Source organism: Dinoponera quadriceps, unplaced genomic scaffold (assembly GCF_001313825.1).
Source record: "Dinoponera quadriceps isolate SergipeBrazil2010 unplaced genomic scaffold, ASM131382v1 scaffold2167, whole genome shotgun sequence".
NCBI classification, from domain to species: domain Eukaryota; kingdom Metazoa; phylum Arthropoda; class Insecta; order Hymenoptera; family Formicidae; genus Dinoponera; species Dinoponera quadriceps.
The window spans coordinates 1,452,185-1,682,865 of NW_014556702.1; the positions used below are offsets into that span (position 1 = coordinate 1,452,185).

Below are 230,681 nucleotides of genomic sequence, written 5' to 3' on the forward strand. Positions count from 1 at the left end.
GGAAAATTTGATTGTTTAACCAGAAAGGGAACAATCAAATGCGTTTTGGTTGAAGAAAACAAAATTTCTGGTTCTTATGACTCAAATGTGGTTCTTATAATTAGAAATTCTGTTTCATTCAACCAAAATGTTTCTGGTTGTTCTCTTTCTGATTAATACAACCAGACTATTTTCTGTGTACTTATACGAAGAAAATATATTGTATCATAGTCAATTATACTTCTATTTTTTGTAAAAATTTGTCAAGAAATATTTGAGTAACCATTTTACTTGAATCAAGTAAATATTACTTGAACGGTAGCACTTTTTTCAGTGTGAGGAAGAGTTTCAGAAAGTGACGTACATATTCGCGCGCGGAAAATCACCGCCAGATATATTTCCACGATGAAATCGCATTTGGGACGATTTAACATCGCGAGCATGAAATATAACTAATCGTTGGACACTCGTTACGAATACACCGTGAACATTTCGACATTTATATTTTCCGAGAAATTTACCGTGCGAGCTTTTCGAGGAACTTTTCGGAAGGAATATTTAGCGGGAGTTATATGTACTTTGTGAAAATTAATATACTCGCTTTGGTATCACGTGTGTTAGCTGTCCCAAAGCGAAAATAGTGATGTTGACTTTTGCCAAAATTCAACGGAAAGCTAAATCCGTTCAAACGCAATCGTAACGTTTTTACCGTCGTTCACAGAAGCCTTTTGGAAAATAGGATTTCGTCTCGCTTGGCATCATTTTATGCAAAAGCTGCCGCGCGAATGGATAGATCATAGAACGCTGCACCAGCGTATGTTAATTGCCTTATTGATCGTTTATGCTTTCCGCAGGATTGTTTAAGGGTTACGGTCAGGAGAGCGGTCCTCCTCCCCATCCCTGCTACTGGACAACCTCCATGGATTACGGCTGGTATGCACCGACAATTCATACAGTGCCCGCGACTTTTTATCCGCGAAGCACTTCTTTCAGTAACGAGTACGGTCGCGTGGGGATGCCTAGAAATTGTTCCCTCAACACGGAACTCAACAAGACGTTGTTCTAATTTCTACGTCACTTTATAACCATGCTTCGTGCTTCAGAATGACGATAAGAACGATAAGAACGTAACGCGCGATCGATGCCATCGTATCGATCGATGCATTCTCGTCGTCGTTAAGCGTCGTACGCTGCTTCTTGATCTTCGTAGAAATTTTATCAGTTTGTATCTATGTAACGTGCAGTCTCTCGGAGACAGATCGCTCCGAATAAAAATGAAAGATGTCGATTGTGATCGCTTCTTATCTTTTCGCGATAAACCAAACGCCCGAATTGCCCGAACTATTTCATACAAATGTTGCAGAGAGCGGAAGGATGCTGGTCACTTTGGGAGGCAGGATATAGGCGGAAACAATGACGAACATATGATTTTATGCTTATACGTTTGTTTTTATTATTGCAGTTCAGCTTACGTATCGCATTAAACATAATAATGTATTATTATGTATTTTAATAACAGATTCTACGTCGGGGCGCCCTCGAAGTACACGACGCCTCCTATCTAATGTTCAACGCCATCGCATCGAAATTACCATTGCTGTTGCAATGGTATTATTATTATTATTATTATTATTATTGACGGTTAATATCGTTTTTGTATCTTTTTCTTATTTTTCCTCTACCGGTGCGACTCGCACATATTACACGTGTCGCGGTCGCCTAATCGTTAACTTAATTTGAAAAAACGAACCATTGCGCGTACACAGTGTCGTGACGATTACACATTGATATTGAGTCGCAGATAAAACACCTCGGCATTTGCGTTAATTACTTATATTTCACATTAATGTAGTAATACAGTCGTAATGGTAACTCCAATATGGCAACGAAACGTATATTATATATAATATATATTTATATGTGTATACATAAACACAATGGACATTTATAGTCGCGATCTATTGTTTTAACACATTTATGTGTAGGATTTATCGTAACAACCATAATGACTAGGAAACATTGGAAATGTTTTATAATCTATTATGGCAACAGTAATGAGGGGTGAGAAATGGTTGATACATTTGTTTTTGTCTTTTCCTTCTTTCTCCTTTTCGCACTCGATAATTATAGTGGCCTCGTGCGACGCGCGCGTCCGAGTTGAATACCGCTCTATTGTTTTATTGATATTTTTCGTTCCGATCAGATTACCAGAACCATGCCCGAATGTAATGTTAATCCAACTAAGCGTTAATCAAGCAATTCAGAGAAACGTCACCGTATCGATTGGCCATAATTGGTAAAAATATAGAAGATACGAAAAAGCAAAATAAATCCCGACGATCTTCATGCTCTCACTTACATCGTTAAATCGTTGTTTTCGAAAAGACGTTACGCACACAAATGGAGAATTAAGAAAACTTGCCGCGGTGGATCGCCGTTTCACGGTGCCCGTCCGCGACACGCAATCGAGTAGTATTTTAATCGCTATTTTCTTTCGACAACACCGATCTCGAATTTCTCGTTAATAATCGCGATCGATTAGCCCGGTACAAAATTCTCGCAAAAGGCGCAGACACAGCGAGTACAAAGCGCCGTAAAGCAACATCGCAAATCCAATGCCCCACAATTCGAAAGCAAAGTTTCGCAATCTCATACGATTGCTCCACTAGCGATTCGTTTTCCATCGGATGCCTCGAACGTAGTTCATACGCGCGGTTTGTGCACGCTTAACACGCATCAGGTAGAAAACAACATGCTTCGACCTTATTATCTCGCCCCATAAGTGTCTTACTATCGATTTCTACGTCTCTTGCAGTCGGCTACTGCGGAAAAGATTTTCTTGACGACCAATGAACGTCCGTCACGATGCTCGCTGCCGATCGCACTTCTCGTTATTCTGTTCGCCGAGGCGGAAGCGATTCTTAATATCGATCGTATTTTCATCGGGAGGACGCGACGAAGCTCGCGAAAACTACATACCCGTTACTGTTCCTCCGAGCTATCGAATCTCCGAGATGTTTAGAAGCGAAACTTCCTAGGCCGTCGTCTGTTCTTCGACTCGGCTTGATCGCAACGAACATCCCGACGTGCATTTTAATAATTAACGTTGCATATGATAGGAGTACTTATATATTTGCGTATTTTCGTCTATATATATAATTTTTTCTTTATATATTTTTTATATATATTTATATATATATATATATATATTATTTATCTCTTTTCATATATATTTATACACGGTTCTCGTTAATATTGTACTACACTTCCTCGCGTAACTCGCTAAAGGCTATGAATTTATAGTCTTACATTATATAACCGACACTTGTGTAATTGATACATATAATCGGTACATATAATCAATACTTATATATCCGATACTTATATAGCCGATATAGCGACACTTGTTATAGTCGATACATATATAACCAATATTTATATATTCTCGATACACAAGTAACCAATGCATCTCCTCTCCAAACTCTGATAGTCCTTAGTAATTAACGATGACAGATAGAACTCGCATTTTATGTGTGTGACTTAATCCGCCCCTTACTCGCACTTTTACTCCACCCTACGCTTGTACAAATTCGAAGAACAATAAATAATGTCTATGCGCACGCAACGCACTACTCGGACGTTCGTTTTATATAGTCGTCCTTTATTTCCTTCCTTTCATTTGTTCGCTCCTCACCGCTTGTCAGGACTCGTTCTGTTGATTCGTTGTCCTTTCAATGACCACTATGAGTACGCTTATGACCTTAAGTACCGCTCAGAGTTTATCGTTAAAAAAAAAACGCGCGGAGGCGGGCGTCGTCGTGCAGTTCTCACGTGTTCTTCGACGGCGCTCATTATCGATTCGCGTTCCGGCGATCTCGCTCTCGAAGAGGATCGATCGCTTAGTCATCGGCAAAATCTCTTTTATTTTTCGCGCCATATCTCATAGATATAATACCCATCGATCTTATGATTTTTTTCTCACACCCAAAAACCTCCCATGATCGATCTCGACTTTGGTAATACTGTGTAAAGATGTTCATTTCTTATTTCAACCTAACTACGCGATCGATCCTCGCTGCTACCACATCTAATTCGCGACGATGTCGTGGTGAAAAGTATGCAAGACGTAACGAAGCGCGTGATGATGAAACAAATTATCGAGTGCATCCCGAAAGATTCATCGATGCGCTCTCTTCACCGATGCGATCGTGTCGAGTTTTCGTAATCGGAATAGATTTCGGAGAGACCGTCACTTATATCCGGATCATCTCCGAACTTTGTAACCCACCTTGCAATTCTTTTCATTCCCCTTCCCACCACGTACCGGAACCATAACGAATTATCTCCCGGTGTCGTCATCGTCCATTACAATTCTACCTGTAATTCTTTTTTCCCCTTCTTTTTTTCTTTTTCTTCTTTTGCGACGGTTGAATCGCACGCAATCTCGACACACGGTGTATTGTCAGGAGTCATCAGCGCTGGTATTCAACCTCAATACGAGGCTCGCCGAAACGTCGGCCGTCGCGTGAATGTCAGCCGAGCCGAGAGTCGCGGTGGTTTCCGAGCACGTCGGCGGCCGACGAGTCGATCGCGGGACCTCGATTCAACCCTTTCTCCCGCGTGGGTGGTCCGCTTGTGGGCATCAAAGCGTCGCGTCTCGATTTTCTCTTTCTCTCTACATCTCTCCTTCTCTTTCTCTCTCTCTCTCTCTCTCTCTTTTCCTCTTTCCATGAGAACACGATCAACGAACGCGCTCGCGTTCGGTAAGAGATGGATCATCCCGCTCGAGGAAACGGCGACGATTACAACTGCCCACCCGCCGGCGCTCATCCTCTAATTTACTAATCCGTTCCAGTTACATACATATTGTATATAGCCGATATTTTTATATACAGGGTGTCCCAGATATTCCGGGACGGCTGAATATCTTGGAAAATATACATTTTTGAGAAAAATGTTTCAGGCAAAGTTGCAGGATATAAAGTGATATATTTAGAAAGTTAGCAGTTTGATCTTGGGTTACGTCACAAAAGTCAGGTCAAAGTCACATCGACTTTTTTAATGGGAAACTATTTTTGAACACTTCTTTTGATACCTCTCTGCTGACACACACACACACACACACACACACACACACACACACACACACACGTATGAGCGCTGGTATTCAACAAAAGAGATATAAATCTGACCGGGCAACTTCCATGTGGTACACCTTGGGTAATGTTAATGCCGGTGGTACTCGAACATTTCAATTCTCATAACTCGAAAAGTACTCAATGAAAAATAATTTTGTTATAGTATATTGAAAAGCTCTTGACATCAGCTATTAGATTCTGGAATCAAAAATAGGTTATCTCGTTTAAAAAAATTGATATGACTTTGAACCTGGCTTTTGTGACGCAACCCAAGGTTAAACTGCTAACATTACTAAATACATCACTTTATACCCTGCAACTTTCGCCTCAAACATTTTTTTCCAAAATGTATACTTTCTAAGATATTCAGCCGTCCCGAAACATCTGCGATATCCTGTATAATCTCGTATATAACCGATACATATAACCACTTCTTCTATATCCGATATTTATATAACCGATATTTATATGTAATCGATAGTTGTGTGTGTGTGTAATCAATTTTTATATATCCGATACTTGTATATAATCAATACATGTAACCGATATTTTTATATATATATCCAATACTTATATAAAAGATACTTATATAGCCGATTATACGGTCGAGTTACATGCGTAATTCTCTCCGCTTTACGTTAGCTCTTAGGATCCCTAACGAATCTACGCGAATGATTTAGACCTGTGTCCTCTTGAAATCTTAACGCGCTAATTATCCTCGGAATTGTACGTTATAATAGAGTATTCTCCCTTGTCTCGGCACCATAGGCTGACATTAGTGATAACGGACTAAATAACATCGACACCATATACCGTACATACAGTAATATTACTTATTTAACGTTATGATACGATTTGATCGTTTATGTGCACGTATAATGCTTGTATAACGCGTGTATTTGTCGGTGTGTGCTTGTATGTGCGCGTGTGTGTCGTATGATGCGTTCGTGTATGTGAGTGGGGTATCATGGTGTATCATGGGATCATATATGTGGCTAGCACGCATTGAAATCAAGGAGGTAACGCACGGTACCGAGTCGCGACATATAATACTCGTCGCGCCCACACGCTTACTGCTATTATCATTATTTTTTCATCGAATTACCGTTCGAGTTTTAACATTAAGTTGAATCGCTGGGGTACATACGAAGTATTATCGAAAGGCGAGCCGTCGTGTAATCGGGGATTAATCGATGATGCGTACTTTATTTTATTGTTGATTGGCCACAGCTCATGCGAATGCGAAACTAAAGCGAACCGCCGGAAACGCGCTCGTCTCTTCTCGCGCATTCGTTGTGTAAATCACACTTATAGAGTTAAAGAGGTGTTTGGTGTTTTACCTGACCGACAATCGCAATTAGCGATTTGACCGAGCGCGTTCGTGAAAGAAAAAAAAAATAGCTTCGAACAGAATGCAAAACTGCAACGCGACCGAAATTGTTCTTATCTCGGGTACGTCGAGACTTCCGCGTTTTCAGAATATCGAAACAATCCGATCCGTTTATCATTAACTCCACAGCAGCGGCGTGGAGATTCATGCAAACGTCATTAGCGAACTGTTCTCAGGAGCGTTGGTTAAACGATTTCCTGGATAATTCACTGCGATTGACTTTAATTAATATCAGATCGGAGACGAATCTGTCTCTAATCCGTGTCTACTACAATACGCGGGGATAATCTTGCATGTTAATCTTAAGACTGTATCTTAATCTTAATCTTAAGACACTGTGTATGTCGCAATCTACAATGACATGTATAGATTTATCTACATATATATATTTATCTATCTTATATATTTATACTCGATGGAAGGAAGAAAGGAGGCGGAGGAATATTAGAGGATCCTCTGAACACTCCGTTACGCCGCTGCTGCGGATCAAAGCAAACAGGAAAAAAGGAAAAGAGGCACGGTAGCTCAGCGGTCATACCGCCAAAATGATATGTACGTAAAGGCCGTTCTACAAAAGCGTAAACGCAGTTATAAGTAATTGTAATGTCACAAGCCACAGTTGTAAACTACTGCTACTACCGGTTGTAAAGTGTGTTGCGAAAGATGGTTGAATTTCATCTTTCACGGCTACGACAGCGTAGACTGTAAGAGCCAACCAATCAGGGTGCTATTATGAAAATGAGCGTGATGATAACTGCATTCCGATTGGTTGTCGCATCTTTACTCCGATGTAGATTATTCTGTTGTACAACATTCACTACTATTTCTACTCTCATAAACCTACGTCTACATTTGCGCTATCGTAGAACGGCCTTAAGAGATTTCACCTCGATATACAATGACGAATGCTCAAAAAGCACAGTGAAGGGCATATATATGTATATATATATATATGTATACTTTGTATATATAGGTGTATGCGTATATATATATAAGAGCGTTATGTAATCTAGAGGCGTGAAACACGCGCGAATCATAACTTATTGCACGATCCTCTCGTGATAATTGAAGGACCGTCGAGATCGCGGAGAGACTTATGGTTTGTCGGTAAACTCGCGTTCCCTCGCGTCGGCGTTACGTCGGGAGGAAACGCGGACTCAACGCTGCCAGTCGTTCGCAAACTGCATCTCGGTACATGCGCTACGATCGATATCATGGAGATCATTAATTTACAACTAGGAATTGCGCATCGATAAGTCTTCGGAACTGTCAAAGAACGTCGTCTCAATCAGAATTCCCCGTAAGTTCGTTCCTCTCTTTCTCCCTCTTTTGTTTTTTTTTTTACCAATCTGGCGAGTCGAGCGAAGAAGAACTTCCTCGTTTCATCTAAGAGTTTGCGATACGACGGTGATGCTTTCGAGATTCCCGCGTATCTCCGCGACGACGACGCGAACGGGGAACGTCACCGTGGCCGAGGTGGATCGTTAAAACTGAAATTACGGTGGATTCTTATTAAGTCGACGTTAAGTGGGGTATGTTTGTCGTGTAGATGCACGCATATTACATGTTATGCGAAATCGCTGAGATTTCTACTTTGCTTGTGCGGCAAGGGGAAATGATATTGCATTGCCCATTGGGTCTGCAGTCATGTATACACAGCAACACGAAGTATCCTAGGAAATTGAAGACGCAATATGGTTACCGTGCTAATCTACGGATATTGCTGGTGCATTATTACTCAAGCTATGGTGCAAATCGGTGCCTCCGAAACGAAATGAAAACAATACCGGTTCCTGCTCACGACATCACACGGCCACCGTAACTAAACGTGTCACTGGATAACGCTTCGATAAGTTATGATCCAAGCAACGAAATGCCCGACGCTGTTTCTGTTGAGTCAACGTACACGCGCAATCGCTTTACGACAGTCGCGAATCAAACCTGACGGCTTTGTCTTGCGACTTTAAGGCAAAATATTGAATGATATCTTCAAGTTATACGTTGCGCAGAAAAATTATCGCCGATTGAAAAACAAAGATCGAGTTGTCTTCCCCAAGACTCGAGACTCGATAATAATTAATTTTTAATTGATCCAATAGAACCGATTAGCAAGTCGTAGAAGATTATTTTTAAATATTCACAATGTATCGAAGGTATTTCACGGAACCGAAAATAAAGTAACGAAATATTAGAAAACGATTGGGAGGAAAAGATCAAATTGGTTGATTGTATGCGTAAAAATTGAATCGTGGAAACGCTCGATCGAACGAACGCGCGCGTACGCAACATTCGCTCTCCTACGGATAACTCCGAGGATCACAATCACAAGGACCTTCTCGAGCAAGCGAATCCTAACTCTATCCGTTCTACCGACCGAAGTCGACGTCGATGAGTTGACTAGGCTGCGACGCGTCGCCCAAACAGTCGCTTCTAGTTTTCTATTTTTATCTAGTGCTTTAGACTCGCACCCCTGAGATATTCTTCATCTGTAACCGCGTCTACGCATCTATCGCTGATCGACTGACCTCCGCGCAGTGACGTGATTATGTTTGTTTGATTGCTCTCCCCTGTGCCGTGGCGTCAGCTCTGAAAACGGAATCGGAGATCTGCGTTAACCGTCGAACCACTCGCGCGGTATTCGCGCCCGTGTCTCAATCCGTAATCACCGTGAAACACTCACGTCGCGAACTCAAGATAATTTCCCCCCGGGGTAACGAGAAAAACACACGGCGCGAGAAAAGGACCTCTCACCCGGTTAACAAGAGCTACAGCTTGGACGTTCTCGGGAGTGCAATTACGCTCACGGAAATATAATTACGTTCAACTGTTCGCGAAAGATCGCGTTAATAACGCGAAAGATCGCGTTAATACGCGCAGGGGGCTAAAGACGTTCACTCACGCGAATGCTGCCGTCGGAAGTATCTTCCGTTCGCAACGTATGGAAGACAATCTACCGTCACATGTTGCAAAAATCGAAAATCTCCTCCGCACAGTAAAAAACATTTTGTACTAGTGTTAAAATCGGTCCTTGTTAAAATTTTTGTGTTAAACTCTTAATATAAAACGCGTCGTTTGTTAATTTAACGTATATATATATATATATATATAAACGTATTATGTTCATGTTACTTCAACATTTTGTGCTGTGTAGATATTCAACGTGTGTAAGTGTCAAAATAACATATTTTATACTTTAGTGTCGATTAACGTATTAATTTCGTGCCAATTTCTGACATAATATCTGTGTTACTCTTCAACGTATTCGCCTCGTATCAAATTAACACAAAAATTTGAGCGTTCAGGACATGTGAAATGTGTTGAATTTAACAGAAAATTTTTTACTGCGCGGGATCGCGGAAATTATGATGTGTGTACATATATACATACATGTATATATACAAGCGCTTATTCGCGTAACGTATTCTCCGGTCGCGAAGGTGCGTGGATGTTATAATAACGGATGTAAGTTTTGGACGGTGCGCACGTTTCTCCGCGCCGCGGTGGAGAGATGCGAATGAAGAAACAATGTGTCTCGGCGCGAATATACAGATGTGATGGGAGATCGAGGTTTATAAAAAAGTACAAATAATAGACCGCACACGCGGCAAAGTGCGTGGACGCGACGTCTGGCCCGATGTGGGCGCACGTACGCGCGTCCACCTCGTCCCATTCGTCGCGGAGATTGATCGGCGTCGTCGTAAAATCGTGCACTTCGCGAAAAATCATTTTCTCTTTGATTCGCTGCGCCTCCCCCCTCCCCCTCCCCCGACCTCGTCTCGTGACATCGCGATCAACGTGAATATACGAAGGACACTTCAGCGTCAAGGCACATGAAAATCAAACCGTCAATTACTTATTTACTTATGCAGTTAGAAAAACCGCGAAAGAGAGAGACGAAACCGCAAACATGTAAAACTGTCATTACACCGAGAGAGAATACTAAACAAGAGATTATACTTTCAAACGAATTTGCACGTTCGTTCTCCTCGTCAGTCGCTTGTAGGTTCAAATCCGTCGCTTCGATACTTCCACGAACCGATGTGTGACGTATTAATTGATATTTCTGGAAATGTTAAACCTCTCTTTATCACATTGAGCGATGATCGCTCGCGTCAGCGGAGTATCTGCGTGGATTTTGTTCGTGAAGTTCAAATGAGACTTATCGACGCGTTGCCACGTCGCAACTCTTTTCGCCGCACCTTCCTCCTTTCAGAGCTGAGACCACGGTCGACGATATCCTGACGCGTCTCCTCGCGCGCTTTACTCCTATTTATTAAATGAAATCCAAATCGTTCTGCGAGAATCGCCTGCCTCCGTGCTGCGCGCTTCGCGTGGCCGTTCGTTGAGTTCAACTGGTGGTACGTTCCGCCAGTAATACATTCAATCAGTTCGCACATATGCGTATATGTATATATTTGCAGATTTATGTGTCGGGATCATATCTGTTGCACGTTCGCATGCCGGAGTATCGACGCGCGCGTTCACGTTCGAATTGTCCTCGATCGATCGATTCTCCCTCCGTTTCTCGTGCCAAGATCCGCTTCGCCAGCGCGAATTCGCGCGACTCCTCCTTAACCCTACGAAAATACGGACTCTCGCCGAATTTCCCACCGACTCACGCGGGATGCGCGACGTATTTTCCATCGATACGCGAAAATCCGTGCGCGAGACGTCCTCGTGAGAGAGAGAGAGAGAGAGAGAAATGGATGGAGACTTCTCTCAGCGTATCACACCGCGAATCAATCGGTTCGGATCGACTAATCTCACTATAACCCCTTCACCGATAACGGAGACGCCGAGAACTCGCGGACGCGGATGTCCTCATCGCGACGGCAAGAGACATCGCCCATCCCCCGGTGATTACCTTAAGTACTACTTGTGCGCTTAAAAGTAGAGACAACTACACACTCGTACTTCCGACCTGTAGTCCTCGATGAAAACCAAACGACCGTTTGCAGTGTCGGTTAGCCAAATGTTCAAGAATAATGCCCGAATCTCCTCTTTTTTTCGTCGTCTTCGATCAATTCGAATGACGTAGGCGTATGAGTATTTTTACAATACATTGCGAGATCGCCAAAAGACGCCCATTTGCCTGCCTTAATTTCCATCTCGCAATGCCTTTTCCCTTAAATGACGATATGACACACGACGATCCAAAACGTTAAGCCTAAAAGTGGGTGCTCGAAGTAAAACCGGTTGAGGAGATGCCAGGGGCCTACGGATGCGACTGTTGCACACGTTCGTAACGGCGAAGGTGCGCGCGCTGACGGTATTTCACGTACAAGTAATTCAATGGACATCGCGTCTCTCTCGCGATTTGTTGTGAACGGACATCAAGCTGATATTAAATAAGTTCGCCACTTCCGACTGAGCCTGCCTAGCAATTGTTGTTTTATTCGCCAATACACACGGATTACATAGAACCTACCTTACTCTCCACTGTATACACACACTCCACTCGCACACACACATACCAGCAGGATTCTCTCAATATACAGAAACCTACCCTCGCTCTACCTCGCTACAGCGCGTCAGCTCATTAAACCGTTGAACGCGAGATTCTTCGCCTTTGAGTTTCTCCCTGCGAGACGTTTCCTACTCTTGGCTCGATCAAGGTCGAATATCGAATCGACGAGTCGGCGAACGGGGAGCTCTCTGGTTTACGGACAATCCACGAGTCTCGATCGAATTCAATGGGTTAATTGGACTTCGCGCGGCGCGCGGTTTCTCGCGAGTTTTTCTTATATGACAATCTGCAAATATATAGATATCTACATGCTCCGCGTCAACCTACCTACGCGCGTTCGGCGCATCGAGTGAGAGTGATTTCAAGCTTTTTCAGTCGTGGAACATGCTCAGGGATCTTCGAAGAATGTCGTGAGGTCGTGTCATTTTTGCCGACTTGCTTTCGTTAGACACTTCGCTGCGAGAGCGCCCGCCGGATCCGCTCTCGCCCAGTCGGCCCTATGCCGAGGCCTACATGTCGCCAAAGATACCGGCGAAGGTCTTTCGCAGGTTCTTCATCGTGTCCTCGGAGTCCTCGCCCTGGGCCTGTGATTGACTGCCTTGCCGGTGGAATGGCACCCTGGGCGTCGGCGGTTCCTCAGGGCGCCGACCGACGGAAGGCGCGCTCACAGAGCTCACCGTGCTCGATTGTGATGCTGTGGGAATTCGAGAGGCACCGTAAGCTCGAAGGGAATCTTTTTCCAGACGCACAGAGCGTCAGTTGACAAGGAATAAGCAGATTCGAAGAGTACAGAAACGAATGTGCTAAACTTTCTGTTTTGGAGGAAGTGCGGATGATATGGAATAGCACGATTTCTAGCGTGTTAAGTGTCACAATATAACTGGTGGCAGTGGAATTATCAGCCATCACTGGATTCTTAATTTAACCTCTATTTAAGCAATAAAGAGGCAGCCTATAGGACGAAATCGTATGCAGCGTGTACGTCTAATTTTAGAGTTTCTACGTTTCATCAAGTAAGTTTTTAAACTTTTATTTAACATTCAATCTATTTCATAGACTCTTAATCGTTTTTCATTAAATGTAAAACTAATATACAGCTTTAGTGTAATTTATTTCGTTTTAACCGACCTATTCATTTATATATATAACATATATATATTATTACATATATATATTACATATATATATATATATTTCAAATCTACTTTTCAAAAGAATTGATATAAACATTAAACTTATTATAAATAAGCGAGATCCGTTAGGAACGCGTTATAAAAAGTACTTGACGTTACAACTCCGTGAAAACTAATTTCAGTTATCCTCAATAGTTTTCGATTTATTAAAAAAAAAACTTTATGTTATTCCACAATACCCACACTTCCTCTATATCTTGGTTAAAAACTTACGGAAGGGTTAATTAATTTTGTTACGTCGGACTCAATCTCGAGGGGATCTCGTGCGCGCATTTGAAATTATAATCAAATTCCGAAGTAGAACCGTCATGTTTCAAATTATACAAAATTTCGGTCGTGAACATTCTAATTGAAATTACACAGTCAACCCCATCGACTGACAAAATTTGCGTCAGTTATTCGTTGTTGCGCCACCAACCGTCAATTGCACGTTACCTACGGGGAGTTATTAATCGCGCGAGCGAGGAAGTACGAACCTTGGGAGTCACGTCGCTGCAACTGATGATGACTGTCCGAGGTGGTGACGTCTCCCGGGATCGCGGCGACGGTGGCGGCGGAGCCCATGGAACCCAAGCTCCCATGGCTCCCTATGCTCGTCATGGAGCCGATACTTCCGTGCGATCCCAGGGGTACCGGAGGCGGAGGAGCAGCTCGATCTTCCACCGGACTGGTCACCTGGCTGGAGCCCGACATCGAGCCCCGCGAGGCGGTCTTCGTCAGCACGCTCGGAGGTCGGCAGTAAGCCTGGGGATCGTAAATTATCATTCACGCGTAATGAGGCGATCGATCATGATTGCGAGAGCGCGATCGCGCGACGAACCTGCATCTTCGCGGTGACCAGGTCCGCGATGTGACGTCGATCCTCTTCCTGCGAGTCTCCCATCAAGGAGAGCGCGCTGTCGTTGACCTCGATTATGTACTCCCGGCCATCCTTGCCCACCAGCAATTCGATCGCACAGATATCTAGCCCTCCGAATAATTGCGCCACGTGGTCCACCCATGTGCGATGTCTCTCGCTCACGGAAAGCTGTTCCAGCATGGCCGAGCCGGTGTTCGATTTCCAGTTACCGCTTATGCTTTTTCGCCTGCGGGCAAACGCCACGGCGAGCGTTGCTACAATTTCAGCTTGTCTATTATGCAAAGCAACGTATCTAAGCCGCGGGTGGTAATGCTGCGTGAATTATGAACGCCGGAACGACGTAGAATCCGGTGTATCGGATTCTCTTTAACGAATATTTCATCCAAGATCGTTGTCCCCGGTGAATTAGCAATTCGAAAGAGCGCGGGACTCGCTAATCTATTTACACTCTTGGAAGTTAAACTTTCCCCGTGACAAATGTTTCATTCAGCTCCCTCGAAAGTTTAGCGTCTCGGAAAAGTCCGGCTTTCCCTTGAGATCTCATAAATATTAACTTGCGGACCATGCGATTTGACCTTGACTTCTCGAGGCCCCCTGAATGCTCAACTTTCATTGTGCGAAGAAAAGCTGCCGATTATTGTCCACGCTCTTTCGACCGCGATCGGTACCGCGGATTCCGGCGACTCACATGAAAGCCTTGTAGTTGTTGCCGATCTTCTGCACGTGCACGTCGTACTTGGTGTCGACGTAAGGTTCCGCCGTGCAATAAGAGTTAGCCATAGCAGCCAGCGAGGCGAGATCTAGAAATTCTTGATTTGTTTCCGCACGGGCCTTGCCGGTACCGCCGTGGGCGTGGCCCAGTTTCACCACGACGGGATATCGAGATGCGCTTACCTGCAATCGCAATTGACTATTGATGAATGAGTCGTCAGGCGATAATTAGCACACAGACGTGTCGTCGATGAGTGCCTCCTTTCGCATGATGTCACGTTTGGATTAGCGATAAAATCTGCGATCGCGCAACGCGCGCTCATACGCGCCTAATTAAAGATGCGGGGCGTCGCCGTTACGTTTTACGATATCGTCGGACATAAATTCGATGTAATTCCACTCGAAGGAGAGATTTGTACCGCGCGCGGGTCGATCGGGATTGTTTATTATAACATACCGTCAACGAACTCTTCACCTCGCGTCACGTTAATCAGATTAGTAAAGGGGAGAACAGACGGTGTGTATAGGAGGTAAATGCTTCTCAGGTTATTCCGTTAGCGTAGATAACCGTGGAATTCCTCGGCGATAAAAGGGCGGTATAAACGCAAGAGCTTAAGTGCATCGCTCCGTTGGATCGGATTTATATGATATTTATTAGTTCCTCGTTTGTCTCCGTGCTCCTCTTATCGACCTACTCGATATTTTCCATTACCCTCCATATGCCTAATTAATTACTATCTCCCATTACTCTTTGAGATACTGTTTCACGTAAAGTAGTGTCAGGTATAAAGATAACTGCATTTTTATAATGCTATGTTCAACGTGTGGTAATAGAAACGTAAAATACTCGAATATCGCTGATTAAAATATGAATTCCACTTTTCGACCTCCTTCGGAATGAAAAATTACTTTCTAAATTTTTCGGAGTGAAATCTCCACACGAAAAACGAAGTGACAGATAAGTAATTCGAATTGGAGCGACTTTTCACTTTTACGGAGCGAATTCTTCCACCTTGTGGCGTGGAGTGAATACTTTTCATTCTCTGTCGTGAGATTCCATTTGGAAAATGGAGTGACTATCAAATCATTCGAGTTGGGACTGACTTTTCACTCTTATGGAGTAAATTTTTTCACCTCGTATTACGGAATAAATATTTTTATTCAATCCATAATACTAATCTAAACTAACAGCGCGTGTTATAAGCAACGAGATGATCGAGCCTTACTGTAATCATCCTGTGGTTGTGTCCTTCCTTTCGATTCACGATTTCAGTTCACTATTTATTACGCTACTTAAGAACAACGCGGTAAAAAAAGGATACGTATACGTGCCAAAGAATGTAAATTAGAAAAATTCGTTCTTTTTGGAATAAAACATTTATTCCAATCAAATTAAACACTCATTCCAAACGCACGAAACATTCACTCCACGGTTGGAGTAGGACATTCACTCTTGTGAAAAGTGAAATTTCACTTCATTCTCACTCGTTTCGAGTGAGATTTCACTCTAAGAACTAGCGAATAATTTAGAAAAGAACTCAGAATGATAATTGCGCAATGTTGACACGGCTAAGATTATCACGTGTAAGCCAAGTTACATCGCGACTTAAATCGCCAGCGTGATCCGGCGCTCGCGCGATGACTCAGTTTGGCCCATCTCGCGAGATTATTCGGCACTGTCGCGCGAAGCAATCACTTCTTTTTTAACCGCTGCGGAAATGGAATCACTGTTAAAACGGAGCCCGCCTCGCCGTTAACGATCTGTTTACAAACGGTGCGGACGTAAAAGAGGAAGTGGCTGCTTAGTTATCTTGCCCCCCTTGGCCGCTGAACGGCCGTATCCGGACCCAATCTCCGGCGATGTACGCGATATTATGTGCGGCGTGATACAAGAGTGTTCAATCCGCCCGTGCGAACGTGTCCGTGTGTTCGTACCGGCACGTGGGTGTCGGAGAAGTGCTCCTCGGAGCACCGCTGCGAGCGCGTGTCGGTGCTCAAGTCGGAGGAGGAACGACAGGCGTGCGAGCTGGAAATGCGATCGTGGATAGAGAGAGGGATTTATTATGATAAAAATGCCGAATTAAAAAGAATTCGAATATTCATCCTGTTATTTATGTGGGCATCGTTATCTCCGAACGATACGGCCGAAATGAACTGTCGGAAAATATCAATATTCGAACAAATTGAATCCCGTTTGGCGATGTTCGATATCGATAAGGAAATATTAGACGACGAGGTACGTGAATATTATCTTGAGACGATCAAAGATGAAGAGAGAGAGAGAGAGAGAGAGCAAGGGGGAAGGCGAACGGAATGACGGCGAGGCAAAGTGGGAAAGCGTCTGATCGAAGGTGGCGACTGTTGTGGCGCGAGGAGGAGACGGCGAAGAGATCTCGAAGCCGACAGACGTGACTTCAGGCAACGGATGTGGAGTGCGGTAGGTAAAGCTCTCACCGGAGGCGGAGAGAGATAGATAGATAGCTAGATAGACGGGGAGAGACGGAGCAATAGACGCCGAGAGCACGGGTGATATATTCATAGTCGGGACTCAGAGCGAGCTTAGGCGTGGTGGGATTTCGAGGTAGCCTTTAAGGTATCACCTGGAATCGTTCTTTGAGCCCTTCTCCGAAATAGGCGGGCGTGTTTGCTCTCATAATGTGGTGTTTCGAGCATAGCTTATGAGCGGGCGAAACAGCTTGAACGTCGAAAGCTCGATCGAGCGAGTATTCGTTCGGAGCTATGAAGTTGGGAATGATTTAAGACCGACTTCGAAAGTTAAAGTGGCCTTCATGAATCATACGGTCGAGCTCTGGCAGAAGTCTGCACCGAGAGTAAACGTATGTCGGTGGGTGCAAAGCTGCGAGGAAAAGAAAGATTGCTGATTTAACGATCGATTTCGCGAAACTTCAAGCTCACGTTAGCCAATTTTCTGATCTACTTTTGAAAGTAGGATTGGAAACGTAGGTCACGTAGAAAGATGAAGTGTAGTTGAAATAAATCGACCTGATTTTTCGAAACTGAACATAGTAAATGTATATTGATATAGCCGTAATAATTAGCGGAAGAGGTGATATTTCAAAGCAAGAGAAGAACAACGTAAATTGAGGAGGTTTACTGAGAAAATCGTATGAAGGAGTTCAGTTCCTCGAGTGAACCTCTTTCAATTTTCGTTCCTTAAACGAAATTCAATGTATTTCCGTTTTAATTAAACGAGGGAGAGAGAGAGAGAGAGAGAGAGAGCACAGAGGTATGGAAATATTATTCGATCTAACAAGCCAATCTCCCAAGAAGAGACCGCATATCGCCGTAAATACCTTTTCCGCTGACCGCTTCAATTATAGAAGATGGATTTTGACGGATTAAATTAAACTGGAGCAATCGGAGCAGCATCGATCGGCAAGCAAGGACGAGTCGGAAGCAACGGGGAACATTTCTGAAAGACAGAGCAGGAAGGTCGGAGGATTTGTGACCGAGAGAGATGAAAGAGGAGGAGGAGGAGGAGGAGGTGGAGGAGACGAATGCAAAGGGGGAGGGGGAGGTCGGATAACATCGGAGGAAGATGGTTGTACCTCGTCCACGGAGTAAAAGAGACGGAAGAGAGCGAGGAAGACGGGGGCATACCGGCACCAGAGATCGGGAGAGAGAAACGTTGAAAAAGAGAACGAACGACGGCGAACGCGTGTATACCCAGTGGAGAGGGAAAGAGCGAAAGAGAGACCACGAGGTAGACGGACAGGGAAAGCCTCGAGAAGAGTGGGACAGGCAGAGAGCACGAGCCAGGAACGACGACGTGTGCGAGTAAGAACGTAGGAAGGAACGAGAGCCCGGCGTGTCGCTCGCGCTTGCATTGCTTTTCGAAGCTCGCGCGCGATCGGTCGCTCGCGACGTGCACGCGTACCTGTGCGTGGGTGCAGCTCGCGAAACGACACACGTGAGAGACAGATAGATAGATAGAGAGGGAGAGAGGAAGAGGAGGAGAGAAAATCCCCCGGTTCCTTATCGGTGATCTCGTGATCGATGTTATCTCGCGACGGGGAGATCCTTCTTCGTGCGCGCGAGAAAGTGACCGGCTTCCCCAGATCGATTCTCCGTGGAAAAGCGGGAGTGCAGTTTTCGCGTGTCGATCGAGCCCATGACTCGGATCGGGTATTATTATGCTCGTTGAGCTGTGAGATCTCGAACGGTGAAGAGACAGCAGGGAAAGGCGGAAGAGGCTACGCGGAAAGTCCAACAGCGGAAGGATCAAGAAAGGGTCACGGGAGAAAGGTAAAGAGTCCGTACATCGTATTGTTGGTCCGTGACCACGAATACTTATATTTTGTGATTCTTTCACGTCTTATGCGGTTTCCAGGCGAATTCATCGTGAATAATAGAGGAACGAAGAGCTTGAGAAGCTGTTTCAGTCGAATCGAAGTTTAATTCGAATGATCAAACGAGACGAAATTCGCAATTTGGCAGAATTCGAAATTCGTGTCTTCCTCTAAATGGATTTTTGCGGAAATTCAAATATCCGATACACGATAAATGTAAAATAAATATCGAGAAATTATATATTATTTTTGTGTTGTGCATAGTGAAGTATTTTTTACGGCCGAATAAAATTTTATGTAAACATCTCTGAAATTGAAATAGCGTGTATGTTAATTTTGAGTAAAATAGGTCATCTGCATAAAACGTATGAATCAAAAGATTGGCAGAAATTCACCGTGGTATCCAACCAGATTGAATAAATAGAAGGCCGTGTGTGGCCGTACGGCTCGAACTTATGAATGTCAATCCATAAAGGGTTGAACCGCTACTCCTGTACGATAAATAGTACCCCGTAGAGAACTCATATAATCCACACAAAGGATTACGATGCAAATGTCGCGGTAATTTATCGATGTATGATATGTACAAATATTTATAATATATATATTTCAGTAGAAAAATAATAACAAAAAAGAAATTAATTGTTAACATCGGTAAAAATATAATGCTGCTTACAATACTTTTATTTTTTTTATATAATTTCAAAAATTTTAGGCGCGAATATCTAATTTCAATGCGTGTAGTATGTATAATTTCAGAAAATGAAACATGCGTAAATGGATACGGCAATAAGCAGACAGAAAAAATACCCTTAAATTAATGAGAAATATTCTCATATATAAGCAAGAATATTATAATATTCTTAGAAGATTTTTAATCTTGAATTGAGTGCAAGTAATATTTATATCAATACAAATTCAAACAAATCCAGACTAAAAATCTTCCAAGAAGATTATAATATTCTTGCTTATATGTGAGAATGTCCATTCTTGATTTAAGTATAATTTTTTTGTGCAAAGAAGACATCTCACTCGATGGTGCAAGACGATGTTCTTCCAAAATAAAAAGCTCGTCGTACGATTTAAAATTAGCTCCGAGATCCGCCGGGTACCACCGAGAGAAGTCTGTAAATAATGACGTCATCCGCAATTACAATTTGCGACGACACGTCGTCATGCCGAGCCGCGATTAAATACGACGTTTTAGACGAACGCGCGCTTATGATTCGTCCACCCACTGTGAATCATTTTCCGGCAATTGATCACTGGAAAACGATTAAGTGTCCGTTGCTGCGTACAAAATGACAGAAAAACATCGCGAGCGCGAAGCGTCATTATACATTGTTTTTTTTCTTTTCTCGCGGGGAATAACAACACCCGAGATCCACCGCTGAATCCGATCATCGATGACCATCGCGCGTATCACGGACATTAGATCGTCTCTCCGCTCTCTCCCTGCGTTAAAATTATCGTTCGCGCGTGCAATAATCGAACGGGCGCCCGCGCGTTTCGGAGCGCTCTTTTGCGGAAATTGCGGTGTCTACCGGCGTCGTCGGCGATTGCAGTTTGCGATAAATTGAAATTGAATTGTGCTGTTCATGATGACGCTGTCGATTTGTCCCTAACTTTAGCCCGCTTCTGGGAAAGCAATCTCAATAAACGGGACGTAGGAAAATATGCGAGCGCGCGCTGCCTCACGGCTGTCTCGACGTAGTTAGTCCTACCTAAGTACATATGTACCTCTGCGCTCACAACGAGTTAACGATCGATTCTCCCACGTGAGTCGTAGGTGACTATTTTCCTGGCAACGGTTCCGGCCGGCACGGCATCCGAAATAACGTGTCGCCGGCGGCGCACTTCGTGTCGCGCAATAAAAGGAAACTGTTTAGCCGCCGAGGGACAAAAAGCGCATAAAGAGCGCGAATGTGTTTTCACCTAAGGCGTCGCCGGGGACAAATCTACTCTCGAAGGCGTGTCACTTCTTGTAATTACGAAAGCTCGCGAAAAACATACAGAGTGAGGTATCTAACTCGACCACCTTCAATTACTCATAAACTATTTGTTGTGCGAGAAAAACGTTTCAAACAAAAGTCATATGACATCAAGAGGGACGTACAGTATAATTACTGATTTTTGAACCCATTATATCTCAATAGTTTTCCACTCGTCGTTCGATACTCCTTCGAATTACAGGGTCAAATGCAGGGTAAGATTCAAGATCACCTTCGTATCTCGGTAAAAAGGCGAGATAACGAAAAACCAATTATTATACTGTACGTCCCGCTTAATACCGCGCGACTTTTGTTTGAAGCATTTTTTCACATAACAAACAGTTTACGAGTAATTGAAGACGGTCGAGCCAGATGTCTCACCCTGTGTACACGCTCCGATTATTTCTTACAATTAAATCGTGTCTTCGAGTTTGTTACTTTCTTACACGGCGACGAGTAGGCTTGAATGATCTCAGAGGCTCGATGCGCGCACGCACCGGCCTCCACCGTATTTCGTGCAACGAGGCAATAAATGCAGCGCGCGTTAATACCGCCGGAGGTAGCTCGCAGATCGCAGAAGCGGCCGATCCGAGAGATGCGGGCTGAATAATTGCCGTTTCCATTCCGCCGGCGATCGCGTCTCGCCGGCTCTCGTTGATTTCGCGGCGACCGGCTCATTGTGCGATCACACGAGAGGAGGATATAATTCATCGTTGTATCGAGCGAGCGAGCGAGCGTCGCGGGCGTAATGCGCGCGCCGTATCGTCGTGTATAATATCGCGTTTATTACGCGTTCGCTTCGATATACATCGGCCGGTGTGGCGCCAACCAGCCGGCCACTCTGCGCACCATTCGGCGTCGGTGCACCTTCGCCCTACGCGTTTTATTCCCTTTCAAGGGATACACAGGCGGATGTGCGGCTGGTATCTTACTCTCGGCCTTTTTCGCTCTCGCTCTTTCTCTCTCTCTCTCTCTCTCGTGATACACCCAGATTAGAAGCACGAATCGCGAGTATTTATAGCCGCGATAGCTCACGATTGCGCGGATACGAACGCGCGAGGAATGCAGTTCGGGAATCGCCCCGAGATCGGTGATTGTCGATCGCGAATGCCGATGGAACGTCCTGAGACGAGGCTGCCTAGCTTCGCCTTCTTTCTCTCTCTCTCTCTCTCTCTCCCTCTCCGTACGGTATAAATTATGTCGGTCTTTTTACCGACTCGATTATCGATGTCCAGTAGCTGCCGATATTATTTATTCACCTTCCCCGAGAATTCTTCTCTAATTTGCTTTCTTACCGCGTGTCTCACTCCGCGATTTGTACTCCAGTACTGGTCTATTCGCGTCACAGACCCGCGGCGCCGCACCGATCATTAAGCATTTCGTATCGTCTGCGTGCTACCTTCGCTCGTTGAATTGGTCGTGCAAATGACGCAAAGTGCCTCCGCCACAATACAGCTCTTCCGTCCGCGCAAAGTGCAAACGATCGCGCGCGAGTAGCAGTCTGACAAATCACACTCGTCGGAAATTGGCGCAGATCCAATACCTCCGGCGATTGGTCCGGCTTAAAATTGAGACGCCGTGTTTGCTCGAAATGCAATCCAGCGACCTTTCGTTCGGCGTACAACGTCGGGGCCGACGTTTGGTTTATCGGCGACGATCAATCCGCACAATTTCTCTCTCTCTCTCTCGCTCGCTCGCTCGTTCGTTCTCTGGGTCACGATCGCACGAGCGACATTGTATACAAACGGCGCTCAAACTCACCGTTTAGATCTAAAGTCGCGGCGAAGCAATTCCGACCCGGCCATTCGGCAGTCGCAGTCACGGAGGGACTGTCGAGCGATATCCTACGCGAGATAAACGCGCGATCATTTGCCGGAGATACCGATCGCATGGAGGAAACGATCCCACGCCGCGCCGTAAAACGACGACCACGATCGCCCGCGGCTGTGATGTTCAGCCGACGCGCCGCGGCATACAGGGATTAATATCTCCTTCGGTAACGAAGCGCGAATGAATGGTGTCGCGTGAAACTGCACAACCATCGGCCGCCACCCGGAAACACCGCCGAGCACCGGTGGTTCCCACAACAATTAGCCCGCGGTTCAAGAACCGCGCCGCATGATGCACGCCCGCGCTAATGAGCAGAAAGAAAGCTTGGTAACAGAAAGGGAGAGACAGAAAGGGGGAGAAAGAGAGAGAGAGAGAGAGAAGGTCATCGGAATCGAAGGCCGCCTTGTTGAACATTTCCAGGCGAATTCCCGAGTGGAAGATTTAAATTCCACCTTCAGTCTTCATGGAGAAGAAAACTGAAAGATATTTCGACTCGGGAATCCACACAGGATATTAGAAATTCATATAGGAATCCACACGGTGTGTGAAAGTCCATGTGAGAATCCACATAGTTCAGGAAAATTCATATTGGAATCAACATGGGATTATTATCTAGAATCTGGGTTTTCGGCGCAAATCCCAGGAGCAACCGTGGGATTTTATACGGATTACCACCTGATTTTTTCAACCCGCACGAGATGCGGGAGATCGTCGACGTCGAAAAAAAAATCGATCACTTCTCGTTCGGCTGTTGCAGAATCAGCCAACGCTCTGACATTTCGTTCGTTTATTAATATTCAATAATGGACAGGCAATGTAACAACACGAGAGGGAAGACAGATATGAAATAATAAATATGGATTGATGGCGGTAACGTCGAAGTTAATCGAGCTGCGTGAATGTTGCGATATAATATTATTCGTATATTATAATGTTGAATTTTAATATTATTGTAATACTATTCCTGGCGCAATAACAACCGGTTTATACAGTACGCGGCACATTGGTCGACGCGGCGGTAGCGGAAGTTTCATGCTCTCGCACAGCGAGACGAACAGCTCGTCGCCAATTAATGCAGAAGTGGAGCAGATTTTTTTCACTGACTCCACCGGGATCTTTCCACGGCAAAGGTCGTTTCCTGGCAAGTTTCGACGGAAAAATTCCAGGGAACACTTAGTGTAATAACGTGTCATGATCCGTGGTCCACACGACAATTAGTCCATCTGAGTCATGTCGGGCCGACTAAGCGAGTTTTTGTCCGCGGTATCGGAAGCTATCACCGACTTCCTATTGAGACACACACCAGCCGTTCAGGTACAGGTGTGAAGTAATAGAAAAAGCGAATTCCTCCGAACGCCCATTGCGAGACGATAAAATATACCGGGGTCGCGTGTGGTTCTCGTAAACGCTAAGTGGCCGTGTGTGTCGTAACACGGGGAAATTGTAAAAGTGTTTATATTAGGTGTTTATATTAGGTGTTAAGTGGCTGTTAACATGGACATCATAAAACGCCGAGATCGCGTCGAATTAAGCATGGCACGAGCACCGTTCATTAAATCCCAAAGCGGACACATAGAAGTGTGTCGCCGTTAAATGTATTAAACGCACGCGGTTTTCGCGCGCGAACGAACAATTCGGCGATAAAATCACGCAAGCGCCTCGCGAATTCCCGCCGCGACCCGGATGCGCGGCGCGTGATGATCGCGCGTGATTCTTTTACAACCGTGTAAGTTATGATGCCGCATTGCCTGTGTGCCTGCCTTACAGTACCGTTAATATTCCCCCGGAGGTGCGAACAGTTTCCGTGCGCGCGTAAGATGAATCTCCGCCGATCCGCGCTCGCGCGTACGGCCATGCAAAAAGTTAATAAATATCCAGCGGGCGCAATCGAAGGCCGACTATGGGATTAATGGGAATATGCTTCCTCTGTAACCGGGTTCGTCGTTAAACAAGTAACGGAACGTTGTTCCACACGCGACTGTGGCCCCGACGAATCTCCGTGTAAGTTAACGCCACAATCTCGTTACAACTCTCGCATAACTCCAAAGTGAGTTTGTGCGATTCTGTTACAATGAATCGTCGCGGTCGTCGTTCTGAAATTGACTTCATCCTCGTGAAATTTCGACGACAATATGCCTCAGAGAGAGAGAGAGAGAGAGACGATATAGCGGTCCGTTAGGAGACTACAACGCTTCCTGTGTACTTTCCGAGTATACGGTTGTCGGATTGCGTCGACGTGAAAACCAAATCCGGAATGTTGCGATCCCGAGCTGAAATTTTAATCCTACTTCCGACATGAAAATTCCATTACGCTTACTTTGATACTTTGAAGCTTGTATGAACGTCGTTTGATTCTATTTAACCTCTCGAGTCGGAATTTTGGCTCTACGTTAAGTTTCAAGTGGAGAAAATAAAAATAATTTTCCACTTGTAGCATCAAAGGATCACTATTAGTAGAAAGAGAATTTAGATCCTCCGGAGGGAACTTTTAAATTGTTATATTCACAATTAAATCTCCAAATGGAGAAGGCGGAAATAACTTCTCATGTTTAGCACCAAAGAAGCATAGGAGACCTTCGAAGATTTAATATAGAATTAAATATGATTAATTAAAATATAAGAACTAAATATAAAAACTACTTCTTTGAGTAACCAATAATAAATATATTAACTTAATAAGATTAAAGAGCAACGAGTTAAGTTCAGAAAGGACTCGGAAGGTTTCTCGAGGCTTTGCTGAGATTCTCTTTAGAACTTACAAATGACGTTTTGTTCTTTTTCTGCCTTATAGAAGCGCGCGCTAAGTAGAACTAAAGTTCCCATACAATTTAAACTTACATTGACCCTTCAGAACCTACGGATGTTACAAAATTCGCGAAGTAAGTCTAAAACTTCTATTCGGGATGTGCTTTTAAATTCAGTTTATAATTTACAATATAATTTATATGCCATCTTGAAAATCCGGAGGGCCGAATTAAAAATTTATGAAATGTCCGTACCGATTCCCAGTCACAGCGTGAGATTCACATTCGACGATCTTCTCTATTTATTTTTCAAGCGGAGATGATAAGGTTTATCTCGAGAGAGAGAGAGAGAGAGAGAGAAAGAGAGGGTTGGATTTTATCGAGGCGACATTTTCCGTCCAATGTGTTTCGCCGAGATATTTCCAGCGTAATGCCGTAATATGTATTTCATGTATACCGCAGCGCGCGTTGCGTGCGATATGCCGCGAAAATTCGAGCGCGTGCAATACGCGCACAGAGAGCGCCGTTTTGTGATCCGTTTCGCGGCGGCCTTGCCTAAAAGTCGCCGGCTTACGAAACACCACGTGGCTCCGCAGCATCGCCGGGGTGTGGTCCTCCCGGTTTCTCTCGTTACATCACCGCGTACAGCCGAGCGAGTCCGGGAGTACACACTAGTCCCGGCACTTTTCGCTGTAGTCGGCATTCCTACTTCGCCTCTTTCCCGGCGTTTTCTCAGCACATCTCTCGGCGGTTCCGCCCTTACGCGGGGGAATCATCTTTTCGTGAATTACGCGGAGCGTGTTATCGCTCGGCGGAATTTAATTGGCATTCTCGCTTATTGCACGGCAGATTCGCCGGAAGCGATTGCATTACGTGGCGCCGATGTCTCTCGAACGGTCATCCGCGCTCACTCGCAGCATCGTTCCTATTTATCGACGTCGTCGCGTACACGTATAACATCGTACGTGCATCGCACGGCAATTTATCGTTCATCGGATCGCCTTAGGCGAATTGATGATGACTAAGGAGACGATCGCATAGAAATCGAGAGAACGATTGAGCGCGGACCGGCAAAAACGACACTCGCGTTTTCCGACTGCGGTTGCGATGTGTAATTCGCATTTGCAGTGTGACGTCAGAGGTCGTCTCGTGCCCCGCGGTAGAAAATGCCGTCGAAAGTTCCTTTTCACGGCGTACATCTGCATTTCCCGCACGTAGGGCCCGCCGTTGATAAGTTACATGTTTCGCTTTTGTAATCAGACGTGTTCAAGGCCCGATATTGGGCGCAGCGTCGAGGCTAATAGCGAGCAACACGGACAGTGAGGCGCGACGTGCGATTACGCAGCAATCCATCAAGCGATGTGTGTTATGTAAGGCAAATAATTACCCACATTATCGCATTAAAGTCCATATCTTTTATTAACCGTGACATTCTCGGAACATATATACCGAGCGAAGAGAAGGTATGAATTGCGTAATTCGACCACATTATTCCCGATGTGGAAGACGCGCGTTTAAATCTGTTCGTATTACAGCTTGTGAGAGCAGTGCGTTCGTGTTTTTAATTAAAACAAAAGAACGCAAATCCCACATTTGCATTTTTAATGTAAAATATATAATGATAATAATTAATTTAACATTTCATGTTTTATATAAATTTTTCTTGCAGTATTTTTTTTACATAACAGAAGTTTGTTTTGTTTTGTTTCGTACAACAGAAATTTTGCATTCACATGTCGCGAGCGCCCTTTCGCGAATTCGTAATTAAGATAAGCGGAATTATTCGACGGCATGAATAATAACTTCGCGGGGAAAAAATGATTCTCCGGATTCGCAATTCGCACACACTCGCGGCTTTGAGCGCACTCTCGACCGCGTTATGCACGACGAGCACCGTTCCGTATGATAATTTTGAATACGCGGAAGACCTTCGAGCGCTTCTCGCAACTTTAGGGTCTCTTTTTGCGACGCGTGTCAAGTGATACCGCGTCGGCGGTTCTTCAGAGCCGACGGCGACGAAGAAGAAGACGACGACGACGACGTCTGCCGCGTTCTTTCATGACCTAACTAATGCGTGGCTCTACTACGCATGACTCAGCGGCCAACAATCTCATTCACCGAAGAACGAGAATCGCGATAAGGCCCCGCATAAGCGCTTTCGCAACGTCGCTTCGGGGAAGAGGAAAATTTCTAGGGTGGGAAAGCGTGTTTCGCTAATTGGAGCCATTCGCTAATCGCGAGATATCTCTCGGCTTTTCCCTCCCCTCGCCGGTAGCCATGAAGACTTTTATTGTGTGCGTGTAATAGGAAGCACGTGATACGACCGACGGTGCCCACTCGAGTGCTGAATCTCGAGAATCGAGGGTCGAGCACGGAGAGAGTTGACAACCGGACGGTTTAGAAGGTTTCGGCAGCGTGAAAATTCAACGGATGCGAGCCGGGAATTGCAGGTAGACGTGAACGCTTCGAGCGTCGAGGATCGAAAGCTGAAAATTGATAGGCGTTAACAAGGGGAATAGAGAGTGGAGGATCGTCGAGTGGAGAAAACCGGACGTTGCGTGGGCCCCGCCGGCTGGGAGTCGGGGAATTTACAGACGAGTTCGCGTACGATATTGTTGTATTTTGATTTCCTCGGTGAAATCAGTCACGCAAATAGTACGGCGTGCGTCAATGGTGTTTCGGGTTGCTCGCCGCGCGCCCACGTAGAGAGCTACGTAGGAAACGGTCGCAAAGCGACGTAGAATGCACGGCGCAGCGCGAGAGAGAGAATGATTTCATCCGCTATTTTCACGATTCATGGATACTCTCGGTGGGTGGTTGAGAGCCTTGTTTGGGAAACGCCCGTCGCTGGAACTTATCTCGATATCCCGATATCCTCGATATCAATTATACGCAACGCTCCGTCATCGCTCATTGAATACCGTCGCACGCCTCGTTGTCAGTCAAATGCGACTTCCAGGAAGCGAGGCTGTAAAATTATATTAGAAGTGATGCATGATGCTGATTCGCACGATTTATGGATTGCCAGTGGGTGGGATCTAAAACGTCCGTTTTAGACGCGGCCGTTGATCAAGCCGCGACGGCGTCGTGATTTATGCTCCGTCACGACTTTAGCACCATTCGACCAAAGAAGAAGAAGAAGAAGCCATCTGGGAGTTCCCTCGCCATGGATGTACTTCGCGCTGCAAATCGCTCTCGTCGACCCCGACGCGTGTGCTAAAAACGAATGTCCACTCCGCGTCGGACTCGAGATTTTCACGGATCTTAATGACCGATCGCGTACGATTGCGACCTCGCGTGATTTTTTTTTAGACACCAGGGGCCGCATTCTGAACACATAGCGAACGCTAAATGTGTCTTTTTAATTTTGAAATTAAAACGAGGATGTCGTTTCCCTCAGATAAAAATGTAGTAACATAGATGACAAAATTGTACGAAATTCGTACAATTAGAATGAATACATGTAGAATTAATACATATAGTGTAATAAACTATTTTACAGTTATTGGAACTAAACACTAATAATTTAAGCGAGACTGCTTACTTGGTTCAATCTAAGGAAGAATTTAAAAGCCACGAGAGAAGCCAAAGCACACGGATATATCTTATATATATCGATATTCAACATGTGTAAATGTTAAGATAACACCTGTGAACGTTAAAATAACATCTGTAAGTGTTAAAATACACACATTTTATACTTTAGTGTCGATTAATGTATGAATGTTAATTTTTATGTTACTTCTCAATATATTCACATTGTGTTAAATTAACAGAAAAATTTGCGTGGACTGTCTGGAACGCATGAAATCTGTTAAATTTAATAGAAAATTCTACCGTGTAGTCGCCACGGCTATACTTCTCGGAACATACGAGGATATCATATGTGACACTCACACATTGAAAGTTAAACTTAGAATTAAAACGGCGTATACATTCGCTTCGGGTCCAGAATAAGGCCTCAGTTGTCTCTATATGTCGTTGGAAACGCGAGAACGCAGTCTCGGCGCGATTGCGCGATCGGGTAAACCGGTAAAGACTGCTGACTCGGTTTCGCTTAATCCACCGAGTCCTCAAGATACGGGACACGGCCCGATTGTCGGACATCCGCTGTTACGTTCTATGAAAGACACCAATAGGACAGACGGCCGCTCTATTTTGCCCTCTTCGCCGATATAAATAGACACCTCGCTGCTTCGTGACTCGGGACTTGGCTGTTGTTTCGAGGAGCTTTTTATTTTTACTTTTCCCGATGCCGGCGAAAATATCTGGCCGTCTATTCCGGTGCCGTCAACCGCTCTATATTTTCCCGCGTGTATTACACACTATCCAAACATCGGTGAGAGCATCTCGCGTGTCAACGTGCGTATCGAGCACGTGCTGTGTTTGTCCGCTGCCAGGATTTACGTCACACTTTTATCACCGACCGCTCGCTGTGTGTACTCACGGTGATACATTTCGCATGGCGTCGAGATCGGTATCGAAACGAATAATTGGCGGTTCAATCAAGATCACCGACGAGGAAATCGGGGACACGTGCCAGTGAAGTCTTTGTTTTGCTCAGAAATTCTTTTTATCCAGTCGTGCCTATAATTATTCGGTTCGATCGTATCTTTCATCTTTTAATAGTCTTATTTTTCTCGTGTACTTCTCTATCTTATCTACTGAGATTTAAGATATCATTTTAATTAAAGATCTCAATCATCTTTTTCCGCGCAATCGTTCCGAAGGCGAAGTTATGCAAAGCTCTGAGGAAACGGAATGTTGATAGTTTCGTAGTACGATTAGCGTCTGTTAACGCACCACGTTACGGCTACACATTGTCTAATCAAATCACGACACGCTCCAGATTCACTTCGCAAGAATGCCGGCTTTCTCAGAACGAGCGAGGATGGCGGATTCTTCCGAACGCTCGGTGTAGTCGCAGCGGTTAACTCCTTGGTGCGCGGCTGACCGCAATTTAAATACGAGAAAGAATACGTCGACACATACGCACACACAGGCACACATACACACGCGGTTGCGGTCGCGTGCAACCTCGCGCGGTGCGAAAATTACAATTTCAGAGTTTCACGTAATTCACGGAGGTGCGCGCGCGACCTTAATTGCTCCTCTGTTAACGAATGCGCATAAATGCAAGGGGAGTTGATTAGCGCCCCGGAACCGATGTGCATTGCACTGTATTGTCGCCGGATGTAACGTGGATTAATTGAAAAGTATTCAAATGGCGTCCGGCTAGCAATTAGGATAGGCACTAACGTGCTGCTGCTTACGACCACAATCGTAATCCGATTAGTCTCTTGTTTCTCCGTCGGGGAATCTACAGGATGATTCACAAAGGGTGAAGTAATCGGGGACGCGATTTGTATGAATTCAACGTTTCGCAATATACGACCTGAATGTCCCTGAGAAGTCACGCTGCTGTCGGTTATCTCCTCCCATTGAAACGTTATAATGCGCCAAGTAACGAACTTTCGAGAGACAGAGGCACGAATTGTATACCTCCGAAGATAAGGACTATGTATTTTGAATGTGCAAATACAATGTGTAAATCAGCCACGTGAAAATAATGCTTCTACGCCGTACGTTAATAAATTCCGGAGGCATCGCGGGTTTAACTCCGTATGAATCAGCCTGTACAACTGAACTTTCATGCTTTCAGTCTCTCAGCTTCTTATCCGCGTGTCAAGATTAACGACGAACACATCAACGGCGCGTTGAGAAAATTAGTTACGGTAATAACATATCAAGACGTCAAGGATTTGAATTTTTTTTCTACTTATCGCTGAATACCACGCGCGACTTCCTTCGTAAATACTCGATAATTCAAAACGAGACGATTTCCGCGAACACAACCGATAGCCGGATCTTAGATACCCGTCACAATCAGCAAGAACGATATGGAGTCGCCGATAAAAATAAGTTTTGTTGACATCAAGCGTAAATCGGCGGACGAAACGATGCGGCCGCCCACGTCTGACATAGTTCGTCCGCAACTACTGCCTTAACTCGCTGCAGCGAAATATTGAACGTACGCGCGAGCGGGTAAAAGGAATTAAATTTACACATTAATATATTCTCAAAACAGTCAAATAATTCGTAACGAATAGAACTGGTTGAACCGTTAACTTTAAGATAAGGAAGCTTAGAATTGCGTTGTATGAAGTGAGATCTAAGAAAATTGTAAAATACATAATTCTCATGCCACTGAAAATGAAAGATTGTCTTTATTTTTTGAACAAATTTTGTGAAATATATTCCGTAGAAAGCGAAAGATAATTCTGATAATAAACGGGGAAGAATGTACGTAAATATAATCTATGGATCTATGAAAAAATTTAGAAATACTTTAAATTAATGAGCAGAAAATGTGTGTGACGCGAATCTAGACAGTGAGAGAAGCGATGACACGTATCATAGGGTGCACTGCCAAGTTTATGATTAAAGGACCGTGAATTTCTGCATTATGTGTGTTAAGTTCATGCTTGCGTTGCGCTTTCTCTGCGACCGAATATTAAATATAGAATGAAGATTGACACATTATTACGGTATCAAGTATAAACGCACGAGAACATTTGATAAACCGCAAACCACCGTCGCGATTTGCATCGCGTTTATCATTATTTGCATAACTATATGCTGATTCAGTCCGTAGCGCAAATATTATTTTCGCCGATAAGCAGACCAGCTGCGCTGGGCTTAATTTGGTTTTATCAGTTTCCTTATTACATTCTCGGTATGCGTTCTACCTATTCCTCTCTCTCTCTCTCTCTCTCTCTCGTTCTCGCTCGCTCTGAGTAAGTATTTCAACACGAATTTCAATTGAATATCTGTTCAACTGCGTATGAGTAACATCGAACGCAATAAATTCTGCGATATCATCTGCGATAAAATCTGCGACTCATTTCGTGGAATTTTTTGTAGCGCATTAATACAGTGTTATAGATATAGGTGTAGATATAAATATATATAAATATATTAATATATTAATTACGCATCATGTTTCATCCACTAACGAGAATCGAGGCTTCATTTCATATGTCGTGTCGCATACCGTTCCTGAGTTAAAAAAAAACCGTCTCGCTAACTACGTTCTTTTTTTAACCAAGGCTTCGAACATTCCATTGCGACACATGCAAATGCTATTAGCGATGGTGTCATTCTTCGTTGGTCTTCTCTCTCGCATGACGATTTGGTCTCAAAGCGTGCAACGTAACCGCGGGTTTATCTGATGCGCTTCCGAGCATGACGATGAGTCGCATGACGCAACGTCCAAATTTATGATTAATCGAGCCTGGTGGCGCATGTAGAGCGCATCTGCATTTGCATTTCGTTTTTCGCGGAGCCAATTGCGCGGAGGAAAAAAGGGAGGTTATCATCGTGGAAGCGAAAGCAGCACTGCGTTATCAAATTAATTGATCCATTCGTTGGTAGATAACTTAATATTCTATTAATTCAATTGTATATATTTACAATTTACAATTTTTGGTAAGACGAATTACTGAACATCCTTTGGCTATCACATGATTTGCCACAGCTTTATGATTCTCCTCTGCGAGGAAAAAAGTATTATTATTAAAGTATTATTAAAGAGAGTTTAGAGATTCATATTCTTAAATATAATTTACCTGCACAGAAAAAATAGTCTCAAATCAATAATGGATCTTCTCGTATATAAGCGAGAATATTATAATATTTTTAGGAGAATTTTAATCTTGAATTGAGTGCAAATAATACTTGTATCAATGTAAATTCAATCAAATCAAGACTAAAAGTGTTCAAAGAAAATTATAATATTCTTGCTTATATGTAAGAATATCTATCATTGATTTAAGACTAATATTTTCCGTGTTATTAACCAAACAACGAGACTTTGCAACACATCTACGTGCTTATGAATACATAACACGCGATTGAGCAAGAATACGGTAGTTTCTAGGTCATCGGATAGCGTTATCTTATTTATTTCTACTTTCGTCCCAAGAACGTATTCGGAATAACCCCAGTAAACGTGACAGGAAGTTGAAGTTAGGTCATAGAAGCAATTGTCCGACTCGCTCTTGAAACTTATTTATCTCTTTCTATCTTCTTTTTACCAGGTTTTCCCAATGTACCGAAGTTTTCTCGTATTTTCGCGATAAACATTTTTACACTTCCACCTTGCTGATGCGCATACGCAAGCACACGCACACAGACACGGAACACGCGCATCCACAGCCGCGCTTCTGCGTCTTTTCGAAAGCGCGCTCTGTTGACTGATCGTCCGAGCGTTAACTGACCTGTTTCGACCCGTGAAATGCGAAGTAATCGTCTGCTTATCTGCATGATGCATTTCAGCACATCGCACGATATTTTACGCGACAACCGAATTGATCGGGCGTCTCGGGCGATCGTCGGTCCCGTTACGTCCGTTCGCCGCAATTTTCGCCGATTTACACGAGTACACGTCGGACGCGACTGCATTAACTTATTAATTACCAGCGAGTGAACATCGTACTTTATCGCGCATCGATTATCGCGGCATTAATAAATCGCGCCTGATATCTCACAATAATTACAGGCACCATCGATCCTCTCCTCGTCAAAATACGAGGACGCGATCGATTATTTAAGCCTCGGTAATAATCGCGTATCCGTCATTCATTCGGCTCGATCTCTTTGCGGAAAGGAGAAGGGAAAGAAAAGGAGGACCGAGCGCGGTCGTCGTTCCTTCGATTGATTTTCGAGCGCAACGACGGGATACATGACGCAACGTCCGAAATTCGATGATTAATCGAGGACCGATGCGCGTCTTACGTCTGCGATCCGCTCCGGCCTTCCTGTTCCTTTTTCGGAGCACGCGCGTCGTGCCGGGAATCGCGAATGCGGCGCATGCATCGCGCCGCCCGCAAATGGCATATGAGCTCAGCGGTTCTGATCACGCGTGCACGCATGTATAGATGCTGGCCTACCCGCGGAATATAATAGCGGTAATGCGATGGAACTGGGGCAGTCTTGCTTTGACGCGCGTCTTAGGAGCTTCCACCTGCTAGTGGCCTGCGCGAAAAACAACCGAGCGGGAGCGCGTCGCAACGTGCGAGTTTATATCGGTGACGTAATCCGTTCCCGGCCATTCACGAGGTTAGTGTCTCGCTTCGTGACGAAACCAAGGTACCCGTATATAGTTCATTATTGCCGCGTAAGTAGGCATCGCCGGAGGGTTTCCGAGTCGCCTGTGCCCGAAGCGTTATCGAGGAGTGTTCCGTTAGCGTTCATTTCCGAACGGTGTTTCGCGGACGGTTCTCGACGGTTATTCGGTGTAACTTCCAGTGAACATTGGGATCTTTTTCATAATCATGATTGTGTTAATGGAAAATCTTTACCACGTTCTTAAACCAATGGATAACCAACGTCGACACACCGCACACGCTCGTTCAATTCGAAACGCGCGTCTATTAATCTAGATGTTACACACGTGAATAATTATTCACGAATATTTCACACCTCTCGAATTAATTACGCTCTTGGCGGCGTTAATGAAAGATAGCCGTCTCGCCGGCCGTAATTACCCCGATAAATTGATCGAATAATTTCGAATACCGTCGCTCGCGTGCCACTGCCTAGCGCGTTATCCGCTCCGAAACATAAGAGAATGAGTAATCACACTCACGTGGCGACGTTCGTTTTCATTTCGGATTGCCGATCGTTATCGGCAGGATGTTAATCTATGCAAGAGTGATTCTAATTAGCGCCGTCGCGTTCCCGTCCTAATGGATTAATTCCCAGCAGTAATGGACTGTAAACTCTGTGTAGCGACTGTATATCGAGTTGCACTGCGACTCGCGTGACATTACTCCGATGAGCCGGATTCGCGGCGAGCCATTAAGAAGTAAAATACACTCTTTTCCGCCAACTCGCGCACGTCGTCCGTTTCCGTCGTCACGTCCGAGACGGAGCAGACAGCGCGTACTTTCTAAAAATTGATCTAGAGTCGCTGCCTCCCCGCTAGAAATTTCACGCATTTTTGAACGATTATTGGCAGGTTTACTAAACTCTAGCCTAGTAACTGAGAAGCAAAACTTGCGATGTAATACTTTTCCTGGAGTTACTGCGTACAAAAGATGCGCAAAATCTGAACCCATTTACCGAATCGAAATGGAATAATAAATGGACAAAAAACTAATCACTTGATTAATAAGTAAGCCCGTTGCTCATAAAATAGACAGTTTTGTCCTAGAAATACATCTGAATTAAACTTTATTAAGTTCATTTTATAAGCAATATTGTTACAACTAGTGCGAATGCACTGATACTAGACAGTAACCGAATGGATGTTTAGGAAAATTGCACACAAAAAAAAATTAATCTTAAATCAAAGTAGATGTTCTCATATATAAGCAAGAATATTATAATATTCTTAGAAGATTTTCAGTCTTTTGAATTGAGTTCAAGTAATATTTGCATGAATACAATTTCAATCAAATCAAGATCAAAAATCTTCTAAGAATATTCTTGCTTATGTATGAGAATATCTGTTCTTGATTTAAATGTAATTTTTTTCTGTAGATACATTTCTACCAGAGCTATATTTCGTGAATTAATTATAATATCAGTTTCCCGAGCATCTTTATATATTTCGCAGGGGTCTTCTCACGTAAAAATCATACACGAGACAAATGTGTGTGCTTCGGCGCAGTCTAAATTTATATTTCAGACACGTACGCATTTTTCGCACCACCATCTGCCCGGGGAAAAGCGGATGTGTACGTGTGTTCTCGTTTTGCGCGCGGTATATTTTAGTACTCTAATTAATTTTCTGAGGATAACTAACCATCACTTATAGTGTCGTTGCGCGCCGATGGTACGGATACTCGATGCACCTGATTGATCGAACGTATAATTAATGCGCGTCTGCGTGTTACATAGGCGTCGGTACCTCTTTGCGTTCGTGTGCGAGACAGACGATCCTCTCACGCTCGAGAATCTCTGTGTAAATAAAAGAGAAGAAGATTTACGGCGAAAATCTCAGACCTGTGTTAACATGCACAGGCATTATAAAAATTCTCCGTATTTTTAAATTTATTTTTATTTTGTAAAAGCTGATTGCTTCGACTTTGCAATATACTAACATCGTTTCTGAAACTTTTAAATGGTTAGTAATTTTGTTTCTGACAAATTTGACATATTGACAATGCAAACCGTGGCTGTATTGTTGGGTATAAAGCATTCGGAGAAAATCGATTATATCTGTTGTGAGTGCATTCGCGTCGCTTATAAAATATTTGAAACGATTGTTCGAGGGAACAATCGTTTCAAATATTTTATAAGCGAACAATAGAGCTTTAAAGGCCGATATTCTGGCTCCCTCGTGACCACGTTCGATGTGTATTTCCGTTACGTAACAACACGACACTCGCACTTCGTGGACCTGCACGTCTTATCGTCTGATGTCATAGTCACAATTTCACAATGACCGCGCCATGTCCGAGCGTGGCTTTTGCGGTGCCATTCACGAAACGTGATATCACTGATACCGATATAAAATGTCTCATATTAATTTATTTGTTTCACCGAATGATCTCGCCTCTTCTCGTGCTTTACGTGATTCTCTCACACTGAGATTTACCTATCTATCGCAGTATATTGATTCTTTCGCATAGCAGTTTTTTTACTCTTCCCTCTAACATTATAGAAAAACATATTATGGATATGTTAATTTTGTGTTAATTTTTTACATAATATTTATGTTACAATTCACCTCGTGTTAAATTAACACAGAAACTTGTGTGGGTCGTTTGGGGCATGTGAAATATGCTAAATTTGACAGAGAATTTTTTACTATGTATTCACGTATCGATTGTCAACCCGACGTCGCAATATTAATTCACGTGAGATCGTTTGAATCGCAAATTTAACGGTCGGATTGAGATGTCAAGGAAGAAGGTTCTCACATGTCACCCACGCTCCTGCTTCGGGCGTAAAAATGCTGAAACATTTGACGTCTCTATTTCAAATTCTTCTTTGTAATTTTTACATACATTATCATTATCACTATGTTTATAGACACGTCTGCAGGAACTATTCGGACCATACAGTATTTGCGCTTCGATTTGTTATAAAGCGATTGCTCACACGAGTTTCGCTATAGCGTCCAGCGACGTGGACGAAGATTGCACTTGAGAGCCTCTGCCCGGTATTTAGTCTGCGGGATGATAATTACCGACAGCGTAATTGCCGCGACTCACGTGCTCTCGTTAGGTGCACGATGGAATTACTATGCTTCATGAATCTCTGCCCGGGCGGCCAGCAGACGTTGCGACGCTACCAGCTTTCTTCGGCGCTAATCTCATATATGAATAATTCCACCGCGATCGAGTGCCAATCTAACGTACAATATTGCGATAGAACCGCGGTTAGCATCCCGATTTTTCTCCCCTACCATTCATCTCCGTTATGTATTATTAGATACTGATAGTGGCGGCGGAAAAATCTCGTATCATCGTATTCATTGTATCCCGACAGTTCCCGTTATTACCACTGTAGCTATTATTACTACCGTTGTAACCATTCTACGATTATTACCGAGTAAACACTTCCTTTCATATTAGCCTCACGTTATTTAATCTTATCTCGACACGCAGGCACTTAGGGCCTTCGCAGGCGACTCGTCTCATATTTGTGAAACGTCCCTCGACCTCGCCACTTTTTTCTTCTTCGATCGTAACCTTGAGATAACACGTGTTTCTTCGATCGGGCCGAGTCGATTCAATATCGGACACGGCTATCAAAACGCTATTACACACCTCATCTATAATCCATTTCACACGTTCGATACGAAATATACGCCCGTATCGTTCGAACGACCGCTTCGCGCCGGCCGAATCCCGAGAGCGGCCGCGAGCTCGGCGATACGCCGCTGAAAATTCGAAAGTTGGTCGGCTCGATTTCCATGCATATAAATAAATACGGTCCGGCCGATAATCAAGCCGGGGCGACGATGCGCCGAAAGCGAATAATCGATGTCGGGCCGATTGACGCGGCCCGAGCCGCTAATTCATTGAGAAAGATTTAACCGCGGCGCGTATATAGGAGGCACGTTAATGCGATACAAGAGCGCGGGAATTAATGAGTATGTAAATGCGCCCGGGACGAAAAAGGCTCGTCGAATAAAGTATATAGCGGCGGTGCGGTCGTGATCGCCATCGCAGAGCAGTACCGAGCATAACGTGTGACCGTTCGAAACGCACGCTCGCTAAAGCGCACCGGCATTTTCCTCGGAAAGCGTTAAATATTTATGTTTTCCTCCTCGCGTCCCCATTTTTCATCGACTCCGCGCACATCGGTTTTGCATATCGGGACCGCGACCCGACTGTTAATTCAATTGCGCACGCAAAAATAATGGTGAATTGGAGCGCGGCCTCTGACATCTATTCATTAGGGTGTACACGTACCGAAATCAATTTCCGAGAGAGCGACGAAAAGCTGCGTTCGAATCCATTTCCAGGCAAACGCCGAGGTCGTTTTACTCACGTTGCTCGTGTTCCAATAACTCGCCGGTTTTCTTCAAGCTTTCGCAAATTGCAAGCCATTGATGTTTTGGCACTCGAGTTACAAGGAAAGACCGAACGGTGTCCGATTCGAGTGGAAGTCAGCCGGAAATTTTCGCTACGCGCGAACAATTCAGAAGAGCTCGCGTGTAATTGAATTAAGAATTCGTATATACGACGCGCGAATTATAGTCATCTCGTTCGTGAGTGCAGCAAGAGAGAGAGAGTTATCTCGTACCTTGCAATTACGATAACCACAATCCCGGGCGTTTATCGCGTTGGAGAGTCGGGCTCCCTTCTGAATTGAAAAAAGAAAATCCCCCTCGACGCGAGGTACACCCATGTAAATGCAAAGCACGTCGGCATGCGCGACGTTCGGCCGATGCGGTAATTTAGGTTTACAGAGCGAGCGAATTTAATCGGGGGCCCGCCCACGCGTCGACAATGAGGCTCGTAACTTTCGGAGCGGTGAAGGGCGCCGTTCTTTCCGTTTTGACAGGATTACCGGTCGACAGGGCCGAGGGAGAAAAAAAAAGAGTCCGTTCCACGACGACGCGTCACAATAGCGGTGTCGTGGCCGTGAATGGCGCGGAGAAACGCGATGGACAGGATCAGAAGGGACGATTATTGTTCGCGCACGATCCGACTGGGACTCGCACGGGGTTCGCTACCGCGGCGGGAGGAAGGAAAAAACGAGGGATTACTCCCTCGCATATCCGTATGCTTAATTCCGCAAACGTGCCCTGCTGAATTCCCCGGGCGATCCATTGAGCGATGGAATACCAGGCGGGTTCAAGATTGTCCATAAATCTCGGCGAAACGCGCGGGGGAATTTGCACGCGCGAGCGACGCACAGTGGGTCCAAATCGATTTTAGCCGGCCAATAACGAAAAGAATCAAATTTAAAATGTTCATCAAACATGTGTTTCTCTTGTTTCCTAAGCACGCGAAAATGAAAGTTTTAATGAAATATGCCACTGCTCGGGAGCAATATTCACGATCCAACTCGGTATTCAAAATGATTGTTGAAGTGGATCGATGAAATATTTTTTTTTACATGATCTACCAACTAATGGGCCTCCGAAAAACTGTTCGTGTTATTATTAAATCAATCCAGATTATTCAGTTTTGGAGATTCTGCAGCCACCGGAGAAAAATCAAAGCGGATCGCATATGTTGTAGGGAAAAACTTTCATCGACTTCCACGATGGGGCTTCTCCTACAAACGTAAACACATAAGAACTGATATACAAAAGAAGAACAAGCGATTCCCAGCGATTCTCACTATACAGCGGAAGACGGTAAAACAATAAACCGACAAAAAATGCAGCTACATTTCTTTCAGCGTCCTCGTCATTAGTTCTAGATAATGCTAATGGGAAGAAAAATGATCGCAAATAACGTTATATTTGTTTCTTATTCATGTTATATGCTTTAGATATTTTATTATAAACTATTAAACAATGAGAAGTGGAACCGGACTCCCGAAGATATGATTATAATATTCTTATCGTAAATTTGATTATAACGTATAAATATTTTGGGAAGCCGGCGAAAATCGACTTGGACCCAACATGCGATGCCGTACGGCGCTCGAGAGATCACGTGTCCATGTATTCACCACTACTTCATGCGCGCGCGGATGCACGGTTTTTCCCACGAGACGAGGGCGGGCGATAAAAATCGCGCGCGTGCGAACACTAAGGTCGTCCGTGATTTCTTAATAACGAAATCGCCTGAAAGACGCCGATGATCGCTATCGGACTATCGTAAACGCCTTCGGTATTAATGCCGCGTCATCGTTATTCGCGCGTTTACGATTCTCGCCAAAACACGCGTAAATCACTTCGGTCGCGTCGTTCGGACGCGGCCGAAGGTTGTAATTTTATTTTAATAACTGGCCGCCCATAATTATGTTTACGCACGCAGGGTCACGCGAGAGGATACGCCACGACGGGATACATACATTGTTGCCGGCGAGAGGAGTGACGAATGTGTCTTACTTAATCACGAGTTTAGCGAGTATAATTTTCGAATCGCGCGACAATAAATAACGCCGTGGCCCGCGCTTACGACGGGAACACGATTTAACCTGTCATCGTGTGTCTTTGCCACGTTTTTTAGGGAAGAAAATGTTAATCGAACGGGTTTATCTCGCTGTAACCGCACGCTCCTATAGACACGGCGTTCGGGTAAACGTATCTCTGATATAATCAGCGGTTTCGCCGCTGTTCGGTGCGGAAACTCGTATGCGGTATTTCTTCGAATTTTCCACAGCGATCGCGATACAGTCAATGAGCGCTAATTGTCGTGTAAACGGTGTCTCGTAAACTTGCGCGTTTCTGAGGTCTTCCTTAGAATCTACCGGTCATCTCATTTTATGCGTTTTCCGTCATTTAGAGATGCTAAATAGGACTAAAACTTTCGTTATCACTTATAAATTAAACCTACATTGATTCTCTAGAATCTTCAGTTAAAAGATTCGGGTCGTAAGTAGATCTGAAATTTCGACCAGGGTAACGTCTCGGAATCCCTCACCCGAATCGAAATTTTAATCCTAGTTTAAATCTAATTTAATTCTACATTAAGTGTTCAAAAGTCTTTTATCGTTCCTTCGATGCTACAAGTGAGAACTTATTTCTGTTCTCTCCACTCGAAGACTTAACGTCTGGAATTTAAAATTTCGACTCGGGTATCGGCGATCGAACGACGCGTTCACGTTGATGCGACGCGAGGAATGACGAAGGGGAAACGAGTCGTGGAACAATTCGCAATTTTTGCGAAATACTTACGACCCGGCTGATTTCGCAGTCCGCGGATATCGCTTACGGCGGATGTGCGCGTCGCGTTACAAGTTTCCGTTGGGAAAAAATGTCCAAGGTGCAGTGCTTTTTTCCCACCGCGAAGCGCTGACTCCGGGCATACCTGCGTACACTCGACACGATGATATGACGTGGATCGCGGTCCAACTTGAATTCGAGGCTCGACGTGGAAGGCGCATTCCACTTTCTACGAGTAAGCCGATACCCGAGCTTATCATAAAAGATCGGAAGAATGCGCGTCAATAAGGTGGTCTCGATTCTGCCCTACAACAGCTAAAACCGAATTGGCTGCCGGGGAATTGGTTCTCTGATTTATTTCTCCATTTTTTTCGCACGGCTGCTTCGCACGGGAGAAAATCCTATTAAACGTGATAGTATCTTTTTACCAACCGGCGGTTCGGCCGTGCAACAAAACGAAGAGAGCAGATCGTGGTCGCGCCGCGGTCGTAAATTACGTTCACCTATCGGAAAGTGTTTTTGCTTAATCCTAGGACTCCGAGGTACTAAAAGTTCACGCCGACTTGTAAGTCGTCGCGCGCGCGTGTCTACACTTTAGATTATCATAAATATGAGGTGTGTAACGGCGCGTACACACACACGCACACACACACACGGATACTCTGCTCGTTTACGTTTAACGATCCACCACTATAATCTCATTCGGAGTTTAAGGTTAATTGGCGCGGCTCGCTCACTTATTTACAATCCGAAGATTACAAATCCTCGGCGGCGGCCGGGAATTATGGATCGTAAATAACGTTGTACAATCCACCGGCGAGTCGCGGTATTATACACTGTATAACCCGGCACTGTATAATTCGTGAAGTAATAATTATCGCCCTCTCGTACGTGTATATTCGCGTGAATTTGATACGCGCGAGCCGGCCGATCGCGAGAAGGCTGACTTAATCGATCGCGCGAGAGGAATATCGAGGAGGCGAGATCACTTTCGATCGCGTCGTTATCAATTCAACGCGAGCGCTGCTTGAGAATCTCGCCGAGAGCGGCCGTCATTCGATCGTTTTTAATCGAACGCGCCTAATCCCGTCGTTTCTCCATTTCAAGCCCCGGCTTTCCGAATGAGATCGCGCTCGGCAGAGCCACCGGAGAAGTTAATAACACGAGCTCCCTGAAATCCCCCTCCCCCTTCGATTTATATGTTAACATCCAATTCCCCTCCGCAAGCGTGAAGAAGCAGCATCTTATTCGCTGGTGTCGCGCTTTAACGCGCATTCGCCACGCGATTTCGCTCGCGTAACGCACATGCGAATTACGGGCGATGCTCAAACGCGTATAATTATGCGTACGATTACGATGTTCGCCGGCAGCACCATCCTCGTCGACATCGTCGTCGGAAGGCCGCGACTCGAAGAGATCGAAGCGAGGCGCGTGACGAACCGGCACCGTGTCATCGTCGAGTCGCGATGCGTCACGAGGCGTGGAACACCGGCAGACGTGCGCTCTCGCCCCGTCGTATTTTATTGTTCGCAAACGGAAACAAAAGTAATGCGAGTAAAGCGCTTCGCGTCGCCGTCGTGAGCTCCTCAATCAATCCGTTTTGCATGATGATGCATGAAGCGCATTCGGCGAACGCCGCGAGGACACTCATCTGGGTGTGGACGCGCGCGCCGCCGCCGAACGCTGTCCTTTCGTCAGCACCGTAGAATCTCGATTGTCCGTACGGCCCGTAACGGTACGTTCGATTATCGTTCGCTCGGATAAACGTTTGATTCTCCGAATGGTATATCTCCGTGTCTCGCGGAGAATAGACGTCGCGTGTACGTGTTCGAGGAGGAGATAATTGCTCGGCCCGCTTTCTCTTTAAGCTCCTTCGCTTTATCTCTAGTTAATGGAATATTGCGCAATTTATTGAAACGTGATTGTTCGTTCATCCGAAGAAGGTTGATTATCCGCGAACGTCACGTCTTCTCGATTAGTTCGGACGATGACGGTGTGAGATAGTAGTAGATTTCACATTATCGCTCCTCTATTTGCTCGGGCTGGAAGTTATGTCTGAAGCTTCGGAGCTTCAAATTTCTGAATCTTCGGCATATTATGTTCGAATGGTAAAATGTTGAAGTGTGAAGTATTCGGAAGTTCAAATATTTGGATATTCGAAACTGTAAGAACATGGAAAGTACATGCGTTCGTTTTGTAGGCATAGTAAATAGTATTTACTGTCTTGAAGAATGTGATTTGTTTTATATTGCGTCATATTATTACATATCACGGCAAAATTTGTATTTATTTTAAAATAAAGTTGACGAGATTTGTTTTTTGTTATTTGGATTTTCCTCGTTTACTTGGATTCTCTTCGTTTATTTTGTTTTAAACTAGACAAATACAAATCTCAGAATGGAACTGAAGATATTTAATCAAACTGATATTCTCCAATTGCACAGCATTTTCTGTGTGTTGCATCCTTCAAAATTAGTTCCATTAACAGCTTTGATATTTCAAATAGAGTTCGAAGCTTCGAATAATTCGGCTTCGAATCGCGAGTCTTCGGAACTTTGTCCTTCAAATGTCGAATTATACCGAAGTTTCGAATATGTCGAATAACATACGCAGAGAATTTTTCTCGGAGACATAAATATTCATGAACCGAAAGCATCATAGTAGCTTACCCGGCTGGGATATACAGATAACGTCGAAACAATTTCAAAGCAATACGAGAAATTTTGGAAAGCTACGCGAACGATTACAACTGCATACCGCTGTACGCATACCATGGTTTATATCACAAACATAATGAATATCCCGTCTTTCATTTGTTCATCAGAAACACACATACACAGTAATACTATACGTTACGCAATATTTACTACCCGAAATAAAATTTTTTCGCACTGATATTGGAAATAACGCGCAGTCCAAGCTGCAGCGTCAAAAATATGTGTATCGATATAAGATATGTTTTACTTTTCTGATATTTCCTTGTGCGTACGATAAATTTATATAACATCAGATGAAAAATATAGTTGATCAAACTATTCATTTATTGCTGTGGTACATAAATTTTGACTTCAATTCATATTCATGATATACAGATATACTCGCGTATGTCCCAGTCGCGCGATACAAATCTGGTAAACTATGCTATTAGTACGCCACATTATTCAACAATAATTTTCTGCGTGTACTACTGTTTATACTTCCGTTTCATTCTCAAGCGGCGAGAGAGCGCGTACTCCGAACGAGATCGGGAGCTAAACCGCAATCGATTTATAACGAGGCTATCGATGATCCTATGCAAATGTTGCGACGCGAAGGTCGCGTTTTATTTTCCCGCCTGCGACCAGTTTGTTCGCAGCCGGATGTAGCGCGGCCGGATGATGTATACGAATATTAACGGTCGGATTTTGATCGCTTAATTGAAATGGCGCTATTCATTAATCTAGGATTAAATCAATTTGGCGACACAATAACGATAAAGGGACAGAGATTCCTGTTTTTATCCTCATTTTACATTTGTGTTCTTTTTCCCTCCGCGGAGATTGTGATTTAAATCGCGACCGATGAGGCGCGCAGCCCCGCCATTTAATCGCGATCGATAAATTTTCCTGCGGGCAAACCACTTTGGTATCTCACTGGTAGTAATGGAGCGCGAGTCGAGAAAATAAATTCGCGTAAAAGCACGTCAAATGATGATTACCGGCTGTCGCGAGTCGTTCGGGAATCACGTGTACTAAATGTGTAAAGTATCAATAGTCATTTTTTTTCTCGATTACGGATTTACGATTACAGAGCTCGAACGATATAACGAGCAAGACAGATGTCGCGTTGCCACGCTGCCGATTTCCTATTGATCACTTATTTCATATTAACGAGCAATTGTTATTTTTTCGTATCCACGCGCAAGCAATCGTCTCAAGTTCCATAGATCAATCCACATTTTTTACGTCAGTTTATGCGACTCCTGCGGTCGATTATGTCTGCATTACGGGGCCGACGAAGCAGCGAGGGCGGCACTGGGGGATTTCAACGATGATATATCGTTATGGCCGCGGGAATACCGGTATCCCTATGCGTCTCGGTCGCGCAATCGTCTACCGTAACAATAACTACGTCCTTGTCTCTTTACGATACATCGCGCGGCAGACCCCGCGGAGATTCGCTCGTGGAAAGGCGATCGACAAGGGCACAAAGGTTCCATGCAAATCAGGTCGTCGCGAGAGAAAAAAAGCAACCGGGACACCGTGAGCGTAACTCGAACGGGAAAGAGAGAGGAAAGAGAGGCTCTCGCGGGCTCGCATAACATGTCGGTGATAAAGCGGCGTATCCGAGCGATCCCCGCGTCTCGATGTTTACGGCGCGGATGCGTGTCGGAATATTGTCGCGTCTACCGAAAGTACGACCACTGTTTTGCATCCCGCGTACACAACCTCTCGGTTGAGTGTTTCGGGGCTCACGTTGTGGACGGATCGACATTTTTCACTCCGCCGCAATACGTTATTCCCGCAGGAAATTCCCCTCCTCGCGAAGCGAATCTCTCGACAATGGATCGGAAGCCGGGCAAGACGCACGTCCGTATTTTTATACCGTTGACTCGCATCTGTTACGTTATATCGGAAAATATGTATTTTATTGTGTATGCACAGAGGAAAAAAAAGTTTCTTCGGGTATACGTGTTTCTTTTAGTACACGCGTTGGTCTGACTCGAGTCTGTTTCATACAAACAACGTGATGTAAAAACGTAAAGTATTATCATTTTGTTCGAATGAAAATGTTATTGTTTTATTCAAGTAAGCGAAATGTTGTTTGGTTAGATGAAACAATATTATTTAGAGGATGTAACATTCCGTATTTTCAATCAAACAAATTTAATTTATTAAATATTGTTCTATCGAAATAAGAAAAACAAAAACATTCTTTAATATTCTTCTAACATAGCATTATTTCTTTCAAATAATTTATTGTTTGTAACAACCATCGTAACGTTTGGATGAAAATATAGAAGAAACACGTATATTATTTGACGGTGAAAGATATTTATCGTTCGAAAAACCAAAGAATCCTGTTTGTTGAATCAAACATTTATTTGATTTTCCCATTCCGAAACACAAATTTATTTCAATCAAAGAAATTTTATTAAATCCAGAGAAATCTCTTTCTCTACGTGGAATATTGAAAAATGTTGAGTTTCCAATAGCGCAACGATTCGCCGATTTACGAAAACAAAGAGAGACAAGTGCGGCTAAATTTAATTAACATCACAGACTGTACGACATTAACGAACATAATTCGAATGTTTTAAATATCACTGTATCCGATTAGCCGGCACGATCATTTATAGCTGAAATCGTCGACTATACACATTTATACGGGCATTACAACGCTAGTTAACGCGTCAATGAGACATTTTTGACCGCACAAAGTGTTTCTAGATCGCGCTCGACTTTGCTTACCGTTTTGACGCTATGTTTAGATCAGCGTTCAGCTGGCGACGATAAACTAGGTCGGATTAGCTCACTTCCTTAGTGAGTTTTTTATCCTTCGCCGAAGGAGCCTCTGTGTTATTTTACGCATGTATGCTGTATAAATATCGAAGAATATCGGATTCTGAGCGAACGTCAAGCGCGCGATGTAACATCGTGGTGACATTCGATATCTCGCTGAAATTTTCCTCTTTTCTCTCCCGTCACTTTTTACACTTTTTGCGCTTTTAATGCTGGTTGGGAGCATTAGATTACGTTGAAGAGATGATACGTAAATATCGCGAGATGTGTCCGAAACAATATGCTGCTGCACGTTGAGATACATACGTTTGTTCGTGCGACGACAAACATTGCAACTAAATATCACGTCCGATAGTAACAGAAAATATCATGTCCAATTAGTTACGTATTTGTATTTTGTGTTTACCCGTGATATTTATTAAAGCGTCAAATGGAAAATTGCGCACCGCTGTGGGTGGTAATTAATTTTCATACGGAACTACGCAATTTACACAGAAATATAATGCAACAATTATTAATCGATTAATTACCAAATTCCGCGCGATTGACGTCGAGCCGTGCCGATTCGATGAATGTAAAAACCGTCTTTCAATCACCGTCCTAACTAACGTCAACTTATGCTCAATACGCAATACGAATAAATAATTGACATGTTTACTGCTGCAAGATGCCCTGTTTGCCGAGAAAAGCAAACTCGAAGGCGAATATTTTTATCGTTATTATAAACATTATTAGTTGCGGACGGTATCGATAAATATGCCCGCTTCGCGGTAAAGTGGCTATTTGAATGTTTTACCAACTGCTTATTTACTCGGAATTACCTCAAATTAGGCTCTTCAGAACCCGACTTTGAATTTTTTTGCGCCAAACATCGACCAAGGATTGCTCGCCGCGTATACGTTACAAGTAGGAATACGAGTCTTATTAAACAACTTCACCCGTAACCGGATTTCGCGGATAAACAGATTTTCCGCGTGCGCGGCAGTTTGTTGCGTTGCGTTACACCTTTTATCTCACGGCGATTAAATTTCTCCGCCTTGATACCGATTTTATGCGCGTTGGAATGCAATCTGAAAATTGCGCGCGATAAAACGAGCCGATGATGAAAACACGGCTATCCCAACCGCCACGGCAAACATGCTATTTGCAATGAACGATGCATTTTCAAGTTTTCTTTTTCCTCAGATGAGGCGGTTACTTCTATGGACGCATTTCCTGCTGCTAACCGTGCTGTTAGCACCAGTGCAGAGGGTCGCAGCGTGCAGCTGCGCACCGGCCCATCCTCAGACCAAGTTCTGTGATTCAGATTTCGGTAAGAAGACAGATTGCAATTTTACCATTTTATTCTTTCGCCGTCTGTTATCCAATTAAACTGGAAATTGCACTGAGAGAAAAATATTTGGTTTTTGTAATTATAATCATCACAATAAAATGATAGTCATATATATATATATATATATATATATATATACACACACACACACACACATAGTTCATTTATGCATATAATGTCATAATAACCTTACATGAATATTCCTACTAGTATTTTTGTAGTTAAAACCATAAGAAAGGATATAATATCGATGCCGAAAATTTCTCTCAGTGCGCAATCTCGAATCTCGCTTTACTCGACGTAACAATATTTCGACGAAGAGACCCCGAGCTTATCGAAGCGATGCCCGTAAACTCTCGCGATGGAGAGATTTCGCACATCAGTAACTATAATACGGTATAGTTCCTTCGGTAAAATATGCGCGATTGTAATGCGTGAGGTAACGGCGAGATTCACTTTCCGTCTTTCGTAAAAGTCAGCGACGGCCACGGTTAACGACGTTCTTCTGTCGCAGTTGCCGTGGTGAGGGTGAAGAAGGTTCTCACCATGAGCGAGTATGAGATCGCTTACAAGGTCAAGATAAACAGGGTCTTCAAGGTGTGTATTGTGCGTCGTGAGGCGCGCGCGGGCGCGATGAGGCGTCTGTCGCGAAATGTAATCTAGGTTTAACCACACGCCTTTTTTCTCCCACAGTCGAACCCAAAGGCCGACACGGCTCTGATGCAGAACCTTTTATGGACTCCGTCCGAGGACTCGATGTGCGGCGTAATACTGAAAGTCGGCGAGACTTATGTCCTCAACGGGAGGATCGTCAACGGGAGAGCGCTCATCTCGTTCTGCGGATTAACGATAAGGTGGGCCGACACGACCAGTAGGCAACGCAAAGGACTGAGACAACTTTATCAGCAGGGTTGTGTGTGCGATGTAAGTGTTCATTTGGGAAAAAAAGATCCCAATTCGAAAGACGAAACATTGCGAAACATTTTCGCGAAACACGGGTGGAAAGCATTTCGTACTTGTATTAAAATCGGTTCTTGATAAAATGTTCGTGTTAAATTTTTAACAGACCCCGTGTGTTAATTTAACATATTATGAATATGTAATTGAGTATTAATTTATGACATAATATTTGTTACTTTTCAACGTATCCACATCGTGTTAAATTAACACCAAAATTTATACGGGTTCATTTATGCATATATTTATGCATAACTTATTAACGTCGTTCGGGACACGTGAAGTGTGTTAAAATTAACGCGAAATTTTTAACTGTGCAGCGACAAGAAGAAGTCGCGATCGATGGTTTCGACAGGTAAATCCGGTGGAATCGTTTGTATAAATCAGACGCGCGTCATGCAAAATTAAATATTTCCCCGACCGACCGTGAGCTAATGCAGACTCGATGTGCGAAGGGTGAGGTCGAAGCGATAAATCAGCCGCGCTGTAAATCCGGCCACTTTTATATCGGGTGAGAGTGCTTCCAAAAAGTGTCCTAAAAATATACGCGCGCGAGATCTCCCGCGAGATCGCGGGCGAACAGAAGGAAAGAGTTGCGCGTTCGATCAATCACGGGGAGATTTTCGCGAGACGCGAGAGTTTACGCGACTGAGGAAGCCGGGGGAGGATCGGGCGAGGGATAGGGAGACAGAGACAGAACGTGGAACGTGAGAAAAATGGCCTGGTTTTTGTATCGCAGATTCTGTATACACACTGGAGACGCAAGGGCGCCGTGCTGGAGTCCAGCGGTGGCAAGCGTTGCCTCTGGGAGAGCACACCAGGCCCGCAGGATTGCCAAGAAAAATACGGCGTGTGCATGGTGGCGCCGAGCGGTTGTTCCTGGGTTCCCTCGGTCCCGTACAAAAATTGTATCAAGGAGCACCAGCGTTTGCGCGAGCAGCAGAGAGCGCGGGAACCTTAACTCCGCTGACATTTTCGTGTCGGACTCGGTGTTCTTCGGCGGTGAGAGAGGGAAAGGGAGAAACGACCGGCTCCGCCGGTCGCAAAACGACGCGCGGCCTGCCTGTCAATCGGCCTGATCGAGCGCGTCGGCGATAATTGAGTCACTGAGGGGCGGAGTGGTGTACGGTGACAGTTTAATGGAACGAACTATTCGCAGAGCCGAAAACGACGGAGTTCTGAGCTCTCCGCTTTCATCGCGAACAGCACAATAGCTTGTTAATAGGTCATCGCGCGCACGTATAAGGCGACGTGATTCTTCGTTTCTTTTTTATGCGTTTCTGAAAAGTAACATTCATCGTCGGGATTATAAAAATATTTCACCGATTGGTAAATCACCTTCGTGTTGCTCGCAACAGCGCCCTTTCGAGTGACACGACATTTATCTTCGAGCGGAAATGTTGGGTTTCTGGATCTTCGAAACCGGCGAACTCTGACCCGATAATAGTGACACTTCGTGACACTCCCATTCTGAGGGACGCGATTATGTACGTCGATCGATGACGTCAGGGTATCAACCTTCGTGCTAATTTGTACGTAGACCTCGAGAAGCGAGCAGAAAGGATGCTCGCCTCGAGGAATCGGTGTAGTATTGTAATTGTTAAGGTATGGAATCATCTATCACGTGTTAAATTATTCGTAGCTCGAGTTCGGTGGCGACAACGTCGGCTAATTTTTACTCCCGCATTTTCATCGACCGACGCTGGAAAAAGGATTCGGTAGTAAGTATTAAAATTTGCTGGATATTTGCCGAATCAGTACTTGATTACCGCAACCGAATAATTTAGTTTCGCATACTAAATATAAAATGTACGAAACTGCAATACTGTGTACACATAACTAAATTATTTGATTGCAATAATCAAATAATTAGTCGGCGAATATTGGTCAAATTTTCATATTTATTACCAAATCTTTCTTTCAGTGTAGCGACCGGCTATTACGTAGGTTCTATGATGTATAAAGAAAGATGACTTAGTTAATTACGATTAAGCTCTAACCGACGTTGTTGAAACCGATCCTTAACCATACAATTATTATTAATGAGGAGTAAGTTTGTAGCGCCAAGCATTTCGAAACGCGCCGAGATACCCGATACGCCTTTCATCGCTGAAACGTATACGGGCGTCCTATTTTCTCACGGCTATTCTCTCGATGAGTTGTATATATTATATATTATACTATATATTATATTGTCAGTGTAAATTGTGCATCCTTAAATTATTCCAACTGTCGTTTCGTTGTACGTAGCCTTAGACGTCGTTGAGACGTACTTTATACTCCGTAAAGTTTTATGTGCGTTCTTAGGTGTAAATTAGATTGTACCTCTTTACGCATGCTCGTTAATTACGCAAATTATTGTTCGCAATCCGTGCATCCCGTCTAACTAAACGAGAAGCCTCACGCAATTCGGGCTCGCGATTCTACAAACGAAGCGGCGGTTTCCTCTACGAGATTTCGATGCCGCGCGATAAAGTGCATCGTTCGACCGCGCTTTGATCATTATTGCGTCCGTTAACGGTTTCTCGTGGAACCAGCGATGTCTAAGTGAATCGGAATTCAGTGGAAGATACGAAAATTGTTACCGTAACGGGAGATTTGTTTGCATTTCCGATCGGGAGAGGAGGAATTTTGTACCTATGCGTTAGTTTAGTTCTTTACACGCGGTAATTTCGTAAAACGTTACGCACACACGATATGTAGAACAGAAATAAACGAAAATGGCGGTCTTCTCGTATGCACACGGACGATACTCTCTTTCCCGGTGTTCCGCCGGTTTTATCGGAAAAATTCCGAGGAGATGATAGCATTAAGTAAATATTTGTCGATCGATTTCACTCACCATTTCGCGATGATTGGGGTAATAACTCTGCTCGATGAGGGGGAAGTTGTCTTTACCCAAACGACGTTGCAGCCCCAGCAGGTGCGCAAATACCCAAGGTTTGTCCTATAATTTCGTAAAGCACATAGAAATTATTGGAGGATTCCAATCGTGCTGTGTACGATGGGCACAGATATAATAAAATCGATGGGAGTTATCACGTACGAGAATTGGGCATGGAATGTGTAATTAAATTTCTCGATCGACCGATCATATTCTGTTCAAATAATAATTTTCGCACCTCAAATATAGATTAAATAACTCGTAAACTCTTTTTACGTAACCGGAGATAAAACGAACCGCGCGGCATTGTATTCATTCAATCATTTTAATCAATTCGATTTTCCGCGTTGGCGGGGGTTACGTTTTTGGCGAGAATGATTGATGATAGATTTGTTAGAAACGGAGGCTTGTCGATTCGTTACCTGGAAGTTGTAAATCGCAGTAAGATTGTTAACGCTGGGCACACCGCCGTACATCAGCCCGAGAAGAAGATTCTTGTAATCTTCTCCGGCATCCCGCAGGTTTTGACGTATTAATACGAAATCAGGCTTGAAGGATCTGACAACAAACAGTGGGCGTTGCATATTTGACATTTCGAATAAAATTTTCATCGCGAGCTTGTCATTTTATTTGAATATCGATATCAATTTCATGAATTTTCAAGAAGCGAGTGAACTTTTATTTCTCCGATATTTAGAAATATTCAGATGTAGGATAAATGTGAAAAAAATAGTAAATTCAACGTGACTGCAATTTTGTTTGAGATATTGGAAAGTATTGATATTCGAATATGCAAGCGCATGCTCTCGTTTCCGTCTATGATTGACACCCAGCAAGTTCTCACCGGATGACTTTGGTCCCGTTACGATAGACTGCCATGGACACAACGGTGCCCGCCTCGCTCGCTGTCAGGGACAATTCTCGAAATTCCGCCTGCTCGACGCGGATCTCATAATCGCTGTGCAGTCTACGTCCCCGGAAGTATTTGCTCCAGTCGGTGTTCTGGTCGTCGATCACCAGCAGAGTGAAGCATCGGTCTTTGCTGTATGACGGGCCTCTGGTCGCGCCAGACACCGCCGCTCCCAGAATAGAAGCACCCTATAGGTCATTTTAATTGTCAGACTTCTGCGACGCTCTCTCGCTCTTTGTACGATATAGTAACCGAATAAACATGGAAGGCGTATCGATCGCAATTAAGCAGTTCACTCTGACAAGAACGGGTGACGTTGCGTATCGAGAGAGACGGACTTAACGAATGGAACTTGTTCAAATTAGAAAGAAGAGAAGACCATTCAGCTGCAAGAGAGAGACGTTGCGATTCTGACAAACGCGTAATTAGAGTCCCTCGGTATGATGTCGCGATATTGATTAAAAATTAATAGATTTACAGTGAAATTGGTGCCATTATAAATACATCAACGTGTTGGGTAACCTTATATATTACTGAAGTCGATGAAGATAATTAAATGAACATTAATCAAATATCCAGACGTTTCGGTTCATATTAAGGTTTGAATATGTGCACAATGTCCTCGACTTCTCTTGTTATTCGACGATTGACTGATTGTTATTGACTGAAGCCTTTTATATTTATCGACTTCTCCTACATATCTTCGATATATTTCTCTCCTCACTTCGGTTATGCCTGTACGCTTACTTTAGTATAAAAGGATTTTTTGTTTTACCCACAGACTTAATTCCATTTTAATTTAAAAGACTTATTTGTCCTATCGAAAAATGAGTAATCTTTCTCTTTGTTTATCGGAAGATTTCTAAAGAAGAACGAAAGCCATAAAATACCAATCCTCACAAATAACTAGAACCGCCGAGAGAAGAAACCTAACTAAAATTGGAATCAACGACCCCAGGCGCGAAGGCAAGCCGAATTAATAATTCAACTCTGCGTTTACAGTTACATCGACGGTGCGGAACAATCGCTCCCCTCGTCCTCGATTAGAGTGACAGAGCTAATTTCCGTGTGACTGCGAGTGGCGTACATCAGCGTGGATGCAAAGGGCGTGGACGAACTTGCCTGGTCACGGGCGGCGCCGGTCAAGCTCTGCACTCGCTGGAGCAAACTCTCCCGGGTCTTCGCCGGCGAGGACGGCGCGCTGGTGGTTCTCGAGCCGGGCCTCAGGTTAAGGCTGAGGTCGCCGCCGATCGGTTGCGGCGGTCCGGAAGGTGGCGCACCTGGGATCGGCGGCTGGGACGGCGGTGGAATCGGGCCCGGTTGGGACTGCAGAGGCCGGTCCGGCACCGTTTGATACGGCTGGGACGAGTCCTGCCGGCCCACGGTGGCCAGCCCAGGATCCGCGTTGGGCTCATCGTCGAGCTCCGAGCTCAGGTCCCCTGATGAGAACCTGGAAGACAAGCTATGGTGGTGGTCGTGACAGTGGCAATTTGGCCGGCAGCTCCGCGCACTGACGCCGTCGTGTTTCCGACTGCTTGTAATGCACATCGATCACAGCCAGTGGTGACGCTGATGGAATGAGGCGTGGAGATGACGTCGGACGATGAGACTGGTGGTCGCTAACATGCGAACGGCGAGCGTCGGCCTGGCTATTTCCGTTCCGCGCGGAATAGACCAGCGACGGACGCCCGGAAGCTCCGGCTTCCCGACGGTAACGTATTCGTGCGCGCATGTTTCTTTTCTCTCTCGCTTTCTGCGGTTACTGTTCCATCGCGCTTCATTCTTTATTTCCCGCCGTTTCACCTCCTTAAGCCTGGAAATCCTTTACGCGCGAGCGAATTGTCTCCCCCGCGTTGAGCATGAAACGCGCGCCGAGGCGCGAACAGTGCGAGGTATCCACACGAAATCGCGTCGTTGCGCATTTACGTCATCGACTCTCTCGCGCGCATACACAGACGCATCAACGCGCGTCCGTGTGGTTACTCGTCGAAAGTAAAAGCGGCAGATGAAAGACGCGATATCGCTAAAGCGAGAGCGGGGGGAGAGGCGGCGGGAGTGGCGACGTTATGTTGACGATGCCATGTGTAAAGCAACATTAGCGCGATGGCTTGATATCGCGCGTCGAGATTGCATTCGGGGCAATGCTGGAAGCGGTATTTTTAACGAGCCGCATGCACACATCCAGATCTTTGCCGAACACGAAAGGCTTGGAATTATTAATAACAACATCAAGATACCTGCGTGCCTCACAGATTCGCCGTTAATATTTTAGCGCGGTATACTTTCGAGCTTATCCAACACCTCGAGTCATCTTCCTCCTCCCCCTCCCCCCCCCCCCCCCCNCTTCACCTCCGCGCGATCGATTAACGGTATTTTCAAAGATAACAGACTGCCCAGGGCTATATACCGTCGTCCTTTACATGTTTCCATCGATCGTCTTTCATCAGCTTATCGGCGTAGGCTTTTATTCTTAATTACACTTAGAGGAGAAGGTGATCCCCCTTATACGATCCCCCTTTACATGTTGTCTAATAATTTTGCTAATAATCAATATTTTTAATTGAAGACTTAACGATTACGTTTGTCAAAGTGTCGTTCAATCGACACTGGGCTTAAATTTATGAAATATTTAATATCTAAAACGTTATTTATAAAAATGTGACGGCATTGCAAAATGGGTCGAAGAGAAATGGGATGGTAATGTGACCTCCGCTAGAATAGATTTAAAAAAGTGTAAAAATACATTTTTTAAATTTAATTTGAATTATTGACTTATCGAATAATTACTTCGACATAATAAGCTCGAAAGTTGGAGAGTAGAAATACATTATAACAAATGTCGGCTATTATATATTGGTCAAGACTGGGGAAGATACTTTTGAAAAAATCGTTATTCAAGAAATAGCGAATCCTTACAATTTCTGTTATTTTTTCACTAAATTTGTCTAATAACGAAGATATTAGCCATAATACCAACAAAAGCCATAATACCATCCTTCCCTCTAATATCTTGATAATTGTCCTCATTCGTTTTTAATTAGTGATTGAAATAAAGCCAATTCTGACGGGTTCGATTTATGATCTATAAATATAAAAAAAATACAGTAACGGAGTTTTCTTTACTGAAAATTCTCTATTGTACTGTACTGTTTTCTTCATCTCAGTTCCCGCACCTCGCACTGTCATGATTTTGTCACATTCTGGAAACCCTTGTGAACTCCCGTCGAGTTTCAGTGACTGTCCCAATTTCTAACACCGTAACTTTGACACGTTGTTTACGGAACGGCGGTTGCTTAACGAGCAACTCAGGTAGGACGCGCGTGTCCGGCTAATTGGACAGAGGAATCTATTTTCCTTTCACGGACGCATCGTGAGAGCGGACAAGAGCTCGTGGAGTATCGAGATACTGAGCGCGCGTGTGTTCAACGTTTTAACGGCCGATCGTCATTATATGCACGCTCGTGTGCGTAAATTTACTCGATATGAGAGCCACTCATGAAAGGATTCAGCCTGCCTGTGATGATGCGATACACGTACTTTCATCAGCTGTGCCTTTCAACAACGTATTCACTCACGTGTGAGATAGCGCGGGTGTTTCGATCGGAACGTTTACATGCTCGATTTTAATTACACGGATTAGTGGATCCCCGTCCGATTCCGATAACGGTATGCGAATGTGTTATTGGCAATCACGCTGAAAAGCCGTTTAAAGGTACGGCTAATATAATTGGGATTTCAAGCGATGCTCGCAATTGTAAGTGGTTTCTTATATCGGCGGATATAACGCCGGTGAGAAACGACGAAGAAACAAAACTACATTGCGTAAATTATGTACTAGGTCACGGTAAAAAAGTTCAGTTCGATTTTCGATAGATAACTTCACGTGCGTGTAATGCAGGCAACGATACTGATAATATCCTGTCGCTAGACCGTCGGCGAAGGACTGCAGCCAACGATGGTGATTACCACGTTGATAACTTGTTTCCATTGAAATTGGAGCGAAATTTTTTATAGTTTTAAGGCCTCGAAAAATCCCGTTTCTCCCCTCGTTTTTCCGCGGATTTCTTCGGTTTTTCTCACAAGAGCACAGAAATTCGTTTAGAAAAATTCACGCTTGTTCGATTAATATCATATTTACTTTTTCTCGCAAAGAAGATAAAAAACCAAAAGGATGCACGGAAAAATTGATAAACAAAAAAAAAACGGGGGTTTTCAGAACTGTAAAACTATAGAAATTTCAGTTCTGCGTTAAGTCTACTTAGTTCTATAGTTCTATATGAGGTCTTCAAATATCTTCTATTGCCTTTTATCGCTTTTTGATGCTACAAATGGGAAGTTATTTCCATATTCCTCGCTTGAAGACTTAATATAGAACTAAATCAACTCAAGGCAGGGCTAAAATTCGACTCGGATTGTCTCAAACATCGAACTGAACTTTTCGACCGATCCGATACTCAGCCCGCCTACTTTCTTGCAGAACCGGCTAACATCACAAAACTCTTATCGGTCGTTTGCAATTGAGAAGTCTTCTACAAATCAGCAAGAAGCTTACGCCGTACGGTCGCATTTTGCATGCAGATTTCGGATTCGGGCTGGCATTAGCGGGCTGATCGACGGTAGCGAAGTACCGGCCAATTAAGTATCTCGATAATTTGGTATTCCCGAGGAGTCGCGCACACGCCGGCGCAATTACGGGACACGCGCCGAATGGTCTCGGCTAGTTGCGGAAGGTACGCGCGGCCGTGAATTACAAACTCGCGGGATGAATGGAGATATTAAATGCCAGCCCCGGAATCCGGAGCGCGGACGCGATGGCAGCGGCGACGATGACTCACCTCCGTTTCAGGTAGTTGACATTGGAGGTGAAGGACTGACGGAAACTGGAGAATGAAATGTTGCCGGGTGATGGAGCTGTACCACAGTACTTGGCGCAACCGCCGCGGCCGGTAATCTTGATGGTTACACTGGTCTTGCAGTCGCGATGAAATGGCGCGCGGTTTCGTCGCTCAGGCCGTTAGCGCGATCTGCAGGACAATTCGCTCTGGTTCCTTGCAGCGCTTGCTGATGGTACAGTGTCGTGGAAGGGACGCGCGAGCGGGTCGTTGCAGGTCGATAGATTGGCTCGATGGATTCCCGTGTCCGATGGGCGGACTCTCTCTTTCTCTCTCTCTCTCTCTCTCTTTCTGCTCGATGCGTCGTGGGATAAACTTCAACGTAAGGTAACCCGAAAGGAAAGGATGAAATAAGAGGAGGTGAGGAAGGAGAAAATAAACAATCCAAGTTGAAATCTGCAACAGGTAAAGGGCAGAAGGCGATTGGCAAGCGAGACTCGTACGCGCGAATGTACCGCAGTACGTGCAATTTGTATCGCTTCAAAATGGAACTGCGAATATTCGTGTAATTCTGTTAAATAGGTGTAACATATGAGAGATAATAATTGAGTCAGAATAGTATTAGCAAGGCTCGGTTTCTGCCGTGATACACACGGCCGGATTAATTCGCTATCCTTTTCACCTGCATTCAAGCCCGTTCTCGATTCACCGGAATACTCGAGTTCCACGTTTGAATATTCGAGCGACGCCCCCGGAGATCCCTCCGCCCCTCGGGGGGAGGGGGCATTTGTACACTTTACAGACCTAATTCAAAGAGCTTTCCCTTCCATTTCGTGCGGCTTAAATGAAACGATCGCGGAACGGCACACTTTTATTGTCGGACATCTCCTCGTAATTGGGTTCTCCACCGTATCGGAAACAGCGAGGTAAGGCCGTAAAACTGGCTCTGTGTTCTTGTGACCTTCTTCATGCCTCGTGCACAGGTCTGCGCGACATTACTACGCTAATAAAAGCAACGTCAAAAACTCGATAAGATTTAACCTTTCGACGTGTAATACGGAACCCGCGGTGTGCACGCAGGGATATTTAATTATATTAAAAAGAGCAAGGGGCTTGAAATAGTCGCGCCGACATACCGACGGGAGAAACGATGCGGAAGAAGGAACAGAAGCCCGGGGGCGGTGGGGGGGGCGAATGAGCTTTTTAAATTCCCGAAAGAGTTCCCCGACGGATAAAAAATTTCAATCTCAGATACGTACGTAAATCGACAATGCGAAGAGAGCGCTCCGGGGGCAGTCACGTATCGTACCATCGGGGGATAAAAATTACCGGACGTAACCGGTGCGGCCCGACGACTCGTTCTGCATAACGCTCGCGAAAATCGATACTCGGGCCGCGATTTCGCTTGGAATTTCTGAAATGCTTCGCGGCATCGCGCGCGCCGGCATTTACGTGTTCCCGGAACATACGCGCGGCATGAAAACGTTACTTCTACGGCTCTCGTCCGTCCCGATCCTATCGGGCGGAGCGTACCTTCCTTGAGGAGGGCTCGCTCGGGGTAATTCTATGCTCACGCGGCGGGAGAAGAAGAAGCGTCGAGGAAGCAATGATACGTTCGAGAAGCGCTCATATTTGTTTCTTGCAGCGTTCTCCGATAATAGCGACGCCCATGGTTCGCGGAACCGGCGAACTTCGCGTGTAGCAATCTCCGACACCTAACTTCCTCGGTACGAGCGAGGGGAAGTTTGCGGCTCAATTGGCGACTGGAACGACGGCGTGAGTTACGGCCTGTTCGCCGCCACGCGATGGACACCGGGTGTCAAACTGAGAGAAAGCGACGTTCCCTCTCTCTCTCTCTCTCCGAAGAAGAATTCCTTACGAGTGAGTAAGTACTTCGAATGCGCAAAACGGCGTGCAATTAAAATTAATCTCGCCGTTTGATCTCGGTTGCGAGAGCGGGCGTTGCATATGCTGCATGACCATGCGATGCTCCAATTTGCGTAATTGCAGAGATTAAGAGTCTTCCAGAGGATCGCCGCGTCCCACGTCCTGCTTTAATCCCTGCATCCAACTGGCTTGAGAATCCTGGTATTAAGTGTAATGAAATTCTCGCGTGGTATCTCCCGATCTTCCGCTCCCGGTCATCTGTCAGATATCCCGCTCGGATTGGAATTCGCGACCGGCGGGGGCACGCCGGTTACAAGAAGTTGCGTAATGCAGGGAAGAAACATGTTTGCCCCGGACTCGAAATGTCTCGGAAATCAAAGATATCGCAGCGACCGAGCGCGCGATACGGAGGAGGATGACCGACACGGTTGTTCCGCGAGGGGTTTTTCATCGCGAAGATAAATTTAGGTGCGCGGGGGCGAGAACTTCCCCTCCTCCGGCCGTGAAAAGAAAATGCATTAAGCGCGCGAAAGAAACGGCACGAAAGAATCGCTCGGGACGCGCGTTTACGCTGATCGTTAAGATCCATCTCTCTCGGCGGCCATGACTGCAACCTCGCGAGGAAAAAGCGGCTTTCATTAACGTCACACGACGGAACGAAAGGACGGGGAGACGTTTGTCACGGCTCTCGCGAGCGGGTGTGAAGTGAAATTCGCTGAAAGGAAAAAAGGAGCAAAAATCAATAGAGACGCGGCTTCACGAAACGCGCCCCTTCGCCCCTTCCACGCTCTCCCTCCCCCGGAATTCCGGCCTGTCGCGGATGTCGGCCCGACATCGGCGGCTTAAATTGTCCCCCTGACTATACCCCGACTATTTATGACTGAACATTGATTGCGCTCCGGCCACCCAAGACACCGGGATCTTGCGCAATGGACGTAAATCCCGAAAAGCCAGCCGCGCTCTCGCCTGCCCACCGAAACCCTCGTTCTCTCAGTTCTCCGGGAAGTAACGATCCCGCTTATCAACGGCCGTCCGCTCGCACGGCCCGACCTCGGCCATCGTTTCAGCGCGAGCGGCCAGCAGTATCTTACCTCGAGGATCTCGCCCGCGAAGACGGTTACCTCCTTCGCCTCCTTCGCCTCCGATAAGCAGTCGCGAGCCCCGCTCGATCGCGAGCCGATTCGATCGTTACGCCCGCGTTTACGACTCGTCGTTCCGCCAGGCTCTCTCACAGACAATACGAGAGGCGAGAGCGACCGTCCGGAGCGTACCGAGCGAAACTACCCGGAGAGAGAGAGGCGCCGGAACTACCCCGCTCGCGGCGAAGACGAGCGTCACGTGAAAGGTGGTGCTGGCGCGCCACCAGTCTGTCAGTCGGCGTACTCCGCGGGGTCGAACTGGCCGACGGACTGATTTTCGCGAGCGGACCACTCTTTCGTCGCGGACCTTCGCGGAATCGCCGGCCCTGCACCGCGCGACGTCGCGCGAGATCGATGTTCTCGCCTAACTGAATACCCGGTCCCGGTTAGCCTCGCCAGTGCAGGCTGAGCACTTACCTGTGTCGCGTGCGTGTACTACCCACTAGTTTGCCGATGAAGCAGTGAGGCTCGGCGGAGAATCGCGAGGGTGTCGCCCGGAGGGCTGCTCCGGTCGATACGCCGACGCCTGCGCAACCCCTTATCTCTCGCCGCTGCTCCCCCGGCGTCTCCCCCCCTCTAATAGTAACGCTCTCGGGGACACCGCGCACTCTCCACCCCGGGGCACGACGGCCTGGAAAAAAAACAAGCCACCCTCGCGACGGTTGCCCGTTGGTATTCGCGCGGGATTGTTCGGTGCGTGTCAAACACGGTCCGCTTACTTGCCGACTGGTGATGAAGCACGTTTCTTGCGCCACCCTTCCGACGACCCCGCGGCTTCCGCGAGGAGGCCGTCGTCGCCTCGTGGAAGCCGAGCCGGCGATTTCGGGGGTGAGGCTGATTTCTTTCGGGAGCGCGCCAAGCCGGCAAATCAATGACGAGGGGTCGAACGCAAGTCCGGGAGCGTTTATTATTAAGGACGCGAGCTTCGACGTCTGTAAGATTCCGCTGCGGCGGGGTGTTGTACGTTCTTGTTGAAAAGTTTCCCCTTTGAGAGATGGCCGCGCGAGGGGACGCTGCTGAAATTGCGCCATTCAGAGACATCCTCTCGGAAGAACGCGAGTTCGGCACGATTGCGAGGAACGTCTCGCGGATATTCCCCCCGTTTTTTGTCCTGTGCAACGTGTCACCTAACGCGTTCGCGGATGTAGACCAGCGGACGTCGCGTCGGTCAGACGAGATATTCGCCGGCAACTGATATCACATCGCACCGGATTCGCGGATAACGCTATATCTGGTGATAAGGTGCGAGTGTCAAGGCGAGGTCGTCGAGAATGTGAGATTTTCATAAATGTTTGATGAGCTCCCTTCGCGGCCGGATGAGAAGATCCGCATATAGCGCGTATGCTTTGCATTCAAAGAAGCACAGCCGGGGCATACCCGCGCGCGTTTGAAGGAAACTTCAATCGATACTCGCGACGAACTTCCCTCTCGAATGCCTCTCGACGAGTTCGCCGCTTGCAGACCGAAGAGCAGCAAGAAGGCGGTGTCAGGCTCTTCTCATCTGGCTGCGGATAATGCGCTCGCGATAAGAAGCGTCGCGGATATAAAGTAAAGATCGCGATAAACCCGCCGCCCGACGGACAACGAAAAAGCGGAACGGAAAGGTTGTGGCAGAGGAGTGGCCGGGATCGCAACGATTGTTAGAAATTCGCACATGTATGTGTCCAAAACGATTAGGACCAACTACTGGAAGTATTTCCGTTCCGTTTTCACGAAAATTCTACAAAACAAATGAAAACAACGATATCACGGGTAAGTTATTTTATCGCAATATCATCGCATAATCGTACGATCATAGTCACATCCGTTCGTTTCTCCGCTACCTCCTTTCCGTCTCGCTTTTTCGTTGTCCCCGGAATGGCGCCCTTAACGCGGACACCGGCACGTTCTCCGTTACCGAGCGACAGTTCTCGCTTCTTGCCAATTGGCGAAGTTACTCGCGCGCGATACGAGCGACCGATGTCACGGTCGGCGCCTCCACGACGAATATCTCGCATTGTTCTCCCCGTTCTTTCTCAGCCCGGGGGAGAAAAACGTCGTCTATTTCTTCCATCTCGAGAGAGAAGGAGAGCTCTTGATGCGTCCGAATATATGATCGATCGCCCTTGCGAGCCTCCGGTCTCTTCAAGAATTACAACTCGGCCAACATCCGTCTTTTGTCGCCGATGCGTGCGTTACATGCGAATGATTACACGTCGCTGCCTTCGTCGCACGGTCTTTGTCCGCCTTTGTGATGTCTTAAGTAGCATCTTGAACAATGCCCCGTCGAAGATGATATATACGAGACCGCGAACAGCAGCGGACAAATCGCTTGTCCCAGAATGGGCTCGGTAAGGGCAACGCCGAGCCACCCTCGAAACCAATAGGCGCGCTTCTCAAAGATTCGCGCCGGCTGGCTTTAATCGCGATAGGTCGGACCAGTCTAGCTCGGGCCCGGCGCGCGGGCCGTTTGTTACGATTTTTCCGCCACCAACCGGTTTCAGTACGTGCCGGTTGTTGTCGTGCGTCTCATTTTTTTTTTTTTCATTCTTCCCGCGTACGTTTGAAGGATGGGCATCCGGGTTCCATTATTTCCGATTTATATGATCTAAATTTAGCGCATGCAGATAAATCGCATATGTATTACGTATTCGAGCGGCGAAGACTGGAAGGATAACAAAGCGATGGAGGTTTATCTTACCTCGCGGCTAGTTAAATAAACGTTCTTATTTTCGTAAGGTCTAAAAGGACGGAACGCGATGCTCGACATAGTTAATGATTACTACGCGCTGTAATGTACCGGTTCTTCAGTTCTGTCTGATGATTGAAGTCAAGTGGCATTACGGTATTAAATCTAGACTGGCTTAGACTTTTAAACAAGGGGAGACTTAGACTTTTAAGCAATATATCACGCTCGCACATCTTATTTTCTTTAATAACAATTGCAATTTCGACTACCAAACGTTCATGACGGGCAGTCTAACGTGGAAAAGCGACTATCAAGCGAATGATAATAGTCAAAACACAGTGAGATGCCGCGAAAAGAAATTTCTTGTCGGAAGGATCAACTTCACACCTACATATCTCCTATTTTTCTAAACAACAACTACAATTTCGTCTGCTAAATATCCACGATGAACTACTAGCTGTTGTTAAAATGTTCATCAGAAAAATAGTAAGATTCAAAATCAAGTAGCGTGAAAGAGTACTAGCACGGGGCTAACTTCACACACCGTATATCCTGTTTCTCTTAATAACTACAATTTCTTAATAACTACCACACGCCCACCTTAGACTACCAGACAAAGGGTAACAGCTAAAATTAAGTAGGATGCAGCAGTATATCCCCTGTGTTGTTGCCAACACAACCTTGAAGAGAAGCAACCTGCCTACCAACCTAGCTAGCTTCACGTTCACTACCTCGTTGATACACCAGAGACCTCAGTTACCAGCCAGTCGCTCGGTTCGTACCGTCCTCTCGTGACGGTACGGCCAAGCAAGCAGCGGTTCGACCGAAACCGGAGACATGAATGCCCGCATCGCGTAGCACAGCGCGTTGGACGAAGAGGGAATGGCCACTGCGACCACGTCCATCCCCACCAGAAAGCCGAACACCTGAGCGTCCCTGGCAGCAGCAGCTCGACCGGGCGCAGTCATTATTGCGCCAGTCTAACACCCGCCAGCGATCTTCCTCGTCGCGGTCGTACCGTGTCGACTTTTCCAGACGATTTCCGAGAGATCTCCTGACGCGGTTAAGCGCGCGCGATACCCGACGCGCTTGGCAAGGGCGTGCGTGCGTTAGTTGGTGCGTTCCGCGAGAGACAGAGAGACAGAGAAAGAGAGAGAGAGAGAGAGAGGAGAACGGCCTCGTGGCACGCCTCGTGGTCGCCTCGTCTCGCGAGCGAGCGCGTTGACTATCGTCACGGTACCCCGGCGGATACGATGAGACTCTTCTCCGGGAACGAGGAAAATGTGACGTGAGACTCTGGCCTTCGGCGGGTCCTTCGGCGAGAGTGCGACACGCTCTGCGACGCGACGCAGTCAGTACGCGGGTCATCCTGCAAAATGACCGCCGCTCCGGTGAGGAGGCTTCCGTCGACGGCGGCGGTGTGCTGCTGGCTCCTGGTGGCGCTCGGTGTCAGCCAGGTGAGTATACCCGCGCGAAACTGCGCGAGCACGCCGCGGAATTCCGACGCGAGACGTTTCAAACACGCCAGCGAGCGCGCCGGAAGTATGCGGATGCGTCGTAGTACTCCGGCGAACTGTTCCGCGGGAAAGCGAGCAGCATCGCGGGGCCTGGGATTAGAAATGGGACCTGTCGTGCGCATCTCGGGGGTCAGGCGGGACTCGTGTCGTTTCGGCGTTTGGAGAGGAAACCTTTTGCCACTCGCGTGGGAGAATTGTTTCAAGATCGCGTAACGTCCGAGAAAATAATCGATGAGGTCACCCCGGCCTGGTGACTCCCGCTTGTGTTACCTAACGTGTGATAGCTTGTCGTCTAATCTTGTTCTTGTCTCGGTCTTTCGGTTACTGTCATGAATAATTAAATGAAAACCAGTACTCGACATTCAACGATCGTGGAAAGTAAAAGGAAATACATTTTACAATCCACGAGTAAGAGGAAACGCGGTAAAACTGGAATAACCCGTGTGTGTAATCGAACTTGAGAAACATTCGTGGTAATTTCTTATCTCATTTTCTCTCCAGCTATTTTGATTTTATTATTTATTTGAAGCTTATTTCATCCGTAGGTATGTTTCGTGATACCATATCGTATCCTTTATCTCGCAGTAGCGCTAAGAACATTTTCCGAAATAAAATCAAAGCGGGACTGAGAAAGAGCGACGATCAATAAATACCCCATCGACAAATGACACATGTAAAATGCGAGCCCAATAAATCAAGAGAGGGCAAGATACGGTAATCGCTTTGGTACATACGCATTAATTAATTCAACCAAGATAAAGACGTTCGATCGCAATAAATAAACGACGTCGCTACCGTGGACGCGTAAACTAATTAAATGTCAAAAGCGAAACTTAGGAGAATGATTCGATGAGAGAGATTTGATAAGCGCGCACCGCGCACTTGTTATTCATCTTCTCCGGCTGGCCCTTTTATTTGTTCATTTTGTTAATGCACATAATGCCCGACGCTACGGTAGAACGCGGGAGAAAATCATAAATGCATAAATCATCAAACAAGAAACGACACTCCGCAGCGTTATGCCGTGCTGACTCAAATTACATGCAACCGCGACTTCTCAGCGATGAATATGCAAAATCAATTTATATTTTTAACGGCGTATGCATATATTATTCATAAACCTTGAAGACACACTGCTGCAAAGGGGCAAAACTTATATTAGCATACGCGCGGCAAACAATATTCAGACGCTTTCTTTCTTTTCGAGTTGTATTCCTTTCGGAGCTCGCGTTGCTTTCGTTGCTCCTCGCATCCACCGTAAACAGCTGGCGAACCGATCGCGAAGAATCGGCATGACCACCCGAACGGACGATACTTGAGAATATCTTGTCATTTCACGTCCTCATAGCGTTTGTGCTTAGCCGCGGCAGAGGGAAGGAATAAGAATCGAACAGCCGTAAGCACACACAGATGTCACGTTCTTTCGCCGATTTCCATCGTGCGCGATTATATCGCAGGCGAGTCGCGGTGCTTAATGTGTATATTTACGGCCGCGCTATTCCTAACTTATTACGTACGGCATTAGCGGTAGACTACTAATTGCTTCCCGCAATCTTTGCGCGAATGTTATGTGACTCGACCGTTGCGGAATTAACCGAATAATACATATTATACGCCACAGTTATTCGTTTCAGTTAACGTTCATCCGTTTTCCCCATTACCTGCGTTATCTCTTTCCTATTTCCTGCCACTCATCTTGACGTAGACATTCCCCGCATTTTCCACCGAACGTTTCACTCGCTCGGGATCACGAGCGAAAGGTATAGATTGGCATCGAAATACACGCGAATTCGTCCTATTCCTTTTCTCGGAGAATACAGTTACGCGTTTTCTTTGCGGACGGCTGAACAAGTCGCGGTAAAGCATGCAAACTAATTTCTCGGTTTCATCGTCCCGCAATAAAAATAACCACGGCGAGAAATGTCGCGATAACGTGAAAGTACTACAGCTCGAAAGCGACGCGGAACGGTATTTATCCGGCGTGAGCAAATCAACCCTCAAAAGAGCGCGTTTTTGCGTCAGAACAGCCGTATTATCCTCCCGGTTTTTCTCGTTTCCCCGGCCGAATTGTAGAGACAATTAAAAACCAAATCTGAGATCTCAAAAGAGAGACGATGTTGAGAGCTTGAGAATATAGCAATTTACTCGTTGTACGCGAGTTATGATGACTTCTCTTTCCATATTTCTTTACAGTTGCATAATTTTACGACCTCTTCCTCATTTTTGCTAAGCTCCAAGCGAGCCGCCCCATCGGCGATCGGCAACACGACGCATTAAAGGGTTAACGCTCTACACGCGCGCGCTGCAACTCTTTCGTTCGGTCCGAAATGTATCGTGGGACGAAAAGTTCCGAGCCTCGGGGTCCGGCTATTACGAGGTGGAATGCACTGGATCCTCGAGCACACGTGTGTGCGTGTGCACAGGCGTGTGCAACACGTGCGCGAGCACGTCTCTGCTTCGGCCGCGGCGCACACCGAGTCCCAGCTTTATACAGTTAATCAAAAAATCGAATTAACGAGAAGCAGCTCCCGGCTTCATGGGCGGTATGCCGCATTGTTTATCGCGCATCCCCACTGATTATCATTTGTTATCACTAACGTCGCGACCTTTAGTACCTTAACCCTCGTTCCAGGACGACTGGCGCGCTCGCTCGCTCGCTCGCGCGAGCCATACCCGCGAGATTCCATCTCGCTCAAACGGAAACGAAGCAAGTGTCGTGCGTTTTAATGCCGCGCGTTTACTTCCCTTGCGCAATAATCCCGGCGTATTTTGAGCGAAGCAACGAATTTAACGTTTCGCCGAGCTACCTGCAAATTAGGCTAACAAGCTGAAGTCGTGTCTTCGCCGGGGCGAACGATGCTGCAAACAGATCGGAGACTGCTAATTGGTTGACTTCACTTCGGCGAGTGTACGTTTATGTTTCTCTCGGACGCGGTCAGCCAATACTAATTATATCTCGCTCTTTCCTTTTATTGATGTATTAATGTCAAATTTTCAGATATTCCCTTTAATGAGACGCGCAAACGTATTTCTTCGGCTGAGCATTTCGAATGACTATGTAGTCGTACAAGTACTAACGACATTATCTCCAGTATCCACGTTTTCCCCGTTCACACAATATTTCACCGTCTAATTAGACATTTCACGTCGACGATTCGCATAATAGAATAATACGATCAACCCCGTCTCCCTCCCTTTGCGCAATATCCATTAGTTTGAGTATTGACGAATGGAGAGTGGTCACGCGCAAACACGGCGAGAATTTTAATAGCAAACGAGCGCGTCTCGAGAAACGCGAATTAATTGGAAATACGTGTATGCGGGTTGTTGCGCGAATTTTCCCTTTCCGACGGTCGCGGCAACAGCTGGAAACGTTATATCGCGAGGCCCCGATAGTAGGCGGCCTTACTGAGCGCGCGGCCTTACTACGCACGGCTCTACTTATGCTACTGTATTAATATTTATGAGGTCCTCGCGAACGCAACACGCGAACGGTCGATATTATAAAGCGCGATAGCGCGTCCTATATAAAGCGACGCGAGAAAGTGATAAATTCGGATCGTTACGTAACTGGCCACACGCACACTTTTGTAAGCCGACTTATGTAAGTCGCGCGTCGGAGAAAACGAAAGAAATATTCCTCGCCGGCGAGCGGTCGTTCAATGACGCATTATGCTAACTCATTATCCGCGCGGCCAACGCTGTCGTGCCGGGTCTCAGGCTGTGGGTAGGAAGAATTCGTGACAATCGTCTATACGGTGCATCTTAATTGCATGCAACTAATGGACGGATGATAGTCCACGTTAGAAAACAAAGGAGCTGTCCTATAAATATATGCGCACGATGTCCCAAGTCCGTCGGACTTCATTTGCGCGCATCCTCGAACCGGTTTGCAGCAGATTCGAAGTAAACAGATTCGAAGTGTGCTTTGAGAAGCGAAGGAGCATCGTGATATTGTCTGTACGTATGTGTATATACCAAGGCTGAAAATTGCATTCGAAGCTCCGGCTCTTCGAAGCTTCGAATATCTGAACCCTTCGACACACTATATTGAAACGATGAAATGTTGAAATGTGTGAAAAGTATCGTCCAAAATCCAATATCTTTACGTTATACATCTTAATGTTATCCGGGTTAAACTGACACTCGCTAATTGCACAGCATTTTGTCGCACCCTCCGAAATCGATTCCGCCAACAGCTTCGGTATTTCGAACCCTCGAATAATTCGACTTCGAATCCCCGAACTTCGTCATGAAATGTCGCATTATATCGAAGTTCCGACGCTTGGAACGTATCGAACGGCACTACTAATGTACACACATTGTGTATACACGTATGCTTCATACGCGGACGTCGGAACGCTTTTATTTATCGCGCGTGCAATCGAGAGGTCCCGTCGCAGAGGAACATTAGCGGTGACAGACGACGGTATTTGCATCCGCGTGGCCGTCGTTAAGTTCCGCGCGCCGGCACCGGAGCATCTGATCTTTGACATTGTAGAATCGCCGTATTGCGACAGCGATCTCGGCCGCTTCTCTACCTCACGTGCGGCGCGCGAGGGGGGCCGAGTTACCTTGCGTGCGTGTGAGCAACATCGGATGAGCAGCTCGTGAACGCAGCGCGCGCACCACCTCAATGACGACGTATCAGATCGCGCGAGGTAAAATCAACCTAGATTATTTAATTCATGCTCGGCCTGCGGTCCTCGCGTCCCCGATCGCGCCGATCGCCCGTGGAAAATCCTCCGCCGGCGTCTCCTTACATCGCACGCGAACTCCGCGAGAGAGAGAGAGAGAGAGAGAAAGAGAGACTGTGCGCGCGTACATCCGTCTTTAATATTTTACGAGATGATACTAAATCATCGGATGAAATCGCGATTATCCCGAGACACATCCTCCCTTGCTCGTCGCTTATTCGTAAATTACTCTTACTCCGGTAGCCGATAAATCACGGCTGTATAAATAGCGAGGCGTTTGTTAGCGGCCTCTCTCTTTCTCTATCTGTCTCATCTCGCGAATCAGCGAGAGAGGAAACGCGCTTCTCTCTGTACGCGCTGATTTTTCAACGCGCGAGTGTTTCTCGCGCGTATGAGCGAGCCGATAATTTTCCAGCGGCGTCCACCACCGTCGGCGAGAGCGCGAGCGCGGTGAGAGAAAAGAAAAAGAGCGCGATAGCGGCGGGATTAATGCAGTGTCCTCTCGGCGCACGCATTAACGGCGTCGCGATGTAGCACTCCGGGCGATCGCCGGATGTTGTTTTGTTGCAAATGCCGATTGACATGTTCGTGGCGCGCGGCACTAAAACCGCGTTTAGCCAACATTAACGTATCTCGCGCCGGTTTATTTTATCGCGTCCCGCGGAATTTACTGTCGGTAGTCCACTCATTAAATCCGCCACGGCGATGTGTAAATATGTCCGCCGATGGGAAAGGCAGCCCTTAAGTTACAATCTATTCAACATGGAACATAATGTCGTAAATCGGCGCGGGGCCGCGCCGACTGCAAAACGTAAAGTAGAGTGTCTTTATCACAACTGGCCCCGCGTGCGCCCCGGCTAAACGTATGGTAAAATACCGCAAAGCGGCGATCACAAATAGCGGCTTTCCGTACCGCTGAATACTCTCGTTTCCATTCGTGTCGAATCGTTTCGCGTAGATTACCACGGGGGCCGCGCAGTTAGCCCTCGCGTTTGCTTAATGGAAATCTTTACAGCGGCACCGAACGCATTTCTCCGCCGCGCCGAGTATTAACGAGAGAGGGTATCCGCGCTGGGAATTATTCTCATCTCGGCCCGCGCGACCGGCGTAAATTGTTAATCCGTTTATACGCTGTATATACGCGAATATATATTTCCTCAGGCGCGTAAAAATAATTAAAAGTATCACTACCTCCGGCTTTTCCGCGCGGAATATGCCCCGTAGATGACGGAGAGGCGATAAAGAATCCCACCCTTCATTGCCTGCTGCACGAACCTGATATCAACCGCGAGAAAAACGTTAATTAACGCTGTGTCTCGGATAAAAAAATCGAGAAGATTATTCGCTCGACGTTAAGGATATATTGCCCATTAGCGTCGTATTTTCAATAGAGCATCAAGGAGGCCCGCTCGTAAATTTTGTATTTATCAAGCAAAATTACCGTTCCTATACATTTGTTCGCTGCCTAAAAAGTAAATATTAATTTGAAACGAAGTTCAGGCAGGCATGTATATACAATGATATTATAAATATTATTTTTATATTTTTCTTATTAACGCTATTTTTATGCATCGGTTGATCTAACAGAGATACACAGATAATAGAAACAGGTATATTAAGGTTTAAATATATGTATGTGTATTTCGTGTGTTATTATAAGTTATGAACTTTGTACTGTTGTACTTTCGAAATAAAATGGTCAATAATTCTGATTTTTGTGTATAATGTCCGCATATTATAATCTTTAACTTATAAGTGAACGCGTGGGAATCAGTTGCCCCACAGACGCATGAACAAACGAGTGTTTCTCTGTTTCGTTTCTGTCTACGACATTGGGATTTTCAATAACTTGTCTCCGCATATTCTTAGATTTAGCGAAGTAACATCAATAACATTCAAGAATCCCAGCTGTAAAGAGCAGATGTTTTGTTCCTACAAAAAAAATCATGCGCCCACTTATGGGTTAATACCATAGTAGTTTTTCATTAAAATCTTAATTTTAGTTTAGAAAATATTCAGAAGTTAAAAATAGCACGCTAATCTCAAAGAGCACGTGTAAAAATTGTCAATTTCAGTTACAAATATCCAAGCTCTCTAGTGAATCTTCTTCCAATTGCACGATGAGTTAGATAATATTTCAACGGAGTGCAAGTTTTTCATCAAACTCTTATAAAATTCATTTCACTTCACAACCTTCTTTAAAGTGCAACAACTTTTGATTCAGGCTCTAAATTGCCGTGAAACTTCTGGTGTCACTTTTAAACGCGGTGCAGATCAATTTCTAATTATCTCATTATTTTCTCATCATTTCGACTTATGGGCGATACATCTTTAAAATCAACAGTGAAATAATTATTTCGGGCAACGCGACTGTCGCTCAATAAAGGGCTCGAGAGCCGCGTGATAGCTGCGTGATATCGGAAATCACCCACGCGCACGGAATTGTATTCGGCCGAGAGCACGGCATGCCGCGTTTCGCCAACTTGATCAGAAACACTAAGGCGCGTCTCACCTCACCGATCGCCGTCGTGTCCATTTTCGGAGAACGACCACGGACCAGATAGTTCTGCCTACGCCGCGCGGTCGCGGCCTACGTTCGGCCACGATAATAAGTCTTTTCTTTAAGGTTGCGAAAGTGCGAGAGGCTATGCCGCACGGCAATGTAATATCCCGGCGATCGGCCGTCACGGACACGCTCGGCGCGTCACCCGTGGCGCGTCCCCGGCATATCGGGAATCGATAGCGAGACCGGCGCGCGTCGCGCGTAAAATATCGTCTCGTCTTGATTTTAGTTCCACCTTACCTTCCCCCGGTGCTGCGAGAGAAGTAAACCCCGCGGTTTATTCCTGTAAACACGGCGACCCGGGCAATCGGGGAGCCGCGCTCGTATCAGCGGCGCGCGAAGCCCGCGAGTTTAATAATTGAGAAAGCCGGTGGAGAGACGCGACGGAGAGAGGCGAAAGCCCGCGAGACCTCCGAGAAAATTGCAGCGTCTACTTTGTATCCGAGGATATTGAATTATCCTCAGACCGGAAATATCAAGAGCGCTTTTAGCGAATTAAGAACGACCGTTTCTCATCCCGTCTCGGGGAACTCGTATAATCTGACGCGCGCGAGGCGGAAAAAGTATTTCACAAGACGCAAAAGTCCTGGTGACTCCGGAATCGGGGATCTCGCGCGTAGGAAGTCGCAGTTTTGATATGTTATTTGCAATTCAGCGATCCGAAAGTTTTGAGGGAAACGCGCACGTGGTCGAGACGACGCCGAGAACGCGTGTTCGCGAGAGACCAAACGATGCATGAGGCAAAAATTACGGGATCAGGAAATGGCTGTCTATTCCTGCGGCTCATCAAGCATCGCGTTACGTGATTTATGTGCGTAGCCATCCAGCAGTGACGCGAGTCTACCTGGAACCGTGGATTGTCTCAGCGTCAGACCTTACTCTCGCGGTTGTAGAAATCGATTGCAACCTGCTGACTAATCGTTTAATTATATACAGAGCGCGGATCGCGATACCCGCACAAATTCCAAGCATGACAGTCATCTTGATTTCGCTACCTCGACGTGATCTGCTTACGGTGAAATCAGGATACGCGCGATACTATTTCTAATGCCGTGAAACTCCGTGAAAATGGAAATTTTCATTATTTCATACATCAATTCGTCATTTAAATTTCATTAATTAAAGCAATATGAAAATGTAATTTCTATTGATATAATAATAAAAGCACAATATTTTTTTAAGCATGTATGGTTATAGAAGAAAGTTCCAAATTTTATATATATATATATATATATATTCTTTCAAGCGGAATTCATAATGGAATTATGTATACTAGAGCTAGAAATTATATTCGAAGCTTCGAATTTCTGAATCTTCGACACATTATATTCGAATGATGAAATTTTGAAGTGTGAAAATTCGAGCAATACTAATATATCGAATAATACTAATTGAAATTGTACACCTAATGTACACCTGAGGAAACAGACGCCGAGTAAAAATCGGGACGCTCAGTTCCGGAGCAGAAACTCGGCTCTTCCAGAGCAGAAACACGTTCAAAATATCTTTTTATGCGCGCGTACATTTAACAAGAGCACAATTTGTCGGAAGGACGTTAAAAAGATGAAAGGTGCGAGCGCATCGGCTGCAGGGGGAGGTAAAAGCGATGATATTCCACGAGAGGTGAATCGATCCGACCGTTCCTCACGGGATTTCTTCTCTTTGCGAGATCACAGAATCAACGAGGCGAGAGAGGATTCCGGCGAGGGCAGAGGAAAGAGAGAGAGAGAGAGATAGTGAGGGAGAGAGAGGGAGGGAGGAACGCGGCCGTAAAAATGTCGGTCTCGCTCGTCGAACGTGGCGTTACGCGATTTGCGTCGGAAAAATCCGGAGTGCTGCTGGGGAATTACGCATGGCTTCAGCGTTACGAGTTCTGATGTATCGGAGCAAACGGAAACGGCGCTAATGATGACGCCGCGGTGCGTACTACGCATAGTGCGCGCTCATAGCTCGGCCGGCACAATGCGTCGCGATTTCACCGCGCGCGCTTTCATTACTTTTTCACTTATTATCAAGATGTTACTAAACGCGACAACGAAAGCGAGAACACGCGCGCATCGGTGATACACAACACGGCGAAACGCAGACAGGCGACCCGCATGCGTGAATTAAGAGAGAGAGAGAGAGAGAGAGAGAAAAGAAATGAGTCCGAAGAACGCGCCTTTCTTCTCTCTCGCTCGCTCGCACGAGTATGTAGAGCGTGATAAACGTTTGCCGGTGTGCGCGACCGAACCATGCGTGCAATAAATAACGACGTTATCGGTGCGCTCTCACATGCGCTCGTGGAAACAAGAGTGATCCGGCTAAGATAGAAAAGGCGACGCGAAAACCCGCGAGGCGCCCGCCGGCGCTGACTGGCGCCGAGTTGCAGGTCGAATTAATTCGGTCGGATGAAAATTCCCGATCGATCCTCGTAGAATCTTACCGGGCAATCTGGCTTGTGCAATTCTAGCTTGGCGATTGATTATCCTTTCTCGTGTTATATAACCGCAGTGTACAGATGTAGCCACGTTGTATATCGGAGAACGAAAGACGGATTCGCGAAAGACTGAGTCTCGTATTTACTCTTATTATAGGGGAAAAAAATGGTATTATGGTCACTCTTATTTACTTTTACAGTGCAAATGTTCAAAAGACATCCCAGAGACATTCTAGAATGTTGGAATATCCCTGGGACGTCTTTAGGATGTCTCTTGAACATTTATGCTGTAGGGGTATTAGGTGATACATTCTAGCGTTTGCTTATGGAGACATTTGTTCAGCAGCCCACCGTTATGCAGTGACGCTAATATCCCGATACGCAATGGTTTGCATTTATTTTATTATATAATGCATTTTTACCTTTGGATATTTTGAAATATTTTCAAGGTACACTTTAGCATTTAATTATACATACTTCCTCGCTCTTCTTAAGCCGTATTATCATACTATAAATACATATATACTTTTATTCCATTAACATTTTATTCCATTGTATCCTAAGTAACAAATAATTCATAACTTTGAGTCTAGAATCGATTGCACTACACTTGGGACGAATGTAATCGTTAAGTTTCCAATTTAAAATATTGATTATTAACTAAGCTGTTATATAAAATGTAAATGGGGGAGAGGGGGGGGGGGCATAATACCACCTTCTCCCCTATTATTTATCCGATGGTCATCAATTTAGATGTTCGGGATTTAGCTACGTATAAGTTTATTACAGGGGTCTATCGCTATTTAAGCGCCTACGGCGCGATTATCGTCAATAACTCTCGCGACTTTGAATCAATAAAGTTACGGGGGTTGCATTTTGCGGAGCGATATTCGCGTGGGCGAGCGGGATCGCGGCGTGAAAAATCACGAATAAAAGATCAATCGCGCTTAACTCTCTCACAGGGGAAGTGTGTAATTTCGAGAAGAATGGCTCTGAATACTGTGATTACGAATGCATGTAGGGCGCGTGAGGTCCATCACACGTGCCGCGCAATTTACGCATTTACGCATGACGGTATCGTCCGGGCAAAAATGGTTCTATCACCGCGCGAACACACGCACCGCTGTAGTGTGCAGCGCGCATCATGTAACTCCCCTCCATTCCGCCGCGCGGGGCCAAAAGAACCGTTTAGAAAAAAGGGTACGCACAAATCGACGCGATCGTATATGTGCTCGTACGAGATAATGATAGTGCGCATCGCTCCTTTTTATTTTTCTCTTGGCACGCTTGCTTGATTCCTTCGGCAACGAGCCTCTCCGGAAACCTTCAACTTCAACGAATTATCTGGAACGTTAACGTCAACGAATAAAACAATCGAAAGAACTGGTCTCCTTGAATCTTCTTTTTCCAAAAGTCAGCCGGTATTTTATGAGAACTAAAACAGCACAGGTGCGTGCGCCATTTAGCTAATTATAACTTGTTACAAGGAAAAAAAATCAATCTATTTAATTAAATAGATATCAGATTGAAATTCATTGGCAAGAAAATGACATCTCTGTCACTAACAGCCGCGAGTTGAAGTAAGCAGTGATCCGTGTCGAGACTGAGATTTCGAAATAGCTAATTAGCATCACGGAAAAAAGGCTTCAGTAACTTCGTTACATTCGAGATATCTGATAACACGCACGTTTTCAGAAAGCATTGATAGAAAATCATAATTAGTTCCGGCACGCAACATACCTTTTAACAAAAATAATCAGGAGAAATATTTTTCTATTAAATATTATAGTGTCGATGAAATTAACCTTACACGCATGTTGTTACTGCAATGAAATATGTTTAGCGCTGAAACTAACCGTAATTTTCAATTACTGAGGGATTCCTTCGGCAACGAGCCTCTCGATAAATCTGATCTTCAACGAATTATTTACACATTATAATTGCTGGGAAACACCAGAGAAGTTTTTATACAATTTCCCAACAGGTGGAGTTCTTCTTATAACCCGGATTTGCCAGCAAGTGTGGTTCCTTTTTTTTTTATCTGGAATACTATCTATAACGAATAAAACAATCGGAGGAACCGGTTTTTCTGTATTCTCCTTTCAAAAGTCATTTTATGAGAATCCGGTTCAGAGGTTCCTTCATAGCTGCGACACAGGATCACCATTTTAGGTCGCATCGGACGTTTCGTTCGTAGGACTTTGTCGCAACAACGCCGACAGCTCGGCCGTCTGATATTCTACTTTGCGAAGTGACATTAAGCGGACACTCTCGTAACGTATGATTGACACGACGATAGTAAAACACCGGCGATAGTGAGCGAAGCATGGGATTAGCGGCCGGTCCGGCCGAAGATGCTCCACGTCCTTGGTCCGCTGACAATTCATGGCTCGCTACGGGAGGGTTAAACACTTGACGTCGCATGATCTATACAGAGCTTATACCCGGTATATATGCCTATGGCAGTCGGCAAATCAGGTATGTCAGTGGAGATCGTGATTTATGTCCGCGGTTCGGCCGCGGGCGAGATGTCGGGACGAAATCGTCGAAGCGTTATTCACGCTCCGCGCGCTCGCGAACCCGCTCGCCGCGCGCGTTGCGTTGCGATGCGCTGCGATGCGCCGCAGCGCGCTAGAAGAGATAGCGTCGTCGTAAACGCGCGAGCGTGCGCGAAAGTTAAGGCCGTGGCGAGACCGCAAAAGGAGAGCGTCAACCCTTAACGGCGCAACGTCTGACTCTTTAATGGCAAGAAAAATGTCCCGCAGACAAATGCCGGCGTGATGCATCGCGCGCTCGCTCTTCCATCGCGCTACGCCAATAGCATTGTCAAGTCGAGGGGTGGAAGGCAAACATCACGCTAAATGCGAAAGTTCTTTGTTGTTTCAAGTTCTTGTTGCACATTGAAGTGGGGAACCCGAAATATACAGAGTGTATCTAAACTCCGTCGACGAATTCACGGGATAGATTTTATCAAAAAAAAAAGAAAAAGTAAAAAAATATTGGTAAATATATATCGTCAAACGCTTAGTTTCTAGATATTTCTAGATATGGCTGCCGCGATTTCAGTTTCAAAAAGATATATTTTAGTCATTAAATCGTATTTTACAGATAAGTAACTCAACACATGTTATTATAAAAATTGTTAAAAATATCTGTCTCCCTTATCAATGCGCAACTGACATTTGTAGAGTAAAGGCGCACATACGTTCGAATATCGCCTGACAAACGGTGATAATATACCAACATCACAATGAATGATTCTTCGCTTAATATTCAGAAATATCAAAATTGATATTATCTTCAGAAACAGGTAAGAAAAAGTGTCGTTAGCATCTTTAACCCGTTTATCGCTTATTACATTTTCTTTCAACGTTGTCATATATCTCGAGCCCAGTTTTGGCGGATACATATTTCCTAAGGCGTTTTTACTTATTTTTCTACATAGAATCTGTTCTGTGAGTTTGTCGGTAGAATTCGGACACATTCTGTGCAAAAATTGAAGTAGAAATAAGCAACTTGCGAGAACCCGGTGAATTTTACAAACAAAAATATTAGTTACTTCCATCAACTTTTGGTTTTTAATATTTTTTTTATAGCATGTACCTTAGCAATCAATATTATTATTATATTTGTCGGCTAATAAATAAATATGATATTTTATTCGAACGCTGGCGAACCTCAGTTCAAATACAGCCGGAAATTCCGACTCACTGCTTTAGAAAAGCTCTTGTCATTCCTGCACGCTGCGATAGCCGCAATGGATATCGTCTGGCGTCTCGCGACAACATTGCACGCGTTCACGTATCCTCATAGCACAAGCTCACGTGTAGCTTCACAGTGACGCGGCGAGGCGAAATTATTGAAACGTTCTTCACGCACTCCATACGTGCGGTTGAGCACACACACTCACACACAGACGCGCGCGCGCGCAACGTACACGTGGATGCACGACGTGCATTACGCGCACGCACGAAATGGCATTGTCGTAAAATCGCGGGCGTGTATGAATCCTATCTGGAAGCCGGGGAGTTGTAGCGAGACTACAAAGGAAGAGAGAGCCTCGCGCTTCAGGAGGACTAGACGGGTTAGAGGCCTACCTGGAAGAGCCATTGTCGCTCCTGGATTCGCGTGGAGTAAGAGCTGCTCCTCCAACGACGAAGGAGCTGACCTTCCTTCGCGATTTATGGCGCTAATATTCATTGACACCCTAGAAAAATTATGGACTTCGCGTCTGCTTAAAGAGGATTATTCTTGTTGCCTTTCGGTGTTGCGTTGCGATCCTAGCTGTCTGTAAAAATACCCGTACAAAGACGGGGCTCTGATAGGCGCACGGATGTGCACATATCCCAGATTTTTCTCATTTTACCAAGACTCATCGCCTCGAATAATTATTATTACGCCGTGAATCCGAGAGGAAAAACGGTAAATCTCTGTTAAAATCTCCGCTCGGTTTTTTTTCGCGCGAACGACCGGATGAGCATACACGGCACGGTAAAATCATCCCGATGAGATTGTCGGCTTCTCCCGTTTTTTCTTTTAACATCGTACTTTCACTTTTCTCCGTGAGCTCCACGCAGCTGCGGCCGCAACGCGCCATGAATGGAAAGGCTCGCATGCTTACACTCCGTCTTTTTCAACGCGCAAGAACGTCCCGTTAAAGAAACGATTGCACAAGAGCGAAATTCCAGGGTTACCCCTTATTTGAACGTGGCAATTTGCGTCTCGTTGACGGCGCCGCGCGATTACGGTGGTAAGATAGCTCCCGTTTTGGGAAGATCCTTGCCAGATATTCTGAAATCCTATGTCGAGACTCGTAGATGAAAATTTCGCGGCTTCGTACGACAATAATGAACTCGCTCTCTCCTAAGAAGAACAGAGGTCTCAGAGAGATTGAAGAAAATTCAAATCATTTTGAATGCAAATTATTCTTTGCCTGTTTGAAAATTAATTTCAAAAATTTCTTATTTCTTAACTACCGTATTTACAAATAAAATGTAATTGTTTCACAATAGGAAGGAATAACTAAGAAAGAAGATTTTGGAGCCAAATTGCGGATACCAAATGCACGTATTTACATAGAATTGTGTACATAAAAACTTTGTATTTTTAGTAATTGACTCATCAATTATATTAATGCTCCGATCGAGATTGTACATTAGACAGTAAATTAGTTATAGTTTTGTTGCCGCGCGAAATCGATTTCGGTTACCAAACGAAGTGTAAAATAAGACCCATAGAAAATTGATCGGGCGATAAGAGAGATTTGCGTAGGAATAACTGTAAAGTGGCGTCTACTTTTGCGCCATTATGCAAACGCATTGCCACCGGAGCAATGCGCTCTTTGCCATTCCTTACGGGACTGTAAAATCGGCCCGAGTGGGAAACGATTTGTTCTCTCTCTTAAATTATGTTGTTCCCAGAAGTACACGCGATCCCCAGTGTGCCGGCTATTCGAGCGTATCTGAATCCATCAGCGGGTCTCCGGTGTACGGGCCGGCTCGTTTCGATGCTGTTACAATGAAAATTCCAGTCGCGGGAATAATAAATACTCTAAGTAGATAAGTATACCGGGCGAGAGCGCGGCACGGAGAGAGAGAGAGAGAGAAAGAGAAAGAGAGAACGCTCGCTCTATCTTGTTCGCTATCACTCGCTCGCGCGCGCGCCCGCAGGACCGTAATATCCACCTGCTCGAACGCCGGGCATTATTCTATCCTCCTATCGATTTCGACGCAGGTGGTGAAGGTAATAAGTATCGCCATCCTTGCTCCGTGTAATCGCAATAATTTAATGCGATTCACTTTCGCCGTTCAATGACACACGTGTGCGCGTGCATACGTGCGACGTCCCCGCGATACGTACGTGCACGTCGCGCTGTTCACTCTCGAACTGTCAATCTATTTTCGTCACACGCAAATGGAAAATGGATTTGATAAGTGCACAAATTTTGGTGAATATTTGCCGACGAAATATTTGATCACTGTCCGAAATTGAAATTTTAGTTCTACATTAAATCTTCAAAGGTCTTCTATTGTGCTCTTTTGACGCTACAAATGGGAAGTTATTTCCGTTTACTCCACTTGAAAACTTAACGTAGAATCAAGTAGACTTTATGTAGAAATCAAAATTTCAACTCGAGTGCAACCAAGTAATTTACTTCCGCATATTAAATATATAATATACGGAACTAAATTACTATTGGTTGCAGTAATCAAATGTCTGAACGGCTAATTATATTTTAATATTCGTAAAATTCTGGTACTTATTACTAAATACTTTCTTCAGTCCAGAGGCCGATTGCCACCCGCCAAGGTGAACTACCCTCGAATCACTTCAGGCGTCACGTTCACACGGAGCACCCAGCGCTTCTCATTTCTTTCTCTATTTAAATAAAATTTCAGCACAAAGCCCGCAATAATAAACAGTATAATTACACATGGTCATTGTTTCCCTTCTGCGTTGATATTCTTATTCTCATGTCGCGTCATTGTGCGTATTGTCCCCTTAAAATGCGTTTTGCGTGTACGTGCGAGAGCGACTGTGCCGACGTATAATTTACGTCACATTCGAAGACCAAATATCGCGTGGAAGAGTGAGATTTATGCGCGCCTACGAAATCGCAGTGCGCTCGCGCGCGCGCGCGCAGGCTGAGAAATTATTTTCTTCCTCGGTCGTTACGTTTCGGTTAATACGTTCCCTCTTAGATTATCAAGTCGGGCAAATATACGGTCGTAAATGACGCGCGCCGGGAATGCGAGGACAAAGGAGCCGAGGCGGCATCGGCCAAGTAGGATTTCCTGCTCCTCCGGATGCGCGCGCGCGCGCGCGTTCGGTACCGCGTATTCTTCGTGCACACGAGAGAGAGAGAGAGAGAGAGAGACAGAGAGATCGTCGATAAGTGAAGATAACGCGCAAAACGATATCGTTCGGCCATCCGGCTTTTCAAACCGCGATAAATTCGTGGTGGTTTAATCTCCCTCTCTCCCGGCCCCTTCTCCCTTGAGCCGGTTATTAATTGGACGGCTTTTATATAAAAGGGTCCAGACGCCCCTATGTCATAACTGAGAAACAGGCTTCTAAAGTTCTCCCTGGAGAGAAAGAATGTTGCGGCATTCTACGCCGTAAAGATGACTTAGGCCGCACTAATGTGAGGATTAATCCACTTAAGCGCGAGCACATTTAAGGATTAACACTTTAATGTGATATAATATAAATTTCTCGTATGAAAAACAGATACGTGTATCGCGAATTTATTAAAGTTTAGTAAAATCGTGTAATTTATACGGCCGTGTATAATCTTTTCTTCTTAAGGTAGTTGTATCGCGAAGTGCCGTATTTTCAGTGGCGATATCAAGGGGCCCCAGCATAAGTTTATTATTTACCGGTACTTTCCTGTAACTTTATTTAATTATCTAAATAATAAATGTTAATTTTGAACGAAATTAAGAGAAATATAGACTCAGTATTATAATCACAGAGGTATTACTTATTTTTTTACTTTTCTTTATTCATACTTTATTTATACGTTAATTAATAGAGGTGCGCACATAATAAAAAGTAATATTTAAACATGTGTGTATACATATATCGCGGATATTACTACACGGAGAAAATATTGCGGTAAAAATTACCGCAAAATGTTATGTTACAACTACCTTTATGCGCGCAGATACGCCACGGAGGTCGCGGTTCGCGAAGATTCGCGCGTTGTTACCTTCACCGGGGAAAATTCCTCGTCGCGAAATTTTCCGATTAAAATGTAACGCGGTAAGAATAGAGAGCTGTGTCTTCGAGTGATCCCGATTCGCGAGAAACTCCCGAAATTGAAACTGAAACTCGGACCAGTTTGGAATGTATACCTTCGTAGGAGAGCCGTCCGTTTCTCTCGGACGAGTCCCCCGTGACGCACCGTAGCTATCACCTCGTGACGTAAACTGGAAAATTATTTTCTCCACGGCGAGCGCGCCGGGAGCTTTTCAGTGCTCCCTTTCGCCCGCTTTTTCTCCGCCGGACGAATTTCAAGATGAATTTAATGCGATCTGCTGAATAACCCGCTTTCACTTGCACGCTTTCGGTTTTCGAGAGAATGGCCCCTCGCCAGAAGTGGGAGGAGATGAAGCACGAGCCCATCAGATACCGCAGGAATTATTAATTAATTACGCACCTCGCAAGCTGATCTGATAATGCGGCATCGGCTTATTAATTACCCCCCCCCCTCCCCCCGGCTCGGACCATACTTCGTGTGATTAATCTCTAATGCTGTGTATATCAAGCTTCATAATTAGACTTCTTCTAATTGCCGCTCGAAAGCGTAATGCTGCCACGTACGTATTAATTTAGCGCGCTCGGACGTTTCGAAGGGGACCGTGGCGGCGCAAAATAACGATGTATATACCTAGAGCAATTAACAATGAATAATTCTTAATAATTTATATCACGAATCGTGTATCCACGTCGCGTGCATCGTTCACAATATAGACGACGGAAGACGCGGCTCGCGTGCAAATTTAGCCGAGAAATCGTGCGCGCATTTTTAAAAACGCGAAAAACCCATCAACTCACAGCGCGACGTGAGAGAGAAAAAAACCGAACGACGATCTCCGGGCCGAGCATCGCTGGTTTCGCTGTTCTCGCAGCCGAGAGAGAAAGCCGGACGACTGCCGAGACATCCCGTATATTCGGCCGCGCGGACGTAACGAAACGTAATTATCTCATTATTGCGTAAACAGGTATTTTTCGAAGGACGCGGCGAACCGTAAAACTCAGAACGCGAGACCGGCCGATGCGATGCGATACGACGCGTTGCGATGCGATGCGATGGCGACGGCGATGGCGATGGTCGTAAATTGCATACACTGTGAACGATGCACTTCTGGCAAAAATGCCGCAGGGTTCGGTTACAGCGGCCGTGCGCTCGCGCTCGCGCTCGCTAAAAAAGGACGAGACGAGCGGTTAGACGAAGGAACCCGAACGAGCCAGGGTCAATAACATACGTTTTGACTTCGGCTTCCTTTTTCTTCGCGAGATAATTCGAGGGCGGGCACGCAGCCTCCGGGCGAAGAATGCTCTTTCGTGCCGGCGCGACGCGGTTGCATATATCGTGCCTCTCGCGCGTCCGACGAGATACAATGACATTCAACTGCGTACCGTGACACGAGTAATTGCCCTCTCAATTATTGGCGGAACGTACCTGTGTGTACGTGCGCGCAAAATGAATAACACGATCGTTACTATATCGCAATTATTTACGATCGGGCTGCGAGGAGAGTCGCGGCGAAAAGATATGAATGACATTAAAGTACTATATACCTACCGAGGCGGACAAATCGTCGTGTTTTATCTCGTATACTCGCGGCGGTCGCTTGAAATAATGACCCGTGCAGCTTTCCGCAAATCACGAAACAGATATTTATGGGCTTCGGTATAGATCTGTCGCGCGGTGTTTTCACGGATGTGAAACTGTGCGAGGGAATGCCGCGCATTTTGCAACAAACACATGCCGTTGAAAAACGGGTGAAATTTTCGTGATTCTTCTCCTGGAATAATTTGAGAATATTCATGCGCGTTTAAATATCAAATATCCACTTGCTTTCATTAATACGCCCACGTACATTCGCCTTCAATGTTTTCTATCGTTTCCCCGTCGCAGAACAATCAAGTACTGTGCTGCTTTTCCATACTGCGCGGTTAAATATTACAATTCTCTAACTTGAGATCCGGTTCTTTCAATGATTTGCGTGCTACTGCATTAAGGCATATTTATAACTAACGGTTTTAGACTCCGGAGGACTAAATTCTCTCTGTAGCATTAAAGGAGTGCTTATTGTGCTTTTTTGATGTTACAAATGGGAGTTTACTTCCGTTCTCTCCATTTAAAGATTTAGTGTGGAATTTAAAATTTCAACTCAAGTTAGGCCACTTTGAACAAAAAAAGGTCCTTTATTATTTTGCAGATAATAGAAATTTTATGAGTTACTGTTTGAAGAAGCCTCTATAAATTTTCCAGAATTAATAACGCGAATTTTCGTTTGCAAAATGGCAGAGGTCTTTTCTGCTCAGTTTAGCCCGTTTTACCTGCACACAAGCGGTGTGCCATGAATTATCGAACATTCCGTATAAGTCCTTGTTTTGCTGCTTCATATATTTACTCATGCATACTTAGGTTAGGCAGTAAAATCAGTTGTATAGCTGTTGCTCCAACTTTGGTAGCTCGCTACACGGCGTTAATACTCTTTGATTTTGTAATTTTCTGCGTCCAATAAAGAAATATAATTATTATTATCATTAATATTCAGTTTTGCTACGAATACTCATATCGTCGTCGCAACTTGACGCTTCTTGTACATTATCCCTTACATCCTTTTCTTTCTCTTGCTTGGTCTTCTCTTATCTTCTGAAATCTTTTCTCAGGTATATGAGGGGAATTCCCGTAGGCCGCCGCGATGCTCATAAGCGTCGGAGACATTGTTGCCTGTGTGGTGCTTAATTAATAGACAGAACGACCGCCGAGATCGCAATTGCACCTTGTTGCTCGTCCTCTAACGAAAATGAGTATCGAGTGTCTTTCAACATTCGGTCGTGGACGTACGAGTCACGTAAACAATTACTAAGAGCCGTTGCAGGAATCTCGCTGAGTCAAGGAAGACAATTGTAACGTCGATATCCATAGTATTTCTCGCGTTTTGCGAGAATGACGCGGCTGCATTGTTCTTCGAGGACGTGACTTCCTCGTGCCTTTGTAACTTCGCCACAACCACATCATCACACGTGCTACGCCTCTCACACGCGATACCATACCTCGACGCCGCTTTCATTCGCGATTCTCGTTACGTACCGGCGAAACGCAAAGAATCGCACGCGTAGGCGTGCGATAAACTCAATCGCGTCGATGCTGAACGTGACAGTGATAACTATCGGCATTTTCATTATCTCACCCTGTATCTTGCCATCTTTGTTTCTCGTTCAATTAGTCGCGGGACAGATCCTTGAATCCATTATACGGATTGTTTCAGTCTGGATCCCGTACTCGGTAAATGATAGGCATCTTTTGAAACTCGTATTATGACATAATTTACATTTAACAAGGAATTGCGCGAGAAATATTGGTAATTAGTCATAGTTATGCAAGAAAAATCCAACCTACATGGAGCACGTTACGAGAAAAATGAAGATGAAAATTTGATATGTGATTTAAAAAATATAAATAGCACTGAAATTCTTCACAAAGAAGTCAAGTATGGTTTATTTTCTTCTTTTTAAAAGTATTTGTCGACAAATTTAACCCTTAAAAAATGAATTAAAAAAACAATAAATAAAAAATGGCATATCCAGAAAATAAAAACTGTTTTTTTTTTAATTATTTTAGGCATCCATAAGACTCGAATCTTTTTTATTTTATATGGAAATACGTACAGACTATTCCCATTGATAACAAATCTTAAAAATCATAATTTTGTGAACTGGATCTTTCCAACATAACTATGGCCAATTTTGAAAGTAACGAGTTTCCACGGTGATAATTAGTGAAAGATTAAGAAACTACGAATCCGCCGATCGAACATTAATAAGTCGATCTTCAAAAGTATAAAAAGCATCGCGGCGTAATTTATCGAATTCGATTATCTATCGTTTCTAATGGTAATTAACCGCGTTCATTAAGAGATAACGTACTTTATTGGAGTATCTTTATGAGCAGCGATACTCATCGCGAGTTATACCGGGGAATGCGAGAAAAATGTACAAACGAGCATCTGCGAAGGGTCATACTGTTCGTACGTATGCGTGTGTGTACGTGTACGCTCATTATCGTGATACACGACATTAAGAATACGGAACTTGTATCATTCTTATTGCAAAATTAAGATATCGGGACATTGTATACATTTGTACGGCGCTTTATGATATATATTGCGTTTTGTAATTTATTGCAAACCGACCACGCATTATCGGAATGACCCTCTATGCCCTCCGATATACAGCATTCATTCGTTTTATCCTCTGCACCTGTTTTCTGGATGGTTGCTTCTTGTAGTTATCATCTTATTGTTGTTACTGCTAATAGGGTCAAGTGAGATAATTGAGACCCCGGGGGTTAATGGAATAACAAAATTGTTTCTCGACGATAAGATCAGTAGCTTTCCTTTTTACTACTCTCGATTATTACATTATTATTATTATTATTTTCTTAGACTTTATTAGACTAGATTAGATTACGGTTTCCCTTCCAATGAAAAGTGAAGTATACATCCGCGCGATTATTTCCTGAGAATGTCAAAATCTTTCAAACGTGACAGAGGCTTCGATATTTTTACCGAAAATCAGTGCATTCTTCCTACGAAACACCGGCTGATCGGGTGCTCACGACGTTCTTTATATCTTATTCTTTGCCCCTCGTATCCCACGGCAGCTTGGTCCTTATTTATCGAAAGACACGTCGCCGACAGCCGAAAGTCCCCGATCGACAATCCGACAGAAAGAGAAAGAGAGTAAGAGAGAGAGAGAGAGAGAAGGAGAGAGAGAGAGAAAGAAAGAGAGGAGAGGGGAGAAAGAGAAAGAGCAACGATCCTGCTGTTCCTGTTTCTGCGGTTCGCGCACCCGGGACTGGGTGTGTGCGCTCGGAATGCGTTGAAACATTGCGGCCACGAGAGCGGCGGGATTAAATCTTGATGCATTGCCGTTATCCACGCGTGAATTTTTGCGCTCGTGCATTAAAGCCACGACGAAAAAGTTATCAATTTATTGCGCGCGCCGCGTCGATACGCGATAGCGCTCGCTCGCGCGCGTGCGCGCGCGCGCGCGTTCGACCCTCCCGGCGAATTATTAATTGCCGGCCCGATCGCAATTGTTGTTCCAAACGAGTTCCCGCGTCCTCGGAGTTGTTCGCGTTGTATAACCACACTTATCGCGATCGGGGCCGTCGTTGATGTCGTTCGGCGCATTTTAAAAGCGTTATTACGTTCCGGACACTCGCGGAATACAATAACGCGGCGAGCAAAACGCGCAGTTTTACGTCGCAGCGTTTAACTCGGGACATTCTTGATTTTCGCGATGAAGAAACAGATGGGGCCGTTGATGCGAAGATGGAGATGAATTCGTGGGTTTAATAGAAAGAAATATAATCTGGTTTAAAATATAATTTTCAAGATGTGTCGTACCTATTAAGGCCGTATTTTCAGTGGCGTATTCAAGTGCCGTGTTCTTCTATTGTGCTCCTTTAATGCTGCAAATGAGAAGTTATTTCCGTTTTCTTCATTTGCAGACTGAATGTAGAACTAAATAAGCTTAAAACGTCGACTCTATATATGTATTTCGAGTATTATTATAAATTATGAATTTTACACCGTAATATTTTCGAAACAAAATAGTCATTAATTCTGAAATTTCTATGTAATGTCTATATATTAGTCCTTAATATTAAAGTAAATTTTTCATTAAAATCCTAAATGCGATTTAGAGAAAATTGAAAATAGAAGTTAAAAATAAGATATTAATTAAAAAAGGAAATTAATTAATTAATTAATTTTAATAAGATATTAATTTTAAAAAATAGGATATTAACACGTTCATTGCCAATCACGCGATATCACGTGATGCGAGTTCTCACCAAACGGCCGATCACGCGTTATCGCGTAATAGATATTTAGAGTACATAAATCCTATGTACATAATAATAAAAGCATATAAATAATATATTAACTTATTTTGAGCACAATAAAAACTAAATAAAAAAATTAAAAAAATACGAAATTCCAATTTTCAGCTTGGCAATGAACGTGTTAAGGAATACGTACAAAATATATTCTCTTTACCCTTTGAGAATATCTCAGCTTCCGGATATACTACTTATTTTTAATTGCGTCAATAATTAAGTCGTATTCAAACCTATATATGGTGCAAGTTTCAACGAATTAAAAAAAAAATTCATTTTATGCTACTATTACCTTAAAATGCAAGAAACGACGCACTAATTTGCACGAAAAATTCCCGAATTAAAATCCTCCCGTGTAGAGCGTAATTTTTGTTGTTCCTGAAACATATCCAAAAGCGATTGTAAATTTACACGGGAATTCGGGAGCCGGCGACATTTGCATTCTTCGCGGCGTTTCGACGTCCCCGGCCGGTTTTTATCCGGACTAGTTTCCCGCGGGTTCGGCGCGCGTGCATTTATCGGCCGGGCTCGCCAGCAGCGCGAGCAACTAATATATCTCCCTATTGTGTTTGCGTTGCGATTACGTGATGTCACCGTGCGCGTTATTTTCAGCTTATCCATTCACGCTCAGCATGTGAGCGGTTTTATGAAAGACCGCGGCGCGAGGACGATGTCAAATGACGCGAAGGTTACTCCGCATGTTTCCCCGGAGTTGACGAAGGTGCCCGTTTGATCATTGAACGGATAATACCGTGCAACCTAGCGCGGCACATGACATTTGTAATGGAATCCTTCGTACGGGGCAGGATAAGGGCTTAATGAGCGGAACTGATGCTTCCGCGCCGAACGCGGCGGCGTGCTATCGCGCTGCGGCGCGACTCCAATTTTACACAAGCGCGCATAATGCACATTACTGCGCCAAATTATTTATTCGCTATTGAGCGAGTGTTTATCGCGCATGATATGGATACTGCAGGAAGTTCCAACGTGCATTCATACGCGCGTTTTACCAATCGGGTGTCACGCGATAGCAAGCCGCGAGAGCCCTACGTGCGTGTCGCGCGTTTCGATCGTACAGCGAGCTATTGTTGCTCTCGCGTTAGCTTATTAATATCAATGTGAATATCGGAGTCAGGCTTTGTTTGGAACACCATATTGCATCCTCTACGACTGTCTTCCTGGTTTAAACGACGACATGAGTCAAATCTGATGATTCGACATTTTCGAATCAATAACCGCGATATTCTTTTCCTTTTATTTCGGGCTAAATTAGCGATGGATATTTATAAATAAAGCGCGCCGCGTAATCGGCAGAGAAATTCTTCGCACGATAATCCTACGTAACGACAAGTCACGCCCGGTCACGTTCGATATACGGTCGTACCAGTCTTCCACATTCGCTCGTACGAGAGCCGTACATGATCTCAGTCGAATCGAAAAATCCCTTCGCCACGGAAACGCTACGCGCTTCGAGACACCGCCTAACAGTCGTAGGAATTTCCTTCGGATGAACGAGCGCCGTTCGAGAGCAACAACGAGCGCTATTAAATTATACGCGCATAATGTCATACGTCGCGCGGACCGCCGGATGCGGCTCCTCGCGCAAGGCCTTGCCCAACGGCGACCACGATTCTCCTTGTCCGCTATCGTATACCTGTCATCGCACACGTAGACAAAGCGTCCGCCACTAATCGAGGACCGCTAAGCTGCCTTTCTGCGGCTCGGGCGCAGTTCGCCCCGCGTACGAAAGACTAACGACTGCCGCGCGATCCTCTGTTCCTCGAATAACGTCGGAGCATTTAGGACTCGTGTCCTTGCCGAACGCCTACGTGCGAACCTTTGTCTGGCATGGGCTCTGGACCCTGTCGCCAGAGATACCGAATGCTAATTGGTATCGGTTTTGGCAGATTACCAACGTGGGATTTACACCGACGTTGGAGCAAATTTAAAATGTTTGTTAAACGAAAGATCATCGCTGATACGTAAATTAAGAAAAACCGCTCTCAAGTTATTACTTATTATAAGTTCAGTGTTTGAATATTAAAAATATTAAATTAAAGCAAACCCTTTTTTGTCTGGTCGTTCAAGTTAACTGAATTTAACTTTTCCTCGGTAAAGTTAACAATATTCTTGAATGGAGAATAAATTCTTCTTTTGAATCACGCGCGTGGCAACGAGCTTCTCTAAAATTGTGATGAATATATTTTAAAACTATTATCAAGAAAAAAAATATATACTTTGCTGAAGATCAATTTAGCATTTCAATCAAGAATATCAAATTAAAACAAACTTCATTTTACTTATTCAAATTAATCGAATTTAACTTTTCGATAAAGCTTCTTGAAATGCCAATAAATTCTTCTTTTGAGATGATAACGAACTTTCCTAAAATTGTCCTAAATTGAATAATCGCCTTTCTCAGCAGTAAAATAATTCTTTCCTCTATGTGGATTTTAAATCGTCCACATATCAAGCAATTTCTTAAATTTTTAACTTGGAAGTCTTCATGCGAGCTAAAATTAATTTTCATGTTTAATTTCCAATATTCAATATCGAATACCCGTAACCATCGATGCATATTTTTCCGTTCGTCGATATCGGCGATTAAACGGCCGCTCGGCAATTCCGAGATACATGCGACGCGTAGTCGACGCCGCTTTAACGTAAAAATAAATCCCGATGATACCGATATAGCGCTTTGATTGCATTATCGGGACAATCGTATCTACATCCACCGAGCGATGCGCATCAGTTCGAGATTAATATCGGGACCGTGTCATGGGTAAGCGTCGCATCGCGCGTTCTTGACAGCACAAATGCGCGTTATCTACGTTACGGAGCGGTCCCGGCCGCATGAAATTGAAAGTTAGCGTGGGCCGATAGCTACCGCCCAGACCGGTCCAAGTTTACTCGTACATTAAGTCGGTGATCCGGCTCGAGGAAATATCATTGGCCTGCGTTCGTCGAGTAGCTCCTTAGCGGGATACTGACGGGGGTGGAGATCGCTCCGAGTCGCGCAGACCGATATCACGCGAAATAGCGTATACCCGCTGGCGTTACAAAGAATACAGACACTCGCCTCGTTTCGCGCTCCGGTATATAGCGTCTCGCGCGGTAAGCCGGGGGAATTTCGCGTATTTTTGCGATTTCCGCAAAAAAGACGAGAGTTCGCGTAGTTTAAGGGGGGGTTGGCCGGAGTGTCTCGACTTGGAATTTTCTCGACGGTAAAAATGACGCAGGCAAATACCGCGACGGGTTCCAGCTCCGTAACTGGAAGCGTGCAGCGGCCGGCCGAGGTTCGTCGGTGTGCAATAAATTTTTACGCGCGGGTTGACACATTAAGACCCTAGTTAGTTCCCCGGACCCGGGAGAAAGAAAGAGAGAGAGAGAGAGAGAGAGAGACCGTCTTTCCCAATCGGCATTATAGTTACGGCCGCGATCCGGAATGGGACGGGCAATCGCCGGCCGGAGTTAGTTAACCGGCGCTGTTGGCGCAACACTGACCCTGATTTAAATATTTACGAAGGCGCGCGTCTCTCGAATCGCCGCTCGCCGAATCGTCAACGCCCGGACGCGGGAACGCGTAGCACCGCGCCGAGGAAATTCCACTCGGCCGTGTCGAAGAGCGCATTTCGCTCTAGAATGCGATAATTGGTCGCGTCGTTCGCGCTCCGTGAGCCCCCTGATGACAGGCCCGTTTTCCAATTGCAGGTCGCCGGACAATTATTAGACACGGAGTTCCAGCCGACGGTGACGGCGACGTGCAAAGGCGGCCACATGACGATCCGCGTCAACCTCAACCAGAGTTTCGTGGGCGCGGTCCACGCCCGGGACCATCGGACCCCGCAATGCATGGTCTCCGGCAATGGCTCCACGCACGCCACCTTGGGCATCAACCTATTCGCGGCCAACGACAGTCCCGAGTACTGCGGAGTTCTCGTGAACAACGTGAGTCCGTGATTATGGAAATCTGCGCGATACGCCGAGGGCGACGGAATCGCGCGCGCGTGCGAGAGAGAGAGAGAGAGTTGCCGTCGGCTACGGGGACTGAAACATTGTATCGGGAGCACTCCTTGCGAATTTCGCAAGGACATGACTGTCGCGGGAATTCGAATAATTATATTAATTGAGACCCCGATGAGGTTATCTGTATGGATTATTTTCCGAAAATATCAAAGTCTTTCGGGCACAACAGACGTTTCGATAGTTTCATTTAAAATCAGCGTATTCTTCTTATGAAATATCGGCTGACAGTCGTGAAGTTTTTTTGTATCTTATTCTTTGCTCCTTGTATTCCACGGCGGCTTGGCTCTTATTTCTCGAAAGACGTGTCGAAATTTTATTTAATTATGAAACTATAATTATCGTACTGTATTCTTTATGAACCTACCTTGAGGATTAGAGTAAATCGAAAGGGGGGTAGGGAGCGACCGATTGGGACTAATTGCATCCTCGCGCGAAAATTATAACAAAAATTCGCGGAGAGAAATTTTGCAATTATCCGCGCCTACCTTAAGGCGCGTTTGCGCTTCATACGCTTCGACGGTGACGTAATAGAATTACTATCCGCGTCTGTTTACGGGCAAAGGTTCAGACAATTAATTGTTTTGAGATTGTTGAGTATGCTAATTCACAGCGTAGCCGGCAACCACGCCACCGTCCCTCGCGAGGATAACGTGGGAATCCATCATACACGCGGAAATTACGATTTGCATTTGAATACTTCTCTTTCCGCGGGGATATTTGTTCCGCGAGTATAACGCGCGCACGGCGCGGAGAGAGACCCGGAGAGCTCTCCCGGAGAAAATCTCCATTGAGCTGGAATCCGCGAAAAATTCCCGCAAACTTCGCCGTGGCTTCTTTCGCTACACTCGCGCGAGTCGAGATTTATTTCAGACGGAAACGAACGAAATCATTCAGACGCAGCGAGCGGCTCGGCGAATATATCCGTGCGTGACGTTTTATCGTTCTCCGTATGTAAGCGTGGTGACTTTACAGCACACGGAAGAACGCTCCATTCCCATCGCTGTTAGGATACACAAGACCCTGGAATTGGCGGACGACAAGTTCTACGTCATCACGTGCGGCAAGGCGGGCTTCAAGAATGCCAAGTGAGTTACACGGGGAATAATTAGCAATAAAAAATCATCTGGTTTTGCGGTAGGGTCATAAAGAGGTCGCAACACTTTTTTGTCAAGGGGATGCTATACTTGAAAACTTTGCCGGTGGAATACTGATTTTTTCTGCAGACGTTTACGTTTTATTGCACAAAATTGCAAAAATGATTTTACATAGTTTCACATAGCGAAAGTACGCGCGAAAATGAATTGGAGCATTGTCCAGTATGTGAAAGCGATTAAAAATTTCAAGACTGAAATCTCAACCCGTCGAATAGAATATACATTTACTTAAGACAAAAGTTGTACACCTTGTATCGAGTATGTTTGCTCCGGTGAGAAAAATTTCGAAGATCGTTTCTGTACTTTTCTTGGCAATCGGACATAAAAGCCTAAAAAAATGTGAAAACTTTGCAGACAAATTTTTTTATATCTTGATTACAGATTCTTCGTTAGATATCATTAGATGAAATAAGCGCACTTTCATTTTATTCATATTTACCGCACTAACATTTATGTAAGACCTTTACATATATAAGAAATATAAAAAGAGTAGCGTGATCGTGTCGGTGTTTATGTAACATAACATTTTGTGAACAGTCTCTGTTATCGACTTCGGCATCCCCTTAACTTTCAGAACGTGATCACGTGTCGAAATTGGTTTTTTTAATAATTCTCAGGAGATATGTTTTCCTATCGGATACGATATGCGTATGCGAAACTCGGTAAAAAAAAAACAATGTTGCCTTTTTATGACTAAACGTACTCTGTTGAAGGCCTTGGAGCAATGAAATTGGCGATTCGTGATAAATGATCTACTTTCTTCCTCGAATGTTCGCACTTGTTCGCCGACTCGTCAGATACCGGGTGGGTGAGATTTTCATCAACACGGCGGTCGTCGAGTAGCGTGACGAACTGCGCCGCAGCACTCAGTCCTCTCGCCTTATTTATGGACTCTCCGCGGTGGTATCGTGAATAATCGCCACGCGGTAGATTCTGCCAAACGTGCGGGAGATACAAGTGACTCGCGGCAGCGGTTTGACACGCGCGAACAGCATTATCTAAACGGGAAATACCACTGGCGTGGCTTTTAATCGGTCATTAGCGGCTGCGCGTTTTCTAATCGGTCGTTGATGTATTTGCCGTTCGATACCTACTCAGCCCGTAGATTTCCGCTCGCGCACGGAGATACCTCGGCTTATTATTTAGCCGATACGCTCGCACGAAGGATACCGAATACCGTGCATCGAGATACAATTGGATACTTTCGCGAGAGGCGCCGATATTACGGCGATGTCTTAATGCCGCCGTTGATAAATGAGGATGCTTGAACACGGCGCGATATTTAAGCGCGCAATCAAGCTAATACCGCGAGACGTTTCCTCGATTCAAAGTGCCAGATGCGACTGACAGTTTACTAATTGTCAAGCGTCCTCCACGGCGTTCCGACCGGTTAAAAATCGCGAGTAACTTTAGACGCGTCAAGATCTATGCCCCGACATCGCGTTTTACTCATATTTCAGCAAAACGCTTTCCAGAAGACGACCGATCGCGCGCGATGGACGATAAAATTTCATTCGGACGTCCGAGAATTAGACAAATGGAGCGGCAAATCGATAATTAACATGCCCGCGACGCCGCGGTTTACCGCAAGTCATCTTCTTATTCCGCGGCGCAAAATGCGGCCAACAATTAGTATGCGACTGTCGTCGGGCGAGAGGCCCGGCAAATAATAATTACCTTCGGGGTCGCGGTACCTTTTGAATATATCTTGTCTTGTTTTTTCGAAGTCGAAGAAGCGGTTTGAAAGTCAGCACATGACTCTGTGTGGTTCGCGTAATTTTCTCGTCACACGCGCGACGTCATACATATCGACTCGTTGACATTTTTTTCCTCCACTGTGCGCTTAATCATTCGATCGCAACAACTGCTCCGATCGATCGATCGACCGATCGAGCAGGCGGACGAGCGGGCGAGCGAACTTGCGTCACGGCCGATAATAACAAAATGTACTACGGGACGCGCGAAGAAGTGCATGCTCACGAGACATCGGTTTTTGCATAGAAATGAAACTTCGCTGGTTTCCCTGCGCCTCTTGGACGGAGGCGTCCGAGTGCAAGAAGCTGTATACGGTCACAACTATACGATGCGTGCCGAGATTTCACGCCCAGACGGTTCGTATTTTATACCCCATTCCATCGTCCGCGTTTACGTTCAGTCGATATGGACTAGTCCGTTAGCCGTTCCTCCGTGAGATCCTTCCGTTCGAGAGGAACTGTTGCGTTGAACATTCAATTTGCAGGAATGTACGGGATCCGAGTGAAAAATTGCGTCGCGTTCAACAAGCTCAACTCCAGCGTGCCGCTTATAGATGATAAAGGGTAAGCCGAGCAATAATCTCTTCATATATTACGTAGTAATACAGATTAAGATTGCTTGTTAAGTAATTCAATACTTTCGCTGATCCTATAAATATTTTATCGCTCTGCTAATGAGCCTCAACACATCCTTCTAAAGGTTTTCAGATCACTAACCGTAGAAAGTTTAACTAGTCAAAAGTATCTTTATAAGATTATCATATAGATGATGATCGTAAGTATAAGAGCCTTAAAAGTAATTTGCAAAACAAACACTTCTCTGATTTTTATATCTCCTTTAATTTTAATTTGATTTTAAGGTTTTCTTCAAGTTTCGATATCAAAATTTTTGTTTTGATACTGCTATCACTAATGATATCAATACTTTTGATTAAATATCCGTTTCAAGATTAGCACCGATATTTTCATGGTATCGTAACTTCTCTATTGTGTGTGATATAATGGATAGATGTTGAAGCGAACAATCTTTTCTTCGCAACAATAAGGTGGATTGGTTGAAAAGCCCAGATCGAGCAGAGCGAGCAGTATTTTCATTAAAACTTCAGTTACTGCCAAGTTCTTTATTGCGCGAAACGAGAACTCAGGCTTCTCCGTTTACTCTTTATAAGTTTCCTCTTCTGTCAAAGCGGCTTTAGAACTCCGCAGATGGCACGTGCGGAGAAGTTTAAATTAATTTTAATTCTATTATTATTACCAAGATGTACGGAAACAACGCGTATTATTAATATTATCGCAAAGCCAAGAATAATCTGCTCTAATTGTGACTTTTTTTTTTTTATCGCAAAGCTGTCCTGTGAAGGCACGAGTGATGACGAAATTCATATACGATCGGAGCACCGGCATGGCGGATGCCACATTGTTCTCAATGTTCCGGTTTTCCGACAGTTCAGAGGTGCATTTCCAATGCGACATCGCCGTATGCAGAGGTAAACTGATCCGGTGAATGATTTCCCATTAGCATCCCGTTACAAAGTAGGTTATAAAATGCCATTCAACTTTTGCGGTTCGTCGTTACGCGTTGTCGCCGCGGTACGTAACTGTTCTCGTCCGAGCGACATTTTTTCACGTGAAAAAAGAAGAGAAAACGAAACAATCCTACCAGGATAGAAATATTCCTCATCAACGTGATAATAAATAAAAAAATTATCCATAGGTTGCTAGAGAACATTTTACCAACGTTACCTTTCTTCTCTCTCTAATTCGATTTCTACTTTTTTTATTTTCTCGCAAATTGTGTCAACCACCTTTCTCGCGGAACGGCGCGAAAATTGATGCGACTACGACTCAGGCGGGGTAGCGTGAAGAAATTCGATCGTAACTTTTCTCGTCTGCGGTATAACAAAGTGCAAATTTTTATACTCAGGAAGCTGTGGCACTCCCATTTGCGAAGGAGACAAAGAGGAGCTGATAAAGGGTGGCTCCTCCACTAACGGACAGAGTGTTAGTGGCGAAGAGGGAGTGCTGCTCGCTGGGACGAGCGTTTTTGTTCTCAAGCCGGGCGAACAACGAGGTACGTATGTATCGCGCTCTACCTAATTAATTGTTACCGTTAAGCATACATCATCATCGTTACCAACACCACACTGAGTACTTTCCATTTAACGACTCACAGTCGATACAAGCATCATCCTATCTTTGCTACTCATTGAATATAGAACAAAGACAAAATGATGCTTGCGTTGCATTGAATCATAGGCGACGGAGAATTTTTATCTGAACTATTTGTCTAATTTAGCGGGAAAGCCTCTCTGTAAAACATATCCAGATTAAGGCCGGTCGCACTTTTGAAAAATTAGTGACGAGATCTAAATTTTCCTATACACATTGCTAGAATGCTGCTGCTGTAAATTATACCACAGACAATTTTCTAGAACACAGTGGTAGAAAACAGCGATACATTTTACCCAGTGACATTTAGAATTCTAGCTGGGCCAGCAAAACAATTCCCTGAGTGTATTTCACCAAACCACTTGGTAACTCAGGCTTGGTAGGTATTACCTACCGAATCTTTTTTTCCGTGTGTCGACTTGTGTCATTAAATGGAAAGCCGCCGTTACTAATCTTGACCGAGTCCCGAGTCGTCGAATAAAAATCGTCGGTCTTTCTCTCCGTTCTACTCGCAGGAGCCTGTTTAATGAACGTAAGCGAGGATCGTGGCTCGATAAAGAGATCAATGAGAGCGATCGGATTGGATGTTACGACGGAAGAAGCTCGTGGCGATACGCTATAGTTTTGACATGCTGTCGTGACACGAAAAGTATAGAGCCACGTCGAGAATGCGTGCGAGCTTCTTCGATCCCCTTGTTGCTTCTGTTCTGCGTATCCCATTTACGTCTTCTTCTCCCGCGCGTCGCAACATGGTTGCCTCGTCGTCCCACTTCGTCATCCTGACCTGCATTTGGATGTCGCTTCGACACGCAAGCTATCCGCGGGGCTGTCGTCAAATTATAATGTGTACTCTGGCTGACATAAGTGATCTTACTCCGCTTATCGCGCTTCGTGCTGCGACTTTTCCCTAGTCGAGCCGCTGCGCGACGTGCACGCTATAATTTTCAATACCCCGACCTTCGGCGACGTCTTCGGGGACTCGCACACGCGGCCGAATTAATTATATTAAGTCTCCGCGCACGCGAAACCGCAACACTTTCTTCACGTCGTTAGACGCGCCGTTAAATTAAATCACGCGCCGCCGTCAAATGAGAAACGACGGTGGCGATTTCACGGCGATGAAATTAATGAATCCTCGCGAATCCGTCGGTATTGTCCGAGCGAAGCGTTTATCGCCGGCGGGAGAACCAGCGCGTATTCCGTCCGGAGTCCCCGATCCGGCCTCGTTGAATCCTCCGCTTGCGCGAAACGTTTCTCCTTCGATCGCACGACGCGCCGCGAAGAGAAATCGAAGCTCCGCATGCCGCAATTGAATCTCGTAATTGACGGTATTTCCGTTTTCGCGGTACGCCGCGTATGTAAATGCGCGGGTACACGCGCAATTACCGTAAATGCGAGAGTTACACAGAGAGTTTCTGCATTCGCAGTTGTACAAACACTGCACGATGACGGCAGCGTGCACCCGCTGTGGCTCCTGTGGCTCGCGGTGGCGCTCGGCATATTATTCCTCATCATGCTCATTATCAACATATTCCTGTGTTCGGCGATGACCTGCAGTTGCACCCGGACCGACATTATCGAGAAGGAGCCGTCGATCATCGAGGATTACGATCCGTACCGCAGCTGGCACGGTTCTCAATACGGGTCGAGGTTTGACTTAATTACCTCTCTAACAGCGAATCTCGCGTGACTCGCCGACAAAGTATCTCTATTAATTGCGTCAGCAATATGTGATTACGCGTGTAGCATAACCGTGCGCGATCCAACCAGCGATTTAATACTCGCCTGAGTGCTGCGAATCGATTATTGATAAGACGCGACGGCGTATCCGCCGCGTCAGATTGAGCGCGACGCTTAAATCGCCCCGGCACTTTTCGTGCCGTTTTTTACGCGCCGCGCGGGACCGTGTAATTGGAGAGAGAAAGAGAGAGAGAGAGAGAGGGGGGGGGGGGGGGGATCTTCCGTTCGCTTCTCGGGGGCGATGCGCGTTTCGCGGGTATCGATCGTGAAATTTTCTCAAGTCTCTTGCTTAAACGCAACGCGGTCACAAAGACGGCAATTAATGTGCCCGGGGATCGCCCGTGCGCGATGCATGCGATGGCGTGCTTGAACGGAACTTTTCTTCTGCCCAGGTATTCGTTAAACGGAAAGCAGGGATACGCCTCCGGGGGATCCACCATGAACTCCACGAGGTCGATATCGACCAACAGCGATCACTACGCGATAGTGCACTCCCGACCGGGCAGCCGATACTCCGGCCCCGGCCAGAAGCACCATCATCATCACAGAGGACCGCCGTCCAACATCGGCTCGCACTACTCCGGGAAGTGATGCCTGTTTTAACGTTTGTCGAAAAAAAAAAAAACAACCTAGAACTCTGCGTTATCTCCATTAACGTTACTTTAATTAAACACGAATCCTTACGCGCCGTTACGGCCCATATACGATCGCACGAATGGCAGGCGGTTTCGGTTCGAGCGTGAAATCACCGACGCAACCCGAGGAGACGTTATCACGCCGTCGAGACGATGTTTTGAACGACGTATCGACGCTTTCTTGATCGCGTGCTATTCGACGAATGAATTTACCGGGCATTTCTCTCGTAGCCGGAAACAGGCGCCTACCGCAATTACGTACACTTATATTTGAATAATCTATCTCGTCGCTTTAGTATTCAAATATATCAAATTAATGACAGACGGCATGTGGAAACCAGATTGCACTCGTAATTGATGGACTGGAAATATTGGTCAATGCATAATGGGGTGTCTGTGATGGACGGTATGTGTATTGTATGCAACGTGTGCCGCGAAAATACGTAAACGATCAAGAAAATGTCAGTATGTGAAATTCGATACCTCAATTACGGACCTGCGATTTATACTTCGCGACAATCGCGAAGTTCACGCCTCGAAAGGATACAATTACACAACACCGCCGCGTTTATCGTATCATTCGTTGTAATTTTCCGCGGGAAAATTTACCCGATAATCTCGCATCTTGTTTAACGATATCGACGACAATAAGCAATGTGATTAATTCGAGAAACGCGGACCAAGTATATTAACGAGATAAAACTTTCTATACGTAAGCACGATTATTATATAAAAACACTGCATGCATTCTATACGTCGGAACTTTTATACCTAGCCTTATCATTCGTGAGACGCGATTCTCGTGCTAGACTGCGTATGTATCATAATATAATAGTCATAAGCTATAGGCACACTAGCATCTACGAAACTGCGGAACATTTTGATCTTAATTAAGGTATGACTAGTTAAATGCTTTTTGTACATAAATCCATTAATCGAAAAACAAGGTGTGCGCCTTTTATTTCTGCCGTTTTCGAACACTCTCTGCGGTTTAGACGGCGCGAGACGTATCGCATTGTCGTCCTTCGAATATGATCTTCGCAACGAGAGGTAACGCGCCGCTCACGTTCTCATTATTCACGTCGGAGAAGACGCAGCGTTACGTTTCGTAATTTCTTTTTCTTTTTTCTAGAACATCGTTGCCACCTTTCGCTTTCTCGATAATAATAATCTAATTATGGATCTCGCGGCGCGGCGTTTGCGCTCGCGTCTTCGTAATGTCGGCCCGACTGCGATTTTATTTTACGAAATAGTTCACGCCTCATTAATGATCAGTCGTCTGTAATTTCGAATTGCACGGTTAACTAATTTGCTAATTGTTTATGTGATTATATATATGTGTATATATGCGTATGTGTTTCCCCCCTCCCCTTTTTTTTAGAAGATAGTCTGCGACGAAACGATAATGCTCACCTTCGCGTAACGTCATAATTTCTTGCGGTGACACGACAAGAATAATGTTGTCCCATCCGCATTTGCCGAGTGAAAGTACCGCCGTTTGACCACCATCAACGCTAATCACAATAATTCCCATTACGGACTGCATCTTGTTTTCGTTTTCATTTTTCCAGCGGCTTTTTCTCGTTACTTTCGTAACCAACTACCTTCGTGACCTTCCGACTTCTTATTCTGAGCGCGCGCGCGCGCGGACTACGACATGTCGGAATAATTATATCCTCTTTGTAAAACACGCTTATTACGGCCCGCTTTACGAAGTACAAATTGGCCGGTTTTTATAGCGAAGGAGAATTCTACGCTCGTTTACGTGAGAATCGTGCGAGTAGATTTCTCCAAAAGCTTTCTCCAGAAGGAGCAATGACGCGGCGACGATGGTCCGTGATATGGGAACGCATCAGATGCGGGATCGGTATTTTTAAAAACGATTTATTATTAAAAATACATTTTTAGAATAAAATACGAACGAGTGACTCGCGGTAGCAGGCTCGCATGTGCGTACGCCTGCTCGAGTGTGTAACTCTCGTTTAAACATTCTATGTAAAACACGAAAACTCATTCGCTTATGAATGGTAACTGCCAATATGTATACGGGTTTAGTCACGCAAAGTAATTATGCAGGGAGGGAGAAGGAGAACTGATATTACTAGCTACAGGAATACTGGAGAATTTTCAGTATTACAATATTTACAACAACGATTGATGGTACCTGCCGGAGAAGTCAATCGGAGTGACGACAGTTGCGACATTACGCTCATTATATGCGTCACCGCCGGGTTTTCGAACAGTATAATCGATCGCATCATCGTGATTTCATCATATCCATTAAATAACAAATTACATTATCATTCTCACGATTTTATAATAATTACATCGGGTTAATCATCGAAAGCGTGCTAATTAATCTGATTATCTTCAATGCGCGCAACAATACGATAGTATCATGATTTATCTCAGAACCGAGAATTAACTAGCTCGGTTTAAATATCCTTTACTGCTCTGCACTGTGAACACTCTGCGAGTGCTTTGAAATCGTGATTGATCGTCGACGACGGAATCACTATATTTCCGATTCGCTCGTGAGAAAACGCAGAACTGACGCGCTCGCTCGTTACAATCAATTAAACGGCAGGTATGTCTTCCCCTAGCTTGCAAACTATTCTTACTAAGAGTAAAAAAAATGAGAGTATTAAAACAGCGTATAATTGCTATCCCACAAAACCATTATCCGTATCAGATTGAGTAGACCGAAGTGTACCGTCGCAGTCTGCGAAGCCGACCGTCGACGATCGCTTCGATCGAGGAAACGTATGCTTGACGGGGTTTGCTGCAAAATCGCAAAATTGCTTCCTTCCGTTCGCGTCATATTTAAAACCTTGATCCTGGGAACGTTCTCCTCGTCGAAGCGCCAAAGCGAGCGGCCAACTCGAGAAAGTGACAATTAACAACTGACGCTTTGCGTCTTTCGCGCGTAATTCGGCGGCTTAGCACAAAAAGGTGTCGTAGGAAAGACTAATATCATCTAGTATTTTTTTTAAATCGCGATTATGAGTGAGAGAAAAATGCATTTCATTGTATCTTGACAAGTATATAATTTGTATAACTAGGTTTTAAATAATATTTTCATGTTACGATTTATTCTAGCAATAAAACTTTAATAACGACGGGTATGACAAAAAGTCCCGACCTTAATGAAAGTTCCTTTCGTTGATGATGCCAAATGAGAAAGCTAATATTTCGCGCGTCTCTTTTGCACTGAGCCATCGAATCGCGCTCGTTAGCGGATTGGACGATTATGCTACTGAGTGTTTCGTGTTTCGGTGATTCCGACGAACATATTTCGAGAAATGAATCGGGATTTTATCTACAGTTATAAGGCACGACACACACACACACACGTGTGCGATCATCTCGTGTATCTATGTGTAATATATATATATATATATATATTACACACACACAACACACAAACACACAGGCACACACAACACACACACACGCACACACACATATATATATGGACTTGTGTATGTTAGTTGTGTGTATATGCGTGGATATGATCAAATGAATTAAGCGTTAATTGTGAGTTGCATATAAACGTAGAGTATTTTCCATAGAAAATGGAGGCACCATGAATAAACATACAGCTATTGTCGCGCCGAGAATGGCGCGTTGTATTAATCGCGTTGCGTTAACGATAACGTGTCAGCCTACCTACGATTGAATCGCCACGGAACTTTAAATTAAAGGGGGAGGGCCAGATTCGAGAGGCGATTTAAATTAGAAATCCAAAATAAGCGTGTTAACGTATGAATCCATGCAGATTTGTGTCGGTAATTGTCTCGAAATTGTCTCGATATCCCTTTGGATCGTCTCGTGGAACTTCGATAATCGAGAGGCACACAATTTTACCCTGATACTTCCATTTAATGTAGTAAGTTTTAACGTAAGTCTTAATGTAATGTAAAATTTATTGCAACTTTAGGCTGTCGAAACAAGAGCCAAAGTGCGTGGAGCTCGCGCTGTTTCGCGACACAAGCGCGAATTTACTCTCTAACTAAAAAGTTGTTTCAGTAGCCTGGATCTGCCGAGGGAAATCCACTGCCACCTGCAATCAACATTGCTGACATATTTTAGCGTAGCAAAAATACTTGCATATATTACATTTTTTACTATTTATTTTTACTGTTTTTTTTTTACTACTTATTTTTACCGCTACAACGCGAAAAGTTATTGCATCTCTTCCGGCCACAGAACAACGAACGAACGAACGAACGAAAATGAAGCGTTTGACGAAGAAATGGCGAAGATGACTGAAACGATTGATATATCGGAGGAAGCGAAATGAAGCCATCTATGATAAATGGGGAGCCGGGAATGATAATGATTTAAATAAATATTACTTCTCTATGCTCATGCGAAAGATCGTGTTTAAGATCTTTTTTCTTTGTAGATGTTGATTCGTATCGCCTGATATAACGAGATAGTCCTTGAATAATTTCGAAAATTGTGGATTCCACGTTCGCGCAGATCCAGCCTCCTCTCGAAGAACGTTACTCTGATAATGATAATCCATCGATCGGACCGCCGGTCACGATGAAAATCTCTCGGACGGTCATGGATCTCTTCCTCTCTTACGCTACCTACCTAGCTACCTATCCCATTACTCCCACATTAATATCTCGTTAACTGTAGTGACTATTTCTACATTATTTACAGCATTGCAAACGTTAATCAGAAACGTTCGTACGTTTCCAGCTGAGATGCTTCACTCGTCACAAGAGGGTTCGCGGTCGCCATCCGTGCTTCCCGTACAGCGTAAATATCCGCCGAAATCTCTTCGAATCATCCTCTCGCAGCCGTCTAAGCGACGGTACGTTCGCGGTACGCTCTCGATGGGAGGACGAACGCTGCACCTGAATATATCCGCGCTCTACGGGACTCGCAGCGGGCAGTCGGCTGCTTTCGGAATAACAAAAGGGGTAAAACACGCAACGTGAGTGTCACACAACGGCGGGTGAAGCATCTGGAACACAATAAATTATCGACTGTCGCCAACGTGAAGTCATCATCGCCTCTGTGAATGTTCGTCGTTTCGCGACGTCCAGCGGGACGTCGACCGCCTCCTGTTGATCCGTCGCCTCGCGAGAATCTCTCCCCAAAGTCATTCGATTCCTTCTGCACCTTGTCCTCTCGCGAGGCAACGGGTCAACATCCCTCGGACTCCTCGCCCCGATCGATCGCCGAGCGCGCTTTCGAGGACGACCGATCAGGTCGAGGAGCTGAGAAGAGCGATGAAGGGAAACGTTACAAGCTCGCGCGTTACTTTACAGAAATATGCTACAAGTATCGTATGAACTTTGGAGCGTCTTCTCGGTCTCTCCGAGCTGGTCGCTCGCGTTCGCGCATCAGTGATACGCGGTGGTGCCCAGCGACAGCGGCGGCGTGATGGGTGGCAAGTGGTCGCCGCAGGTCGGGAAGTTGGGCGGTATCGGCGGCAGGTCCCCGTGTGTCCCCACGTGCAGGATCAGATTCATACCGATTAGTATGTGGAACAAGAAGTGGCAGTGGAACAGCCAGTATCCTGCAAAGGAGGTTTGAAGTCACGTTCGCGAAGTCAAAATCGCAGACCTTACTGCATTCTCGTTAAAGCGAAGGAAATGCTAATAGCTCGTCACGTTTAACAAGATGTTTACTCAAGAGAAGTATCAAGTTCGCCGAGAAATCTGCGGTCGACAGGAAGTGTCCATTAGTTGTGACATTTTACACACGGTGTAGTGAAATAATCGGCGTATGCAGATGCGCCGCGCAAACTTTCGCTATTACGCGAGCAGCTGCGAGCGGAGGCAGTTTGCATCTCATCGGACTACCGCGCGCGCGAAAAGTTCTCGCAATTGTCGTTGTTAACTTACCCGGATTATCCGCGCGGAACCGGAAGATGACGTAGCCGTTGTTGGGAACGGCAATAGTGTCCTTAGCAGGGGGCAAGTCGAACTGTCTGTGCAAGAGGCCGCGTTTGTCGAGGTCCAGGGCGTGTTTCAGGTTGATCTTCTTCACGTTTTTGTCGGGAGAACGGCCGATACCGACCACGTTGAACGCGTATCCGTGCAAGTGGAACGGATGCGACAAGTTTGGTTGTTGTACTGTAATCGCAGGCGAAGGGTTCGATGATGTTTAATTTCATCAGACCGACGTGGTCAATGTGAGATCAAACGTTTGAATAATCATTAAAAAAGAATATATTGCGTTTAAGTCAGCGAGCGTAAAAATCTGTTTTCAGAGACCTTGCTTCCTAACTTGAGTTTCCTCGGAACATATTTTTTAATTCAATTCGGTCCTGAAAATCTCACACAAAAAGAGCGTGGGGTACCATCAATTGTCACCGGTGATAATAGTCGTTCTGGCGACGATACGCGCGCGACACATACCTTCATCAACGAGAACCACCTCGACGACCGCGTTATGCGGAATGTCGACCTGGTGCGTACACATGCAGTTGGCACCGCAGTCGGCCGGTCTGTTATCACCGTTGCAGAATTGTTCAGGTGGAATGTCATCGATTTGCGAGAGCGGAGGCGCCGGAGGGAACGTGAACGAGATCTCGTCAACGAGAGAAATTACATGGTCGCCGGTCGGCGCAACTGCGAACACACACCGAAGTAGCACACTGAGTCTCTCTTGCTATGTATCTTTGAGCGGGCTCCAAGATTGCGGTGTATTTCGTAGACAAATTGCGCGGTCGATTTATCTCGATACGGAAATACGGCTTCGAATTAACGAACGAAGATGCAAGATACGGGCGATATCGTTTCGAAACATCCTCCATCTAAGTTTCGATGCCACACACGAGCCGGCCCCCGCGTTTTCCATACTCTATCGAAGCTAATTGTCTTGAGGAATAAACAGTACCATTTACAACGGACATACTTCGCGATGTACCTCACGTAATTCCTAGTGCTTCGAGCATTGCCGGACGATGTAGCATGCAACACGCGCGATCGTATCCCTTTCCGCGCATACCTCTCTAAGCGTACCCAAGGGACGTCAGACGAAAATCAAACGCAATCATCGCGTGGCGCGTTTGCCTTTTCTCTGCGGGTTAAACCAGCTATTACGCTCATTAGCGCGTCCTTACCGAGGAAGCGATTGTAGGTCTGCGGTTGGAAGACCTCCTCCGGTCTATAGAATAGGAAACGGAACGGCAGGAAGATTTTCACGTCAGGGCGTTGCTGAAGGATACCCTGATCAATGTGGCGGGCGTTTTTCAATTGGCTCACGCAAATCGCATCCTGGCGCGGCCGGTTGCAAATGGCGTCCAGCGGATTCAGAACCTGAGGAGGAGACGCTCGAAAATTTGCTCCTTGCGGCGCGCTTAATGTAAGCAACGTCATTCACCATTTTCAAAAACAGTTTGCAATTTATCAGCGTGAAATATCTGTCATATTTGCGATCCTGTATTGTAATTGTGACAATATATTCGCATTTATTTCACTTTGTAACGCGACTCGGTACTCTTCATAAAAATCTTTCTTCGAATTAATATTATTTCGAAATGTCGTTTCAAGATTACACTGAGAAAAAAGTGAAAAAAAAAAAAAATTAAACCTTATCTATGTGAAATATAAATTTTATATCATACAAAAAAATTGTTAAATACTTTTTCCTCAGTGCATTTATTTATGACAGTTAATATCACCTTCCGAATATTTCTTATTTTTTCCAGCAAAGAAATATTTCCAGCCATCAGAAAGAGTTATTATCGTAATATAAAAGAAGTTCTTTGTGTAAACGTGATGTTTCCAAATGCCAAACTCGTCTTTCCTTCCATAGCTGACAAGGATTAAGAGAATCTCTATCTTACCGATTGAAAATAACATTCCAACTCTATCTTGCCATTACATTTTATGATTCGTGCCGAGTCACGCTGGGGAATAAACATCTCTTACGTATTGAAGAATGTACGTATTTAACTTAACCAAGTTAGATTATAGTTCACTTTCACAGTTTCTTCTGTTTGCAGTACCCGAACAGATGGCAGCGCATGCTGCGATGAGACTTAATGAGACTCTATACCGGGATACTCGTTAACAGACTTCGTGCGGATGGTTCGACCGCATCTTCAAGTTCCATCGCAAGCAGATAACTCTAACGTAGAAAACAGATATATGCTTACGACGCCTTGTGGGAGACCGAAGTCATACGTAGGTGGCGCGGTAGAAGGTTGATAAGGACCGCGAGCGTATCGCAGGATAGCTAGCTGTTGAGCTCGAGGAATTCCACATTCTCCGAGCGATCGAAGTTGGATCCAGTAAGCGCCGACTGGCTGGTCGGCATTTATGACGAAATCGTAACGTTCACCTAACGAGGGAATGTAAAACTGTAAATGATGTATTTGACGTGAGAGCGATAAAATCAAAAATTTTCATCGGCCTCGCGAGGGACTCGCTATTTAGACTAGTAAAAATTTCTTTTGCAAAAGCGCGCGTCTTCGAGTAATCTTCCTTAACAGAATTTGTCAGATCTATTATGTCGAATAATTGACTTTCTTAATTATCATCTAATTATCTGTTTGGCACACATGAATGAAAAGAATTTGCAAAACGGACACTTTACCCGAGAAAGAGATTATAGTGTTAACTTGTACTGGATGCACTGCTTCACCGTCAGTAGCGATAACGGTGAGCGTGTGACCCTCGATAGTAATTTGAGCGGGACATACTGATCCGTATGAATTGATCAATCGGAACCGGTAACGACGGCCCGGAGTTATCGTGAACACTTCGAGGGGCGTGTTGGTCATGAAACCGGTGTTAGGGTCCTGCAATGAAAGGTATGAGATATGCTGATAAATGAGAAATACCAATCGATAAAACTGTACAGGAATTAATCGACGAATCATTCAACGAAACATAGCGAATTTATCTTCTAAAAAGATAAAATCTCGCTGGATTTTTTGAAAATTCTATTATCATTACTATAATTGATAAAACAGGTTCTTTGAATATTCCCAATTCTCTACCACAAATCATAAATTCCAGCGTGGTTATACTTGTTTGATGTAACGATCTATTAAATAATGTCGTTTTCCTTGTTCAAAATCGATCAACATTCTAATCGACGTACCCTAAATTGACCTTTCCCGTTGATCAACACGCTCTCAGGCGCTTGACCAGTGTTGACCGCGAGTCGACCAGGATAACGCTCGATAGCGCTCTCGTGGAACCAATCACTGATGAGCACCACATGCGTAGTTAAATCGTAATCGTATAGATTGCTGTTAGGATCCTTGCTCGGCGGCTGTCGAATCACTATGCTTCCGTAAAGACCGTCGATCTTTTGCATGCCGGTGTGAGCATGCCAGAAATGCGTACCTTCGTTGCCCGCCGTCCACTGATATCTTTATACATCATACACAACCATTTCACTTTATAAATTATGAAACGTCGTCATGCGTGTGTTAGTTTGCCGCACATAAAATGCCGCATCAAATGGAAAGTCCGAATTTTCAAATGCCTCTGAGCAAACGTATTCCAGTAATCTCTGTTATTAGACGTCACGTCAAAATGACGGTAAATGATCTAAATTATTTTTTTCGAAATTATATCTCATTTTTATGTTTCAGTTATTTTAAGTTTCACCGTGAATTCTTTCCCGACGAAATATCCTTGAATGGAAAAGCGTGTGCTAGAGATTTATGCATTGGCGTGAAATAAACGATTACGGCGTGTATGGGGATGAGAATGAATTTGATCCTTTTAATTCGGAAAGTAAGATCTCTCCTATCTGTACCTGAACGTGTTACCCTCCTGAATGGGGCACTGCGTCACGTAAGGCACACCATCGTAATACTGAGACCCCCGTTGCCAGACACCGTGCCAGTGAAGAGTGACTTCCATTCCCTCCATGTGATTTTCCACGTCGACTACGACTTTGTCACCCTGGCACACCTGGATGCTCGGTCCGGGGATCATTCTGTTCGCGGTCAGGATACCACGCTCCACGCCGTCCGCCAGGACGCATTGACAGTCGCTCCATATCGAGTTGGTTGCGTTCGGTGTGCATACCTGACACGCTCTGAAAATTAGCGGCAAGTTTGCACCGACACTAACCAGGGAAGTTGGGCAAACAACTTTTCACGCGTACATGGTAGCTTATAAGCCATCGACCGCTTTCTGTTGCTAAGAATGAGTGTTGTTCGTTGAAGAAACATCTACTTTGTAACTCGAAAAAGTATTCCTCCAAAAACTACTTTGTATTATTTTTCAGACCGCGTAAACGCACGATGTAATTTCCAATCGACGAAAATTCCATACGACACAATTGTAATGTATACGGGATGGTCCCGAAATTAGACCGACGGACTTCGCAGCGGGAAGAATCGTTTCGCAACATCGATCGTCCCGAGTCGTTTCGCAGTGATGCACTTACGCGCCGAGCACGGTGTAATACTCGAGCGTGAAGTGGTAGTAGCATATCCTGGGAGGCTCATTCTCGCGGCAGGCGCGAGCGCACTCGTCCGGCGACGAGAGCGACGGGTTCCGGCGTAATTCGGCGGTCGCCCGCTCGTTGTAATCGAGAGGTCGCGTCCTCGGCGGCCTCATCGTCACCCCTCGACTACCGAGGTTGTCGATACCGCCGAATCCGCTGCGGAACACGCCAGCGCTGTTGGCCGGATGAGTCTGCACGAGGCCGTGGGCCGTAGGGAAAAAGGTCGCGCTGTTGTCCTGCTGCGGGAAGATGTCCTCGCTTTTGAGAGTGGGGGACCAGAAAGAGGAGGAAGATGATTGGTCCGCCGCCGTCGATTGATCTACAGTGAATAAACGACATTCAGGTGAAAACGATCACTCGCGAGAATCGGTTAGGACACTTTTTGTTTTTTTTTTAAGCGGAGGTAGTGCGAGCGGTCGGAAGATGCGGCGAGCAAAATGCAAGAAGCAGCATAGCCTATTAATTGGTGACCTATATCTTAAATATAACGTTAGCTCTCAAATACGGCAGGAAGTAATTTGTAGTAATAGTTTTGGGATTTCATTATAAAAGGATTATGTGTGAGACTCGTGTTCAGACATTTATACTTATAATTATGACATGGCGAATTTCTAACCTTGCGAAATGACTAATAAGTTCCTTGTTATTCGTGGATTTCGTACGATTGGCGTGCGATTATCATTATTCTGTCGTGTCATTATTTCGTCGGTCAGCTATGAGCGCGTAGTGTCGTAACAAGATTATTACGAACATTCGTTTTGCTTTTGCTTAGCGGCGTCGATCAGTCGCGTAGACATACGACGTAGCAGAAGCGGGACGTTTCAGCTCGTTACGTGTCTAACAATCACGTGCAACGTTAACCCAATTTTTATCGATACATGGAATGCCACACACATAACGAAATCGAATGGTTTCAAGACACGAATATATGCGGGACCTAACGACGGTCTTCTTAGCCTTGCAAATGCGACTCATAACAGCGCGATACTCGATCGGTCGCAGTTTTCAAAAGCACTCTGCAACATTAACGTGCGCGGTGCGGAAATGATTTTCGAATGAAGTAGAAAGCCGAATTAGGCTGATTGTTAGCGATGATCGGGCCTAACAAGTGCATGCGAAATAAAACGTGAAAGTACGATAACTCGGCGTGTGTAAAATTTATGTGCGTGGCGGATGAAATTGATCGATAGACCTTAACGAACGGTACCGTTGGAATAAAAGCGATCAGTAGAACGTCGGTAAGCGTGAAAGATGAAAAGGTCGATCCAATCAAGAAAATCGAAAACCGTTTACGTAACTTTCTTATGTAACTTTTTAGTTCAGATCATCTGCTAAAAATATACAAAGTTGCAATATTCAATTTGCGGGGACAAAAATAAACAGGGTTGCCATAGAAAATTAATTTTGAAATTCCCTGACTTTTTCATGTTTTCCACATGACAATGGAGAATTGTCTATAATCAATAAATAATCTTAAATTTGTATGTTTAGAAACAGGGATCGCAGAAAATGTGGCTTATATTATTAGAAGATATTTAAAAAATTATAAGTATTCTTTAAAATAAGAGTATTTATATATAAAGGAATTGTGAGAGAAAAGTTCAAAATTCCAAGGTTCCTTTATATCTTTCTCTAACTATTCCAAGTTTTCTCTTTGTAGCAACCCCGAATAAGGCTCTTAGCTGTAGACTCGAGTTTCCAGACTTTATGCGTCAAAATAACGAGGCTTTCTCTCATAGAAACAACGATATCACGTAAGAAAAATGATGGTTTAAATTAGCTTACGCATTTTCCGCCGTCAATCGGTAACGATCTGCCATTGCGTAATGAAAGGATCGACTCCTTCAACACGCAATTCCTCGATCCATATCGGAGGAAAAAACAGAGAAAACCGCTTGCGCATTGTAGTCACGTTTGAAGTCAGCAACGGTATGCCGCGGTAGAATGCGCTATTAGTAAAGATCAGCCACGGCCGGCTGAGATTTATCTCAGGGGATTTTTCAAATATGTGTAACGTAATATTTCATGCTTTATACCGGTTGATCGCGAGGCTCGTTCGGATAAGTCCACGATGAAGAACGACGCGATAACGTTCTGCCTAATATCACATGCGGAAGATTTAGGAGAGCTATGGGCTTTCTGGTATTGCGTTAGTTCTGTAGTTAAACAATGTTCCGAAAGAGTGAGTTTGCAATTACCTCTGACATTATATGTTACGTCTTCTGTGTTTCTTCCGAAATGTAAATTACACGTGGCAAATTACATCGCACGTGGTAAATTACATCGTATATCTAATTTCTCCATCGAACGCGCGCGATATTTCGAATGCACGGCGCCTTATGCTGCATTTCACGACTTATGCGAAAAATCTCTGAATCGAAATTTGAAATTCTATATTAAATCTTCAAGTGGAAAAAAACGGAAATAAGTTCGCACGATAAGTGCTCTTTTAGTGTTACCAAAGGAATCTAGTCCTCTAGAGTCTAAATTTTAGTTCTATCTTAAATTTTCAAATGAAAACGACTCCATAATAACTTCCCCATTTATAACAAAGGAACATAATAAAAGAGCTTTGAACACTTAATGTAGACTAAATTAGACTTAAAGTAGGACTAAAATTTCGATTCTAGTCGCGAATACGCGGGTTGATAGTAAATTTATGACCTTCTTCGCAATAAAGGGAACCGTAATTTCCCATAATTACGACAGGAGCTCGACGCGATTATTACCGGAACGCAACATTGTGCCGCTCTTCTGCGCGCTGCGGTGGCACCGACATCTCCTGTCTTTGCATTCAGGCGAAACTATTCCGCTAAACTTTTTTGTATGCCGCTTTCTTTCGTCGTAACGATTTCGCGGATTGTCTCCTCGAGACAGTCGATGAAGCAATCGCGTGAGATTCTCGCGATACTGGCAACTTGGAATATGTATCATGCGAATACTTTATGAAGTACAAACGAAGACGCGCACAGGAAGAAAATATTGTAAATTATTAAAAATCAAAAATTACTACAAAGGTTTGTAACACATACATCACTAAAGATTACAACACACATCATAATTTCAATCATAGTAATTCCGATATGGTCGAACATTATAAAATTTTGTGATAATTTTTACTGCAATATTTTTTTCTCCGTGTACGTTAATTCATTTCCTGATAGAAATTTTATGCATTTCTCGAGCAGTTATTGAACAGTTTATTAACTTTTGTCCTTATAACTGAAGAATAAAACTGTTTGAATCCCAATTAAAGTGTAACACTTATCCTGCAATTATTGTGCAAAAAAATGCGCAAGATCTGAATCCATTTACTGAACAAAAAAGAATAATAAATAATATAATAATAAATAGACAAAAAACTAGTCAACTGATTAATAAGCAAGCTTGCTGCTCATGAAATAGACAGTTTTATTTTAGAAGTGTTCCTGAATAAAACTCTATCAAATTCTTATTCCTCCATTTCCTACGCAATATTATAACTAATGAGAATGTTATTAATTAATTTTATATTAGACATTTATATTAGATAGTAACTGTTAATATTAGACAGTAACTGGGTGAATGTTTAAGAAAACTATATACATTTCTACCAAGGTTTATACAATGCGGTGAAATTTCGTAATTGTAAGGTTATACATTGCAGCGTAATTTCGAAGATAATCTTTCTATTGACAAAGTTAAACCTCAAACCTGTAAATCAAGCGTTCGGCAAAACATCTTTCCCAAGAATAAAAAAGTTATATAAATTATTTTTCCATTGGTCTGCGGCTCTCATGTTTCTCGTGATAGCGAGTTTCTTTCCGACGACGTAAAGGAGTTAAGTCACTCTAAGTCGTTTCACCCCGTGATTTATTCTATGACCACCTGGATGACTTAACGCATTCTGCTCCGCAATCGCTCGCATTTCGAGTCCCACGCAATTGCATCGCGGTACAGCGCACGGAGCGCTCGTTAATCTTCTTTTTTTTTGGCTTTTTCTATTCCATTGGCATCGTTATACGGAGCCGGGTTGACGTAACGGGCACGTTGGACTACGAATTCCCGGCTCCGTCCGAGTTGGGTAGTGTCGATCTCGGTGGATATCGTCGAAGCCAGTACGGGCGTTTTCCGGCCCGGTTAACCGTATCGCCGATAATGCACCACGAGAAATACCGTTCCGACTGCCGAATGATTTATACCCCGATGAAAGTCGCGGCGCGCACCACCGCACCGCGTTTCGCCACTACGGGCGCGCGTAATACCGATTCCGCGAAAATTTTCAGCTCGCCGACGAAATAGCGACTTATTACAGTTCGACCGCCTAAGTCATGTCGTTTCGTTCGGTTGGCACGAATAAAAATTCTCCGGCGGACAGGTTGTCGGTCGGTCGGACGAGCCAACCGACGACTCATCGTATGTACAATCTTTTCCATAAGGAAATATACGGCAGCGTGTTGAGAATATATAAATTAGAAAAAGATGACTGTACGTGAAAATAAACTAAAAGAAATATTGCACGATTACTTAGTAACGGATCCACTCATTTCCAATGTTTATTCTAACGTTCATACCCTTCCCACGAAACTGATCCCGAACGTAGCGCAATGTTAAGATAAGGTTTCGTTCAAACGGACGAATGATTAACGGGTTAAACCTCTTTCGGGCAGGTTGTCAACATTCCCTACTTCCTTGTACCGCTCCACCAACTTCTGAACGAATGACTGACTTCCTAAACCATTTTGAAGCCTGAGCATTAATTTGGCATTAATTTCAATTCTTTTGCGTGCAAAACTTAAAACACTACCTCGAAGCTTCATATACTTCGCACTCATTATGAGAATATCGACTTTAACAAGAGGTACAGTCTTGGAGCGTCTTGGAATTAAGGCTGTACGCTTTCTTGTGGAAAAGATTATACGAATGGGACACGTTATTCATCGCTTTGGCGCGTGGCGTCGGGGCTTGCCGGAAAGTATCCAAAGAGGATCTAAATGTCGAAAACATCCAAGAGAGTCTACTTGCGTGGCCGACAGGAACTGTCGTCACGAGGATGCCTGCAACGTGAGGATGACAATGAGGCGATGAGGCAATGTCGTGCTAGCTCGGTCGTGTCATTTAGAGCGGGCGTATAACACGACTGTGTAACGACGCCCTCGCGGACACGGGCGCATTCATTATGCCGGGCGGGATGGGTGACGGACCAGAGACTGTCGTAAGACGACGAAGTGCGAAGTCGCGCGGTTGTGCAAGGGAAGAAAAAAAAAACAATGAATTAAGTAAGACAAAATCGCGCTTTCACGGTGTTGGCCCGACCGCTCCTTTCGCGCGGCAATTAATCCGTCACACCTCCATTTTTACGCCTGCCACGATTGTGCGACCGGTTCCCCGAGTAATTGTGCATCCCGCGACTGATGCTTTCGCGGCTGTCCTTAATCGTCGCTGACGAGACGACTTTTCTCCGAGCGCAAGACGGTTACGTTTTTCGATTTCACACAAACGCCAAAAGAGAAGCCTAGGGCTCGATCTCTTATTTGAGAATACAACCGCGGAGTCGAGGGTTCTTCAAGCTTCGATAAGTACTCTTTAAACTTCTATACGTTCGTGTTCAACATCACGAAGTCGGAAACGTCGATCATAAATGGGGATATCGTGGCAAGGACGCCGGCGCGTCGCGGATCGGTGAAGTATTTTCTTCGCGAAGCAACGCGGACGTCGATGTCTCCGCCGAAAGGTTGAACGAGCCTCGGCGTAAATTACTCACTTTCAACGAGATAATTATGCCGACTCCATTATAATGCCAGTTCCCGTAAGAACACTCGTTACTCAGCGCTACGTAGCTCGCGTGTAATTGTACAAAACGAATGCACGATATTGCATCGCGAGGCGCACGCGTGCTAAAACCACACCATAACGTGCAATTTACATAATTTTCTTTTCCGCGTGTTTCGATTTGTATTCCGGCTCGATTATTCCTATCCCGTCTCTAGCGTTCTCTTGTTATATTCACCGCGAAAGAGGAGGTGGCAAAAACAATCGCGGAATGTGGTGGCAATCGGTGAAAGCACTCGGAGAAAATCCATTGAATTCGAGATAATTGAAAGATAAAATACCGCTTCTTCTTCCAATATTGTCTATCGTTCCGGTTCTCGTAGCCGCATTCCGCCAGAAATACTGAAGAATCTTTCTCCGTTTGAATCCGTTCCACAATATCAAGAAAAGATTATTTTGATTCTATTTTGAAAGCCGACTGAAAGATTCAGGAGGAATCGGATTGCTTCTTTCTTTAATAGTTGAAAGTAGCTGAATACATTACACTCAGTATAGGGAAATTGGAACTCCCAGGAAGTGTGGTGTTCTAGGATTGATAAGGGAAAATCTGGGCACTCGATGATACAACTATCTTAAATTTCGAAATTGTTCTCAATTTTGTAACAACAAGACATGTTTACATTTCTATTCGTCAGCTTTTATAATCATTGATATATTTTAGGCGCTCAACTCCCGAGAGGGAAAGAATTCGTTAACAGGCTTAAAGAATTAAACGCCCTTTCGGTATTGGTGCGGAAGCCGCGAGTCATTTTCGATTGCTTGATTCGCATGCAATCGCGCGTGACCAGTCAGCCACGCTTTCTTCCATCACTTCGCGATTCCGTACCTTTCTTTCATGCATCTCGACACGCTGCATAATAATGCGCATTCTGATAGCAGGCGTGTGTGATTAAGTGAGTCGCGCCTGCAGCTGCATCATTCGGAGACGTCGGTTGGCTCGCTCCCGTTAATTATCTTGACGTTTTACTTGACTGAACGGAAACGCCTTTCGGACAACTTAATTTAATGCACTTTTCGCGGATCCGGGACAGTCCCGGTTTCTTTCGTTTTCCCTTTTTCTTCCTTTTGTTCGCACTTTTGAGCCGCTTCTCACAACTGCACAAAAGCCGGTCCCCGACTTTCCCGCATCGGAGAAACATTTCAGGCGACGGTACGCACGTTCGACACATTTAAGCGTGAATGACGTTTGCGGGAGGAGTTGCAGTACAACGTAAAGGGAGGAGATATGCGGAGACTCGCAATCGTCAGTGATGGTATTCTGATCGGTTGCTTGGTATTTTCGCTCGCAGTGATAGAACTTTATCGATTGCAAGCGCGGGAGCATCATCGTTCGCCACGAAATCAAGAACAACGGTCGAAGCGAGCATAACTAACTGTCGGTAGTTAATATAACTAAATGTCAAGCCAGACACGTGGGATACGCGATATCGGCGAGTGGATGCGCGCATATCGGGTGTTCGCATAAGAAGATGCGGTTTCTAATGAAGCAAGTGTACACTTCGTGACCGGCGTTAGACGAAAAAAAACGAGACGCTGAATGAAACAAAGGACGACGTTGAAGACGAGGCCGCGCGGATCTTTGCGTCTCGACATTGTTCGCGTGACTTTTAAGCGAGTCGTCAATTTCGACGGTTACTTCTCGAAGGTGGCCTAAAGGCCGAAGTTGAAGAAACGCGAAACGGCGTTTTACGAGCTAACAATGAAGCACGCGAGGAAGTGAGAGCGGAATCCGAGAAGTTATGCGAGAAAAATGTACTTTCGTTTCGAGCGGTTAAATGCTCGCGTGCCGAATCGTTAGAGACAAGGATCTTGCGCGGGCTTCTGTCTCATAAATACGGAAATATTGATTCGGCGCATTAGCGGGTACGAAAGTGTGAAACAATCAACGGCTGGACGCGCGCGGGAAGAGATGCACCGCTCGCGCTTCCGACGATTGCGCTTACAAATCGCAAAACGCGAGTGAGAAAAATCTCAGTATTATCCGCCTCTCGGAAGGATCGCGCGTTTTCTTCTCACCACGTATGTGCGTCGTTATTGATATTTACCGTGGGAGTCGCTAGGCCGAGATTGCGCTGCGACTCGTCTTGTGAAAGTTCAAATAAAAGGCCAGCAGGCGGCTCATGATGCGACGGTATCGACGCCGGCTGTGTTTAATGTCGCATCTCGGTCACAACTCTTCGTCCCGATTTCATCATCATCAAGAATGTCAAACGGGATTTCGGAGAAAACATGTCAGTAATTATGTAATCGGTTTTGTTTTAAATTGAGAGATATTCATCCACCAGAGTGTCTCTTGACCAACCTACATATGCGCTGCCAGTTGCTTGATGAAAATGTTCCGCTTTGTAGAAAATTTCATAACGCGCTTGTAACGCGAGAAAATGCGGTGCGATTCTTAAAATATATCTCTCTCGAATGCTCCGACATCGTTGGATACAAAATATACTTCTCGAAAGGAAAGAAAAATTTATATAGTTTTCAACTCACACGGAGAAAAACAATTTGCTGGCGGAGCAAATTTTATGCTGTCGCTGCAAAGTCTGTCAGTTTACTACGCAGACAACAGAACTATTTGCAAAGAATACTAATTGCCATTCGCCGAATCATTTTGCTGAACCAATTACTTCGCGGGAAAACAATATTTGGTTCTAACAGCAAATTAACGTGTCCAAAAGGACGAATTCATTCGGCAGAATATTTTCTATCCTGGCAACAAAACTGTTTCTGCTTTAATTACGAGCGACTCGCTAATTCGCGTTATGCGAACTAAATTTTATCGTCGTATCAACGATGGTTTCGTTACAGTAGCAAAAGTATGTCTTCTTTTTTCCTTCTCGTATTCCCACGCATATAGAAATTTTAACATAAACGCAATTATCTTAAAAGAATTACTCGCCGCGCGATCCGATAGTGTACGTTCCGGGGAAACGTATTTCGAAACGCAGGAAATGAGAAATTAATTTACGTCGGCGCGTTTCCTATACGCGAATCCATCTGCGGTCGGCTGTCGAGGTTGAGCCGAGAAGCGCACAGGCCGCAGGGAGCGCAGATGGAAAGTGCGATGATCCGCTGGCAAACTTGGCCTTGTCCTTGCCCTCGTCTCATCTTACGGAACGGCTCGAAGCCGTTGCTCTCCCGTACGGTATTGTGCAAACGGCGGAGAACAGGAAAAAGAGAATACGCCGGCGTCTCCAGGGGGCGCGGCCGCGTCAAGATTGGCGCGTAATGACGGCACGTAAACGCCGCTTCGATTGCACTAATGGGCGTAATAACGACGGTTTACTCCGCAAATCGAGGGTGGGTCTTCTCGGTACCGTGAGCGCGAGTTACGCTTGAAATTGCAAGCGGCGGACGCACGAAAGTCAGCCACAGCCACGTGTGCACGTCGAGAGAGGAGAAATTACTTCGACGGGTGTATTCGTCATTAGCATATGCCAATTTGGAGTTCAATTGGCGCGTTGTTGAAAGTACACGCAGGAAATGAATGTGTTTCTCTCATTAAGGCGAACGCGGGTGTGACCGGAGAAACGCATCTCACCGTGAACGTGACTATCACCGGCGCGACGCAAAATGAGCGAGATCCGCTCTGGTGCGAAAAGCGAAAATGTTTTTGCTGCATCGAGTAAGTTGCCGAAAAGACGATGATTCCTTTCAATCAGATGGAAGAAACGCGAATAATACGGAATGCCGCGATCTCTAACCGGTTAAGTGTAGCGACATAACGGATAGCAGTGGAATTGTTAACTTCTCATCTAATCTACAAAGGTGACAGCCTAGTACGAGATCGTGTGCAGCGTCTAATTTTTAATTTTTTTTTGTATCTTGCTACTTTCATGAGGCAAGTTTTTACTTTTATTTAACAGTCAATCTGGCTCACAAATACTTAATCGCCTTTCGTTACGTATACAACTAAAATACATGTTTTAATGTAGCCGATTCTACAAGTATCATAAGTGTAACATAATGCACATTTCCATTGTGTGCGACAAAAAAGTAAAAATGATGATGTCGCCATTATGTATATCATACATCATTTACTGTCACGGAATGGTCTATATTACTAGCCATTTTTTATAAGTATTACATATTATTATAAATATCCGATCATTAATATACATATATATTCGTCGAAATATGAAAAAAAAAATTATTTTTTACAACATATAAGTGAGGTATTCTGTTTCACCCAAAATATTCCTTATTACTCTTCCAAAATCTATGTTTAAAAAAATTGATATAACATTAAACTTATTATAGATAAACGAAATCCATTAGGGAGGAATGTGTTATGAATATTATAAAAAAAACACTACAATTCAGTGAAAAGTAATTTGTTATTTTTAAAAGTTCTCGATTAATCTGAAAAAAAAAATGTTAAAATATTTCATAATACTCGCACTTTTTCTATACGCGTGCGGTGACTGATCTCACATGTCGATTTGGGGCCTCGAAAGTTTTAAAACGCTAGACAACCTGTTGAACGCGTTCGAAAGGGATCTCTCCTCGCCTATTTTTTTCATCTACCAGTTTATCCGCTCACCGAGTGAAAAAAAACAAAGAGCCGAAAACAACAAAAAGCTGAAAAAGAGTACAAAAAAAAAAAAACGCCTCGTAGTACTTTTGCTCTCGCGTCCGCTCATCAATCTTCAAGGGTCGACGTTTTGATTCCACGCGATTTATCTTACACGCGAGAATAAAGTTGTTACGGCTTACACACGGCGTACAGCAAAACTGAGCGATCTCCGGAAGACTAATCTCGAGATAGCGCGGTTGCGCGGGCAATTAACCGATAATTAATACCGAACATCGGGGTCGACTTTTCTCGCTCGATCCTCGTCGTCGTTCGTAAAGATCCTACCCGCGATTGCGCTACCCGCGGGCGAGCACCTGCTTTCTTAGCGCCTCCGTAGCGCAAATAAGACGATAGCGAGCCACTTAAATAAATGATTCGCCTGAACGATCGTTACAAGAGAAAGGCTTATCTTCCTCCTCCGCCGCTTCTGATGCTGCTGGAGCCGCCGCCGCCGGAAGTGTTAGCAAGAATAAATTTCACGGCCGCAGCAATATCGTCCAGGATCGTCCTGTTAATTTCCAGTTTAAATACCGCCAAAGAGTTCTCTCCGGTTCTCTCCCACGCGGCTTACGCCCGTACGAACGGCTAGCCAAGAAGCCACTTTCGTTTGGCGATCGTGGCATGAAATTGCGACTCCACCCACCCTCCGAATCGACCGACATATCGCAGTGCGAAGGAGGAATAGACAAGTTTTTTTGCGCCGATCAACCAACCGGCAGACCGACCGGTCGGCTGGCCGTCCCGGACGGTAGTTCACGCATTGTAATTTTCGCGGTACTGTAATTATCGGTACCGCTTGCCTGGCGATATATAGATTGCGATCGTAAAATATTCCCCCGCGACTTTCCCTTCTGTCGACGAACAGCAGCGCTGTTTCTAATAATGTTCGCCGTTATCGCGGCCGATCAACTGGCGGCATTTCTGCGTCGTCTTCTTCCGCCGCTTTTTGAATGAACGAGCGCGAGGGGTCCGATAATTATCGTGAATTGTATAATTACGGTAATAATTGCGATTAAGCAGCTTTTCTCATTTTGGCGGCTGCGGCGGAAGATAACGAAGAGTCGAGTGCCGTGCGATCGAGAGATAAGTGTGAGCTTTAGGCGCGCATTCAGATACGTGGCGATAATGTCATGCAACATAGGAAGAAAACTAGACGCGTTGCAGTCCAGAAATAGTTTAGTCTCTTATTGAAACGGTTGCTGCCTCGCACTTTATCAGACAGAACAACTTCGGAATTTAACGCGGTGCGCTGAAATATTAACTCCTTCGTGCGTATAGAAGATTTAAAAAGAAATCATACTTTGTCTCATTGACTTTGTCAAAACAGATAATTAGAGGAAACAATAGAAATAATACTATTTGGTGTATTCGAAACTTCGAAACTTTGATTTAATTTAACATTTGATGATGAATTTCGAAGATTCGAAATATCGAAGCTGTTAATAGAATTAATTTTAGATGGTACATCAAAATGCTGTGCAATTAGTATCATTTTAAGAATTTTTAGGTCAATTCTGAAACTTATATTTGTCTAGTTTAAAACAAGGTGAATAAAGAAAACACATGTAATAAACATCCGAATATTTGAATATTCGAATATTTTTAAATATTTGAATATTCGAATTTTCACAGTTCAAAATTTTATTCGAATATAATGTGTCGAAAGTTTAGAAATTCGAAACTTCGAAGCTTCGAAGAGGCAAAAATTCGAATATAATTTCCAGCCCTAGAAAACAATCTTAAGGACCGGACGATAAATTGTATTTTCACCGAAGTAATTTGAAATAACGTAACTCGCAAAATAACGTAACTTGAAATAATGAGATGCACGGAAATCAACATCGTCAGCAATTCCTCAATGTACGTCTAGCCTTAATCTTGAGTTTGATCGAGGCCGACCTTCGCTTTTGCATGCTCGGTTGCAATATAGAAAAAGCGCGGTGTATACTAGTAGTCGGAGTTTCGGTCAGTCATGGACGTGAAATTTGCCCAACGATCTTAATGCAATCGTACCGACGGCGTGTGAAATGTAATAGCGAAATAATTTGATCGCAATAAGGATAAGCCGCGAATCATCACGTTAAGGTCTCTCGGTATTAGGATCATCGGGGAAAGTGAGATTTTAGTCGTTATAATAATGCGTACATAGCACACGGCGAATTACAGCGAGCAAGCGCGATTAATCAGGATACATCGTTATCGTCCTGTTTTTCAAGTCTCATTTATCTTTATTAATTGCCCAACAATACAGCCGAGTTCGGGACGCGAGCTCGGCTTTCTAACAGCACCAGTTCTAATCTGTCCAGTATTAAATATTCGTTTAAATGTTTTTATCCGCTCACGTGAACGTGTTCTGCTATACCCTCGACTTAAAAGAAAAAAGCGTTTCACGAATCTCCGCGACCCCGGGGTATACCTGAACGTAAAACATCGCGGAATGGCGTTCTACGCGGAGATCAGTAATCGTCGATTCATATAATCAATCAAACGGATTCCACTCGGTCGCGTTGCACGAAAGCAATCGAATATTTCGCAACATCCGACGCGGTGCATAGTAATTATACGATTTCACCGGAGTTCGAGGGTGTTCGATGTTCTCACAATGCCACGATCTTGATATTGGCAACACGAGCATAGGTTACGGAGGGGATGTATCTCTATTTGCCGATCGACACGCGGCGAGTACTTTGAGTAACCCGGCTTGTGCCGTAACTTTCTTACGCGGCCCGTAGAGAGACGCCGCGGTAATTGCCACGTAGGATCACGTCACGCTCGCAGACTTGACGAGCACCTTCTACCAGTCTCGCGAAGGTCTTGGTCCGCGGATACCGTTGTATCGCGGATGGCTAAGTGCACGCGTCGCGCGTTGCACCGCGCTGATGTATCCTCTTCTCTCGTCGGTCGGTTCGACGCGTCTTCATTGCAGACGCATCAGTGGAACTGGTCAATTAGTGTCAGCCGTATAAGAGCGTTACGAAAGCTGAACTTAATGGACCGTTACGCCAAGTATTTTTTTGCGGAATTGGGATACGTTGCTTATCTCTTCCTCTGTTCCGCTTGTCGCAGAAAATATTAGGGGCTTACGAAAGTTCGTCGGATTTATGGCCACCTTTCTTTTGTTAGTAATGATGAAACAATACATTCCATGTTTATTCAAAGTATCTGACATCGTTATCCACCGCTTTTTGCCGTCTTTTAGGTAACGGTCTGATCTTGCGCCTGCGAAATAACTTATATTTCGAGCTAACAAAATCATCGACGATCCGACAGTTAAAAAATAAGAGAAACGTAAAATCCGAGAAATTATTCTAATATTTGAAATGTAAAAGGGGCGTAAGGATCGCGCTCGAATTTACATTTTATTCAACGAATCCCCAGACGAAGTCCTCGATATCGCGTAATAAGTATATTAAAGTACTTTTAATATTTATTCTTTACTTCGTATCGAGTTTACCAAATAATTTCACATCCGATGCTCATACACGGCACGGTCAGCAGGCATTTCGCTCGCTTCCAGGAAACGCCAGGAAGAACCGTGATTAGGTGCTTGTTTGCTTACTGTGTTAAGCGATAGGCAGGCATATAAGAGCGTTTCTTTCTCGCGTTAACGTTGGTACCTTTTGTAAATGAATAATGAGCTACGTGAAAAGTAATTATAAAGAAGCAACCGCTACTTTCAGATTAACGAATAGGAATGCACTCGTGCGTCATAATTACCTTGGCCAATGCTGCACCAAACGGTTTCTACTCGTAAAGTAGAAGACGCAAAATATTTGCAAGAATTCTCTCTCAAGATTCAACAAACCCCGTGTATGATTTATGAAATTTTATTTTCATATTTATTCGCATTGCTTTCAATCGATGATATTCAAATATTCGGAATATGGATTGACATAAAAATTTTAATGGCGTTCGTTTGAATCACGATTGGTATTTGACAACTCTGCAATAAAATATAAAACGTGATTTTTCTATTAATATTAAAATTAAATTTTTTATTAACATTAAAAGTGAGCAGATCAATAAGATATAAATTTATTTTCACGATTGTGAGAATTATACGAGTACTCGTGTAAAACGTGCGGGAGTATCTAGGACAAATTATTATCGCTATATTATTGCTGTTAACCGTCATTAAATTTGCACCTTGTCCCAAGTCGCGAGTGTGAACGTTATCAGTTACCATGACGAGAAAGTATCGATTACGATCCTGTAGAACTATAATCTAGCGCTAATACTACTCATTATCGACATTTTGCTTTTCCCGTGCACGCCATATTTCTCCTTGGCCTACATCACAAAATTTCGTTTCACGAAGATTTCGATTAATTATCCTTGCCCCTCATTCAACTCATTTAACTCTAATATTTATATACACTTCAACGGAAGTTTCGGCGAAGACTTACGCGTTAAGAAATATAACGTTGCAAGTTGACAATTCTGTCAATTATTAGCCGTCTTCGGTAAAAAAAAGTTCATTTACTTCTGTCCTTTGTAAATATGATTATCCTTATTCGTAATAACAAATAGATTGCTAAATAATATGTGGACTAATAACATATATAATTAATTAATTACACATAATCAATCAATTATATATTTTTATCTAGTCGTTTTTTACAATTGAGTGTTAAATTATTTTAGAAAAACAAAATCAACAATATATTAATTATTGTGAATCGTCTCGAAATAAGCCGCTAAGATGTCTTGATCTTTGTATCCTTCAGAACGTACTTCACTGAAAGGCATTCGGATTATGTGCTCTTATCGACTATAAGATCTCCGGGCGATGTCTGGATTATATATCCCGTAATGGCATAGTTACGATGCGTCTGGGTCATTGCCACTTGTCGGGAAAGAGAGCTCGCTCCTTTCTCCTCTTAATATTTTTCCCATTTTCGTCCGTACGCGCGCCGGCGAAACGAGCAATCATTTGCGGTTTGTTTCCGCGAGATTATCTACCCTGCGCCTCGACTGACAGCGAGTAGGCACGATAAAGCTCCCCACGGTTATTATAGGAAATTATTACGTATGTAGCCTTGTATTTCGCCGCGTCATTTGCCAGTCTGGAGCAGTTTCCTGAAGCATCGTAGCACCATAACGTTATTCAACGCGACGCTGGCCGAGTTATGCAAAGGTAAACGGGGGGAAGTTCGTAATCTCATAACGACTGTTACATTGTCTTGGTAAGACGTTACGCAATCGGAACTGCGCGGCGAGCGAGAAATTGCGCGGAGTCGGCTAACACGATTATTGGCGCCGGCGGAATTCTTTCTAGACGAACGCGTGATCGGAGGCAACTTTTTGCGCGCGACCGAAACGTCTGTTTAATTACATATCGGGCAAACACGCGACTGACATCGATCGGTCAATCGTCCGGCTATTAAGAGATGTGTACGTCATTCCGAAAATTTTAATTGAGAACGCCCGGCTCGAATCCCCCTCTACTTCGCCGAAAACCGGTAAAATGCTCCCACCTGTTACGACCTTGTTTTACAGCGAACGCCATAAATGAAGTCTCAGCATTCGAGCTGTCTGGATGTATCAGCGCTTTCGGAACCGCCGTTTTTTGCCGGCGAGTGGAAGAAAGTAAGAACGAAAGCGATCTTCCCGGAATTGCGGGCAGACCCGGCGTCATCGATTTTGGGTCATGCGAAATTTCGAGATGCAGGCGGCGCGATGCCTGGCGGTTAATTTTCACCGCGTCATTCAGCCGCGACACCGCGTTTGTACGAGTTTGTTTTATATGCCCGACTGTAATCTCTGACACGACGGCTTTATGCAAATATCACGCCGGAGCGACATGCGCACGTCTTGTAGCGGGCAGCGCACAGATTAAAAAGAAAGTTTCGATCGTGTTCTTACGATATGGAAATACATCGTATGCAAATCGAATTAGCGCAAGAAAGTTTATCGCCCTTCCTATCCGTGAGACGAGTTCCGCGATGCTGCACAACGCCGAGCGCATCTTACCTTATCTTTCGATTAACTGAAGATTAACTGGAATTAAGCGCCAGCTTATTAATCCCAGTTTTTCGCACGGAACATCGCGTGTCGTTTTTCGGCGAGTTATCAAAATATTATGATGTACACGTTGAAGCCGCGAGGCAAGTGGAAAGGGCACAACGGCGACGTGCGTAACGCACTAGTAATTGTTCGACGCTTCCAAGTACCGGGTCATATTTTTTAATCGGAACATTAATTAAGCGAACATGGGAATACACTTTGCAAACGAGGCTGCCCTTTCGCGGCCGATAGACCGCGTCACGTGAATCATTTATCATCGGACACCGCAACGTATATACGTAATACACACGCGAAGAATCATTACCACGGTAGCAAGCTGATGGCTTACGTGGACCTGCTTAGCATACGAGAAGGCATGATCTCTCTCTCTCTCTCTTCTTCTCGCTCTCGTTACGATCAAGTTGCATTCGATAAGCCGCCCACGCGACGTCTTTGAACCTTGACAGGCACACGATAATCCATAACCATATTTTTCCGCCTACTCCAAATATGGTGAGATTCGCGAGTCAACTGCGAAAGATCGTTTCAGATCACGTCCGTCGTGATCTGGGTGACGATCGATCGAGCCGGCCGCATAAAATCGATTTCGTCCCGTTGGATTTGATCGAACGCCTACGTGGTCGACGAAGTGATGCAGAAAGCGTGACACAGTTTTCGACGGCTGACGCCGGAGACAGCTGCTTCGGAAATAGAGAGTGGTCGGTTTTGTTCCGCGCGCGGAGATCCAGATAGACGTCCTCTCCCCGCATCCGCAATGTTTTCACCGGCGAAATTACCTTTCGCCTTCGCCTCCGCTGGATATCGGGGTGCACGTACCGCTGCGGTCTTTCGGTAATCAGCCTGTAATGAGACTCGCATCGAATTCTTTTCGCGAAACCGCTAACGCATTCGCGATCGTGCGTTTCTGTTCGCACAGTTCAAGAGACGTGTGCGATTTGGAGTCGTTGCGCAATTACGGGATAATTAGAGACACGAATGCAAGAAAAGAACGTCCTGTGTTTTCCCCTTGAAGAGTTTACCCTCCCGAGAAATAATTCGGAAGGATCGTGCGGCGATTTGTCACGCGGAAGAAGAAAAGAATTAGCTCCCGCAGCCCAAAACTAGCACTCACAAATAAAAAAGAAAATAGCTGTCCATATGATACAATTGAAATTTAGTTAACTTAGCTAATTTTTGTCCTCCTGCAGCTAAACTCCTACAGCTAAAAACTAGGTCTGATAATTCAATTTCAGCTGTATTATATGAACAGCCAATTCCCTTTCTCCCTGCATTTGACAATTCAATTTTTTAGAAATACTTTATATGCGTAATATTCAAATGCCAATTTCAACCTCTTTCTAATATCGTGTTAAAATGCTCAAAACTGGAAATATTCTGAATTTTTTATCACAGTAATCTCAGCCAGTATTAATTATGCCAAAATGGGGCATTTTAACGGTACCCACGTTACATCGTCTTATTTATGCAAACGCGCCGCGAAATTATTATTATAAGCGGAACAATTTAATTCACGGGCGTTTCTTCGATCGGTGTGGCCGTGACGGGACCCGGTAAAAAAATCGCCGCTCGACCTTGCCGAACGGTACCAGCACTGTTCGGCCGATAAAAGATGGTATTTAAGCAGTCAACGACCGACAGGAAAGCTGCCGGACTAGTTTCGTGAGGCCGCACATTGGACCTGCCGCCGGTCTCACCAATGTCAAGTGCACGCGCTCAAGGAACCTCGAAAGCCGGCTCCATTTCGCTTAACATCGACTTAATGAGCTCACCCGGAGTGCGCGCGATCGTTACGTAAAGAAGACCCGACAGGGTCGTTTAACTCTAAATCCGACGAACGAGAAAAGATAAATTTAAACATATTTTTAATGATATTACGAAAGAGAAAAGTGCATGCATGCGAGCACAATTTATTAACGCGCTAAAGGGAATTTAAGAAGAGGACTTTTACTTCCTTCGATGTAATTTTTCAACACATAGAAAAATACTTCTTATACAGTGAAAAAAAAAGCACTCAGTTAATTTTTCTTCTTTTAAATTATTATTACTTAAATAAAATAATCATATTACTTAAAAGAAAAAAAGAATGAATTGAGTATTTGCTTTTCTTCTTGGTATAAATAATATTTTTCTGTGTGAAGGCATAATGCGCGTTTAAAATAAATACAAAGCAATTATAATCGTAAATCGAGGAGCAACCTTCAAACGCGCTAATACTTCGTCGGCGTTATGCTCTTCAGTATCGATGTCAATGGTACGCTAACAGCGGTAGGCGTTGCGGAAGGAAAACATTCACATCTCGATAATATCGATAGTAATATAGATTGTCGACCGTGTTACCCGTCTGACGGGCAAACATGCGTGGGCGACGGGATGCTCTTTTTATGGAGACGCGCAGGAGAATGTGAATGGTTCTTGCCGCGTGGCAATCAAGTTAATTAACGGACTCGCTACAGCTAATAGTCTCCGCGCCACGGCCTACTAATTAAATATCTGCGTCCGCTACAGAACGAATCGATCTGTGGATTACCGTGGATCACCGATCACCGGAGGATGCTTCGCGCTCGTTTTGCAAGTATGATTGATAGTTGCGCATTCAAGGGTTGTTAATTATCGACTTCGAGTATTTCGTGTCTGGCGTTGTACGGAAGTCGAGTGACGGAATCAAAATCGTACATATAGGTGTGACAAATATCGTGCACACATCGTAAATAAATAAAAGTTATTCAACAATTCTTTGCATTTGTTATCAAATTTAAAAGACAAAATTTATCTTTACCATCGGAGAATATCGATGTAAAATCCTATCTTTAGAAATTTTCAGGACTAACTTTTATATTAATTGAAATGACCGATGAATATAAAAATCTTCCAGTTTATATACCATAAATTACAAATTTACTAATTTAGAGTATTAGAGATATTAACCCTTATCGGACGCTAGCTTTTTATGCGTGATTCTCACTAGGTTATAGCTGGTTTCGGTAAATATGCGAACTTGTTACCTCCTACGTGACGTACGACCGCAGCGATGAAGTATTGTTGTCACGTGAGAGGTAACTTACGACCGATAAGGGTTAATAGACATAGTAAGCGATATATACACCTGTATTTGCGAAGTAAGATGCTCTTTAGTTCACTGTGTTATATGGTCATGTTTTTTTCCTGTTGCTACAACTTGTTTCTGATCGTCGTATCCTTAACGGTTCACGATGAGTCGAGATATGGCTTGTCACGATGTGATAATCGTGATTGAAAAAGTATCGACTTGTAAGAGCTGTGAATACCGAGGGAGTTTCGCAAAAACGCTATTCGAATTCTCCACGTGATTCTTCATAAACTACTTTTAAGGATATACAGGCGTCACACTGCAGCTTTCCCTCAACGAACAACGACGTTTATTGCTTTAGTCGAATCTAGGTGTAGTCGAAGAAGTAATATTTGACATTACAACATATGTTTTATGTAATGTTTCTTACGTAATGTTTTACATATTCTATATATAATCAAATTCAGAATTTTAGTATCTATGTTAAATAATATCTTGAAATCGCCTCACAAATCCAGAATCAAAGAAACGAAAGAGTATTTCAGAAAAGAAAGTTATATTCGCGGCGCTTAATTGGTTAATGCACACAAGTTCACTTCGTCATTCGACACTGTTTTTACGGCGCAATCAGGTCGCAACCGGAAACGAAAAGAAATCCCCGCAAGAGGAAAGCCATAACAATCATTATTTCGCGCACCGTAAATCTGGTCACGATCCAGACCGAGATAATTGGATTTAATTAATGGTTCAATTCAATCGCTACTTTAACGATTTCTTCTTTTCATTTGTAGTACAGTAATAAAAGGACGCAAGAGAAATTTGTGTAATAGCCACAATTTGCACAAATCGAATCACTTATCGACAAAACGTAGGAAGCATGCACACAAAACGCTTATAAAACATACGAGTTTTATAAGCGTCTTAATCGACGCGTAACAGCGCTGTGAAAATCACGGCTGTATCGTTAATAAATACACACGTCTAAACTTTCCTGCAAAATGGGCAAATAGACTCTGTTCTTTTGCTGCGTTTTAGAAACTTCGGGATAAAATGCTCGACCTATATAAAGCATAATTTGTCACTGTCGAAAAGAGTAGCCATGTTACAGGGTACTGTCATTTATCATAAAACTTTTTTAGTTGTTTTGAAAGTTTCAGTAGCGCTTGCGATAAAGTTGTTAATAGAAGCTGCTTTTTATCTTAACGATCATTTTATGCAAATAGAATAATAGACGTCCGGCGTGACCAACAGGTTTCCGTTTGTACCTCATATTTTATGAACGCGCTGATTTATCTTTATTGCTGGAGACTTCATTAAACTGACGCGTCGTGTCATGGCAGAATCCGATGGCTAATTCGCGATTAATCCAGTATAGCCGGTGTTCCTCGAGAGCTTCACGCGCTCGTAGATTTTCGTTCGCTCATTTACGATTACCGCAGTATCGTGACGTGAGTATTGTGATGTAATATCCGTACTCGCTTCTGTAAACTTCGACGCATCCTGCGTCGAGGATCCAGTGAGCATGATTTTCGGACGAGATACGGAAGATCGAGGCCACGCGGTAGATACGTACGTGCGCGTGCAGACAAAAGCTTGCCGCGGTTCTTTCGGTCTCGCATGCACGTGCGAGCCGTGATCTTTCTGTCCCAATTATGGCGGGCCCTCTCGTCTTCCACCGCGTGACCTTTAACGTGCACCGCTTGCACTTGCTTGGTTAGCTGCGGAGTAACCTTAAGACGATTGCAAACAGATTGACATAACAACGAAATAAAATTACTAATAATACGTTGCAAATTGTGCAGAGAAAATTTTGTCAATTTCAAGCATTAATGAAATAAAAATAAAATAATACAAAAACAATTTTTTAACAGTTATATATTAAGGATGTTTTTACAAAATTGTTTTTAAACTAAAGACATGAATTTAAAAAATTGGCAAGTTGAAAGACGATCGTGGAGATTTAGACGATGATTATTTCCCTCAGTCGAAGATCGTGAAAATGTGCACGTCACGTATATGCTGTAATGACGAACACGTGCCACCATCGACCAAAATTTCTATCAACCATTCGCGACGTGTATCCGCCATTCGTTTCTCAAGACGCATACTAATCCCCGATTCAATCTCTTTCGCAGATCAATTCAGTAAAATTTGCAGGTTTTAAACTGCGTGTTCCGTACATAGTAAAAAACATATTGTACTTTTGTTGAAATCGGTTTTACCGTGTTTAAAGTTTTGTGTTGAATTCTCAACATGGCCGTGTGTCAATTTAACATATCGTGATTGTGTTATTTGAAGATGTGCAGAATTGAATTCAATATTCTTTTATATTGAAATAACACATAAGTACGTAAGTTTAACACGCGCAGGAGTGCACGCCTTACCCCGCGGAAAGACAATGCGGCGACTTTGACGACGAATATCATTAATCGAAGACCACTAGATTTAAAAGAACTCGGCGACGTGTATCGGTTTGGTTCAAAGCTACGCGAGCCGACTGCATGAATAGCGGCGACTCGCGTTTGGTCGTTGGCTCGCCGCCTGGCACTCCATGATCATTTTAAAATAATTTTTCCTCAATAACAGTTACCATCTGTTAATTTTTGATATATGGCTTGTGTTACTTCAATTCACTATTTAAAATATTCGCTTTATGTTAAATTAACGTAAAAATTCGAGTGGACCGTTTTGAATATGTGAAAAGTGTCAAATTTAATATCAAATTTCTTACTGTGTAAATAGTAATTATCTATCTTTCTGAATTTACATTTGATTAATTACATTAATTTATTTCATTACATAAATAAATCTTTTCCCAAATAATTATCACAAACAATATGAATTATATGAATATTCCACTACTATTAATATTTACACAAATATCAATATCTATGATATTGACGCATGATGATTTAACACATTCGATACGTTAATACGAAGTGAATCATTTTGAAAGTGTAAAATGATATCGATATCGAATCAATATATATCTATAATACCTGCAATTTCGTTAATTGAAGACTCGATTAAATAGGCTGAATACTAATCTATCTTTATCGCCGAGCGTCGCGTGACTTCGCAAAATCGACGACTACGCTCGTGCGATAGCCGCGAAGAAATCGCAGGAACGGCGCGCGTAATAGCGCGGGTAGCTCGAGCGAAACGCAGCGGTAAAGTGACGCATATTAAAATTCGCCGGAGCGGACTATCCTACGAATCGAAATCGCATGCCTGCCGGACGAATAGAAAGCGCGGAAAAGAAACTCCGTGCGAAATTGGACGAAAAATATTTTTAGACGTATTCACGAGAAAAAGGCGCGCCAACGAAGTAACTTTTAACTATAAGAGACAACCACGCCTTTATTTATGGCATGAATAATTTGTGAAACAAGTCCAGTTGGCGATCTAATTCGTTCAATCAAGAAGATAATTATAGTTAATTAAGCTCGGCTCAGAGATAAGTCGTCGGACTTAACTTTTACTGACGTAAAAGCATATTAAATTGAGATCAAGAAGTATAAATTATACACCACGGTTTCTTCTCGCATCAAAATCGCGCGTTTCACGCCGCACGTTTTGCCACTTTACTCTCTCGCAAGGTTCATTATCGACAGCTCGTTAGATAATCAAGGGGCAAGTTCTTATCTGGTAGTCTTAGCAACCGTGCTACATTGATTTCTTATTGATTCACCACTTTCTCGGGGAGACAGAGCGATTAGCTCCGCCGGCGTCGCCTGTGTTCGAGTATCGCGCACCACCTCCGTCACCATCACAATCGCGAGGCATCGACACGCTAAGTACCCGGCAACATTGCGCACCGATTAGCGCGTAAGCGTGGGGCTGGGATAAAACCTGGGAAAAGTGGACTTTTGCCATTCTCAGCTAATTTCTATTCATTAAGACGCAACTGGCTCATTGAGTGGCATGAATCACTAGCGAATGCAATGCTACTGGTCGCAAAAACGGCACTGGTCGCCGCCGTACGGTATTTACTCGCGCGTGAAACAGATAATCGTGCGACAGGTGATGGTGGATTTTACACGAAAGGATACACATCGTCACATATGATTGCGGTTTCCATAAGCGTTCATTTTTCATAATGTTTAATTCACTTTCACGTCCGACCGTGTGCGCGTGTACGACGTGTAATTAGTCGCAGATTGTAATTAGCTTTAATCGATAAATGCTATTTCATGCTTCTGTAACGGGAGATATAAAGGCTCGTAGGAGCGGCATAAATTCAACGCTCGAAAGCACCCGACATACGCGATACAGATTATTCATTAGTCTTCTATTTTTACGTCTTCGAGATTAGACATTAGTCTTTCATTTTTACGTTTTCGAGATTACCATATCACATCAGATTTGCATTAAAATCAAATTAGAAAATGGGCAGAAAGTGTCGGGGCCGAATTTTAAACCTCTATAATGTATCCGCTGTAATTAATAATTTCGAAAAATTACTCGGAGTGTCGGCGACCGAGTCGACATTTCACGTGCGCAGACCTAACATTACTATCGCTGTCTGAAAGAAATTACGTTCGCTGTGAGAAATAGAGGGAAACACGTCCGCGCGTCTATCGGTTTCTCTTTCCCTCAAAGAGATAATCCCATTTCGCCGTTGTGTCGTAAATCAGCGAAACGCGCCTGCCGAGTGAAAACCTAGACGGGAGCACGCGTCACTAAAGCCGGCGCGCGTTCTCCCTCCGGTGTTTTCCTCGGTGAAAAATGGGATAATTACAGCAATTACATATATATATAATTAACGACACGCGCGTACATACGACTGCCCTGTGTGTCTGTTCACGGTCAAAAAAGGCGAGGCGCTCGAAGCCAATCGTAAATCGGCTCTTATCGACTCGGGAAGCTTGAAGCATGCTATATTATTTGCCGCGTGGCACTGTTACGGATTTCGCGAATACCGTAAATTATCGGTGAGCGCCGCTCGCGCGGCGATCCGCAAGAAACGACGTGGCCGATAGTAACGTGGAAAGAAAGGAGTTGGACCGCGCGACCGGCAAGAATGTCGTAAACGCTATCGCTATTCTCGTAAACTCACGGAATAATTAAACTTTCCTCGTTTCTCCGAAGAAGGAGAAGGTGTTTTCCCGGCGTGCATACCCCTCCCTCCCTGCTAAATATTAATAACGATAGATGTCCATTTGTAATCATCACCGGCGCGTAAGAAACAAATGCATCATCTGAGGAAAATATCTAAGGAAAAAGAGCCCGGAAATGTTTGCGATGAATACATCAACCTACGATAATTTCCGCACACATGTCCTGTATATCACCTCGTGGTAGCAAGCCAAGCAGCAGTTCCGTCTGCGTCACTATCGCGCAATTCGCGAGGGAAGGAAATGCAACATCCTCATCCGCGATCCTCGCGAGCCAAAGGAAGAAAGCTGATGCGCCGGTAATGGATTACACGAGCAATAAAAGTCGCGCGCTCGCGCGCGCTGTCAAACGCACGCGTGGTCGCGTGCGATAAGAGAGATTTCTCTCGACGTCCTATGTCCGGTGAGCATCGCTGAAGAAGCATAATCACCTCCGGTGAGATGCAATCCTCTCTATGTGCGTCATCTGCGACACGTGTTCGCTGATACGAAATGAACAATGTTATATTAACGAATAATGCCAGATAAGCCGGTCAACGACGTCCCCTTCGACGATCTAATCCTTCCGGGGATCTAATTTTTTACGCACTTACCGGAGTAATGCGTAATCGCAGAAATGTCTCTAAAGTATTCGCGCCATTTATAAACTGTCTTCTCCAAACGAAAATTTTGTTAACGTAATCGAATGAAACGTTATCTACACACGGGGAAACAATTCGACTCCTGCAACTGAATAGGGACCCGATGAAAACTCGACGACAGGAAATGAAAACTTGGTGGCAAGAAATGATATTACTGGAACTGTGAACATTCGGCTGAACGAGAAGCTGTATTAAAACTCGGTCGAGACAATTGAAACAAATTAACCGAGTAGAAACCTCCTACATGAATCTTTCTATTTCTTATACTATTAACCGTGTATCGCCATAATTGGAGGTACACATTGAAATAAAAACTCGACGTAATGACGAAGGACATTTCGCGATATTTCACGATGATACCTCCAAATTCGAGGTACGTACCTCGAAATGTCCTTCGTAATTACGTAGGGTTTTTATTTCAATGTGTACTTCCAACTTTAACGGTATACACGATTAATACTGTACAATCAAGTTTCTCGTCTGTGATGTCCAGCAAACGGAAAATTCAGTTACACCAATAAAATTCTTTTCTCCAAGCAGAACATATTTTGGATTAAACTGACACATCTTTCCTCTCGTTAAAATTTGAAGTTAGAAACGTAGTTATTTTCGAGATGACGGATACACGGAGCCTTATCGCGCGTTTTCTTCCATGTTCGCAGTGCAAAGAAATCAGGAAGTTGCAAAAATTATATGCGACCACTTATGAAATATTCATTGAGACAGGCTCGATTTCGAATGTACCATGAAATTGTGACTAGAATCCGTAATAATCTCTCGGACCTAGTACGATGTATCTCGGCAATCTTGTTTTGTCAGCGGAACGAGTACACCGAATTCCGGTCGGAACGGTCAAGTTTGAATTTATTTCCGACAAGAGAGCCCGGTGTCTGTCGCTTTCCTACACGATCTTCGGGCGGATGTGCGGCAGTTCCACGCGAGAAAGCCCCCTAAGTCGCTTATGCCACTTGAAGTATTGTGCCGAGGCTCGGCGCCGCAAGCCACGTCACGTTCCGTCGTGTCACGGTGTGTCAGTGCCGGGGCGACGTAGACGTAATAATCAGCATTATCTAGATCGAGTCCAGCCGAATCCTGGAGCACGAGCGCGAGGTGACGCAAAAATTCGCGACGAGACGCGACGAAATTGCACCTGAGCACGAGTCGGAACTAACAACGCGACGTATCTACGGTAGAGAGACACGTGTGTATATTTAAATGTGTGTGTATATATATATATATATATATGTGTAGTAATTAAATAAACGTATCTTTTTCGGCATGATGTTTACGCAAGAATGCGAACGCGGCGATGAGTAATCTGATAATGTTGCAAATATAGCTAAATTCCGGGTAAAAACTGGACTAACGACGTTTTAACTCGTTTCCGCAACGTTGGTTAAAAACTATATAAACAGGCGATAATGTCTCTCTTCCGTCGCTTTATACGCTAACCGTGTAATTTCGTTTTCTTGAAGAGAAAGGTTATTAATCGCTTCTTCTTTTTCAGAAAAAATTTCAATTAAAACTTATCTGATAATAGATGATCTACAGATAATACAGATAATACATTTATCTTGTGGATCATTTCGCAATGGTGTTATGAAATTCAGTCGTGGGTGTTGTCTGCGCAGTCAAAATAACAAACACGCGACGAGCTCGATAAGATGGCAGATTTATAAAGCGTAATTAGCCTGTGCAAAATTTCTCACAGAACGACACGCTCTTATAAAGGTTTCTCGTCTAAGTATACTAGCAGCCACAACGGGACTGTGTCTGCGACGTTACGTGTGCCCGATTCATAACGCCATTCTCAAAGCAGAATGAAGCAAACAACCGCGAATTGCGTGGCGTGTGACGCGTATGTTTTCCCTCGCGGCCCATTCTTTTATTTATCCCATTCTATCGCTGATACTTTTGAAATCCGAGTCGGCATTTTGACCTTAGATTAAATCTTTGATATTCTAAAACACAGTGGGAGCTAATAGCAGAGTAGGTTCAATTTCAATTCTAACAATATATTTTACTCCTACTTTCATCTTAATGATGTCTTAGATTTCCGTTTGCACCGTTTTAGTAAAAATAAGTTGTTCAAGATTAAAATTCAATCTTTAGAATTAAAGGTTCAAGAGAGATGTTAGAATGTGTCAGTGTTGTCAAAGTAGGATTTTAGTTCTTAGTCAATAGGTCATCCAAGCAAGACCAAACTATCCCCGAGAACGTCAGAGTAGCATCAAAATTTCGATTGAGGAAACTGAATTCACTAATTCGCTGCATTTGCCGTACGATTGAAGTCCGCGCAAGGCAAGTAAACGTAAAATCGATCTCTCGAGATCTGAAGAGGACTCGAGCACGAGAGAGCGAACACACGAGAACTTTGACGTGCTCGCACGACGATTTGGGCGACATGTACTTTCAACGCTGTTCGGTGAAAGACTTGACCGTCCAATACGTTTACGTTGGTTTACGACCGTTAAAAAGGAAATTCCATCGTTAAGAAACGCAATAAACTCCGCCGAGCGTACGACGTTTTCAATCTTTATCGAGTTTAATGACTTTATTCGACGATCGTCCACAATTCGACGGTGATAGTTTCTAAAATTTACATACGCGAGGAGGGAACTCGGCGGGACCAGAAATGCAGTAAGGTTCGCCGATATATACATATTTAGGAGAAGTCGGGCTACTCGTGATATATTAATTGAATTACCAAGCGAACCGGAATGAGAGCTCGCGCTTCGGCACATACTGCGAGCGGAGATCGAAAGTGGTCCAGTCAGGTTGTAATGCCATCGAATCATACTCATTTATCTTTCCACAAGAACAGTTACATGGCCATGGCTCGGACACAGAAATAGTGTCATATTGCGAAGCGTGTTTGTGCAATGAACAATTACCCAGACGTTTTAACATGCCATTAAGTCAATCTTGATAAATACGGACGCACGCGTATCTTGACTCTTCGATATTGATTTATCTTGTTTCGTTTTAACAAGGCAAAGTGGCACGTTAATACGATGCATTGCGATGAATAACATTCCGTTAATTAAAAACTCGGGCACGGAATCCGGGATGCATGCCCGAGTCGAAATTTGGACGCTACTCTGACTTCTTAAGGATAGTCTGCGCCTACTTAGACGGCCTATAAACTAATAAAAATCTATCTTAATACGTTGTAGACAAATTCAAGGTTTAACAAAGGGCCAAAATTTCAACTTGCGATCGGGAAATGATCACTCGTTATTTCCCTGGCAGAAATTTTCTGGACGGACAATTCGGCAAGACATTGCGGGGCGATTATCCGTCGGACGTGCGTGAAGAATCGCCGATTGCGTCGATCGGGCCGACGGGCAATTAGGGAACTTGATTGCACTTTGACATATCAGAGCGAGTCGTGGAAGCCGCGAGGGAGTGCAAGGAGCAGGGTGTGGTGAAGCTCACGGATAGGTTAGGGTATGGTAAGGATCGAGGACGGTGGGTCGGCACTTTCCCGACCTCGTCACGCCGTCGCCATGCTTTACACACTCCTCTGTTCCTGTGGATGCCAGCCGGCAAAGAAGCGGCTTCCCGCTCCCAGACGGTGTTGGTGCTGCCGCAGACAATAAACTTCGCCGAGATAAGCGGTTTTCGCTTTCCGCCCCGTCACGACTGATCGCTATATCGCAGACTGAATTTCACCGTCGTCCGCCTCGTGCTCGTATTCCACGACCGATTTGTATGTCGATTTCATCGCGCGAAGATACGTGAACTTTCAACGAAGCTTTATTGTTACATACCGTTACAACGGACTCTCTACTCTCGATGAATGGCTTGCCGCGCCTTCGATAATTAGTCGATTGTTATACAGTTAATTCAGTTTTTCGCGGTTTCAAGTTTGCGTGGTAATGCTGTATCAGAGAAGTTTCATCGCGTGTACATATATTTCCTTTTTAACTTTTTAAACTTTTAAAAATGATCGATCGATTGTGTATGTGTGGAATCATACGTTATTTTCATAATTATTAATTTTGTGGGTTTTAAGTGCGATAACGATTATATTTAAATCGCATTTAGTAAAAATTATCGGAAATCATAAAGATAATCAACGATCGTCGTATCTCTGGCAATAAATCTCTGACATTTGATTATTTATGTATTGATACTTTAGTCTTGGTCTGGGCATATATTAATCCTCTCGGCGTATTTCTATCGTTAAAATGAATGAATTTTACATATGAATGATAAATAAAATCAGATCACTACGTGCGATAAATCGTTATCGTACCGTGTATCTGTGCGCTTTAAGCGCGCTCTTTGACGGAATGGGTAACATGAATAACACGAATAATGCGTGGGCAGCGATACATACATTGTTCTGATGCAGCGATATGTACGAGGCGAGCGTACGGGAGAGCACGATTGGCGATTAACTTGGGAAGTTCCCGGATTTGCATCTGCAAGTAATGCGGTCGCGCCAAATCCGGGACTGGAAAATTGCGTCTTTTTACATAAAGTAAACCAACCACCTTGTGTACGTGTGTCGCAACCGAGAATAAGAATTTCTAAACTTTTCCCCGGAGAAACATTTTCTTTACAGAAACACGGCATACCGTACAACGTGCTAAAGTAAACTTGAATATAATTAAGAAACTCATTACCACGCGGAAAATTGTATTACTTATTATTCATCGTTAGTAGATTTTAATCACGTCAACCTAGAAATAATTTCTCGTCTCTTTACCGCGGACACGGTGGTGAGAGTTAATTCACCGCTTCGCGCACGGTCACTCGTCCGAGAAGCGCTCGTAAAACTGCACGACAGTTATCTCTCGGTGTTGCATCGTGAATGGAAAATGCGACGGGAAGTATCCCACGTGGCAGGGAGATGTACAGGAATTGCAGTCGCGTCGTCGTGGGCGTTATTTTCTGAAAGCGCTCGTCTCACGTAACGATACACGCCTATTGTCGTACATGGCGCTGGCAAAGGGTAATGTAAAAAAATAGCGAGAGACGAAATGTTTTCTCTCACTCTCTTTTCTTCCCTTTCCGATGTGACGCGACGAGCTTCCTGTTCTGGGAAATGCATGCACGCACGGAGGCTTTATCAGATTTTTTTCTTCCTGACGACAATTGTAATTAAGCGAACAATTACTCGCGAACGCCACCGCTAACAACTTCGGTATAATCGATGATATAACACCGAAATTACAATGACGTAATGTCGTGGAAAAGCAAACTAGTGATAACGAGGCCACGAGATTGGGACACGGAATCAACGGGACTTGGAAACAATGATATAACGTACGGGAAAATAATCGTGAAGCACGTGGATCGTCGAGATTCGTCTCGATCCTGTTCGTTGCTCTCACCGGTGAGAGCGGTCGAGTCGGAAAATCGCGATTTGTTAAACAGGCTCGCGAGTCGCTAGTAAAAATGCTTCTTCTTCTGGAACTTCCTTACGCAAAAGGCGAAAGAGAGCAGTTCCGCGTTCGTTCATCTGCCGCGGGTTGGGTAATCATCGGCGAGAGCGGCACCGGCTAAACGTAACAACGAGCTCACTGTCAGAGAGACATTGGCCAATGTCCATGTAAAAAGAAATGTGAAAAAAATTGACCCAGTTTTGCAAGTCCAGCGGAAGATCGCGTGAATCGCGTAGGGGACGACGGGACGAAAGAACGAACGAATGAACGAACGAAATGTCATAGAAACGTGCGAGCCGTTGCACCGAAGCCCGGACGTGAGCATACACGTCAAGGATTGCACGGTAATATTATATCACGGCGCGGCGGCTTATGGTGCAACTTACGACCGGTATCCTATTAAGTGCAGGAAGTGAAGCAAGTGCCGAGAGCTCACGGCAGATCGTAGAATTTTCAGCATCACCGGCCGGGTTCGGTTGACTGTTAATTAACAAACGGACGAAATGCCGACGCTCCTTTTCGAGGTCTCGCGGACGGATAGGTGACGAAGATGACACAACACGGACGGCTTAATTGGCTCGGGGATTCCAGGCGGGTCCTTCATTCTTCGGATTATGCAAGACGTTTTGAGAAAGGCGAAAAATCGCGTTGCCGGGTGTGAATTCTTTAACGCGGTCGACGGTGCCGTTTTAAAAGAGGTTTCCCATGTTGCGTGTAAAAGAAGACAGGGAAAAAGATGAGGATGTGTGAGATATTTATTCATTATTTAGTTGTGAAGTTAAACGGTTTAACTTTGCTCGCGTAATGCTCGTTGATTGTATGTTTCGCATTTTTTTGTGACACCACTACATTTTAGATTTTTATGTTACTCTCTGGAAAAAATTCAAATCGTACGTTTTAAATTTGTGTGCTATTTTTATGCGCCCGTGCAGTTACAATGCGTGCAATGCGTGAGTGAACTTTCATATTACGTCGTTAAAGGAAACATGCTACGAAACGGCAAAGAATAAGTGTAATGGAGCTAGCTGTCTCGTAAAAGAGGCGATTTCGCAATACATGCGACGATAATAGCATCATTGCCGGCTTCTTAGCGATTTAAATGCCATGTACCGGCGTATTATTACCGGTACTCAAGATGTTAATAAATTTACAGTCGACTTATGCCGAAGAGAAATACGACCGACATCGTGTAACAGAGTAATCTAATCTTGGAAATGAATTGTCTCGTAAAGTACAATTTTCGAAGCGTCAAATTTCACTTGTTAAATCTTTCGAAAAAGACAGTAAGTGGAGTAAAAAAATAATATAATGATAAGACGTTACAGAAGATATTCCTGAAGTTCCCGATAATTTGACTAAACGTTAGTATAAAGTTGATTTTTTTACTATTAATAATCCTTCCTAATAATAATAATATTAATTAGTTAATATTTTAATTCATTTTCTCCGGCAAAATAATGTTCGAAACGTTTACGTGTTATTCAGCTCGATAGTTCAAGTAAAGTATCATATTGTTCCTGTAACCAGCGGTAGACGTTCCAGCTGAGCGAGCTGGGCAAAAGACTCTCATGCCAGAATCAAGGCAAGTCTCGTAGTAACTTGGCGACACTCTAAGGACAGCGCCGCAGCCGCCGCGGATCCTCGTGGCCATTGTTCGAGCACTGCCACCTGTTCTCACGGTGAAGTTAATGGCATTGCCCGCTTTGTCAGTTTATGCCATACAAACTCGCCGGCATTTGTTTTTATCGCGGGTCGAACGGTGCATGGCGCAGAGCGCCTTTCGCTTTTACCCCGAGCTAAGTTAGAGGCTCAAGGTGATCTTTCTTTCCGTGGTGGTCTACGCCGCTACACTTTGATTAGGTATAGGTATCATGCAGATGGACGCGCCGATAAACGTTCAGATACATTATCACCAATGATAAATGGCCCCACATTCGTTACGGAAAAAAAATGACTGAATGAAAGTGAAATGCAAGACTATGAAATTAAATTCCGCCATTACGGTCGTAAAATGCCAAGTCGATTTTCAAATTCCGGAATACGATAATCGTCTTTGGCGGAGTATCGGTGTTGCTCCATTGCAAAAATCAGTGACCGTGCAATGATAAATTTTATTCATAACAACTATCACTTGTCACGAACGGCACCCTGCAATTAAGACGTCGCGCTTGAACGAACCGGAAAAAAATGTCGCACGGCACAAGAAGGCCGATCAAGGCTTTGAGTGGCGGCTGCGGACTAAACTGTAGCGTGTCCGAGAGACCTTTCGTTTAGACCTCATAGATCATTGCTAGGTGCACGTAATCACGTTTCGTACTGTCCCTCTCGCTTTGGACCACGTTCCGTTCAACTTCGACGCCTTCAACTTCGAGGTTCCGTCCGAGACACGCCTTTCGCGCTCGTGCGGCTCGTGGTGAACGAATGCGCTCCTTTTAGCATTCCTCAAGACGGATATATCGGTCATCAGCGGGCACACACGCGTTATGTCCTTTTGTACGCGCGTTATTATATCTAATTGTAATCTAACGATTCCCGGGACTTTTATATCCGCAGTGAAACGGCGCAATTATCCTGGCACACGACTGCACACGGCTCTTTTATTAACGATCATTCATCATCCTGACATATGCAAATTAAGTTGATTGAGAACAATTCAATGAACAATTGCCTCGTTGAACATAGTGTCCGTAGGAGGCACGATTAACCGTACGAACAATACCGATCAAGAATAATTATCGTCCTCGACCTGCGATAAATTAATCTTTTCATTCTCGACTATTTCGCCATTCAACAGATTTCGATATAAATCAGTTTTCCAAATATAACTTGGCTAATTTGCCGAATGGTTAATCATTTCTCATTAATCTTACACCTGATTAAACCTATTCTTTTTCTAAAAAAAATTACTCTCGATGAGTTGTAACTTGGATAACGGTTCCCGGTTAATTTTGCGCTCAATCAAGATAGCGATGATCATTATGAAACTAGATGCGCTAATTACACTGCCGTTTATGAGATTATGAGACGTTAAAAGCATAGAAAGAATATTTACCGACGCGATTACACGCGAGGGGAGTATAAAGCGGAGATTACAAAATGTGTACGCTGACATAACCGAAGATATGTAAACAACATTAAAAACACACGAGAACCGTGTGCTATTAACACATAATGCGACCGGAAGTAAAAGTAGATGGAAGATATCCCGCGGAACGCCTTCAATCGCGGCGTTCCAGTTTGATCACGTAAGCGATCACGGCACGTCTATGTCGTGCAGCGACAAAACACTTATCAGGCCGGACGCACAGACATACAGAATCGCGTATATGGTCCCGACAGGAAGTACTTTTTGCCGCTCGCCTATGCAACTACTTGTACGGAATCCTTACCGACTTCTTCGACACCGGACAAGTCACACGATGCTTGACGAATGGTCGCGCATAAGACGTGCACAGACGCATACGTAAAGTGAGAATTAGTAAAATTTCACGAGATCTTATGTCGCTCCCTTTAATCGATCTTTCACTGGATATTTCACGAAAGAGAAACGGTTCTGGTTTTCTCTTAGTCTAATAGAATAAAAGAAGAGATATGATTTTTCTCTAATAACAGAGCAATGCGAGTTTGATGTTTAAGCAACGTCATATAATTACCTAACGTTTCTTGCTACATTTCGCACGTTCGCTTGCCGGACATCGCGCTTTCAGATTCAATTGCCTCACGTGCAAGGTGGGACGCGCATTCCGACGAGGTGATATCCCGCGATGGGGAAAAAATCAAGGAACAGGATGCAGAAACGTGGCGCCGGTGTTTTTACCGGTGACGTGGTTGCACACGCAACGGAAGCGCCTTTTAGCGCACGAATTCGCACGCAGAATTGTGTGGCAACCGCCTTTCCGCGGGATTTCCTCGAAAGTATCGGACACGCGTTTAACGACTCTACCGATGAGGAAAAGGAAAGCGAAAAGATAAAGCGTTAGATACTCTCGATTCTTTCACGTGTCCATGTCGACGACGGGACAAAGACCGACTCACAAAGCGTGGGGGTTAGGCGAGATCGCGGGGATTTCTCCGGTTTCTACGGGCAACAAATTACGCACTGCTAACTTTTACGCACTGCTAATCCCGTGATATGTGCCGACACAGCACGACTGTCAAACGGTTAAACGTCAAACGTAATTTTTGCACTGACACCTTGAATGTAAAATATCGTTTAGCTTGGCGTTGTATTTATTAAACTATGTTAATTATATATTCTTTCCGGAAATTATATTATAATTATATATTCTTTTCCGGAATAATTACGTTAACTATTATTAACTTCATTAACTTTAATTAACTAATTAACTATTATTAACTTTAATTAAGTTGACGTTACAACAACAACACACAATTTAGGGTTAAAATGCAACATTATATTTTTAATTCTTTGTTTCAAAGGAATAATGTAATATATATTAATAAGTACCTAATGATTTTACAACTGCTAATTTTAGCATTAAAAAGCTATGAAGAACACTCAACGTCTTAAATACACGAGAAATTAGGAAGGTAAGCGTGCGTGTTTCGAGACGATAATTCGTCACGCTTTGCCACAACTGGATTTCCTAAAAAGTGCGGATACGCGTGAAAAAATTGCAAGGCATAGAAATCCGCGAGTGGGGTGAAATCAGCCACCGGTGCGGAACTGGAATCACGTGCGCGGTGCCCGAGATCGGACAAGACGTTAACTTCCCGATACAACGGGACTTTCTCCGAAAAACCGTTACTTATTTCTCGTCAGAATTTTGTCGACAAGAAAGAAGAGTCCCTTTTCGCACTGCTTAACCGGTTGTCCATATATAAAATAGCTTGAGATTCGAGAATAAATTATAACTTAAGTGTTAACGAAGGTGCGGAGAAATCTTGTGTACAAATTAGAGACATTAGAACAAATCAGTTTACTAGTAGAAATAAAGCTTGGTTAATTATGTTGCCAAAAAAATATTGATCTTCGAATTATCTCTGAATTATAAAATAACGAGCAAAATTCTAAATGTAATTTATAAATGTTAAATGTGATTTAATAGACCGAGCGTTTGTTTTGGAAAGCAACGATCCATCATAGTTTGATTTACTCGTCAATCTTGTGAACATGCACAGTTCATATCTGAACTTTCTTTTTGGACTTGATCTTTTCCAGCATGCTGGAGTCTGGTGGTTGTAATTATACCCGCCTAGACCCATAAATAAACAAGTACATTTTTTCTCATGTTGAGTAGATATCGTGCAAATTATCCTGATCGCTCATGTTCGTCGATACACCTATACAGCTATTACTTAAAAGTAGGTATTGAAAGCTGGTTAAATATATGATTGTGTCGACGAAGACGATATGAAGGAACGCAGACTGCGTTCCTTGCACAGCGACTCGGCAATAAAATTCGCAGCCGCCATAACATCGTAAAATCAAGCAATTGGAAAATAACGGTTTCTCATATGGCCGTGTTCGCGATATAATTTCTTTTTTTTTTTTGCGGCTTTCTAACAGGAACATAAAACGCGTGCATCATTAAGATATCGGCAACAGGTTCGAGATAATGCTTCTCCATTAACATAGAAGAAAATTTATCTCTTAGAAAAAATCAGGGCCTCTGATTAATTCGTTATTTAAAAGAATTCTAAACGCTAACATTGCCAATTATTTAAACGTAGTAAGAAATGGTTGGTAAATTATCATTTTTTAATTATAATTCCATAATGATAATTAACATATTCGATATTATTCATAGTGAAGCAAAGATCTGTAATAATTACCTTCACGATAATTTTGCAAAGCTTTACATAGCATAATAAGAAAAAAAGATTACGTTACAGTATAGAAGTAAATAAAAGTAGCAACTTAATTCGATTCGCTGCAAACCGCAATCAGTCGATCACTTCGAAAGATAACGAAGCTCTCTCACAAGCACGTCATAAATTTCGGACTTCAAGCTCGGGTGAAAAAAAATCGTGTTGAAATGGTTAACCCGGGAACACGCCAGCCGTCGAAATTGATCGCTGCTGCTTCGAAATCTGCCACTTAATGAGACCTCCGTGCACCCCGTTTACAGATCGGACAGATCGGCCGGCTGCCTGCTGGCGAGTCGGCTCGTTGCAACAAAGTACCGCTTCTACAAAGTCAATTGACCTGATCGATGAGGGTAAATCGATCGATCGGCCGGCTGCGCCAGGATCGATCGCCGCGACTCAACGTCCATCAGCATCGATTATCCGATCGTTATGTTCCGTGGAATCCGTGGATACTGATTATGACCGCGTGCTGAGTTCGTGTCTCAGCGTTAGCAATTTCGAAAACGGATATCATTAAAGTCAACTACGCGTGTACCACAGAGCGCGTTTCTTTGTCTCAGACGGCAAAACGTAGAATTTTCTCCCCGTTCGCGTACACATTGATTACTTTATCGTCGTCTCGTTCGCATCTCTTATTCGATCGCGTAATCTTCCCGTGTCTTCCCGGGTAAAAATTAAAAACGGCCGCTAGAAAGACTGTAATTTTTCCCCACCTCTACCTAGTCTCTACACAGAAATGTAACGCTCGTACAATTCAGGGTCAATTTTGTAAATTTATCTAATTCTGAATGGACCCTATGAGCCATAGACCTTATTAGGAACATCCAAGTCAGTGCACTGATGAACCCATTCAATTGACTCAAACTAAATTCCCGCTTGGATGCGGACAAGCAAATGTCTCGGTCACAAGAACCAAGATCCGGTTCTCTGAACCAAAAATTTAGCTCCCTGAAACGAAAATGAAAAAAATTTGATCCAGAGAATCAAACCCCCGATTCAAAGAACCAAATCTTGATTGTTACAACCAAAACATCCGCCTGCCCATAACTAAACAAGAATTTAAGTCAACTGAATAAGTTTCTCAGTGTGCCTATTCAAATATGGTCACGATATTTCAATCAGAATTTGCCTTTTTAAGCCATATTTAGCCCTAACGAAGGTAGGCTTATTTTGGAATATGCCCCGATTAATTTCTACCTGGAATATTTTCGCGAAACAATGAAAAGACTCGCGATCGTCTTGCAGCTTCTCTGGGAAACCCGAGGTATGCCCGGTATGTCGCAAAACTTTCTGACGTACCGATCTCCGAATTAATAGCGTCCTACGAGCGATCGTCCCTGGTTGTAACTGTGTCGTTAACATTCGCGAGCATCAATTAAAGGCGGAACGTGATTGCCGGCAGTTCGAAATAAGGTTACTCTCGGTTACTCTCGGCCGACAAAGGGAACGTTCCTTAAGAGGAGTCGCGGCGGCTCGCGCGGGACTATAAACGATCGATCGTTTACGCCGATTCTAAATCCGTCCTGGGTGATTTTCCCGGAGTCGCACGGTTCCGTATAGGAACTACACACACAGAAGTGTCATAAACATCGCGCTCGACATGTCTACGAGATCGTATCTTTCTATCGCGAATCGCATAAATCTCACCGGCTAATTCAACCTCGTTTAAACAGCAAATTAAATCACACGTGCGAGTTACTTCGACAGATAAGTTGTGCTTTTAATTGCCGATATAGTCGCATTTATTAGCCGGTTATTAACCGTCATTCGACCGTTAAGAACGGCGAACGAAAGCTACGGCGGCTGTGAGTCGAAGCCGGCGCCGGTTCGCTGGACTTTACTCACAACGAGTTATCGATATGCGTTGTATGGAATCGCTGCAATTTTCCAGCTGTTAGAGACAATTTTCTTCATTCATCGGGCAATGTATTCATGGCACGGCACACATACCAGAATGACCGGCTAGATTCGACCGGATGTTTATTGCTACTCTGCCGGTCAATTATTTCCCGCTATTTTCCAATTATCCACATTGCTACTCGCCCTTGGTTGTTCAGGGCGGATAAATCACCACGAGATCCGTTGCACGTCGAAGTTGATGAATCAAGTCGATGAAAACAAACGGTCATTGCCATTGCCATGCAAGAGAACTTCCTCTAACTCGTTTTTAAAGAGTTTAAATCCACCCGAGAACTCGATTTTAAGACTTCCGTATGTAAATATAAGAGAATACGCGTACATTTGAAGAATTTAGAAACGCGTGTTAATTTTGAATAAAAAAAAAAGAACAAGTGAATAAGAAAAGTACAAACTGTAGCAATAAAAATACTGACGAAAAGAAATATAGATTAAAGCATCGAATGAAATTTGTCATCTGTCCTTTCGACGATGATCTTTTTTACCGCAACGACCAGTCGATACACCATTCATTGCCACGTTCGGCGAACGCGCAATCGCGGTACTAAATGATCCAGGAACGCTCGTGATGAGACGTCACTTTCCACTCGGAGAGCTCTGTCCGCTCCTATCTTGTAGAATCAATCGGTCCTCTCGATCGACGATCGGATCCCCGCGTCGACTTAGCGGGAGGATACGGAGGAGGACGGCCGCAATTTGAAATCCATTAGAATCGATTTTCCCGCACGGAGGCCGTACTCGGGCACGAGATACGCGTGACGTACCCGCGGCGTTCGCTCTTGTTGGTTTCACCGTGATTGCGATCCACCGTCGGCGAACGACCAGGCGAGCACGCCAGAACGAAGAGGAGGAGGAGGAAGACCGTATGCTCGAGCTCGGTCGGGATCTCGAGACCTCGAATCACGATACGCGAGAACGCGAGGTTTAACCCAGATCCCGGTCTGCGAACGTACAGATCGCGCAGGAAGTGACGATCTCGACGACGACGACGAACGAGGTGGAGGATGTCATGGCGAAAATCGGTCGTTCGACTCTAGCCGCGATTTCTAACGTGTACCGACTCCGCGTGTCCATCCGGCTATTATCCTCGTCTGCCTGTAACGATACTACCTGTCCGGTATGTGACGGTAGACGAAGAGAAAGAGAGGAAAAAAGAACCAGTCCCCAAGTTCATTGACGTGCGTATTTCGCGAGGCTCGTCTGTCCGTGAAAAGGAGCATGCGCTCGTCGTCGACGGTGGCGGCGTCGAGGATCCCGGGATAAAATACTGGTTTTTAACTCCGCTCGAATCGTCGTCGTTTCACGGCTCGTTTCCCCGTTCGAGCTACGAGCGACGAGCCCGCGAGCGACTGGTATTAAGTATCACCGCTGGGTTTCGTGTTTAAGACTGTTTTACTTCTGCGCTAATAAGACAACCGGAACTCGAAATTGATTTCACTGTTTCACAGGTGGCAAATGAGGAAAAGCGTGGTCATGAAACACGCGCAACATGGAGTCTCTAAGCTTTTTTAATTCCTTTTGTCGCGTCATTTTACCGCTACTTTTATAAAAAAGAATAAACAGAAGAAAAAACCATCACGTTTTCCGATTATCCAAATATGCTATGCGTTGTTTCATACATGGATTTATTCTTATTTGACGTTGGTGAATGTTGATGACTGATGTACGTCAAGTGATCTTGAGTTAAAATTTCAGTTCTACATTAAATCTATTTAATTCTATATTAAGTTTTCAAAAGTCTTATATTGTGCTATTGTACTATTGAGTAGATTCTACTTAATTCTATGTTAAGTCTTTAAATGGGAAGAATAAAAATAACTTCTCATTCGTAGCATTAAACGGTAGTATTAAAAATGTATGTAATGTAGAATTTTAGTTCAAGTAATATAGCGGCCAAAATTTCGACTTGGAATATTATGAAATATCATTTTATCGATCGTTATTTCTTCGCCGAAATTCTCGCGGGGTGATTCACGATGGAACGATAGAACTTTGGAATTCGTGCCCCGAAGTCGCAGTAAATAATCAAGTTCACGTGAACACGGATCCGATCCCGGATAATTCGGATCTTACGTAATCTTCATAGTTTCTTGGAAACGCACCGCTTCGGTACGGTAAGTGAAATGCACCACGGCCTGCCTTCTGTGAACTAATTCTGAATAATAAAAGTTGTATCGTAATACTACGTGAGTTTTTAGTCATCGAGGTGTTCGCCGCGTTCGGCTTGCATGCGCATTGCATAATTGAAATACAAAGTTTTCAACAAGTTTCTATCCGATTAGAGGTGGCTATTTATTAATTAAAGCGGTCAGCTCCAAAATAAATTGATTCCTTTTAGCGTCGGAGAATTACTTTGTTAGCCGACCAATTACTTACGGCTACGGCTATTGGTTACGTACGATACCGGCAGCAATAAACAAGCTTTGGAGGATAGTTTCTAATAGGTGGCCTAACCGGGAACACGTAGAAAACTAGTTGTAATACTCTTGAGGAAGCCACTTCAGCTCGAACACACCATGGTCTGATAAGTCAACATCGCTTGTCACCGTTGAAACGGGTTTGAGTTGTTTTTATAGTGAAACCGAAAAGTCAGTTACGTAAATTGATCAAAAAAGATAATTGATTGAGAATATATGTAAAAAAATCTATTGGATCGGTCACAAAGTTTGATTCGAATTTTCCATTAATTATGTAAGTGATAAATGATTTATTTCCATTGAATGCAAAGACAAATTTGATTCAAAATTGACCCAAACTTTTTGATTGACTTAACATATCCTGCACAAATCTCTCTCTCTCTCTCTCTCTCAAGAGTAGTTTCATACAATCCAAAATTTGCTTTTCTTTCTTTATGGTTTGACCACTGGTTCAGCAGTCATCTAGAAAAAAATTTGGTTACTTTGATATGTCTTCCTGTCGAATATTAAAGCCGATCTTGACACGCAATTGCACTTGCGCCTCTCGCAGCTCCTAATATAAATTCGGAGACTTACATGACGGGAAGAAGGAAATTCGTTTAATTTGAAGTCGTCGGTATTTCAAGTTACGTGTTTCAAATTACACTCATATATCTGGCGCGCAATTGTCCGCGTTCCGCTTTTTGTCACGATTGGACACAAATCCAAAATAAGATACACTTACTTCACACGTGCGTAAAGTGACTTTCAGTCACGTAAAGTGGATTTCATACTGGAATTGTGCCAAATCTTAAGATACTTGCACTTAAATCATCGATTTCTGTGTGGTCAGGCGATCTGATTTAAAGACAGTGACCGACTTCGCGTACGTGCTATACCAGCCGGCAATCATTCGGCGATAACGAACGCGGCGCGCGGAAGGATCTCGCGGCGTGTGAGCGGCTGCTGCATGTAGGTGAACAAGTTGCTTAGCCAGTCCGCGGTGAACTGTTATATGCACTGGCATGCTGCCCGTCGCTCGTTGAAAAGCCATTTCTGGTGGCAATGCCAACGACGAAGGCGCTTACGCTAGAAAACACTCGCGATTCCCCCGCGTCGGACCCGTTCTTATAGCGATGGAACGCGTTCGAAGGTTCACGGTGCGATACACGTTTCCAAGTCTGGGAAGTAATAGTTGAAGTGACGAAAATGCGAACTGAGCCGATTTTCGATCGAATTTAGAGCAATATTGCTAAAACTTGCATTTGATCTATTCATATCATTTTATATATATATATATGTGCGTGTGTGTGTGTATGTGTGTGCATATACAAGGAGAAAAATTGTTTGGCTGTTGTAACCAACCATCGTTGTTATTGAATATTCGTTAAGAGAGAGAGAGAGAGAAAGAGAGAGAGATAGCAATAAAATTTAAAAATAATTGGATCACAAATTAGCAAGTTATTCATAATCAGAGCAGAAACATTTTTGTTGTCAAGATATAAAATATTTTGCTGAATGTAATTGTCCTTAAGACACGTTAATTGAGAGATTTTGTAGCGACAATATAAAATTTGCTGTGCCAGCAAATTATTTTTCTCGTGTATTGTTAAAATATTAAAATATTTTTCAAATGATAGATCTTTAAATCAAGCTATGTAACTTAATCGATTTGTATTACCGATGCTTCAACTGCCTTTAATTTAACGTTAATTTAGTAAATGAAGAAAGAGATAAGAGTAAAGTGGAATTTACATTAAATAAGATCATGTATTGTTAATATAGTTAATATACATTAATATCGTTAATAATATAAATATCAAAACACAAGCCCTCGCAATTTTTAGGACCACGAATTCAATTAAAAAAAGCTCAGGAAATCAAAGATTCCACAAGTTTGCGTCAGTGAAGTTCTAGGTCGCGTTTCAAAATTTAAGTTTAGCTATTAATGAACGCCAGGTAAATCGCCGATTTGCAGGTAAAAGTTTCTCATAGTCACGACATAATTGAGAAATTCCGATACTGTAGGCGAGAGTGTTTCGCGGAACGGAAACGCGTCCGGATTCCCACATTGGGAACGATCGCTGGTCGATCGTCGTCGTTTACGTTCCGCGGTAATCGAGACCGGCCAATTTAGAATATATGGATCGCCGATTAATCCGCGCCGCTCTACTTAGCCAAATGTGTTAGATGTACTGCGCTTAATTGCGGAAAGGAACGGATCGGTCATCGGATCGATGTAACGAAGTAACGAAATACGAACGGCAGGTCGATGAAGAAAACGACGTGTTTCAATCACGATTTTATTCCCGGCTAAACTCTCTCGTACAACTCTCGAATACATTTTCACGATCGGACTCCGCTATATGTCGAAGGTTCGCGAGATTTTACGTCGTTGGGCTCGGCTGAGCCTAAAGGACTGTGTTCTGAAACTTTCCCCGATATTTCGTTGAATCTCCGACATACCGGAGGGTTAAATCGTTGAAGAAATTGAAGTTTCTCGTAATTTTCGTTCACGTCCAGATATCCAATTTATATATCTGTCGTTTAAGATGTTTTCCTGGAATTCGGAGGGTGAAACGAAGATAAAAAATTTAGCCATTCATTTTCAATAATTTCGAATATTGTACATCCCTGTTAGTGATATATTATTACAATAATATCACATAAAAACTCTAATGCGAGACTCTTACTGGCGTGTATGTTCCACATAATTATTTCTTCAGGATCGAGCGAGCAAATTGTAGACTGCTTGTCTACAATTTGCGGTAGTATTTAAGCGATTATCGCTAATTTTCAACGATATCGTGACCTTCTATGCAAAAATATCCGAACTATTTATTTCGCAAATTTTCCACGCGGTATCCTTTCTCGTCAAGACTAGTTCCTTTAATGTGACTAATGAATCCAGCCACTTTCCTTCGTAGAGCGCATCACTAAATGAATGTTAAGATTACACCTGTTTATTTTCGCAGGGATTTAATTATACACAAAACACCTTGCGGGTGTTGTTATCACGATGCTCGATCTTTGCCATTTCACCCTACATTAAACGCGTTCGAATTCGCGTCTTACTAAAGACGCGCGCAAAAGGATCACTACTTTCTCTCTACCGTTCTCTATCATCACCAATCTCTATCGTTTAATTGTAATTGGCACGCGAAGTAATATCGTCGATATCCGACGACTTTATATTCGTAAAAATAGGACGTGTCGAATTCTCGAGTTATTTTACGATCGACAGCGTTAGAAATCGAAAGCAAAACTTTGATATCCGGCGCGTACCGGGCAGAAAGAGAGGATGAGGAAGACACAGCGCGAGAATCAATTCGAGTTAAAACACGAAGACTCTTAGAGAGATGGCCGTAGATTAGAAAAATAATTACCACGCGTAGAGCGATTAGACACGCTTGCCGTAATAATTATAGCAATTATTTTCATAGGCAGCGATCAGGCGTCTGTTACGTTTTACGGTTACAATTTGAGTTAAGTTGGCCTTTTACCAAGGATTAAGGCATTGTTTGAGAACCGGTCACCGACCCAAATCCACGCGGAAGCGCCATTTTCAACGAATTTATGTCAATGGAAATCAAGCAATAAATTCTCGGCTTGAGTCGTCAAGGAGTAGCGGCTTGATTAAACTGGTGGACGTAACGGTGCATTTTGCCGCTTCAGCAGATTCGCTAATGTGTTTATTCTGATATATGAGAAATAAATAAAGACGAGATGTCGAAGAGACACCCAATCATTTCTCCCCACATATGGCAAATCGTGTTAACTCCTGCGAGCCAATCAGCAAACGAACGGATTAACAAGGTTAATATTTTCATGGTGAATCCATTTAACCGACCATATCGATAAGATTCGCGCGAACATATTTTGTCGAAGAATTTCACTATAAATGATCTCGCAAATGTGGGAGGGAGGTGAAAATTTTGAAAATAACTCGTATGACAATCGCAACACGTACGATGTACGACTTTTATTTTTGGTCATTTTTACCCCACGATTTTTATTTTCAGATCTTCGAAACGAGATATCGCGAAGTAGAAATTGTCCTAGATTTTATACAGCTTCGTCGTTTTTTTTCAAGAAACATGAGCTGTTACATAGATATGCGACCGTGTTCCACGTCCGTGTTTTTTTTAGGCGGTTATAAAAGTAGGCCGACGATGTATCGAAAGCCGAAGATGCGTTAAACTCTGGATATGCGATTTTATTTTTCGTGCAACATGATGCAGCAAACCACATGCGCGTTGCAACACGTCGAACAGCCGTCATTACATTCCGTTTCGGCGCGTTTAACTCATCACCTGGGTCGCGTCAGAGTTCGATGGACACAACACCGTGAATTCACTTGCGTATTCCTCGTCATCGTAGCACGCATTTAACACAACCCAACACTTCACTTGATTTGCCGGTATTCACGTCCCAAGCGGAGGAAGCTAACGAGGGAGATACGTGGGAAGAAGAAGCGAAAGAGAGAGTAACAAGAAAGGTAAATGAGGAAAGGAGGCCGAAGGATATCTCTCGACTACATCTGCTCGAAGACGAGAAAAAGGGGGCGGGAGGCGAGATGCACGAGGAAGTGGCAGAAGCAAGACGAGAAGCATTAAAAAGGAGTATATAAGAAGCTTCTCGTGAAAAATGAAATGAGAGGAGGTGTGGAGGGAAATGTGGAGCAAGCTGAGCGAGTAAAGCGTATCCCTGTAACATCCTTTCGCAAAGAAAAGAAAAGAAAACTATACGAAGAGAGAAGAGGGAAAGGGCAAGGATAAAACAGACGACGTGCGTGGCATCGGATATCCCGCAAGAGAAACGAGAATATAAGTAAGGCGGTGGAAGATGAACTGGCGATAGCCTCGACAGCGTGTTGCCGTTCGCAAAGAAGAAGACGAAGAAGGAGGAAGCAGGTGGCAGGACGAAGGAGGCGCAGCAAGCGGCGTGGAAGGGGTCGTTCGCGGCGGAAGATGAGAAGTAGCGGACAAGTAGCGAAAGCGGAAGAAGACAGAATGGCAAGGCGAGGCGAGACGAGAGAAGCAGAGCAAAGAAGATGACTCACCGTTCCTCCTGCTGGCGCTGCCTGCGACGCGTACCGCGAGCGTGCCGCGCATGTGGGCGAGCACCGTCGCGAGCACGACGAGTGCCCGGTAGCTGTCGTGGGACCTCATGGCCGGCCTTTACCGAGGGGACAGAATAGAAAATAGAGAAACGGTGGCGATCCGGAGGCGACTCTCTCAGGACTCTCTACCGCCTCGAGCGGACTTGCTGAGGCACTGGCTCAGCGTCGACTGAGACGTACTTTGTGCTCGCCGCTCTATCAGCAGGACCGTCACTCCTCTCGGTACGTTTCACACCGCGGCCGTGTGTATCCCCCGGGTAGGAACTACCACCACAACTGCGGGACGGGACGGACTACTGGGCGGACGATTACGGGCAGGTTGTTACTACCCGTCGGCAAGGGGGTCCCCACACTTTTATCCCGAATTTAATACTAGCGGTGGCCGCCGCGGTATCGGTCACCACCGGCTTTGCTCTCGTATCCACGCACTGGCCCTGCACACCTATTTAAAACCTATCGCTCCACCTCGCGCTCCTTACCATTGGCTCCTGCCCCAATTCCTTGCCCAATGGTACACTCTCGCGCGCGTTCACCTCCTTTTCAGATCGCGGAGCAACGGAGGTGGCGGTGCCGGCGACGGTGGCGCGCCGGCGGTACGGGTTATTCAGGTGGAGAGAGGAAGAGAGTCGGCGGACAGGGCTCGGGTGGTGAAGTAGGTGGTGAGGTCCTCCGGTCCCACCGAGGCGGTAAATACCATCGTCCGACACGTCCGGCGGGCCCCTCGCGAACCAAACGGTGACGTCGAAATTTTCCCCCCTTTCGCGCGCGCGCGCCGGTCGCGGCCGATGAAGGTGAAGGGGGTTTTTAGGTGGGGTTCGCGTGCGAGCGAGCCAAGATCGCGACTCCGCTCGGTTCTCTTTCCGCGCCTCTGTGTACGGCGCGCGGCTCTCGGCTGCTCTACGAACTGGATAGTGTGTGGACCGTTTGTCCGCGTTTCATTTACGACCCGTGCGAAGGTAAGGATTCTTACAAAGGCACGACGAGGAAACGCTACTTCCGCCGTCGGGTCTGGCAAGGACGGGAAAATCGATGGGGCATTCCGCCGTGTGGACAAGGTCGAGGCGATGATGAAAATTGGCGAACACTGCGTAATCCTTTACCGCCGGTGGTGCACCGTTCTACACGGTAGGCACGCGGACAGCAACGGAAAGTACGAAGACTGGAGAATATTAGCTCTAAGAATGATATTGTAATGTTTTTACCATTCGAAACAGACGTGGAAGGAAGATGAAAAATCATTTGTCTCTGGCAATGTGTATGTTTTATACCTCACCCTCCCTAGAACGGTAATTTTCGGCAACGACTGCTCTTGCTAAACCGTCCATCGGCTTCTGTTTGGTAACGTTTCCTCTCGTTATGATCGAAGCGGAATTCTAATTTTGAAAGTAAACGTCGTCTAGTGTCGTTCATTAACATAATTCCTACTTTTTAAAAAGTAGGGTAATAATCTGATACGTTTGGAATGATTTCAAATACTTTTATACTTTCTCTTTCTCTTTCCGCTATTAAGTCACTCCCAGTGAGCAAACAGTACACAAGAGCACTAGGAGTTCGACGATTTCGCGAAGAGGCGCAACGACGTTACAAATCAACAACTAAAAAGACACGAAGTGAGACGTTTCAGAATAGTCACGTCGGCGGACGTCACGGCTGAGTCCACTCGAAGCCCGTCCATGCTTGTAACCATACGGTACGTTCGGCGAACGCGTGTGTGCGAGCGACGTGCGGCACACGCCGGGCATCGGCACATGCTCCGCAATACGTCGCTGTTCCGCGAGCTCACTTTCTTAGCCGAGCCTTTCGATTTCGCCCGCGCTGAGACCATTTCGCTAATAATCGTCCCGACACACCCAGGCCTCGGGTACCTTGACGTACCTTGGCAATGAGCAACGATTCACTGGCTCTCGGATCGACTTACCTTGGCACTTCCCTTTCTATAGCGCGCCGCGGTGTTTCGCGCTTGCGAAAACCGCGGCCGACTTTCGAACGGCATTGTCGGTGGACACAGCCGCCCAATCTCACGGTAGCGTCCCGCGGCTGGACGCGTGATAAAGAAGTCGCCGACTCGATCAACCTCGACGTCACGATAAAGCCACCCCCTACGATCCTGGATCGATTTCTGTCGCATCACTCGAAATTTCAGTCTTACGTTAAGTCGTCGAGCGGAAGAAACGGAAATAGCTTCCCATTTGTGACATCGAAAAGGAGCACGACGGAAGACTTTTCATTGAACTTAATGCAGAACTGAAACTTCGACTCGGGTGGTCGCGTCGCGTCGACACTGCTGCGACAATAATCGTACGGGTGACAATAGTTATCGCATCGTGTGCGCGTGTGCACTGCTCGACGAACAGGCATCCCATTAAATATCTCGCGAAACTGTTGCTTAATTTCACGCGACACACATACGCGTGGCCGATGAAATCCCGTTTTTCCTCGATCACGAAGACACGATTGATCGATTGGAATTTTGTAACAAAGTATTGAGAAGGACAAGTTTCTAACGAATGATCGTTGACACTCATGCAACCGGGATTTAATAGACACTGCAAAGAACAGATTTCCAAATCGATACGTTGTCGAACAAAGCCTGTCTCATTTATACTCAATCACTCATACTGAGAAATCCATTTAATTGAATCAACAAAATTCTCGTTTGCTCATATCCAAACAAGAATTTTGCTGATTCAATTAAATGGGGTTTTCAATGAGGAATTTCAGAAGGAGAAAAAAGGACTTAAGAATTTATTTGTGAGATGTAAGGTTTATTTTACAGAAATAAACCTTATATTTCCCACAAATAAATTTTTTAATACTTTGTTCTCAGCACACACGTCCCCCGCTCCAATGAAATTTAATTCATCTCACAACCATAACATATAAAACGAGTATTAATACTGACAGATATGGCAGATATCATATAATCGATTGGCGCAATTACGGCAGCAGTCGGTACAATTACGCGGGATTATGAAAATCACATCCGCTGGTGCGAGTCTAATTAATTAGTGTAACACGCGGCGCGACGATCGTCACGCGTGGCGCATTCCTTCGGCTGACATTTTCAGTCGGCTGGTCGCACTGCTCGCCGGCCTAAGTAACGCCAATATCAACTTCGGTAGCGCTCTTAATTGTTCGCCGTCCTTCGGGCTCTCATTAAAAATCGACAACAAGTTAGTGGCGCGACGCGGAAGCTCGCCACGCTCGTCCGTGGGCTCGAACGTGTCGAAAGGATTCGTCACGGCAGGACAGGTGTGACGGTGTTGTGTATTCATTGGCGCGATCCGGAGTGGCTAACCGTCACACCGGGACACTTTCCCCCCCAACAGCCCGTCTACCGTGACGTCGTCAACGAGAAAAAGGGAAAGAAACACGGGCGTGCGACCGCGCGAGAAAGTCGGCGGATTCGGTCAGAGATCCGCGACTGATAACGGCCCGATCGTGGCGATTACTCAATACAAGTCGGAATAGAGTTTCACACCCTGTATTTAGTATGTTGTCCGGTACGCGTCGAAAAATAGAGCTGTCCGACGCCGACGTGGTCGCGGTGGAAAAAGCGGAACTCGCGGAAAATGAAATCGCGCGCGCGTGTTTCCTCGATAATGTAACGTTGGTCGCGTTGAAGAAACGGAAGTGGACGAGGCTTTATCTCAACAATAATCTCAATAGTGCGTGCATCGTTGCTTATTTGGGAGTCTAATTAATTAAAGCGCGTGACGAAACTTCGCCGTTAACTGAGACAGTGTTACCGCTATGGACGTTATAAATCATTTCGCGAGTTATGATTCAATTCTATCTCGTCGGAAGAATTCGCTCTCCTTTCGAGCTATACGATGACAGACGATAAATTGTAGCGAGTACGGGCTGAAAAATAGAAATAACGGGAAAAGTAAACCGTCTGGTGACAGGCCTGTCACCTTACGCCGAGACGAAAGCGATAGATTCGCGCGCGAGCGCATCTATTTCTCGCCAGGCGTTGCAGTGAAATGCAGGCACGCGACGCATTCTAATGACCCACGCGCGATCTCTCTTTCTCTCTTTCTCCGAGAAGATTCTCGGGAGATTGTCCGGTTTCTATTTTTTTCCCTTACCGCCGCGGCGTTGCGTCCTTGTATCATCGCGTCCTCGCACGGTATCGGCGATTCTCGGTGGAAATTGAAAGGGAATCCATTAACGCACCGAGCGGAACCGATACAAATTGCTCCGTCGGGCCTGTATTCCGCCGCGGTTGCACTTTTCAGCCGGTCGTTCGGCCGGTCTGAAAAGCCGGGTTTCGTTGGACGGCAGCACGAGCCGAAGGTGTCGCGTGAACTGGTGAACGGAATCGAGCGGCGCCGTTCGATAAGCTTCGATTGCTTTCCCGATTTTTCTCACGCAAATCTTGCCGCGGCAAGGACGTCGTCCAGAGCAGCGCTTCTCAAAGCGGTGCTTGGTAAGCCGGCATCGGTCGCTGACCCTCTAGCGAATCGCTAGAAAAGGAAGCGGCATTCGTAACCATATGGACTGAGTTGTAATCTTCGAGCATTGGACGACTCAAAAATGACTCAATGTGGTCGCTAAAAATTGGAAACATCTTTTAAAAATTCAACGATATTCTACAGGTGTCGCACAGACTAAATATTGTAGTAAAAATTATTACAAAACTTTGCAATGTTGGATTATACCGGAATTATTATCGACATTATTATGTGTGTTGTAATTTTTGGTGATATATATAAGATACATCATCAAAGTTTATAAAACACATCATAATTCCGGTACGGTCTAGTATTATAAAATTGTGTGGTAATTTTCATTACAATATTTTCTCCGTAGAAAACTGAGAAGATAGGTGAGAAGATACAAATGTGAGAATGTTTCAAAAGTGAAAATGTTTGGCATCCAATTATAGATTTAGACTTTTGCTTGAAATATATTGGAAAATTTCTTGTATAACATATACGAACCGGAGATCATAAATATAATAGTAATTGATGGCATATTTTTGTTATATTAGTTTGAGAAGCACTGCCTCGACGTTGGATTTGTTCATCGGAAACCTGCATTAGTTTAGAATTTGAACGCGAATTTATCCATGCGTCGCGAGCAAGTTATCCTTTATGCGCACGCAGAATATTTATGGATTTATAAATAAATCAGTTGAAAGGAACGGCACTTTGATTCTTTGTGCAGAAATAATGCCGTTTGTCGAATAAATAGCCGCATCATTTTACACCGATAAACGCGTGAGTTAAGATTTATGTTCAGGCACTCTATAAATTTTTAAATCGAAGTAACATGTTACATTTATAAAAATGAGTTTATGTTCTGAATCCGAAATAATATACCATTTTGAAACGGATAAGTTGCCTATGGAAATATATTTTTAGTATTATAAAAGATATCGAAGTTACCTCGAAAATAATTCATAAATAGAATTATATATATTAACATTACATTGTATTCATACGATACCTTCAATACATACATAGATGTAGATATCGCAATCACGGCTAATTAAGTTTCTGACACCTACAATAAATATCGATTCTAATTCTCCTTCGCAGTTTATAAATCCTTTAATTTTATATTTCCGCGGTTAACTCCGGTAATGGTACGAATAATGGTACGTTATAAGCGTAAATTTGTAAATTTGATTGAACTATCGCACGTAACATGCGCGTTGATTTATGTAATATGCGAGTTTACAATTGTGCGTAATCGCTTTATATGACCTTTCAATTGAAATAACCGTTATACTAATATCAAAGAATTTATTCAACTCACACATGTAGAGATATTTTTAGGAGATGAACATACACACATAAAAATAAAAAGGTATAAAAACGGAACAATTTCAACGGTAATTACATTAACTGTGATATTACTAATAAACAGGACTGTAACATGTTTCCGAAGCAAAAATATCACTGTGTTATTTATTCGCAAAACAAGCAAATACACAGTAGTGTATAGTAAAAATAAAGAAATCGATAAGTGGATAAGGAAATTGAATGAAATTGTATTTTCAATCGTGGGGTAGATTGCATTTCCCGGAATAATATCGCGAGAATATTGAAGCGACTGGCTAAGTCGAATCAAATATATACGCAGATACGTAGCAGCGCTAAGAATCAATTAGCACTTTCACTGATCCGAATTTCGTGAAAAAGTGTTTCGCCGCCTCGCCTCGCTTTATAGGCACGCCAAGTTTTTGTTCGTGTGAAAGTTTAGTTTGCAACGAAGCAACTGTCTTTTTTCTTATCAAAGCGCGCTTAATTGTTCGTTTCGGCGTGGCACTCGCGTTGGTAGTCAGGAGAAATGTTTCACCCGGAAGGAAGACGTGAGATATTTGCATAAAGTTTGCAAGACCAGATCACTGGACAAGAGTTTTTTTCCATAAACGGACAAGTAAAGCAATTAAAACAGCGAGAGTCCGGCGAGTGCTGGATTAAAAATGGATGGATTAAAAATACAACTGCAATCTGTTTTTTGTGCATGCAAAAACTTATCTCTTTAATATCAGTATTATTCTTCGGATTATTTATATAATCAAGTGTCCGAACGTTCTCTTTGAGCGACTCGGGGAAGTGATAGTCTACAACAAGGTACTGAGTGAATATCCATGTGTGCCTGTACGCGCGCTTTTCGTTTTAATTAAGAAAGTTAATTAGTTTACTGAAGTACATCTGTCTCAGGCTCCCGACACTCCTGCGGATTCTTCGGCGAGTCCGCGATTGATCTCTCTTTAACCGCAGACGAAAGAAAGTGCGGTAAATGTGGGAAATCCGGTACGCGTAATTTCTTTTTACACTAATTAGAGTCTTAATTAACGTACGGCTGTAGACTATCAGCGTTATAACTAATGCGATTCATATCCGACCGAGAAGAGAGAGAGAGATGATTATTGACCATGACTGTTATAATCGTCAGAACCATACGGAGTGTAATACAGCGAGTGGTGTACAATACGGACTATGGACTTTGCAGCGTCGTTACGTAGGACTACTCGATTGAATGATGTCGCGAAGAAAGTTATCGAACTGCCATGAGGGATGAGTGCATGGACGAGTCTTCGTAATGTCTAAGATACCGGCGAATGTCATTAGGATAATTAACATCCTCGTTTGTAAGCGTACTCTATTCGACGTGAGATAAAAAAAAGGAAAAGCTCCGCTTTGTTTAAAGGACAATGGAGATCTGCTGAATAACATATCCGGCGTTTAACGAAGCATCAACAATTAATCACAGTTATTGTTCGAGCGCTCTGATATGAAGCTATTTTTAAAACCGACGGTCTCAAATTATATGCGGCCGGAACTTGGCGGAACACCGATTTTCGAGGATCGACACGATATTCATAATACCGTTAAGGAATTCTGCAGTATACGTCCAGTTTTGCATGAATGGCAAGTGGTCGTCCAATTTTTGCGTCACTTATCAATTCCGTGTCGAATTCTATCCCGAATATCTATGCATAATATAATCATCTGTCTCCAAAAACCTATTAAATCTCACATTAGGAATATAAATTTCTGAAAATCTTGAGAATATATATACACACAAAACTGATAAATGTATGATAAATTGCTAGCGTATAAAAATATATGTAAAGAAGTTATTTCGATAAGAATTTTGAGATATTAGGAAGCGCCTCACGGATTTCGTAATGTAAACTGTCCTGAAGCTGAGCGCTGTGGCTGTTAGTTACGTAGTCCGCAGGACGAGCTGGAGCGACAAGGGGAAATAAGGAGGCGTAGCCGCCCTTAAATCACCTCGTTTATACAAGTAATTTCACACTTTAGCATAAGCAATAAGATATATAGGATGTCCGATAAATTGTGACAGAATGGCCGTGTGCAGATAAAACATGTTAAACTGAACAGAAAAGTCCTTTAACATTTTGCAAACAACCAAGCAAAATTTCGAGTTATTAATGATTGAAATTGCCATGTATAGAGGCTTCTTTAATTACTATCTTAAAAATTTGCGCGTTATTTGCAAAATCTTTTTTATTCAGAATGACCTAATCTACAAGTATGACAGCTGATGTACCTAGCGACAGACATCTAGTATATTGAACCTTGAACCTGTCGCTAGGTACAACTGTATATACTTGTAGATTAGGCCACTCTGAATAAAAACATTCCTTTAACATTTTGCAAATAACACGCAAATTTTTTATTTATTAATTAAAGAAACCTCTACACATCGCCACTTTAAATCATTAATAATTCGAAATTTTATGTGGTTGTTTGCAAAATGGTAGGGGACTTTGAGAAGTTTTCTTAAAAAAGTCCTGAAAGTTTGACCCGTTTTACCTGCACACGGTCGCTCTGTCAAAACTTTCCGGACACCCTATATAGGCATGTTTTTTTTTTATTTTTACTTTTATTACTTTTTTTATTTTTACGATAAGCGCAGAATATTGCTTGTCGTTCGTATAATCAAGTTAGTTATATTACTACTCTCACATTATACTAACAGATTTATTGTACAGATTTCTTTAAATTATTTGAAATATGCTGCTTATCGCATTAATAAGTGGAACAAGCTAATAGTGTAATAACTTCATTTCTTATAATAAAGTCTCCAAAGCGTGCAAGAAACGCGTATTGATAATTTCACTATGCCACGACCTTCATCTTACGCAGAGAAATATCTTTCGCGTGAGAATATATGTGTTCTCGTTTACGTGATAAAATTTCTATCTGCCTTCCGGTGACGTTTCTTGCGTAGTGAAACGACAAACCGTGCTAAATCGATCTCTGTTCAAGCGTACAGATTGAAGTAAGAACAAAACACGGAGGCACGAATGTCGCAATCCTGGTTAATTGTGCGACCGACAGGTATAACAAACATGGAATTTACTTTTTTTACGAACCGGATAGATCTTTCACCTTTGTTTTTCTGCGATTAACATAGAATAAAGGCGCGTTATAATTGTGCTCGCAGGCTAATTTGCATGTTACATTACGTAACGCGCGAATTACATGAGAGAAGCTGCGATCCCAGTGAATTCGAGAACACAATGATGAGACAATTGATTTGTCCGAATAATAGTAGGTTTAACGCGAAGAAAGGGCGTTCTTTTGTGCATATAGCCGTATTTATTACACATTGTATCGTACGATACTTCTCGAAGAAAGAATCCCATCGATATCGCGCGGTGCAGATCTTCGCGACGCAGATCGACGAGCGTATCGCTGAAATCCCTCGTTATCCTTGAAAAAGATAAACGATGAAGATGTAAATCAAGAATAAATGTCTTCGGGAGAACTCACCGCTCACTTAAATGACAACTAAATGAGAACGCGGGAGATACTTCGAGAATGCAACAATAACTGCCCCTCACCCGACGTCGCGGGATAAAATGCAGCGCGGCGTCACAATGCGCGGCTGCCGGAGAGAACCACCTACCGCTTTTACCGTTCCAGCCGCGGTTCGCACGATTCTTTTCACGCATGATCGCTAACATATGCGAGAGCAGATACGCATTTCGTTTGTGTCGTTATCCATTCGACGTTCCGCTTCTTGATTCCGATGTAAAACCGTTCGAAGCGCGCGTGCCGTTCGGTTCCCGGGTATCCTTGTGAATGTAAATCGTGACTATTCGGTCGGTCGTTCGATTGAACGACCGACCGATCAGTCCTACGATCGTGCCGGGATACGAGGTGCACGGATCGATGACGTAACGTATAAGTGATTGTGCGAAACAACGGAACCGGGTACCCGATCGGATGTGGAGCACCCGGATCGGACGGCCTGTGATATAAACGCGAATTTGAACGATTTACTTTCTTCGACGATCGTCGGTGAATGAAATAATTTGAGAATATACATCGAATAAACGAACTGCTGTTCAAAATAAGGACGCTTAGTTTTCTTTGTACAAAGTAATTCGAAACTTAAGTATGGTTTTAAACTGAAATTATTATTGCTTTTTAACTCTGTTTTACAGGTCAAACAGATCCGACGAGTTGTGTTTGAAGTGTTATAGCGAAAACAAGCATAATCTATGAACTCCCCACTCCCGAAAAGTCATTAGAGAGTAGCTCTATCCGTTAGACGTAGTACGGAATCTGATAAGTCGATTAATGCGTATTTGAGAGCCTTTTGAATTTGACGTAGAGTCGATTAGATAGTGTGCGGCCGGTGTATAATTTGACGCCACAAGTGAAGTGATTCTTTTTTGATAAAAATTTGTGTGTGAACATAAGTAAGCATTGTGATTACGTGTATATTTTTTAAATAATAAATAGTAGTGTTATATTAAGTTTATATAGAGTCAAATGGCGTGTAACCTACGCGAACGCGTCCTGCAAAGCGTGATCTTAGATAATTATTTTTTTTAACAATGTGTGTTATCATTTTGCAAGTTAAAAAATAAAATATTTTTGATACAATACAAATATTTTTTCCCATAAAAACACCTATTTTTGACACTTGGAAATACTCTCTTTTCAGTAGTTCAAAAGAAATATATTCTTCGAACGTTCACTAAAATCATATTTTTTTTCTCTTAAAACTATCTCTCAATTTCATCACTCTACTGTTGCAGATTAAAATAATAAAAAAAACATAGAAATTACGAATTTTTTAAGTAAAACTACCATTGGCGAGACCACTGTCCAAATTCGAATTTTTTTCGGTAACTTAAAATTTGTTTTTCTATGAATGCATGGTCAAATATTAAAGTAGAAGAGTTGCACTTTATTCTAGAATTGTTCCAACCTCTTTCCTTTCACAGTTTTTCAGATATGAAATTTAGAAAATCGCATAGGTTCAATATGACCCTGTTTGCGGTGAGAGCGACTTTTCAGAAGTGTGCGGCCGAAAGGTTAAGGACAAACTAATTTCCATTCTACTTTCTGTGACTTCAAGTCCTCTCCCTTTCCCCTTCCGGCTGGTAGGAATAAATATCAAAAGACTAAGCGCTTGTGACTATGACGAAAGCGAAACGGGAAGTTTTTATCGGCCAGGCGCGTTACTTGTCGACATTTAGCGAGTAGGTTTTACGCATTGAAACTTTGTAGACATGCAGTAGACACGCCTCGCGTGAAGGAAAAAATTTTCATTCGTCATGAACCATGACGCTTGGTAAGGAAACAAAGGGTGAATCGCTATCGAAAGGCCGTCCGACATGGACATGCATTGCAGTGCGATATGATGAAAGCGACGTGTAACGCGTTTCTCCGATTGGCACATTAATTGCTACGATTTTTACCTTACGGCTTTATGCGTTCGAGATGATTGATACGTTCCTTCGTGCTTCTTTCACGCGTCGCGCGTGTCGAGAAGCGCTTACTATGGATATTACTTTTTTATATATTAATCGGAGGATGATTACACGACGACGTCGTCGGGATATCCGCGCAAACACGGAAAGTAAGCCTGATTGGCAGCACGGTGGCCAATAGTGCGAAGCAACGCGCGGCGCGATCACGGGCCTGTCTCAAAGAGGTTAATTAACACTTCAGCTTCTTCGATTATTTAAGTGAGTCAGACCACGTTTATGTAAATGGGCGGAAGGTGAGGAGCCAGTTCTCGATAGCGGTCGGTGTCGAGCACGAGCGCTTCCGGCAGTGCGCGGATAATCCCGCGAACATTCAGAACGCGCGCCGATTGCGCAACGGTTACCGCTGCCAAGCTAATGACACCAATTACGCGCGACTGAATGCTATCGCCCGGGCAAATCGTGCCCCGGCTCGGCTAAAAACAAATCCGCAGAAAAACGTCTCGGGCCGTATTAACGACAGCCGTGTGTCCGCCGTTTGTTCATTTGATCGGCCCATTGCTCCGGATTTCACATCTCGCGCGTATGTAAACCGCAGAAACGGACTCCCGGGGAAACCACGTGCGTGCGCGCACGTACGTGCGCGCGCGTCCGTAAGTGCGCGCGAATGGCCTGTGTGGAAAATACTTTCTTCTCGCGCGGAAAACCGTGTTAGCGCGCGGTTTCTCTCTCCGGCGGACGAACACGTAGCGCCCGTAAAATTTGCGCGGCCCAAGTCGATAATTAAGGGCGAAGCGGTCTATCTACCGCTCGCGAACTTATTTCCCAACGCTTCATTAGCGCGCCGTATATCGAGTAGTCATAATTTTGTAATTAGCGATCAGATTTAGATTTATGAGGAGCACCTTTCCGCTCCTTGCGACGAGAGTTTTCAGTTTTCTCTGTCTTAGTAATTAGACATATTTTTGTACTTCTAATTATACACTTACATAAATATGCCTTCCGTGCAATCTTTGTTGAGAAAGTTAAAATAGAGCAAAGTATATTTGCACTCTGGAATAAAATTCCTTGAATTTAAATGGTATAAAAACAATAACATAGCTCTTGCCAATATTTTAATCTCTCTAAAATAGGAAAGAAAGAAAAATAAAATAGCATTTTTTGCGGTAAGCTTACACAGACAAAAAATCTGGTTGCATTAACCAGAAAGAAAACAACCAAATTCTAAGTCTTACTCTTAATTCAATCAAATTTTACAGTCGATTCAAATTTCTATCCCAAATGACTCACGAATCACACGAAGGATCAAGCACTTAACTTACGACGGTGAGAGAATAGAAAATTTATTGAGCGCGTCTGTTTCATGCAACTCGTGGGAAATGCTTTGCTTCTGAGCAGATAACCATATCAAGATTTCCCCGTAATCTCTGAAAACGTGCACGCAAACGATTAAACTTTACAAAGTGACGCGCAATGTCATGTTCGCGGCGGCCTAAATCGATTCAGTTACGTCGGTAGATTCGCATTTACACTCGCGCCTCTCTGCGATGTATATGCGGCTTGGACGCATCTATAATGGTTAAACACTTTTCCGAGAAAATCGCAAGGAACATTTCTTCTTTAGGAAACTCGTGTCGCTCCGTGGAATCCTTCGTACCCACGATATATGTGGGTCAATGCATAAAAAATGCGGGACGCTCCATGGTATATGGCGCTTCTTCTGACTGCCCGCGCAAACCAGATAAATATCCGCGGGCCGACCGCGACGCGCGACGTGATCGGAAAAATAAAAAAAAGGAAAAAGATAGATACTAAACAGAGGAATTCGCGATGAATTTGAACGAAAGCAAGAACAATTCGAATGCTCGAGGCGCGAAGAAGAAGGCAAAAGAGGCAAGCGCCGACACATCGGTTTGACCTTTCCCTTTTTGCGGACGGCGAGAGTGCTCTCACTCAAGCGTATTATCGCGCGAGTGTGCATAAGGGACGGCACTTCTCCGGCGAGATACAAAGGAGCGCATTTCACTTATTCACCGTGCGCTGCTTCCTTAGCACTTTCATACAGTACACGGTCGACGACTGCCGGCGTGTTGCGTAGAAAGAGAGGGCCGAGGGAGACATTGCTGTCGTTTCTCTCTACTTCGCACACGCTTCAAAGATCGACAATGCTGAGGCGGGCTCATGCGTCGTGTCTATCATCGTATCGCATCTGCGGCATTAGTAAAAATCCCGATGAAAGCGATAACGTTTTCACGCCCCGAGAACGGAACAACCATCGGGGCTTCTACGAGTGTTTCTCGCCGGACATCATGCATCGTACACACCTTTCTCGCGACACCGATATTAATATCCTGCTGCGAAAATAACGTTAACGTTCGCGTTTATCGCGAGATAAAGCAAGCTACCACGGCCGTAACGAAGCGAGGCCGGCAGGCGAATTTTCTCGGATAACTCGAGACACAAAGTCTTCGATTCCTCGATTCTGAATTCACGCGCGGAATTCTACCGCGTGGAGAAATGCGGTATAAATCGGCGCGTGACGGAGAAATGCGGAATCCACCGCAAAATCCGCTTTGATCTATGCAGGCGTCTGAGTTCTGTACTCTCGTGCACGAAGCGTTGCTCAGCGCCGAGAGAGCGTGCTCTCTTTTTACTCTCTCGACACTTTCGACAGGCGTCGTGTATAATGATTAAGCGGACGAAAAAAAAGAAACAGAAAAAAAACAGCACCGTGATATTTTTTGGGCAGGTGACGCACTGATGCGTGACTACCGCTCGATTGTAGATTAATCACGAGGGGAGATCGCAAAAGGCGATTTTTTTTCCGCACGACGATTAGCCGGTAAAACCTTGGTGAGGACGCAAAAACTCGACCTAAATCTACTTCGGCTGATATTTTGGTTGATATTTCGAAGAAGGATATTAGTTAGATAGGAATTTTAATAGGCCGTCGAAAGCGTAGTTGCTTATATTATTATCGCGGGTCTACTAAACGCGGATGGTGCTAACGGGATTTTTGCGCTGCGATCAGCAACGAGCGAAATAAGGCTAAATTCAAACGAGAAAATGACGCACGTCGGAAGCATCGTGGAACGAAGAAGAAACCTTAACGCGAAGACAAAATAATGTCAGAATTAAACAAATCGTTAAGAAAACTAAAAAAACAGACCAGATTAATTATCTGATGATAAAGTTGGGATCAGATCCGATCCCATGCTTTGATTTGTTCATTTTTCATCTAATTAATATATAAAGTGGGTAAAAGAAGTAAATAATAACAAATTTCTTTTTCTATATATTAATAGATGAAAAAAAAAATACGATCAAATTTACTAACCGATTTTAAATAACTGCAGTAAAATACTTTGAAAAACGTTTTGACGTTTTGAAAATCTACCTCGCCATTAGAAGATTAATAAGAACGAACTTCGTTAAAATATTTTTGTACATTTCATCTCTCCACAATCTGTCGATTTTATCATAACCGATTCGCTCTTAACCGCTCGCGTGGAATACGAATCGCTTCGGGATGTTTATAAGAGCGAACGTGTGCAGAGCTCAACGGCGATAAGTTGTATTATTAAGTGCTTCGTGAAATGAAGGTTCGCATAAGCACACCGATATCTTTCCAGGAAATCACACGGCCGAAATGTGCGAGATATTTGTTCCTATTTATACGCTCGCCACTGTACACGAGGATGAAAGTCGAGAAATGAGCGTACGCGTCCGCGTTGTCTCAGACGCTCGCACGTCTGATCGGCGGCGGCCCGTTGAAATATATAGAGTGTGCTTACGTAAATGAGCTTTACCGACAGCACGAGCGGCATAATTAACGAGAACAAAATCCAAGATGCTTATGACCATATCGATATGTCGCATCATTAAGATCGACATTAGTCGTACGTGACTTCCGTATCGCGAGATAGCTGATTACGCGACCGACAGTCTTTAGGAATTAATTGGGAATCGGTTGACGTATCCCGACTCTGTTAATTACAATGTAGCATATTCCCGTAGACTGACGTTTTTTTAGTATTTTTTAAGGGCCCGCTTAATGACGCAAATTGTGCGAGGATAAAGCAATCGATTATATCCCGAGAGGTGAATGATTTAGGTGCGCCGAGCGCACATCAGACGCATAAATAGACGATTGCATGTGCGTAATTACGAGTCATCTTTCATGACATATTCAATTATAGTAATTATGTTTATGAGCAAATCGTGACTGAAACGATTATGTTATAGCGCAGGATCCTAACTAGATTATTCTACAAGCGCGCACGCTGTTAATCGTGCGTTGTTAATTCCTGAGGCCTTTTCGCGTAACTTCGAACTGTCGGAGTACAGAAACTCTGACTGACTGATGACATTTTTTACTAGGAAATCAATGCGATTTTTGCATGCACTACATTATGAGACGGCTTTGTGAGCCTTCAATTTGAACATTCACCATTTCGCGATGATATACTGCGACATCCAGTGGTCCAGGTCCTCGGATTACCGGATCTTGATTATGTCGCTCTGTATCCGTCCAGTACTCAGCCCAGTATCGAAGTGCTTTGTCGTCCCACGTCGATCATTCTTCACTCATTATTCTACACTGTACTCGCGATTGCGAATAATTATAACGTAAAACGACTGTGTATGTTTAACGATTTAACGGGAAGTACGCGATAAGTTTTAATGCTTTGAAAGTATGCTTGCAAGTCGCGAATCGTATGATAAATTCGCGATTACGAATTTTAATGATAATAATCGATACGATTAACGACATGGAAAGAAAGTATAAATATTAAAGTATTAATCTGTAACCGTCGTAACTTAACTATTTTCACTCAACCATGCCCAAGTCTTTGGTCGCAAAGAGTTGAAAAGTTGTAAGAATACATAAACTCAGCATATTTACCTTCGAGCCGATCCTACTAGGCCCGAACCGGATCCTCCGGTACGATAATTGTATTCATCGAAACTATACCAAGGAACCGCATCTATCATGACTGCTAGTTCTAATAAATCTGAAACAAAAATTAAATTTTCTAATGAGTTGCACACATTAATAAGATTGCATATCGAAGAATATAAAGAATCGAAATCATATATATATTGCTCTTTTAACTTAATAAAAATGAAAAGCAGCAATCACCCTTAAGACTTCAGAACGTTGCCTATACTCAAGATGATACTCAAGATGATACTATCACAATAACCATGCATGTGAAGTAATGCAATCTCACGCATGTTCAGATTTAGAAAAATCGGGAATCACGCGCGATGTCTCCTGAAGTATTTACTCTCGCGTCGAGAACTATTATGACCGCTCATCCGAGTACCTGTATATGTTATTATTCTCAAAGTCACGTGACTTTCAGCAGGCAAAACGTGCTTAAAGGCACCGTTACATTATATATTTATTTATTTAATGTTTTCTGTGTCATTTTATTAACATTATACATGACAATAATAATAGTTTTGTATCACTTGACATTTTAACTATCAAAATGCAAATGCCAAATTATCGATATAAACTAGTTCTCTTTATATATAAAACGATTTTCCTCCGAATTTAATCTTCACATATTTCCGAATTTTCAACTAACTTTTTTATAGAACATCAAATCGAAGATCTACGTTTGTTATTTTGTCATCATATAAATTATACGAATGTAGCTGAACGATATTTTGTAAACTTCAAATTGTGAGACATTGTATTATCACATAACTAATTAACCATCGGTGTGTTGCACGGGCAGTGAATGAAAGTTACCTGTAACTTAAAGAATAAAATACGAGCGTTAATTCTGACATACGAGTCAGGAAAGACTTTCCCTCGGTGTACGGATGAAAGTGATGCGCACGAAAATGTTAACTGCATTTTCGCTGAAATGTCGAGTCGTTTAACTTTCGATAATGTTACAAATAATTAGTACGCTTGACCGATCGCTAATATTCAGGAGATTCATTGCCGTTAATGATAGTTGTAAGCATTAATTACGGTAAAACTCTTTGAAGTTACATGCCGTTACGCCGTTTAATGTTGCACTAGTGCGTGTTGAACATTGACGATATTACAAAATTTTGTTGAAATTACTAACGGCATAAAAAATACACTTAATTAATATATTTTTTCTAACAAATTAAATAATATTCAATAATTGTTTCAACCAATTGCTCTTTCATCTTTTATCTTTTTTCGAAAATAGTAATATGTAAGGCGCGAAGAATTACGAAGTAAATCAATTATTTTAATTACTTTTCTTTTTGTTCTAGTCACACTGCGATACCCGACGCCTGCGTATTCTGACAATTTTAATTGCGCGTTTTAAACGACTTAATGTGGAGAATGAGACACACTCGGTGTTTCGCATGACAGGTTTTGTTTCTCCTGGCCCGGTTTCTGCGAGTTGCGAACCTTTTCTTTTTCGGTGAATTGAATGCTCATGGGAAATTAAAGAGACCATCGCGTTCGACAAACTCGATACTGAAGTTGACGAGATTCGTCAGTTCATTAATTCTCCGCATGTTCGCGAGAAAAGAACGAGGGGTTTGTGCACGAACCTTTTCGTGGATAATGAAGCGATACATACGAACTACGGCGAACGATAAATTTCCCGGTGTATCGCAAAGTTATTTGTTAACTCGCGATCGTTTGCGTCACACGACATGTGATGTCTTAAATTGAAATAAATACAAGGTACTGAACTGAAATTTATGGCTTAACATTTTTATCGAGTCCGAAACTGATGTAGTCGCCAATTGAGATTTCATTAGAGATTATTATTTATTACGAATTTGTACAGACGGATGTCTATACGTGGACGGGTGGATGACATAGGTAGATGTCATAAATGAATGTCCCTTGATATTTTCGAAAAAGACAAAGTCACATTACGGCCAATCGCTTGTCAACTAATGATGAAAAAATTCGATGGCCGAGAAATCACGTCCATTAAGCGGATGTTAGAGCAGACAGCCGAATTTCGACGGAAAAAAGTTCTCATCTAATCGGAACTAAAAATGTCGATAAATTCTTGACGCGCGTTACGACTTTTCTCACGATTAATGGTGACTAAAGTAACATAAGACAATTGCATTTTTATATTCTCCTGTTGTGCTCCAGCCTGTGTAAATCCTAACTTTATTATATATGAATGAGGGAGAGAGAGAGAGAGAGAGAGAGTATGTGTGTGTTAACGTAGAATCAAAATTTCGACTCGAAAAGTTAAATATAAACGCGCGAACTATCGATTGCGTCTAAATATATACACGTTATGTATACATTCATGGAGTTACATAAATATATCGGCAAGTATAGAGGATATTAGTATTCTAACATACTATTAACGGTACCTCGAGTACGAGAGAAGAAAGGGCAGAATTGCTTGCAGCTCGTTAATGAACTTAACGAGCGGCTTACGTTCCGCCTTTTACGATAATAATCGCGACTCATTGAGGGCGTAATCCGACGATTCGCTTTCGGCAAATTTAATCGCGTTCTCTGAAATAAAATGGACATTAATTACTTCAAAATCTTCGGCTCGTTTCTACGTTTATCAACGACAATTCTAGATAATTAAAGATCCGCAAGACCAACTTTCTTTCAAAGATACTATCGGGTAATTATGTATAAGAGAAAGTATTTTGAAAAAAATTCAATGTATGTGTGGTATGTGAATAAGATAATTTTGATCATTAAAATTAACGTATTGAAAAAAAGTCCGTTTGCCATGTGTTCTTTAATTATAAAAATTTGTTCTATTTTTTTTTCTCTTCTAGTTTTTATTATAAATAATAAAAATTTTCGTTACAGAAAATTAACTCTGCTGAATGCCAGATGAGATTCACTGAGACTATAGAAATGTTTCGAGTTAACCAATCATACATAGAAAAAGAATTAGCTCTCACAGCTAAAAACTAATTCTCACAGTTAAAAACTAGATCTGGTAACTAAATTTCAGTTGTATTATATAGACAGCTAATTTCCCCGTGCACGATTATCAACTAATTGACATCATGGAAAAGTACAATGTACACCATGTTTTCTTTTTTTAATTGACATCGCCTAGTTTCCGTCTATGTAAATATAATTAATCGTCAATGTCACATAATGGACGCTATTGTTACGATCGTGGAATAATTCGCGGATTACGAAAACCACAAGGGATCACTGTCAAGTGGGTGTGGGGAGCATTTTCGAAGGAGCGATTAAGTGATTGCCCGGCGTGGAGAACCGTCAATCAGCGATTGTACGCGCTCCCACGTGTTCGAGAATAATTAATTACGATTTTCACCCGTTGCGTCCGTATATAGTAGCCTCAGTTCCGTACGTCATCTACAGCGTTTGCGTGGTATGCTTTGCCGATGCATGTTGGCAATGCATTCTCAGGACCGTTCTGACAGCCTTTACAAAAGAATCCTTCGCAATCGTGAAACAACCATTAAATATTATTAAATAATTGCTTCGATACACATATACAAACATTTATTTAAAAGCTTGTAATGGTGTTATATTTTCATTTGCTCTCGAGAAAAAGAGTAATATTAATTTATAGAAATATTAACAAAATAGGAATAATTTTTTAATAGACACTGTGAGTGGCACAGCTAACAATAATACATTTTACACAACTGTACGCGACATTGCACCTTTGAAATATAAAATGTCTACGTTCGAGGAAGGTTTCGAAATGCCCTGGGCGTATTCCGGTCGCTGCAAAATCCCTGAAGGGAGGCTTACTTGTGCCTCTGTATCGGTATGCAAACGCGGCTGATCGCCGTATAATTGGCGTTCGGATCTTTATGGTGAGCGCGAGCGACACAATATCGGGCTCCCGACGGAGACGTACGAGTCAGCAGATAAAATCTCGAACACGTACATAAGGGTCTGCCATCGGGAACGCGGCCCATGTCCTCGTCGTCGTCTTCGACGTCGTCTCGCCTGCATTCCGCGAGGCGCTGCGGCGTAATGCACCGCGAAAGCCGCGTCACCCTATATCACACGCCGCACACATTCACCGGTCCTCCGCGTTCTCGCTCGGCGTTATCGTGGGAAGGTCAAGCTTCCTTCCACGTGGAATTCTAACGTACAGAAATAACGGCGCGAAATTATTTCGTGTGAGAAAGATAATGCAGGCGAGACCGAGAGAGATGAAAACTGTTTCGTCGAAATGCCTTCAGCAGCTGCTCGTCGTGAAGTGATATATCGCAAAATTATGGTATTAAACATTCAATTAGGAAATTGGATAAAATTATACCATGTACACACGGTAGAAATGTATGCAGTTTTCCTAAACTCCCATGTAGTTATTATCTAGTATCAATGCATTCACATTAGTTGTAACAATATTGCGTAGGAAATAGACAAGAACTTGATAGTGTTTTATTTAGGATTACTTCTAGGGCAAAACTGTCCATTTTATGAACAGCGTGTTCGAATTCGCGAACGGAGGGGTCGCGATTTGCTCTTCGAACTGCAGGATTACGTATTATTTACCCGTCTATTTTTATAACCTTTATATATAACGTGTAAAGTTACGTCTTCCGTGCTATTAAGCGTGCGCGTGTCGATGCGTAGCCAAGCGGAGTTAAGCTCGCGGCAAACAGAGAGCGGGGACAGCACGTGTTCGCGGCGCAAACGACCCGCATATATATAGCGAATAAGCGCAGCATCTCTTCGTTTTCTCCGCTTGCCTGCCACCGTGATGTAAGCGCGTACACGCGGCAATACCTCCGCGCGTAACACGCAAGTCCTTACAAGGTAGCGTGCATTCCGCGATGGTAGACACCGGCGGTAACAAAGTGCCGCGTCGTGATTCGAAATCGTTTCCCTCCTCGAGGAGGTTTTAGTTACAATAAAAAAAAGGAAAAAAAAAAGGAAAGAGGAAAGAATGAGAAGGGAGAGAACGAATGGGTCAGATCACGACAGGGAATGCAACGAAGGTAACGTCGAGGGAACGAGGTTGTAAAGGTGTAAAGTATGGGAAGAAAGATATATGACTTCATTCGAGCCTCGGATATGCAACGGTTAAAAAACAAAGGGTTAAAGAGCGGAGAAAAATCATGTGATTTATTTCTCTCGCTGGGACGTTAGTTAGGTAACGCATTTTATGATACATATTATCTCGTTACGTCAGTCACATGTCACTATTTCGGACGGCTCTCAATTAAATCGCCACGACTCGTCTGATTCTCCAATTACGACTTCCTCCAGCGACTGCTTTATTAGTTGCAAAGATATTCGCGATTATACCTACGATGTTCCAGGGCACCTTCTAGGAAGGCGCGGATGAGCTGCCGTAATGCAACGGCGTGAATAATAGCACGATAGGAAGGCAGAGAGTATATGCAGGCAGAGATCGTTGTATATGCGTGTTATTCGTAAAAGCGCAAGGAGCAGATAACAATTACACGCACATCGCGCGTTTATTAGCGCTCGTTGCGAGTTATACCTCTATAACGGCAGTCGCCTCGAGAAAGTGTATACATTTCCAGACGATGAAGATAGCGCACAGTTTAATGACTTCTTCATCACCTGAAATGTTCGGAATTGTCACGCCTTGCCCTTCCCATATACGCGGATAAATCGCTCTATAATTATTCTCTATGGATTCTCCGCAGAAAATACATTTTTTAAATTCTTCGTTAATTTCGTTTTTGCGTCAATAACGAGTTGTATGTATCTCGAGATGGTCATTAATATGTTCACATGAATATTGTAACAGAACTTTTCAGACGCGCGTACCTCGAAAGTTTCGGACGCACGGCATTCCGCGGCGCGTGTTCACGCGAATAACACTTGGAAAGTGGATAGAGACAGTGCCATAAAACGTTACGGCTTCCTTCTATACGTTCTCACGCTAGCATCGAACATTTGAATATGGATCAGATCGCGAGGTTTGTGGTTTCACGGCGTGACGTGCAATTCGCTGATCAGATCGCGTTACTTCCGGCGAAAACTGCTTACTTTTTTCCTCTTATTTTCGTTATTCTCTATTCTATCACGCGGACACGCGCGTACGCGACTTTCCATCTTTCGCGAAAATTGTTCGTTGGCATACATGACATTTGGCGCGAGTTATCCCGCGGGTTTCGCGACGGGCGTATTTGCCATTCATTATGCGATGTGACCTTTCGCAAGTCGGACTTTCGTCAACCGTATAAGCTCGCCTCCGCTTACCACCGTCCGCGTACCATACCGAATGAAATTAAATTCGTTATGCCCGCATAACTTGTGGCCAGCGGTTGCGGTCAGTTCAGTTGACATTTCAATTTTTGCGCGGACTCCCACGTCAGCTGATATCTTATCGCGATTCGCATCGCGAGCTCTAATGAGACACGACGACGGTGTTTCGCCATTGCCGATTAAAGGCATAAAGCAGCCGCAGCACGAATACTGCGGTCCGAATAGCGGCTAAAGTCGACCGATATCGGAGCTTCGATCTCAAAGAAAACCGGTGCTCCGTATCGGCCGAATTTAAAAAAGGTAATTTTTTCGTCACATAAAATCAGCGTAAACATCGGCGTAAAATCTTTTCGACACTAATTCGAAAATTCGGAACTTTGTTTTCCAAAAATACGCAATTTCGTGACAAATCTCACCGTGTATATCTAATCGCACTGCGACCATTTACGAAAGCCACAGTATTTGAATACTAAAGATCGTTCCGTAAGAAACCGGAAAGTTATCAACTTGATATCTTGCCAATTTCCACCGACTTTAGCCGATCGACGGTACGTTACGTACATACGCGACGAATAATTACAAATTACTGCGGAAATCGTAAATACATTGACGAAGTTATTATATATTCGCAGAAAGTTACCATGTTTCTAATGCTCATCGAACGTCGATATGAACTGCGTCTGTTTTTTCTTTCCGGATTAATCTATATATTAGATATTTTATATATCTTTATGTAAGGTGTGTCCTTACGAGACTTTCTATCGTCTACATGAGTCTTCCACCAATTCATTTTTATCAGTTCTATGACGTAAAATATTTCTATAATTGAAGCTGAAATTAGATGAGAAATCATATGATGCCGTAAATTTTGTTCTTGACAATTAATTTGTGTGAAAGTTGTTTTCATTTTTAAAATATTCAATAAAGGATTATCAATGCTTTTGCATCTATATACTAGGAAAAAAGTCCACAAATGAGAAGGAATCTACACTAAGAAAAATGTCCGATCAATCTGATTGGATAATCCAATTAAAAAATAACAAACGGATATATCCGATCAAATGCAATGTCTGGTCATTTCGTCATTTCATCCAATCAAGTCATGTCTCTTTATTCGGTGAAAATTACAACGGATGTACAAAGAGCGACTAATTTTCCGATTAGGTTTCATTGGTAACTGCATCGGTAGCTTCATCGGATACTTTATCGGATAAAAGTATCCATCACATAATCAAACAAAAAAATAACAATCGGATATATCATTTAATCGGTTTATCTGATGGAAATTTTTCTCAGTGTATAGCTGTGAGAAAAATGTAACGGCACTGTATAATCTTTTGTAAACAATCTTACATAATCGTGTAAATTACCTTGCGTTACGATTATTAAAGGAAAAAAAGGATAATTTCTTCAAACACGTTGCGTCACATCCTTTAGATTATTGTAACTTCTGATTTCTTTAGCTAACTTATCCTATAAATGCATTACTCCACTTAACGCTGAGCGATAACAGAGATTACTATCTCAGATTACTTTTTTGGTCGACTAACTCGATTTGTCAATCATTAAATTTATAATTACAATTATAATTATATCTCTGCTTCCTTCCCCTTTCCGTTCTCACTTTTCCATTTATTTTACTAAATCCGCGGTGGTTCCGCTCTATATGCACGCAGGTGCACTTATGCTCGCGCATACCTGTACAATTAAAAATCATGCGCGATTGCGTTCTTACAGTTGTTTTCATCGTGGCAGACCCACGGGAAAAGATCAATCTCGCAGACGCAAGCTATTCGGCGATTCTTTCGCGTATATCTTATATCGCGCGAGACATTATACAATTCACACATGTCGACTATCAGTTCTATACTAAATGTAAAACATTATGCATTTATATCGCCGGGCTTAATAAGTTTAATATAGGCGTGTGTAATACTCTGCGAACTTATTAAATCGGTTTCTACTTTTGTACGTAATCGAGCGAAGCGCTGTGAGAAACTGTGCGACAAATAATGGCAAAACGAGAACACATTACAGAATGTTTCGCCATCGCATCGCCTCCTTCGTAATTTATTCCTGATAAACGACCCGCAGCGGTTCTTTCTTTCCACTCTCGAATCCAGTTTCCACGAAATTGAATGTTAAGATTGGCTTCGCATTTTTGTTCGTCGCTACGTTTAGGCTGACTTTGTCAAAAGGCAGTTGACAGGTGGGTCGGCAAATCAAAGCAACGTGCGAACGCATAATCTACTTGTATCTGCGGATAACAAATAGTGCCCCAAGAAATGAAAGAGCCGATACGATAAGAACGGTTTATTATATACGACCGTACACACGTATCGGATAACCGGTACGTTCTCCGAAACGGCCGAGCCGTTGCAATTCGTCTCGCACGAGCGGCCGCGCGATTTTCGAATCATTCGAGTGGTGCGCGCCGGCTGGACACGTCGTCGTGTTTCTTTTTTCCACGGCAACGTACTCGAGACTTAGGATATTAAATAATGCCTGGGTCGGTCACCACTTTCACTCACCGTATACGACAACGTCGCTTTGCAACCCGCACGGCGATCCACGCGGGCGCGGGCGCGCGCCTTCGAAACGGATATCGCGATACGCAGATCGCGAACGTTTGTCATCGCACGCGAGATGTAAAAGTAGATCGATTTGGCCGGCTGACAATTTAATTCATCACTGCGCCAACTTTGATACGCGTTATCTTATCCACGCCTTCGAATGAGGGAAGGAAGGAACGAACGAACTCGACGGTTCGAACTCTGAGGTCGACGAGCTCTCTCGAAAAGCCGGAAATGCAACTTTCGTTCCTTTCGCGCGATCCGATCTTCTGGCGGAGTCGTGTGCCGTTTTCCCATCAAGCTCGCATTCGGCCGAGGCACCTTCGAGGCAGGCAGGTATTAATGCACTGATCGGTATATCGGTGTATCGTGAGGAGCCGCGTTTACTCATTGCCAACGCGCAGTTATCACGATTTCAATCGTTAATAGCCCGGCCATGGCAATTTCGGCTGCATTTCCTTGGGCGATTCGACTCGCGCGCGAGTGAGCGCGAGCTCGCACCGCGCGCGATTCGTGAGATCTCCCGGGGAGAAAGTCCCGGGCGAAAACAATGCGTGGGTCTTTTTCTCCTTTTTTCTCTCCGTCCGATTTAATGCGTGTAACGCGGGGCCAATAATTAAGGGGCTCGCCGCGAAAATGCGACGGGCGAACCGCAGGAAAGACCCGGCGGTCGCGCTCGGTGGATGTTCGTCTCTCGAGCGTAAAGGTGAATCCACGCAGTTCGTTTTCGATGAACGTCGTAACGGAGTCGTTTATCGTTGCAAATGCAACTCACCGTATTCGCTTTGTACATCAAATTAGTTTATATATCGCGTAAATATAATCTCTACATTTACATGCAAACCAAAATGACCTCACTGAAGACATGATTTTAGACAGTTATTTGAGACAGTTGTCGTTAGTTTTTGTTTCAAATGAATTCGGGGAGAGCGCGCGGAAGTAACTGGCACAATAAAACAGCGTGTTTGAAGCAAAAAATTAACAACTGTCTCAAAATATATATCGATCCGATTCGTCTCGGTCTACCTTAGGACATTCTTTTTTCTACCTTGATGTATATTATTTCTGATTAAATAATAAAATCACGGCTAATTTACTGTCAACGCCAATCTAATATAAATTCACATTTTCCGAAAAAACCATTTGCAAGATATGTATGCTTTCCTCGTCCCGCTCGGTCTGCTTGGTATGCAAAAACAAACTGTGCGAATTCAGTTTAAGTTCGACCTTTCCACAGTAAAGCAGCCCACGCGCCGCGACTCGTCCTTCTTTGTTCCGATCTTTAATTTATCTCCCGCGGCTCTCTCGTAATAACCACTGTGTAGCATGTCCTTGTCGGGGAGGGAACGATTTATTGCACACCTTGCACATTAACTGTGACGAAATGCTACCTGGTAAGCTTGCGTGAGTTTCCTCACTGTACATGCATGCGCGGCTCCTACATGAGCTTCTAAGCATCTCATTGCGCCGTCGTTATCTGGTAAATCGATATCTCGTACGATTATGCAATTAACTCGCACTCTTATGCTGTCATCGAGGTTGCTCTCGTCGTATGTCATGTATGTATGCTGTCATCGGGGTCGAAGAATTTTTTAAATAACTAGTCGGTCGTCCTTCTATGAAATATATGAAGGGAAATCTGAAAATATGTTAGTGCAACCGTCTCATTTGCTATTAGTTTTAAAAGTAAAATAGAAACGATGAACTTATATCTGCGAAAACGACAGGAACATGGAAAGAGATACTTAACGTGGAACAAATTTAATTTAGATTTTTACCTTTTAATTTGTGGATTCTTTAGATTTTCGTGGTTAAGACAAACTGATATATCAGGTGTAAATTACGACTCCCGCTGCGCCAAAAGCCATAAGGAATTTATAATGATCATATACCTTACATATAAAATTATGGGTGCACTCGTGTGTTGGATGTGAATCAAATGATTTTAATTGAAAACGTATGGCCGTTTCACTTATTGGCTTTCACAAATTATACTTAACGCATTTTACAACATGCGCGCCTTGCTAAATGATACGTTTATATCATAAAAGAACAAGACTTTATGATTGTACGAATGCATTCATCGTGAGATATATGACTGAGATAAAGAGGCAACGAAGAACGTACGTTTCTCATGAAAGCACAAACGGAAAGTGGCAAGTCCGGAACAGATATAGTCTGAATTAACGTGGCGAAAATACCGTGTTCATATCTCCGTATCGTAATGCTAAACACGTTCCTGCACACGTCACGATGCCTGATTATGTAGAATTATCATTTAATATAGCTATATTTATATAATGATCTTTCGATAACCTAAGCATCGGCTAATATCTAAAAATCATATTATCCCGTCGAACATACTGAGACGTTTAAACGTTTTAGAAAAGAATTTAGTGATGCAATTACACCAAGTTAATATACTAATACGAACAGTCAACCGAAAAATAAATAATTTTAATTATATTTTTATACATAGAGGCGCGGGCGATAGAGACGTACGGGCTATTCGAATTCGAATCGAATCTCATCTAATTCGACTCAAATCTAAATAATTTGAAAATTTCTAATCAAGAAGATTATATGAATCTTATTAAATATACATATATATCTATGATACGCAGTATATTATATATTTTTAAGAAATTGTATTTCTAAAATCATTCAGTTTTTCTATTGATTGTAAACAGCCGATAATATCAACGCTCTTTAAAATACTTTAATAATTGATTTATGATCTTTTATCTGACCGTTTTAATTACTGCTAAGTAAAATATATTTCATTAAAATCAATTTTATTGTAAATATTTAAATATACATATCTTATTTTAAAATGAATTGATATCACATGATGTTATCCTTCTCATGCCAAAGTTTCCCCTCACTATCTTCATATTGAATTCAATAATTATGTTGTTAACGAAAAGTTATATTTCCACGATTCGATTTGATTTCATTCAATTCGGATGAAATTTCGTTGATTCGATTCAATATAAAAAATCCTTGATTTGCACATTTCTAAGAGACAGTTGAGAATTTTAATCTGAATTCTTAATCTGAATTGTCGAGTTTTGGACGTTATTAAAATGCAAGAAACGTGCACGCGCGTTTTAAACTTCCTAATGTCTAGTCCGCGACGTGTCCGTTGCGGTCAAACAATACAACGGCATAATTTGAGAAAAAAATGAAAGGCAAACGCGAAATGTCCCCGTACATCCGTCTGACAATCTAGCGAAGTAGACCGCGTGATATTTCATTTCGTATACTTTCACCGAAAAATCTCACTCTTGTGCCTGACACCGATTTTTCGCCGCGGTAAACTGTCGTTTAATTAACGACCGCGTATGTCACATTTTAGTAGCTCCATCCATTTTTGTTTAAGGACCGTTGCATCAAGACCATTTTAAGATATTTGTAGACTCTGAATTTCTGCTCTCGAACATTACTGCTTCGTTTTTAGTAATCGCGATATTAAGAAATATCACATTAGCGATTTTTATCACATTCGTTCGTCTATTAATTCTTATAATTTCTATATTGAGTTACAATCATTCCTAAAAGGAATTCCCATTTGATAGAAAAATACGGTTTGCACTCGAAGGAGAACTTCCGTGTAGTTATTACGCAACGACATTAATCTTTTATGTAAAACGTTGCCACAATGTTTGCAACAGCGTCGATCCTCGGGCGAGTTTACGCGTTTCGACTAAGATAGATTGCTCAGATTAAATCAATACATACGGCTCAGGTTACATTAGACGCATCACTATGAATTAACGTTAGATTAATGATCCGGATCACGTTGGTCGATCCGTATAAGGAGTAAGTTCGTCGATCAACGGGTTTCTTCTTGTACCTCCAACACATCTAGGCGTAATTGGTAACAATTACGCTGCTTATATGTAAAATCTCTAGTTATACGTACAATGTTGAGTTTTCTTGCGACGCTCGCGACGTTAGCTACAAAGCATTAAATAGAAATGATGGATCACCGGTTAAACAGGCGTTTATTAATATAATCCCAATTTGCCATCTCGGAGATTAATTTCCGCTATTTATCTCCTTTGCTCTTTCTCTTTTTATTTACTTTCTGATATACTTGTTTTCGCAAAAGAAAGAGATATTACGGATTAAAGAGAACGTTCTTTTTTTATTTTAAAATTCATAGAAATTATGTTATGTAATATGACCTCATAATAGAGGAGCGACTTGTTCTCATATTAACCACGTTTCTCTCGATATAATATTGAAATAATGGAAAGGTAAAGCATTGTTATAATTCCATCAATTCAAAAACGCTTTTTCTAACTCGTTATACAGTATGACTGATAGAGATGGAAAATTATTACTTCACGAATCTATGATATGGATTGAACAGATATTAAATTACAATTAAATAAAACCCTTATTGCGACCCTGTTACATTCAAATTATAATTATGTCCAGCAGTAACTAAAGGAATGCTTTTCCACGGTGTCCCATATACGGTTAACCATACCGCAGTGAAAATACACACGTTCGTCTCCGCTGGTCCGTTGCATTCGTAATATCATTTCTCTTCGCTCTTATTACCGTTGGTATACTCTCGGCCTCGGTAAGGTCGAAAAATTCTCTCAATCCACTGCGCTCGTAACGAGAAGATTGTGGCGTTCGGTGAAAGGCGCTTCCTGGAAAATGTACGAAGGGAAAGGGATGGTATACCCACGAAATTGCCAAACGACTGTCCCCGATGCTGAGTCTGCATACGCTCGAAAAGAAAGGCTCTTGACGTAATGAATGCCGCGGCAAGAAATATAAGATGACCGGGATAAAATGCAGCCTGATATTTGCAGAATTTTTATGAAATGTGCGGAAAAAAGTACACAAGGATAATGAATTATTATGTTGTGCAAAGAGTTGTATCAAAACTTTTTCTTTCGCTTTCGCAAAGATGTCTGACAGTCTCTCGGAACGTCTTTCGAAAGATCTGATTAACTAACTCCGATTTTAGTAAAATTTCGCATTTCATATTTGAAACGCAATGTCACATTCATAAAGACAATATTTCCCGGTGAAAATTTTGCATCTCAATTTTCTTGCACGTTCGCAAGAATAAGAAAGTCGTTATTACGTGAATGTCGAAATAGACCACGGGCAGTTAAATTTATGCAGCATGCAGAACAATGTATGCAAAATTTCGATACTCTTCGCGTGCGTCGGCTTTTCTGCACGAAGAGGCAATTTCCTTCTCACGAATCATTTTAATCTTGCAACAACAATAACAGTAATCACGAACCGTAACGAGTACACGCCTGCCGATTCGAGTGCCAGCTGCAACTGTGCTAGGAGAAATGTTGCCGGAGCACAATACTTGTTAAACATTGCTATGACGTCAATGACATTTTCATATAAAGAGAGAACGGTAACGCTTCCGCCGAGTATAAGCAGAGTAGTACTGTAATAAATCAAACAATCTCTAATTCAATCCCTTTCTAAATTTATCGTGTTCTCAGAAAGCCTATTCTTAATATCTTATAATTATTTCCAATTACAAGCTCATTCAAAAAACAGGAACAGGAAACAGGAAAAAAAGAAATTTCCCGTATTTGCATAAATACCAAAAAATTACTGTATCATGTTCTGAGAAAAAACAAGTTGAAATTTCCGTCAAATCCGCTGACATGATTGCGTGCGACACGGAAAATTAGTTTTTAGGCTGTTCAAAATGTCCCATATTACCGATAATTACTCGTCGGATAATTTCATATTACGTTCGCGAAATGCAGCTAGCTTGCTTAACCCACGCAATATCACAACGGTTCGAGGCGAGTAAGTCCTTTGAACGAAAGGACTGCCCTTTTACTCGCGTTTACGTAATATCGTTCAAAGACGATAATTATTATTAACAGCCTACTATTAAATACGAAAGACGTCCGATTTTTATAATTTCACATTCCGCATCCGTTTTCCATCCACACGCGACGATATCGATCGTTGAGCGTGCAATAGGACGCAGTGTAGGATTTACGTCGGAATCGCGAGTCGCGTTAATACAGGGTGCAGCATTTACCTGTCTCGGCCGACACGTTTAGCGGTTTCGATTCTCGTCGGAAAGGGAAAAACGGAATATACCTGGCGGATAAAGGTGAACACGAGATGAAACAGATATCGAATACATATTGAACGGGTTTAAGATGATAATAATCCCGTCGGTGTCGGCCTTGCGAACGTTAACGCCGAAACATATGAATTACGCTGGAATCGCACGCTAATGACACGCACTAAACACGCGATATTATATCGTATGTATATAACATAACTCCGTTACTATATACATGTCGCGCAACTATTACCGAATTACAGCGCGTAATTATTATGCTTTACACGCGGAACGTCATTGCAAGTTCGCGCTGGCGCGGATTCTGACGTAAGAACTTTTACTTTTTTCGACTATTTCGAGCGGGTCATTCGTTCTTTTTAGCTACGGCCTCTTGTAACTCTTGCGCAAGATCGAGTACCGGAGCCATGCGCGCGCGAACTAAAATGCCTTGAGAAAACACATACTTCTTGGTTATTAACGTAAGATTTTTTGGTGGTGAGCGGTAGTAGCGAACGACGCCTTTTCCTCGGTTAAAAATAACGATGATAACGATAATTACGGCCCGAAAATTGACCGAGCAACACTCAGGTGTGTCGCTTCTAGTCGAGCGACGGAAATTTTAATGCGATACTGTAAATATTGAGGGTAAATATGAAATTACAATTTTATGTAACGCGCGCACGCCGAAGCGATATAAGTCGCGGGCGAAATAATGTGGCATTGCATTATAATAAGCCAACACCCCTCCCGCAATATTTTATCTGTAACATACTCGAGTTAATAATGCGATATTTTTACGTTTACCTTTATATAATGGGCAATTATACGAGCGGCAAAAGCGACCAATTAATGACCAGGTCCGCTGCCGATTACGTCACACGTATGCAGATTCAAACCGGAACGCATTCTCGAGTGAGACTTTTGTTTCTTGTTACAACGCAAACTCCTTCCTTCGTCTTACCCACGAGACCGCGGACGTTACAGCAACCTCGCGACCGCCCCGTTGTTAGCAAGCGCATTAAACACGTAGCCGTGACGAACGATATATTATTTAGCCACTTCAACTTCCGCTATAATACAGCAACCAAACGAGGGACATTTCGCGTTCCGGAACGATGTAATTCTGCCTTTCTCGTTATTTCAACTGTCTCAAATAAAATCGCGTGTCGCAATCGAACAGCGATTAATAATTGCTAATACGCGTGACTGAACGAAGCCGAAAACGCGTAAGAAACGGCCAAAATCGAAAGGCAGTTAAGCAATCCGGAATGATTAGAATGATCAGTACTGTGCAATACTTGTGGCACAATTGCATAATATTTTATCATGTATTACAACATCAATATAACAACGTGCACTACGAGAAACGAGTTTTTCCGTTCGAAAAACACGTTTCGTTGCGGGGTGCTTGGTCGAGAAGACTTTTCCGCGTGGATATGCGGTAACATTGATCATTTTACTTCTAAATTGATTTGCAATTCGAACTGATTCGACTTGACATAAAAAGCGACTGAAGTTTCTGGTCGACAAACTCCTTATCACATTAAGCGCTTACTTAATCTGATAAAGAGGCTCGGAGAAAAATTCTAGTCGCTAACGTAATTTCGTCATCTATTTAATTTATTATATGTGTATTATATGTGTAAATTATGTAAATTATGTTGATTATTTTACCAATTATTTCGTAAATACGTCATTGTGTACGACCATAATATTCAGTATTAAACGGTTATTTAGTTCGTGAAAACTAATAGAAAATTATAGTTAGTTTCAGCGCCAAACAAATTTTTATATTTATGATTAAAAGATATGTTTAGTGTCGAAATTAACTATAATTTTCTATCAGTAAAAGTGCGACTTCATGTGTTCAGCAATTTCATCTCTTATCGTTAACGTCGACTGCGCGCATTCAAATACGCAGCGCAAGAATGTGTTCCGAAGTAGCATAGCGTTTATAATTACAGGATTTTAATCAATTATTAGAAGAAAGTGACGTTAACGAGACGAAGGAATACAAAGCGATTGCAAATGAGAAAGAAAGCTGCGTACTGTTTTATTTTAATGGGAAGTTCAACCGTGTCTGAAGTTTTGCAAATCAAAAGAATCTTTCTTTCTTCCTGCGCGTGAACTGACGTTGCTTTTAGTGCATGGAAGTTCGTTAAACGTGGGACTTTCATTAAAAGTTAATGGCCCCTCCCCGACAACGAAGAATAAAAGTACAGCCGATTTGCACATTTCTGACAGATCGCCATTATCCATCGAATATTCTAAATGATTGATGATTGATGATTAGAAAACCGGACGCATGCCATAATTTCGTAAAGTAAGCGGCGATATAAACGATTTATTTATTTATCGCAGACATACCGATAGTTTCGACATGCATTTTCACACTCGATTTACCGACGAGAAATTCGCTCGTTATCGAAAAGTGTTACTTATACTCCCGTAGTTGCCTCTTATTCGAGAAGTCGTTCCTGACGCAAAAGGTCGCTTAAATTGCGCAATGCAGCGGAAAAGACTTCGATCTCCTTCCGCTGAAATTCGATCTGGAATTATTTATCATTATCGTTCGACGCATATAGAGCAAATTTCACGCGACTTCTCTATTTGTAATATGTTCTAATATGTTCTAATACTCTTTGTTACACACATATTTAGATCATCGTAAATTGTATCAATACACAAATATATATTTGTAGATCATGGCAACACTTCCGCATCTATGGACATTAAGTTTAGATTAGAACATTCATCCACAGTAAGAAACTTACATGAAGGAAGCGATTTTCCCGACGTTGATCGTTCATATTACACACCAACTGTCGTAAAATTCTACTTTACTTTCATATTCTTCGTTTAAGTATCTCTCCGAGCAATTAAATTCAAAACGCCGACCACGCCTTGAGGTAGAGGAAAATGTTATTGATGGCTCATTTGTCGGCACGTTTAACGATCAGATTGTTCAACGAAAGTTTGCCTATTCTGACAGTTAAACAGTAATAACGATTCAATGTTTCGTATGCATAGAGATATCTCTTTTGTGGCTTCGTATATTAATATAATTATGCTAAATTTTTTTTGGGTTCATTTGCTTTGAACGTAAGTTTTCATACAGCGAAATTTTGTTCAAATTATTAAATATAAAAGTTAATAAAGACCACCGGCTTATACGAAATCCTCTATAGAAACTAGCATTATATGAAACGCGGTTGCGAGAAAATTGTTATTGAAGAGAAAAAATGTGGTTTAATTTACTTGTCCATTATCGCAATTAACATCGCCGTCGTTTCTCGAGATTCAATATTAGCGAAATTAGCGATGTTAACCTCATAAATTGAATATAGAAATACAATATTTCTTACGACGCACGTGAGAATGATTGCATTTCCTTTAACAGTAACATGCAATCACGCGAAAGTGTTTTCCCGCTGAAAGAATATACGACGAAGCACTATAATCTGAGAAAACTTTTGATCACGTACTTTCGTTTTTCGCGGATTGATTACTGTGTGATTTGCGATGCGCGTGTGCGATGAATGTGCGTGTGTAAAGTAGAATGTCACGTGGAAGTATGTAAGTGAAATGCATATATATCTATAGCGACAAATAATTATTTTAAATATTCCGCTTTACGTAGGTGGAATACATTACCCGTCGTTACTCAACTTGATAATTTTCTATCTTGAACGATGGATCTTTCCAGCATTTATTAACATTTAAGATTTATCACCGTTTATTTCGTACACATGGTGCTCGAGATTTATGGATTCTGTTGTAACTACGAATTTTCTTTGGATGTCAATTTAAAATCGATTTCCCGTTATTGCACTTCTTTAATTAGGCGCCGTCTTTCTTCACGTACAATTTATTAATTCTTGAAACATTATATAACTTGAAATAATTATGAGGTGAGCTCGAAAATTAAATTTTACTAAAATAAAATTCGCCTTTTCAATTCAATTCAATCATAAATAACATATTGTTAGTCAATAATTCATTTCATAAATCGTTAATTTGTAATCTTAGCATGTCAAAGTATTCGCAATGGAAAGTAATTCTTTGAAAATACGGTCTTTACGAATCTCTTTTTGCGTTAAATATATAGACGGTTAACTTTTATTTCGCGAGAAAATGAAGGAAGATGAGATCACACCGAGAAGCGAAGACAGATGACGTTTTGAAGGTCTATTATCAGACCTAACCAATATTAACATATGAAAGTCGTCGTCTCGCACTGTCAGTGGCCAGGTACGCTGTTTTCATGCACGGTGGAGCACGGAGTGCGCGACGTGGAATACCGCAATAACGATGAACAGACACTTGGGCATTCTATGCAGACGAGTCTGAATGGTTGTGACCACGACTCGGTATGTACTGCAACTCAACCTTTACCTTTACAAGCACATACATTGCGTATCGAATCGTACATAGAGCGATATGTAGCGATGAAAACGTCCACGAAATTTATAATAAGAAAATACGATGATAGACGCGATAAAAATGCAAACTGTAGTTATAGTACATGCAATCATCTAATTTAACTTGTAATCATCTAATTTAATTTATACATAAATTTACACATGTAAGTATAATTTAGTATTATTTAATATATAATAAAATATATACTCTAAAGCTTCTCTTGATGACAATAAACAAAGTATAATATATCTTTCTCGCGTTCGACTGATTATTTTCGCAGTCAACTTCATTGTTCACGAAGTTCAAGTGTTACGTCATTAAAAAGAAACTCTCCTGCAACGCGTAGGTGGTAGACATTTTTTGAAAGATCGAGAAGTAGAGAAACCTCGGTTCGGATCAGACAATGGCGTGGTTTCGTTCACGGAAATATCACGATTAATGCGCGTTACGTGTCTGATGTATAACGTTACATGTCAAATGACAAGTGTGATTCATCAGAAGCGGAAGAGAGCGACAATAGCGCGCCAAAACAAACAGATCGCACGTTATTACGGTAAGAGAAATAATAACATCCGCGTACAAGGTTCGCACAGTTTCAAATAATAACTCGAGTCCCAGTTGATACGAATTCACGTATATACGGATTGTATGTATTTATACGGAAAATATGTGAGACGGATTAATTCGCTAAATTTACTATGTCATACCGAGCTGAATCATTGGATCGTAGATTCTCTAATTGCAGCTGTGCCATGAAAATTGACGGTATAGTAATGGTTATTGTGCAAGTTCCAGATAATAAATCTGCACTTAAGTGCAACGGATAATCTTCTAGCGATCGTATATTATATCGGTCGAACGTTTACGTTCTCGCTACGGTCTAAGCATTGCGCACCGTGTATTCTGCCCGTGATTTATGTTCCGAGGGGAAATCTTTCGTCCACTGTGCTGCGTCGTCTGCGGTCTGGCATACATACTGAAAAGCGTAAACGGAGTTTCCCTGCACTTGGGAATAACTTCTACAGAGACAGAGAGAGAGAGAGAGGGAGAGAGAGAGAGAGAGGAGGAGGAGGGGAAGGAGAGAGAACGTAAAAGCGCATTGTCTCTCGTGCGGTGCAGCTTACGTCCATAGACGCTGTGTGCTTAAACAGAATCATTTAGTGAAAGGTAAATCGTGGTCAAGCAACGTTCATGCGACCCGCAGATTCATAGATTTACATGCGATATTAGAGAGACGAAACTGAGTAATCGGTAAACGGTTAACGTAATTACCAATGAAATGTTAAAAAACGTAACTTTGAGCAAGCTGCGAATTTATTAACTAGTATTATTTAGCTGGTATATACACGTTTATACTCCAGTTGTGGACATTTCGTATTTCGGCTGGAGTTAATTGGACACTGTGTTGAAATTTCGAGCGTGGCTTCTTTTCTTTCATCGTAGTAAAAGTAGACATTCAAGATAGCAGATAAAAACAAAATCGGAAAGTCTTCTGTGCAACAATAAGTTGTAACATTCGAATTTGGAAAATGCTACGATTTTTCTTATCGATAAAAGTACACGCAGCGCTATTAAAGGGCGCCGTCATAGTTTTAATTATTCGAATAATAACGCTCCTATATAATCTCTGGTGGTAAAGCGATGTGTTAGGTTGACTTTCCTGTTATACCGGCATTTCCTGTGCAACTGCACGAACTGGAATTATCGCATGTGACATTTAGAAACTGGTCGGACCACAGCCGTAGTTTATAAAATAATAACGCAAGAGCTATTAATTATATAGTCTTTACGGTCTTTGAGTAGAATAATCCGCGATAAGTGCCGATTGTCGCGCGTCGGTAAGAAAATCGCGTTCGCGTACACGACATCGGTATAACACCATTGTCGCCCGTCTACGTCCCGTTTCTGAAAGAGTAATTCGTGTAAGCGTGTGTCACGTGATATATTTCGCGCGTGTCACGCGATATATTTCGTACGATTTGCGAAAGAGTGAAATTCTTACAAAACGTTACTACGCATTAAATCCATCGGACGTGTAAGAGACACGTTATATTTGCAATGCTCGCTTTATGTAACGCATCGCCCCGCGCGCGTATACAGAAGAATTTCCCTCCTTAAATTAAAAGTAAACTTTCGTTAACGCCTATAAGGCTACATATTTAATGTATGTGCTTCTCATTCCACAACGATCGTTTTTTCATATAACGGACACTTTACGTATCACTCGCCGTCCCGCTTGCAAATCGGCCGACGATTTACGACGATCGTTCGCGTTCAGTCGTTAACGCGATCTTAGAAATGCCATTCGCGGAATGAATGGTATATAGAAAAATAAATTGTCGGGATAAAACATATTTCTCGTCTCATTAAATCGCCTAAATGAAAATATCCTCGGGTTTTTACAGCTTCGGGAGAGCGTTAGGTTGGGAAATCTTTCGCGGTTCTTTTTCTTCGACGACAAAAATGTTCGTTCCTTTGTAATTTTGCCGCAACAGATACGTCCATTAACGTATCTCTCCTGTCGGATTCCTCGTGAATAATCGCATTAGCGCGGCTTGTTTATCCGTTACATAATATAGCACGGTCTTGTTGCGCGCTCGAACCGATGATATGTAAATAGATCGGCATACTTTTTGTTCCATTCGACGGGACTTTCACCGATATTCATTCCCAGACTGTGGAGCACGTTACCGAGGACCAACGGCGAGTCTACGATACTAAATCGCTTTTCCTATCCCGTTCGAAAGCGATTCCGCTTTCTTTTTATATTGGCGAGCGCGCGCGTGTGTACGTGTCGATCTCGCAGTACGCTTCGCCGCGTGACGGTGCCGAATAATCGCAATAATTGAATCGCGAGTCACTCTAAAAACAACACGAGCCTACAATTTTCGAAAGCAAAACACCGCACCAAACTTATTATAAAAACATAAACCTGTTAATATGTGTCAAGTAGAATGTGACATTTACAAAATTTCCAATCAGTGTGTCACGTATATTCTTTTAGGCATGTACGTGAAACTTCTATCATAGATTTCACAATGTAATTATTACGATAAAATCAAATTTTGATTAATCAACAACGTTGATAAAACAAAAAGATATTTCAACATGATAAAAAAATTAACTTTACTGCAATTTTTAATCAAATTATCAACCGATTAAATCGCTTGTTCTTTTGAAAACAATATAAAAATCCAGAGGTAAAAATTAGCGGGATTATAATTTTTTTACCTTTTTTCAAATTTTACTCCAGTTTTTTTACAAATCTTACAAATCTCTATTTTTATTGATCTTCAGCTTATTTTTTTATTATCTTGATTATAAGTGATTCATTTAGTAGCTGTACGGAGAAGACGAATAGAGTGAAGTGACCCACCAGGAAAACCACGCAATTATTCTTGATCGTGTGTACGATAAATTATTCCCTCGTCTCACAGCAATCATGCTCGTGATACTTTTGGTCCGCAACGGTCCGTAGAGTTCGAACCCTAATGAAAACGTTTAATCGGAAACCGATGTACAATTAAACTTGATTTATGACGGATCGTGGGATACGGTCCTAATGAACCGGATAGAACTCAGCACGATGATGTAATTCGGTAATAGTGATATTTAAACGTGGACGCATTCCACGCATAACGAGTGCGCACTAGTTGCCACACACGAATCGCACCGACGGAAGCAGAATCGTTTCTTTGTACTTCGGGGTGGAAAGTGGAAGACTTAAAGTGAGCCTCTAATTAAAAATTTCGACGATTAAAAGTGCATTATACTATTAAAAATGGAGACCAGGCGAAAAAATGACAGACATCCGGGAATGAGGATGTAATTTAATAACAAAGATATCGCGATACTCTAAGACTGAAGCCGAGCCTAAAGAGAACAGCTGTTTAACTACTCAGGGTGTCTAATTAGTTCTAATTAGATTTCTTTCAGGGCGAACAATTACATTCGCACGGTCTCTCTCCGAAGGCCACGATCTCCGCTTCAGCTGCGCTAACCCCAGCACTTTCAAACAATCCGTTTTTGCGCGCGTGTCAAACATTCTCGGTTTTATCGCTGGATACTTGGTACTCGTACATCTCCTCGCTCGGAACGTTTACGTCGTGGGATATACAAGACTGCACCTTGCTCGCAATTCCTGCGAGGTTAAAACTCATCCATTACGATCATGTACGTCGTTCGGCTACGCGATACGCATCACTTTAACGATCGATTTTCAATCAACACCACTGAAGGTCCTCGTGATTGTGGAGCGAGGTCGTAAAAGAGAAATGAATTCCCGAATAAGCGTATTTTACGCCACTACATTTCGAGATTCAGGTTTGTAATAAATCATTTCGTTTAGCGGCGAAAAAGGGCCGTTTTTCTCGCTAGACGTTATAAAATAAAAAGCTCTTTGGCACTCTCGGAATAAGCAATTACCGGATTTAAAACACGCAAAAATATTGCATACCGCAATACAAATTTGTATAAATATCTGGCTTTTATAATAATTTCTAAATATCTGGCATTTTATAATAATTTCACCACAAATTTGAAAGAGTTCTAAATTGTTTACAATATTTTTATATATTTAAAAAAGTCCACAAAGTTTGATGTTACATCAAATGGTGCTCTGAAAGCAAGAACGTTAGAAGCTTCACCACGGAAGTCATGACACTCCCGGACTGGAATCAATTGCAACCCTATCGATCGCATTTAAAAGACGCGATTACATCTGACAGCGTATCATATCAAGTCAGAACAATGGATAAGTCGTGCGTACACGCGCCGATCGAATAATGTAACGATCGATCAATTTGAAACGACAACACCCAATTAACATTTACGATGTATTATGACGTTCCACGAGCTCACCTGAGACGCATGGCAAATCGTATCTGACACGTTTGCAACGTGATGTGACAGAAAGAATTTCGCGTTCATGATCGGCGTTCCGACGCGCGGCCGCTCCCACATCCAAAACGGAAAGGAAAGCGCATCGCTTAAATTAGAACGTATCGCTGATTTTGGAAGCTGAGCGGACGAATTAATCTGACATGGTATCGGAACATCAAACGTTATCTGACGTGGCATCGGAACACCGTGAGCGAATAGACGTCGTACACATCTAAAGTGACCGACTGATCCAATTTTTGCGGGACATTCCGATTCTCGCTCTTATTACCTTTTAGAGGTGTCCCGGATCCTAAGTAGGATACCATTTGTCCCGATTTTTTACTTAACAAAAAATAAGTGTTACAAAATATAATAATAAATTGTACTAAAACTCATTAACCCTTTTAAATTGCGAGCGCCGCCAATAGGCGTCAGATGAAAGGTCCGATTTTTTAAAGTCGATATCTTATATTTGGTCGATTCAAAGTTGGCCATCCTAGATATATCAACCCTCGTTACGATAGCGATGTGAGAAGATTCGATTCGGATTGCAAAATACTTCAAAACAGGTTCCCATGGTGTCCAGCTTTTCCACGATATATAAAACGAACATTGTCTGCGACAGTTAAAGAAATCGGCGCCTTAAGGAGGCAACGTAGAGAGTCGCCTTGCAACTTGTTTCTGCCTCGAGTCACATTCTCTTTAATTAATATAGATAAGAGTGCAACAGATAAAAAAAATATTAATTACGTTAAGCATTTTTATTCCTTTTCCCACGATACAGTTTCCTGTTCAAAGACGACTTATTTTTTACGCCTGAAAAAATAAAAGACAGAAAAAGCAACTTCAATTGCGTAGAGCACCCCTCTATAAATTGTTCGACACGTTTGTATCGTCCCGTGGCGCAGCCACTTTATCTTCGGAATCTCGCGGGCAGGCGAGCGATGTCTCGATCGAGCCGCGAGAAAAAGTACGGAGATTTATACGTAAGTAAATCCCGATCAGACGGAATCGATGCTCATAAATAAGCGTGCGAAGGAGAAGGTGGACCGGACGCGCGTTTACTTTCCTTTCTAGAGCAGAGCGTGCGAAGGCGTGCAAAGACCGCTTCGGCTGCACGATCCCTCTCGTCTCGGCGGCGAGCGGCCGCTGTAGGAAACGGTACCCGCTTTATAGCCCACCTTCCTCTCGTCGGTCGGTTCCTCGAAATTCACAACCGTTACTTTCCCTCGCGAGACAGGAACGATCGGTTACAGTTAATTGACGACGACTCCAGGCTACGAAAGCCGCCCGAGTCCCGAGGGAGGAAATGAGAAGAGAAAGGTGCAAAGTTAATCGCCAATTGCGGAGGAAGGGAGTCAAGGTTGCGTCTAAACTAGACAAATGTTCGCTCAAATTTCGTATATAATACCTAAAAAATATTACTAAATAACATAAAACGATAATCGCATATGATCGAAGAACAACTTCGCACTATAACAACCCAAATAGCACACAATATCCCATGGACGTTCTATAGACGTCCTTAGGACATCGAGACGTCCTCAGGACATCCTCAGGATGTCCCAAGATCTGTACGGTCTGAAAAGTACACGGAGAAATACGGATTTTGCTGGCACAGCTAATCATAATTCAGTTGAAAATGTTCTGCTACTGTGACTAAAACTTTACTGTTACTAGAGTATATCTATAGCTGCCATATCTAACATATGTTCACTGTAGCTGAACTTGTTGGTGTCCATGGTTGCTTTCCAGCATGAGACACAAATTCGTTGATTCCTAATACATGTTTAGTAATTGTAAAGCAGAAGGTATGCTGAGATTAATGGACAACTTGTCCTTAGGCAGTAAATCTGCAGTAAGCTAAAGGTACGAAACAGTCATAAATCCAACACGAGATGTCCAATTAGAAGGTCGAATCACCGACAGCTGTCTTCGTGAAAAAGAGAAGAAACGCCGATATCATGGTGGTCGTCGACACGTTCTTCAACGTGGTTATACGATCCGTGCGCGGTCGCGCAACCTGTAATCGTTAATCGAACACTAACTTGCTAGTTTCATTATCCTCACGACTCTCCTCACGAAGCGCAAAAGGGCGATATACAAGACGATAGAACAATAGGAGAGATGGAAAGCCGGAATTGTAAGACAATATCTCGCTGTTATATATCAAGACCTACGGATGACAAAACGTGTTTTTTCAAGCTTCCTCATACGCCTAATGCATGCTCGTACAGTCGTAGACAGAAATGTTGTCCTATTCCCTAGGCATGATGATATCGGAAATTTCGAATTTTGAATATTATTTCTGAATATTCGTGCAACATGACTACTGATTATTCTGTGAATCGGCAAGGATGTTCCAAAGCAAAAGTCATGGTGTGCAAATGTTCAAAAAAGATGAGCCTAATTCGAAATTTCCGATATCATTATACCTAAGGAATGGGACAATCTTTCTGTCCACGATTGTACATATTCGGCGACACTCGCGTGCATTCGCGTTACGTGGGCCTATATAATTACATATAGTACATACGGTAGCCTACGCGTATTTAATCTGTAGACATGCCTACATAAGGCAATACGCACATAATTTATTTCCAGTTGCTCGTATAATAGTCTAGGATTCCATATAAGGTAAAATCAACTTTGTTGCGCTCTTAGTGGATTTTTCCAAATTAATTTCAAGTTGCAGATATCCGATGTGAATGCATGTGTAATCGATGATGAGAAGAAGATTGCAAGGCTTTCCAATTCAAGTTAATGAAAACAGATGAAAATCGTATGCATAATTATACTAAGTTTGTGTTTTCTATTCCTGGGTACCTATTATGGAAATTCTCGGAAATGTTTCCAATCGGAATCGCTCAGTTATTCCTTAGATTTCCAATGTGTTTTCTAGAGAATAACTGAACGATTCCGATCGGAAACCTTTCTAAACAGTTCCATAATAGGTGCTCTTAGGTTTATTCTGTAATTTCATAATGACAATGTCACTAGCCTAGGGTATTGTGGCGCAGCTTTTTTGCCATATGTTATATCTGCGTAACGACATAACGAAACTATCGTTAAGAGTTACAGAATAGGGATGCTGGACATGTATTACGGACTTGTACGGAATCGCTTCCAATCAGAAATCAATCTTTTGGTTATTCCCTCGATTTTCTCTTATATTTTATAAGGAATAATTGAGCGATTCCGATCGGAATTAATTCCGAACGAGTCCATGATATATGCCCTGTAACTCTATCCTGTAATTTCTTAACGATAATGTCAATAGCCTAAGTTGTCGTTGAGCAACTTTTCCATATATTATACAACGATGATGTAACGATAACGAAACTGTCGTGATAAAATAGGCCTACTGAACTGGCTGCATTAGTTCAAGAAGACTGCGTTCCGGTACTCAGTACTAAAAATCTATAGTTCATATTATCTATACTACAGATTTTCAGTACTGGCAGCGAATATTGGAACGGAGCCTTCTCGAATTAGTGCAAGCAGTTCAGGAATAAAAAGAAACAAACCTATTATTTCCTTTTATTATAATTTTTATAAGAAAATATTATTTGAAGTTATTTAGTACGCGACGCAAATCAACAAGTTTTTCATTAAAAAATCTAAAGAAGAAAATCAGTAATTTTAGAAATTAATTCCCTCTTTTCTATTAGTAATATCTCGGCAGAAAACTTAGCTCTCAGTTTTTGGCATTGCCGAGGTTAATAAGAGATGTGTGCAACTCGTAGCCAAATTTCAGGGAAAAAACGACGAAAGAGAGAAAGATGTGAGAGCGGCTCGAGAACAAGGTCGTCCACATATCGATCGTGAAATCGAGGGGTTCAGTTGGTTTGTAATTTCAAAAGCCGAAGCTACATAACGGAAGCGTGTATTCTTACCGCGAGGAAAGGAAAAGCGAGGCGCGAGAGAAGAATAAAATGATATGAAGTATGCGAATATAATATCGTCCCGATACATTCTAACACAAACATTATACGCACCGCGAGAAAAGTCGCAAAAGTGTAGTGAAACCTCATTAGCGACTCAATAATGTCAGGCTCGGAGTCGTGCTGGTAATCAAATTAACTCTGAATCAGAGATCCTTTGTTTTTTCCGTAACGAGTTTCTCCCGTAATAAAAGAAAGGAATTGCAAATCGTAAGAATAGCGTAACAAGCAACAGCATTACTCGTGTAACACGACGCGTATCGAGCATACCATGGAGTAATCTACATATAGCAGCTGCCAGTTTCCGTTCTGGCAAGTCAAGTCGAATTCGCGTAACGTCGAGGAGCTCGCCAATTTGCGGAGAGAACACAGACGGCTCGCGCGAGAAATCAAGAGCCGGCGAAAAAAGGTGTTCTCGTGGGGGTATCGGTGCGTTCGATTGCATCCGCCGGAAATGCATTAAAACGGGGCCACGGACCGACACGTACCGCACTACCGGTTTATGATTCGACGTTACGTTCAGACATAAAAAGATTTCGAGACGACTGCTGGCTCTCTGTCGGCCGCTCCTTGATTTTTTATCCTCGCCCGGATAAATGACGATGGACAGCCCGTGCCGTTCTCTCCGCGCGAAACGACCGAGAAGAAACGACAGTAAACGAAATACAGATGATGAGAAGGATAGTAGTTTCGTTCTTTGGTGACCTGAAAAATTTTAGACACGTCGAGCGCGTGTCGGTCTGAAATTAAGTGGTTACGAGATCGCCCGCGATTTATCGACTAATAATCTCGTCCGTAGTCACGTGTCCTATTTACGGGACGAGAAATTTTTGCGACCACCTGAATTAAGGCCCCGTCTCGAGACGCGCGCCGGCTATTAATCATTCGGCATGTGGGAGTTTTGTTTCGCGATTGGACAATCGGCTTGCGAAATTACTCCGATTTGCCTGTTCAACCGAAGAGAGACACGTCGCGCGTAGCTTTCTGATACTTTTTAACGATGCTCGTCGACGGCGGTGCTCAAGTTTTACGGTTTACCCGGATATGAAATGGTGAGCAACCTTGCCCTCGGTCGAAAGTGATCACGTAATCCAATTTCCAATCGAAACATGTTTTACGACAGTAATTGGATCTACGATTCCGCCGTATTTCATAAGCTTCTCGTCGGCTCCGAGTGATGTAAATTAGCGAGAGTTCAGCGAGAAATTCCCGGGAGTGAAAATATTTTCAGCGGTAACACAGTTGTTCCCGTGCAGAGAAAGAAAAGAGATTTGTCGAGACTGGTAAAGTGCAATACTCGATATTCTCTCTTCCGGTTTGTCAATTAACAACTGCCGATATTAACCTCTAGGAGATCCGTATCAATGTTGCGCGGTTTGATGTATCTTAATAAGCAAGAAACTTCGTGCCTGAGCGTGGAACTCTGCGATGAATTAAGTTTTCGATCATAGAAAGTGAAAAACGTCGATAGAAACGACACGAAGTATAATTCATACAACGTCGGCTTAATCTATTAGCTCGGAAAGATTATCGATATGAAACGATTTAGTCGTAATATCAGGCTCACGTCGACAAGGGATTATTATGCGCGCGAGGAAAATCGATACGGCCGCTCGTATTAAACGGAAAAATACTAGTCGAGCGTATCATTTAGTACGACTCCGCACGCAACGGAGGCCTGTAAATCCTCGCGCCGCCTTCACCGCTGTTTTCGCGGGTCTCGCGCTAAACGCGATCTACATGTTTTCACGCTTCGCGATAATTATTTTGCAGCATGTCTGAACAATTCCCCCGCGCCATCCATTTCGCTGTGTTTAGGTGTCTCTTTCGTGGTGATACTAATGGTTACGGATAATTGCGTACGTGCTGCTGGCCAGTGACCCGTTTAACAGACGGGGCGATAGAACAATTCGTGAGAGACTACGCGTGAGACTCGACCGCTTCTGCTATACGTGGACTTGCCATTAACACGCCTCTCGACGCTCGAAAATAATGATACGTATTCTCGGCGCGCCTTTAGCTCTGCATGCGTCTGCGTCTGCACTGAGACAAATTTCCATCGAATGAACCGATTAAATAATGTCTCCGATTGTTATTTTTATTGTCCGATCAAGTGATGGATACCTTTCCGATGAAGTAACCGACGAAGTTACCGATATAGTTGCCGATGGAAACCCAGTTGGAAAATTAGTCGCCCTTTGTGTATCCGTTGTAATTTTCATCGGATAAAGGCACGACTTGATCGGATGAAATGACGAAATGATCGGACATTGCGCTTGATCGGATATATCCGTTCGTTATTTTTAATTGGATTATCCGATCAGATATGATCAAATATTCCAGTTTCTCAGTGTAATTTCCGCCTCGCGATAGACATCGTGATCCACGTATCAGGCCTAGTTTTTCATTTTCTGGTCAACTTGTGATTTAAACTTAAATTGATGATGTAAAAATTGTGTTCTTCTATTCATAATTAATCATTAAACTGATGATTTTGTAGTGATAACTTAAAAAATTTAGTTATTAACTTTTCTTCTGAGTCCTATTGTTTCTTTGCAAAAGCGTGATGACCTCTCTCATTAACCTTAAATAAAAAGACATCATTTTTGCGTTATCATATATATACATGCTTAAACCATAAGTTAACTAGAAAATGAAAAGCCGGGCCATAAACGGGTAAAACTTGGGAATCGAAGCGACATTAATTGCGATGCGAAGATTCAAAGAACTATGATATTTCGATATCAACGCGTTACGAAAGATTTATCTCGAAAAGGTCAACTTCGTCGCAGCTGTCGCAAGATTCTCTCACGTTGTTGCATCGACACAGCAAATTTTCATTCATTATTAATCCATACGACGGCCACTCATTGTGCTTGAATCGAAAAGTAATGATAATCATCTCTCTCACCCGAAGCGTGAGCGATAACACCGATAACGAAATGTTAAGCTTGCAAAATCAAGATAGCTGATCTCGCGTAGTTTGTTATCGTTCTTTCTTTTTACGATTATTGATTACTTTAGAAATCTAGATCGAAATTTACGAGCATTTACGGGCATGATATATTGTACTATATATAACGCGTTCTCCGGTTTCATAGAGTTTACTCACAATGTGTAAGCGGTTATTAATTATAGCACGATTTTGTTATGACTACCAGTAATTACGAAACATACATTGTAGCGCACTTGATAAACTACAAAAATTCCGTTAAGCGTTGATAAATGTTGATAAATGTTAGGAAAGTCTAACACGAAAGTCTGTCTATTTCATTAACTGGTTATGCCTGTCACTTTTGTATAGTTTACGTCGAAGTGCAGTTGTAAGGATTTAATCATAAGTGAAACTATACTCAAATATAATGTAGGAAAATATTGCATTTCTTCCGTGCTAAAAATATCAATTATTTCGAAAGATTTAAAATTTATTTAATTTTTATTAAGACGCCAACTTATCGTGCAATATTTTAACACATTGCGTACGGCACTCTACTCGCTCAACACGACAATTATATACACATTTATTCGCTAACCATTTGTTTTGTTTCGAGAATGCGCGAGACTTCGTTACCCTGGTAACGTAACAAGAAAATCTATTTTTAATTCCTTAAGTCATCGATTAAGTCGAAGAAACCTGAAAACGAGATATCTCGTCGCCCGGCCACAATGTTCGGCTTACTAAAAACGAGATTTCTCGTCACCCGTACGCAATGTGTTAAGACAGCTCGAGAGACCTGTTTGAGTTATATATGTACAATAATAGTAATAACGTTATTATCGCTTTTCCTCTCATTGAGATAAAACCACATGCGCCAAGACCTTGTCACGCCCAGTTCGATGTCGTTTCGTGAAGTAGAAATCATACAATACTTTCACTTTCTCTCTATGTGCATTATATACTGAGTATATAATCAATGAGTCATCTGCACTCGCAATTCAAGGGCAGCTCAAAGAGAAATTCCAGGAATCAAGAATACTTGTAAATAAATATTGCAACACGTCGGCGTGTACATGCAAGATCGAACCAAATAATTTACGCTACACAATAGCTTTTTCTTGCCGAGTGAATCATGGGAGAACTAATTATTAAGAGACGACTATATGAATAGACAACTAATTATTACAGAACAGTAATTATTCGGATTATTAGAGTACTAATCGTTAGATGATTAATTATCAGGTGATTTTATTGTTACGGAGATTACCATATAATAGACCATCAAACGATTAATTTATGTGCGATCTATTTAGTTATAGAAGTAGCTACCGGAGAATAAGTTATAATATTAATTATAAAAACTCTGACTAGCCTCGGTTTAATTACCACAGAATATTATCGGGGGAGTAACGAGAGAACTGATCTTCACGCTTGATAGACGAGAGTATCGGGAAATTATTTGGTCCTCATTTCGATGCGAGTCGCTCATTGCGAATCCGTGCAACCTTCATACTATCGCACAGCAATCGGCAGGAATGCGCTCGGGCTATTGCGTCAATTTGAATTGAAACTAGGTCGCACTGCGACGTTAGAATGGAGTCAGCGAACTTAAAATCTCTCCTCGATCATTTGCCGTCGTTATCGTATTTATCGTGATCCATGATTCGCATCCTTGAATGGTCCAGGCGCGTTCCCGTATTACGCAACTAATTGCGAACGCAAAATCGGTTAATTGTTTATCGTGCGCCACAAGTTCAATTAGCCAAAAAAATCCGAATTTTCAACATTCGTCTACCGGCGCGTGGAGACCTCAGCCGGTGATTTTGAAATTGAAATTGCTATCTTTATAACACGCGAAATAATTTATATCACGCCGGGGTTAGTTACAGCGAATCACGCACATGACGCATGCAACGAGTAATTGACGTAATTGGTTGCGCTATGCTCCCAGCTGCAATATGTAAATATGTAAACGTCTACCAACAAATTCTTCAATAATAATTAATGAATTACATTTAACTTTTCGCTTTCGGCGATTCCCGATTGCGCTTTTCATCTGCGATATACAAATTATCAAGCTCTTTTAATTTTATTAGTGTCATTAATAAATATATATGGATGTGACTTGTTATTACCAATAAATTATACTTCAAAATTGATCTGTTCAAAAATTCTCCGAAAATTCATATAGTTTCAGTAACTATATTAAAATAACGATTGAAAAAATAAGATCTTTTTTATGAGTAAATAAAAATATCATTCATAGAAAGGATATATATGCAGCGAGTGCATGCATAGAATACTAATGCAACCCGCGTGCGTGGAGTTCTTTTCTCGTGTTGTAAAATGTTGCATATATTAAGAAAGATTTACAACCCTGTTATGGTTATAAACGACACGCATCATAAATAAACAAGTAATTTGCACGTGACTTTTTCAAAAATGCGATAAAATGCGTTTAACGCACGTAAAGGTGTACATATGTATCTGAAGCAACGTATCCATTAATGAGTTCGTTGTTATGAGAACATAATAATAACGTAACATAGATGTTTATCATTTTTGAATATTGATCGTTCTGGCGTATTTCGTAACTTAATCATATTTTATGCGATATTTTCTTGAATAACGGATATCTATTACAGCAGATTGCGAGGAGAGAAGCCCGATCAAACTGCACGGCTATTACAAGGATTAACGAGTATCACGAGTGCCCCTAGGTTCTGCATCGAAACTATCTAACAAATGCAACATACACGATATCTCTCACGCCAGTTGTCAGCTATATTTTTTTCATATCATGAGAATATCTATATGTGTGTACGACAGTATATAAAAAAATGGTTAATGATTTAAATATATATCAAAAGTTCTAAATAAGTTTTAACATAAACACATATGAAATATATCTAATTATATACACAATGCTCAATAAAAATATGTAAAACGATTAACATATATTTTTTCCTAATAATCGTGATATATTCACGACAGAAAAACACGATTTTAAATAAATTAAAGTATCCATAATTTAATCAAGTCCGATACTTCGATAAGCATTGTATCTTTTATTATTAAAATATCGCGAAATCATTACGTAGATGCAATAACTTATTTAGTAACATTTCCTTATCTCTCTGTAACGTTATTCTATTCCATCGAAACTATGTGAACGCTCGAGTTAGAATCTTCGTAACTTTCTCGACAAATTCTCACGATCTTCACCCTCTTCACCGTTACGACAAACCTCTCGTCATTCAGCCAACGTAATCACGCGTGTCACAGAGAATTTCTCGTTTCAACGTTTCCGACATACCGTCTTTATTAAGTGAAAATCGTGATTCTGAACTAGGTAGTCAATTATTTTTATAGGAGGCGCACATGCAACAGCAAACGAGAAGATAATTAAAAAATAGTGCCAGGTAATTACAAAATTTGCCGTTTGCATACCGCGGATGAACAAAGGATTACTAATCACAACGAGTGCTTGGGAACTAGAAAGGGCGTGTCATGGAAAGACTTATTACGACATATTTATCACGGGCGATGAAAGAAACCGGGAAAAGCACACGGGTGTTAATTAAAAAGATTTATGAGAGTCGAGAGCATTAATAAAGTTATAATTGAACTGTATCTGACGCTAATACGCTAATACGCGCTATTTAAAGAATCACGGTGCTATCGTGATGCATGTGATGTGTCTCACGTAGTTACGTAACCTATCGCCGCCGTGTGAGATGTGAGAGAATCCACGATAGTCTCCTATTTCTCGGTTCGATCGTCCGCTAGCTCGCTGCGAAAGCTCAGCGTTCGCTTATCGAACTTTCACGATCGATCCGCATCCGTTTAGTCAAATTGCACGTTTTGCATTTCTAGACGATATATATATATATATATATGTATATAGTAAAGTCATGCAATACATAAGTGGTGAGCCTAGGCGAGGAAGCGAGGACCAATTTCCCGAGTTCAGATTTCTTTATTCGCCGCGTAATTGGCGTTATTGTTCTGCTCTCCAGATTCTTATCGGATACCCTCTTAATGGCTGTCATGCTGTATTATCAATTATGGTATTGCATTCTTATAAACGCGGCGCGATATTAATTTATCGGATCGTTGAATTTACAAGGTACACGCTACCGGTGGGATCAGGATCGATTAAAACCGATGCAATATCAAGAGGCGATATTACGATATATATATATATATATATATATATATATATATATATATATGCAATGGAATTTCAATAAATATGCAGATTATATTGCAACCGAAATCGGGAAAATGCAATAACGTAACTGCGTTAACTTAAAATAGTTTTCCCTAAAATATTCCAAAGTTTTGTATTCCTGTGCGATTGCAAAATCCTCAAAAATATTGGAAATAGCCTCGACTATATTTTTTTTATTTGGAGTAATTGGAAATGTGAGAAAGAGTCAATGAAATATTTAGCATAAAATGGAATAAACCGTAACACGTATATATTCCAATACCATCTTGTGTTCCTTCGTTATTTCCTCTATGAACTACCGCGTAATTATTCTATGGATGAATGAACAGCGTACACATTTTATGCGTTCGTGCTATCCGTCAGATTTAATCAATCAATTTCTAGCAGCGAACCTAACTAATCGCTTGTCATACCTGTGTTTCGCGGATAAAGAAGTTTTCCAAACGGAGCATTCGCGCGGCAAACCGCACAAGAAATAGTATACTGTAACAATGAGAATGTGCGCTTCGTGGCTCCGAGCGGAATGCTTTCCCAGTCGATAAAGTCTATTCTTTTTGCAGTTTTGTTGCATTCTCGAGATTAATGCGCGTGTGCAGTATCGACAGGTGCTTTACGTTTACGTCGCGATGTAATGTAGCGTTAAGATACAACAGACATACCGCTTTGTATCAAGATTCGACGTCGATCTACTGAATACTTCGATATAATATATAACTACAGTCAATGCGCTTCGCATTTAATCACGTGGCCACGCCCTTGTGCACGTTATCTTTGGCTAACTCACTGAGAAAAATTCCTTAATTACCAAAATAAAAGTTCTTTTGTTATTTGAAGATCTGTTAGAAAAACTGCGTTTGTTATTTGAAGATCTGTTAGAAAAACAGCGCGTAAAAAATAAAAATAAAATTAGAAAAACAGATCGAAAAATTACTGTTGCTAATCATTTATAATTATTTATTATTTTAACAAACCATTATCAAGCCAATACAGAAAAGTTTATTAGATCAGTAAATTAAATTTATAAATTATTTATCCCCACTGTGGGGTCGTTGCTCCATATCTATAAATCATTTGTTACAGGTACTGGTAACTTTTGTTAAATTAACAAAAGTTTTTCTCTCTGCAGAAGTAACGAAAAACGTATGATAAAATTATATACGGTAATCAGTAAAAAACTTACACCTATATTAATAGTAATATAAATTGAAAAATTCAGATCTAACTTTAAACTTAAATCCGAGTGTCTCACATGAGGCAAGCTTCAAGAAAAGACTATTAAGAAGGACTATAATGATTCAATGGTACAATCAACATCATTTTAACTTCACATGCATCGCCGTGTTATCGCACTTCCTTCATGAATCTGACGCTTTCATCGCAGTTTTACTTACAAATAGTCGACGAACTCTTTAGTTAGCTCCGCGTTTGTTACGAAGGTTTCTCCCACGTAAATCGACGCGAAACGCGATGTAGTACGCGATATCTGAACAAACCGGCAATGAAAGCGCACGTGTTGCCAAACCGTGCGCGCCGCTATTTCGGGCGATTAAAGAAATATGTTGAGAAGTAGTAATGGCAGAATCACGCGTTAATTAAGAAGATTAACGAGCGCCACGAGCACATATCGGTAAGTCCGCGTTGTAGCCGAGCACGATCTAATATAAGCGGTTAACGGAGAATGCGGGAGTATCGTTGCGAAAAAAACTACTTTTACAGAGCATTATCTTCCCAGCTTCAGCTTATAGCGAGCATAATTTTTCACGCACAGTAACATATGCGTGTAAAATAGCTTCATGAAAAAATATTTAGGTTATAAAACATTTCTTTACGTATATTCAGAATAACTTTCAAAAATTCCATAATTTAATCTGCAGAACTAATTAGAAAATTTAACGCGGAATCAGCTGCACGATAGTGAATAGATTGAACGTGATATTTGGAATTTTAATAATTAGATTTTTGGATTTTAATATTGCATGTGCGTACACACGCGAATTGTGGAAGAATATGTGTCGAAAATTGCGTAAATTTAAAAGAATAGCTTATCGTCAATTACCGAAAGTGGCACGAACATTACGCATATACATGCTTGTTAATTGTGGCGCGAAAGAGCATGATATATTTTTAAATAAAATAAGAAAATTGCGAAATAAAAATATTACATCTTAATTTCTACCACAAACATATGCCACTGAAGTGAATGTATACAGGTATAGGTCAACTGCTTTACGTGATTGCATATACCAGCCAGCGAAGTGGAATAAGTGTCGCGTGATAATTAGTTCTCCAGATAAGACGTTGCAAAGCGTAAGAATTTACAAATTAATATAATCTTACGTAAATGGAAAGATTATGAAACTGATTCATTAAAAAGAAACAAAAAAATTTCAAATATCAGATCTGCATAAAAACGAACGCAGTGACTTTTTGCTTCTACAAGAAAATGAAGTCGGAGAAGTAACGAGACTGAAATGTAAACGAAGATTTTTGCTCACGTCAATCCGGTTGTTTCTTTACCTTTTGATCGTTCTACGTAGATATATAATGCGAACATCAACAGCGAGTATTCATCCATCTCGCAAAAACGGAAAGCCGACACATTGGTTTTCATTTCATTCCGTTATCTTTTGCGTGATTCAACACTTAATATCGAAGCGTCTGGAATTATTTACACTTTGTCCAGTCATATCACGATCGGAATAAAGCAACATTCAATGTGCCAGACAGGTATAACCGATAATTCCATTAATCTCGAAGCGTTCGCGCGACGTTTGATAGACTCGTGTTCCTTTTGTCTTCGCTCTTGCTTTGTTAATAAAATGTAAACACATGTATCGTATTTTCTTACAACTAATAACTTTGTGAACGCAATTACACCGAGTATTCAAGGGGTTGTGTTGATCGATACATGATCACTCACAGAATCAAGATCCAAGTCGTGACGGCTAGAAAGCGTCACGCGAGCACTCGTGTGACCTCTAATGCTTAAAGATTAATAGATGATATTGATAACTAATATACATCGTGCGGTACAACGTTGCTCGAGAGTTGCGGTTAGATCGAACCGCGAAACGGAACCACTTTTACGCCACATTCTTGGCATTGAAGTGTACCTCGTACCGCGCCTGAGCCAGAGTGGGTGTGGTACCCGTGACGTATTTTATGAACCATTAGCTCGTTACAATATATTCTTATGCGCGCACGGCAAACCGTACATATCATATAAGTTGGCGAGCGAAAATGCGCCGCTTTCGTCACGATCCGTCGCGGAAAAGTCAGTTTTCTAACGAGTTGCTTCTAGCATATGATTTCCAGGCAATATTGTATTTAAGATTTCAGCGAGCGTAGCAAATTGATCGCGGCTGGATCGTCAGGTATGATTTTCCCGAAATCATACGTTAGACTTTTATGCGCGCGTTAAGTTTCCTGCTTCTTAATAGCGCGTCTACTTTCAATTCTGCGTAGCGCCCGTCGTGAACTGGAGAAAGGGGAGAATGATTTACGCGAAGGAAAGACCTGCGTGTGTGATGCGAAAACGTGTCGCAATAATGAACTATATTTAAGTGCCTGTCTTTTTTTGTATATAATTATCCGTTTATATCACAATTGCGATCATTAGCGTGCACGGACATTTCGCGTTACGTTTCGTTCTAACGTGTAGCAAATCGATTATTCGAGCTCTCGCGACACCTGCGGAAAATAGGCTCTCGACTGCTTCAATTACTGTCATATTCATATCCACTTATGCTTCTTGAAAAGCGCATCTCAAATGTGACTTTTTAATATTCAGCGTGATAAATAGACACTGAAAAACTCTATTTAATTGACTTCAACAAAATGCTTGTTTGGATAAACAAATATTTTGGTCGTGAGAGCCAAAATTTAGTTCTCTGAAACAAAAATGAAAATGGTTTGATTCAGAAAATCGAAACTTTGGATCGGAGAAATAAATTTTGTTTTCAATCAAAATATTTTTTTGTCCATATCCAAACAAGAATTTTGTTTGAGTGTACGAATATACGAACAGAAAACATAATGTCAATGAAAAGATTCTTTCTAAATACTTTTTTCCGTAGAGATGAGATCGATATTTATGTCCGATTAAAAATATTACGTAGAATTTTAAAATGTAAACGGAGAAAAATCATTTTTCTGTTGAAATCATCGTTGCTATGCCTTGCGACAGCAATAAAATTTAGATGGCATAACCAAATTAGCGAATTAGTCGTAATTAGAGCAGAAACAGTTTTGTTGCCAGGATAAAAAAATATTTTGTTGAGTGAATTTATTCTTAGGACATGTTAATTTGCTGTTAGACCAAAATAGTGTTTCCACACATTTACTAATTTGTTCTTACAACAAAATAATTTGTAGATTCAGCAAAATAATCCAGCGAATGGCATTTAGTATTCTTAACAAATTATTTTGCTGTCCATGTAATAACTGACAGATTTTGTTACGACATCATAAAACTTGCTGTGCCAATAAATTATTTCTCTCCGTGAGGAACGCAGATTGCTTTCCCGTTCAAGATCTCGTTGGCTTTCTCTAAATACTCATCAATCAACGGTACGGTATACAAAAACTTTATTACTGCGCGCTGCGTCTTCACCCGAAATCATTATCCCGATCAGCGATCGTTCGGAATGCAACCTCGGGGCGGACTGCCGACAACGACCAGCTGGTTGAATCCTTGTAAGGACGACGTCAATTAAACCACATTGCACGCGTGACGTGACCGGGCATCGCGCGCGATCCGAGAACATAGAAGATTCCCTTGAGCCTCAAGTTCAGGGCGCGCGTCTCCGGCGTTATGGCCTAGGTGAAGACTTGCATCATCGAGTCCTCACCACGAAGGCGAAGGAGTTACGGACGGCTACGGGCAGGTCGGTTACATCACTGAAGATCGTTGCACTTCGCAAGCCGTCCTCGGATCGAGCAAGATCACGGATCGTCCTCGAGACACGAGCGCAACCTCCTCCTCGGCTCTTCCGCGCTTCATTCAACGTTTTCTCTGAGTCATTCGCGGATCGTGATTCCACGTGCTTGCGCGGAGCACGGAGTGAATACTCGCTGTTGTAACTTCGCGTGTAATGCGGCGGGTCAGAGATGGGAATATTCTTACTTATGAAACCGACGTTAGATTCTAATCTCCTACGGATATAATCTATATACAAGACTGGGGGAAGATCGCGAACTACGTGAACATCGCAAAGCTAAAACTTCTATTTAAGTTTTCTGTTTTAACATTAAAGAAATGTGGCGACGCTTCATTCTTTGGGAAACTTGATCCCTAACTATTATTTCGACAATGAAGAGATTTAATTTTTTTTTCATGTTGGCAGCAGTGTTCATTCTTAATTGTAGGAAACATTAAATATCATTTTGATAATTGAGTGCTGATAACAGAGGTTTGACTGTCTGACTGGCTTTATATTGGCAACATTCGTTTAATGTACCCCTAATGAATTATATTAATTCTAGAGGCAATATTATATCCCCCCCCCCTCCGCCGCCCTTCCCTTACTTAATTATTCTATAATAATTTTAACTGATTGGTGTACCAAAACAAATATAACTATTGCACTATTAAAGTATCTATGATATAACATAAGAACATTTCGATTTTTCTTTCATTTTTTTAGATATTCAACAAAATCAAAAGGGGGAATCAGGGTGTCCCCAGATTCCCCTACTGTTAAAAACTGAGCGATAAAGATTGAACTATATGAGATTCAAGCTTAATAACATCGGGCCTGATACCATATTATTACTACAAAAAAATTAATCTGATAAATATACTGCTTTTCGCCTAGAACCTTTATTAACCCAAACTCGAGACATTTTACGACAATACCCGCCTCGCGATTTTATTGATTCCCTTCATATACAGGATATTAAACACAAGACGTCAATTTCGCGAGAGGCCTAACGACACGCTAGTATGAAATTTACACGCGATCGGCGTCTAATTACGCTCATTAAAAGTATTATAACCTCGACTTCATTACGCGCTAGATCATAATCCTTCGGGGCGGATTATTATCCGTATAAAATGAAAATCGGCGGCAGACGATCAATTAAAACGCGTTGCTAGTTAATACGTGTCACCTGTCCGCGATTAACGACTACGAAGTGTCAACATTTCGCAAGGTGCCCCATGAAGGCACGGCTCGCTCGCTCGCTCGGCCGCCCGCTCGCGCGTGTTCGCCTCGCGCCGTTTCGAGTTAATGGTTACCTGCGCGTCGGCGCGATATAAACCAGGCCGCTGGCATTGATCGCTAGAGATTTCATAATCGGTCTACGAGAGACTCAACAGCGGGCCTGTTATTTTCCTCCTCTCGTTGTAATTAGATTCCGCGGCCGCAAGCCCTCGGTCCCGGGCTCATTCGTTCCGGCAGGGTGACGATCGGCCGAAAGACTCGAATGCCGAACTGTCGATAAGTACCTGTTCGTTTTTCGTACCTGTTTCCCTCCGCTATCCGTCGCACGTATTTCTCTCTTTTATTTTACCTTCTCCTCTTTTTTCGACGGCCGTTTTGAAAGTTAAAGAGTGTGCACGCATAATCGCGAACAATGTCAAGAATGTACACGCCGGCGTTGAACGTAATCGCGATAAAACGCGAGAACGGCAGGTGAGCCGTGCGCGCGGAAAATAAAGACGTCCTGTTAGACACGCTAAGCTTAATTGAGTACGGTAATCTTCGGAAATATGCAACTTTGAAGGCGAAAAATATACGCAGATCTCAGCTCGAAGGATAAACTTCTACCGATAGACATCGATAAACGCTGGTTACATTCATACTTAAGAGCTAACGAAGACATAAAGGAAAGAGCGCATTGCGTCGGAATCTCAGTCGCGTCGTTTCGCGAAACTAAAAATATCGTTGATACAGTCGTGTGGTAATTAAAATCCCGCACAATCAACGGGGGGCCGCTATTCTCTCCCAAACGATTGCCATCGAAATCGTCTCTCGTACAATGCACAATGAACGAGATATGTGCTGGATATGCGCGGATAGACTGTCGAGACAGAGGCGCGTCTCCGATAGCGGGGTCGATTTTTCGCAACTTCAGGGATTGCGCGATTAAATTAATTCGTTTCCAATTAGATGCTTCTCTTCCCCTCAGCCCCGGTCCATGCGAAGCTAGGAAAACGCGGATCCCGCCGCGCGATGGCGTATTAATTATGCGCCGATGCGTGGGACGAATAGTGCGTGACGCAACGGAGAAACTACGCGATAAAAGCTGCCGCGATTTTCCAGGTCGAACACAAGCCGCCACCGTCGCCACTGCCTTTATGCGTTGCACGAGAGAGCGCGCCGTTGATTAATACGGGATTGAGGCACGTATTCGCGCCATGCGATCAATCCGCTGCTCGCGATGATAATAAAAGCGAGATATGCTGCGTTATCTTTTTACTAATCGACCTGATGCAACGGGATCGACGCGCCGCTCCTAATTGCGACCAAGACGGCAATAAGTTTTATTAGCTTCCGGTTGAACCACGAAAGTCGCTCTTGCGACACACGCTCGTTACACAATAGAATATATTACTGTGTTTCAGCCGATAAGAATTATTTGTGCACGTTGCGATATATAATACGAGGTAGACACGAGTAACAAAGTAGCTCTCGTTACTCGAATTCGCCGGGACTAAATGTGCGATAAGCTTTAATAAAGCATACATCGCGCTATCAAGGTTTTACCGGGGTTAAAGGTGCGCGCGTGTGCTCGGTGATATGCTATTAGAACGATTACGTAGCCGAGGCAGCATCGCGTGCGAGTGGCGTTTCATGAAACTTCCATTAACCATCGAGCAAGCACCTAATAAACAATTCGAGGAGGCGAGTCTTCGCGTTCCTACGCGTCTTTTCATCCGCATTACCGACTACGAAAGAGATAGCTGTAGAAAACCCCGATAATTTTGCAGTTTTTTCTTTAGATGTTTTTCACACAACGCCATATTGCAATTTTTATCTGGAACCAGCTGTAAGTGAGAGATACGAATGGTAAGATGTTATTTCGGCTAACACGAATTATGAAGCTAATTATTGTTGCACACGGACGGAATGCGGCTTGTAAGAGCGGTATAGTGTCGGTTTATGATCGCATTAACCCCTTGGCCGTTACTCGCCGGCAAGGATTAATTAGCGTAGCGTGGCTAATTAGTTCCTCTTGAAAACATTTTTGGCGCAAGGAGCTTTTCGGCGGTAAAACGGAGCTTAATATCCATGCCGAAAATTACACGTTGTAATAAAAGGGGCCTGCACGAAGCGCCGCCTTCTTAATTGGACTTTAAGATACTTGGCAGGAGAAATTCGTTAATTATATACAGGATAATATTTTCACACAAAAGTTAATCGACTTATGGGCCAAAAATCTTCTGAGATGTGACTTCTTATTTTACAACAAAAAATATGAAAAAAATTTTCTTCAAAAATATATTCAACTTTTGTTAAAACTATATTTACATTTTTTATACGTAGATAGTAAAACATTTTGTGTTAAATTTAACACATTTCGCATGTCCCGAACGGTCCACATAAATTTTTGTATTAATTTAACACAAGGTAAATATGTTGAAAAATAACACAAATATGATGTCAAAAACTAACACAAAATTAATACGTTAATTGATACTGAAATATGTTATTTTAACACTTACACATGTTGATTACGACACAACATAAAATGTTGAGATGTCATAAACACAATATGTTAAATTAACACACGGATGTGTTAAAAATTTAACACAAAAATTTTAATGAGAACCGGTTTTAACACAAGGAAAAATGTTTTTTACTATAGTTAAAGTTTTACCTATAATAATTATAATTATTTATACATTATTCTTTCTTCGAAAACAAAATATACTTAAAAAATTATTATAAAAATAAAAATTTTTCATTTGTCACTTCATTTGTCTTCAAACTATTCATTTATTATGTAGCCCCGAATTCGATTTCTTTTCTCAACTTGAAATTACGAAACAATCCATTGTCGATTTTTCAAAGTTCAGCGAACACGGGACACCCTGTACTGTGCTGCAAACTATCTTCACATAACATAGCGCGTGAACGACGATACAGATGTGCGTCGATTCTCGCTGATACTCGTTGATAGAACGGCACACGCAGATATCCGCGCTCTTAGAACGTGCGTGTAATCGCGGAGAAAGTTCGACGTGTGGCTGCCGAAGCGTATTGCAATCGACGTTAATGCGCACTAAAAATGGATAGTGTTTATTAACGTTGCCTTTTGCGATACGTCGTAGGTCGTACGCGGCTACACTTGTTACGGACCATGTTACGCCGAGCGGATGCGTCGGAAACCAGAAGAATTAGTGTGCACGGATAAACGCGGCCGAGTGATCAAACACCAACAGGAAATAACACCCTGACATTATCAGCGCGATAATGCGAATTTGCCGGAAACAAGTAATGATTTTATCTCTAATCGATGTGGTCGGACCGGCCGAATAAGCCTTCGAGATTCTTCCGCTCGGCGAACGACCGATGAAATAGTTAAGCAGCGAGAGAACAGGAAATTAAAGTGCCATTTATTATTCCGCTATTCGTCCGTTTGAAAGTGCACGCCTGCTTTTCGTTAGCGACTACTTTGAAAGTCACTGGTGTTCATTTGCAACAACGAGGGAGAAAGTTGAAAAACGATAAAAAATAATATATAAACATTACATCAGACGTGAATCCCCATCGACAAAATTAGTGACGCATGGATGAGCCTGTTGTATTGATAACCGGTCTATCTGTTTTGCATCATTTTTAGTTGCACTTGCTTCTACTGCGATATATAATATTGGAACGCGGCAGAAGCGCTTTCGCGGAAATTAATTAACCAACTAACGTATATATGTATATATGTTGCAACAGAGCTATCCTCGCGAGAGCAATTAAAGCTGCACGAATATCGCTCTTTTTCTAGCTTCGGACTATACACATAACCAACGTAACGTGACGCGAAAGGAAAATTGCGCGTGGGCTTACACACTGATCCTCATTGCACTTGTTTACATATACATAATAATTCTGAAAAATTTTCCTTGATATTACTAACTTTTTAATGGACTCGCACGAAACATAACGTATATTTTAAATTATGTTCTTGTGTATTAGATATTTGATGATCGATTTAAGAAAAGAAGGGAAGTCATTTTTAAAAAAGTGGAGTCGAATATCATATAATTTATACAGAATGTTTTAAACTTTTCAGAAAATGGTACAATGGTTTTCTGCTCAGTTTAACCTTCTCATGAGCGATTGGCCGAAAAGTTTCAGACACCTTGTATATACAAATCTCTTCGATATAATATATACAAATATTTTTTATATATAATATATATAAATATTTTTCTTTGCTTAACCACACGAGTTTTCCCAGTACGTCGAGCGAATCGACTGATATTTTTGTTCAAAGTAATTCTCTGACTCTTAACGTCGTGCCGGTGAAACTGAATCGTTATAAACTTTCGTGACTTTAATTGCTCAAATGCACTTAAGCATACGTGCTCATGCCGTTTTTCTCTTCCTCTTTCTTCCTGATAATTAAAATAGAATTCGATACAAGAATTCATATACGAGCGGTACGTTCAAGAAAACGACATTCGCCTCGCAAAAAGACAAAAAGGACTGCCGATGCGCTTCTTTTTTAAAATAGTAATTTTTACACGACAGCGACCACGTTCGATGATTTTATACGCAACTATGCACAATATATCTAACGGACATCGAGACATTTTATAGCTTGAAATCATCCAACAGCTGGCGTACAAGATCCATTAATCTTGCTAAATGATCTACCTGATTTCAAGCGATCAGTAACGTTGATGTAACTTTAAAACGTTTATAAGCTTGCCGGAAGACGACGAATTTTGATAATTTATCACCACACAATAGATCTGCATATTACAATCTCATGTTCATTTATAAAATTCTTCGAGGAGAGTTACATTGCAATTATAAAAATATAAACATAAAAATATTTAGTTTCTTTAATTTGAGAATAATAGGTATTGTTTACTATTCAAAATTCTGTCCGCACGTTTGGCTATTTTTTCAAGACAAGCAGTAATGATATCTTACTGAACGTGCATTATCCTTCGGAATAATTTCACATGCGCATCCCTCATGTACTAACCGATTAAATCCTCCGAGGAGAAAATCTCGGTAAATAAACTCACACAAAAATATGTTTTTGTGGATTATTCGCGTTATAATATGATCAATCGTGTAAGTTTAGATAGCACTTCTTGATCGCGAAACTTATTGATTTGCATAATAAAGGTTCCGTTCTTAATTAGTTTCTTAATTATCGATCATTACTTTGCTTTAATTTTAACGACTTTCATATTGCTACATTACGCGAGAACAATCTTAGCGGAAATCGTTTTCGAACGAATTAGAAAGGACAACGTGAAATCGCACGCATACTAATTAATTGCAATAAACTAACTACAATCGACAGAAACTCACATAAGAAAGGGCGCGCAAAAATCCGCGTTCCATGTTAATTCGTGCGTGTCTACTTAGTACTTGAATGTTAATAAATATCAGTAGCGATCTATGCAAAATAGCAAGAAATATAACAGCTGTAGCATGTTGTACAGCTCTTAATAACGTGTGTGGGCGTGGCTTATTTGCACAAGTTATATATCTGCATTTCGAATTGAATAATCCTAGTATAACTAATGTACAACATGCTTTTATAAAAAATTAGATATTTCATTTAGACATTTTAATAAATGAGACACATTACTAATATTATTGCTAAAGTATGTAACATATACTCAGAAACTTTTAACAATTCCATGGTAAAACCTATATTATATTTTCTTGCGTATTTTCTCATATTTTATATATATATTTTACATAAGATACGCCTTTTAAAACACGTGTCTCCCTTATTAGACAACGCTATTTACATACATGAATATTCATTTCAACAGATAAGATTCCATCTCTTCCAAACAAAATTATGACCATCGTTCATTAAATCATGATTATTCGACATTAATTAATCCCCTAATAACGAATCAAGCGGCTTCGGATTTCCATATCGTTAAATCCTTATTTATGTCTTCGTTCGCGACATAATTAATATTATAGCACGCGCATAATACACAGGCATGTGGCCAGCGCGTACTCGTAAACAGGTCTTAGCGACGCGCAGCGTACGGTCACGATCGCGTGAAGGTTATAAAAAAACACGATTTATATATATAAATAAAGAAAAAGAAAATTGTTCACACATAGCATTTCTCCGTAGCATGCTGAGACGCGCGAAGAGCTAACAACGTCCACGTGAAAATGGCTCGTTAGATTCGCGCGATAATTAACACGGCTGGATGAACACGGGGAGCCGGATCGGGATCCCCGGTGTAACTTCAGGATAGGGCGCCGCGAAGTGAAAGTGTCCGCAATTTCTTTCGCAATTGGGTGTCCGACCACGTCGAAGGTGGAAAAGAGGGGGAGGGCACGCTCCACGTGCAAAAATCGTACGGCGGAGTCGCGATCATACGAATACCTTTTAACCGCGCTAAATCGATTGTCCGCGATTATCCGGGCACCATATAACCAAGCGTTTAATTGCCCGAACAGTGCCGTGAATTTCTCATGTACGCAATATCATGGGATAAAGTTCCCGGCAAGGACGCGATTATATTCGCGGCTAGTATGGAGAATATAATTCGTGCAAGGCGAATATAATCGATAAATATTCACTCACTAATCGTTGCAATGCTTCACCATTGTATTCTTGTTGCACAGCTTGGCCGTTGTACTCTTGTTGCACTGTTTCCCCGTTATATTCTCGTTACGTCACCGATGTATTGTTGCCACATTGTCTAAACACGCATTAAGATGTTAGTTTATAAACACATGAAATTGATTAAACACGTGCGATATGACACACATGAAATAATCATGAAATATCCTTTCTATTAGTTGGGAAAGGCTAACGTGAATATACATATAATTGTACTGAATAAAATACATATATAAACCAACACACACCCATAGCAACAGACAGTACATATATACATATATCACATACACAAACATAACCTCATAAAGAGAGAGGCTACGTTAGTAAAAATATTACACACATCCAATTTATGCTCATATGTGGTAAATTAGCGAAGTTGGTTATTTAATTAAATTATATATGGAAATAGCCCAACTAACCTGTCTAGCCATGTAACAGAAGACGTAATATGTTCTCTCGCAGCTATGCCGTTATTCGGTTCTTGACTGGGCATCCGTCCCTTCGGAGACAGCGGACACTAACCTCTTTTTCTGCTGTATTGCTGATAACGTTTCCAAAACAATGGAATTTGAGGCTGACACTAACGCATTCTCTCTCCCCGCTGTCTACTAGGCATTGCCCGATCGTTTCCGTACGAAGGACAAGTGACTCGGCCATATTTGTACATTACCTACAAACACTCGTATCGAAAAAATATTCACGGGCGATTCGCGGGTGGACGTATTGACGCGTAGGCGTACATCGCGAGCGTTTCCTTACCATTAGATAAATATCTCGCGTGCTCTGCTTTCGTGTCATTCGTCGAACGTGGCCTTGCAGTGTCAACTCATACGGAACCGTTCAAATAGCGAGCATCATCGTCCAAGCGAGATTTCGAAAATGAACGTTTGACTACGTCATACATATATCTACTTCACGGTTAACGCTAATTGGAGGAGGCAGAATTGCTCCTATCTGCTGCATTTTTGTGACACTGTTTGCACTTAAAGTGACCTACGTACATATTCGGAATATCGAAAAAGGGAGAGAGGAAAGAGAGAAATTATAAGAAAAGGAATGCGTCTGAAAAGAAATAATGTATTATTTTCGTAACTAGTCGTTATGGGTTGACGTACGAGGCCTGAAATGAAATTCATTAGAAACCGGACCACACACGCTCTCGCGTCGAAGCGGATATATGTGGGAACTTGGGAAGAGTTATGTTTTCGAACAGACGTTGAAAGCCAACTTCAGCTCATTTCTAAAATGCGACGTAATCGTCCATTTCGATCGGCGGCGTCACCGAGCACACGTACATTTTTACGAGTGCGTAATCTTCGGGTGAAATTCAAATAAATTCGTCAATCAAACGAGGAAATGGGGAGATGACAGTGACCGCAACGGCTAGTGGGTAAATTCATTAATATACTTGCGTGATTTACCATATACTTGCGTGATTAATGGTGCATTTATTCGCGTTGATTCCGCATTTATACGTGCCTGTAACGAACATCTTGTTATTTTCACTGTACTTTTACGATTTGATAAATGAATGTTAGATATAAAATTTATCTTTTATTGCGATTGCACTTAAAATAATACACATAGAGTAACAAACATATAATAACTCCATTCGCTTTAGACGCTTTCGCGCTGAAATCATTATTCTATTTTTCTTCTGTATGTAATGAGCAATGAAGATAAAATGGCGATATCAGTACAAAAATATCGGAAGTGAACACAGTTAATATACAGGACATCCTGGTTCTCGCGATTTGAATTTTACCGAGAGATTCCCTGAATAATTTAGAGTTATTTTTTTTAGCCAAATAAATAAATAAAAAGGAAGTTATTATTTATGACAATTTTCCAATCTTTAACATGTTTTTTTAGCCAAGTCTTAAATTAAAATTTGGTTAAGGTCCATTTGAAATAAATCGGAGAAAATAATTTTGTTGTTCATTTGATTGCTCGAATCTTAATTGGCCAGAAACTTCACTATTTTAATCGCTTGTATCTCGGAAATTATTGATGTCTTGACATTTCTGTTGAGGAAACTTGAAATTGAGCTCAGAGAACCTTTAAAATTAAAGTCGTGTAAACTAGGACGCTCTGTATGAATAAACGTGTCTATTTTCTAAGTTCAAGTGTACAAATATAATATATTGAGATTAACTCGTTTAAGTAAAATATAACTAGAATTAGCCCAACTACCATGATATTCTAGTGATCTTAGAAACCTAAACAGATCTTAGAAATATATGAGATTTAATATATATTTCAAAGTTTGTCCGAATTATTTAATACCAAACCGCTTCATCGAATAAAATATGCAAATACAAATCAATTGTGTTCTTAAATTATAACTTGCAAATAAATTTTTTAATAACTATTGAAACTGCTACACTTAGTTGGAGCCAAGGGATATTCTAATTAATGTCGTATCTTTTTAAATTGTTTAATTAATAAAGTTACATAGACATAACTCATTTCACATTTTGCAATTGATGTAACGCTTTTGTGACTTTGATGTAGTAATAACTGCCTTTTATAACCCAATGTCCCAATGATTCGATTGAGCGAACTTGGAAGAGAGAAACAATCGACGATCAATTAACTCATTCGACGATTTCTAAAAATAGGAAAATCGACATAAGGTTGACAAGAAAAATACTTTTGGGAATGTTGCATGAGGAGAACGGCAAATCGACCATAAATACGCGTAATATAAATTATCTGCCGTTTTCACATGAGAGCCACTTCATCATCCGAGTCATAATTGCAAACAACAATTTAGACTGGCGCGAAATCGCAAAACGGATCAATTTTATCGCGTCAATCTCGAATCTACCGAAGCGTAAATGTACGTAGCCTCGCTTCTCCAGCTGTTCATATAATTTCTCGCGGATTGTATCGCGATTTTGTTGCATTGTGCGAATATCGCAATGTATCGTGCAACTATATCAATGTGTAGAAAGTTATGCCATCATGTACTCGAAGCTATGCCAATGTAAAATCCTTACGCACTTTTAAAGATTCTTTGACGAGATAATTATTTAAATATTGTTCACATATTATTATCTTAATTATATTTTGTAAAATATAATTATATTGTGTAACACAAAAGTACTTATCTTAATTTATACTAAAATTCTTAATTACATTGTTAATACTTAAGTAAATATTTAATTAAATTAACATTTAATTCATATTGATTTCAGTATTGAATTTTCGGTTTCTTATGCATTTTAATGAAAGTCGCTATTTTATTATATTTAACGATAAGTTGGTTTTCACAACAATTTCTTTAGAAAGCAACTTCCGTTTTAAAAATTATTTTGACACGTTGAAAGCGAAAAGGCAGAATTCGTGCGTTGGATTTAATTGAGAATTAAAATACAGGAACTGCATGTGGGTAACGTCGTTAAATTCCGACGCAACGAGTTAAGTTTAACGTGCGAAACGAATGACGACGACGCGCCGGTTTGAAGAGCAGATACACGTAAGAAACGACGTCCTTTCTGGAAAATAATCCTTTCTCTCGCTCAACCTTTTTAATTTCGCGTCGAATTCCGGATGAGCCTAAAATAAACCGATTATTTTGACCTGCCTGCGAGTGTCTCGTCACGTCATCGTTAACTTATTCTTTCATCTACCTAAATTTTTTTTCTTTTTTTTTTACCAGAATGTCGTTTTGCGAAAGTGACCAAAACATGACGAAGCAAAGTGACTTTTTCTTTTAATAATAACTACAGCTTTCAAGATCTATAATACATGTAATATATTTGAATCTTAATCACCAGCACCAAACTTTGAGCTGAAGTAGAAAGTTATTTACATTTTGTGTATTATATGCAATGCGATATATTAATATTCTTTATGTCAAATAAATATTTTTTTAAAAGGTAGAAATATATTATTTTATATGAAATTATATTTTACATATAGTATATATAATATCAAAGCAAAATACGTGATTTTTAAGCTTGTGTGAAAATAACGAAATAATGCATGTTACGAAATAATGCATGAGATTCATTGGAATTGGCATTTCGTTATAGAGCATAATATCTTTTCTTTGCAACGTCAAAATCACATGTTCCATCTTAATTAAACGTATGTAATCAGTATTATTTGATTCATCCGGATAATGTTAGAAATATCCGCTACAACCGTGGCTCTTGTTCGTCAGTGAATCTGATTTCAAGCGGCGAGCGGGACCGTCGATCGGGTTTAGCTGTGAATCACATTTGAGAGTGGTCATTCGACCGGTTAGACACAACGATCCGTCTGTAGCATGCTCCGTTGGTCCGGTGGCATGGTGAAAGGAGTTTGCGCGGCTTTTAACGCCCGCGCGTTCCAATGAATTTGCCCGCGAACTACTATACGGCTCATAGGTATTCGATAACTACGTTGCAGGGCTGTGTTCTCGTGCATGGCGACTCAAAGTGCGCGTCCTAAGCACCTGAAATGCGTCATTAAGCTTTTAATTATCTCTTTTAATTAAGATGCATTGAGCGTCACGACGTTTTAAGAGGTTAAAGCGACAAATACTGTCACATCTGGCAGCTCAACGTGACATTGCGAACGTTAATATTAAATAACTGGGTGGAAATGTTTTATTTTTATTATTATGAATTGTAATTCTCCGCGGAAGTTCGACGTATATTATGATAGTGATTAATTATACTACATAAAGACGTTAGCATGAAATGAATTATACATTTATTAATCCGTAAATGAACGTTATTGACGATAGCGAATTGTTTTTAACCGCGTATTTCATCCTTCGTTAAAATATCGCATAACATAAATGGGATTTCATAATATTCTACGGCCCTACATAACACCTTATATCGGTTACCATCAGTAAATGCCATTTTCGAAGGACATTCAGTTATAGCCAGTGCCTTATGGACGCTATTACGTACGGGACTGGATATCCGTTACCGCGACGTAAACGTCACATCGGCCAAGTCATCGGCTGGAAAGCGCCCGGGGTACAGATCACCGTAGTGATTCCCCAATAGGCTCGTGCGAAACCGGGCTCTGGACTTTCACGGATACTGATCAGTGCACGTGCTGGGCGCATATAGTTTTCCTTTCTAATACCTCGATTAACATTAGAGTTTACGATCCCGGAATTCGGTTTCTCCTACAGGACTCTGGTTGATTGCATCCTAGGAGGCAAATCATTTTATATCTTCCTTCTCTTTTTTCTTTCCGAAAATGTAAGATTTATCTTACACAGAGAAAATATTTTGCTGGCATAACAAATTGTTAGTTATTATAGGGATAGCAAAAAATTTTTTTCGACAGCAGAAAAATTTGTTTAAACAACGAAAAGATTTGTTAAGAATATTAATCGCTATTTGTTGGATATATGGACAGAAAAATAATTTGGTTATACCAATTAAATTTTATCACAGTCACAGTGACGTTTTGATGCAGCAACATTTTTTCCGTATATCAAATCTTTTTGCTGTTACCATAGTAATTGACAATTTTCTGTGCCAACAAAGTATTTTTCTCTGTGTAATAAACGTATCGTTAGGAAAACGTTAAATTAATTAATCGTAGATAAGTTTTTAGCAATTACTATGAGAACAATGTTCCATACTAAATAAGTGAGAAAAAAGTTGATTTAATTACTGCCAATAACAGTTACACTTGACGGGAATTACTCGTTTATAAAACATTTATATATTCAAAGAAAGTGATTAAAACCAGATTCAAACGACAGATAATGACGGTACTAATAAACAAAGAATGAGATACTGGCCTACTTTCGTCACAGAGCTAGAAGAAATTATGTTACGGGAAGTTATTAGACCTAAGAAATGTTGGATCACATGGAAGTCAATTTACTTAACATCGTTTGCCATAACGTTTCATAATATGATAAATACTTGGGAAAACAATCCCCGGAAGTTCTCACATCCATTGAATATTACACATGCTCAGAGCATGCATGTCGGATACATTATCGTCTCGGCATTACGTAAATGTTATCTATTATTTACTTATATTCACATTATCTTCATTATATTAAATGAATTCTTCCCATATAAAATTAGTATTATACAGTATAGATAGCTCTTTGTTTCCTAAGTGAATAAAATAAAGATACTTATATATATTACATGCATAGAAGATTCTCTGCAAAATTATAGAATATAATATAATATCGTATAATGAGCAAAAATTGAAAAATATACATAAAAAACGCGTACGCGTAAAATATAAATAAAAAATCGTAGGTAAAACTTTTCGCTCAGAGATTTGCAATAAATAATGGTTTTCGGCACCTAACTTTCCGTAATATCCGTACATTTGTATGGTTTATCGATCTAAAGTAGCGAGCGCGGACGGTTCCGTAATGTTGCAGATCGATTAAATGCAACTCCCCAGAATTATTTATGGTTCACTTATTTATGTAGGATACGATTGTACCAGCTGATAACTTTTACTTTCGTGAACGTGGAGAACGCTGTCGCTGTATGCTAATTCGCGCAACGGTGAACTCGCGAAATGTGTGTAGTTTTATATCATTTAGACATTATCACATGTGATATATAGGAATGAAGAAAAATAATCTATACGTGTGTGTCAAGAAAAAATAATATTTCCTGTACCAAATGCACGCATAAACGAAATGTTTATGCGATTTATGTCTCATATTTTAACGTTTTGTCAAATAATTATTACCGACCGCCTTTTAATCGTCGTGCCTTCATGATTTTTTACTATAAATTCAATGTATATTTGAGACTTTTAACTTTGCGGGTTTTTTAACTCTCCATGTTTTTGTCGTAAGGTACAGATATCAGGAAGAAAGAGGTCTTGTTAATTAATAAGACTCTTACATTTCGTGATGAACCTACGTGAGTGATTTTATTCTTCGGTGTAAAATGAAAGGCCGCAGCGAGATAATTACTCAACGAAAAGGAACGATAAAATATACTGTATAAACCATATAACTACTTCGTTTACACGCGCATTTTGCACAAGAGAAACCATCTGCCTTTCGATAAAATTTAATTTGGTATAAAAATTCAATTTTTGTATTTCAATATTGTTAAACTTTACCCCAATATACTAAATGTTTTCTCTTTACAACTCGAAATCACACACTAACATGGAATATAGAATATAGCGCTTATATTCTCCAAGTAGAATTTCTTTCGGTACCTGTGGCTACATTACATCGTAAAAGCCATGTAGAGCACGATCATTTTTCGTACCTGTCGAACAGCGATAATGTCAGGCTTCAAGGCGGTACTCAAACGCGACGACAGTCTCGTGTAGTATGCGAAATACAGTTGCCTTGGTTTCTCGCAATAACGCCTTACGAACGGCCGTGGTTGAATATCAATCAATCGACGGGCATTTTCCTTTCTAAGAGATCTAGCCAGCGTCTGGCATTACATCGTTACCGTGCGGGTGTTGGCCGTGCCTCGTCGATGAACGACTTCACGGCCTGACGATTCTCGAAAGCATTAGCGCATTGTTGGTCGCCGCGAGCTATTCACATTCCGCTCGTTGTTACATCACATTGTTAGAATATGCAAAAAACAAAATTTTTTTGTGGCGGCTTATATCTCAGTTATCATGCAAGAAGCTCGTTAACGCCTGTCGTTTCCTGCGCTCTCGCAGCGCTCTTTAATATTTTATCGATTAAACAAGATGGACAATATCGTGCCAAAAATTATTTTCCTTTGATCTTGATAAAATTTTAATTTTATTAAATAAAAACAAAAAACGAATAAGAGCTAAATATCAGCACGAAAATACAATTTCTTATTGCAATAAAATTGAATATTACATTATTCGTTCATCAATCGACACAAATTCAAATATACAAGTTAATAACGTTTCAGTCCTATAAATTCGGACTTTCCTTTAATTTTATTCTTCGCACGGCTTTTGATATCACGTGCTATATTTTCTTGTATTATCTGCGATATTCGGCATTACAACCGTTACTTAGAAATAATAATCTCTTGCGTTAAAAGCATGTTTGACTAGTTTTCCAACCGCACTTGTACCTTTTTCCATATACCTTTCATTAATGATAGCTGTGTTTTCTAGCATTTTACAAAGACTCGCCGCGCTACAAAAAGTTAGGTGTCTCAGTGTTACCTGGCGATTCCCCTGGCGGTCATGAGCTCAGTCGTAACAAGACGTTCCCTATCCATTCCGAGCTCGGAAACCACGCCATAAAACATTTATGGGAACGTGATCGGCGTAACTTCGATCGGGCGTATGATCTTGTAATTTGTCCCATAAGAGGTGCGCAGACGTAGTTTCTTAGAAAGCGCCTAGAGAGATTTCGATCACTGCGCCAATTAACCACGCGAATTTGTATTATCCATCGAATCGAGACACGCATTCGCGCGACTGTAATTGCACGGACCGTAACTCGTTTTTTGGCGACAGCCAAATGAAAGCATAATCGAGAACGACTCGCACGGCATCGCGATCGATTTTTAATACATGAGGAATTCCAGTTGCTCTGTTCAGTTGAATGTTTGCGTCTAGACGTAACAAAACGAACGCGCGAGTGTCTTAAGCGTAAGATGAAGTAAGCGATTGTATCTTGTGTTTCGCGTAATGGCTATCGGAATCAATTGAGTGACTTCCATATCACGATTCTGAAATTACCGGCTCGGCGATCTCGATAAATGCCGCGGTCGCGATTGCTGACGATTTGCATTACGATAAATCATCGCGCCGATTCGCTACCGTTTGCATTAGACGCGCACTCGCGCCTCAACTATATATAATAATAATGCTCAATAATTTAGAATATCTAGTTTCGATATATCAGATATCGGTGCAAACTGCCCGATTAAGTTGAAATACTGGCGCGATAGTGAAAGAGCACGAGAAGGAGGATAGATAAAACTTCATTAATCTATCTCTGTAGTGAATCTAATTTATTCGTTCGATGCGATAATCAAGCCGCGAACGATTCCGCGAGCAAATTTCAGTTTACAAAGAAATGCGGGCAAGGCCGTATCATTAATGGAATGCAGCCAAGTTTATAGCAGATACACCTATTAGCGATATTGCATAATATACTCTAACCACCACCGGTACTGCGACTACAAGTAATTTCGAGAAACTATGCATACTCGAGTTTAATCTATGCGTCGCGTTTTATCACAAAACAGAATGTTAATTAGACACTTTCCTTCGCAAAGTTAACTCTTAACTACGTTAAACAAGACCGATCTCTCTCTTGCTTAAACAGAATAACGGCTGATTATTCTATATAATAATATAGTAATATATATATATATATATATATATATATATATATCCTATAATTATACAGGATATATATAATTGGACCAAAAGACAAACACGAAATAAATTAATAATTTTATTATTACGTTTGTTGCTACTGATACTATTTCATACACGATATTATCATTTTTTATACACATTATTATATTTTAATTTATTAAAGTAGAAAATATTTTAAATTATTTTGCAAACAATACAATATATTCGCAGACTTTTTGGCTTATAAAATAAACCGCTGCACACATATGGATTCCAAATTTTTATATTTTTCTGTAAAAAGGAAATCAAGACTAATCAGTACTTTTGAATTTTTATATTATTTCATATTCTTGTCTTTTCTCGTCCGATAATTACAAAAGTATAGTAGGTAGTCAGATATTACCGCGTGTCCGACTACAAAACCCTCAATTATTCAAACGAAGCATAATTACGCATGACGGTTGTTTGTTTCGCGTGTGATTGGCAACGGTGTG

General features: G+C 42.7%; 4 protein-coding genes and 1 long non-coding RNA gene across 8 annotated transcripts; 2 read left to right on the forward strand and 3 right to left on the reverse strand.

Annotated features, from left to right (window-relative positions):
* Positions 1–7,839: 7,839 nt before the first annotated feature.
* LOC106747959 (synapsin) lies at positions 7,840–64,181 on the reverse strand. The gene is made up of 10 exons (XM_014626017.1): positions 64,141–64,181; positions 58,339–58,518; positions 54,626–54,953; positions 53,438–53,691; positions 53,016–53,151; positions 52,552–52,656; positions 14,715–14,920; positions 13,988–14,252; positions 13,644–13,911; positions 7,840–12,668 (listed from the first exon to the last, which is right to left on the reverse strand). The coding sequence occupies exons 1-10, from the start codon at positions 64,179–64,181 to the stop codon at positions 12,484–12,486; spliced, it is 1,968 nt and encodes a 655-aa protein (XP_014481503.1). The 3' UTR covers positions 7,840–12,483.
* LOC106747969 (metalloproteinase inhibitor 1) lies at positions 18,525–52,450 on the forward strand. Of its 3 annotated transcripts, none has more exons than XM_014626045.1 (5): positions 18,525–19,003; positions 48,605–48,731; positions 49,267–49,349; positions 49,446–49,676; positions 50,449–52,450. In XM_014626045.1, exons 1-5 carry the CDS (start codon positions 18,755–18,757, stop codon positions 50,668–50,670), a joined length of 912 nt encoding a protein of 303 aa, XP_014481531.1. In that variant the 5' UTR covers positions 18,525–18,754; the 3' UTR covers positions 50,671–52,450. The 3 variants fall into 3 exon arrangements, with proteins under 3 accessions (XP_014481531.1, XP_014481532.1, XP_014481533.1); XM_014626046.1 differs by lacking the exon at positions 18,525–19,003 and adding an exon at positions 34,640–34,732; XM_014626047.1 differs by lacking the exon at positions 18,525–19,003 and adding an exon at positions 34,657–34,762.
* A 789-nt stretch (positions 64,182–64,970) lies between the features above and the next one.
* LOC106747991 lies at positions 64,971–101,294 on the forward strand. Of its 2 annotated transcripts, none has more exons than XM_014626103.1 (9): positions 64,971–65,486; positions 92,582–92,818; positions 93,869–93,981; positions 96,052–96,161; positions 96,290–96,368; positions 97,152–97,291; positions 97,729–97,875; positions 99,401–99,617; positions 100,106–101,294. In XM_014626103.1, the coding sequence occupies exons 1-9, from the start codon at positions 65,406–65,408 to the stop codon at positions 100,302–100,304; spliced, it is 1,323 nt and encodes a 440-aa protein (XP_014481589.1). In that variant the 5' UTR covers positions 64,971–65,405; the 3' UTR covers positions 100,305–101,294. The 2 variants fall into 2 exon arrangements, with proteins under 2 accessions (XP_014481589.1, XP_014481588.1); XM_014626102.1 differs by having other exon boundaries at positions 64,973–65,486; positions 99,401–99,623.
* Positions 101,295–103,799: 2,505 nt separating this feature from the next.
* LOC106747989 (laccase-5-like) lies at positions 103,800–156,756 on the reverse strand. Its single transcript, XM_014626101.1, has 10 exons — positions 156,610–156,756; positions 110,732–111,110; positions 110,093–110,377; positions 109,427–109,700; positions 108,917–109,121; positions 108,477–108,661; positions 107,439–107,634; positions 106,732–106,944; positions 106,216–106,446; positions 103,800–105,887 (listed from the first exon to the last, which is right to left on the reverse strand). Exons 1-10 carry the CDS (start codon positions 156,716–156,718, stop codon positions 105,712–105,714), a joined length of 2,253 nt encoding a protein of 750 aa, XP_014481587.1. The 5' UTR covers positions 156,719–156,756; the 3' UTR covers positions 103,800–105,711.
* A 15,195-nt stretch (positions 156,757–171,951) lies between these two features.
* On the reverse strand, positions 171,952–221,761 carry LOC106747992. The gene is made up of 5 exons (XR_001374710.1): positions 221,677–221,761; positions 221,337–221,587; positions 220,879–220,996; positions 172,791–172,899; positions 171,952–172,484 (listed from the first exon to the last, which is right to left on the reverse strand). It is a non-coding gene; the product is annotated as an uncharacterized LOC106747992 (long non-coding RNA).
* Between the last annotated feature and the right edge of the window lie 8,920 nt (positions 221,762–230,681).

What these genes read in the sequence shown, in the direction of transcription:
- LOC106747969 (XM_014626045.1), top strand. Translation starts at nt 18,755, where the DNA reads ATGTTATCTCGCGACGGGGAGATCCTTCTTCGTGCGCGCGAGAAAGTG. An exon ending in GAAAGGGTCACGGGAGAAAG is followed by an intron (nt 19,004 to 48,604) that starts GTAAAGAGTCCG and finishes CTTTTTCCTCAG; the next exon opens with ATGAGGCGGTTACTTCTATG. An exon ending in GTTCTGTGATTCAGATTTCG is followed by an intron (nt 48,732 to 49,266) that starts GTAAGAAGACAG and finishes CTTCTGTCGCAG; the next exon opens with TTGCCGTGGTGAGGGTGAAG.
- LOC106747959 (XM_014626017.1), bottom strand. Translation starts at nt 64,181, where the DNA reads ATGCCACTTGACTTCAATCATCAGACAGAACTGAAGAACCG. An exon ending in CCGGCGCCGCCCGTGACCAG is followed by an intron (nt 53,692 to 54,625) that starts GCAAGTTCGTCC and finishes AATGACCTATAG; the next exon opens with GGTGCTTCTATTCTGGGAGC. An exon ending in GCAGCGACGTGACTCCCAAG is followed by an intron (nt 12,669 to 13,643) that starts GTTCGTACTTCC and finishes GAATTCCCACAG; the next exon opens with CATCACAATCGAGCACGGTG.
- LOC106747991 (XM_014626102.1), top strand. Translation starts at nt 65,406, where the DNA reads ATGACCGCCGCTCCGGTGAGGAGGCTTCCGTCGACGGCGGCGGTGTGC. An exon ending in CCGCTTATAGATGATAAAGG is followed by an intron (nt 96,369 to 97,151) that starts GTAAGCCGAGCA and finishes TTTATCGCAAAG; the next exon opens with CTGTCCTGTGAAGGCACGAG. An exon ending in CAAGCCGGGCGAACAACGAG is followed by an intron (nt 97,876 to 99,400) that starts GTACGTATGTAT and finishes CTGCATTCGCAG; the next exon opens with TTGTACAAACACTGCACGAT.
- LOC106747989 (XM_014626101.1), bottom strand. Translation starts at nt 156,718, where the DNA reads ATGAGGTCCCACGACAGCTACCGGGCACTCGTCGTGCTCGCGACGGTG. An exon ending in ACGGGAAAGGTCAATTTAGG is followed by an intron (nt 109,122 to 109,426) that starts GTACGTCGATTA and finishes CTTTCATTGCAG; the next exon opens with GACCCTAACACCGGTTTCAT. An exon ending in TCGGTCTCCCACAAGGCGTC is followed by an intron (nt 107,635 to 108,476) that starts GTAAGCATATAT and finishes TCTCCTCCTCAG; the next exon opens with GTTCTGAATCCGCTGGACGC.